General features: G+C 40.9%; 6 protein-coding genes across 28 annotated transcripts; 4 read left to right on the top strand and 2 right to left on the bottom strand.

Moving 5' to 3' along the window:
* Positions 1 to 18,597: 18,597 nt before the first annotated feature.
* Positions 18,598 to 20,623, top strand: si:ch211-184m13.4 (uncharacterized protein LOC798560 homolog). Of its 2 annotated transcripts, XM_037790326.1 has the most exons (4): positions 18,598 to 18,670; positions 18,798 to 19,150; positions 19,457 to 19,971; positions 20,052 to 20,216. In XM_037790326.1, exons 2-4 carry the CDS (start codon positions 18,811 to 18,813, stop codon positions 20,214 to 20,216), a joined length of 1,020 nt encoding a protein of 339 aa, XP_037646254.1. In that variant the 5' UTR covers positions 18,598 to 18,670; positions 18,798 to 18,810. The 2 variants fall into 2 exon arrangements, with proteins under 2 accessions (XP_037646254.1, XP_037646255.1); XM_037790327.1 differs by lacking the exon at positions 18,598 to 18,670 and having other exon boundaries at positions 18,811 to 19,150; positions 20,052 to 20,623.
* Positions 20,624 to 31,290: 10,667 nt separating this feature from the next.
* gpr183a (G protein-coupled receptor 183a) lies at positions 31,291 to 36,910 on the top strand. Its single transcript, XM_037790737.1, has 2 exons — positions 31,291 to 31,634; positions 34,379 to 36,910. Exon 2 carries the CDS (start codon positions 34,402 to 34,404, stop codon positions 35,545 to 35,547), a length of 1,146 nt encoding a protein of 381 aa, XP_037646665.1. The 5' UTR covers positions 31,291 to 31,634; positions 34,379 to 34,401; the 3' UTR covers positions 35,548 to 36,910.
* A 6,347-nt stretch (positions 36,911 to 43,257) lies between these two features.
* gpr18 (G protein-coupled receptor 18) lies at positions 43,258 to 49,370 on the top strand. 2 transcript variants are annotated; one of them, XM_037789608.1, is made up of 3 exons: positions 43,258 to 43,427; positions 44,116 to 44,154; positions 44,891 to 49,370. In XM_037789608.1, the coding sequence occupies exon 3, from the start codon at positions 44,898 to 44,900 to the stop codon at positions 45,912 to 45,914; it is 1,017 nt and encodes a 338-aa protein (XP_037645536.1). In that variant the 5' UTR covers positions 43,258 to 43,427; positions 44,116 to 44,154; positions 44,891 to 44,897; the 3' UTR covers positions 45,915 to 49,370. The 2 variants fall into 2 exon arrangements, with proteins under 2 accessions (XP_037645536.1, XP_037645537.1); XM_037789609.1 differs by having other exon boundaries at positions 43,260 to 43,408; positions 44,102 to 44,154.
* A 10,474-nt stretch (positions 49,371 to 59,844) lies between these two features.
* dachd (dachshund d) lies at positions 59,845 to 198,796 on the bottom strand. Of its 20 annotated transcripts, none has more exons than XM_037789599.1 (14): positions 198,283 to 198,789; positions 198,045 to 198,136; positions 194,913 to 195,035; positions 169,147 to 169,727; positions 114,064 to 114,179; positions 105,970 to 106,122; positions 90,143 to 90,315; positions 88,620 to 88,797; positions 88,385 to 88,516; positions 73,358 to 73,524; positions 69,065 to 69,212; positions 68,236 to 68,394; positions 66,485 to 66,553; positions 59,845 to 61,752 (listed from the first exon to the last, which is right to left on the bottom strand). In XM_037789599.1, the coding sequence occupies exons 4-14, from the start codon at positions 169,719 to 169,721 to the stop codon at positions 61,715 to 61,717; spliced, it is 1,908 nt and encodes a 635-aa protein (XP_037645527.1). In that variant the 5' UTR covers positions 169,722 to 169,727; positions 194,913 to 195,035; positions 198,045 to 198,136; positions 198,283 to 198,789; the 3' UTR covers positions 59,845 to 61,714. The 20 variants fall into 20 exon arrangements, with proteins under 20 accessions (XP_037645527.1, XP_037645530.1, XP_037645529.1 ...); XM_037789602.1 differs by having other exon boundaries at positions 194,913 to 195,017; XM_037789601.1 differs by having other exon boundaries at positions 198,465 to 198,483.
* Positions 198,797 to 211,919: 13,123 nt separating this feature from the next.
* klf5b (Kruppel-like factor 5b) lies at positions 211,920 to 219,729 on the top strand. 2 transcript variants are annotated; one of them, XM_037789281.1, is made up of 4 exons: positions 211,920 to 212,089; positions 216,179 to 217,109; positions 217,212 to 217,271; positions 217,624 to 219,729. In XM_037789281.1, the coding sequence occupies exons 2-4, from the start codon at positions 216,191 to 216,193 to the stop codon at positions 217,800 to 217,802; spliced, it is 1,158 nt and encodes a 385-aa protein (XP_037645209.1). In that variant the 5' UTR covers positions 211,920 to 212,089; positions 216,179 to 216,190; the 3' UTR covers positions 217,803 to 219,729. The 2 variants fall into 2 exon arrangements, with proteins under 2 accessions (XP_037645209.1, XP_037645207.1); XM_037789279.1 differs by lacking the exon at positions 211,920 to 212,089 and adding an exon at positions 214,383 to 214,717.
* Positions 219,730 to 222,006: 2,277 nt separating this feature from the next.
* klf12b (Kruppel-like factor 12b) lies at positions 222,007 to 267,992 on the bottom strand. Its single transcript, XM_037789282.1, is given in 7 exon segments — positions 222,007 to 226,503; positions 228,726 to 228,883; positions 237,151 to 237,286; positions 240,649 to 241,201; positions 249,564 to 249,646; positions 267,897 to 267,957; positions 267,960 to 267,992. Coding segments are annotated over 7 exon segments (1,206 nt in total). The 3' UTR covers positions 222,007 to 226,321.
* Positions 267,993 to 268,235: the final 243 nt, after the last annotated feature.

Genomic DNA, 268,235 nt, shown 5'->3' with positions numbered 1-268,235 from the left:
TAGACCTTGAGTAGAAATAAAGGAAAAGTCCATGAGGATCATTTCTTGGTCTTGCTTCAGTTTGAAAGAAAGTTTTTTATAGTAATTAAAAGCAACAGTAGTGTTCCCACCAGAAAGTGTTCATTAATAGACTTTACACAAGTGGCTGCATTTATAACATGGAGTGGTTCCCAACCTAGAGGTCAGGACCCCCCCATTGGGTCACTGAATAAATCTGAGGGGTCATGTGATTTAAAAAAAGAAAAGAAATGGGGAAAAAACACATTTCTGCTACACAAACTACTAAATTTTTTCTTTTTCTGACATTTCTCCATTTTTTTTTTTAATACTGTTAAAGGTGCAGTGTGTAGGATCTGGCGGCATCAAGTGGTGAGGTTGCAGATAGCAACCAATTGAAACTTCTCCTGTGTGCCAAGCTAAAGAAGAGCTACGGTGACGTGAAAAACGTATATGTCCCTATCTAGAGACAGTGTTTAGTTTGTCTGTTCTTGACTACTGTAGAAACATGGCAGCAAGCTCTGTGAAGCAAACTCGCTCCGTATGTAGATATAAACGGCTCATTCTGTGGTAACGAGAACACAACGATTCATATTATCAGGTGATTATACACTAAAGAAAAGACACTTATTAATATTATACTCCATTTCTGCCAATCAAACTATCAATCGATCCCCCTAAATATTACACACTGTTCCTTTAAGTGGCCTCTAAAAATGATTGAGTTTAAACGATCTGAGAGGGAAACATCAGTCTGGTTGAACTGCTCACAACTGATAGTTATATGGAACCTGTAACAAGGGGTTGCATGTAGACACTGATAAGAAAGACAAGAAGAACCACTGATATAATGTGACTATTTGCCATTATTTACTCTCCTGGTCATTTATAGGTGACAATGATGCTGAAAACACATGAAAAACATATTTCAATGTAAATGGCAGAAACATGAGTGATCCTCCTAGCTCGCAACATCTGAAATGACCTAATGACCTATACATATAAACAGGTCATTGTTTTTTATACAGTAAATCTGAAATACTCCTCAGTGTGTTTGCTGCTTCTCCGGCAAATTCATGATCAGGTAAGAAAACTTGGATTATTTGATATAGATTTTATCCCTAAACAAAGGGGGCTTATGTGTGCATCCATTCCTACATGGGATAAAAAATGCAATGGAGTTGGAAAATTCCATCCATGGGTTACTTGGAAACTACTTCCCCTCCGCCCCCTCCCGTTCATTGAACACAATTGTTGTCTACTAATCCAGTTTTGATAGCATTTGGCACACTTTCTTTGGATCACAGCAAGATGCTCAACTTCCATTCTGGTCTCCCCTAGGAACCTCTGAGCTCAAGAAAGCAGCCGACACCAGGTCGCGCCAGAGCAGGGGGGTTCTCTGTATCCTCATAAAGCACAGAAAATTATTTTTTGATTCAAGTCACCCCTTGCACACATGCACACACACACACACACACACACACACATACACAAGATCACCAGTCTGGTTGTTAATTCCAGATATATGCTGAATATGTGTTTATTCGTGTCAATCTGTTATGTTGTTAAATGTTGCAATCACCTAATGACCCCCCTGTAAGGCAATAGAATATAAAATATTATGTCAAAGGCAAAAGCTTTTCGCCTTTGTCCCCCCTCTGTACGCCCTGATCCAAATGGACAATGCATCACTAGGCCTTGATGCCTCAGAAGTCTGGGTTCATTAAAATCTTGAATGAGTGCCAAAGCTGTAGTCCTAGATAAAAGGAATATGAAAGGATAACGAAATTTATGGATGGCAAGTCACCACCTCACCCTGGCATTTATAATAAACAAATGGGTTCTGTTTCCAATTTAAATTTCTCATTATACTGTGACTTTTGGAAAATGTGTTTTGATTTACCAACATTTTATCTGAAAAACTGTATAATTGATTAGATTTACATGGCTCTGATTTTAATGCTGATCGCCTGCCTTCACCCAACAGCCCCCACACCCCCCCAGCCCCAGCACTCAACAAAAAAAGATCTGCTCCTGAGGCACATTAACATCATATAAAACAAACCTACATATCAAACAGTTGTGTTTTCTGATAAAATAATTGGCTTTAACCAGCATAGAATCCAATTCATCCCTTTGAAAGAAACTTCTGTGAGGGCACCAAAAAAAAAAAAAGAAAAAGAGTGAGATAGACTTCACAGCCCGAGTGAGATGGACATCAATGCGGTGTGCCAGCAATGGCTATATTAACCCATGGCTAAATCCCATCACACAAATGTCAGTGTATCCGTTATGAAACCATGACATTTAGATCCAAGGTCTCCATTGTGGTTTTAGAGGGAGCTGATGTTTGTCCATTCTTTGCATCCATCAAACCCTGTACACAGCCTCACAGCCAACTGTACTCTTAACACAGAAAGGTTAAAGATCATAAGGGTTTATCGAGCTAATTTTATTACATAATACATAGTGCGATTTATGTAATTTTTTATGATAGTTTTCCTTCTTGAATATTAGGACACAAAATACACGATTTTCATTTTTTTTTTTTTAAATATCTAGTATTACCAATACTAGATAGTACACAAACAAATATTTTGGTTAATGATGATGACACAATATGGCAATAAAACAATGGATATCATGAAATGATTTCTATTACTGACCAATGCTGTGTATTTGCAAGAATCTGGCAATAGGATACATATTTAAATACAGGAGTTACAATTCAATATATCGCGATATATTGCGATACTATAAGCAAGATTATATATTGCAATCTTTAAATCAAATTTTAGTAAAACTGTTGTATAAGGACCACACCATATGCATAAAATCTGAGTAAAAAGTGTACTTTTTTCATGCAATCATAACAGTGAGATCTGCATTTGCATTTATCACAGTCCCTTTAACATCCAGCATCATAGCACTACTTTGAGGGGGCACATACACTGAGAGGGAAATAAAGTGTTGACTGAGCTAATCTTTGCATGTAAACTATTGATTAAAAATCAATAGTTTTTTTGAGAATCGATACAGTATCACAAAACATAATATCACGATACTCGATATTTTTGATATTTTATTACACCCCTATTACTGACAGTTGTTTTATAAAAGAACATATTATTAATTTAAAAGTATTTTTATTAAAAAAAAAAATAGTTTAAGATTATTACCAATTTTTATACAGTAAATGTCTGTCTTTTTTTTATAATTTAATTTTAAAAAAGGCAGACAGCATTTACTGTATAAAACTTGGTAATAATATAAGTGCTGTATGTTGATATTTTAGTACTTCTTCATGCATCATGCTCAGCAGCTGTACTATTTCTGACTAACTCCTAACCTAACCTGTCCACTCTCCCCAAACATCACCACCATCACCGAACACACCAGGGAAGGCCCAATCTGACACGCCACGACCACTCATGAGTCATGTGTAATGAGGAGCAAAATCCACACTCAAAGAACCGGACAATGTGTCATAAAGCTCTCATGTTAAGAGTCCAACACCTATAACCCACTTGGCTGAGAATCACGAGATGTTTAATTATTGCCTCCTTACATTAGCTTGGATCTCCCCCCTCAGGGCATCAGTTTGGGGGTCAGGGCTGTGGGGTGGTGTAGAGATGAGAGGGGGGTCCGAGGCTGGTGGAGATGGTGAAGAGGAATAAAACCCCTTCATTACCAGATCTCTCTCACTCTCTATCTCTCCTTCTCCTACCAACGGCAGTCCAGATCAGGAATTACAAATGATATCATGACAATTTTTCACGCTCTTCAAACCAGTGATGTTTTACCGACTCATTTGCTATGATACCTTGTTACGGATCCAGCTGTGAATCAGGGACGTGTCATGGGGCTAGAAGCCCGCCGCCTGCTGAGCCTGGCCAATGACCTGGAAGGCAATAGGGGATGCCAGTGCCTGCAGCATGTGCTGCACTGACAAAGCAGCAGGGCACCGTCAAAAACCCTCTCATACAAACTTTGCAGATCACTCCGTTTTTAACAGATGAGTAAGCACTGGTGCTGGATTTTTTTTTTTTTTCCCTCTGCCCTAACACAAGGTTTATGGATTTCCCTTCGCGAGTCTGTGGGCTCTGGTTGACGTGTAGCAAAAACCCTTGCCCACAAGGGGAATAGTGTAGTGGTGGATCTGGGATAGAAGGATGTAGATAGCATTTGGCAGGGTCACTGCACAGGTTAAGCAACAATTCAGTTGAGTGCCTGTAAAGGAAGTGGAGTATGGTTGGAAAAGACCAGCACACCAGCTAAAGAGGCCACACAATCCAGATTAAACTTTGGCCTTTGAACATAAATTACAACATCCCACGGCCTGCACACTTTCAGCAGTGTATGTTTATGGACTTTAACATGTTTGAATATTCTTCATCTCTCTGATCACACATTTTTCCAAAAGCACATCAATCCCAAACAATATTGTGTAATCCAATGAGACAAAGCAGCAACTTAATCCATTCATTAATTTTTGCATTCTTCAACAGGAATTCAATGAGGTTAAGGTTGTTTGGGTTTCCAGATGAAAGCCCTCACGCAATCCCAGGCCCCGATGACTTCTGCATTACTAGAATGATGCGGCCGGGACTGATGGAGCTGAGAGTGTCAGGAGGCATTAGCCTTCACAGCCCAAAGCTGGTGGACAAAACCAGACTGCGCCCCTTGACCCAATCCACCGCCAAGTTACTGACCCAGCAGCAATCAACTGAAGAAGAAGAAGAAGAAGAGAGAGGGAAGGAGCGATGCCATAAAGGAAAGGAAAATGTTGGGGAAGACCAAAGTGAGGTAAGCATAAGCATAAGATGAGTATGCATTTCCATTGACAGAAAAAAAAGGCAGAGAACAACAGCAGGAAAGAAAAATATACCGAGCCTCTGACTTTTATGCACATTACCCAAATCACAGGAAATGGTTTTAAGGGCTTTTTTTCCTGTTCGGTTCACTCTGATTCCCCCTCTCTCACTTCATTTAACTGAATTAATGAGCAGGTCCAGCCAGAGCTCGCAATATTAACTTCTTGGGCACCTATTATTTTGTTGAGGGGTTGTTTTTCAGTGATTATGGGGAAAATTCTACAATAAAAAAACATTTTGGTTAGCCTACTTTTAAATAGATGTCACTCTCCGCAGAGACTTCAGTGGATAAAATATGAGCTGTGAGAAAGTGCAAGAATTGACAACATGAAAACCATAACACAACACTGTTTTCAAGACTTCTAGTGTGGGCAGTGAGCTTATGAATGAATGTTCCCGTACTGTATAGTACTCCTCTCAGCACACTGACGCGGAGCAAGCACAGTGGGACGGTGGCCTCGCAACATGACACTGGCGGACTGAGAAACACCTACATCAGAGAGGACCTAAAGCTGTGTACACACGGTTCACCTCAGGACAGACCTGCTTACAGCACAATGTCAATGTTGGACTCCCTCTGTGCACTCTGTTGAATGCACCTCTGTGATGGTACAGTAGACAGAGTTCCCATAGCATGCTGCGGGCTATATCGTACAGCACACGGCATAATAGCAGTAAAAGTGGAAACCCAGTGGCAAGGATATGCCTGCTTATTTCCATATGTTGCACATCCCATCTGATTTATGAAATGATATGAGTTCATTCATTATTCATATTGGTTGTGGAGTTATTACCATTTCCCCCCATCAGGCTTGCCACTGACACCATAAACATTATGAAATCACAGTTCGCCCAAGGCGTTGCTGCCGCTGTGAAAAGTGGTCACAATTGACTAGTTATCACGGGCGTGCAGTACGCTGGAGACAAGCACTAAATGCCATACAAGTGACCCGTGAATTTTTAATACAAGCAAAGTGGCGACAATAAGACAAGTGACAAGGAAGGAAAAAATGACTGAATATTACTGAGGCGTGCTCTGCTTAAAACAGCCGGGTCCGAGTCCTGTTATTACTGCGCCCTGAGCAGTACAGGAGCAACAGTACATTCAGCCTCGATCTTAATGCAGTCCAGGTCCAGAGTGTACTGTAGTCACACCAGGACCCATCATGCGATCAGCAGGTTCCACTTGTAGATGTCCCACTTTGATTATAAAGCTAGATTCTTTTCAAAAATGAATAAGAATTTCACAGCCCAGCAGACTTAGTTGTAAGCTAATTTGTCACAGGCTTATCAAGGCCTATTCATCACTGATCTAGTAATTACCAGAATGAGCTACAGGATAACCCCCCCTCCTCTGTCCCCCCTCACCCCACCACCCTCTTTTCTCCCCCTAGCGATGGTCAGCCTGTAAAACCAGGATGTGTTGGCACCTTTATGATATAAATACTCACACACCCTGGGCATAAGAAAGCTGTCAACAGAACATTTGTTTTCCATTTTTCACCACCCAAAGCACTTCAAGCTGAGGGGGGAAGAAAAAAAAAAAGGAGACAAGGCGTTAAAAATGTACCGCAACACTAACTATTTTGCCCCTTGGTGAATTTTGGTGCTTAAACAGATGGGGCTCCAATTGGTTCCCCTTTTATTTGGTGCAACAGGATTGTCCGAATTTCCATTCAACAAGCTCTCACCTCCGCATGTGCTCGATTGCGGTCGGCGAATGCAGATTAAAGGGCATAAACGCGCACGCGGTACATTCACACATGCTCGGTTGTGCATGTGTGCTGACACACATGGCAGCTGTTGTTCTCTCCTAATGCCCATTCATCACGGAACTTTTTGCTGATTGGAAAACACAAGTGCATGTCAAGTGAACTGAAAGACAAGAGATGTCAGAGGTGCGTGAGCTGACCCACGCATGGTAGTAAGCTGTTATGACCCCCCCCCCCACACACACACACCCCAATCCACCCTACCGTAAATAGATCAAAGCACATCTGTTTCTGTGTCCAGCAGCCACACATCTATAATTGCAAACTGGCCTTAATGGCTCAGAGCGACCCATCAGATGCTAAGCAGTTTGGACAGAGGAGATGCTAAAGCATATGAGCGGAGTGCAACCATCAGTAATCGCTGGACAGGGAATTCTCTGGAGCCACGGCGGCGGCTGTCTGGTCTCTAGTGGACTGAAATAGATATCACAACTTCAGCCCAGGGACGGAGGCCCAGAGGGGCCGGAGCTGACCACACAGCTGGGATTGTGGAGCAGTGGTCAGATGCAGGGATACCACTGGGATCAAAGACAGGTATGGAGAAGAAGTTTAGATAAATTTTATGGCTGGAGATGGTGTATTCAAAGGATACATCAGCGTAGCAGACACCTAACCTAAAAGATGCTGTTTTTGGGCAAAAGAGAGAGAAGCCAGAACAGTTAATGGTTGAAAATGAGGTGTGTGAGAGTCCGAGCTGGTCTTTGGCTGAATGGGGTAAGCACTGAGTGACGAGAGAAGCCTCAAGTTGGCCAGTTGTCACAGTGTGACACTGATTCGGCCTAATGAGCGTAGTGCTGTCACCACACATCTGCCTCTCGTTCACTTGTAGAATCTGGCACACTCAGAACCTGCTGGAGTCACTGCTAGATGCTGGAACGGGAGACGCCGCCACCTCGCCGCATCAGCCCCGGTTGCCAGATTATAAGGAACCGAACAAAATAACTTGTACTTGTGTACCACAGAATCAAACATAACAAACACATTTTGAGTCATGCATTGTCATTTTAGGTGGATGACAAGAATTGCTATAGTTGACAAGTAGTAAAAAAGTTTGACTAAGGTATAACGTCAATTTTGATCTAAATGCAAAGCCATATTGTTTGTTGTATGTATTATAAAAGGTGTCTAGATGTTTTAACTCATTTTACTTGTATTTACTGGTGTTTGTTTGCTTTTAATTGCAAACAAATTAATCTCAATGTGACTTCATAGTTAAATAAAGGTTATATATTTATTATTTCTAATAGACATTTTTTCTTAATTCATTATCATTTTTATGACCCACATAAACCTAACTTATTAACTATCTCGCATGTCACAATTACACAGTGGGTAAATTCTCAATTCAAACAATACCCCATAGGTATCTTACATTTGCTTATGATAACAAATGCCACATTGTTTTTGACTCGCTCAATATGATCCAGTACAGTAATGGAATTGGAGTGCATTGTGGTAGATACTAGCCTCTCTGTTGATCAGAAGAGACAACAGAGACAACGAGAAAGACTGTATGTCCTGTACGTGATGATGATTAGGTCGTGGTGTCTCTGATCTGCAGAGGACAGCAAGTCCTCCCATCTGTCCTGACTCCGAAGGCGTCTCCGCAGACGGAGCAGCTACTCAGAAATTCCTCATGGGCATCCTCCTGGAAAATAGCACAAAGGTTTACTAAACATCATTGTGGCGGTGGCACCAATTATTGTTAATATACATCAAATAGCCTCGGCCGAGTCCGAGAAACAGACTGATCACTCCGATGACGGCAACTGTCAGTCTGCTCCCGGACGAAGAGAGCTGTTGAAATAATTAGTCCATGCCCTGTGAATAAAACAATAATACAACAGCCGAGATGACATCCAAAATATGCACGTCGCCTCAGATGACCTGAAAACCTGCCACGGCTGCACAGTGGAACAAGGGCACAACTTCAGATGAATACAGGCTTTGTTTAAATGGAGTATGTACATGTTGGGTTACATTGGTGAAGAGGAACAGTGATGGAAAAACTGGAGCCGTTTTGTTTGACCTTATGTACATGAGTTTATGTACACTGCCTCTACGTGGTCATGAAGCTATGTGTTAAGGATGTGCTGCACTCTTATATTGCATTTCAGGCTTCATTGAATTTGAGTTAAAGATTCCAACAACATTTTCTAAAGGTTTACACATTACCTTTAACACCAAAATCAAATCAGAGACAGCAGAAAAGCACACAATAGAAATCCAGGTCATATATATACAGTGAAACATTAATAAAAAATAAGAGAATACAAGAAAAATAAAATAAAAACCACCAGTAGAGAAGGAAATATCAGAGGCCAAAGGTCAGAGCTCAGGGCTGGATGGATTACTTTACTGCAGATCCTGAAGATGGTGCTGCTCAGCTGCATTGCTCATCTTTTCTTTTTGAAAATCATTTTTTGCAGAAGTATACAGTAGACAGTTATGTGAGACCTCCTATCGGCTGGTTTTAGATCCTGTATCGGCAAAGTATCCATGCTGCTTAAAAGTCCCTGACCAATTCACCACATCCCTACCAGCGCCATAGGTGTGGTACTGTAGCTGACCTCTGACCTCTGATTCACCTATGGAGGGGAATGGGCTAATTGGCATGAGGATCAATAATGCTATTTTTAATAACAAAGTAATCTAAAAACTGATGAAGCCAATCAAACTACAAAAAGCCATGTATGTGTGTCTAACATGTGTTTGTGTTGTCAGTATAATTATAACTATCAGAACTTGTTTGTGTTCACAATTTCAGCCCTGTATTCATTATTCATCAACTCAAAATACACCATTGCATATGCATGTGTTCATACTACATTTGTTCATTGGTTCATTATACGCTGTAAATGAACTGTGCATGTGGGATTCTAATTTTGTTTTGCAATAGTTTGACATTAAATATTCACATATAGTGTAGTTCAGTCGGTTAGACTGTTTTCAGGTCATTAAATGGGTGTTATCAGTGGTTATAAGCCTCATAGATGTCATTTATTCACATGGGAAATCCCCGAAAGAAGAAAAAGAAGAAGATCACAGCAAGCTCTAGAGACCGTAGTAATTACGACAGGCGCAAAAGTGGAAGTTAGACGATGACACAGTGCTTTCACCCAAGAGTCCGAGGTTCGCATCTCATGAGAAACCAACTACGTGTATTTGTCTTTGTGTTCACAAGCATTAAATTTCACTTTTGAAACAGTCATTTTAAGCCAAAACACAATCTTTTCCCCTAAACTTAACTTAGTGGTTTTGTTGCCTAAACCTAAAGAAATCGTAGTTTTGTTGCCTAAACCTAAAGTTCAGGCTACTGCATTTGTACCCACATACATTTTACAAACACAGACAATAGACGAACTTGCTAAAAAATACTCAAAGCTCCACTGATCACTAAAACCACTAAAATACAATGAATAAATATGAACAAATAAATAAATAAAGCAAGCGTTGCATCTGTACAGTGTTGCTACAACTTGTTCGTCTGAGTGATGGCTGCTGGAAAAAAGGTGTTTTTATACCGCTTTGTTCCACACCTTGGGACACTAAACCTCCGTTCAGACGGAAGAAGCTGAAATTCACTGTGCAAAAGGTGGGAGTTATCATTTAAAATGGAGCTGGTTATCCACTGTAACTGTCTGGTGTACAGGGGCCCTGGGTTAAAACAGCAGTGGGTAGAATTGGAGCAAATATGATTAAAAAAAGTTATTTTTATAAAGTGGTCACTATATCCTCACGGTAGTGCATGAGGCAGATAATCTGTGAAAAAATCATGTGCCTCTGTGTCCTCCGTTGTCCTCCAGTGTCCTCCGGTGATCCTAATGGCATCTGCAAGATTTCATAGACCGGAGGAAAACAACCGATCAGAGCCGAGCTGGAGTCTGCCTTCTCTGAGCAGCTGTCAGTAACTTGCAAACTCCGATAAAACGGTCAAACTAGGCAGCGCTGATCAAATATGAATCAATATTCTGTTGGTATAATGCAGTAACATTTTTCAGAAACATCTTGTAGTGTTGTGACTCAGCCGCCATGCTGATCTAAACTGAGGAAATACCAAGTACCGCCCACCAGACGGGGCAAACGTTCTCATTTTACAGCTAAACAGTACACTACAAGATGTTTCTGAAAACATTTGAGGAGAGAAAAAGGCATTACAGTATACAGAACTGATGATTGAATGATTCATATTTGATCAGCGCTGCCTGGTTTGACCGTCTGATCGGAGTTCACAAGTGATTGACAGCTGCCTCTGTTGAATGAACAGCCAATAGGAATGCTCTCTCTCTGAAATGACCTGTGTTTTAAAGCCTGAAAACAGAGCCAAGAGGAGGTGTAGAAGTCTAGTTTCCTCTCAGAACACTTGAATTACAATATGCTGAAAGGTTATTATGGATTTTTTGCCCAATGATGCCAAAAATATTCTGCCTACTGAAGCTTTAATGAGCTGATAACAGTTGAATCGGGTGCGTAGCTCTACGGAAGTTATGTAAATCAAGTAAAAGTGCTCAGCATACAACTCATCTAAAACAACAGAGGATACTATTTGTGATTTGTCTAATCAAAAGAGGTGTTTTTGAATATTAGTTCATCAGCAATGCCTGACTGGAAATGGTTAGGTCAATGTTTTGCTGCGTTGAAGCAAACCACTGAATTGATCTTTTTGAGTTTTGTTCAATTTCAGTACAATTCCCTAGGAAGCAAAAGCAAAGTGATTTTTTATGGCCACTGCATTGCTCTGCACTGCACACACAAATTACGCAACATGATTTGTAAAAACAACACTGAAGGCTTTAAGAATTAACTTTTCAACACTTTTTGCTGTAGCCTTCTCTTTATGGTTTACTTTAAGGCTATTTTTCTACCACAGTACAATATCATTAAATGACAATACCATGTGGTGAAACCTTAAATGCTTTCTGTTCGGAATCGGGCCTTCACATCTTGATGTGTGTTTCACTGTGCTGCATCGTTTTTTTTGTCTGAAGCTCCAACAAAGCATTTTCTGTCACAGGGTTTTTTGATAAAATGCCCAAAAAAAACCCAGGAGCAACTTCTGAGGTACTAAAAATGATGCCTCTGGCACCGATGATCAGACCGCTAAAAGTCATTGAACTTAATCCTTTTTCAAGTTTTAACAATCAAGAATCCCTCAATGTGTATGGGCCAATCAGAGCTTACCGTCTGTGAGTTGTGTATGTGTGTGATGAACACATTAAAACTGATTGGGTTTATGTGCCATGAGACTTCCCTAAATGTGGGAGGAAGGCAGAATTCACAGCATGTTCAATGAGTGTGAAGTCACGAGCAGTTCAAAACGGACACCAGGCACAATGAGCCGGTGTGTGTTTTTCACAACCAGCTACACTAGTGTCAACACTGTGACACGTTAGATTAACTATGAATGAAAGGGACGTTCTTTAAGATGCTGTCCATAGACACCTGTGACGGCATAAAATTGTGATCCTTCACACGCACACAGCCTCAAACGCTTTTCTCCTCGTCGTATCGCTCTTGTTTTATACTCTCACACCGAGTCAGGCGTGCAGGGTGAAGCACTTGTCTCTGTGAAGCAAAGGGTTTAAAAGTGTTTGCTGAAAAACGACAAATAGCTCATCAGTGGTAAAGGTGTGAAGCAAAGTGTGAACAGAAAGTCTTCACGCGAGCGTGGTGGAACAAGGGCCTGAGCAGGGCAGGCGGTGACTGGTGCATGGGGAGGGAGGTAGGGGGGGGTAATGGTGATGATAAGAACAGACACGAGCCACATGAGGCCCCCTGACAATGCAGGAGTCCCCCTGCGGTATGTCCAGCAGTCTACTTATGCACGCACACACACACACACATGCATAAATGCATATAAGCACGCAATTTTAACACTACTACACTATTAAATAGACTTAGTAAATAACAAGTGTAAGACGTAAATAGTTAAAAAACTGAAACATTTTGCTCAAATTTATTTCGTTCTTCAGAATGAATGTCACTGTATTATTTTCTGTTTCTGATTCGTAATGATTGCCCGCCCTCTAGTGGTATTATGCTTTGTAGCAGTTAACTTTTATATATAGCTGCCTGCATTTGTCATGACATATTTGCATATAATTATCAATTTCACACATAGTCCACACGTAGCTCTTGTTTCGTTAGATCCCCCCTCATTCCCGTGCTTTTCCAATCTCAGTTTAGTAGATTCTACTGAGTGTGCAAAATATGGATTTCTCTGCCTTTACATTTTTTTTAACATGTTTCAGCGTTTTAAAAGATCCCTGAAATCATCTTTTCTGAACAACCGATATTTTCCATATGGACTGCTTATATAAGCTGGGTCCGACCAATATTTTTCCTTTGTCGTACAAGTCTAAAGGCCTACTATGATTATCGCTTGATTTTTTTGTTTTTTATTTGTGTTTATTTTCTCTCTATTTTTTTGTTCATCTTTCTTGTCTAATGAAAACTCTATGCCAAACTCTTAGTTTGTTAAGTTAGTCTTTGACAGTGAATTGCGAATGAGTCTTCTTGAAATTTGCATAACCGATGGGTGTTTATGGGATGCATTGTTGTCAAATACTTTGCTAAACAATGTCTCTGTTTTTTTACTATGTTTTACTATGTCTAAGATTATTGCTTGATACATAAAAATCATGTATATTACATTACTGTAATAATTTCGTGTAATATGCTGCCTGGAGAATACCACTTTTCAAGCTCCTGGAGGGCTTTTAAGCAATTCTCCTTCAAATCCCCTTGCAAATTGTATATTGTATGATATCTTTTTATTTTTTTATAAGTGTAAATAAACAAACAAAACAAAAAATTGCAATTGTATACACGCATATACAGTGTTTTTTGCATGTCTAAGTCTAAATGGAAAAATCCTCATAATCAAAAAGTCCTTGTGAATACGCACCAACATTGCTTTCATTTGGCTGCTGACAAGGTCGACAGCAGCACAGTGAAGTTGGTTTGATAAGCCAGACTTAAATTTAAACTGTGTGGGGGAAATTTCATACACAATTCATTTTGGCAGCAACAAACATCCCAAATTTGGTCGGGCATCGTTTGTGGAACCACGCTGGCTGTTCCACACATGTTGTGGACACCAGAAGTCATTCCCAGTTTGCCTCACCAACACACCACTGGTCCCCCCTCCACCATGAGGGTGCCTTTAAAACGATATGCCTTCTGGGGTGTTCCTTTATGGTGCTGCTGCAGTTGCACCATTGACTATTGTATAATTCTCTTCAAATCAGTTTGTCCCTCCCCCCCCGCATCCCTCCTCTCCTCCCGCCCTCCCCCCCTTTTTTTAGCCCACCCCTGACTTAACAACCAGAAAAAGGTCACATTTCTGAGAAGTGACTTCCATGCATGTTCCATGCTGGGTCGTCACTTTCAATTTCCTAAGACCTTTCATGTCACACACCCATCAACCCAGAAAACTGCAAACACACTACTACTACTACACATTGCCACGTGCACCATTTTCATAGTGCTGGTGTGAAATATATGAAATAGAATACTGTAAAACAAAATGTGACATATTCTAACCGATTACATTTAGGTATTTAAGTGTAGAGATTTACCGAAAACGAAAAGAGGCATTTTTGCAGTTTCAAGCTTTTTGTTTTACTTTACTGTAAGGGTTGCACAGTATTATGTTTAAGGTGAATAGGGAGGTAAAAGGTATTAATGTGGCAATTCATATAAATATCTGCATGGGTTTATATTAGGGCTGTCAAAGTTAACACAAATTAGTTTCAACGCCACTAATTTCTTTAACGCATTAACGCAACTTGCGATTTTTAAGTTGTAGCGGGTTCAGTTTTGAAGCTAGAGTGAAGATACTTGTATCATATGAAACTACAATATCTATGGAATCCATTGGTACCCTCCATGTCCACCATCATACTAGTTTGTCGTCAGGGAGGCTAAATAACGTTCCAAACTTATTCTAAATATTGGCGAGGAAAAACTGGCATGACCATTTTCAAAGGGGTCCTTTGACCTCTGACCTCAAGATATCTGAATGAAAATGGGCTCTATTCTATTTATATGCTAAATGCAGTACCTGTGAGGGTTTCTGGACAACATTTGTCATTGTTTTGTGTTGTTAATTGATTTCCAATAATAAATATAAACATACATTTGCATAAAGCAAGCATATTTGTCCGCTAAGTATTAAATACGTAACAAATCTCCCTTTAAGGTGCATTTTGAACAGATAAAAAAAGGTGTGATTTATTTGCGATTAATCATGGACAATCTTGCGATTAATTGCGAATAAATATTCGAATCAATTGACAGCCCTAGTTTATGTTGCTTATTTTGGGTCGTGAAATGCAAAGGGCATGCGTGAGCAGAAGTGATCATCTCCTTCTTTCCTCCTGCTGTATTTAACACTGAGAGACCCCCAGGACGCCTAGCGAGCGCTCGACAAACGACTTGTCTTTTCCTTTTCTGGCGCAATGTTCAGATGGTACGAGATGTTTAACTCCGCGCACAAAATTAATGGAGCGTGAAATGCAGGCCTGAAGTGCAGCAGGCTCCTAACCTGCAGGTGACATTGTCTACACGGAGCCCTTATTGTGACCTAAGTGAGCTGTATTATAACCGCATTTGACTGGTGACAATTAGTGACCTTTTGCCTTTCCAGCAGCCATCCATTTCAATTACACCAACCTGGAGGGCTTTGGTGGGCGAGCGAGTTGTGATACTGTAGCCAATGTGCGTCTACTGTACTTCTATTGTTAGCTTGGCCACTGTACTGAGCTATTAGTCTTATAATACTATGATTGGAACGTGTGTTGTATCAAATTTGTCTTTTGATTGAGGTTTAATGGTTAATATGTTGTGCTCTTATTTTCTTTAATGTCTTCTGAAGCAGCATTTTCTTCGTCCGTTAGTGCCTATCCCAGAGCGAGAATTGTGAAACTGAGTCAGTTTTTGTTTGCAGAAGTGAAGCTGCTGCATCTTCCTTTGCTGAAGCAGACATACAGTGCACACATTTTTACCACCATAACTATTCTCAGAATTTAACATCTTGTTTTGTTTTTTCCAGTTTAGATTTTCTAATCTTTTCAGGGGGTTGGTGGTTGAGATGTACGTAGATGTGAAATTCTTCAAACTGTTAGTGATTCATCCACACATCACAGGATTGTGACAGAACCAGCAATACTTCGGCTTCCTTCTATATCTTCCATCAGCTCCACCTCAGGCCTGCGTTCCTTCACCTCCGCTACACAAAGTACAGACTTGAGAAACCTCAGAAGCAGGAACGTATTATATAAAACCTCACACTTTATCAGTTCATCTAACCTTTCACGAAAGTACGCTGCACCAACTGCAAGCAGCAGTGCAAATGTGTGCACTGTTCTATTAAAGTCTAGCCACTGTATATCACATTACGGATGCTTTTGTCCAAAGCAACTTAAAATCTGTGTGTTAAATAGCAACCTATACTTCATGCATGCAGAGAAGCAACATTAACACAACCAGTACTTGCTTTCTCTATCACTATCTCACTATCTCTCTCACTAGCACTCTTGTATTAACCACATTGTGGTGATTGTGCTCACAGTCCCATAAATTATGGGGTTGTTATGGGCCATAACGGTGGGTACCCAGTTAACTATCAGTATTTAGTATTAAGTAACTTTGCGGTTTTGGTGCTTCCGTGTAGTTTGTGTTGGAGTCTTGTCTGAACAGCGTAGCCACACGCGTATGGGACACCAACCCGGCTGATTAATATGTGTAAGAAGTTACAAACAGTCCCTTTAAGTAACGCCACTTCCGTAGTAATTTTAAGCCAGACGTTGACTTATTTATCGCGTAACTTCCATACTTAAGTAATGCCACTTCCGTAGTTAATTTAACTCAGACATTGACTTATTTATCACGTAACTTCCGTACTTAAGTAACGCCACTTCCGTAGTAATTTTAAGCCAGACGTTGACTTATTTATCAAGTAACTTCCGTAGTCAAGTAACGCCACTGCCATAGTTATTTTAACCCAGACTGTGATCTTTTCTTAAACTTAAGTAGTTTTGTTGCTTTAACCTAACCAAGTATTTCAAACTTCCATACTTAAAGTGGCAGTAGGCAGTATATTTTTGGCATCATTGTGCAAATATTCCATAATAACCTTTCAGCATATTGTAATTCAAGTGTTCTGAGAGAAAACTAGACTTCTGCACCTCCTCATGGCTCTGTTGTCAGGCTTTAAAAAATCTACTTTGACCAATCACAGGTCATTTCAGAGAGAGAGCATTCCTATTGACTGTGCTCTGGTCATGTGACCGGTAGTTTGGCGTTCCTTCAAGATAATTCACAATGGCTACCGCGACACAAACTTTCTCATTTTAAAGCTAAACAGTACACTACAAGATGATTCTGAAAACATTTGAGGCGAGAAATAGGCATTAACATAACATAATATTGATTAATATTTGATCAGTGCTTCCTAGTTTGACCATTTGGTCATTTGGAGTTAGTTGAAAGAACGGTGCGTCTTATACAGACACTAAAGGGTGCCTTGGTGTGTTGGTATCAGATGCCAAGGGCCGGGTTGTCTTGGCCATTTGTCACATACACTGACACCTTTCTTCATGATAACCACAACACGAACACCCACACACAGCCACATGTTTTTGTTACTTAGATGGACATACACTAACCACAACTCTAAAGGAAACCAAGTAACAATACTAAATACTGATGGTCCACTGGGTACCCACTTTTTGTATTACAAATAGGAGCTGAGTCTCCGTTATGACCCATAACCCCATAATTTATGGGACTGTGAGCACAATCACCACAATGTGGTTAATACCTAGTGAGAGAGATAGTGAGATAGTGATAGAGATAGAGTAAGCAAGTATTGGTTGTGTTAATGTTGCTTCTCTGCATGCATGAAGTATCGTTTGCTATTTAACACACAAATTTTAAGTTGCTTTGGACAAAAGCATCCGTAATGTGATATACAGTGGCTAGACTTTAATAAAACAGTGCCCACATTTGCACTGTTGCTTGCAGTTGGTGCAGCGTACTTTCGAGAAAGGTTAGATGAAGTGAGAAAGTGTGAGATTGACAGTCAGCTCTGATAGACAGCAGATGGACAGCAGATCAGCTCTGACTGCTTGTTTTCCTCCGGTCTGTGAAATCTTGCAGATGCCGTTAGGAGCACCGGAGGACACCGGAAGACACAGGATACATGATTTTTTCCAGTACCTGTTTCATGTACTACTGTTAGGATATAGCGACCGTTTTATAAAAATAGCTTTTTTAAAATCATATTGGCTCCAATCTAGCCTACTTCAGCTTTAAGTAACACCACTTTTGTAGTTATTTTAACCCAGACGTTGACTTATCACGTAACTTCCATACTTCAGCATTGCCAGTTCCGTAGTTATTTTAAACCAGAACGTGATCATTTCTTAAACCTAGGTAGTTTTGTTGCTTTAACCTAACCAAGTATTTCAAACTTCCATACTTAAGTAACACCACTTTCGTAGTTGTTTTAACCCAAACCGCAATCTTTTCCTAAACCTAAACAAGTTCTTTCGTTGCCTAAACCTAACCAAATATTTTCCTGTCAAGACGGAAGTTTATTTTGAAAAGACTGTATGCATGTAACGTGCGGAAATTTACGCGTGTTGCTGGACATTTGCAGGGGAATGCACAAAAATGTAAATGTCATACATGTTTATATTGTGTATTCGTATAAATCTAAATGCATCAAACTATGAAAACACTATTAAAATATGGAGGGGACTATATATCCCATTTGTTTCAGAATTGTCAATGACAAGCTGATGAACTGAAAACAGTCTGTGAACAGAGCATCAACTAACTACTGGGGTTTCAGTATGACTAAGTTTGACAGACATATGACGTCAAAACGTAGAGGTGGGATTGGAACACCACATCCAACCTTTTCAGAGGTATTTCAAGTAACGCAGCTCAATTTACGCCCACAACCACCAGACTCAGGAGTGGAAACAGTAAATTAACTTTGGATCCCTATCACTGATTGTAAGTTCTATACCTACTGTATAAACTATGATGATCTTTATCTATAGCTCAGTGGTCTCTTGTTCCTTTGCTTTTGCACACTTGTTTTCTGCCTGTAATGATTTATGATTTTTCATCCTTTTCTCAGATTGACAGGTGAGATGGCTGTCGACAATATCACCCTGAACTCGGCCGAGAACCAGAGCAGCTGTGATGTGTTTGTCTACCAGAAGGCTGCTGTTGTCCTCTTCCCTATTTTCTACTCTGTGGTTTTCATTATCAGCGCTTGCGGCAACAGCTTGGTTCTCTACGTGATCTGCCAGAGGAAGCAGAAGTTCAACTCTACCTCCATCTATCTGGTCAATCTCGCACTATCTGACACCCTGTTCACACTGGCGCTGCCTGGCAGAATTATTTACTACATCCGCCACTTTGACTGGCCCTTTGGTGACATTCTCTGCAGACTGACCACACTTCTCTTTTTTGCAAATACGTACGCAGGTAATGTTCTGTTGCCAATACGCTACCATGAGTTTGTTTCTACATGCATCAACACATATGCAAACATATCTCCACATCAGGTTCAGATAACTTTAATTATTGTGTGAAAGATGTCAGCATTTACATAGGACAAGAAAACAGTATAACAGTACAACCTTTATACACTTCAGGTATATGAAGTATAAAAAGCTTGTTGACCAACATTTTAAAAGTATCACAACGGTACCAGGATGGTTTGGTTGTTATCTGTGAATCTACTTGTGTTTTGCCATAAACTGTATTGCATATCCATTATATTTCCACCAGGTATTGGCTTCATGACCTGTATCAGTCTGGATCGATACCTGGCCATGGTGCATCCGCACCGGCTGCAGTGTTTGCGTAGTGTGCGTGTGGTTCGTAGGGTGTCCTGCGTGGTCTGGGCTCTGGTATCCTTGCAGATAGCTCCTCTGCTGTTCAGCAGCATGCTGCGCGAGCACCAGGGAAGACGAACCTGCATGGAGTACTTCAACTTCGAGGGCTCCCGCTTCACCCCTTATCTCCTGCTTCTGGCCTGCGCCTTCTCCTTCTGCAGTCCGCTCGTCGTCATCATGGGCTGCTACGCCAAGATCAACCTGAAGCTGCGAGCCGCAGCCAAGCAGAACTCAGTAAGCGGTCGATCGAGGAGGAATCACAGGGCCAACACCATCATTCTCCTCATCCTCCTCACCTTTATCATATGCTTCAGCCCTTACCACCTCAACCTTATGCAGTTTATGGCCAGAAAGATACACCACCAGGCGACCTGCGAGGAACTGAAGGCCTTTAAGGTGTCCTTACAGGTAGGAACTGTGTTTTGTTCATTTGGTTTCAAACATTCTTCGTCAGTTTTCCTTTTTCGTAATCCATCCTGTACCTGCAGATCACAGTTTCACTAATGAACTTCAACTGCTGCTTGGACCCAGTCATCTACTTCTTTGCCATTAAGACCTACAAGAAGCGGGTGTTGAGCCTGTTCAAGGACTATCTTTATACTTCCGGCGCCTCCTCCAAAATGACAGCTGAGAACAGTAGCAGCAACACCTGAGAGAAACCACAGCTGAGCTTACGGAAGATATACAAGCAGTGTCACAGAGAAGACCTAGTTTACTCTGTGAAACACAAAAAGGCCTATTTTAGTCTTCCTCTTTGGAAATGACTAACAAGTCTTTCACTTAAGTAATTGTTGTGATAGTGCATGTACATATGCAGTAGATCAGTGGTTCTCAACCTTTTCGAGTCGTGACCCCCCACAGTAATCAGGTCGGTGTTTACGAGTCCCTCGCCTAATGTAAACAGCTGTTTCTACGTGCCTTCCTCTGCTGATTTAAGTGATAATTATGAATGTTCTGATGAATAAACGTAGGCTAAATAAATAATGTTTTTTTTTGATGATAGTTTAGTTTTGCTTTGTTTCGTTTGAAAAAGCTAGCACCTAGGCGTTTTCCAATGTGCTCCAGGCACTGTGGATTTTTTACGTGCTCCATCAGAAACTCATGTGCACGCACACTTTGACTCTCACAGACACAATCAAATTTATTTCTATATCACTGGTACAGGCGATGTAATGTATAAACTATGGCTGTCAATCGATTAAAATATGTAATCGCATGATTGTCCATGATTGAACGCAAATTAATCACACATTTTCTATCTGTTTAAAATGTACCTTAAAGTCAACATGGGAGTGAGCAAATATGCTTGCTTTATGCAAATGTATGTTTATATGCATTACTGGAAATCAATTAACAACACAAAACAATGACAAATATTGTCCGGAAACCCTCACAGGTACTACATTTAGCATAAAAAATATGCTCAAATCATGACATGGCAAACTGCAGCCCAACAGGCAACAACAGCTGTCAGTGTGTCAGTGTGCTGACTTGACTATGACTTGCTCCCAAACGGCATGTTATTATCATAAAGTGGGCATGTCTGTAAATGGGAGACTCGTGGGTACCCATAGAACCCATTTTCATTCCCATATCTTGAGGTCAGAGGACCCCTTTCAAAATGGCCATGACAGTTTTTCCTCTCCAAAATTTTGAGTGAGTTTGGAGCGTTTTTAACCTCCTTCACGACGAGCCAGTATCTTCACTCTAGCTTTAAAACTGAGCCTGGTACAAACCCCGGAAGATCGATTGCGTTAATGCATTTAGGAAATTAGTGCCGTTAAAACAAATTTGCATTAATGCGTTATTATTGTGTTAACTTTGATAGCACTAGTAATAAACATACCCCAGTCTCAAATATGTTCTTATATTTTTAATATATATATATATATTTTTTTTTTTGTTTTATTATCCTGCAACCCCCTTGGGGGTCCTGATCCCCAGGTTGAGAACCACTGCAGTAGATGTCCATTAAAATGCAGGAAAGATAAAAAATAAAAAAATAAATGTTGTTGTTTGAGAACATTGTATACAATTTATTGTTCCATATTTTTCTTTTTACATGATGATGTATCTTATTGCTTTTCTTATTAACATGCATGTGTGATACAGTAACATTTATGTCATACAGCCATGTAAAAATTAATTTTGGTTAATCAGTGCAGGGTGCAGGAAATGTCCTAACCTAGATAAATAAGCTATTTTTTCAACTCTGTAAAAAACTGTTGCGGTCATTAATGCAGTGCGAAGGCAACTTTCACTTCCTTTATGTAGAGAAACACATATGCGAACCAAGTCATGTGGCGGAAAAAAAATCAAATCTAGTAAAATGTGTAAGTGGATGTATTTAGTTAACTTTTTTACCACTGGAGTTACATATAGATACATCTGTAATGTGTGCTCTCCAACTATCAAAAACACTTTTCGTACGGGATATAATGCAGGAACTTTGTGTATGCCAAAATGAGAACAGGTCACACATCTCTCTTTCATACCCACATCTGAGTTGTGTGTGGGAGTGCGTAGATGAATGCCATCACCACTTCCTCACCCACCTTTCCTGCTTCCCCCTCATAGGCCTCATTCCAGCTGGGTCCCCACATCTTGTGGCGGGGTTGCTGTGTGTTTCTTACAAATGTAAGCAGGTGCACGCTGTCTGTTTATAATGCAGAGTGCCATATTTAAATTTAACCTTTAACATTTCCTGAGTTTTTGGAAAAGCTGCTCTATGATTTTGCATAGAAAGTCATGTGCGCGAGTTGTGTCATGACTGGTTTGAAGAGCTACTGATGTGTTTTGATATTGTTGTACGAAGGATCTATTTGTCAAGACACAGAATAAACAAACAAATAAAATGATTCATTAGGGGTCCCTGAGAGTCAGTTATTGTGCATGTAGTCATTTGATCCATTGTTAATATAAAAATATTGAATATAGCAGATTTGTCTTAAATTGTATTGTGAAAATAAAGCCAAAGGTGGTAAGATTAAGTGGCATCCTATTTATATGACTCTTCTACATATTAGTTGCCTGCTCCAGCTCAACATGTTTTATTTTTGTTAAATTATCATTTTCATTGATTTATTTATTTTACAGGCATTCTTTAAGCAATTGTAATTCAGTGTCATTCTGTAAATGTCTCTCATTCCATGAAACGGGAGCAATAGTGGATATTCACAGTGAACACAGCACCATTATCGACAGTATTATGGCTACATGGCTGTGTCATTGAGCTACACTTGCCAGCTAGCCCCAGCCCATTCTGTCTTGTACAGTAGTACCACTTTTTAAACTATTAAAATGGCTTGATGCCGAAATGCATTGGAGATTGCTTTTATTAAAAAATATGAGTGCCTTGAAGTTTTCTTGGGATTTTTGACATGTAGCACCTCAAACAAACACATTTTGAGTTCAGGAAGCGCTCCTACTCTAACATTTTTTGTAATACCACTTGTTCCTCGAAAGGTGATAGTGAGTCACTGTAGTGTCCAGTCTGCCATAAGTCCAGAGGACAAAGAATTAGAGTTGACCCGATACTTGATGTCAATAATACATCCATGTATATGGTTATTTTGAAAAGACACAAGAAGAAACTGATACACCGTCCCCGACACATCCAAAACTGACGCTAGAGGGGTGCCTAGAGCGTCATAGTTTGAGTCGTAGAGACACTGACCAAGCTGTGGTATTTGACGAGTTTGGAGTGAGAATGTGTTGTTCCGTTTTCTCTTGTGTACTAAAAGTTCTAATAAAGCTTGCCTCGCCCTGTCCTGTCCTTTAGTGTGAGTCAACTCTGTTGTTGACGCACACCCTTAGGTGCTTGCTGGATTACAACATTTGCACTTCCTCACCCTAAACGGTGTCAGTTTGTGGCTTCTCGTTCTGTCATCTTCTGCCAGCTCCTTTTTCTCTTACTGACATTCTGCTGCATGGTGGTCTTTGCATTGTCTGCCTGTTATTTTAATGCAGACGTTAAACTTATTTATGACCTAACTTCCGTATTAAAGTAATGCCATTTCCGTAGTTATTTCAACCCAACTCTAAATGTTTGATTTAAAGATTAAGGAGACATGTGCATGGAGATAGAAACTTTTAAGGGCAAAGCAAACTTTTTAAATCAGTGGTATAACCTGAAGTCAAGCCCTTAAAGCGGCGGTAGGCATTAAATTTTGGCATCATTGGGCAAAGATTCCGTAATAACCTTTCAGCATATTGTAATTCAAGTGTTCTGAGAGAAAACTAGACTTCTGCACCTCCTCGTGACTCTGTTTTCAGGCTTTAGAAAATCTAGCCCGTGACAGGAGACTTTGGCCAATCACAGGTCTATTGGCAGTTCTAGAAATACAGATGCACCTGCACGTCCCTTCAGATGGTAAAAGCCTGATTCAACAGCGAAACATCCTGCAGGAAAAGTTGCTATTCCAGCATTGGCAACAACTGCCTGCACTGCAAAGCAACCCCAAAAAGGAAGACGGACTTATCAAAAAGAGAGTCTGACAATATCGGCGAAGCGTTTCAGAGATGGAGAAAAAATGTTGCTGATAGTTTTACTAAATTATTGGTAACATTTTCTCTGAAACGCTTTGCCGATATTTTAGCTTGCCAGAGCCTCGAATCACAGAATGTCATCTCAAAGGGCTTTACAGGCCCATAAGTCTGCAAAGAAAACAAGAGGGTACTTCTCATAGAATTGCCGCTATATAACGGGATCACAATGATGATCGGGATGATGTTTGAAATTAATGACTAGTAGCCTACTCGCACAGGTTACTGTATGAATCGTGTGCATATTCCCCCGCTCGTCCGGTTGGAGGACTTTAGGACAGAGAGGGGAGAGAGGAGAGCTGCAGGATGAGGGCTGTATTTCCAAATTCAGGCGTTTTTTTTGTGATCCTACACACTGCACCTTTAATGTTGCCTATTCTAATATAATGTTTCAGCCCATTTACTACAAATCATTTCCTACTTTAATGCAATGTCTCATTCACCAAACATAAATTGATAAGTGAATATTCTTTACAATGACAGCATTATTCAATATTAATGTCAACATTTTTGAATCTCAATGTCAACAAAGTTTAATTAACAGTTGAACAGACATCAGAACAGCAGGGTATGATTTATATAGTAAACTTAACCACGTGGTCATTGGTGCCATTTCTCAGGTTGTTTGATCACACAAAAACTTGTTTGGTTTCCAACAGGAAGCAGGAATTTTGAGGTTTATTGTCATTGATGTAGCATGACTCATGAACCACAAACCTTTGACATTGTATCTAAAGAACACATCTACCAGTATAGTTTTCTATAGGATACGGCCCACAGAGGGACAGTTCAGATTGGTTGTTCAAATGGCGCGATCTCATCGCATCAAAAAGTTTCCAACCAGCCAAAGTTGATACGCATGCAGTGGGAGGAAAAGCCTCATATATTAACAGAGATATTTAGATAACATCACTTATGAGTAAAACCAACCTCAGACGAGAAGAATCGTGATTTTCATAATACCCAGGAAACTCCGATCAAACCAAACATGTTAAAGGTTAGTCAAATGAACACGTCTACCGTTTCCTAGACTAGACGAGGGTAGATTTGATCCTAAATACAATATAACTTTAAGTTGTTAACGTCTGCATGACAATATTCAAGGTCTATCTTAGTTTGAGCCGTTTGTACGGGTAGTTGCATGGAACTTACATTTGTACGGAGCGTGTTCCATGACGAACACTATCACCGTTGCATGTGGTAAGTAAATCGGCATCGATTAACCCACTTCCACTCACCGCTAATTGGTTTGGGATGGCACTTAATACAGACGTAGGCAAAGTTGTTGGTAACGTTCCGTTAAAGAGAGAAAAACCCACAATGGTCACTGAAATAACTTGAAACTGACAAAAGTAATAATAAATAAAAATTTACTGAAAATGAACTAATGAAAATCAGATATTGTTTTTGAATTGTGGTTCAACAGAATCATTTTAAAAAACAAACTAATGAAACTGGCCAGGACAAAAATGATGGTACCCCTAGAAAAGATGTAAAATAATGTGACCATAGGGACATGTTAAACTAAGGTGTGTCCTGTAATTAGCATCACAGGTATCTTCAAACTTGTAATCAGTCAGTCTGCCTATTTAAAGGGTGAAAAGTAGTCACTGTGCTGTTTGGTATCATGGTGTGTGAACATGGACCACAGAAAGCTAAGGAGAGAGTTGTCTCAGGAGATCAGAAAGAACATTATAGACCTTCATGTTAAAGGTAAAGGCTATAAGACCATCTCCAAGCAGCTTGATGTTCCTGTGACTACAGCTGCACATATTATTCAGAAGTTTAAGGTCCATGGGACTGTAGCCTACCTCCCTGGACGTGGCCGCAAGAGGAAAATTGATGACATATTGAAGAGACGGATAATACGAATGGTAACCAAAGAGCCCAGAACAACTTCCAAAGAGATTAGAGGTGAACTCCAAGGTCAAGGTACATCAGTGTCAGATCGCACCATCCGTCACTGTTTGAGCCAAAGTGGACTTAATGGAAGACGACCCAGGAGGACACCAAATCATAAAAAAGCAAGACTGGAATTTTCCAAAATGCATATTGACAAGCCACAAAGCTTCTGGGAGAATGTCCTTTGGACAGATGAGACAAAACTGGAGCTTTTTGGCAAGTCACATCAGCTCTATGTTCACAGACGCAAAAATGAAGCATCCAAAGAAAAGAACACTGTACCTAATGTGAAACATGGAGGAGGCTCGGTTATGTTATGGGGCTGCTTTGTTGCATCTGGCACAGGGTGTCTTGAATCTGTGCAGGGTGCAATGAAATCTCAAGACTATCAAGGCATTCTGGAGCGAAATGTGCTGCCCAGTGTCAGAAAGCTTGGTCTCATTTGCAGGTCATGGGTCCTCAAACAGGATAATGACCCAAAACACAGCTAAAAACACCCAAGAATGGCTAAGAACAAAACATTGGACTATTCTGAAGTGGCCTTCTATGAGCCCTGATCTAAATCCTATTGAACATCTGTGGAAGGAGCTGAAACATGCAGTCTGGAGAGGGCACCCTTCAAACCTGAGACAGCTGGAGCAGTTTGCTCACGAGGAGTGGGCCAACATACCTGTCGACAGGTGCAGAAGTCTCATTGAGAGTTACAGAAATCACTTGATTGCAGTGATTGCCTCAAAAGGTTGTGCAACAAAATATTAAGTTAATGTTACCATCATTTTTGTCTAGGCCAGTTTCATTAGTTTGTTTTTTTAAATGATTCTGCTGAACCATAATTCAAAAACAATATCTGATTTTCATTAGCTAATTTTCAGTGAATTTTTATTTATTATTACTTTTGTCAGTTTCAAGTTATTTCAGTGACCATTGTGGGTTTTTCTCTCTTTAACGGAACGTTACCAACAACTTTGCCTACGTCTGTATGGCGGACCCTCCACGCATACGTGCAAGTGGAGTGGAAGTGGATAAGGAGAGGGTGTAGGAGGTGATTTGAGAGAAGCCCTATGACCTGCCCCGAAACGACATGTGTTTATCATAAAGTGGGCATGTCTGTAAAGGGGAGACTCGTGGGCATAGAACCCATTTTCATTCACATATCTTGAGGTCAGAGGTCAACGGTCCCTTTTGTAAATGACCATGGCAGTTTTTCCTAGCCAAAATTTAGTGCAAGTTTGGAGCATTATTTAGCCTCCTTTGCGACAAGCTAGTATGACATGGTTGGTACCAATGCATTCTTTGGGTTTTCTAGTTTTTTATGGTAGCAGTATCTTCACTCCAGCTTTAAAACTGAGTTGCATTAATGCGTTAAAGTAATAAGTGGCGTTAAAACAAAATGGAATCAACACGTTTTTATCTCGGTAACTTTGACAGCGCTAGTATTAATATATAGTTGATAAAAGTATGAAAAATTATACTTTTTAGTGTTTGATTTTTTGTTTGGGGCTGTTACTTTTGGTGTGCCGAGTTAATAGACTAGTTTTCTCAGATAAACAATGCTGTTGATATACACAACCAGACAGTTACATATAGGCCTACAGCTACAATACAACATTCTGTTATTTCATTTTCTCATCATACAAGGAGGAGCTAAAATTTTTTTTATTTTTGTGCATATTTATTATGATTTCCTTAGATTTTATTTCAGATGATAGCATGGACTTGCAATATATATTATCTTTTTAAATGTGCTAAATATGGGATTGGGAGCATTTCTATTGCCTTTGCTGCTATATTAATGCTCTGGAAATTGAATTTAGCACCTTTAAATTCCATGTAGTTAACTATAGCCGGGTAACAGTAAAAGAACATCTACTACTCATCAGGCTTTACCTTTTGTCTGCAACACTGTTTTGAATGTATTTAAGGGGATCTGACAGAGCAGTAAAGACATTGCTGCCATCCTGTGACTCCCTGAAGTTACAGCACAAGTCTTAGTTTACTCTAAACAGGTGTCAAGTGCAAATCTTTGACCTATACTGTTCCTTGAACCCATTGTAAATGAGCTGAACCTCAGCGGCTGCAGTACTCTTTTGATGCCAGATGAGTGCACTGTTGGTCTGAGAAGAGGTGGTTTAGATGATAATGACTTAAAATGTTATGAGGAAAAGAAGATATATTTGGCCATGTGGTATTCTAAATGTACTCCAAAAATCCTACCTTCCAATATTGTTGTTGGGCTTATTACTCAAAGTAATATTTGAGTTGATAAACAGACAAACAGCAACTTGTAATGGCCTTACAACACATTATAACACATAATATTACAACACATCCTCTGCTGTAACATGGAGCTACTTCCATCTAATCCACAGTAAAAACATCACTGCAATCACATGACTTCTATAGTGCAAAGTTTTAGGACAGTGTTTTTCATGTATTACAACACATTGGATTATAAATGAAACTGTGTGGTTAAAGTGCAGACTTTAACTTTTAAAGGTGTTTAAGGGTGTTCACATCTGTTTTGGGTGAACACCCTCAGCGTGTCACAGCAGAATTCATAGCTCCTTTAACCTTTAGGGGGTTGAGGCTCTTTAGGCATGGGGTGAATCATCAGTGTCTGTCTACAGAGTTTATTAAATGAGTCAATATTGTTTTATTTTCAGTCAATGTGCCGGAGTGCAGATAACAAAACAACAAAAATGTGCCAACAGACTTTTGGCCCAAATCTGCTGCTTTCTAGACTGAAAGTGAAAATGTCAAACATAAACAGAAAGTATTATAAAAAAAGTTATTAATTATAATTTGATGGATGTAAAACTGTAGAGGCACTCCATTAAATGTATTCAAAGATGTGTTATGTTTACTACTGAACCTTCTATGGGTGGAAACAACCATAGCATGTATGTATTTTGGATTCAATACAAAAAACACTTTTGTAGCTTTCTGAATCTGTAGTTGACTCATTAAATGTCAAATACAATCAAGTTCTGTAAAATGCCATCAGTTAGCGGTCTGATGTGAATTTTTTTTTCTTATCCAACCGATGTTTTTTTGCCTGAAGTAGTAAAAAGAACAGCCACAGAAGTTTCCTGTACAACTGTTGCAATCTGTACTTAACCACGTGTTCGACAACAGCAGAGAGGCGCGCTGTCACACTCTAGACACTCTGCTTATCACAACAGCAAACGCAATGTTGTACCACGCTTGGTACCAACGGTACACTGTGAACACAGCATCCATTTCATGAAAGATGTACAAACTAGTGCAATTTTCAAACTTTAAAAGGCTACTGTGTATAATTAGAACGTTTTAGGAATCTGAGATTTCAATTATTAGCTTTATCTCAAGCACAACATTTTTCTCATCTTGGTACCACAGACTAAAGCCATTAGTGTCACACAGTGATCAAACTGAGAATATGGATACTGTGCTGTAAAATCATAAAAGAGAACCTGTAAATACATAGAAGAAAAAGAAAGAGTAGTGTATGATAGGAGAACATACTAAAGCACTATCATTATGGTTATTGTTAGATGCATCCAACATATGGATTGGAGCATCTACGGCAGAAAACTGGATATTTCAACAGATAAGGCTCAAGAGGATATACTTTTTTCAAGTTCTCATAACTTCCTTTATTATGCACAGGATGTGGATAACACCGATTCGTATCAAATGCTCTGAGAAATCAGCCAATGCCTCACAGTTTCTGCACTTTTTTTTCTGCATCATCATGACCATAACCATTGGTTTGTATATATTAATTTCAAAATGAGATCCCAATAATAACAAGAACAGACGAGTGCTGTAAATGACTTTTCTTTGGAATTCACCCCCATTGTCCTCTATGAATAGCCATGGCAGAGTACCATGTCTGTTGTCTGTCAGCGCTGAGTGTGATCTGGCCGTCTGGTGCCCAGTGAGTCAGACCCACAAGGCAAGGCCATGAGGAAGTTAAGCCGCTTCCTCTGCCTCTCCGCCGGACTTGTTTACAACAAAGGAAGGTTGTAGTCAATTAAAAAACAACAAAAAAAAAGGTTCTTGTAGATAAATGTCATTTGTATTCAGCAGCGTTTAACTATCCAGCACAATCTTCACATCCGGAAGCATTTTTTTCTTGAGCTGTTGTATTATCTTGATTGCAGACAGAAAGGACGAGAGGTTAATAATAATAATAATAATAAATTTAATTTATAAAGCACAATTTAAAATACAGCGAAATATCACATGCCTAACAGTGCTTCACATGAAGGGTAAAACAATCACAACATTAAAACAATTTACACAAAAGAACCATTTAAAAATGTTAAAATAGGATAAATAAAATTACAGACAATATATTTCTAGACAAGACTGAGCACTATTACCTTTTTGCAGTGTTTTGCAATGTAGTAAGACTTTCCCTGTGCTAGCAAATGGTTATGCAGTATACCATCATGCACGTAACATCACAGAGCATGTACCGTATCTGAAAATGTGCTTCAGTAGAAGGTAGTGTAAAGGGTGTGAAAACCACAGGGTAACAGTTGGCAAACACAACTTCAGTACGTGCTCAGCAAACCCTGATAGAAATATTGAGAGCAGTTTTGGGCTTTTGGTTGCTTGTGGGGACAGAGTTGTACTTTTTAACCCAATGACACATTTTCTAAAAACAAATGTGCTCATTTTCTTTCATTCCTCTTAACATATTGAGGCTTGACCACATCTTACATTTAAAATGGTCTCTGATGTTTCACTCCAAAGCGTATTTGTGTTTTGACAGCATGCTTCTACACGTTGAACTATGGCCTATACAAGCGTGTTGCCTCACCACAGAAATCACTGGTGGTTTTGGGGCATAAAATTCAGGTGTGGCTCTTCTCTACTGAAAGTCATTCCGAGCTCAAAACATCAAAACACAAAAAGGTGTTTCAAGAGCAAAGGGGAACTTCCTCATTTCGCTGTCACACATTTACATAAGGAACTAAAGGGAAATTGATCAGAAACTGAAAAAGAGTCTTAATGTGAAATAGGGATTATTAGAAAGAATTGTGATGTAATTATTGTGCAACTTTTGTAAAATAGTACAACATGTCTCTTTGTACTAATACAACAAGCTCTAATAAAAAACTGGACGATCTCATCTGTGCAATACACACATGGCATACAGTATGAAACCTCCTTTCCCAAAATATGTCACAGACACAGATGGCTCAACTCCTCCACACGCACCTTAATCAATCACAAAGGCCAAATGCACATATTACACACGTCAATGTGTGATGTCACATGGCTTGCTTTTTGGGTGCAATAGGTGTTTCAAAAGTGTGTGATGAGACAGAAAGGTTTAGCAAATGTGAGAGAGAGGTAGAGAGACACGTGCACACACTGGCATAGACAGACAGAGAGAGAGAGAGAGAAAGAGAGCGAGAGCTACAACAGGATATTTTGTCACTATGGTTACTGGCAGCAGATACGGATCTTGATTTCTGTATGTCATGCTGCTCACATTCAGGACGGACAGAGTGTTTGTAGTGCTGTCAGGACAGCCCTTATAATTTAGATAACCTTTGCACAAGAAGTTTCACGTCTTCTGGATGAATGTGACTTCAGCAAATCGGACGGAAAAGTATTTCATCGGTGAGGTAAGTTTCTTTTCCAAACTGTATTTTTAGGATCAGGTTGAATCATTTGTGGTGACATATAGATAAGACATTGTGAGTGAAATGTAATGTGGATAATACATATAATTGTGTCACTTTGGCTTGTAATGGATTTATTTTGTGAGAAAATGTTGAATTGTTTTCCAGAGTCAGATATCTACATGCCAACATCTGAAACAAACTATATCCTCTATAGCTTAAACATAATGAATATTGGATAATGAAAAAATAAATCTTCTATGAGGGACATTCTGTGCTAAAAATACACATTAATACCAGAGCGAAAGCAATCAATCACAGTTGCGACACCCACAGTTAGAAGCGAACCACTTTCACAACATTTCGAGTGTTATTGTGAAAAGTATATTCCTGCAATAAAAAACACAGTTTTAGTTTCAGATTGCTAAATGTATGCATATAACTTCATTTTGATAAGAAAGGCATTTGAAAATGTTTGGTTTTTGTTGCCCCAAATACCCCTGCACTTGTGGTAAGGAGCCAGGAAACGTGTGCATCATGTGCTCGAGCAGATAGACACATGCTAGAGCGGGCAATAATTTTGGCTCCAACAATATGACTTTCCAACGGCCATTCTAAAGCAGAGTGCCCTGGGGAAGCTGACTTCCTCATAGACAAGGACGTCTCTCAACACAAAGTGGAGTTTTTTTTTTCACAGTGTAAGTGTGAGAGTGCTGCAGCTGTATGCAGAATCACAGTAAAGAGTCAAGTTATTGTTCACAGACTTCCTTCGTGTCACTTTTAGCTACAAAACGGCATGAAAAACAACAGCTACGTCCTGTGAGTCAATACATGAGGTATGAGCTGAAGGGGCTAATAGTGGAGGATGGTTACTGTGTCTCCTAATCCTCTATTGTCATATTCATGTGTAAACAGGATGGAAATGTGCCCAGAGTTATCAATTATGCTTGGACTTCCAAATAATAAGCTATGTCTTCATATGTCAAACCACAAGCGAATTGCCCAATGATAAGTAAAAACAGGTCATGTGTTTTAGAGTTTCAGTCAGACACCAGAGAAAATGACATTTGACTTGTTCCTTGTTTTTTAGTTTTTTTTTATGTCAACCTTTAACATTTCGTTTGTGAAGGCTTGGTTGTGCAAAGCCTTGGAGAGGGAAACTGAGGCAACAGTGAAGTTTGGCAACTGCTGGGCTTTGCTCAAATAGAGCCACAAGGTGGCACTGCACACCACAAAAAACATTTCTATTTGACAGGACAGAGTTAACTTACCCGAGTTTACCGAAACTGCTCGAAACCAGAACACATTTTAGTTACCTGAGGGTAAAAGAAATCAAAATTAAAAGTCGTATCATCCATGTAAATTAATTAATTCTTCATGAGAGCCTTCACTATATGGTAAGAGTGTTTTTTTGGGGTTTTTTTACATTATTTTATAATTTATTTTCTTTCTGAAACTGCCAGTAAGCACCATGAGTAATGACAAATACTGTTACTTATTTTACTTCCTTTTTGAAAGCAAAGACTTGCCATGGCTGTACTAGACAAAAGAGTTTCATTTCAACATAGGTTGAAACTCAGACTCAGTGTTTCACACCTTTTTTTTTTACTTCAAATTGCCACATCTGATCTTGTTTCCTTTAAATCACACACCCAGGGGGAAAAACATTGTTTTTCATGCACCTGTCAAATTTGAGATTTTTGGGCTATTTTGCTTCCATAACATGTTTTCTTTTAGACTAGTTGAAAGAAAACATCCAAAATACACATTTAGGTGTTTATTTTACTACTTTGTCTATTTACGTCTGTAGATTTCTTGTGAATTCAAGAAAAGTTAGCATTAGATAATGCCTCATTTACATATTCATACATACAGAAAACTTTGAATACAAAAATATTTGTCATAATGTAAGTAATCAACTGGGGAAGTTTCCTGATGATATCTATCAGTTAACATTGTTTACCCTATTCACTTGTAGTGTCTTGCAAAAATGTACGGGAGTTTACAATCCATATCTTTAAAGGCTGTTTTCTCAAAATGAGTTTTTTCTCAGACTATGAGTCAGAATTCCCCACTTCAGTCGCACGTACATCCACCAAACTTTCCAGTTTCATCTCTATCTATAATGTGAAGGTCTTTAAAGAGGAATTTGTTCAAATATCATCCATCGCCTGATTAATACAATATTTTATTCTTAAAAACAGTATTTTCTGATTCTTGGAGTGATACAAAAAGATATTCAAAATTCCTGACTTGCAAAAAACTTGCAATACAAAAATATAATTGTCTTAATGTAAGTAATCAACTGGGGAAGTTTCATGGTGATATCTTTTAGATAATATTTTTTACCCATTTCACCTGTAGTGTCTAGCAAAATGTATGAATTTTACAATACATATCTTTCTCTGAGCCAGAAATCTCCACTTCAGTAGCACTTACATATACCAAACGTCCCAGTTCCATGAGTATACTGTATATCATTGATAACCTGATTTATATAACATTTTATTCCTAAAAACATGGCAAAAATTGATTTTAATGTAAGTAAGCAATTGGGGAAGTTTCATGGTGATATCTATTAGTTCAATTTTTAACCCTATTCACCTGGGGTGTCTCCCCCTCAAATACACATTTTGTGTTTTTTGGATCAGAGGAGAAAGAAAAAAAAGAAAAGAAAATGTACAATGAAATGAAACCTCTGAGTTTAACCAAAGCATTAACACATTTTATTTTTTCTCTTTTTGCAGTCGCTGGTTCCTAAAATATCAAGATGGGTTCTACCGCTGCACCTGTGACCCTCACCTCCCCATCCACCAACAATGACTCTAATGAGACTACCTGTGACACCCTATACGCCCACCGGGAGTACGCCAGGGTGCTCATGCCTCTTTTCTACTGCGTCGTGTTCGTGGTGGGGCTGCTCGGTAACTGCCTCGCACTCTACGTCATCCGCCCCAATCTGAAGAAGATCAACTCCACCACCTTGTACTCTCTCAACCTGGTCGTCTCCGACATCCTCTTCACCATCTCTCTGCCCGTGAGGATTGTCTACTACGCTATGGGCTTCCACTGGCCTATGGGCGAGATGCTGTGCAAGATATCGGGCCTCATCTTCTACATCAACACCTACGCAGGGGTCAATTTTATGACCTGTCTCAGCGTAGACCGTTTCATCGCCGTGGTGCTGCCTCTTCGTTTCGGGAGATTCAGGAAGGTCAGCAACGTGCGCTGGATTTGCGTCGGCGTGTGGGTGCTGGTCCTGGCGCAGACCCTTCCCCTCGTGGGCATGCCCATGACCAACGAGGAACCCGATGGCTTCATCACCTGTATGGAATACCCCAACTTTGAGAAGGTCGACCACATCGCCACTATACTGATCGGTGCCGTCTTCCTTGGTTACGTCGTGCCTGTGCTGACCATCCTTGTGTGCTACTCCGTCTTGTGCTCCAAACTCCACCTGTCAGCCAAATCCAACCATTTGACGGAAAAGTCCGGCCGGAGCCAAAAGGCCATCGGCGTGATCTGCTGCGTGTCCCTGGTCTTCGTCGTCTGTTTCAGCCCCTATCACATTGACATCCTGCAGTACATGATCCGCAAACTGGTGTCGAGCCCCGACTGCGCCGATCTCACGGCCTTTCAGGTGTCGCTGCACATCACCGTGTGTCTGATGAACCTCAACTCCTGTTTGGATCCTTTTATCTACTTCTTTGCCTGTAAGGGCTACAAGAGGAAACTGTGGAAGCTGCTGAGGCTGCGGGTCAGCATGTCCTTCTCCAGCGCAGTGAGGACGTCACCTGAAGGCTCCTCCAAGGACATTATAGACGGCAACAAGATCCCACTCAACAGTACTGTAGGCTCAACCAGTGAGAGATTCACAGAAAGAAGTTTCAACGGGAAGAGTAAAAGAGAGAACTGAAACACCAAGAATTACACAAGATGAAAGGACCTTTTACGCATGGGCCTACTTAAATCAGGACCTGTCGAGTAGCGTCTCAAACAAATTGTTTTGAACATTGAAATGGACTCACTTAGCAGCTACGCAGCATCTGGATCCATAGAAATCCAGCTATTTTGGACAAAATTTGTTTACATAAGGAAAGGTTTTTAAAAGGTCTCATTCAGCACTTCCTGTGTTTACATATTTTCTTATTAGTATTAGTGAATTTCTCAGGAAGGCGGAGATGACTGCAGCTAAGGAAAGACAAGAGGATACTTTCCCATAAAGCATGCTTGTCTCTTGCCCATTGACTGAGCACTGATGAGGAAGAGCATGAAGCAGAGCATGTTGGGAGTGGACAGTCGAGTTGACATAAAGTCATACCCACATTCAAACTTCTACGGACTGGAAAAGTAGTGAAAGCTTAGCTCATGGACAGAGTGTGAAGATTGAAGCAGTGTGCTCACCTGAAAAAAAATTTCTGAAAGCAACAACGTAATATTTGCAACCGGACAATGACCTCACTTCTGATCCCATTCTCAGTGTATTTTTCAACCTGGACTCTATTTTCACATGGTTTTATGTCTAACTGACTAATAAGGACAACAATTTCTGAAATTGGTCCAGTATTGAGGGGGAGCTGTCGACGGCAGCTGCTCACAGGCTGTAATATGGTGCTATTGGGGCAAGCTGGCACCATCATTTACATCCAGTAAAAGTGCTTGTTTCTGCCATGACAGACTCTGATTGTTATATTAAGCAAAAGGTCAAGAAAATGTTTTATTTCTCTGTAGGGTCCTTTCCATAATGCTGTCAGACACTTATAATAACAATCTGAACCTGTCAGTGGCTAAAAAAAGAACACTTTCTTTTGAACGCAACGTTACATTGACGCTGCTTACTTGCCCTCGCAGCTTATTTCACAGCGCTGGTTATAGTGTTAGCCCTCAATACTGGACCAATTTCAGAAATTGTTAGTTGTGTCACTTAGACACAAAAACATGAAGTCAGACTCACAATCTAAGGTTTTTTGCTTCAAGTTTCAGTTGAGTAGTTGTAATATCTCAGGAAAGTGTACATTCATTATTTCAACTGCCTGCCAACTGAATTAATCTCAATTGGCTGGAAAAGCACCAAATATTTGTCTGTCTTAACATTCATTTCCTTGTGATAAAAGTGGGTGTGGTCTATGATTTCATTTAATTTAAAGGGGCCCTGTGGAGTTTTCTTGTGAACATACAGAAGTTATGTTTACATTAAGTGCATAATGCAATGTGTGTATCCTTCAGGTCTAACAAATGTGATGAGTGCATTTCATTCCTCATTAAACATTTGCAAAGAATTTGTTGAAATCCAGCGTTGTTTAGATCCATCCAAGTACATTTTTGAAACCTGGCAGCTGTAGTTAAAGGGGCACTACGCCCATTTTTGAAATTCATACATGTCATTCCTATGGTCTGAGACAGTCCACAAAATATTAGTAAACATGAACAACTCTCTCCCAAATCCAAAAACTAGAGTGCTAAAACAAAAACTTGTGATGTCACAGGGTATAAAGTGTGGAACTGCTCCATAGACAATGAATAGGGAGAGATGTTCTAGATGATATTGAGAGCACACAGGGTAATGTTCTGAGTATATGGGGACATTTTATGTTTCACAACTGAGAACACAACAATAGAGTAAAGCTCATTTGTGTATAAAAAAAGAAAACAAACATTCTGTAGGTCCACAAAATCAGTCTCCCATTCATCGTCTATGGAGCTGACTTTATACCCTATGACATCACAAGTTTGAGACTTACTTCTCTGGTTTCTGGCTTTGAGAGAGAGAGGAGCTCATGTTCACAAATACTGTTTGAACTTTCCTAGGCCATGGAAATAACAAATTCTTAATTTAGGTGGTGTTCCCCTTTAAAAATGTACTATATTATAGCTTACATGTATAACTTTAATAAATACAGACTATTGGTCCAAATTAAATACATAATAAATGCAGAAAACCTTGATAGTGGATGTTTCTGCCAACATCTTGTAAAATGAATTGCTTATTTCTCTCTACAATAGTATGCAACTACAGCATGGTTAAGGTGTGGTTAAGGTTAATGGCTCAATCATGGTTATGGCACACAGCTATGGTTTAGGTTAAGCAGCTAAAACGGTTGGTTTGGGGTTAGCGAAAGCATGTGGTTCCGGTTGATCTGCAGCAAAGTGCAAACCGATCTCTAGCACAAGAAGCCTGATGTGTTGAAATCTTTTCAACACCTCACAACATTATTTTACACTTATATGCACATGAAGGCCACACTGTTTCCTGCACTGTCACTGAGCTTTGACAGCATATGCAAATCACACAGCCTATACTCTCTAGGCCCTTAGCTTTTTTTAAACATTGAGCTCTTATGGGTTCCTACATAGGTGCTAAATGAAATACCTACGCCTACATTCATTATGATAGGGTTGGTTGGTTTGTCTGAGAGACGAAATAACAACGGACCGTCATTTATTTATTTATTTATTTACAAAGCTGATGTCAGCAAATATTACTTTGTTGCATCTTTGCTGCAAACACTTTGAAAAGCATAAGGGAAGAACAGCAAGCAAAATAGAAACACACACACTCGTACATCCGGGCAGCCTCAACAACAGATGGCACGGAAACAAGACGCAGGTGAATAGTTCAGCAATTTCATCATGTTGACAGTAAAGTTCATCAGCCAGCGAAGCCACTGTCGGGGCTCCAACAAAACCACAGTGCTAAACGGGTGTGTACACTCAACAACATAAAGTTTAGTACTTCCTGCTCGTCAACGTTTGAACTTATCAATGGAAGTTATTTTTTCCAATGTTTATTGTATGTTTTGTTATATAACTATCTCACAACAAGAGGGTTATTATCCAAAATTAATTGAAGTCTTCAATTCTAGGAACTGTTGATGTGGCATTAGTGGAAAATTTTTTTTAAATTTATTAAACCTTTATTTAACCAGGCAAGTCAATTAAGAACAAATAATTATTTATAAACAATGTTGACAAGCATGAGCACAATGGTACTGTAAAACCACAGTACTATTAACTTTCTTGATAAACATTAATCAAAGTAATTTTAAGCAAAAATAGACATTTTATAGACTAAATTATTCATTGATTAATCAAAAATTATCTGGCTGGATAATCCAAAAATAATTAGCAGCTTAATCTGTAACAAATTATGGTAAGGGTACATGAATTATCATGAATTCAGGCATGACTTAATGCATGAAAAAGCATTAATTAATTAATTAATTAATTAATGTATAACTTCCTGAACTATCAGGAATGTTCAAGCATTAATAGTATGTCATGCATGAGTTAATGCAAGATAAGTTCATTAATGCAACAACTAAAGTATCTCAATCATCATGATTTCTGAGTTCTTAATGATGTTCATGTCTTCTTCATAGGACAGTCTGCCGTAAAAGGGACAGGCCAAAAAAACTGACCAGTCAAACTTTACATACATATGATTAATTGTGGTATATTATACATCTTTGTGACCTCTCAAATAAAGTAAAAAAATACAAAGCAAATTAGATAAATATTTTGGATTCCATTTAAACTGTCAATATTAGTTAGGAAAATAAAAGTTGTTTGTATCACATGGTATTAGCTTAAAGCTCACAGACCATTTAAGATAACCCATTTATAATATTTACAAACTTTAAATTGATATGTCAAAGCCAGCAAATTAAAAGGTTCACATAACGTGTCACATAAGAGAGCAATAACATTTCCTTGGAAAGACACAGGATACAGTATATGCTAATTGCATACACTGTCCAATAGTTAATCACACCGTCATTACTTTTTTTTCCTACAATTAGTCACTATGAAGTTCATACTTGCAGGTACTCACATTTGTTGATCTTGTTGTGGCTCCTCCAAAACAGGCCTTTACAAGCAAAATTAAATCAAAATAGAAGCACAACTCAAATCATATTCTAGTCTCTAAAACTTTTTTCTTTGGGCCTATATTTGTTTCTTACACATCGTAGTAGTACTAGTACTCTATGCCAGTAGGCCTACTACTAGGTTACCGCCTGCACCTGATTCTATTGATTGGGCAGCAGGGGGGAGCAACAAGCCTATTTGCTCTTTTATTCCTTCTGCCGACCTTTCACCCCTAGGTGGCATTACTTTCTTAAGAAAAAAAAACTGGCACACATATCACAAATACCATGTTTATATTATTAATTTGTTGTATGGAGTCATAGGAGTGCTGTAAAAAAGAATACATATGTAAAAGAATAAGAAAATAAATGTGGAAATATAAAGAGGAATAAATAAAAGAATAAATACATGTGGAAATACAGAGACAGATAACACAATTTAAAAGAATAATTATAAGCATTTTAATTTATTTTCACATCAATTTGTTAATTTATTTCAGTATACTGTATATTAATTTATATATTTTTAAATGTATTTATTTATTTATTTATTTATGTATTTATTGCATATACAATGCTCCCTTTTTCTGTATCTATTTATTTATTGTAATGTTATGTCATTTATTATTTTTTTATCCCTTTACTTTTCCCTATTATTTTCCGCAGTGTTTTTCCTATTTCTTAAAGGGGCCAAGCTGTCAATCAACTAGCTTTGGGCGGGCCTTCCTGCCCAGGCTGAGAAGTCAATTCCTGCACACATAGATGGGGTCACAAAGATGATTGATTCATTAGTATTACACCACCATTAATCATATATTACTTATCAGTGTTAAAGAGGGACTGGGCCAACACTTTATATGACGGGCCACAAACATGAATTCATGAATCAGAATCAGAAATACTTTAGCGATCGCGGGGGCGGAAATTGGGGAGATAGAGAAGAAAGCTAAAAGTTGTGAAAGATAAGAGAACGAGCTGGAGCAGCTGCAACAGGCTGAATGTGCACTCATGATAAAGTAATGCTTAGTTAATCATGATTAAAAGACTTGAAATTCAACATGTGCAATGCTGTGACTGCAGACTTACCTACTGTGAGAAGAAGACTTGAACATCATTAATAACTCAGAAATCATGATAATTGAGTTCCATTAGTTGTTGCATTAATTAACATACTGTTCTTGCATTAACTCATGCATGGCATACTATTAATTATTGTACATTCCTGATAGTTCAGGAAGTACTACATGTACTACATTCATGTTTTTTTATGCATTAAGTCATTACTGGAAGTAATCATTAGTTGAAGCACTTTCAGGAAAATTACAGAGTGATTATAACAATGCCATATGAATGCTAAAGTACTATTTTTCTACAGGTCTGGTCCATGACAAAAGAAATATTTCCTCAAAGCACACTTTTAAACCTTTGATCTCTCTCTGTTTCAGGGAAATTATCGCGGTAAACTAAGATGTACTAATCATGGCAATGAAGCATAACCCACTACACTACTATTATTAGATGTTTATTTGCATCTTGACCTCTTCATACGCTTTATGATACATTTTTTTCCCCATTTTATTTTACTGAAATATGTCCCTTGCTGATAGTCTGGCCACTTGTATTGCAATGAACACTGTATTTCACACATATAATTGCCATCTGCTTCATCGCTCCCTTTTCTTCTATCGCCTGATTTCTTTTGGGGATTAAAGGAAAGTGCTTGTTTTACAGGGATGGGCTGCAAGCATCAGAGAATTTAACGCAATGTATCTATACATCTGAAACATGGAAGATGAGCTCAGAGTTCTGCAGGTCTGAGACGAATAATTCTTTCAGCATTTCTTTTGACTTAAAGTCCGTACAAAAATCAGTTTTTCTTACTACTCCTCACCTCCTCATGGCTCTGTTTTCAGGCTTTAAAAAATCACAGGTAATTTCAGAGAGAGCGTTCCTAATCAGCGTTCCTATTGGCTGTGCTCCAGCGGGTGGAAGGTGCTTGGTATTTCCTCAACTGATCTCAACATGGTTCCCAGGTCACAAACTTTCTCATTTTACAGCTTAACAGTACACAGCAAAATGTTTCTGAAAACATTTGAGGTGAGAAATAGGCATTACAGTAACAGAATATTGATTCATATTTGATCAGCGCTGCCTAGTTTGACTGTTTGATCGGAGTTCGCAAGTGATTGACAGCTGCTCAGAAACGGCAAGGCTCCAACTCAGCTCTGATTGGTTGTTTTCCTCCGGTCTGTGAAATGTTAAAAAATTAGGACACAGAGGAACATGATTTTCAGATTGCCTGTCTCATGCACCACTGTCAGGATATAGTGACCGTTTTATAAAAATATCTTTTTTTAATCATATTTGCTCCAATTCTACCCAGTGCTGCTTTAAGTCACCTTCTGCATTAATTGCTACTGTTAAACCATTACTTTATTCAGTCTACAGTCTTACTTGCACATGAGAAATGGATTATTCAAGACAATGATTAGACACTGACTGCTGCCTGAACCTCTGACAACCTCTGTAGTGATTATTTTCTGCCTCTAGAGGACAGTGTGAAACAGGGTAAAGAGGCGACGTAAAGGAAGTTAAATGGGCTTTTCACAGGCACACTTATACCAGATCTACATATTGACAGGCGTAACAAGGCTATCAATTCATCTTTGTTTGTTTGATAAACAAGAATGGCAGAGTATCAAATAAAATGATTTAAGGGAAGTACAAAAAGACAGAAGATAGATACCTGTCATGTATAAATGCACTTCTATTATATATATATTATACAGGTGAATAATAATAATAATAAAGACCTATGATTTATTACGGCGTGGAGGAGGCAACCACATGACAAGTATCAAAGAGAGGAAAACATCACACAGACTGTTGTCATAACAACATATTGCAATGAACACAAAGAGCCATCTGGTGTGAGATTTTTTAAGACACATCCAGAGGACAAGCCGATAGATAGTTATTTACCGGGAATTAGAATTAGACTGAATGAGCAGCTTCCATATAAACATTGTGATAAAAAAAATAATGTATGGAAAGAAATAAAAATATGTGATAAATAGATGTAACCTTTTACAGACAGTGGGGAGCAGTCAGACAGCACAAAGGAGGAAACGCTGTAAGTTGTGGGAAGATTTGCTCTCAATTTCACAAGATCTATAACCGGCTTGGAAAGCACCAGTTAGGAGAGCAGGGGAAGAAGTTTTGATTGCACAACGTTGTCTGAGCCAAATGTCCTAATTCATAGTTGTTACACACGCATTAATCACACACATTAATCTGTATTCAATCCAGGTCCGGGCTGACCTTGAGCTTTTCACCTGAGGTATGCGCTTTGCATCCATTAAGTCGACGTGGTGTAAAACCATCTCACAGCATCAGCGTGAAGTGTCTATTACCACCGTCTTATTTCCTGTTTATATGGCAACTGCCTCAACATCCTGTTTTTAATTACTTCTCTCCAGCAGCAGATGCTTCTCACAGCAACCTGCTGTGGATTACTCCCCTGAGAACTAATGTGCTGTGACAGACCCCACTTTTCCAATCAATAACTCGCCCTAAATCTGCCATCTCTCTGCCTGCCAAACACACTCCCACTTCTAATGGCACATCATTTTCTTTAAGGGGGTGTAATTGCAGACTGTGGAAAAGCTGTAGCCCCCTTTGTGTTCCAACTACGTAGATACTGTAAAGGAATCTAAAGTGCTAGAAACTACAGCGCAGACAGGAAGTGGTGGGGGGGCTTTACGCTGGGTTCAGCCTCGCCACCATTTCCATCACATTACCCTTTGAGAAAGCATTCACTTCCCTGTTTTGGCTGAGTGCTCTGATAAATCGCCGTGCCGCTTCATAAACCTGTTGGTGCGAGCTTGTCAAGATGTTTGTGTGATTTCTGTGGTAAGTGCAGTTTTTTGTTGTTCAGGCAAGGCTACCTGATCTGTTTGACCTTTCGTGTGGACGGGAAGAAGTCATTTTGGCAGACATGTTTTATAGTCACACGCTGCGTTTGGGTTTTGGTGCTGAGTTCCTGAACAAACTTGACTTATTTGATTATTCGGTAGCTTTACATTCATTGGTTTTCTGATTTTAAATGATCGCCCACAATTCGCATAGACTAGACAGTTCAACGGAAAAGAAGTCACATGATTTCTTATCAAGACAAACCATCAACTTCTCAGAGATACAGATCTCACTTCCACTTTATCGTCACCCTCACCGCAGATTACAGTGAAATGTGTACACGCATATTTATTCGCTATTTGTTGGCTTGTTTGTGCACTTTTTAATTAATGACACATCTCAACAGGCACTCTCTGTTTCTCTTCCTCTGTCTTTCACAATGCAGCTGCACTGCTTTTAAAAATAAGTATTCAAATTATCGAGCAGCAGGTTCTGCAAAACACAGATATGTACGTGTTCATATATAGAAGTGGCCTCTGGCTTATTCACCCCCAGTGTTTCTTCCGGAGAACTAATTGTTTCACACATTTTATTTTTCTCGCAAACACAGAACTTTTTTACTTTACTTTTAGCTGAAAGGAAAATCACACTTATATGTAGTTTTATCATGTTCTCTGTTGTTTTTCTTAGACTTCAAACTCAAGTTGGACTCGTGAGGGACAACTTCTACATTATGTTCAAAGGTAAGTCGCAGTACTTGGTCTTGCTCCTCGGATCATTTAGAACTTGAAATATAACAGATTATGTTGGTGAAACTTGTAATTAGTAAACAAATCTTTACCTTTTCGGTGTTATTTTAGTAGCTGATAATGAATTATATCCAAAGGTGTGGACTCGAATCACATGACTTTAGACTTGACTTGACGAAAGTATGTCATTTAAAAAGTGTGCCACGAATCAATTCATTTCCCTTCATTTCCTGAATCAACTAACATTGATGCCATTCACTCACTAAGTCGACACTTAATTCCCCAGATCCACTTTGTTTGAACCAATCCGACAGCATCCACTCAAGTTGCAGGAGAAAACTATGAAGAACTAATGTTACATTACTGAGCGCCAGTTGGACAAAATTAACAAAAACTATGTGGTGATCAACAAAAGACAAATTGCAGTATGCAAAACGTGTGGGTTGAGCGCATTATGACTTGTTTAGGACTCAAAACGCAAAGTTCTCCTCTGGAACTACCCTTCTTAGATTTAATCAATTTCATACTCATTGTATGTAGACACACCATATATGGCCCAAATATCACTTTTTCCCCATTAAGACTTTGCTAGAAGCACATGACCTTTCAACATAAGTAAATTAACAGGACTTCAACTCCAATCATGAAAACAAATGGGCTATAAAGAGCAAAAAAAATGATGATAAAGGAATTGCTAAATGGAACTAAACACCAACATCTTGCTTCTAAGTTTCAGAATGAGGCTGGATCTAAACTTCTCCAACATGTCTGTGGAGTCTGGTGACGTTCGGCTGGAGCAGGGGCCGGTGGAGTACCGCATTGCGGGCCTGATCTTCTACTGCTTCGTCTTCGTCATAGGAGTCATCGTCAACATCACTGCCTTGTGGGTGTTTTCTCTCACCACCAAGAAGAAGAACTCCGTCACCGTCTACATGATAAACGTGGCGGTGGTGGACCTCACCTTCATCCTGCTGCTTCCCTTCAGGATGGTGTACCACCACCTGGACTACTGGCCCTTCGGGGACATTTTCTGCCGAATCAGCGCAGCTCTCACCATCTTCTACCCCTGCATGGCTCTGTGGCTGTTCGCTCTCATCAGTGCCGATCGCTACATGGCCATCGTCCAGCCCAAACACAGCAAAGAGCTGAGGAACGTCCCAAAGGCCATGGTGGGGAGTTTCGGCGTGTGGTTGATGACCCTGGGCAGCACCGTACCCCTGCTCTTCTCCGAGGAAGATCCCGATCGCATCTCCAACTTCACCACCTGCATCAAGATGCAAGACATCATCTACATGCGCAACGACAACCCGGTCAACTTTGTGCGACTCATCTTCTTCTTCCTGGTGCCCATATGCATAATGATAGGCTGCTATATCGTCATCGTGGATAATCTGATCCACGGCCGCACCTCTAAGCTCAAACCCAAAGTGAAGCAGAAGTCCATCCGGATCATCATCACGCTGATTGTCCAGATGTTGGTGTGTTTCGTGCCATTCCACGTGTGTTTAGTGCTCCGTTTGGTGGGGACGGGCAAAGACGGGGGGTTCAGCACGTGGGCGGTCTTCACCACGTTCCTGATGAACCTGAGCACAGTGTTAGATATCATTCTGTTCTACATCGTCTCCAAGCAGTTCCAGGACAGGGTGATCAGCGTGATCTTGTATAGGAACTACCTGCGAAGTGTGAGACGGAAGAGCAGGCACACGCACACTGGCAGCACCCGATCAATGAGTAACCTGACCCAGATGATATGAAACCACCATCAAACTTTCACATCAAACTGATACAGACTGTACATGTGCACGCTTTGGCACAATGTAACACTGAATGCTTCGCTGTGTACATGGTTCATTATCAAAAGGATCAAAACTTTGCAATTAATTTCCTAGGTGTAATTTACACTCACAGTATGGGAGTGCTGCTGTTGTGGCGAAAAACATCTGTGTTCGGAGCTGATTGACTCACCCATGAGACTTGAGATGTTTTTTGTGCATCTTTGCTCTGTCAGACAAAGCGAGAGTATCTGTGGCTCAGGTGTAACGCATGCAGGCGAAAATAAAACTCATGATTATTAAGAACACAGCCCACAGTATCGCAGTGTTTGCTTTTGTTATCAGCCGTGTCAACCAAGACCTATAAAGGGCCTGACTGTCTCCGCGTGGGGGCGGGTGTGGGGGGAACCAACAGGAAATGATAGTGGGCTCTTAAAAGGTTGCTGCTTTCGTTTGTTCGCTGCACCATATTTGCAACTTCGCCTCTGTAGCACCTCAGTCCTGCATCATGGCTTAAATATAAGCTGCGTGATGTCATGCATATGCTTGAGTGTCATATTTGTGAAGTCTATGTTTAAGCCCGACCGCTTGATACAAGACTTAATATTGACACACACACCACAATCATCCTTTTAACGTTGCTGTTAACTTGTCTACCAGGTGATGGCAGCATGGCACAGCTAGACCCCATCTACCTGCCAGAGCAACACAGAACGGTGCTTTTCTTTACTTTTAAAGTGGATGGTGCAACATTTTTGATTCTCTGCTTTAGAGTTCTCTATACTTTTTTGTGTTTCTGCATTTTATTACATTAGAAATGGTTTTTAAAAAAGCTAATATTTGCATTTTGATCCTTGAAATAACCATTCCACCTCATCACAGAGAAGTTGTTAACTACAGTCGTAACAGCTTCCCCAACCAGGAGTCAGACAAGAGTGTGTTTATGGCGCAATGTGAATCGTATTGATTAGATGTTAAATGATTCAGCCACTTGAAAGTGCATTTACAGTAACGTCCTTTAAGAGATGTCAGCGAGGCTATTTACTAGATTTAAAGCAACCTTAACCTTAAAAGAGAAAAACCTTTTTTTTCTGCACAGGGAGAGACTTTAATGTCAGGTCTAAAGCAGCACGATGCAAGATCCTGCAATTTATCCCGGAGTTATTCCTCAAATGGACGAGACAAGTGATGCGTTAGAAGGTACTGAATGTGTGACAGTCCCATCTAAAATGAAGAGACTGTTTAATTTAAATGAAGGAGCGGTTTTGATAGGTGTCCTGCACAAACATCAGGCGAGCTAAGAATTGATTTGGTGTTGCCAACTGTTAAAATAATCGAGTTAGTGTGTCTGTCACACCTACACACAGTCTTAACTGGATTAGACAGTGAGTCAGTGTAGCTGAGTAACTATGTAGTGTCTCATGCAATTAGACAGCTAAGGCGCCCTGTGGTGTAACCACATGCACCAATTTTCCGAATGGTTATCGTATGGCTGATCAATTGCAAAAACTAAATGCAATGCGTTGTACTCTGCAATTCAGATCCGGGTTATATTAAAGGTGCGCTATACGATATCCAGGACATTAATATAGAAGCAAACAACTATTTGCTATGTAAAGATATAGAGTAATGTCTACCTGAGCAGAGAATGAAGTTGCTCTCCCTCTGTGGGTGTTGTAATTTGAGTTTCTTCTCCTCCTAACTCGTCACCTAGTGCTGCATACTGTCATTTTATTTTCGGCATCAAAACCACTATAGTTACCCTTGGCGTCACTTTAGGATTAGGTACAAAACAACTATGGTTAGGTTTAGGAAAGAACTACATGGTTGGGCTTAAAACTGCTACGTTTGTACAGTGAAGAAGACACTGAACGTTGTGAACACGGAACAGCTGATATATAACGTGACGCACAGGACACAAACAGCGGCCTCCTGGATGAAAGCCTTGTGTTTGTTGGACCCATCCAACTCCCCTCCCGCCCGTCTGGTGGGTGTCTTTTCGCTTTTTAAACTACGTCACCAAACTCCCCGCGTACTTTCTCGGGGCGCTTACTGTTGCAGCGGATGCGTTTACATTATAGTTAATGGAACTCCCGGTGCGTCTCGTACCAGCGCTAAATGGTTCCGTGTGTGGCGGTACCGAACGCCGACGGTCACGACAAAGCCTCGATATTTAACGCCCTGGGAATTAGAACGGGCTGACTTTTAGTGCATGTTAGTGCATGTGAGCGTGCCCCACTGGCTGGCTCACAGCTGAAATAATACTGTTAGCTCTGTCAGCACTGTAGCCGTTGTTTTCGCTGTTAGCAATTTTAGCTACAAGCCACCAGCTCAGCCGTCGCCATGTTGAGAGCCGTGCGGAGGCAATAGAAATGCCCCCAATCTCGCATTTAGCACCTTTAATGTTTTTTTCACATCTTAAAGTAAGTAAGCCCAGTTAAATTCTCACAGAGATACGTTGATGTAATATGGTGGTAAAAGGATAAACGACACTGGGAGTCCATGTGGTTCTTGGTTGGTTCGTACAGTGTTCATGGGTCAAGAAGTGGCCAGACGGTGGGATATAGACGAGCTAGATTTACACAGTATTTAATAAGAGGAGGCAGACTACAAGATTTTCATCTCACATGGAATTCTGGGAACTGCAGTTCATCACATGATGATGGGTTTATTGGCCGCTGGACTACAAGTGGATTTATAACCAAGAGGTCAAAGGTCAAATGAAACATCAGAGGGTCGTCTATCTGTCCCACCTGTTAGACATCAAAGAAAAACCAGCCACGCTGCTCACAGCAACTGGCATTTAAAACAATTAAGTTTCCTGTCAAGTCCCTGTGATGAATTATCCGGAAGCTTTACCCGCTGTAATTCTAAATCTTCCCAACAAGTGCCTTTGTTGTAGAGAAATTAATGAAAACAAGATTGTCTTTCATAGGAGCTGATCTAACAGCGCGACAGCCAGCTGCTCTTCTTTGGGAATAAAAACAGTCAGCATTAAACACAGCTCACACAAAATACTTTTTTTCTTTTTTTTTTCCTACCACTCGTGTGGAAAACAAATCAGGCGGCGAGCGCAGTGGCCATCTGTTTTGTTATTTGATATGTGTGAATACATGTTGTAATGACTTTGTTTGTGAATCACTCTGCGCGGCAGAACACACGAGAGCTCTCGAAGTGCTGGAGTGTTCAAAGCTAATCATATAATTGGACACAATAGTCGATGACAAATGGAGACGCTTGGAGCCAGCCAGCTGGGGAAGTGAATATGTAATCATTGTAAAATCATATCATTTTTGCATATTTGAAGACAGCTTAATAGAGGTTGCGTGTCAGCACACTATCAAATGATGATCAGAGACAGTGTTGCTGTATTTGTTTTTCTAAATAGTGCTTTGTTGGACTACTTATCTTTAGCGTGATTAAAAGTGTTTCTCAAGAGTTTGTGTCTCGCATGTTCTTTTTTGTTCCTTGCTATGTTGAATGTTGAAACAGATTTCAGAGAAATGACACCTCTGACTACGAAAAAGGAAATATGAGGGGCACTTCTGCATTCGGCAGACGCTATGTGTAAAGACTGCTGAATAGCTCCATTATTTTGAAAAAGTAGAAAAAAATCGATCTTTCGGAGGTTTAAAGCTAGAGTGAAAATACTGGCATCATAGAAAACCTAAGGAATCCATTGGAACCAACCATGTCATACTTGCTTGTCAAGAAAGAGGTTAAATAACACTCCAAATGCTAAATTTCAGTGAGGAAAATCTGTCTTTCCCATTTTCAAAGGGGTCCCTTGACCTCTGACCTCAAGATATGTGAATGAAAATGTGTTCTATGGGTACCCATGAGTCTCCCCTTTACAGACATGCCCGCTTTATGATAATCACATGCAGTGTTGCCAATGTGTTGCCATTGATAATGCAATGTTCGCAAGCAAAGTCTAATCAGTTAGCTAAAATGAATGGATACATGGCTGAAATAGATATAGCTAACAGTAATGAATAAATGTTAGCTAAAAGCAGTGTGTAAATAGTGGAAATAGTTTGAGTATTGGTTAAATGATAGAAATGTCCAGCGTATGCCACTCCAAGTAGTAGTACTAAAAATGCAGACCAACCTAAACATCGACAGTTAAATTGTATTAAAAACATTGTAAAATTATTGAAACAATATCCATTTATGGAATTAAAGCTAGGGTTGGTAATCTTCTGGTTGGTAAACATTTTTTGTTATATTTGTGGAATTCTCGTTACATCTTGACAGTAGTTAATAAATCAAATGCTCAAAAAGAAAAGAAAAAAATAGGGACTGTCGCAGGACTGTAATAAACCTGTCCAATCGTTTCACTCGACTCGAATGTAATGATTGGATGGCCTACCTGCCTGTCTACCTGTGCGCAGTCTGCCCGTGCACTCGTTGCGCGTCACAAGCTGTTAGCCTGACAGCTGTGAGTTTTAACAATAGCCATGTTCGTTTACCTTCGTTTACGTTCATAATGATAATTTTGGGGGAGTGGCTTTGGAGGGAGGCCTGAAGGAACGGACTGTCAGTGTTGCCGTCTTTCTCTCTAGATTCAGGGACTTTTGGAGCTCGTGCTGCTAGCTACTGTCATTGGAAAAGAGTTGGCAACATTGGGCTGAGTTTTTCGGTTGGATACTTTTTAAAATCTAGCATTATCTTGCTAGTTTCTAAAGATTACCAACCCTATCTTTAATAGTGTTAAATGAAACCAATTAAAATGACCATATTTGGAACATGACAGGTGGTGTCAATGGAGGGCTACTTGAGATGGGGCCTGTGGGGGCACGTCAGACAAAAAATGTAGGGAAGCCTATTAAAGACTATTAAATATCAAAAGTGGTTTAAGCCATCGTAATATTTTCACGTGACCTAATTTAGCACATGCATTCATAATATAATCACAAAGCAGTTTTTGCCACCCAAAATGTGTTGTTGTGTTTGAAACAGAAACAAAATATGTCGCAGTTTGGTTTTTGAAGCGCTGTTCCGTACACTTTTACTATACCATTAGTCTTCATGTTGTTCCCATTAGAGTGCACGAGGACATGAAAGAGAGCCCATAATGTTATATAGATACTGTACACATCCAGCCTCGCCTGGGCCTCCTCGTCTACTGTACGGCATTAGCAACAAGCAGCTGCCTGCATTTACATCGTTTAGCGTTTCTCTCCGGGCACTTTAATACACTGAACCTCTCCCCTGGTAAACTTTACAATAGGATGTTGAAGGATACTTCTGGACTGCCATAGGAAATGAGAGGCACATGTGCGTGGATGTAGCGGTGCAACAGTGGGTTCCCCCCTGTGATGCGGAGCTTAAGGGCTGCACAATAAGACTAATGGATTCCTTTTGCGGACAAAACTAGGTTAAGCACATGAGCTATTGTTCTTATCGGTGTACAATGATATCTCATATACAGTAGGAGCTGTGTGAGGTATTCCTTTTGTACACAGCTTTGCAAGGGGTAATCTTTTCCCTTTGGCAATGGCAGTCCACTCCTGCATTGTCTTTTAGTCTCCATTAAAAGGAGATAATCTACTGCGAGAGTTTCAAATGCTACTAAACTGACTCCAATTGACCCGGCAGTTAGCAGGGGAAAGGAGAAGAAGGGGAAATGTATGGCCTTGATTACAGCTGTGTGTCTATTTTAGCAGATTGTTCTGTTGCTGATTCACACACACAGACAGCCACCATTAGCACGTATAAATAATGTAAGGCCCTCATCTCTCTCTGTGTTTTTTTTTTTTTTTTCCAACTCTCTACTCAGCTAAGTGCCTGCATGGAAACCTTGGCCTCCTCCTTGTCAGGTTCTCCATAGATTAGTATAAGATTTATTTTAAGTCTGTAAAGGAGCATGTTCTTGACAAGTGCTCCGCTCAATGCATGTGGGAATGTTTTTAATTGTATCATGCGAAGTGGAATAGGAGCTCCGGTGGGGACTGTGTCAGGTTGTGTTAATATTTAATCCGGTCTCACTTCAGTTTCCTCATGATCCACGGGTATCGCAGGAGCAGAATGAGAGAGGAACATTACGAGACGGATAAAGAGACACGAGTAAAGACATTGTAGGTCCGGGGATGCTGTCTCGCTCAGGATGTAGCGTTGTGAAATGTTGTGAGACTGTCTCTCTTCTCGGCCCGGGCCTGGGCCCTGAGCAGTGAGTGATATTATGGCAGCTAATGCTAATGCACTCATTTCAGCTGATGTGCATCTAAAGAGAGCTGACTGACAAATTCAATGTAAAAGCAGGTAGAGAGGAAGACTTGTGTGTGTGTACCCCGGGGAGGGGGAAAAAAGGAGGATGCAGCCTGCGGTGTGTGTTTGTGTGTGTGTGTGTGAGAGAGAGAGGGAAGGAGAAGAGAGAAGGAGGGATGGAGGGGAGAGCGAGAGAGAGGCCTTCCACTTCCTCTGTGTGCACATCACGTCTCCTCTCCCTGAGCTCAATTACAGGATTGATACTCAGAGAGGAAACTTCATCATGTCATACAGATGTCTTCACTGGGAGAAAGAGGGAGACGATGCATGTTGTCATTTAACGTGACACGGTCTGCGCTCATTCCAAACAAACAAAATGAGAAACAGTTGGACTATAGATTTCATTATAGGCTAATAATGAACACCAGTAAAGAGTGGGAACTCTTTCAAAATACTTACCGGCGGAAGAATGAACCGGAGGCGACCATGCCTGTTGGATAGAGCGTTTAACAATTCTGCTGAGTGAATTAATCTAAAACAATAACTTGTAAACAATAATACTCTTTCAGTGAGCCATTCGGCTCCATCATAGTAAACGTTTTTTATAACCCAGACAGCTCTATAAAGTGCTTTAGGCATCATTGGGCACAACCGTCATTAGTCAAGTGCCTGTGTGTAAATCTGAATAAAACCACGCCGGTGCCGGTGATGCTGCGCAGACACACACAAGCCCGTATCTATTTTACAGTGTTTCATTTCAAACATGACACAGGCGGAGAACACACTCCACAACAATGGCTGTCTTTTGCTTTAATTTGATTAGGTTTTGTCTCAGCAAATGCCAAGTCCTGTTTTGCCTCAAGAACATATCTCTTAATCACGTTCCATCCAGGCTGTGTCTTTCATCTAAATCTCACAGCCGTGGCTCACACCCAACTTTATTTCGCTGAAAGGTAGAAAAAAAAAAATCACAGACACACACACACACACACACACACACACACACACACACATCCAACAAGGGGGAATACAATGACAAAAGCCTAGCTCTCATCTCTGTCACATAAAGTGATGTTTTGTGTTTAGCTGTGTGCGACTGAGGTGTGCGTGCGTGCGTGTGTGTGTGTGTGTGTGTCTGTCTGCAGGGCTCAGATCCATGTTGTTTGGTTTGTTTCTCCATTAAGAGAGCTGTAAAGGAGAGGGAACAGATGGCTGCTGGCCCGCTCTGTCCTGCATCCTCTCACAACTGCCACACTTCCTGTGCGTCCATTAATCTTCTCTCACTACTCCTGCAGCACAACTTTATTAAAACAACTCAGGAGAGAGCGAACAACAAGCCCGCGCAGCTGTCAGGAGCAAAAGACAGAACCATTCGTCCACAGAAGAACGGCCTCGGATTTCTGGGCGCATCTGTAAAACAGCTCGAGTAGAATCTGGTCGGCTTTTTGAAGCGGGCTCCGCCAAAGCGCCCGCTGTAGTAGAGACACAATAAATGCTCATTAGAACGCAGCTGGAGCGGCTGTTGTTGCGGAGTTCATAGGCGTAGTTTGTCAAACTTAAACATGTGAGGGCTTAGCTCCCTGCCTGGGACAGACTACTGTTTCCTCCTGCTCTGTGGGAAATGCTGCGTGATGGTAAAGATTGGCCTGAGTGATGATAAAATCCCATAAACAGGAAATCTACAAGCAGTCTGTCGGATAAACACACTGCTAATATTATGACTACTGTTTTCGAATATTAATGAAATGGTTCCCTTGGCTAAGTAGTGTTGACTTGTTAGAGAAGTGGTTCCCTAGAAGCCCCCTTAGTTGTATCTAAGAAAAGGTTTTTGACCGCAGTGAACATTTTTTTTGAAAGGCTAAACGCCAACAAATCTGGCTTGAAGCAGAATGTTCTGTTAGATAAAAACATGCTGTGAATTTGGGAAATGATTACATCTATTTTTTTAAATAAATTTTGACTTTACAATGCTCTGGACTTATTGGAAACGTTTGGGTCACACAATGATCCCACAGTAGTATAATACTAATAATATTAGTGTAGCCTGATCTTTATCTGTGCAGAAGTACCGGATTTAAAAAGAATGTGGCATATGAAGTAGCAAAAAAATCTATCTTTTTAAATGGTTTTATAGACAGACTAAGGCTGTCAATCGATTAAAATATTTAATCGCGATTAATCACATGATTGTCCATGATTAATCATGATTCGTCGCAAATTAATCGCACATTTTTTATCTGTTCAAAATGTACCTTAAAGGTAGATTTGTCAAGTATTTAATACTCTTATCAACATGGGAATGGGAAAATATGCTGCTTTATGCAAATGTATGTATATATTTATTATTTTAAATCAATTAACAACACAAAAAAATGACAAATTTTGTCCAGAAACCCTCACAGGTACTGCATTTAGCATAAAAAATATACTCAAATCTTAACATGGCAAACTCAAGCCAAACAGACAAGAATAGCTGTCAGTGTGTCAGTGTGCTGACTTGACTATGATTTGGCCCAAACTGCATGTGATTATCATAAAGTGCATGTAAAGGGGAGACTCGTGGGTACCCATAGAACCCATTGTAAATCACATATCTTGAGGTCAGAGGTCAAAGGACCTCTTTGAAAATGGCCATGACAGTTTTTCCTCGCCAAGATTTAGCGCAAGTTTGGAGCGTTATTTAACCTCCTTCCTGACAAGCCAGTATGACATGGTTGGTACCAATGGATTCTTTAGTTTTTAAGTTCTAGCTTTAAAACTGAACCTGCTACAACCACGAAAGACCGATTGCGTTAATGCTTTAAAGAAATTAGTGACGTTAAAACAATTTTGCGTTAATGTGTTATTATCGCGTTAACATTGACAGCCCTAATACAGACTTTTGTATAAATTATCCAGTAAGTGTGTTATTAGGATTTTAGTTATAGGCTACATGTGCAAGTCTAATTTTGACAACCTCAGTGCAGACAGATGCTGGTGTACGCTCCGAGACCTCCAGGTTGGGAGCCACTGTGTTAAAGGGAAATCAGAGTAACCTTTCCACAAAACACCACAGATAAATAAATACCTGATGCTATAATCACACAAGGCCTAAATGTGTTGTCCTGCCCGGTTGTTCTCACAGGAGGAAATATATTGCTATTTAGGCGGCCCGTGCAGATTTACATGTAGCGCGCTGTCAAGACAAACATTCTGGGAACGTAGCTCTATTTGGCCCCGCGCTCTGTGTCCGTAGCAGTCAGCGGGTAAATTGAAAAATCAATTCCAATTTAAATTATTGGAATAAAGAACTCCAGGAGCCGGAGATAAAAAAAAAAAAAGAAAAGAAAAAAACCCCTCTTCTTCTAGATCCCCTTTAATTGGAAAGTCATTTCTTCAGGGTATTCTAATGGTTCTGAGGGAAGATTGCAAAATAAAGTTGATGAGCTGGGGGGGAGGGGAGGTTAATAGCGCGCGCTTGTGTTTGTGTGTGTTCGACTGACCCTGTGTGTTTTCTTTGCTCTGCCACACAATACTCGGTCTTTCCCTCCCTTATGACAGAGGCACCAAATGAAGACTAATCCGGCGGGCTCACACACACTCAGACACACACTCCCTCACGCCTGTGGTCACTCGTCTCATCCATCTGCTATCTGGGGGAGTGTCGGGGGCTCTTGGGTCAAACTAAATTAACCATCCCTCGCTCACAATTGTAAAAATGTAATTGACTTAATATAACCAACCCTGGTGATTTGGATACTCCTGTGCTGTGAGTAATTTTGTGAAAGCTCACAGACGCCACTTCAGATTTGAAGCGTCTTCAAAGTCAAACATCGTATTGATGTATCGTGACATAAAGTGGCTTAGTGGTTGTAGCTAATTTAAAAAATGACAACAAGACTACTGCAAGAGCAATATAAATTATTGATATTGTAGCAAGCCTTTGTGTTAGGGATTCATTTTGTGGAACTCCCTTTATTGATGTTTACTGTGATGACATAATTCAAATGGTAATTTTATACATTGAATGGTTTAAAATCTTCAAGGCATGGAGGGTAGGAACTACTTAAAATGGCAATAATCAATATTTTTATATTAATAATGAATCAGATGTCCATCACCCGACTAGACAGCTCCCCAGTCGGAATGAGCTTTGTAGCATCTTCCCGCTCATTGTTTGGGTTTTAAGGCGTGCAACCACTGTTATCAGTGTCTTATTCAGCAGCCTTTCAGTGAAGAAGCTAGAAAAACCCACGGCACGCTACCTAGCCAGCACCAAACAACACACAAAGTCAGCAAAAAAGAGCCAGATATTTCTTTCGGGAACTGGTGATGACCAAAAACAGAACTAAAAGACGGTGAATATTGAACTTACTTTTATTGGGTGGCCAGAAAGACAACTTTAAATGAATGCTAATGTTGCTCTGTCTGTTAGAATTCAACTCCTTACTATCAACTTAGAAGTTGAGGGGGAGGTTTGAAAATGCTGCCCCGAAGTGGCCAAAAAAAAAGTAATTTCACACTGTGCACAATGCTAGCTTTAAGTAATTAAAGAGGACCTATTATGGTTTTGTGCTTTTTGTTGTTTTGTGCATGTTATTGAGCAAAGGTCTGCAAAGTTACAAAGTCCAAAGTCCCGGCCAAAGGAGTAACTCTCCCCCACACGGCTCCTGAACTCCCTGAAACGCCTTGCTTGAAGTCCCACCTTTTCTTCTGTAACGTAGTGATGTCATCAAGTAACATTTGCATAATACCTGATAGCGGATAGTTTGGCACGCCCTCAAACAAAGCTAGCTAGAGCAGAGTCCGAAGAGTTTGGTTCAGTTGACCAATCAGCGCAGACTTGGATTTTCGGGAGGAGGGGAGGAGCATTAACAGAGCGTTTCAGACAGAGGGTGAAAAGAGGTGCTGCAGCACAGCCGGTATGAGAAAAATAACGCGTTTTTTGAACATTAAAATATTTAAACATGTTCTAGCAGAAACCCAAAATACACAAAGTATAAACTTGTCCTCTTTAAACAGCAAAAAACAGAAGTGATGCATTATTGTATAAAGTTTCAGTAATTAAAATTAGAACAAGTTGGTCTTTTCCTGTGTATTGGTTTACCCACAAGCTACAGTAGTTCTGGATTAAAGTGGCCAGGATTAAAGTATTTAGGATAATTGTTAAATTAAAACATTACAAAATAATGTAAAAATGTTCTAATCCCCATCGTCTCTGCATGTTTGCGCAAAGACCCTTTTCACCTCCATCATTCCTGCTGTTAAACCGTCATCACTTCAGTATATCACGAGCATCTTGTATTATATCAACAGGGCATTATGCTTCGCACAATCTTGTGTAAATCAATCTACCTTTCTTCGGGCCCCCTCTCATGCCAACCTGGTCCGAGACCTTTTCTCCGCTGCCTTGTTGACATTAAAGAAGCACTGCGCGGAGACATTTCCATTCAAGAAACTTGTTGACATAGTTATCAGACATCAAAGAGCCTTGTGTCATTTTGAAAAGGCCTTATGAGAGTAATGGAGATGTTAAAGGGCGTGTTGGCCCCACACATCACAAAGGGATGAGAGGATATGAACACGCTTTGACTGAAAGACTGAAAGGAGAGAGAGCATGATAAAAAAAAAAATACATTCTCTAGAGAGAGAGAGAGAGAGGGGGAAGCGCTCGGCTCCATTTCCGCCTAAGAAGCGCAGAGTTAAAAGGTGGACCCTGTACAAATGAAACTCAATTTCACGCCACATTATCCCTCCCTGTTCTCTTTCCTGGCTTTCATTTTCATTAAGACCAGAGACAATCATAAATTAATAATTACTGCCGAATGTCTAAGCGCAGGCCGCAGTCCTAGCCCTCCCGTCGCCTCTGTGGTCTTCCATGTTCACGCTTGCAAAATGTTAATTTAGGTAATGTGGCCTGGCCCTTGTCAGATAAAACTGTTTTGTAGTTTCACTAATACATAATGGTCTATCTGATTAGGTGACATTAGTCCTATCTTTCAGACGATCAGCCTACACCTTCCTAATGTCTCTCCGCAGACTCAGGGCACCACTCAGTTATCAAGAGACATGCAATATTACTGCTTTCACTAAATGGCCATCTCCTGGTCGTGACAATGAGCGAGGAATTAGCTCAGTTGAGGTTAAAAACGCAGTTGACACTATGCCAAAGTATAAATACAACTTAATTTCTCCCTTGTGTAACTTTTTTTATCCTTTAAATGTAAAAAAAAAAAAAAAAACTGTCAGCAGGATGTTTCTTCAGCTGGTTAAGGAAGCGCAAAACAACAATGTGCAATGTGATGTTAGGCAAACCAACAGTGAAATAAGAGGCAGGATGATGCGGAATAATCACGTCTGGATGATGTCTTCATGAGCACATCTCCACGTCAAGCCAAGTAAATAAAGCACACGGCTCACACGGCTTTGAATGTACAATCAGCACTGCGCTTTCCACACCACAGAGAAGTGAAATGCAACAACACAGCTATAATGCACATTTGGTATTTAAAGTCTTCGTGCCTCATGGTCATATTTGTACTGAATTGAATTTATTACAAAATGTGCAGTGATATGAAACATGTAGCTGCAGGGCCTCTTCTCTCAGACGCCGGTGCAGAGGGGAGAAAAAAAAAAAAGGCATCAGATAGAGAAATAAACAGAATATCTGAGTAATAGCTGCAAACAGCCCCACGTCTCACGAGCTCATTGGAGGCGAGCGGAGTGAATCTCTCACTGCAGCAAAAAAAAAAAAGAGGCAGCGATTGAGTCATTAAATGGATAAAGTGGACGTAATGTCAGAGTTTCTTTCACTCCAGAGTGAGCTTAAGTTTCGAGGGGAGCTGCGACAGCCAGCGTGAGGCTGAACTCACACGAGAAGCACGGTTCCATGATTGATTGCCCATTGTGTGTCATATTGTTCTTTCAAGGTTGATTGAAACTTTAACCTCATTTTTAATAAAAAAAAGAAGAAAAGCTTGAAATATTTTTCAGGCCTTGAATTTTTACAATGCAGCATTGAATTATGCAGCAATCAGTCAATTATTCATCTCTGTGGCTGCGTTACGGCCATGCTTTAAAAAGCATGCAAAATGGGAATGGGCCAAGCATGCTGTGTCAACACATTTCACTCAGAATTGCTTACTAGAGAAATTTGTCTCTCAATGTCGATTTCGTGTTTTCTTATGTGTTCCGAGAGCCGTACCTGTTACAGTTGTTCTGAAATGATCCCTGTGGATAACCACTGCGTCTCGAGAGCAAAACAAATAATGTCACTCAAGAACAGTCGGCACCGATTATAATTAAAAAACGTGCAGAAAGAAAAATGCCATAAAAACTGACAATGTCACATTTACAAAACAGAATAATCTTTACAAATTAACAGAACAGCTTCGTAATTTCTTAATGACTCCCTCTGAGCTTCTATAAAGTGAACACTATAGTGATGCATGACCTTACAGCATGTACAACTGCTTAAAGGACTGCTGTTTGTTTTATGGTGATATATTGTGAATTAGTGTCATACACTTCAAAGTACACATGAAATAATTTATTTACAGTGAGCTTGGTCACACCCTCATTTACATAGCTTATATAGGATTAGCCTACGCTTTAAAAAAACACGCATGCAAGTCAAAGGGTACACACACACACACTCTCGCATCCACACTCAGTGAAAAGGAAAGATTACACAAGATATTCTCATCATTTACATTTTTTTAAGTGAAGAACAATATGCTCATTTATGTTTCTACAGTATACTTGCAATGTTTTTTTTTTTTTTAAGGCTGTAAATAATACATAGAAATTAGTTAGAAAGGTCTCAAAAACGAATATGCCAAAAACACAACGGAGCTGCCCCCAACACTTGCTTACATTTGTATCAGATCATCTTGAACTGTTATGTTTGGTTGTCTTCTGTATCTGGAATGTTCAATCAGTGTGCGACTTCTACCGCAAAAAACACTTGGCGTTGTCAGCAGGACTGCGACAGAGACGTGTGTTTGGGCAACATAGTTAACTCACATATAGTTTATCATCAACATGTTAACTTTATTTGAATTTGAAGTACAATGAAGAGATGATTCGAGAAGCTATATAAGTTATCAGTGACAACAGACCTATAGACACTCCATTGAGAACAAAAAGAACAAACACATTGTGAACATGGGACACTCCTCCTTCTCCTCTGATTGTAACACATAAGGTCTAAACTGTTTTGCAATTAAAGGACTGACATCAGCTTATGTCTAGAGAATATACACAGGTGTTTCAGCACCAAAATCCAAAAGTCTTTAGGGGAAGTAACAGGAAAAATTATAACTTATGTTTTTTTTTTTTTCTCATCAGGATATTATGAAACACTCTAAACAAGAAAAGAAAAGTGTGTCTGTGTTACGTTCAGCAGGGATTTGAGCAATGTAATTAAATGGCGTTCAGTCTCGAAAAGTTGTGTCATGACTGATTGTTTCCCAAGCTGAAATGTGATCATAATTAGTCTGGATATTTTCTTTTTTAAAAAAGCATTGAGAGGTGCTGATTTTTGAGTGTGTCTCATGACAAAAAATGTACAGTAAATTCCAAGAAATATTACCTCTGTTACAAAGATTACAGTACTATTGACAGCAAAAGTCTTCATTTTGAAAGTGAAATGTTTGATAATTATGTTTTCAAAATCATCTGGGCTTGAGTGAGTCAACCCTAGTATTTGTTCAGCACAATATAGGATTTATTAAATATCATAATTCCAGGACAAACATTTACATGCCTGCATGCTTTCTCACCAAAAATGGCAGCTATAGGAAAGAATGATGGCTCAGAAATAGAACAAAACAAAACTGTAGGTTTATATAAATGGTGGTATTGTTTGCCTAATAGCTCTACTGCATACACAATACCTCTTAACGTTATATACACATACCTCATCAATCCGCTGGGGTTCGATAGAGTGAGTTTTCCTATCATTATCATCAGATCTTGTATATACAACAATGGTAAAAAGGAAACTTGATTGTATTGTCATCTAATTTAGAAAACATGAAAATCAAACATCAGTCTTCTCTTTTTGATGAACACATGGATAGATTCACATTTCTTTTTTTTTTTTTCATCGCAAGGTTCATCTCCACGTGTCGTTTTTCAGCTTCTCAAAATTCAATTTGAAATACAAAACGAAACTTCAGTCGAATTTCTTTTTCGAAGCTTTCTCGCTGGCTGAGATACAGTATAAAAATCTTCAGTGCTGTGAATTTTACGGGTTATTACCAACAGTGTACCATGGGTACATTTTTTACTGTGCTCAATATGTTTATCCTTCACGCTGGCCAACCCGCTATGTCAAAACCTGCTCTATCACACTATTTAACGTTGGCCTCTGTGAGAAAAAGACTTCTTTATTCTACATTCAGACTCAACCTCCTCCAGCATTTGGGTGAACACAGCATTTCCATTGAACTTCTACAAGCAGCTTGACTTCTTTCCTCTACTAAATCAGCCTGGATAAGGGCTCTTGAGAATCTTCATGGGTTTTCTTTTCTTTTTTTTTCTTCTTTTTTTTCTGAATTTTTTATTTCCTCCAGCTCCTCACGGCCTTATCAGTACATCACTGTGGTTTTCAGGAACAGTCTTCCATCTGCAACAGAGGACACACAGGAGCCAAGGATTAGCCACCAGCTAACATCCTGCTGACGCAAATGCACTATTCAGGATGTGATTGTTGATGAAACGTAACTTCAAAATGTTGCCCTCTAGTCTTTCACTTTCAGCAGTGTTACTATGGATCTAGAAGCCGATTTAAGCATAAGATTAAGTTAGTAGCCGTGACGAATACGATTAAATATCAGTCATTTACTTCACTTGCACTTCAATTATGTATGATGGTAGAAAGAAAATACTAACCAAAATAGTTGTACCGTTGCTTTTAAGATCATATACAGTCAGGATGTACAAATATAATTACACTGTTACATGCATATTTTATTACCAACAAAGCAGCCACTGTAAAAGCAGCTATGATAACCACACTCCAGGCATCAGAATTGTATGCCACATGTGCTTAAGACATCTCTACTGATACGCTTGTTTGAACATAATACTGCACTCATGATGTAAAGCGCTCTCTCTAAGTGACATTTCCTGCATGGAAATAGTGTTTATTGAAAACGGCAGACATTCCTCCGCCGCGTTATCTCCAGACACCTCCAACCTAACGAGCTTTGTCCATTTCCCAGCGAACACACTCTTGTCTGAGTGTTCGCCTGAGCGAGCAGTGCTGCTCCGACGCTGAGCTGGTAAAAGCATCTGTTAGGCACAGCTCAGGAGCATGTTTGACGTTTATTACCTTCACATTTCCTCTGCCGGAGAACGCCACAGTAATGCCTTTAAGAAGCGCACCTCTCTATGGCAGCGCCGCCTAAATAATTCAATGTTAAAGAGAGACGCGCACAAAGACATTTAGCAGCGCAAGTTGTCGGACATGACACAAGCCCCGCGCAGGACATCAGAGACGACGGTTGACTCCTATTCTACAGAGACGTGAGGAATACACCTGGTTACAATGTCTGAAAGTGCATTTACTTCTGCTGGGAGTCACACTTTAAACATCAGGTTATTTTCTATAATTTAAAAGATACTTTTTTCTTATTTTACCACTACGAATTTAAACATCTGTACTCATTATGTTATCAATATTTGATCAATTAGTCTGATTCTCCCTATTAGTAGGGATGCACCGATCCGACTTTTCAGTCCCGATACTGATAGCGATACCTGGGCTTTCGAGTACCGATCCGATACCAGTGTTTAATTAATAAGCTGTATGCCTCACTGTGTGAAAGTGACTGGGATCATTCTTTTATGTGTAAGGCAACAACAGGCTTGATTTAAACATTGCTTTCCTGACTTTGTAAAACAAAATGTAACAAATAAATACATAAATATAAATTTTAGGGGCTGTCCCGAATACCAATTTTTGGGCTTCAAAGCTTCGGTGAGAACTACTGTACACACACGCACCTCTACATATAACAAGTGATATCCGTCTGAGAATAACTAAAAATGTTGAATATGAGTAATGAATAATATTATTCCTTATTTCATGTGCTATTTTGGGATTTAGACATTATTATTACACATTTATATATATATATAAAAAAACAAAAAATTGCATTTGAATACTGATGTGGAGGTCGACTACCATGGCAATGGTCGAAGCTTCGAAGCATTCGGGTCACCCCTAATACATTTACTGAATTGTTATTTATTATTAAAATAATAAATCGTACACCAGCAACTTGGTAATAAAATCTTAAAAATTAATAAGTGTAAACCATTTAAGAATTCATATTTCAGTGTATAATGTATATAGTTTAAAATCATAGAATTGAATTGAATAGATCTGCCCCATTGTCATCAATATCCGATGCAGCTATTTGAGTCCGTATCGGATATCCGGTATTGGTGCATCCACACCTATTAGCCTGTGTTTTATGTATTGTCGTGCATGGAGAGCGGAGACAACAAAGGCTTGTTGTGTGTGTGTGTGTGTGTGTACAGTATGTGTGTGTTGGGGAGGAGGGGGATGGGGGGTGTACAAACACACAGGCTAATTACCCAGCACTGCCGTAGGTCTCAAAGGCATTGCACTATGGCTGCCTCTATTCAAGCAACAACCACCGAGTTCTGTGTAAAAGTCATTACAGCATGAATGCAGCGCTATGAAGAACAGACAGCCAAGGAGGGGGCCAGAGAGTGCTAAGAAGAGTGTGGGCCGGGACGCACACACATGCACGCCTTTCACAACAAGAGCAGACGAAACATCACACGCTCACCTCCCAGTCTGTCTACCTGCCTGCCCAGCTTCACAGTTGGAGCAGTTCGTAGGGGTGTTAATGAAAACGAAGAGGATTATTTGATGGATTTGACATTTAATGCGCCGTTGAGAGGAGCGGTTGAGAGGAGCGGTTGGACATCGCAGCGTTTTACTTAAATTATCATGAAAGACGGGGGAATGAGCGAGGAGGTCTGATAAGCGGATGTCACTGATTCAAATCCATTTTCAAATCAAGGCGCAACATTAGTGCAAATGTTGAAACATCTGCTTTACACACACGCGAGTAGAAAAATCTGTGACGTCTTGACACGTTGTTTTATGAAAGAGCCGTCTCATTAAAATATGTTAAAACTTTAGTATTTTTATATTCAAATCAAGATGAAAAGTTCATTAAAGAGAATAAATATTTCATTAGATGCTAAATAAAACAAAGGGAATTTTTGGCTTCTCTCAGCACAAAATTCCTTTGAAAGATTAATTAATACATGTAAATTATGCAAATTATGCCCATGCAAATATTTTATGAAGACAATTAAGGGATCCATTAATTACAGTCTTTTTTGCTTCAGTGACATTCATTCATTTAATTTTAATTTCACTTTAACTGTTTTGATGTTTAATCTTGCAACAAAGAACTTTATCTCTGCGCACAGGGTCGTGTAAACTTGCCGAACACATGACGAGTGGGGAAGGCGGCAGGGAACCAGGGAAGATACTGGGGGAAGATATTCGCATGTGCACCGTTGCCAGGCAGTACTGGCGAGGTACAGTCCCTGTAGCTTGCCTGCCTGTGAAAAGAGCCACGTTCCCTCTTGGACCCGATTCAAAACACTGTAAAAGCAATTAATAAACACAGACTGTGTTAATATCGCAGAATTAGAGAAGTGTGACAAAAGACAAATAGAAATAATTAGTTCTCTAAAATTATGCCCTCATTATTTTCCCTCTCCCTCTCTCTCTCTCTCTCTCTCTCTCTCTCTCTCTCTTTCTCTCTCCATTCACCTCCCTGAGTTTGGAGTTGAGAATATACCCACACATTTCTCTCGGCTTTCATGCGAGTGATAGGCTTGTTTTTTCCCCTTCTGCTTGTGTAATTTATCAACATCATTTTTTGCCATTTGAGGTTAATTATACAGCGAGGCTTGCGGAGTAGAGCAGAGGAGACATGGGTGGCAGACAAATGCTTCTCTAATTGAACAAAAAAACACAAAATGCAGCCTGTTATTCAGCTTCCTCCTTCATCCCACTCTTCAAGGCAATGATCGGAGTGATTGAGAGACCGTAATAAATGATACGGCCGCATCGTGCTGTTCCTAACGGGGAATAGAGTAAAAACAAACATTTAAATGAAAAAAAAATCTGCTTCATTTCAACCAAGACTGTACATGTAAGCAGTCTGCTGTCACTAGAAGTGTGAAGCTTTAACACGTTTGATACAATTACAAAAGGGGCCAGCTCTTCATACAAGTGTTAAGAAACTATAGTGGCTAAATTATACAAATTTGGTATGAAATAGGGGGCTATAATTAACGCTGAATCTGGAAGTTATCTTTGTATTTAAATGGTGACATATGGTTTTCCTTTTTTTGGACATCAAACTGCTTCAGATCCCTGCAGTGACTGAATGACATTTAATTAAGGAGGAGTCATCATTTCTCTCAGTACGTTTTTCTTTCTTTTTTTGCCCTTTCACAAAACATCAGTTCAAGTAGACTAATCGCACATTAAAGAGTTAAAGAGACCCAACTTATTCTCGCATACAAAGACGAATATTTTCCACTTTTCACAGCAAATTACACGGAGCGTTTTCTCGGATAAATTGGGACCCCTCCCACTGATAAGGGCGTTTTTTCTGAGCAGACGCAGCTGAGGCGTATTAAAGGGAGATGTTGGAGTAATAATGAGGATATTCAACCTCTGCAAGGTGTCTTGTATCTGGGTAAACACAGATAGCAGACAGTCTACAGAGGTTATCGCCGGAGCGCCCTTCCCCAAACACATACTGCACCCCCAAGGCTAACAAACAAACAAACCATTAAAAATGTACAAGGCTTATTCATAAAATGGATTGATTTGCCCCGTTTATTACTATCAAAGGGGGGATTCCACTGCTTTTTGTGGTTTTATGACTCATTAATGCTTCCTGAGCTGTAAACAAACCACTTCTTTAGCTCGTTCTCTGCTGCATTCTAGCTCGGCTGTTTCACTATTTTACCTACTATATAGCCTAACAAAAGGTCTGTTTCCCGAAAAACACCGCAGCCACTAAAAGTCAAGTAAAAGAACAATATTATTCCTACAGAAAACCAATGATCTTGACCTAGTGCTGCGGCCCAGATGGTGAGCTGTATGCCTGAACAGCAGGCACAGTAACACTAATGTTCATAAAGTGAAGCAGTGTGTGTGTGTGTGAGGGAGAGCGAGAGAGAGGAAGCGAGGGGGGGATGTAGGGGAGGGAGGCAGAGAGAAAGAGAGCAAGAGTGAGAGCCAGAGAAAGAGAGAGAGATTTATTGTCTCATCTGAGCCCCTGTACCTTGTATTGTCCTTTCAGCATCTGTTCTTCCACTGCTGCGGTCACTCTCCATCTCAGGGGTCAGAGAGTCTGAGAGAAGAGAGGGATCACCGCCGTTAAACATCCCTGACATCCACCTATCACAATGCCACTTTCACAGCATCGTTCATTCAAAACAAGAGGCTGAGCCTTCAGGCTATATCTCTGCCGCGTAGAGCTGAATGTGTGTGTTGGATGAATTCTGCTTCTCTGTGAGTATTATTACTGGGAAAAAAAAAGATTTAACACTTTGGAATAATTATCCATTAAAGTGTGACCCTGCATTCAAACGTTTGCTGAAATAACAGCACAGATGTGTCAAAGGTAAAATTGCACTCGTGCTAAATATTAATTGTCATATTTTTGACTTTGTAACTGGTCTTATAACTCCGCACTGTACACTGCTGGTGGCCACCAATGAACTGTTTTTTATGTATAAAAAAAAGATCTGACGTATTAAAATGAAATTTTCGGACACACTGGCTGGTTTAAACTCTGGTAGTAAATCACATTTTATGAGCGCATCGTGTTTTGTATGCAAAACCTAAAGTCTGCAACCCGACTAGATCAAAGTAATGAACAATAAGGTTCAGGTTAGTTACTTTACAGCTCTACCAATAACTGAAATGTCCTGTAAATGTGCACTTCATGATTAATCTGCAACTATTTTAATAATCAATTCATTATTTAGTCATTTTTCACTCTGTAGTTTTATATCATTGTAAACTAGGGCTTTCAAAGTTAACCCGTTAACACAAATGTAACCACAAATTTCTTTAACGCATTAACGCAACTTGCGATTTTTAGGTTGTAGTGGGCTCAGTTTTAAAGCTATTCATACTAGCTTGTCAGGAGGAGACTAAATAACACTCCAAAGTTACACTAAATTTTGGCGTGGAAAAAACTGGCATGGCCATTTTCAAAGGGGTCCCTTGACCTCTGACCTCAAGATAAGTGATTGTAAATGGGTTCTATGGGTACCCACGAGTCTCCCCTTTACAGACATGCCCACTTTATGATAATCACATGCAGTTTGGGCAAGTCATAGTCAAGTCAGCACACTGACACACTGACAGCTGTTGTTGCCTGTTTGGCTTGAGTTTGCCATGTTATGATTTGAGCATATTTGTTATGCTAAATGCAGTACCTGTGAGGGTTTCTGGACAATATTTGTCATTGTTTTGTGTTGTTAATTGATTTCCAATAATAAATATATACATATGTTTGCATAAAGCAGCATATTTGTCCACTCCCATGTTGATAAGAGTATTAAATACTTGACAAATCGCCCTTTAAGGTACATTTTGAACAAATAAAAAATGTGCGATTAATTTGTGATTAATCGCGATTAGCGATTAGCTTTGAGGAACTTTTTTTTATTATTATTAGAAATTTCAAGACAAGATAACATAATCGACAGATTAATATAGGGTTACATAGGGTGCAAAACTTAATAAGACGTTATAAGAATGGAAAGCAAACTGAAAAGTTTCACTTTAGACAAGATCCTGTATTCACATTTTGAACAAAACAGAATTATGTATGTGATACTAGTAATTATTTTATTAGTATTGTTATAAAATAATTGTGTTTTTAAGGTTAGTCATCTGTGATTTCACAACATTTGCTTCAAGTAACTTTTAAACTCCTGAAAAATCACACATTGAATCGACACATTTGCACTGAATGTCTGAAAGTGTTGGAAGTGAAATGCACAGTTTAGGGTGTCTCACGGTGGAGCATCTGACCGTTGAGTGAACGCATGCTGTCTGAGGGTGAGGGCTGCTTCAGGGTCTGCTCAACCTGCTCTCTCCTCTTGGATTCGTACTCCAGAGCTTCTTGGAGTTTCCTCTTGGCCTTCTTCTCCTTCTTCAGACGCTTCTGAACGATTGCTGAGACGGGGGGAAAGACCACAGCGATGATAAATGAGCTATGGGGCAAATTAGACTGAAAATCTGATTATTGTAGCTACTGCATTCGAGCAGGAAAAGATAATAACCTCAATTTTAAAATCTAGCACACTATAATAGAAAAAGGGGAAATCAATTAAACCTAAATATTTTATAATATATGAAGATCTTCCTTAATAAAAGACAATACTGACTAGCGACTTAACAAACTGCTAGGGGGAATTAAAGCAAATTGAAAAATGTATTGGGATATTTTTCATGAATTTCTCTCATTAAACATAAACGACACAGTTAGCATATGAAGCTGATGCATTTAACATGAGACGGAGAGTGAATTTCTCTAAGTTAATGTGTGTATTACCAATTATGTCGACTGACTGAGAGCGGGAAAAAAGCGGCGCTAAGCAGATCGCTTTGTGTGTGTGTGTGTGTAACCGAAGGAACGCAGCCGCGCATGTCAGCGTTGCAATAAGACACATTAAACATACATGCAGGACTGTGTATGTACATTCAGGAGCTATCACGTCTACATGAGCGCATGGCCTGTGAAGTCGGCGAAAATACACACGTTTACGCATGCCCACACACACACGAACACGCACACACATGGCTGACGGGGAGGATTCAGTGCCAGGTAGTCGTCAGGCAGTACCTCTGTTCTTCTGCTCCATGGCGAGCTGCTTCTCCAGAGTCTCCCTGAGCTCCCTCTCTCTGAACAGCTCCATCTTCAGCTCCGTCTTCTCCAGCTGCACCTGCTTCTCCTGAGCCCGCGCGTTGTCAATAGCCACTTTGAGCAGGCCCTGCAAACACACACGCACACATATACGGTATATATTTATATGTACACGTAGAGGATATACAGAAGAAAAAAAAAGGCAGAGCGGGGAGCAGGGAAAACGAGAGTGATGTGGGCTATTTAAGAGCTTCAAGATGAAGTGACAGCAAACCACACTGAAAGTGTGTCACAGCAGTTCTTTGTACTGCCCACAGTGGTGAAGCAGAACACAGGGCCAAAAACTGACTGCCGCTACATGATTCCTTTCAGGCGTATTACCACCTTTTATCTGTGAGAGGGTATCATTATCTCGTAGCTGCTCCACAAGCTCCCACAAGATCTAGTAACATGAACACACTGTAGATCTACCAGAGGTGTTTGTAATATTCTTTTTAAAAAATAATGACTAATGATAGCTGATGTGAGAGCGCTGGGAATGTCTGACCCCTTTTGGTCAAAGCTGTGAAATACAAGTGTGGATAGATGTTACACTTTAACCCTAAGAGCCCCACATAGACCTGTTTTTGTCTTTTTTTTAAAGAGTACAGGGGGTGTTTAGGGGGAGATAGCAGGTCAACAGTAGATGTCACATAGAAGTGGTGTACATCGTCTGAAAGCTGGGAACCTGAAGATTCATTTGAGATGCAGCTCAGTGTGTCAAGTTGTCATACATCAGAAATGAACATGAATTAATTAATTAAAATAAATTGTGAAATTATTAAAAAGCTTAGAACATGATGATATAAGTTTGTGATGGCCATTCTCATGCTCTATTATGTCTCATAAGTTGTTGCAGTAATTTTTGGGTTGATACATTTGTTACACAGATTTCGTGCTGAGAATAAACATTTTTTACCACTCGAGAATAGATAAAATGGTCAATAATCCCTCCGCAATACCACATTAATACACCAAGACCTCGAGGAACACCATAGAAAAAACCATGCTGTGATTTGGGATCAAAAACTTTTGACAATTGGTAGATTTCTGCAAGAATTGTATTTTTCGCTGATTGGATGGCGAGTACTTGTGTTCTGGAAACTGCTCAGAAAACCCCTTATTGTCAATCTACCTAGGAAAGCGCTCCATCCTCTGAATGCTCTAGGTCTTTAGTTTGTGGTTGTAAAGTTTCATGAGGCTGTGATTATCCTATAGGTCTCCACAGGTCATTTTATACAGTGAGGTCAAGTTTAAAAAAATGGTCTCACTACCATGAAATGGCATCATCATACATGAATACAATTGGTATCATTTGATCTGCAAGAGTCTCAGCTTTACAGTCATACCCAAAACTGCATTGTTTTCCCCCCAAACTCTATGTGATTATCATAAAGTGGGCATGCCTGTAAAGAGGAGACTTGTGGGTACCCATAGAGCCCACTTTAAGTCACATATCTTGAGGTCAGAGGTCAAGGGACCCCTTTGAAAATTGCCATGCCAGTTTTTCCCTCGCCAAAATTTAGCCTAACTTTGGAGCGTTATTTAGCCTCCTTCTCGATAAGCTAGGATGACATGGCTGGTACCAATGATTTCTAGTCTTCTAGTTTCATATGGTACAGGTATCAATCATTCTAGCTTTAAGACTGAGACTAATGATCCCGCGGGTCTCAGATGATCTGAACCGAACCGGAGAGAAGATCGCTTGATTGAGAGGGCTGAAGGAGAAAAATGCAAAGAGGAAGAAGGAAACGCCGTTCAGCCTCGCCACAATAAAGGTTAAGATGGAGCTCACCTCTTGGTCAAAGCTCCAGTCTGCTAAGTAGAGGGTAAAAGGTTTACAGGCAAGCTCAGCACTCTATAGACTGACTCTTTATATCTCTATGTTTCTTTCTCTGCCCCCTTCAACTACACAGCTGACAATAGTTACTGGATTGGAATTGATATAGAGAATTAGTCTCCGTAGCACATTTTCAAGCTCCTCACACAGCACAGCAGGAATGAATAATATGAATGACAAGTATCTCATCATGTATCAATTACATTACTGCCATTCCAAATATACTCCTGACAGTCCTGAATTGAAAGATACTGCGTTCTCGCGTGGAAGCAGTACAGTACCGCGCCCGCCATTCTCACATCACAATTATTCCCCATCCACACGCAATTATATCAAATGCACTGGGCTATAGCTTGCTAATTGTTGATTCTTCTGACCCCAATTTATTCTAAGTTGCTTTATCTTAATTTTCTGCTTGGTTTCATTTTGTTGATTTGTATATAAATATTCGACGTGCAGATCATTATCAAAGATGACTTAGTGGAGTGTTGGGAGCTTGCGACGGGGGTTTACTTGTGGCTTTCTAATTACCGCGCCGAGCCAAAGGAGAAGCAGGACTCTGATGCCAACGGTACAAGTGCAATGAGAAGGGCAGCAGTGTGCACACATCATTACACTCAGACAGAAGGCAAATACATTCATCTTTCTGACTGGGGGTGTTTGAGTTGAAGCCTAAATGGCACTCTGAGTAGACAGGTATTGTTAAGGTATGCAGATTTACAGTTGAGTGTGTCCGTAGTCCTGATGTTCATTTTGTACTTTGGAAGGAGGACGTGGATGATGTCCACCTTTTAGATTAAAGATGAGCTCTTGTAGAGAGTCTCCATCATGGCAATGACTTTTACAAACTAAATTTAGCATGGAAAGCCTTAAATTGTGTAAAAACATCTGTTTAGTTTTCTTATTTATTTATTAATTTAAGATTTAGTCCTCAAGCCTTGACGATAAAATAGGTAAAATGTGAAGTAAAACTTCACACTTAAAATGATCACATGTACATCAATTAGGGCTGCAGCTAACAATTATTTTTATTGTTTGGTCTATAAAATGTCAAAAAATTGTGAAAAATATCGATCAGTGTTTCCCAAAGCCCGATATGACGTCCTAAAATGTTTTGTTTTTATCCACAACTCAAAGATATTCAGTTTACTGTCATAGAGGAGTAAGAAACCAGAAAATATTCACATTTAAGAAGCTGTAATCAGAGAATTTTGATTTTGTTTTCTTTAAAAAATGACTTTAACCGATTAATTGATTATTAAAATAGTTGCAGATTTATTTAATAATTGGCAACTATTTGATTAATCAATTAATCGTTGCAGCTCTGATATTAATTACTCACCACGTTATCTTGAATTCTTGAAGAAAACGTTGTTTTTCTCGCATGCCTCCACTGTGAGCGGAGAATCCGAAAATGCCCCAAAACGGAGTAAATCCTTCACGAATTGAAGTAAATGGAGGCCAGGTTTAACAACAGCAGAACTATATCAAAACATCTGTTTATAAAACTCAACTCGTGCAGTATAATCCATGTCTGAAACAATCAAGTCGTATGCTCACTGCTTCTAAAACACATGCATTTTCACCTAAATCTTAGTATTTCAAACACCATTTCCCATCACTACCGTCTCACGCTTGCGCGCTGGGAGTTCATGCAACAAAGTGCAAAGAGAGTTTGTTCAAGAATTCAAGGTAACACGCGGTGAGTAAATGATATGGTCATTTTGTGGGTGAAGTATTCCTTTAGGACATCCAAGCTCAAGAATGGGTAATGTTTGGAAAATATTGCAGTGATAGTTACGTTAATGGTAAGTTTGTCATTATGGTTAAAGAGAAGTCTGTTGGTAGGAGACGGGAGAAGTCAAATACTGTGTATGCGCAGTTATGCAACCCGACCACAACACTCCTACTTAACGTTAAGAAAGTTTCACTACTTCCTGCTGCTTGTAAACACATTATAAGCAGTTTGAAGAAAAAATCCAGAGCTGTCATTTTTCTGGAGCTTAAGTATATCAGCAATATATTTCTCGAAGCAAATACGAAAGGAATTTAATAATGTTCCACCTTGGCGCCCTCAAGTGGTAGTTATTGTGTTTTAACTGTGTGTCTGCCACAGTGTCTGTGTCTTGCTCTATGGCAAACACTTGGCATCAAAATCATTTCAAACATCACATGAACATTTTTGCTTGAAACAATGGATGTTTGTGATTTTTTTCCCAGGCTTCCTTGAGACTGACAAGACATACAGTAGGCCTGGCTACATGAGGTTAAAGGTACAGTGCAGAGATTACTGTATAAACCATCAGATGCCAAACTTTACTACTCCTAAAGTTGTGTCAGCATGTGTTGACTCTGTCTTGTTATGAGGGCACAACTCTGTCGGTGGACAATACCTGTATGTTGGTGAGGAGAGTCTCTATTGACGACAGGCCGTCTGGGAAGAGGAATGGTGAGGGGAAGCCAGGAGGAAGACCCTGTCCGGCGAAAGACAACCTCTCGTAGCTGTCTCTTGCTGTTGGGGTGCACATGGAGTTGTCCTCTGCGAAGAAACACGATAACACTGAAAATTGATTAATCATTCACAGAGTTCTATTTGTGAAACCTGAAAACTAACTAAGTGGTAGAATATGTGAGTAGTTTTTTGGCGATTGTTGACACATATTGACCCTGACTTGAATTGACCAGTAGCAGCAAACTGGGTCGATATTGATCTCCAGCAGCTCCTCTCAGAAATATAGTGGACTGACTGGTCCCCTTGGAGACTCCTTTTGTATTGCTTCTTCTCAAAGCCTGAGTGTGGGGTTAAACAATATCTACCGGGACATAAATCCAGCTTCCCCCCATTTAAGAGATGTCATGTGGACTCCAAAATCAGAAGCAGGCCCGCAGTTCGACCCCAGAGGCTCGGGCTTCCTTTGTGCACGCACGCACGGGTGCCTGTCAAAACCTAAGATGACATCATCCTCCATTCATCACCGGCGGAGGGGTAGGGCCCTGCCATCTGCCGTCCAGCCTCTCCGCCGGGCCTCAGAGGAGGAAAGAGGAGCAGGAGAGGGAGGGAGTGAAAGCGGGAGGCAGACCGGCAGACACAGATACAGCCTGGTCAAACTAAAACAGTATGTCAGACACTGCCGTTTGTTGCCCCATCAGATTCGACACATGTTTTTTGTCCAGTGAGCTTTTATCAAGCCAACGGTTTTGTAAGTGCTACCATCTTGCAGAGTGAGCCGGTTTATTAAACGCATCCCGGCTAAAAAGGTCTCCACAGGAAGTCTGCACCATCAGCTGTTTAATTGTTAATTTAATGAAAAAAGTTTTTATTTGTAATGTGGAACCCTGGCTGTGTCGTGCACAGCACCTCTCTGCTCTCATCCAGTATTCATATCTGTTTATGTGGCAGGCTGAATCTTGTACAAACAGCGAGTGGAGCCGAACAGCCCTGCCTCTCCCTCCCATCAATATTCACCAACGCCAGCCAAGTGCTGGGAACAGCTGGTCTTACATTAATTAGTTTAAAGTATTTATTTCACCCATCCTCAGAGCAGATTGAGCAAAAACATTGGAGATTATTTCAAGCATCTGCAAATGCCCTGGAAACATCTCCGCGCCAAAAGTCGAGTGTTAGGATTCACAGTTTAGGTTTGTAATTTGAAGAACGTTTTTTTTTTTCCCTTTTTCTCCGAGAGGGGAAGACGGTGAAATATGCACCGCTGGTCCGTGGAGAGAGTAAACAACCTTTCTCCTTTTTTCAGATGGAGTTCACTCCTGTTGATTAATTAGAATGGATGGTTGCCTAATGGATTAAAATTTGTTTATAATTTGACTTCATAAAAATAATGAATTGCCTACTTTTAAGAAGCCACTCCTGTGGTAATTTGTTTTGTTTGGTGCAGTCCTGTCTGCATTTTGAGGTGGGCGTCTGGGTGGAAATATAAAAATCCACTCTCCTTATACACTGGCACAACATGAAAGTCCCATTTTATCTCAATAAAATGGCTAATCAAAGATCAAAAGCATTACAGTTGGCTCCAGCTCAGGTTGATATAGACGTATTGCGTGCATTATATGCATGCATCACCCACCTCCAATAAAATCACCATAACAACTAGAGACGTTAGTAGACCTCGGGGAAAGGTCTGCTGTTGTAGCTTTGTAATTGATTTGTACTGTAGGCACTTTGTCCCTTATTTAGTGTTGGCATTAATCATAAATCATTGCTTTAACAAACTCCGGCTTCCCACTCAGCAGGCCTCCCCTGCAACACAATGTTGGATCACACGGAATATTTGATGGCTTTGTTGCAGGGGAAACAACCTGTCATGCTCTGGGAAAAGCAAACAGCGTGTTTTGTTCGACAGACTCCAACTACAGTACAGCACCCCTTGTCAGATAACATTTCCACCAGGAGCTACGCATAAACACAGGCATTTATAAAAAAAAAAAAAAAAAAAAAAAAAGGAAATGGGAAGCTAATAAGTGACTAATTTAATCAATATAATCAAAACCGGCTTAATGAAACTCAAATGTAAATTCCTGCAGAACACGATCTAGATCTGTGGTTTCTGTGCTTCTAATGTTATTGCAGCCCAAACTCCCCCCCGCCCCCCTCTTTTTCCCTGTGCCTGGCTGCAAATGCTGGCATGTGTTTGCATGTTTATTTCTCACCATTGCTCCAGAATCATTGACTTCAACTTAATTACAGCGACAGGCGTTGGAGTGATGGGGCCGGTGGAATGGAGTGCTCTGTTTCCAGGTGATATTTCTCCACTAGCAAGGCTGCCAACAGCAGCTGTGACAGCCTCTTGTGCTTACCGTACGGTAAAGGTACAGTTAAGGCCCCCGACTATGAAATACTGTGTGGAAAAACACTCGCGGGTCACCCCTGTCACAAATAACATTTCATGCACAACTGTTTCGGCGGATAATAGGAGCCACAAATAAAAATGGGACGCTGTAAATACAATGCATTCTGAATGAAATGCCATAATTTAAAACAACGCCCCCCCTCCCCTCCTCTCTCCGTCCTCCTCCTCCACCCTGCTCTCAATAGCTGCAGAGGGAGTCCTTGACAGTGTGCTAGCAATGATGAATCACCTATCCAGTTAATTTTCTCACTCCTCATGTGTTGTGCTGCTAAAACAGGGGCCCAGGAATTGACTTGACAAACTATGAATGTAAAAAATATCACTTGGAGGGATCTGGGCTTATCTCCAATTTACATGTTATTAGATTTGTGTTGCAAGCGGCACTTGGACCTAGCAAAGCCGAGGCAAAAAAAGATGGGGCACATGATAAGCAGAGATAAAACATGTCTAAAACCCACTTGAAAGCCTTTGAAATATTTGATGGAAAGTCGCAGGGAGCGGAGAGAAGCAAGGGGAAACTGGCCTGATTTAAAATGTGACAGACACACATTGCAATCTGTGGTAAATCTAGAAGAAACCTTGGGAAATTTAGCTGCAATCTCTGGATAAATAGCTGTAATTGACCTTGGGAGTTGAAAATGTGCCATATGTTTCTGGTTCCTGTGTTTGAAACTGGGTCCCTCAGGACATTTCAGCTGAGTCCTCACACGAAGGCAGCGCGAGCGAGCGAGAGGAAGATACAGAAAGACACACACAAAGAGAGAGAAAGAGGACGAGAAGGATGCCAGGAATGAGAGATAGATGGTTGAGGACAGAAGATGGATGGATGGATAGATAGGTGAGGCACAGGCTGAGGAAGAGGAGGCTGGGATAGAATGGGTGTGCAGAGAATGAAAGACTGACAGAGAGGAAGAGAGATAGGAGGGAGAGAGAGGGGGGGGAGAGAAGAGAGAGGGAAAGCAGAGGTACATTTGGCTGGCCAGTCAGTGTGATATATTGACAGGTGAAGCCTTTGTCCTTGCAAACCTGTGTTCCTCCCAGCAGGAGAACTGAATGCTAAACCCGGAGGTTGTCAGCACCGCCAACACAAAGCAAGGCACTGCTTTTCACTGCACAATTACATTTGATTTGACCTGCCAGGGCTGCGGAGAAACCAGCCTCCTTCAAATGGAGTAGTTATGACCTCTCGGACAGCCATTAGCAGCCAACACAGCATTATTCCACCTGCACTTAAAGCGCTGGATTTGGAAAATCTTGTCAAGGGAAATATCTGTCTTCTGGTACGAATGCAGTGATGCAGAGCTGGGCAAAAAAAAAAAAGTAGTTGCATGCAATTTGAGCACTTTAAAAAAACATGAGCCCAGCTTATCTTGCAAACGATGTCTGCACTCTGAAGGGTCTTTCAGGCAAAATAAATTCAGCTTTAGCTGTATGACAGTTTTAAACAAGAGCTCTTATAGTATGTCATATGCTTATTTGAATAAATGTAGATATTATTTTATGTTTCTTGTTGTTTAGATTGTAAACTCTGCACACTTGTAAAAGCAGGTTTCCAAGTGTTAAAGGTGCTAAATGCGAGATTGGGAGCGTTTCTATTGCTTACGCGCGGCTCTCAACATGGCGACGACTGAGCTGGCGGCTTGCAGCTAACGGTGCTAACAGTGCTAACAGTTAAGGGGGAACCGGAGGGTGGATGCTACGCTTCCGCGATGACACCGTCGGTCGGGACGGCGTTATCAGCTGTAACCGCCGTATGAGAGCAGTGCAGAGCGGCGGCCGGGAGCTAGCTGGTGGGGCACGCTCACATGCGCTGAAAGCATTTATGTCCGGCCAGGATAAGTGAACAAAGCAAGGAGAAGTTCCGATTACAACACACACAGAGGGAGCGCAGCCGATTAGACTGTTTTCAGGATATTAAATAAGGCATTATAAGTCGTTATAAGCACTATAGATATGGGTCAATAGGGGCCTACTACACCCAATGGTAGGTTTTATCATCTATTCAAATGGTAGATCACCAAAAAAAGGTACAAAAGAAGACGACAGCGACCTCTAGCGACCGTAGTAATCATGACAGGAGCATAAGTGGAAGTCAGTCACAAAACACAGGGTTTTTACCCACTTTGTGTGAAACCAACAATGTCTGGTTGTCTTTGTGTTTCAATTTCACTTTAGAAACATAGTTATTTTAAGCCGAAACATGTTTTTCCCTAAACTTAACTAAGTGATGTTTTTTGTTTGTTGCCTAAACCTATATAAGTTGTAGTTGTGTTGCCTAAACCTAAAAAAGTTACAGTTTTATAGCCTAAACCTTAAGAAGTTGTCGTTTTGGTGGCTAAACCTTAAGAAGCCTTTTTATTTGTGTTCAAAACGTAATGTTTCATTCAGTTTTACAACGTGTTAGAACTCGTTGCTTTTAAGTTTCACTTTCACAATGTAGTGGGCGTAGTAGGCCCCTAACGACCTACATCTACGAGGCTTATAGCTACCAATAACGCTTACTTAATGGCCTGATTAAAGTCAAATCGGGTGGGGAGAGCAACTTTATTCTCTGCTCAGGTAGACATTACTCCTATATATCTTTCCGTAGCAAATAGTTATTTGCTGCTATATTAACACTCTGGATATCGTATAAAGCAAGTAAGTAAGAACCTGCAGGACATACTGTAGTGGGAGAACGTGTGTGATGAATCCATACGAGACAAATTCCTTTAGAATGACTATCACTTGCATATGTTGTGCATGTGTGTGTGAGTGTGTAATGTCCTGTATACACTGCGAAGAAAGAGAAAACACACATGCACGTTGCAAACAAAAAAACCTTCAAACACACACTCATTACACACATGCACAGCACACACACTAATGTGCCCTCATCACATTTAAGCTAATTTCCTTTTCATCACGGAGAGAGGAAAATGAGTGTTTGCCCCATCCCTGCTGGGGGACAAAGTCAAGAGCCCCGGTCGGTTTGGGCTAGATTAACAGGTAACATTTGGCTCCCACTCTCTTATCACAGCATGAAAATCAAACCGCGTGTTTTCCTCTATCGCTCTCTCTCTTCTCCCCCCCCTCCCTAATGTTCCCTTCACTTAGAGATGAAATCGCTTGCTGCACAAACCCATTTGGAGAGAGGAGAGAAGGTGAGCGGGATAATCAGGCTGGCCACTGGGCCGTGTTTCCTAAATGCTCTCCAAAACATTACTGTGCACAGGCATAAAATTAGCACCGGGACCTTAAAATGTTGACATTTAGCATGACTTTTTGGAGAGTGACACCCTCATATTTTCTTGTAGGATATCATTAAATTTCAACTGCCCTATGGCTGTGCCTTTCCATTAATAACCAATTCAGTGTGTCACTTCTCCCTCTCGCGCTCCCTCTCTCTCTTGCCACCTTTTTAAAGTAATGAGTCCATTGCTTTGCCTTAATAAATTGAATCGTATTCTCAAGGCCACATGAAGATAGAGCCACAGATGGACAGGCTGCACGGAGGAAATAACCATAAATCCTTTACTGTCAGAGAAGGCGGTCTGAGGTGACAAAAGAAGACAATCGCGATGCTCAATTGGGATCACGGCGAGATCACAAAAGACACAGTTAAAGGTTGATTCTCTCTGTTAAAACCGTCTTTTCCTGGCGCGGATAAAGAATATTTCTTTTATTGCTTTCATTGCTGAGAAAACACCCGCTAATGATTAAAATTTAAGGATCTAATCATGCATGGAGATTAGAATACATGACGGATGATTATCCATAATAGTCTGCAATGGACATTATGTATAGCAGAGAGAATTAAGAACTACAAAATGTGCTTTTGGAGCATAGATTACAATATTACGGCGCAAACAATTAAAATCGATTCCATCATTTGTTTAACTGGAAAAAGAGGATACAGAAAAAAACAGCAAGAGAGAGAGAGAGAGAGAAATGGGAACAGAGCAGAGCAAGAGGCAAGGGAGCAGAATCCGTGTTGACTTCCATTCAGGAGGAAGATATCTTGTCTTTTTATGCGGCCCATGTCATATTTATTGCATAAAGGTCAGAGTGTTCATTTGTTCAAAGTCAGCGTTTTCCCTCTCTCCTCTCCTCCATGTAATAAATGCAGGGGCTATGTCATTATCGGACCTCTGAGGATTACAGGCTTGGCTGACTGTGATGACTGCATAAAAGCATACAGGACTTTTGTTTCTGCCAGCGCGCACCTTCAAATGAGCTCTTAAAGCGAGACAGTAGTGGAGACAAAATGGCATTTTGTAGAGCAGTTAGAATGGTCGAAACAGAACGGGGGCCGATGTGATTAAAGGTTAGGGATCGCAGCGCTAAAATCCATGTTTTTTAGTTTTTAGCCAAACCAGGAAGGCTCAGGCTGGGGGGGGGGGGGAGGAAGCAAAAAATAAACTTGTGGCTCAGAAAAGAAAATGACAGCCCGGCAGACTCGAATAGATTTCTGTAATTCACCTATTGACTGTGAGCCCGAACTGTCAAGAAGATAATACTCGGAGAAGGACATTATAGTGAGGCACTTTGAAGGTGTTTAGATTGTCTTTGCATATTGACCTCCGCTGACCGGGTCCGTTTATTGACAGAAGAATCCCAGAGATTAAATTGGCCTCAGCTATTGATTGGGTATTTTGCCTGAATCATTCCCATTTCAGAAGGGGATCATTTGTACTGTATACCCCCACTAATCTCTCTGACCCACTAATCATCAAGCCATTTATTTCTCACTCTTTGTTTAGTCCTCCTTTGTTTAGCATTTATTAATTCATTAGAGCAACTTCTCATGCAGCTTAACTTAGACAGTGACTGGGGAGTCCTGTTTCCACCCGATAGCAATGCGCGTTCCAGTGAAATATGCCACCGAATATGCACCCAACATCACAATACACATGCCAATTACATATTGATAATTAAGCATTCAAACAAACAAACAGAGAGGAAATCCCCCCGTAATCACCAGGTTTTAATGGAACAAGTATTAGCTTGGTGTGCTTGGCCAGATAGCCTGCTGCTAGATCAGAGCGTCGCTGGGTTTGGTGGTGGTGGTGGTGGGGGGGGCGACGGGGAGACACATTGGTGTCATTGCCTGGCATTGCAATCCTACAGGGAGAGGCTACGCCATTCTGTTGCCGCCGAACAAGCGTCGGCGACGGCTGGCGCTAATCCAGACTGGATATACTGAGCTGCTTTTTAAATGAAGATGAAGGAACAAAAGAGGAAATGGGAAATGTAAACTTTGAAAGGCCCGGCTTAGGAGCACTTGCTCTATGGCTGCCTGGTGTGGAAGCACAAAAAAAAAGAAAAAAAAAAGGATGCAAATCCATTAGTAGTCCCGGTTTCACAGTTATAAAAATACTTAAGGGGTTTTAATAGGAGCGACGTGTTAAACGTGTGGAAATCTGTTTTGATAACATTATTCATAACACTGGCTTTGCGCTGCGTGAATTAATAACACTTCATTTGCAGACGGAAGAAAGCTGGCATGGTATTTCCAGTTAAAGAGATTAATTTTTAAACACCTAATTGACAGACTGGGGTTAGGCAGGATAAGCAACAGACTATAAGGCTGCAGCTGCAAAGTCAAGGTGACTGGAATACTCAGAGAAAGGCTTTCAAAAAGCAGAATAGAGAGCGAGAGAGGGAGGGAGTGAAGAGAATTAGTCCTCAAGCACTTCTCCCTCCGCCCCCTATTCTTCCTCTCTTTATTAGGAATGATTTACTTTCTCAGTGAAAGGATATAAAAGCTCAAGTATAGCGGCGTAATTATCGCAGAGTGAAAATTTAAAGGTTTGACTCACAATGTCCTCAAGTCAGCGAGCATACTGCCAGACGATGAGTGACTGTGTTCAACACTCGGCATCCAATTGGTTGTGTTTTATGGGCTTTGCCAAGGAAGAGCACACAAACAGCACTCGGCTCTTGCAAGTCTGTAAACATGATGGACTGTGGCAAACTACTAGGGCTGGTGTTTACCTTGGCAGAGCCTGGCCCTGGCATGTCGGCAGCATCACTTAATTACTGTTTGCATGTAAATATTAAATTATACAAACAACCACCGCGGAATGTCTCCAAAAAGTACAGAAATACATATTCAGGGTCAACCTTATCTGTCCGCAACAGTTGCCACCGCTAAGATGCGAATTTGTTTTGAATCGCAAATTTTCTCCGCATTGTACATAATCTTCATAATTGTTTAATGCTGTTGTCCAAGGGCATTCGGGTAAATATGTTGCCGTAATCTGCATAATAGCAGATGCTCAGATATGTAAAACGCACCTTGTGTTCTCAGAGAAGGAAGACGAACAAAAAAAAAGGGAAAAAAAGAAGGTTATTGTTCAAAACAGTTTTATCAGGGATAAGGACTGTGATCATTAATGTCTCCAGTCGAGACCGAGACATGATTGCTTTGATTGCAGACCTGTTTTTCCTGACAGTCCACACAGCAGCATATATAAGCAGAGCACTGGTGCCTACTGTGCATCTCTGGTATGGCTGAGTAAAGCACTTGTTCATTTGCAGTGAAGGGTAACATGAAACAGGCCTCAGCCTTCTGATGGACAGGGAGATTTCACCTTCGCCAGTGAATGATAATGCATTATTAAATTTGCCTCTCTGCTCACTAGATACACTTAGCTGACCACAGCATATTTATCTCCCCATCCGAGGCTCACGTCTTGGCAGGAGAAAGCATTCTGTCACTTTTGAGGCATTTCAAAGATTAAAAAGAACCTCTCTCTTTTCAACGTCCCTAAAAGCATCCCCCCCTTTTTTCAGTGAAATGTGATTAGCAGGAGATGGTGTCACGCAATGGAACATTCATGAGGGGGAGAACAAATATCCAAATGAACTCCCGTGTCCTCGAGGAATAGCCCCTCTCTGCACCATCAGCAATCTCTCTCACATGGGCCGGGTGGAAATTTGATTGATCCTCTATTGAATTATTTTTTTGCACTCTTTCATTTCAACAGGACGCACTGACAAGTTGTTTGATCATAAAGCATTATTGTCTGCCAAGTCACATTTCAGGGTTGTGATGGCTAATGATCTTGCCTCCTGACTTAGGGAAAGTCAGGTAGTCAGCATGTGTTTGAAGCTCGCAACGCCAAGGACATCGGGGAGGACTGAACAAAACACCGCGCATTAAAGTCAGAAAGATGAAGAGAAGGAGCTTACACCGACTGAACGTATCGAACTTTTTTAATGATACAGTACGGGAGATACCATCAATGTCAAGTGAAATATTTACGCCCCGCAAAAAAAAAAAAGAGCGCGCAACTGATGCTGAAACTTTTGCCTGACCCAAAAGTCCCCTAACTTCCTTTTTATCATTGTAAATGCTTATGCAAAAAAATAAAAGGAGCAGAACAAAGACTACAAAGGCTAGAAATCACTTTTTTTGCCCTTTTCATCTTTTTTTTTTTTTTCAAAAACACATCCCCTCTCTCTACATGAGCCCATCAGTGTCCACAGGTCCTTGCCCAAAGCAGCTCTATGTAATAGACTGTGACACTGGTACCTGCTCCACTTCATCATTCAGACTGTAAACTGGGATAGCGCAACCACCCACTGGACACTTAGGCAGCATCCTGACAAAGAAAAAAGGCGTGGCGGATCAGCTTTGCATCAACGATTGCTCAGCGGATAGCAGGTATGAAATGATGCACCTCTAGGTGACATAACGCACCACAAGCATCCATTTGTGCTCGGAGAGAGGCATTACGAGTGCATCTCCTGTTGTGTCAACAAGGATATATAACCAGGGAAGTGCCAATATCATATTACCGGTGAATCACCCGCTTTTAAAATATGGTTTACAGAATCAGTTTACACGCTGTAGTTGCCTCCGACTTCTCCTGTCAGGCGTTTTAGCTCTGCGTAAAAGAGATGTGGCATGTTTAACTGCGGTGGGAGGGCTGAGGGGTAAAGTGGTGAAATTTGTTGTTGGCAAAATGCTTAAACTGCCACATGGTATTTACAGAAAACTCTTATACTTCGACGTACATACATATGGCTCGCATTTCAAACACCTTCTCCCCGAGGAAATAAAATGATGTCAAGTGTTTGATGTCCAAAGTGAGTTTACAGCCAAAGGCTTCCGTACCTTTCAAATTTCCCCCCTTGTTTGTCAGCTACCTGCTGTTTCACGAGACAGAGGCTTGTCGGAAGTTATCGCCACAGACTTTCTGTTTGAAGCAATTCAATTAGTCACATGTGAGATAACACTTAGCTTTCTACTAGCCTTTTTTTCCCCCCCCTCACACATCATCTAATCTCTCCCTTTTTTCTTGGGTAGAAATTTGGACAAAAAACAATCAAGTTCAAACAACAGCTCCAAAAAAAAAAAAAAACCTACCATCTGGTTACCCTGCACTGGGTGACACAACTTTGGAAATGGTCTTTTTTAGACGACAACAAACAGCCTTTTGTCCTTCATCAGCAGAGATGACATGAAAAAGATGAGACGTGTTCATAGGATATGAGTGATGTGACATTATAGTGGCTGTCTCTGAGGTGTCTGGCTATTTTAAATAGCTTCCATATGAGCCGGGGCACTGCCTCCTTCCTCTGCGCCCACTGCGCTCCTCTTTTCTAAGAGTGCATTGCAAGAGATTAATTTAATGCTCTGCCAGGATCATAAAGATCAAACAAGTGGAGAGATATCATTAAACCATTGGAATGTTATCTCATTTATCTAAACAAACTGATGCGATGAACAAGCCTAATTAAAAAGCTCACCATAAACAAAGCTTCGGATGGCGAGGCCTCACCCCCCTCTCTGACAATGGAACACATTTATTTTATTAATCTAATGCATCATGTATCATATCATTACAGTTCAATATATCTATCATTAATTTTATTCCCTTCACTTAAAGCTTTTATTGGAATTACTTTGGTTATTAGTTGGTTCTAATGTATTGGTTACCTCTGAATCTGGCTGCTACAATCTCTCTTATCTCGCTGCATAAACCTGTGCATGTTATTCAAATTGCCTCATTTATTATGATAGCTTCCTCATGTAAATTGTGCTGACTGCTCGCCCTTGCACAGTCCTCATTAGACTAATGAAAACCTTCAAACGAAAAAACTAAACAACCTGCCAAATAAAGGTCTGGGGTTATTATGAAAATTACAACTGTGGGAGCCGGGAGAAGCTCTCTTCATTAATTCATGCTCAGCAAATTGGTAACTAATTTAGTTGCACTCCTCTGCATTAATGGGTTATTTTATAAAAATGTTTTCCACAGCCCGAGACCTCTGGTGCACACACTGGAGAGCTCAGAATCCTAATCAAGTCCAGTGACATATTAGGAATTGACAATCTCAAAGATAATGCGGCGCGTGTTTGCCGGTAGATGTGTGCGGGTCAACTAGCTAGGATTGGTGTGGATTGCCGGGTCATTTGCTTTCTCCTCTAATATTGCGAAGAAATTACAGTCCATTTGTGTTGATTATCTGAGTGTGGAGGAGGCACTTCAGTTAAAGAAGTAAGGTTTTCTGCTACTGAGCAAAAAGATTCAGCTGATTTAGCGTGCGGATACTTGGTTAAATCTCCTCCTGTCTCTGTGTTTGCGTTGCTCTGCCTGACTCTCTTTTTGCCACACACATGCATAGACAGTTAGACAGTTTGTGACCCATAAATTCAGCTCATGATCCTGCTAATTATTACTATTCACTGCTTCACACCCTGCGAGTGAAGGTCTAACACTGATCTTCACGTCAGCCCAGCCAACAGGGAACATACAGCCCAATGATTTCCATAGTGGTTTTAATATCATTATCAGCCTCACCCCACCCTGCATCACCCAGCACAGCACAGCACAGCACCGCACAGCACCGCCCGCCCCTGCTCTGCTCTGCTCAAAACCAACAGAGAATACTGAAATCTATTATTTGCTTCATTTTGTATTTAATCCGCCACGCTTAGTAGATTTCTATCTTTTTTTTTTTCTTCTTTTTTTTTTTTTTGTCTTTACAAGCACGGCAAAATTGTAATGAAATAATGCCAGCAATTAATAATAAAAACATTTGCTTTGGACAATGTGATTGAGGTTCAGCATTTTGATTGTGTTTCCCTCTAAGTTCAGAGTTAATGGGGATTATAGGAAACAGCACATGTCAGCAAGTCTACTGCTCTTTACAGAGGGCTCATTATTTCCCATATTTATGTAAAAATATCAGTATAAATTTAGTATATAAATAAAAGCCTTCTGATTTAAACAAAATAATGCAATATATGATATAATAAGACATAAATAATGCAAAATCTGTGTGAAAATCTGATTCTACAAACATTCAGCAAACACACTGTTTTTGTAATTATCTAAGGGAACCCAAAGCAGCTTTTTTACATTTCTTCCCAATTTGTCTTTCTTTTAACAGAACAATATTCTTAGCTGTCCACACCTGTTTACTATAAGTGAACGATGTCCTAATACAGCAGAGGACATGGGTGCATGGGGATATAAAATCTGGTTGAAAATTTGTTGAACGTGATCAGAACATTTAAAAAAAAAAAAAATGCGGGTATTTTTTGCAGAAAATTGTTAAAAAACAATGTGCTTTATCTGTTGTCATAAAACGTCATCATGGCAAGTGCAATATAAAGGGCTGACATGTGTTGTAAATGTAAAGCATCTACAGCAGGTTAACACAGTAACACTGCAAAAATTGTGTGCGACATTTCATCCAACCATTTAAACTAGGGCTGTCAAAGTTCACGCGATAATAACCTGTTAGCGCAAAATGTGTTTAAACGCCACTAATTTCTTTAAAGCAGTAATGCAATCGATCTTTCTGAGGATGTAGTGGGCTCAGTTTTAAAGCTAGAGTGAAGATACTGGTATTATTTGAAACTATAAAACCTAAAGAATCCATTGGTACCATGTCATGTTAGCTTGTCACGAAATAACGCTCCAAACTTACACTACATTTTGGCGTGGAAAAACTGTCATGGCCATTTTCAAAGGGGTCTTTTGACCTCTGACCTCAAGATATGTGAATGAAAATGGGTTCTATGGGTACCCAAGAGTCTCCCCTTTACAGACATGCCCACTTTATGATAATCACATGCAGTTTGGGTCAAGTCATAGTCAAGTCAGCACACTGACACACTGACAGCTGTTGTTACCTGTTGGGCTTGAGTTTGCCATGTTATGATTTGAGCATGTATTTTACTCTAAATGCAGTACCTGTGAGGGTTTCTGGACAATATTTGTCATTGTTTTGTGTTGTTAATTGATTTCCAATAATAAATGTATACATACATGTGCATAAAGCAAGTATATCTGAGTATTTATTACTTGACAATTCTCCCTTTAAGGTACATTTGGAACAGATAAAAAAGGTCTGATTAATTTGCGATTAAATATTTTAATCGAGTGACAGCCCTTATTTTACCACATCCACACATGTTTACACTACAGGTTACCTTCTTAAGTGCATATTTGATTTGTAGTCGGTCAACTTATTGGTAGAGGGTTTGACTGACTATTCAGGAGTTTTGTTAGAGTAACACAATCTACACCTGGGATAAACAGGAAGCAAGAAGAATAAAGAGGCTGAGGGACTACAAATCCTGCCAAAGGCTTCACATTTCTCAGATTGTATTACCAATATTCACAGACAGGAACTGAAAAAAAAAGATTTCCATTCCAACACTGAACATTTCTACCGGCTACTCAATTTGTCTGCCACTTCTGCAATCTATTTAGAACACATTAGAATTGTAAACACTGAGTCAGTGGTACCAGACAGTAGAACTATGGAATATATCATGTAACGTTATTTAGGAATAGCTTTTTTTAAAATTATATTTCTTAATATAAGGAAAATCTGCCATGGTGGCAAGCGAGTGATAAGACATTTTTACCTGTCACAGCCAAAATGTACCCTGTATTTGGCTGTTCACAGACTTAAAAAATCTTTCAAGTTCTAGAAATGTCAAGTGGTTTTTTTTTTTTGGTGAAAAAAATACACTGGGAATGCAGACTGTTCTCTGGTGGGTCTAGAGTTTCTTCTAGATTTTTTTCAGTGATAAAAGTGGCATTATCTTCCACTTCAATTGGTACAAAAAGTTGATAACACTTGAAGGCACCCTGACCAACAACAGTCTCATAGAAATATGAGACACATTAACCAAATGTGGGCTCCTTGTCTCCACTGTTAGCTCAGTGGGTTCTCCTGCCTCCACTGATTTCGTGATATCAACTAGATTCAGATGTTTCTGCAGATTCACAAACCTGCTCTGCTCTCTTTAAATTGTTGAGCCTTTGTCTTTGTTATTAGACTTAATTCTCAGAATTAAAACGTACATTATAGGCAACTGGAATAGAACCGGTCCAGTAGAGCACAAATGTAGTACTCAGTCACTTGCTTCTCATAACATCTGTCACTTCCATACATAGTGAAGCTAAGTCCTTACCTTAAAATGTATATTATGAGTTTAGAAAAGAAACAATACAAATCACAGTTCTTCTTATAGTGGAAATCTTTCACAGCATCATGTAAACTACACCACTCTTATTTTCTTTTAAATTAAAGCTGACTCACCTTTTTCATTGTGCATCCTCTTTAATTCATGGCTCATGTCGTGGGCCAGGTCTCCCTCTTTAGGCCCAGGCGGGATATTTGGGGACAGGCCTAGGAGGGCGTGGTTCATGTGCAGGCCGTTGTGGTGTATCGCTGGAGGGAAGATGACAAAACAGTCAACAGGAGTGGCATTTGGAACATTATTGAGAAGACGCTTTTCCACTTAAATTGACAAATTTTGCTTTTTTTTCTTCACCATTTATCTGTGTGACAAACGTACGTATCCTATCGGAGGAGCTTTCTGTGTGGGCCGGGGAGCTGGACACACTGCTGCTGCGGTGGGACGACGGGTGACTGCCGGGCCTCCTGTGGTCTTCTAAGGAAGGAGCAGGGGAGGGACTGTCCGGCACCCGTTCCTGAAACCCCAGCAGCGCCAGAAACACATACCCTCAAAATAAATATCTGATGTAGACTGAAACATTACACCACACGAAGGAAGGAAGGAAGTTGCGTTTAACCATCTAGTATTATAACATTACTTAGGGCTGCACGACTATTTTGATCGATATTGAGATCGCGATTATTTATCCCGACTATTCCTAGATTTTAAGGGCAAAATATTTTTATTGCAAATTCACATTTAAATAAACAGAGCGCTGTTTTCACTTCAATGTTGTGCTAAATTCCAACTGTCAAAAATTCGAAATGTTATCCTTGTACTTTGTTATTGTCATCTATAGTGGTTATTTGCATACAAACTTCAGATGATTAGGAAATAAATTATTTTATTTTTATTGATTAAAAAAAAAAATCTTGAAATTAGTAGTTCTAATTCTATATTATAAGCTGCTTAGAGCTAGTGTTAGGAAGTTAAACAGGTCCTAATCCCTCTCTCAATTATCTATTTTATATTGCTGTGAAAACATCTCTTTCAAACAACTGTAGCTTCTCACCAAATACTCAATTTTACGAGATTACATTTGAACGCATCATGATAGCATTACAATCTACCATCGCCCAATACTCCTTTTACTGAGTAGAGCTTTAATTCACCATAAGCATCATAACGGAGCTGTCTAGCGTGTAGTTTCTTGCTGTCGGCAGATGAGCTGGTCACTGTGATTACTGTGAGCTGCATCATGGGAATGAATTACGATATAACAAGAGCCTGATTAAGTTAGTTGTTCTTAAAGGTATAATATGTAACCATTGTCAGCCGCTGTTTGTGAACACAAAGCTTTCGAAGTTGTCTCCTCCTCGTCAGCTCGACGAGCGAGGGAGGGAGGGAGAGATAGCAGCGGTGGTCGAGAGGGAACCACGTTATTTTCTGATTGTTACCCGGCGGTTACGTTCTAAAACAATTATGTTTATGACCACTTTAAGGTTCTTGCTCCATGGCTTATTTTGTACTTACCATTGTGACAAATTGCAGCTTTATGTCTTCTTCACTCACGCTGAAGAGCTTCCACACGGACGACATGTTGTGTGGTTGACATTACTGGCTATACCGCTGTGTGCCGACTTAAAACCATCATGTGGCGGCTGCACATGTGTGTCTGACCGGCAAAAACATGGATATATGAGATTTCTGAAAACCGGTCAATCGGCTGCTGACTGATGGTGCATCTCTAGCTGTTAGTTTAGGAAGCGCTTGATTTACGCAGCAGAGTTTTCTATGAGCGGAGCACGTATTATATATGTCAATATTGCGGCGATCATGTGATCGCGATTAATATTCAATTAACTGTGCAGCCCTAACATTACTACTTTAAAATTTACCTTTATTACAGAGGTGACCATTCTGGAGGGCAGACTCTGGCCCTGTGCTGCGGCGGCCATGTTTGCAATGGTGCTGAGGTGGTTCATCTGGCTCATCGCCATGGTGACAGAGGCTGGGGGCAGGCTGACTGGGATCAGGGGGTGTGGCATCATCATGAAGGGGAGTTCCAGGCCTGAGACACATGAAGAGGTCGTTGGTTACTCAATGATGCATATTATGAGTGAGATACCCACAGGGGGAAACTTCTGAGGCGCTGTCTGAAAACTCCAAACCTGCTGCTGTTAATTCAGCAATCAGTAATTCCCACCACTGAGATACCCTTTAAAATTGGTGTCCAATAACACTAAAGCTTTACACTGCCATCCATTAGGAAAAAAAAAAAATGGAATAATTCAAATTAATCGCTTCTCGGGTATCTTTCCATGTTAACATAATACACATAAATGTTTTACAACACATGTTAATAATAGATACTACTGCAATAATAATAAAGAAAATGGGGATGATAACTATATATACACAGTCATTCAAAGACCAAAGTTTACACAGCAATAAAGATGCATCAATTATTCCGTGATGAATAAAAAGGGCACATTATGGAAATTGTCTCAATATTTACATATAAAAAAATATCTCTGTAAAAACAATCTTGAAAGCCATTACCCAAATGACTAGTTAAATGTGCTAATGACAAACAAGTACCGTCAGACCGCAGTATGGCAATGACTTTAGGCTAATTATAGCAGCCTATATTCCAGACCAGAGAGAGAGAGAGAGAGAGAGAGAGAGAAGAAGAAGAAGTAGAAGAGAGCGAGACCAAAAAGAGACTTTCAGCTCACACAATAATGGGATTTTCATTTCTTTTCTTTTTTTTAAACACACACAAATTATTCCATTACAACATCAGAGATGTCTTACAAATGTTTTAAATTATTCAATTGCTGTCTGGCAATAGACGCCTAATTGGGAAAATTGAAGACATTAGTAGTCCGAAAATGTAAAGAATGTCTTATAAAGATACCATGGGGGGTTAGTAGTTAGTCAAACTGTGGCCCTGCACTGCGCTTCTGAATGGCTTAATGAAAACAAGCCAACTTTCAAAGGACATGAGCGCAGACAGAAGGTCAAAGCTAGGTGTCTGTACCCCCCTCAAACCACCGCACCCCCCACCTTCCTCCTCCCTCTGCTCTATGGGGACTTTGAACTGGCAGGATCAAAAGTGACTGGGAACAGTTTGGTCTCATTCCTCCGCCACTCAGATGCTTTTCCTCAAATGCTTTAAAGAAAACCTCATAGACACTATTGGATCTGATTGAGCTTCTCTGTTGATTTTTCACTCTTTTTTTTCTCTCTTTTTCTTGGCAGCCCAGTTCAAGGTAAAAAAGAAAAAGAAAAAAAAAATCTGCCTGAAAGAAAGAGGGGGGGGGAAAAAGATACTGCGCTACAGAAAGCTGATCCACAAAACAACTCCACTCTTCTTTTTTCTGACAAAACATCAGTAGCCAAAGGGCAAGGAGATCTGCATGGCGACGCCTCTAAAGAGAAGGACACTGGTTGAAAAATGAAAGGACATGAGAAGTACTCCTCTCTGTCATTCCCCTCTCCTTCTAAAAGAAGCATTGATTTCCATAAGAAAGATGGCATGCAGTTTCTCAGTGGCGAGTATTCCCAAACAATATAAAGCGGCGGAGATTAAAGAAAGGCGGAAGCCAAGCAGCACCTTGTATCAGCGCCTCGGCTGTAGCTCAGACTGAATCAATTACCACTCAGCAGGCTAAGCTCAATTAAAAAACACCACAGAGGGGCCTGATTGCGGGGGTACTTACTGTAGGACAACATGGGGAGGTTTAGGCTACCTATCAGCCTTTCAAGGCCACTCAAGGGCCAGAGTGAAGAGACTTATTCTGCCTTTGAGGTGGATACATTACACCCATTCAATCAAACACGCATTAAAGACACATGGACGTAAGTAGCCAAATTTTCACCAAATCAATAAACTGACGAAAAAGGGTACAAAATAAAACTGTTAATCAAAAACTTTATCTTGTATCTTTGCCATATCTTGACGTTACATGAATTTATGTGATGTGTCTCCACCTGAGGGACAACCCCGGTGGAGAAACAGTGGACCTCTGTTCGCTCTAAGTGGTATTAGTCTCGCTTTCAGTGCCTGTCCAGCCCCTTTCATGTCACCCCATCCTAAAGCAGTGTTTCTCCCATAAAGGCCCATTCAGTGCCACTGTAGGGGAATGTGTCACAGACCAACGAGGGTCCACCAAATCCCTTTATTTGTTGCTGAAAGGAGCCAGGTGAGGAGGATACTGGTTCATTCAAGGAATCTGGCATTTTTTTGCAAGACAGTTAAGTGTATTTATCCCCCCTTTCATTCATATGCAATTCCTTCCCATTTGTTTTATCCTTTCTAAATAAAAGCAACTGCATTACACAGGCCGGAACAATTTTGAACTTAATACACAGGGTGTATTTCTTTTCCAAAAACAAAATCAACAAACATTAGTCAGACTCATTAATCGCCTCGATATTGTGTAGATATTCCAGTGGGCAAACCGTTAGAAACATATTTGTCAGATTGTGTTTATCTCCGATACAGAAGTTCAGACCTGATGAGAGGTGAATTCCCACAAGCCCACCACCCCCCCCCACTCTCTCCTGAAGGGCATAAACAATGCATTTGGAGTAATTTACCTGAAGTAAGCCTGAGGGACCTGCAAAGGTGAACTCCTATTTACCATCATTAAAACTACAAATCACTTAATACCAATATAAACAGCTCAGCTATTATGTTGGCGCGGTTGCTCGCGAGTTCACGCATGGATAAGCAAAGATCTGAATCGCGGAGGATGAATTGAATGAATTAAAACAGCCCTTGGTAACGGCATGATTAAAAAGCTGTTACATCAGATCCAAACCGCACGGCTGACGTGGGTCCGACACTTAAAAGCATCGCACCGAAAAAAGATTGAATGTTGAATGCTTTAAAAATGATTAAAAAGAGAGCAGTAATTTATTTTGATGACAGAAATGATAACCTGCGGTGATTTGTGCGGCAGTTAATCTTCATCTAAACAGGACTTCAGCCTTTCTGGACGTCTAACCCTACGGAGGAAAATAAGAACAAAAAGGGACTAAGCCATTGTCATTGAAAATGGTACGGAGGTAGCAGCCAGCCCCTTACCCTTAACTCTGTTGTGGACAGATTTCCCCTGACAAAAATTAAACTAGCTCCTACTTGGCACTTTATTATCTCTTCAACTGAATGATTTATTGTTTGTGGAGCGAAAGAACCAAAGAGAGGGGGAAGATTACATTTCCAGCCAAAGCTCAGGCCTGATCTCGTTTTTTACTCCCTCTGTCCAGGAAAAAAGCTCCCGACAAACAATAATGTCAGCTGTAATTGATCGGAGGTCGCCGGCTGGGCCTGCAGTAAAAGCGCACTATTTAAGCGACAATCGGCCCCGCGCTCTTCAGACGCTGGCTAATGAAGCTGTCTGTCTGGGCTATTTACCTTCTCTTAAATGGAAGGGGAGAGATGTACTGTAAGAGACAGGGCTGGAGAGGATCTGCCTCTCGCTGCCGTGAAATAGGACCTGCACATGCCTCAGGAATGTATAATTGGTTGGCGCAGCCAAAGCTGGGGATCCGGTGCTAATTAAATGACTTGTTTAAAGCCTATCTGTCTTTGTTTGGGAGGCTCTGGGCTTCAGAACAATGCATTGTAAATGCTGTTGTCAAACAAACATTCCTGGTTATCCTTTGATTTGAATTGAACAAGACAAAGGGCTGATTTGCTCAGCGCTAAGCCTTTGGTTTTCATCGTGTTGAGATATTTTTTTTTTCCCCTCTTCTGATCTGTCAAACTGAACAGGACCATTCCAGTCAAGCAGCTAAATGAACTGACTGACTGCACAATGCATACGCAGTTCCGCCCGCCGCAAAACAATCTCAGTTTTCCTCCTAATTGCGCTTGTAAAAATGCCCCCATGTCGCGTATGTATTCTCCAACAAAGGTGAGACGGCGGCGCACACACATGGAGAAGTCTTTGTTGTGGTCGTATCAAGGATTTGCACACCGGTCCCAAAAGGAAATGAGCGGCTCGTGAAAAAGTGTCTGTCATGCGGCAAGACATTTTAGAGGTCTCTCCATAGCGCTAATCAGCTATTCATCTTTACTATAACTATTAATCTCCTCCAAAAATCAGAAGCCCTGCCATGTGAGATGGAGGGGAGCCTTATAGCCATTATATCAAACATAAGACGCAGCCTCCATAAATATGTTGTCTGGCATGGTGGTGGTGGTGGTGCCACTTTACACAACACAAGCTTACATATGCACGGAAACACAACTGCCTCCACACACACACACGCAAACAAGAAAAAAACAGACACACACAGATGGCAGGTTCAGTCAAGGCTGGTGAGTCCTGTTTCTCATTAAAATGGGGGGAGAGAGGAAGGTATTGAGCTTTGATGTAGCCACCCACAGCTCCTCAGTGTCATTGAATGAAACTTTGAAGCCTTTTGTGTTTACGCAGTTAATGTTGATAATAAAGCAAACATCTTGCCTTTGTTAAATACCTGCTGTACACTCACGTGTGCGCACAAGCAAACACGCAAACGGACACATAAAAAGAATGCGTCGCGCGGTAACAAGGTGAGGTAAACATGAAAACACACACACACTCAGACAATGACGGCGTATAGATATGTATTATGTACACGCGTTGTGGTGGAGCCAGCCAAACATAAAAACACATGCAAACAATATCCTTTACATTACGAGAGCAATGATTGGACACATTTCAAGCAAATTCAACAAACACAACGTGTTCTGCACGCGAGGATAAAGAGATACGCTTTTCCAATGATTCGGGCGGGCGAAGATTTCCTGCCAAGATGCCTAATGTAATGTAATGTATGAGAAACCATGATAAGAAAACATTTCTGGTTTGATGAGGTAACATAATTGCTTCCCTACCCAAACCACTGGAGTGTAACATGTGGTAGAAATTACCAAGGAGACAGACAAGAGGTGTTTGTCCTTTAAGTGTATAAAATCTAAAGCAGGCAACTTTTATAGGATAATTCCAATCCTCGGCTCTAATGGCACGCATTCCTTATGAAAATTGAAAGATCAATCATCTCCTTGACAGATCTGTTGTGGAGAAAAGTTCTTCCCCATCTTTGAAGAGAAAAATGCTAAACACGTCTCGCCGTCGCCGCACCAGCCCCCTTGTTTTAGCTGTCTATTTGTCTCTTTGCTGAAAATGTTAACGAACAAGGCAATAATCAAGCCATATGCTTGCATGTGGCAAATCTCATTACAGTAAATGACCTTTACCAACCAATGCCAGCATCCTTGTGCTTGATAACACAGAGCGTATAGGGTGGTGAGGGGGGGAGGAGACAATGGTGGGTTTAGTTAACGCAATCATGCACATGGCTGGGGGTGGCCAGGACGGCCAGGCCTTCAGGACACATTAGCAGACACTGTCCGCTTCTCTAATTTGGGTCGGAACCAAGCTCACTTTACATTTGTCACACATCACTCTTGATAAATACGGCAACATCGGCGCGAAAGCACCAACATCTGATCGCTGACAATAAGCCGTGGCACGGAAAAGTGCTGCGAGCAGAAGAGGAGAGCAGAAGGAGAGGAGAGATATTACTAGCAGCTGTTACTACTGCGGGTGCAATATATTCAAGCCCAATCAATAAAGCTGCTACAGACAGTGACACCCAAGCAGACAGAGGAATCATTTTCATCTGATACTTAGCAAAGGCTCCCCTTTTAAAAAGATTGCTTTCAGTCAATGACAACCAGTTGTCATTTGACTAAGGCTCCTGAAATGAAATATATTGACGAGCGTTATCAATCACGGCCCACTCTGCCGTCATATCACTTTGGTGGAAGAGGAGGGGGGATCGGTTTGCATGTGGTCATCAGATCATCCGTTTTAATTACAAAATTAGCATCACTACCTCCTGCGCTCTCACTTCCTCCATTACAATCGCCTCCTGAGAGAAAATCAGTAATGCAGTGTATAGTTTACAATAGTGCTAATGAGTTCAAGGTGAACTGACTGTGACGTGAATCTTATATGACTGCAGTCCCAAAAAAAATGTTGTTAGTTTGGATTTAAAGTCCGGGTAAAGCAAAAACAAATATGTCTTCTGAGTTCGTCACATCAAAGAAAAACATGTTATTAACCACCCAGACAAATTTGAATGATAAATAAAATTGCCAAGTATATCAAATTGGTAGGGCTGTCAAAGTTAACACGAGAATAACGCGTTAACCCAAATTCCTTTTATCGCCACTTATTTCTTTAAAGCATTACCTGAAGTTGTGTTTTTAGGTTGTAGAGGGCTCATTTTTAAAGCTACAGTTAAGATACTGGTATCATATGAAACTAAAAAAGGAATCCATTGGTACCAACCATGTCGTACTAGATTGTCGAGAAGAAGCCTAAATAACGCTCCAAACTTGCACTAAATTTTGGCGAGGAGAAACTGGCATGGCCATTTTCAAAGGGGTCCCTTGACCTCTGACCTCAAGATAAGTGAATGTAAATGGGTTCTATTGGTACCCTCGAGTCTCCCCTTTACAGACATGCCCACTTTATGATAATCACATGCAGTTTTGGGGCAAGTCATAGTCAAGTCAGCACACTGACACACTGATAGCTGTTGTTGCCTACTGGACTTGAGTTTGACATGTTATGATTTGAGCATATTTTTTATGCTAAATGCAGTACCTGTGAGGGTTTCTGGACAATATTTGTCATTGTTTTGTGTTGTTAATTGATTTCTAGTAATATATACATACATTTGCATAAAGCAAGCATATTTGCCCACTCCCATTTTGAAAACAATATTAAATATATGAGAAATCTCATATTGAACAGATAAAAAAATGTGTGATTAATTTGCGATTAATCGCGATTAACTAGGAATCATGCAATTAATTTCAATTAAATATTTCAATTGGTTGACAGCCCTAAAAATTAGGTATCAAAATCCTGAAAAAATAAGTAGTATTATCTACTCTGAAGTCCACTGAAGGCGCTGAAACCACACCCAATCGCGGGTAAAGGTTGATTACTAGGGTTGGGCGATATTGATTATATACAGTATGTACAGTTACAGCAGTATTTACAACACTGCTTGTTGGCCATCTCACTGCTGCACGCTACTGTTGCAGAATGTTAACAGAGACTTCCGCCAGCTGAGCCGGCTAACTTCTGGTTTAGCCCTATGTTAACTTCAATTGGGATAAAATAATTCAATCGTGCTTGGGTAAAAACTTCATGGATTCATTGACGGCCCACTGGGATTTGTCCCAGTATGCCAGATGGCCAGTACACCACTGCTAGCAAACTGTAGGCTGTGGTAAGTAAGAATAACTTGGGACTGAGTGAAAGAGCCACTGATGCTATGTGCTTTTATAGTGTTAGGGGAGGGGTTATGCTAAGGATTGCTCCAGTGCGTCATCAAGCCATGATTTCAGCCCGTCCAAAAAAATCTTGAACACGAAAATGGAGAAAAACGGTCAAACTCCACAATTCAGTACTACATATTTCACACGTTTCCAGCACTTATTTTCTAACATGTATAATGTGCTCAGAAACTAATCTCTGATTTTACTTTAACTGGACTTTAATTACATTTAAGTACACAGATGAAATAATAAATAACATTATTTTAAGGTTATTTCAATCATTTTGTTGGAATGGGAGTATTTTGTTATGGATTCTAAACACAATTTATCAAGAAAATACCTTCCCTTGTTTGTTCACGCTGTGAAGGACATGCTGAGATTGTGAAATTCCTTAACATTGTTTGAACTTGCTCTACTCTCTCGCTCTTTATCTCGATCCCAGGGGAGAGGCTGTGTGATGGCGAAGATGTCTGGCCTCCGAATGGCTGATAGCTCTATTTGGATGAGGGTTCCCATATCATAATTGAGAAGAAACACCTTTCGGTTCAGGCAACCGACAAGAGTGCTTTCGTGGAACAGAACCAACTATTTCGATCACACAAAATGCTCTCTGATTCCCCCGCCCCTGATTGCACCATAGTCAGGCAACGGAACGTTTTTTTTTCCGGGGTAATCACAGTAAAAGAGTCATTTTGTTGTTGTCATCACTGTCTTGTCATTACTGTTACTGTGTGTACACAGTAATATTATTACTCTATGCTAATGATTCCTCTTAGACATAATCATAGTGAAATGAGAGCAAATGATATACAAGCTCTAATGCTGCGCCATCTTTAGCTGTGTATGTGGAAAACAGCTCCACATGCCACGCAATTACACGCCGTGCATACATTTCACATTACTCCAACCTGCGAAAGCCCATCATCACTGAAAGGTTGAATGTCATTTATTACACGTATCACATTTACACCAAGTGACATTGTCTTTTCAAATTGTGTTGATCTCTTCACTTTCAAAGGTCAGCCCCTTCCCTGGCTAAATTCAACCTGACAGAGAATAGTGAGGAGGGGACAGCCGAACGCATGCATCACCCCCTGCATCAAAGCGCTCCAAATTAATCTATCCAATTAATGAAGAATGAGGCCTAATGTTGATGAGGGATGACAACTCGACTGGTCAGTTGTTTTTTTATAGCTCTGCTCCTGCTATTGTGAGCTAACCACAAGAGACAATCAAACAAATATTTCCGTGACACGAGGTTTGTCTCGTCTCTCCTCGTGTCTGCTCCTCTATATAGCGCTCTGCGACTCCCGCCGCCACTCAAAGATGATAGAACTTGATATGGATCATTACGGAAATAATGTTTAATCAATCCCCCCCGTTATTGTAATCTATTTCTGCAGTTGTCTGCGTTTTGTGTGTATTTTGTAGCAGTGCGCCTCACAATTTCCCAATCATGCATATTCAAGTGTTACGCCGATGCTTAACAGGCGACGCAACTGGAATTAGAACGAGGACATTAGACTTCATTAAAAAGAGAAATGATTATCAGGTTTATCTTTTGAAATGTCTATTAAAATGTGTGTGTCGTTCTTCACTTATCTGTCACCTGGCTCCCATGAGCCTGGCAGACTAATAGAGAGATGGTGAGGGCCAAAGCCCAAGAGAGAGACAGAGACCCATCAAGCTCTTTACTCAGGCTGGAAGGCTGTCTGTCTGCTCTGCCACTCTCTGTCTAGCTCAGTGTGTCTGATTCAGTTAATACTCCCCTTTTTTTTACCCCCCCACCGCCAACACCTGCAGCTTAAACAGACCCTATTTAGTCCGGCGCAGCCTCGATATCCAAATAAAGAAAACCAACAACAAACTGTAATTGCATAAATCTGACACGACAATAATCTGTCGCAGTGAAAAGAGGCGTTATGATATGTTCGTGAAAATGAATTCTATTCAGCCTATGGCTACAATCTAGTCACTCTCAAGAGCTTCGGCTGACAAAGGCTCCCACAAGAGAGCTAGAGAGGAAGATGGATGAAGTTGCCCCTAGACACTCATATCAGGTCAGTATGTGCTTTATCCCCTAATGGTTAAGGTTAGGATTGAGTAGGGGGTGATACTAGATCTGAGCCTGAGGGCCATTGTTCCGTCTAGAGGAGCAGGAAGTAGCCACCATCCTCCATCATGGCCCACATTTAGCATGCGGCTGGGCCACCAGCACTAGTGCAGCAGCTAGCAGGTTGGAGTGCAGCAGCTAGCTAGTTGGATGTGTCCTTCCACCCAGAGAGCTTTATTATTAGAAAGGACATAAACAGACTAATTAAATCGCAGCAGTGGAGCTGGGCTGACAGCTGGCGCAGAGAGTGTGACCAAACAGATCCCTATCAAAGTGCAGGAGCAGCGTCTCTATATGTGTCCTGCTTTTATGCGCGCACGACTGTCTGTGTGTCTGCTGACACGCATGCCTGTATGTTCCGTAAGCGTACGTACGTGTGTGCTTGATTTTCACCCACTTTGTGTTTATTTTATAATTGATGACTATCATTTTTTTTCCCACTCTAATTTCATTCATACACACTGTCATCTTAATGTCTTATTTATCCATCTAGCGCAGAGCACATTGACTCACTGATATGATCCAAAATGGTACAAATGCTATCCAGCAGAGCAGTAAACACTCCAGTAATTAGTGCATGGTCTCCAGGCTGACTCCGCTCGGCTCTGCAGCACGGCCAAGCACGGACCCCATATAGAGAGGAGCCTAGTTATGCATTGATCTTAGAAAATTAAGGCTAACTGCCCCAGATTGCGGCGTCTTGATGTACCTTCTGGATGAGCAATGTACTATACTCAGTATTGTTTGTAGAGTAAACAGGATGATTTGGACTCGCTGTGCTTTAAAATGAATACGTCGTGAATAATTAATGCCCCCCCCCCACACACACACACCTTAAAGCGTTGTTATCTGTGTGACCGCGAACGCAAAACCACTGATGATGAGAAAATATGGTTTTAACACGTCAATAATGGTGAGTGCAACAAGAACGGCCTAATCAATGAGGCTGCAACGTTTGCAAACAAGGACTTGAATTATAACGCCGATAATTGATCCCTTCCATTTTTCCCCTCTCTCCTCCGTGTGATGTCATTGTTTATCGATCGCGTCCTCCCAGTGAGGGATGATGGGAAGTTTTAGAGTTTGTTTTTGCTATGACTTTTGCCCCCCTCCCTCCCCTTCCCCTCCACCTTTCCCTCTTTTCTCCCCCCCCCCCACCATCACCCCCCCCCCCGCCCTTCTCCATTTGAAATTTGCAAGCTGTAGCACCAGCTTAACCAAAAAGGATTAAGTCCCATACCCAACTGAGAACACAGATAATGCTCAGTAATTGGTAAAAAATGAAGATGAATGGGACAGCTAGATAAGGACCAATTAGCTGCTGGGAGTGTACAGCTGTGGTCTCCTCACAGAGCGCTCTCAGGGGCCAAGGCCCCCTCTTTCTCTCTCACGCGAGCATGTATACACACACACACACACACACACACACACACACACACACACACACACACACACACACACACACACACACACACACACGCACACGCACACGCACGCACACACACACACACACACACACGCACACGCACACACACACACACACATAGACGCTTGCATGCATACACACACACACACACACACACACACACACACACACACGCAAACATACAAGCGCGAGGGTGGGGCTTGCAGAAATTAGCCTGATGACCCTGGGAAGAGAGAGAATGATGCTTCCTCATCATCTCACCCAGAACCTCTTCTCTCAACTCTCAGTCAGGCAACACTCCAGGTACCTGTCACCAGCCGTCCAGCCTCAGCCTAGCATGTGGCTCTCCGCTCCCGGTTGGGCGCAGACAGCCTGGACTGAAGCCACAGATGTGAGACAAAAGAGCTTTTAGGTTTTGGGAGTAGAATACAACTGCTATTGTGGTGTTACGGGTTTAGGATTAATTCAAAACGTACATTAGAAAAAAAACGAAAGTTAGCAGCGTCTTCTCCCTTCACTTCTGCTGTCTGTCTGTCTGTCGGCGAGTTATTTGCTCGGCGTGTCGTGGCATCATCTGGCTGATGACAGTGGAATTCCCATATCTAATTACAAACAGGATTTCAGCTCCATTAGAGTTGTGTGGCGAGGAGTCAGATGAGTGGCAGGGCAGCACCCAGTGGCCAAAGAGAGACAGAAGGCGAAAGACAGAGAAGTAGGTGAGACAGAGTAAAAAAAGAAAAGAAGACAAGGCCCGTCTTATCTTTTCTTCCCACTCCTTTTCTGCAGGTCTAAAGTAACGCTGTGTTTTCCTTCCGCGGCTGGAAAAAAAAAAGCAATTCCTTCTCTTGAAATTGGCAGGTGTTTGTTAGTGGGCAGCTGACAATATTTTCTCTCCCAGTAATGAAGGTTGTGGCTGGGGTCAATGCACTGGGAGGGAATGGCGGTCTGTTTATCCCCCTAAAGGCCCAGCGCCACACGTGTTTTGCTTGGTCTGTGATCTGTAATTGTGGCATTTCCTGAGAGGCGCGGGAACAATCCACATTGTGCTTTGAGAGAGGGCTCCCTCTGCCCAACTAAAGGGTGTGAGGGGGGAAAAATCAAAGAAAGACACCCCCGACACACACCTCTCATTCTATCTCTATGTACATTTCCATGTCGCTCCGTCACCATGTCTCTCTCTCACTATCTTTCTATCTCCCTCAATTACTCCTTACAGACATATCTATTTCTTTCTCCCCCTTCTCTCACTCAGGATGTTTGGTTATTTTGGCTGAGAGTTGAACTGGCTGTTTTTTTCTCTCCTTATAATTAATAACATTGATGCAAACAGGAAGGTCTAATTGTGATGAATATTTAATGCATTAGCCTGTTCAATTTACATCAACACAAAGACAGCGACGGGCAATCCAACTCTACAAACAGAACAGAGTGTCCTTCACTGGCTGGCTCTGTTGTGCTTTGCTTTAAGCTCTTCACAAAGATCTGCTTCAGACAAACACGGAGATGAGGCACCTGTATTTTAGCCCCGAGGAGGATTTCTTTTTCTTTTTTTTCTCCAACGGGTTTATGTAGAAGCTCTTTCTGATTAAATGGATCCATGTCCTTTAGTGGTATTATCAGAAGCACGCTCATTATCATATCAATTCCTATCGTGGTTGGTAACATAATTTGTGTAAGTAAACACGTCCGTTTGTGCGAGTATTAGTTTAAGCTGCCTGATTATAAAACTCCGGTCCGTTTCCTCAGAGCAGCTGTGGTCTGAGAAAAACAACATGAAGTCATACCCCAGTCAGCAACAGTCAGTCCAGTCCCAACAAAGCTGCAGCCAAATACAGTTCCCTTTCTGCCCACTCCATGCTATATCAGTCAAGTGATTTATATGTTTGGATTGCGGTTGGATAATGGGCTCGAGAGCTGGACATATTAGGCATTCACACTCCAAAATAGTTTGTGAAAGCAGGCTGCAGAGCGAGACACTAATTCTGTAATCACGCTTTCTTGTAAGTCAACTGACAAAATGCTTTTTTATCAAAAATAAACATGTGAGTGGAAGCCCGGGGGCTAGATGAAGAAGACAGCATGCTGCTAGCTGTGTTTCATGGCCCCGCGGTGCCGAGCAGGGCCATATTTCTCCGGCGTATTATCAGGATGACTCCTGCTGGCCACCCTGTCACAGGAGAGTGCTTGATATAAACAAGAGATTGCCGCGACACCCAGTAATCAATATTAGGATGGTTTCAGTACCAAACATCATTTGTCTCTGTGACCATTCCTTTGACCAAACGAAGCATTAATTCAAATCATAAATCTGAGCTGATTTAAATCCCGAGGAGAGTGAGCGAGAGAGAGAGGCCCCTGTCTTGACTGCCTGCCCCTAATGATTTATTTTCTACATTTCTGCGAGCGAGAGATTTGTCCATACTCACTGACAGGTCACCTTCAAACGCCAGTGGCAGACTGTTCATCACCATGCAGACGAGCATCTCATCGCTGCGAGTAAATATTAAAGGAAAAGAATCCAATTGATTGTGGATGGGGCCGAGAGGCGTCACTGCCATATATTTCACTCAGGGAGCTAATGCTGTGGCCCGTGCACCCACACCTAGAGCTGCTCCCCCTTGCCAGAATTATGATTCTACCGGGAGCCTGTGTGGCTGGCTGTGGGCTCAAGGTTACAATTTAAATTGTAAAAAGATAAAACAGTTTCTTATTAGCTCCATTGCCATAGCCTTGCTGTTGGTACTCACATTTATCTTTATTTCCGTGACCTCGTATTCTTTTTTTTTTTTACATACTCCATTCTCTTTGGAGTGATGACCTCACACTTTATGCATTTTGCATTGTTAAATCTGCTTAGAAACACATCCTGTTTCCATCTCACACACCATAAGCTCCACGGTGTCAAGTATTACTGATGAAATGTATTCAGGAGTCGAGCCATTTATTACAGTAAGTGAATCAAAACCTCCATTTAGCAACCAAAGCTACAGGGATTACATTCGGTTTATAATTTGGAATGGGCTCATGAAACCGCACTAACATACATTATCATTCTCTTTAATACACTAAGTGGTTCTGTGTGATATTAGGAAAATCCTTCTGCATTTTTCGGGCTAATAATTAATTGAAATGGCACATAGTGAAAAACCAATGCTCTCACAGCAATTCAATTAGGCCTTGTTAAAAGCTGATAGCTTTGGGAAACTGTGTTCACAGTTTCACTTAGCTATTAACAATGTTTTTTTTATGTTTTTTTGTCTTTAAACACAAAAGTGTAACACGTGAGGAGAAAACAAGACTTACCTCACCAGAGTGGATATTTACACTGCATACAAACTGAACAAAAACAATATGTCTCCATTTTATTAAGAAAACAGCTGTATAGTGGAGACAGTCATGCCAGTCTTTGCTTTGTATGGGATTATACGTCTGTTTTTTTTGTTTTCAGTCCTGTATATGTATTTGGCTGTTAGTTAAGCAGAATATCAAAAGCTACTTAACAGATTTCAATTAAATTTGATGGAAAGTCAAGGAACAAGTGATACGCTTTTGGTTGTGATCCGGAGAAATAGCGTGACCATGATCCAATTTATAAAGCACTTTACATTTTGTTACTATTGAACCATTCAGTCTGTTCTCATACACCATTCATAGCTATACTTACAAAAAGTAAGGTAATCTGTATATATTCCACAAAATCAATTTATATATAATTCACGTAATCGTGAACCAGGAAGTATAAAGAGTGACAAATGCCGCATAGGGAGGACGTCGGGGTGGATGATTGTGTCAAAAAACATTAGATTTTCGCCCAAGAGACTGGTGTTCGTACCCCGTGTGAAACCAGAAGTCAGTGTTGATTTATTTGTCACGTAACTTCCGTACTTAATTAACGCCCCTTCCGTAGTTATTTTAATCTAAACCACAACCTTTTCCTAAACCTAGCTAAGTGGTCCAGTTGCCTCAAGTCTATATTTTCCTAAACCTAAGTAGTTTTGTTGCCTAAACCTAACTAAGTAGTTTTGTTGAGTAAATTCAATCTTTTCCAAAACATAACTAGTTTTTTTTTTGCCTAAACCTAATTAGGTAGTACGGTAGCCAAAAGTTGATCTTTTCCTAAACCTAAGTAGTTTTGTTGCCTGAACCTAACTAAGTAGTCCTGTTGCCTGAAGTCGATCATTTCCTAAAGTTAACTTAGTAGTTTTGTTGCCTAAACCTTACTAAGTAGTTTTGTCGCCTTAAGTCGATTTTTTCCTAAACCTAAGTAGTTTTGTTGCCTAGGTCTAACCAAGCTGTGTATTGCAAAGATGGTAATTTACTTTGAAAAGACTGTATACATGTAAGGAGCGCAAATTGACATGGTTGCTGGACATTCCGAGGAAAACGCACGAAAAAAACAGGAATAACTTTTCTTAAGATATCATACGAAACGTTGTATGAGGATACGTTAAACCATGACACGTGCAAGCAATTGTATTTCTTTTATTGTAACCCTTGGTTCTAGATGAATCTATCAGTATAGGCCAAACCTTTTGCACCAAAATTGTCCCCATTTTCAATTTGAGCAGGTTTTCCCATACTCATACCCATTTTGCAATAACTGGTTGCCAATTTCTTGCAAGTGGTCTAATTAACAAAAACTGCCTTAACCCTTCAACTTTGGTCTATGAATTCTCTGAGTGTATGTCAAAATGGTGATACGAATCTAAGTCTTAATGTGTGCCTTTGTGGCTGCACACACATGAAATAGTTTGCAACAAGCATTTGTCTTCCATTTATGCGAGCGCGAACGTGTTTGTGACAATATGTGCTTGAAGGGCATCCTCACCGACGCTGGAGCTGAGGTCTCCATTCTCTCCGTCGACCCCGTGGTGGTTGGCGTTGCCGTGGTAGCCGCTCATCGCCTCCAGCTTGATCTTCTTGACCTTCATGGCCTCTGCGATGGCTGCGTTGGCAGCTGCTGCCGCCGCTGCTGTCAGGCCTGGAGAGAGGAGGCAGCAGAGACAGAGCGCTTACAGACCACGCACTAACATGTCTGCTGGGGCTGAGCCACTGCACCTGCAAAACCTTTCAGAAACCTGCCCTGGCGAATAAAAAAACAAAACAAAGAAAAAGGACTTTTGAAATAATAAAACAATGAATAATTTTATACACTATGGGGAATAAGCGCCTACGAGATCACAGCTTGGTTTTTCATCTTCTGACAGGGGATATCTTCACAGCAGGTTATCATGCTGATGGGATGGATCGGTGTGTGTGTGTGGCAGCATATGATCTTTATGAATGTTGCACAGTCTCCGGTATTCCACGGCACTATATTGATGTATTTGTACCTTGATAGGAACAGATGCAGTCAAGATAATAGTGCATGATGCAAGCATTTTGTATGTACAACATATAATACACAAAGTATGCGTATATATATATAATAGGGGAACAGTGATACACTGTGACACAGGGAGACAGAAAGAGAAGAGAACTATGTCTCAAAAATCTCCTTATCGAGGGTATTTCAATGATACCTTCTAATGTATTCAACAGATCTAATCGCCCTGAATAATGCCTAACATTGGTATTCAAATTCTTCACAGCTATACACTGTAGTGTCTCATAATAACACGGCTCTTCTGAGAGTCAAGGCCAGTCATCAAGCAGAATGGAAAACTATAAACAATGTACCAAGGATTCAAGTTTTTTGTTATTCTAATACTTGTAAATGGCTTTGAGGACATTCATTACTTGAAGGGCCAAGTGTGGAAGTTAACTAAAGAACGCGCTTCATAAAAAAAAAAAAAAGGGTGAAGGAACGTATGCAATTCAATATCATTTCTATTACATTCACAAAAGCAAAACCAGCAACACACTCAGGAAATTAATGAGGCAAATAGACATAAAAGAGCCTATTGGGCATTAGGGCACCAAAAAAAAACAGAACATGGTGTGTTTCATTTTGTTTTGTTCAGACATTAAAAGAATTGTGTGTTTTTTTTTTTACTGCCAATAAAACGTGAAAAAAAGTTTTCAATTTCCAGGACAAAACTACAGAAATATAAAAGTTATTTTTTTCTACCCTGACGTGCCTCTGCACTCTGTAATACATATAGGGCTGTGTATTGGGAAAAATCTGGCGATACGATACTTATCATGATACAGGGGTTATGATTTAATATATTGCGATACATTGCGATGCTGTAAGCAAGGTGATATATTGCCATTTTTAAAATCTAATATTAGGAAAACTGTCATAGTATAAAGAACACAACACCATATGCATACAATCTGAGTACATTGTTTTTTTAATGTAATCAGAACAGTGGGATCTGCATTTACATTTATCACATTCCCTGTAACATCCAACATCATAGCACCACTATGAGAAGGCGCATACACTGAGAGGGCTCATCTCTTTGCAAATGAAATACAGTATTGACTGAGGTAAATATTAAAATACAGAATTTATAATACATTCCTTAGTATGCACCACTTGAACAATTTTGTCAACATGCCAAATATCTTTGAGAATTCTACATGGATTCTCCTCAGGCCCGAGGCTGCTGTTTTCATGAGCAGACTAAATGACTATTGACATCACATTTTAAATTATCATTCACATTTCCACTGCCATCTCTAAATATGCACCGGGATAGCAGTGTTCGACGTGGTCGTCCACCTCGATCAAAAATAGACTTGATATGATTGATATAGTAAGTCTGAGATTATAGACATACATATGCTGAGCACACTGCAGAGATCATAAAGCATTGGTTTGTCATTGTGGTATTTCCAGGGTTCTGGCGTATTGGACGTGACTGAAATCTTTATTCATGAGCCTGGTCTCAAACAGCAGGGACAAGATAGCGCTAAAGCTCCTCTAGGCCTGGATGTGTCTCGGGAGAGTCCCGCGACTCCTCTCGCCAAACCCCAGCAACAAAATCAAAGATGCATGGCGAGGAAAAGATATGCACCTATTAGTGGAATCGCTCATATCCCACAATACCTGCCCTTTTTACAGGGGCTGTTTCAACTGGATATGCAGGTTTTGCCTTATACGTTTGACGCAGAACAAGCGAACGTCTGCGTTTATCATCACTAAGCTGTCACGTCTCCGTGATGGGACTCAAGAGCAGCTATTAGCCATGCATCTGAGGGGAGACGCAAGTACAAGGAGAAGTAGAAATCGAACATGTGGCTCTAATAGATACATGAGAGCATGCGCACACACACGGACACGAACACACACTGACAAAACACGCACACGAGAACATACCGGCCTGGGCACCCCTCTCCTCTCATCCCCCAGCTGATAGGCAGATGGCGAGAGTCACTCTGAGCCACTGACATGGAGGTGCATATAATTTAAAGCCTTGTTTGCATCTTAAAATACATCAGTACCATATTGACGTACAGTATACATCATGTCAGCGAGGGCCCTCTCGTTTGCAATGGGCCCTGGCTGCTGTTCAATATGCATGGGCAGAGCAAGGGAGAAAAAAAAAAAAAAAAGCCATTGCCTCATAAGAAGGTGATACTTCTCCACATAATGAATGTGGCCTCTGCCCAGTCTGAAGGTCAGCCTTCATTTGTGTATAATGGGCAAGAGTCAACTGTTTTCCAAATGAGACGTATGCAGAACAGACTGCCGAGTAAATATTGAAATCACCTCTGGGCTGTTTGTGTGATAAATTCCCCCCACAAATCAGGTGCCGCTCAAAGGAGTGCCGCAGTGGTGCTTTCTGAAGCTCTCTAACTTTGGCTGCGAGAACACTGTGGTTTATTGCACTGCAGCCCGTGTGTCCACACCATTTCCTTATATTGTAAGCAAACAAAATTGTAAGAACAAAACAAAAGAGGTACAAAAAAAAAGGAAATTAATCCAGGTGACAGGTTTTGATCAAATATGTATTGAGTAAATAAATGCTAAGAAATTGATTTGTACTATAGTGAAACAGATGGAATGATCACATTCCCATTTTTCATTTATCACTCCGCACCAACCTCCACCTCCGTCTTTGACTAAGTGACACACTCCATGAATTGAAATCTTTGTTCTGATAATTGTTTCATTTCACCGGATCAATTGTCATATCCAGATAACAAACACCTCAATGCAGCAGGATGTAATAAGGAAGCCAGGGAGATGTTGGCGCCCAGCAACAAGTCTATTAAGCCACTAGAAGTCTAAACGTCAACAAGACCAATCCCACTCAGCGCTAATCTGCATTCATTACTATGCAAACAAAAACAATCCTGCCTCATATATTCTTTCAAAGTCACCTTTAGATTCAGACACTTTTTTTCCTCCCCCCGTATAGACGCACGTGCAAATCAGAATCCTCCCGAGCACAAAACAAACAGCGCATCGCGGCCGCATGTAGAGAGCCGCACCAGTCAGAGAAGGGAAAAGGGAGCATTTCAACAAATAGAGAATAGCATGGCACTGTCACATGGGGAGCACAAAACAGCAAATAACAGAGACAAGGTCTGATGGTAGCCCTTGGAGCAGCTGTCATATTAAATAATAATGAAGGATCTATTAATATGCAAAGGAAGCAGCAGCCGACTGGCTTAACGCTGTCATGCCTCTGCATATTGTCAGGATCTTCATCATTAATTAACATGCTAGCTGCCCCATACCTGCGCCAATGTCAGAACATTCTTACAACAAACACCCCAATGCCTGTGCCCTCCGCAACTAACTCGTATAATTAAATTAAAATCAGATTAACTTCACATCAGTACACAAAAGACTGACTTTTACGACTTTCTCTAGCAGTGATTAAAAAAAAAAGAAGAAAAAACAAGCAGAGCTTATCTGTTGTGTTTCGGCTCTGTCTCTGTTAGGGACTGCACCATGGGCAACAATGAAAACACACTTTATTTATCAGACGAGCAGGATAAGTAGGGAAGAGACACTCCATGTCAATGAGCAAGGCCGCCTAATTTTATGCATGGACTGGTGGCAGCGCAGCAATGACAAACTGGGGTTGGGAACAACGCGACTCTTAGGTACACTGCGCCACTTGAACTGTGCTATCCACATCATGACAAATTTAGTATCAATTACACAGCGCGCTAACCTTATGACAAGCAGCGGACTGGAAGAGGAGGGGGTAGAGACACAAAGAACTGACACTAAATTACCTGGTGCATACTGGATCTATTTTAAAGCGGCTTGAAGTGGCACCGGATTAGATGATCCACTCCAGAAGCTGACGTGCTAATTGTACATCAAAAGAACATAAATATTACAACATGTCTCCACCTACAGTACTTGAAAAAAGAACCAGCCTCTCTGAGGCACTGGAATCCGCACGCATGCATGCTTGCTTGCTTGTACAGTGAGGCAGAGCCAGACAGCATTAGAAAATATTGTTTCTTTTTATCAGTAAAGTACAGGATGCACCCCCGGTTAGATGTAGGTGACATTCATTTCTCTAATGGTAAATGCAGTACTCTTGCGTTATTCAAAAGGTTGAAGCCATATCCAGGACATAAATGAATTATATTGAAGCTGCTGCTTAAGTAGTGGCCAGAGTGTGAGTGGAGGCCCTCTCCACTTTAAAGGAGATGTCATCTCAGTGTGGTGTCAGTCCACAGCAAATAATCCGATTTGGGGGCCAATCTGCCTGTAATGCATCAGCAACTGGAAAGGCTCCAGCGCAACCCCACCCCCCCTCCCGTCCTACCCCCCTGGGGGCATGAACGAAGGCATGCACGCATTCACATGCACACGTGTGCTTTCACACACATATAAGAGGGCATTTCCTTAAATGGAAACCTAAGCATATTAAGATGTCCTTCTCTAAATGGAACTGGTGTCAAGGGCAAAGATACATATGTTAACAATGTGTTTCACATAGGCCTCTCTGGTCCTGTTAGAGTGCAAAGAAGACATCTTTCCACTGTGTTGAATATGGTTATTGATTTTAATCTAATATGATTTGTGTCTATGTCTAATGTCTATGTAAAAAAATATCATTCGCTGATTACAGTTTGCATGAAGAAATAACAGCAAGCAACACTGAGTAAATTGAGTAAAGAATGCCACATTGGTTCTGTCATGGCATGCCGCCTTTTTGAAGCTATGAGATTAGATATTTTAAAAAAAATTCCTGCATCTATGAGACCTTTTGATAAATCTGAACAACGCATCATCATTCAACGGTTTGTGTGATATATTATTTAATGTCTCGATATTATATAGTTATTTTTTGTGTGTTTTCCTACGAATTATTAAATTTTACGCATACAGTCTTTCCAAAATAAAATTCAGTTTTCACAGGAAACTACTTAGTTAGGTTTAGGAAAAGATCATGGATTAGCTTAAAATAATTCCGTAAGTGGCGTAATTTAAGTACGGAAGTTACATTACAAATAAACCAACGTTGACTTCTGACACCCATCCATTCCCGACAGCATCCCTATGCGGCGTTTGTCACTCTTTATACTTCCTGGTAGGGGTGGGAATCACCAGAGGCCCCACGACACGATATTATCACGATACGATATTATCACGATACGATATTATCACGATACTTAAGTCACTCAATCTTATTGCGATTTTAAACATTTTGCGATGTGCTGAGTATTGCGATAAGATATATTGCGATACATTGCGATTTATTACCTTTTTTCAACTGCAAATTATGCATTTTGGCAACATCTGTTTTATCTAATAAGATACAGTTTTCACTTTGTTAATCTCAGAGTTTTCATTCACATATCTTGAGGTCATTGTCAAGGGACTCCTTGGAAAATGGCCAGGCCAGTTTTTCTTCACCAAAATTTAGCGGGACTTTGAAGCGCAATTTAGTGTTCTTGCCAACAAGCCAACATGACATGGTCTGTAGCAATCGATTTCTTAGGTATTCTAATTAAATATGATATAAATATCTTCACTTTAGCTTTAAGACTGAGCACTCTACAACCTCTGAAAGACAGAATAGTGGCCATCCCCCAGGCGGGCCGTCGCATTGTTAAGAGGTTAATAGTTTACATAATAAAAGATCGATACTTGACGTCCGTGTATCGATACAATATTGCCACGCAAAATATTGCGATACTATGCTGTATCGATTTTGTACCCCACCCCTACTTCCTGGTTCACAAGTACGTGGATTACATACAAATTGATTTTTCGTGGGACATATATACGAATTACAGTGCATTACTTTTCATAGGTATAGCTATGAACGGTGTATGAGACCAGCTTGATCTGAGCTACAATCAGCCACTCCTGAGTGATAAGGAGCTGGGGAAGAAGCACCAGCATGGCGCATTAGCAAAATGTTAACACCAGGAGAGAAATGACAGACTAAAGATTTCATGGAGTGTTTCGCTCCCTCTCCGCAGCCCAAATTAAATGGTGCGGTGGCTTTTTCCTGGAGTCTTGGGAGTATTGGTGAAGCCTCGAGAAAAGCCGTCGGCCCACATCGTTTCTGTCTGTGTGTGCAGGCGCTAACTCATCTGAAAAATGAACTAATATGACATGACATGATAGTGTAACTATTTAAGACAGTTTCTCAATGTCGTTTTTTTAATCATCAATCAGTACGTTTGGACATGACAGTGAGATCAATTAGTCGCCTACTTAGATGCTAACTTATGTGTGGTCAATTAGACTTAATTATGAGTCTGTCAAAATCTGTAACTTCCTTGACGTTTAATGCTTAATACTATAATCAAAACAATAAATGGTTTTAATTAAAATACAGAAATTGATGGAAAAGTTCTGTCTCGCCACAGATGAGAAGCTCAGGGCAGTTATGAGAAGACCGAAAAACCTCAATTATTTTATCTCTGCCCCCTGAATACCCCGACTAAATGTCAAGATCATAGAGTCCCTCTGGGCTGAAAGGGGATGATATCAAAAGGCTTTTCTGTTGCTTTATGTTCCACTAAATAACATGGCTCTTTCTCATCATTGTCCGTCTCTGTGTTCACTTCGGCCTTTAAGTTCGCCTTCTATACTGCGCCGCAGATAGCCAGTGACCTCACCCTATTCCCAGAGTTCAAAGCACCAGCCTTTGAGCCTCCATTGTACTGAATCACAAGGATGGCCCCGATCTGTGTGTAATATTGAATTCCAAACCCCTCGCAGACGCTGCTTTGCTGCCTCTTGAAAAAAAAAACACTTCCAGACTGAAAAAATGTGTGAGGTAGGATAATTACAAGTCTGTTAGAATTGTTATACACCGAAGATTACCATGGAAAAACCAGCTGTGGTGTTTAATCTCTCTGTAAAGTACTATACTTAATAGCTGGTTAAATACAGTGTGTACTGTATGCCGTATGAGCATTCAAAGAGCTCCGTTCGACAGTACAATATCATTAAAAGACATCGAGAAGGAGAGCAAAATATGCAAATCAGAGCACTTAGAGCCACCAACATCAAAGCAGCCACAATGAAGCCAGCCACAAATAGAACAAAAGCATTGGTTGCAATAAGACTTGGCCCAGGGGTAAGTTAGGGCACAAACGGTTGTTGTTGATTCTTGTGGCGATAAGCTCGCTTTAGCATCATCACTGCCTATGTACATATACCAGTGGAGTGGATTTAATCGCACTAATTAGAATGCACTCAAGGCAAAATGCAACATCTACTGGAATAATCTGAGAGAAAAGATCTCCACTCCAATTTATTCTCCCCCCCCACCCACGCCCCCCCCTTCTCTTGGTTTCCGGGGGTTTGAGCGGAGGATCTGTTTTTGGTGAACGAGTGAGCGGCTGGTGTCTGGTGGTTGGGTGCATGTGTCACTTTGGACTGGTTGCCATTTCGAGGACAAGCTGCGGGGAGGCCACTGGTGGGGAGGATGTATGTGTGTGTGTGTGACAGAAAGGAAGAGAGAGATGTAGAAGAGAGACCCAGACAGTGAATTAGAGCCTTAGCAACAGTGACAGAGCGCTGCAGACTAAACCATACCTGTGGGTGGCATCATGCCAGGGGACATGAGGCCAGGGACCGAGTGGGGCATGATGTGGGGGTTATCCGGTGATACCACACTCTGGGTCCTCTTCGGAGGTCGGCCGGGTCTGGAGCTAAAACACACGGCAGAGGAAGAGGATGAGAAACGCGGGTGAGAGACGAGGAGGAGACAGGGGGGAGGAGGGGTTGTGTGGGTGGTGTGGGTGGTGTGGGTGGTGTGGGTGGTGGTGGTGGCGGCAGCGGGGGGGTGTTAACATTTGGAGCACTCCAGAATGCAATTCCATTCCAAAGAGCTAACATGTACTGTAAATAAATTTCTTTTCAAGGACAGTTGCTTTCTGCAGCTCAACATAATAGACTTCCATAACTAATTAGATTACACGGTGAATTCATTTCCTTTATTGAAGATCAACCACTTTTTGATGCATAATTCATAACCCGTACCTCGTTACCTGTTCCTCCGTATTAATATCCCCACACTATTTGAATTGCCTCGTTTGCATATGCTAAAATCCAGTGCGCGGCCCTCGGCCTGGAAATTACATGTTAACTTGTTATAATTATTGCAGTCAGGCCACTATTGATTTATGAGACTTTTAAAAACCAAATATGTGTAGTTCTGGTAATGAATGATATTTTAAGGTTCTTCAGGAAATTAAAAGGCAATGGCTGCCTTAGGAAATGTTCTGCTTGCTTGATTTAATGCGTGCCTTAGCTGGAAGGTGGTGTGACAGAGTGATTCAGACCTGTTGGACGGTTCTGATGGGGGAGTTTTATTACACCAAACGAGGGGCACAGATCCAGCCGTGATAAATGACTGTGCCACCTTACTATGCAGGAGAAAAGGCCTTCAAAGCAGATACACCCCTGACTTTCCACACATCTTACTCATTCACTTATTAATACAGCTTCGAGTTGCAATCAATACCTACTTTGCTGGCTTATAGTTACAAAGAAAAGCCTACAGGGTAGAAAAAAAATGCAATGAGCATATAATGAGGGGACCTATAAAGGTATATTCTTTATGAACAAGGAGCTGGATGTCTCAGCTGAAGATGAATTATGGGTGACTTGACACAGGTGACATATTGGCTTCATACATTATTTCGCGTACAATAGTCCATTTTCAAGCTTTAACGGGATACTAAGTTCTCTCTAATATGAACTGAGTTTAATCCATCTTTAAAACACCAAAGGGCTTCCGTAGCGTGCTGTAACTACTATGGGAGGAAACATGGATAAACAGGATAAATTTTACAGAGAAAGGACAGGGACGGAAATCAAACCGGGGAACGTGTTGGCTGAGCTTCTTGCCCTGCCCCTTTAGGAGACTAAATCATTCAAGTTCATTTTTATTCTGTAAATAAGGTTTGAAGGGGTGTGCCGACATGCTTATAGAGGATGTATGTCATTAGCCGTGTTTCCATTCAATTGTCAAGCAAATCTTAAGCGAACTATTGAAATGTCGCAAAAAAACTAGGGCTGTCAACCGATTCAAATATTCAATCGCAAATAATCGCATGATTGTCCATGATTAATCGCAATTAATTGCAAATTAATCGCACATTTTTTATCAGTTCAAAATGTACCATAAAAGGGAGATTTGTCAAGAATTTAATACTCTTATCAACATGGGAGTGGGCAAATATGCTGCTTTATGCAAAGGCATGTGTATATTTATTATTGGAAATCAGTTAACAACACAAAACAATGACAAATATTGTCCAGAATCCCTCACAGGTACTGCATTTAGCATAACAAATATATATACTCAAATCATAACATGGCAAACTCAAGCCCAACAAGCAACAACACCTGTCAGTGTGTCAGTGTGCTGACCTGACTATGACTTGCCCCAAACTGCATGTGATTATCATAAAGTGGGCATGTCTGTAAAGGGGAGACTCGTGGGTACCCGTAGAACCCAATTTAATTCACATATCTTGAGGTCAGAGGTCAAGGGACCCCTTTGAAAATGGTCATGACAGTTTTTTCTACGCCAAAATTTAGCGTAAGCTTGGAGCGTTATTTAACCTCCTTCGCGACAAGCTAGTATGACATAAACATGACTTCACTCCAGCTTTGAAACTGAGCCCACTACAACCAAAAGAATCACAAGTTGCTTCAATGCGTTACAGAAATTAGTGGCGTTAAAACGAGTTTAACACGTTATTATCACGTTAACTTTGATAGCCCTAATTATTTGTAAATTTATTATTTGTCTGACTTATGGGGGATTTAAAAATGTATTTAAGATTATATTAATCAATATAACATATCTCATGTAATGGTTTTTTTGTTGTTGTTTTTTTTTTTTTTTTACAATGATGGCTCCCTCAGGACTTTATCAGCCAGTACAGTATATGAGGTTGTTTGTGTTACAGTACATTTCCCTACATTTCCCAACGGCAGTATCTGCAGAGCGATGCAGTGTTTTAGCTCAGATACCACACAGCCTTTAGTAGTTGAATTTATTCAGCCGTGTCTTGTGAGGTTTATTTACCTCAGTCCTGCTAATAGAGTGCACTCGCTCTATCTGTCTGAATGTGCTGACTCTCTCATATACCGGCTCTGGAGGTTTTTAAGACTAAAAGCAGACCTTCACCCAACTGTGTCCCTTTGGAGGGAAAACACAAAAGTGATAGAAAGAAGTAGCGAGAGGGAGAGCGAATGACAGAAAGTGAGAGGAGGGCAGTGAGAGAGAGAGAGAGGGAGAAATGAGCACCCGCTCAACCTAGGAACGTCTGGAAATGTAATTCCTATTTCTATAGAAGCACCTCTTTGATCTTATGAGAGGGAGAGATCGCACACAGTTTTGCTGTCATCACTTTCACTTGTACTCTGGCTGAATTATTTATGAAAGACCTCAATAGAGGGTATGTGATGGGTAAAAGGCTTTTTACCAACAATACTAAAAGCGAAAAAAAAAAAGGCCCTCGAATGGACAAAAAAAAATGTCACATCAACCTTAGATCATGTCAAAGGATGTGAACCCCAGGTACAAAGACCCAGTTAAGTAAAGGTAATGTTTAGATAGGCTGCGAGAGAAATGTGTCTGCGTGTTTAAAGGGATAGCATTTCAGCTACTCTCTGCACACAAATAACACTGGCTAGCCATGAAAGCAATACACCAACTGAAAAGGAGCTTTGAACTGAGGATCCTCCGAGCAACAGGAAAGCCTCTCAGAAATGAAGGTTATCGCCTCCTTTTCTTATGACCGAGTAGTGTTTTAAATTTACAGAAAAAGGCACTTCATAACAGAGGGTGTCCTGTGACTATTTTCCTCTTTTATTCAATGTTATTTCTGAGTAACGCTCCTTAATGTGTAATTTAGTTCCTTGAAACGCCAAAGACTTAGGCGTGCATGCGAACATCACTGCAGATCTACAACGGTCAGAGCCATACAGGGCTAATAAGTCCAGAGAGGAAGTCAACCTGGCCTAAAACAAAAGAGCCAGGCTATTTATCAAGCAGCAGATGCTGATTCCCTAAATAGCCTGGCACAGAAACGGCTCCAAACTAGGCCATTATTGCAACAAAAAAAAAAAGATAGTACAACTGGATTTATGATTGGAATTTTGGTTTTTGTCATGCCTTATCCTGCTGTTGTCTTTTCTTGCCTTCTTTTCATTTAAAATGTTTCAGAAAACAGGAACCTCTGGGTTTCAAAATGGACTTATTTGGACAATATTATTTCTGTATCAGAGGCCAATCATGAAAGAATTTTATTCCCTGCTTTGTTTATGTTTATACTAAAGATATTCAGAGCCCTCATATCTCTAGCTGGCTTCAATTAAGGAAACAAAATAGGCCCCACCAGCTTTGGGCTGGGGGCCCACAAATATGTTACACATCTATTCTCCCCTTTTTTTTGTTGTTTGGCTACCATGGTGAAAAGAAAATAGTGGTGAACTTTCCCTGAACCAGACTTCCTTTAATGGCCCGTCCGTGTGTTGACCCAGCAGAGTCGGCTGGAACCTGATACTATCCAACACACTACGCTGCGCATGCAATCAGATTACACGGGGCCCAACAATACACTCCACACGAGTCCAATTTCAGCGCTACAATGCAATAAAAGCACAATAATTAAATTCACGTTCTCACCCCCGTTTACAGGAAACCAACGCGAGGGTGATAGGTATAATAAGAGGGTATAATATCGCACGAGATATCAGGGATGGTTTGTGATCTGGTGGCAAAATTCTGACATCTCACTATCAGACACTTTTCTGTCGACGGAAGCAGTGACTGAGATCTTATTACCCAGAACGCCGTTAATGCAGTGATTATGATCTGTTATAAATCAATTGAGACCACAAATGTAATGTTTAGCCCAAGCGAGCACACTCCCTCAGTGGATTTAGTTACACACAAAAATCATCTGCTCCTCCCATCTGCGGATATCTTTAGGAATTCAACCTGATTATGTCAATAGTGGCTCCGGTTTGCAGAGAAAGAGCATAATATTATTTCCTGGTGGTTATGATTGAGCCATTAACCTTTTATCTCGGTCTTTTGTTTGACGTTTCTAAAAGGTAAGGATGGAGATATTTATTCCATTTCCGCCCAGTCGGCCAAAACAAGCGAGTGAATCATTCCGTCTGGGGCTTGTGTAAACAAAAGGCCTCTCCAGGTCTCTGCCAATCAGGCCTTATAAAATATTAACCCAATGTCATTGCCCTTTTAAAATCTCTCACCTAGAATTCCCTAATTGTTCCTTTTCTTTATCTCTCCAGTGCAGAGAGTAAATAAATTAACAAAATAGCTTTTATCGCCCTGAGTAACCTTTTAACTGAAGGATTATCTGGGGTTTATTTTTCATTTCTCTCACAGCGATAGCAGAGCATGCCCCATTGATTGGTTCGCCGGGGTGGTGACCAGCCATGAAAACAAGGTCTTATTGATAAAACAAAGCAGCTCCTTACCTTTTTAAGTGCCAGGTCAGGCAGAAATTCAGAGGCCTCAGACCAGCGGGGGCCCCCGAATATGCTGAGTTTATAGTTTTTTTTTTTAATTTGGTTCAATCAAACAGTTTAACAATATGCGCGCAGCTCCCCTGAGAGGTTAACTATGTTTGTTGAAAGACAGGGATAACATGGCTGTGGCGTATTACTACCAATTTAAAATCCCCGCAGATAAGATAACAGGGTTGGCTGAGGGGAAGAGATGAAATGTTTAACTTTAATTCTAGAAAATTAGTTATTTTGGAAACAAGCTCCGCTGTTTGTTCTGTCTGCTTTTAAGAAAACGTCGCCTCATGGCAACAAAAGGATGATTGACACGCAAGTATTAGTATATAAAGTCAATAATGAACACATTCTGATTTCCCGCTGTGGATTCGTGGTGTTAACGTATATGTCTAATTAATTATGTGTTCTCAGTTCTCTGGTTCTCCCACCTTGATGAGCTGCCATCTATAGCACTGCTATGGAGAACACAATCGTGTAGGCAAACACAGAAGCACAGATAACATCCCCCGCCCATGCAACTAACAGATGAGGAAGTATTTTATTAATCATCTACAAAGGATTTCTTTTTTTAGACTTTGTACAATATTGAACACTGTTTAAAAACTAATCGGCAACTGTTTAATGATTGATTCAGTGATTTATCAATCATCAAATAGTTGCATTCTCAAGCAAAAATGAAAATATCTCTGGTTTGAGCATCCTAAATTTAAGTTTTTATATGCATGTAATAGAATATCTTTGGGTTTTTGTGTGAACGGACAAAACAAGCAATTTAAGGGTTGTCATGTTGGGCTTTAGGAAATTTAAATGAATAAAATAACAGGCATTTTTCACTTTTTTTCTGACATTTTCTACACCAAATAATTGATACATTATTTAAAAATTAATTGATCCTAAGAGTAATTGTTAGTTGCAGCCCTCGACAATTGTTATGTGAAATAATAATCGTAAAAAATTGACAAAAAAAACCCCAGTGAAAATGACAGGAATACATGTTACCTTCAACGGAAAAGAGGGGAGAAAAAAAAAAAAAGATGATTTATACTTCCTGCTGACCTTGGCAGTCTATTGGTTGTGATGATCATAATCTCGGAGCCACAGTGTGATACATGGGAATGCGTTCACTCATCCATCTTTTTCACGCGTCCATCTATCCTCACCCTCATCTTGTATCTGTATTTGCATTGAGCCTATTCTTGGATTATCTCAATCAGCTTCCCCTTGCACCTGTCAAACACCGCCTCGCACAGGTAGCCACATCGCGCTTATCTGATCTAGATAGCTGGATTACAGCGAGTTTGTGTGAAGAGTGCGAGGAGAGGAGAGAAAAAAAAAACACTTTTATTTATTAGGGGTAGGAACAGCTGCATCCGCCTGCAAACTGTGAACCTTTGTTACGGAACAATATATCACAGATCAAATGGTGTGAAATCAAAGGCGGGAGAGAGTTAGCATCAATCCCACTAAAACCCCTTTTAAAGTGCTGTCTGTGCTCTGATCCCTGTGTGGTGGACTAATGTGCGGGGTTGAGATCAGTAGTAGTTGGGAGAGTCGGTGCCTTCCTGGTGCCTTTGTCTGGGCTCAGGCCTGATTAGAACCACGCTGGGTGAGACCATCACAGAGGCTGATGCTACGGAGGAACTCGGGAGTCAGTCACGCTCCTTTTCCTCGAGCCTGTGTCATGAAACCACAGCCGGGCTCCGGGAGAAAATCACTGTTACAGTAGCTACAAAGAGCTCAGTCTTGTAATCGCATTCTATTAGAGCCGTTTGAAGCCTCTCAGCTGTGAAATAGAATCTAAAAAAAAGAGATCTAAAAACACGATAAATTGCTGATTATTCCCATGCATCATTAATGTTAAAAGCTGATTTCATAATTGTACGTCGCATAACTACAGAGTCCAAGATTGTTTAGTATCACATCGACAGACTCTGATAATGAGTAAGCAGACTTCCTACATCACGGGAGCTGATGAGGAAAGCCTAATTGGTTGACTTTTCCATGCCTAATGGATGATTCTCTTAATTAAAAAGATACTGTACCAAATGTTAGAAATCAGATAGCGCTTAAAGTAAATGCACTTAATCAAATGTATGAGAATGAGCAGTTCCAGGAAAGCCTAAATGAGATTGCTAGATATGATTTGGCTCCAATATTTATTAATTGCGAGTGCCTTTGGTTAGCAAAACAGAACAGGTCTTATCTTCAAACCGCGAGGAAATTTCATCTAACCACTCTCACTGATCTCTCTTTTTCATGAACTGCGATGCATATGAAACAAGTCTTCAAAACAAGGCTTTAAAAACTTACCCAGTCAGGGTGCCTTTGAGGATATTTAATTAAAATCTAATCCTGCATTCATTAAGGCTCACATAAATTAAGCTGTCATTCATAAGATTTATGGATTCTCATTTGCATATTGCATACAATTCATCAATTACTCAAGTATGAAAGGAGCGCATTTCCCTTGGAGCTGCCTGCTAGCCTGCCAACATTTGAAATGAGAGAAAGAGCACGACTGTCAGGCATTCACTGCAAACTTTTCCCCACAATGTCTGCGCACTGATTAATCTCATTTTCTAGGCATCCCTTACAAGATTGTACACAGTCCAGCTGCACTTTTCAATTATTTCTCCTGTCCTCTCAACTAACTTTGAAAGCATGGACGGGGCTAAATGTGGACTGGGGGCTACTTTAGTCTTTATGTATATAACATGTCTTTTTTGCCAGGGTAATCATAAATTAGAGAGAGGGGTTTTAGAGATCCTAATGGAAAGGAAATGTAGTAATTTTATTGCAAATCCCATCAGGCAAATATTCTGCATGCTATAATAGCATATTTCCTGTCACATTTAGAGAGGAGTACATCCAGCAGGCATTCTGACAGAGGGAGAAAGAGCGAGAAAACGATAGAAGAGGGGGAGTTGGAGAGGGGGGGGGGGGGGGGTGGACGGATGAGAGTTGCAGAGAGAAAACAAAAGAGAGGGGGGGAGAATCGTAGTGCTAAACACATAAAAAAAACTCCCTTTTTGGACGTGAGGCTATGGGAAACACAGTATGGAGTAAGTGCTTAAGCCGAGCCAAGCGTGAACGCATCTAAGATAAAAGGTCAGGCAAAAAACAAACAGACCACTCGCGAGGACGAATGGAATTAATTGACTCATTAATATGCATGGCTAATAAAGCTCAAAATCCTAAAACAAAAATCATTGTCAACCATTCCCTTTTAATGGCCCTTATTTTCAGCTTGAGAAGAGCTAGTCTACAGGGTGTATCAATCTTAGGAGGGGTGGAGTTCCTCCACCAAACAGGATCGGGGTAACCTCGGCGTTGTACGCTCATGTCCTCCCCAGCAGACAAAGGCAGAGTTGTTCTGGTGGAGGGATTAATTGAGAATTAATCCCAGTTTCTGGCAGTGGAACAGACCGGCAGTTAGAAGTGAAAGTCATCCTGAAGGGTAGTTAATTGGTCCCCCATAGCAAAAGCTTTGGAGAACAGAAATCAAGCTGCATTTTCATTAATCCTCCCCATTGTTTTGTGAAATTGTTGTGGAGAGTGACTTCAGATAGAGTCAACAGTTAAGGCTTTTAATTTGCTTTTAATTCTGCCAGTGGGGTGACAATTAACAAACCCCAAAGAACAATAGCTGTGAAAATGATGCGTTCGATTGACTCTAAATGACTCCGAAATCAAAAACCGATAAGCAATTAATATACTGTACTCTACAAATGGTTAAGTACCTCCAGCGTGCTTGATGCGCTCCGTCTTGCTCTGCCCCCCCCCCCTCCATCTCTCTCTGTGTAGCACTCTCTCACCACTAAAGCTTTTGAACTTTGGGAATAGCACCACCGGATTGTCGGATGTGATTAATTTCAGGTCTAAATGGACACAACAGACAGAAAGGGTGATGTAATCATAACACGAGGAGACACGGTGACTAACAGCAGAGACAGAGGAGCGAGAAAACGCAGAGAAAAAGAGAGAGAGAGAGAGAAGATGTGGACGGAGAGACAGCAAACGACTCACAAACACATTCCCATGTTCAAGCTAAACAGGAAGACCATGGTGATTAGCATTAATTGCACTGGGGATTGGAATCCTGTGTGAAACATTAAACAAAAATTATCTACTGTTTATCCACTTTTTTTTTCCTCTTGATTTTCTTTTTTTCAATAATTAATGAAAAGTAAATACTTGGAGTCCAAAAATGATCTAGGGAGGAAAGGAAATGTTTACACAATCAGGGAAAAATGTTCCATGTCTTCTCTCTCTCTCTTTCTCTGTATACATGGAAAGGTTAGGGCTCGAGCCTGTTTCTCACTGTTCCCCCCCATCCGAAGTAACAGTGTCTGTTCCCCTGAGTGTGTGGACTGCTGTGAGAGTGTTTGCATATTTAGATACAAGCAGCCCTGTTTATGCAGCCCCACTCTTCTGCTGCTCAAGTTCACTCCAACGCAAGCCCTGATCAATTTGGCCAGCTGTGCTTTAAACGCTGTTTACAACAATAACATCGTGGCTAACAGAGCAGAGCCTAGCGTGCAAGTGCACGCACTTCCCAGAGAGAGAGAGAGAGAGAGGGAGAGGGAGAGAAAACTTCAGAGGGAGCCCCCAGCCTGCACATTCCCAGACGAGCATTTGTACTGAGTTAAAGACAAATCAAAGTCTGACTCCTCTGCGAGACACGGAAGAATTGGATTCCGTCTGTGTGCGTCTCTGTGATCCTCCCGGAAGAATCTCTGACTGCGAGCAAAAGAGAGGAAATAACAGGAACTCAAACTGGAGTCCCACCCTGAAGTGGGCCAAATTGAAGGTGGCACGTACCAGTTACAGGCTTTATATTCCTGATGAGTGACTGGCATTGAGCGCTAAATATAACGTCAGGCTCGCTGAAATCCCCGCATACATAACAATTGCTTCCGACAGGCCGCCGAGCGTTTCACAAATAACTCTGTTTGGGTGAGATACTACACTCCTCGAGACTTCAGATTCCTCTTAAAAGCTTCATAAGAGATAGAAAAAAAACTCCATTTAAGCTCTGGCAGGAGAGCAAATAGGCCTGCTCAGCAGATAGCAGAGAAGCTGCTGGTGTCCTCTCGCTTGATGATATAATTCTTAATGTACAGCCTGACTAGACATAAATCTTACCCAAGCATCACCTCACCTGAATTCTTTTCTCTCTCTCTCTCTCTCTCTCTCTCTGATGATGAATTGTTTGCTACATCTCGGAGACTAAAACCCTTCAACCTCTTCAAACCCGGGTTTCTAATAACGCGTAGGTGTTGGGGAGAGGTGACAGCATGATGAATATCACAACAGACAGCTCCAATATGGGACAATTTTACCAGATCGATATCTCGCTGCAATATCAGAGAAAAGGAGCTGATATTAGTCTACACAGTGTATTACAGATGGGGTACATTTCTTCTCTCTGCACTCCCAGTGAACCTGGGCTATATTTCATCCATGTCAGCGATGGTTTACACACTCACAAAACGCTCTGGAAACTAATCATAGCATGGTAGCCACGCCAGATGCATCTGCTTAAAATTATCCATATGTGTGACGCGCCCATAACCCCCTTGTTCGACGCGGCGACGGACTTGCAAATAAACTGTGAATCACATTAGAGGATGTTACAGACCATAATTTCTAGTGAGAACAAATGTTTTGTCACATTGTAATAGAGAGATCACGAGTCTCACGAGGGAAATGCAGCTTTTGAAGGCTGAGGCAAAAAGGGTTTCTCAGATTCAAAAGAAAATATGAGAACTACAGTCAGACAGTGAAAAGGTCTTAGAAGAATAACAAGCTGAAATAAAGTTGAAAATACTGAGTACATGTCAGATGTCAGTGACACAGTAACAGGGGTGTCGGAAAATATAGAGTATTATGTTTTGTGATACTGCATCAATTCTCAAAAACACTTTAACGATTTCTAAAACCATACAATTATTTATGCAGCGTATGTATTTCGGGGTGTAAGAAAATTTCGAAAAAATGTCGAGTATCGTGATTATAATGTTTTGTGATACTGTGTCGATCCTCAAAAACACAAAGATTACCTTAGTCAATACTTTATTTCATTTGCAAAGAGATGCACCTTCTCAGTGTATGCACCCTCTCAAAGTAGTGCTATGATGTTGGATATTACAGGGACTGTGATAAATGCAAATACAGATCCAACTGTTATGATTGCATAAAAATTAAACGTGTTTTTATCTCAGATTTTATGTATATGGTGGTGTGTTCTTCATACTATGAGTTTTGCTAAAATTACATTTTAAAGAATCGCAATATATCGCCATGCTTAGAGTATCGCAATACATCGCAATATTGAATCGTAACTAGGGATGCACCGATACTGATACCGGATCGGATATCGGGCCGATACTGACTTAAATAGCTGTATCGGGCATCGGTGGCAGATCTATTTAATTCAATTCTATGTCTATATACTATATACATTATATACTGGAATTTTAATTTAAGTTTGAGGCCAATTTGACGCTGCAATAAAAAGGTTTACACTTGAACTGTAATTAATGTCAATAAGTTCTGTTAATTTTGAAGATTTTTTACCAAGTTACCGGTGTACAATTTATTATTTTAATAATAAAAAGCCATTCACTAAATTTATATCTATTTATTTGTTACATTTTGTTTTACAAAGTTAGGAAAGCAATGTTTAATACAAGCCTGTTGTTGCCTTAAACATAAAAGAATGATCCCAGTCACTTCCACACAGTGAGGAATACAGTTTATTTAACACTGGTGTAGGATCGGTACTCGGTATCGGCCAATACCTAAAGACTAGGTATCGCTATGGGTATCTGGTACCTAATCGTAACCCCTGTATCATCATGATACATATAGTATCACCAGAATCTTGTCAATACGCAGCCCTAGTTACACCAGTGGCAATTCCTCATGAGGTACAATATCAATGCGAGTGAAAAACTTCATAAAATTGTGTTGGAGAAAAACAGTGAGACTACTCAGGTACACAATTATTAGAGCAAAACAAAGAAAAGGTTAGGGTAAAAAAAAATGTATCCATCATTGTCTCACAACATATTCTAAAATATGTCTCACATGGTTTTTTGGTGTGATTTCAACTTTTGTGCTTAATAAATCTCAGAAATGTTCAAATGAGTCCAAATAAACAGCGTTTTTTTAATCAATCCGTACATACGTATCTGTGTGTCATTAGCGGCCCGAGTTTAATTTGCAGTAAATTATGGTTCAGGGGATTCATCTCAGTACAAACATTTGTTGAGCCCTAGATGAATAAATCAATCACAAACGCTCTCTGACAAATTAACTGACACAGCTCTCTTTGTCAAGCTCCGTGCTAAACGCCGTGGTCAAGTTAACGTGTGGCTGAAGAAATAGAATGAGACACCTTTTGCTTCCAAGGGAGACGGATGCATATAGGGAGAGAGAGAGAGGGAGAGAGAGAGAGAGAAAAGGAATGACAGAGAGACTGAAGAAGAGAGTGCAGACGCTGCTAATATCTTCCCTCTCCAGGGGGCCGGGGCTGAGGGCCCCTCTGCTGTCAGCTGCAATAGGACCAGCCTTTTTGTGAGTGCCCAAGGTTCCTTAAGGGCAATTAATGGAACACAGTATCCCTTGTGCAGGGAACTTGTCAGGGTTTCATTAGAGACTGATAAACATATAATACATAAGTGTCAGACGGTGTGTGTGCAGTGCGACGCCGCGGCGGAACAGGATTTTTTTGGGATTTGCGGTACAACAGTGATTCCCATGCACACACACTGTGACAATATTAATGATTTCATAAAGAGGGAGGAGTACGGGGGACACACCGAGACCTGTGGAGCATGCTGTTGGCATCGCAGAGAGGAAGTCTATCGCTGGGGCGCAGCTTGGCAAACATTGAATTGTATTACATCCTTGAACGGTGATCTAAGTAAAGAAAAGTATTCTTGGGTCGATATCTAGCCAAGATAAAACAAGCTGGCATATCTCTGTTGTTCTCTCTCTCTCTCTCTCTCGCTAGCAGACTGGGCCCAAAAGTACAAGTAAAAGAAATACATCATATTCAATTAAAGTTCTTTTTTCAACACTACTGAACAAATCAGCCCACAGCTGGGACTCTGGGTCTAGTTCACAAAGTCCTTTTGATCATTTCGTGGCAGTAAGAGAGTTTGGAGTCCCATGGAGTATGGGACCAAGCTGATCTTATTATGATAATTGGGACACATCAACTTCAGATAGCGCTAATGGAGTGAGATTTCAGTGATCAAGAGCGCACATTCGACTGTACTGCAGAAGCAAGTTCACTTTTTTAGAAGGAGTTATTATGCAATGCTCTGGTTGTGTTCCCAGTAGGCTGCTATACAGCACAAACCAAGAGTATGCTTTTAGCTTCGGAAGCGCTGCTATACACTCCTGTGACGTTTAGCGCTGAAGAGAAGTGTTAACCGCGGTGAAGTTACATCTATTTCCCCATGAGTGAGTAATTGGTTACCATGACCATTAATCAGTTAATCTTCTTCTTTTTACCCCCTCTCTTCAACGGAGAAATATCAGAGGTTCAATAATTAAAAACGTGTCAGGTGAAAGTCCAACGCGCTTCCTCACACTGTATGTTCTCACATTCCCTGCTTTGTTCATCTTATTAACCTCCTCTCTGCTCGCCGCGCCTTTAAATGAAATCTTTAGCCCCTTACATGTGAAATTAAAACTGCCCTCCCTTGAGCGCTTTTAATTATTCTTCTTCGGGAGAAACTTCCACTTCCACTTTTGTCAGGGCGGCCTTCTTTTCTTCCCAGTCGCCCTTTCCTCACTCCCACTCACTGCCCAGGTCTGTCATGCTTCACTCCTCCCTCCATACCCGTTTTTTTTTTTTTTTTTTTTCCTTTTCTCTTCTTCTGCGGGTCTGTTTAATTCTCACCTTGCTCTGCCCTTGTCATCAAGCCGTTGAAGCACAAAGCCAGGAGCAAGGGAGTGTTTACTCATTTCCCCACTACATTACCCCCCCTATTAATCACCGCATGGAAACTTCTGGACACTGAAACATCTCTGCAGTCGCTGCCCCGGCTGCCTTCCTATGCTAACAGGGCCGACTTTATAAGTAACTGGCATTCGGAATATTATCTTGTATTATTATAAAGTTACAGAGTCCTGAACAACTTGTTTATCCGGGTAAACTCCCTCAAGCCAGGGCTGTCATTATGTTGAAGGGTTCAATATGTCAAATATTAGAATATTTGTTTTTTTCAACTGCCTCAAATTATGCCTTTCTGGAAACTAAACATAATGATGGCTCTTGATAAGCACAAAGTTGGAAGTAAACATCGAGTTGGTTGACATTGAAATGCATGATACATTATGCGCACACAGGACGGGCAGAGGTTAGTGTCTCTAATTAATCAAATTTAATTGCATGTAAATTGTGTTTTAAATGCGGATGAGGAAAAAATAAAAAGCAGGTTTTTTTTAAAGAGGAGGAGGAGAACGCACCCTCTTGTTACTCTCCACTTGTTCTATTTGCTGAGATCAGAGAGTGGAAAAAAATGAGCAGTTTGTAAAAGTAAGCTGTATCTGCTGTCCAATATCAAGGTAGAGAAATGTTTTTTTCTATTAGGTCTTTGAACAACAAGGAAAAATAAATAGTGAGAATTACATCCAGAGCCCTACGTGTCCACGCTGCCCTGCCGAACAAGGCAAAGCTGCTGCAAATGGATTCTTATGAAATTCAATTAACACACCAACAGCTTTCCTTTTCTCTCCTGCCCTAATTCCCACATTCCCGCTGAAATGACTGCATTCCCGGCGATTATGCTAACCGCTTGGAGTGCACCATAAATTCACGGGTCTGGGAAAGGCTGTAACGAGAGCTCCTTAAATATGGGAAGGAGACGTTTGAGAAGATGGATCGCCGTGGGCTAGCGGTCGACCGGCAGTGGGCAGGGGGAACTTGTTTGTGAAACACATGCTACTAGCTGCCATACTGCCTCTAATGAGGCTATGGACATAAGCAACATTATCATTAATGATTGAACCCCTCCTTTTCCGGCTGTTTTTTTTTTTTTTCTGCCACAGCCCCCTGTCCTTTTGCAATTACTGTTTTACTGGATAGCCCAAGGGCGGCGGGCTGCATGTGTGTCAGCTATATATGGGAGTAAAGAAAGAACCCAAAATATTTGAAATTCAAATAAATGAGTAATGTAAATAGTTTTGAGAGAGTTTACCCAGTGAACAATGGCCCCTTATGAGACACAAGCGCAACAGAGGGAGAGAGAGAACAGGACTGCTGGTGTGGGGGATCGGAGCGGGTGGGGGTTGGAGGGATGATCCAACACAATGTGGCCCTTCTCCTAAAGCAACTTGTTATCAGGCGCTACGCAGAGCCCCCCATTCAATCTGCATTTAAATACATTTCAGTCCACTCACTCATTTGCATTCATTTCTCCCATTATATTTTGAAAATGGCCAAATGTCTAGCCAGCACAATGTGGGAGCCTATCACCGGCCAGGGGAAGCCCACACCTGATGCCAATTTAGCCTGCTTGGATCTATTCATTGCCATGGCCTGATCTGACAACTCCAGCTCTTCCCCATCCAGGAGACTTTTCAATTGGATCTGCTTGTGGTGACAAAATTGTTTTGCTCATTGAGGATTTTTTTTTTTTTTTCACTTCTTCTTCTTCTTGTGTTTCTCCCCACACCCCCCTTTCCGTCTCGCTCTCCCTCTCTCTCATCGTCACTCCCTCCGTCTGTGAGTCTGGGTGTCTATTTGGGAGCCATGGGAAAAGGAGAAGCAAATGATTCTCAGTGGCTTCTGATTTCCACTATTTGTTCAGCATTAGGCCCACTTATCTCTGAAAGAAAAAGCAACATGTGGAGAGAAAGTGACAGGCACAAACTCAGCCTCGCTAACAGGCCCATTGTGTGCTGAAGATCTGCATTCAAACATGAGGGGCCCTCTAACTCTTTCTCTCTCTTTCTCTCTCTCTGCCGCGCCATAAAACGCACACATACTTGTGCATAGACTCTGTCGCAGTCAATTACTGCTGCTAATCTGTACTGCAATGGAGAGTAAATATTTCATTACTTTTTTTTCAAATAAACAGTCGGGTCTGAGCCCATGAAGTGTCATCTGTCCTGTGAAAGGAGCGGGCGACGTTCACATTCAATTACACCATAAAAACCGCCAAGCTTCTGAAGTGGAGTTTCTCTTTTTGTGCTGAGAGCACACTACTTAAATCATTACACTTGGTAGCAACATCTTGAGATGAAAAGCTGAGCGGAGAGCCCACCATTTACACTACAGCACCTTTTATTTGGCCCAAAAACATTCTGGGAGTGCTCCATCCCCCCCCACCACGCCCCCCACCTCCTGCTTCCCCTTCCCTCAATAACGCTCTCTCCCCCTCACAGAAAAAGTTCATCGGAGTTGGCGTCCACGCTGCTCGGCAACACTGTTTTCTCTGCGACGTGCTAACTAAGTAGTGTTGTGTGAGATTAGCAGATGAAATAATGCAAGGAGCGGGGAGGGCAGGAGGGGAGGGGGAGGAGGGTGGGGGGGGCTGGCGGGGGGTTGACAGAGAGATCCCAGAGTCTACTGCTCATTAATCACTGCAGCGTCTTTGACCTTTCATTTGCCAAGGGCGCAAAGAGAGGAGGAGGAGGGTGGCCGCCGCTGCTATAACGCTGCCCAGGAAAAAGAAGGAAGGCGAGCTATACAGTGAGGGAAGAAGAAGAAGAAGAAGAAGCGAAAAAAGATGACCAAGAGGCCGTGTGGCGGTTGGGAGATATGCCGAAAGTCCAGAGAAGACGCCACAACACATTCTTAATGAAGAGTGAAATTAATCAGCTTCACGGGCTGTTAGATGAATCAGGCATTTCCCAGCCCCTAGGTGGTATCAGCTGCTCTGCACCGCTCGCCAGGCCTGATAAAGACCGATAGGCCCCTTGCCCATTTACACATGTTATTAAAAGAATTACAAAGATGTCTGCTCGGCTCCCTCCCTTCACACCAGCCTGGGCTTTGGGAACCGGGTGCTGGAAATGGCAGGGGGGTGTGACATTAGCGTCAGGCGTATTTTTAGCGTCTGGGTGCTCGGCTCTTAGTTACCAGGTGGGATGGGATCACTGGAGGCAGCCAGGCAGTAGTGGTGGTGGTGAGAAAAGCTTGACACACTCGAAGAGAAGTGTGTATTTTTACGTGACAGAGAGTGAGAGAGGAGCTGTACAGCTGTAAAAGCTGGATTGTGACCCCCGCTCTCCAGACTTGTGTTGATTAATATGTAGAACGATGCCTGTTATACATCATTACATCTCTATTGTCTATTGTAACTTGGAAACACACTCCTGTAATTAGATAATGAAGTCTCAATGTTTCACAACGAGAGCGCTATAAAAAAAGAAACACTCGGGTCTAAATAATTAAGCTACAAATAAGCACGAGAGAAAATAAACGATAATGCGGGCTAATCAAGTGAAAATAATGACACTTACGGAATCAATACGGGGGGAAACGAGTGACACAAGTGTGGTATAGTTTAGCGTCAAATATGGTGGGCAGTTATTAAAATACATTTAAGCTTATTTTTAACCCTAATTGATGTTCAAGGTTAATCTAATCAGACCAATTGTACCTCTGAAGAGCCTGCTCCAATTTAATTGGCTATTTTTATTGCCTCAGCGAGATTTTAATTGAAACCAAAGGGGATCTAACAACAACTGTGACATGTTGATGTCTGGGGAATAGTTATAAATATGTGACAAAATATGTGCATTATTAATGTGATTTCTTAATGCATTATTGTAATGTGTCCCCAGAAACACAGAGATATTACTTTATGCAACAAGGGGGTGGGGGTGGACATAAAAATCATTTCATCCTGAATATGTCAACAAAATATTACAGAGACATGTTCCTCTGACTCGAGGCAAATCTGCAGATTTAAAGCATTAACATCGCAAAGACAAATTTGAATTAGTCAAAAGGAAAGCTAGGGGTCATGCACGGTGTCACGAACACTACAGAGGCAGAAATCTACGCTATACAATGAATGATTTGGAGACTGTTGAGAAAACTGTCTTTGTACAACCTGCCTGTTGATTAAACTCAGCTGTCAGCGTGTTCAAAAGCTTTTTTTGAGTGGTTTCAGATTATGTGATTCAAGAATAGTGTCACCGTCTACACTTGGAAAAGCGATGAGACAAAAAAAGTGCCATTGATTCAAAAGAAGAGATTGTGTCTGACATACGCGTGAACATTAGCATGAGACTCCTGGATCAAATTCTGCACGGCAGCAGTAGCCATTGATGATATCGATCAGAATCACGGCTACTACGGTACGACTACACTTGGGCCATCAGTTGGCGCTTTAGAAATGTGCTTCCCCCCACTTGATAGAGATTTGCGGGAATTTTTTCTCTTACATCTGTATGAATGTCTCTTCACTTTTTTTCTCCCCCCCTTTGGCAGAACTGTGATATTAGAGGTAAAGGGCTTATTAATTGCATGCCTGCTTCCTGCTGACAGGTCCACTGAGAATTTAAGTGGCACACAGGATTCAGCGCTGGTGGAGTGTTGTTATTTGTCCTCTAAGGGGATGACAGTTACTCTTTACCAGAGCCTTAAATATCAGACCTATTTCCAGACCTGGAATGACAGAGGTTAAGATAAGGGAAGATAAAGGGAGAGGCAAATAGGAAAGGAAAATGTAGAAAAAAAAAACTTGCTCTGTCCTCTGCGGATGAAAAAGAGAGAACAACGGGGCCCCAAAGAGTCCCACAGAAAAGAGTGGAAAACACCACCTACTCAAGCCTGACATCTGTATAAAAACAAAAATAATCTGCTGTCAGCAGAATGTTCAATGACTCCTATCACCCTGGTGCTGATAAAGACTCTGGCCGCTGTAAGCACTGGGCTGTTATGCGAGGGGCTCAGTGGATCGGAATGCATGCTAATTGCCATCAGAAATATGTGGCGAGCCTTACAATTTCTGGCATTGCTCCGCACCTTGGCGAAGGACATGCCAGAAGGGTTCCTAGCAAAACAAAGATTAATGAACAGCGTTGAATCGCTGTAATGCCATGTCAACAGCACCATACATTTCATTACAGAGGTCACCAGTGCTTCTGTGTTAATGCCAATGCGAAAAACATTTTCACAGCACAAGTCTTAGAGCCTCCAACAAGCTGAAAACGGGAGATAAAATTTTACTTGTTGGATGATATTATACTGTTGATGTGATTATACGGAGCCATTTGCAGTGGCCAAATGCGCATTTACCCAGCCAAAGGTATAAAAAAAAAAAAAAGGGTATTGAAAATGGGAAAGTTCACAGCATCACCACGGTGAAGGCAGGAAAATATATTCAACGTGTCAGTATAATCCAGTGTGTCAGTAAAACCTGATGCTCTAAACAGGAGCAAACTCCCCTTTTAAATAATTGATATTTTCTGATTAAATGTGGCAGTTTGGACATAATGAATTCTTTATAGTGTGCCTTGAGCAACTCAACAGCTTTGCCCCGCATGACAGCTTTATGGGGCGTCTTTTTACCCAAATTTTGAAAGTTTAACCTATGTAGATCAATGTGCTTCCTTAAAAGAGTTTAATAAATTAAAGTGCAGGGGGCTTTTTTTTTTCCTCAGCGAGCAGAAAAAGCTGATGAGACAGGTTTAGTTTAATCTCAGGCAATAGAAGTCATTAACCATTCTCCCAGGAATTAAAATATAGCTTGCCCTTTTCTTCTCTCACTTATCATTAGCATCACTTTAATCTCCCCGCGTTTCACACTGCTATTTTAATCATTACTTACTGCCTTTTGACAACTGAAGAACATGGCTTCTCCCCGCTCAGGCAATATCCTGATTTTAGCTGACAAAATGTAGGACATCATTTAAAAATATCTAAATTTCCTCTTCCTTTTTTATTCTTCTAACTTCCACTCTTCAGACCCCTGAATGTCTGTCTATTTATATCAAAGAAAGCACAAAAGACTAGAGGAGATTGAGTGGACGACATTGAAAATGTAATTTGAGTTGGCTGCAAGGGTAACCAAATGTATAATACACTTTATTTGTGTCTATCATGTTATTTTAATGGATGGTGGATTGCACACATTGCTCTATGTGGGTCATGTAGGGTGTTGGGGGGTATATTTGTCTGCCCTTGAATCAATGAACATTTACAACAGAAACCACATATGTGCGCAGCAGAATATAAATAAAGTATTATGGCCATGTCTTTCAATGACAATGACAGATGTAGGGCAGGCAATTTCTTCAACTTTTGTTTCTTTATTGTTACTGGTAACAGTAAAATTGAACAATAGGAGTGGATCTGGAGCATGATTAATTTGGAAAGGATGAAGAAAAAGAAAGATACAATGGCCTACAGCTGATTGTATTATATTTCTAAATTTGGTACTGTGTGAAATTTGTAGTTTGGATGCTTCATGATCCAAATTTGAACCAAGTAACAGATCACCATGGCTACATGGTGACATAGTGCAGACAACTAGGGCTGGGCAATACGGACAAAATCTTCTATCACGATATAGGTCATTCCATATCTTGATCACGATATGTATCACAATATGGCATGTTTCCTGGTAATTCAATAAATAAATAAATAGTCTATATGAAATAATCACATGGTAAAGCCTATTTCTGTATACTCCTGCGTGAATCAAATACTTGACTGAGTATTTTCTCATTTTAAGAACATGATTGTAAAATGAACATAACAGTTTGAAGTGAAATTATAGAGATAAAAGAAAGAAATTAGGACTGTCAATCGATTAAAATACATGACTGTCCATAGTTAATCGCAGTTAAACGCACATTCTTTTATCTGTTCAAAATGTACTTTAAAGGGAGATTTGTCAAGTATTTACTGTGGCTTTTATCTTATCAATATGGGAGTGGGCAAATATGCTTGCTTTATGCAAATGTATGTATATATTTATTATTGGAAATCAATTAACAACACACAACAATGACAAATGACAGGCAACTACAGCTGTCAGTGTTTCGACCGGATTATCATAAATGGGGCATGTCTGTAAAGGGGAGACTCGTGGGTATCGGCCGATACCAAGTACCGATCCGATACCAGTGTTTAATTAATAAGCTGTATGCCTCACTGTGTGGAAGTCACTGGGATCATTCTTTTATGGGTACGGCAACATCAGGCTTGACCTAAACATTAATTTCCTAACTTTGTAAATCAAAATTAAAAAAAATAAATACATAGAAAAAATAACATAAATTTAGTGAATTGTTAATTATTATTCAAATAATAAATCGTACACCAACAACTTGGCAAAAAAATCTTCAAAATGAACAGAAATTACAATTCAGGTGTAAACCGTTTTAATGTAGCAACAAATTGGTCAAAACTTAAACAGGAATTACAACCCCAGTGTATAATGTATATAGTATATAAACATAGAATTGAATTAAATAGATCGGCCCCATTGTCACCAATATCCGAGTCCGTATCGGCCTGATATCCAATCCGGTATCGATATCGATGCATCCCTAATGATACCGTCACATTGCCCAGCCATACAGACAGCCCATGTAATTCCCACGATTCAGTTTTTGCTGTGAATTTGCAAAAGTTGACACAGCTGCATGTTTATGCAAATAGACACATATTTGCGTCATTACATTTCAATTCACTGATTCAACAGTAATCCATCTAAGCTAGTGTAGTTCTCCCCTAAAATACATGATATTGAACTAATCTGCTTTTCCCTGTGACTCAGTACTTCACTGCCTTTTTATAAAACTGTGCCAAGATTAAAGGCATTACCAAAGAACAGAAACCTCAAGTCCTTTAGATTAGTGTTCAATTACTTAATCCTTTAATAGAATTTGACTTTTGTCCAAAACAACAAAGTACCTCAAATGCACATTATTACTGCTGTCAAAAAGCAACAAGCAGATTAAGTATAACGGCTACAGGAAGGGTTTTAACTCCTCGGTTTCTGTGCACGTGCGTGTCTTTTACAAGTGGGGAAACTAATGTAACAATCATTTAGTGGAACATATGGATGGCATATTGTCCTAATGAGCCACACAAGCAAATGTGGAGCTGTGGAGTAACCTGAAGACTGTAGCTAAGAACTGAGGGGAATAAAAGCCGTTGTTTTGCTTTTCCTTGTCATTGGGTGCACGTGAACATGAAACCAGCGTTCACCCTCCTTTCCTCTCTTCAAACCCCACGCCGCCCTCCCTTTCCCCCTGCATGCAATTTAAAAATCAACACTCAACTTGTTCTCCAAACGGTTGGGAGCAGTTTATGAACATTTCAACAATAAAATCCCCTCCTCTTACATCAAAAAGAAGCTCGATTCATTTTGTGATCTCCGTCCAAGTTCAAAGGCTAAGTTAAAGTATTACTTCAAAGAAGCGTGTAATCAAAGACATGCAGCTGTTAAAACAATCTTTTGTTAGCTCATTGTCTTCAAACCAGACTCTTCACAAAATCCCCAAATGAAGGGAAGCAGAATCAAATAAGTTGCATTCAATCATCCTGAGTGGGAGGCTTTGGTGTCATGCTAGAATAAATGCTACACTAAAGATTTACTACTATTTACAGCAGCCGAAGCAGTACAATAAGGCTGGTATCCTGCCGCAGGAAAAACTACCATGGTCCTCTTAAATATGCCAAGGGCTCGAGGCACTGTAAAATATGCCCTAGACAAAAGTGAGGCATTTTGACAAATTAAGCACCTAGTTACGAAGGCTACATTGTTATATTTGATGTTGTAGCCTTGCCTCTCCACTGCAAGGCTCTGTGTAAGCAGTATAATGTCCTATCAGTCTTTCCTCTGTGGCCTGCTGCACTGTGTCATTTGATTTCATCCACAAGGGCAAGTTGCGGCTGTATTAACAAGTCCCTATCACTACTTGATGCCATTGAAATTTTAATGTCAGACCATCCAAAAGGAGGTAGATGGAACAGAGGGGGAAAAAAGGGGAGAAAAAAGGAGCTTTGCCAGTCCACTGGCTTGGCTTAATTTTTTAATATGCGTTAGCACCTTGCCTTAATCCGACTCTAATGTACATCGTCAGGGGTTACTGTTGAGATAGAGAAAGGGGCTGTCAATCAAGGCTTGGTCAAATTATACCCAGACTCCATTAGGTTTAAAATAGAGCGATGAGGTCTAGCGTGAGTCAATCAAATCATTTAAGGATGGCTGTTACGGTTATTACGTTCTGCTTGTTATGGAACCTGCTCTTACCTTTATTGCCATCACTGGCAAGTGAAAGGGAACGATCGCTGAACTGCACCTGTTGTTTTCATGGTAAAACGTTATTGTACATTTTTTCCTGGAACTGTATATCGTCTCGCATGCAGAGAAACTGAAACCGCACTTGCAAGCCATCTGTCTCTTTCAAACATTCAGGGGAACATAAGTATTATACTTCAAAATTAGTGTTTTTTCATGACAGCACTTGTTTAGGCAGTGGCTTATGAAAAAGTAGAAAGTATGGAAAATGTAGTTTAAAAATTGAGTGACAGATAATATGGAAATTCTTTGAATCAATATAATTAAAAAATAATTTGATGAATAATAATGACATATAGTAATAATTAGGGCTGTCAAAGTTGATATAACGGGTTAACGCAAATTCATCTTAACGCCACTAATTTCCTTAACGCATTAATGCAGTCGCTCTTTCGGAGGTTGTAGCGGGCTCAGATTTAAAGCTAGAGTGAAGCTACTGGTATCATTGGAACTAAAGAATCCATTGGTACCAACCATGTCACAAAGGAAGTTAAATAATGCTCCGAACATGCTCTAAATTTTGGCGAGGGAAAACTGTCATGGCCATTTTCAAAGGGGTCCCTTGACCTCTGACCTCAAGATATGTGAATGAAAATGGGTTCTATGGATACCCACGAGTCTCCCCTTTACAGACATGCCCACTTTATGATAATCACATGCAGTTTGGGGCAAGTCATAGTCAAGTCAGCACACTGACACACTGACAGCTGTTGTTGTTTGTTGGGCTGCAGTTTGCCATGTTATGATATGAGTATGTTTTGTTATGCTAAATGCAGTACCTGTGAGGGTTTCTGGACAATAATTGTCATTGTTTTGTGTTGGTAATTGATTTCCAGTAATAAATATACATACATTTGTAAAAAAGCAAGCATATTTGCTCACTCCCATGTTGAGTATTAAATACTTGTCAAATCTCCCTTTAAGTTACATTTTGAACAGATAAAAAATGTGTGATTACTTTGCAATTAATCGCGATTAATCATGGACAATCATGCAATTAATCGCGATTGAATATTATAATCGATTGACAGCCCTAGTAATAATAATGTATATCAGAGGATTAAGTGTAGGTGTAGTAACTGTAGTTTACTAACCTGAATATCAGAGGATCCAAACAGGGACGCAGCAGGACGCCACATGGAAAAGAGCAAAAAGGGAAGCAAGCAAGAGTAAAAAAGTCAGTATAATAATAAACCTTTTTTTTTCAGAGAGTATAACTTATTTACTGTAGTTTCTAAGTGAGCCATAATGTGTTTCATCTCTAGAATAAAGAGTTTCACATTTTGCTTTTTTTGGGCAGAACTCCTTCGATGAGTGTAATTGCCAAGTAAGACAAAGCAGATGCATCTGTTCTGTGAGGCGTCCATGAATTTTTTGGAAGGAAAACCTGCAAGTGAATAACAGACCGACTGACAATATGCGTAAAATGAGAAATACTGTTGTGAAACATTTTCATTTGAACTGTTTGTAAACATGACATGAGCTGTATAACTGCCAGGCGGCTCTTAACGGCCACATTTCCAACTAACAGAAAAGTAGGGGAAAGACAAATTGCCAAAAATGACATTATCATTTCCGTACATGTCACAAGGCAAGTAGATCTATGTCAACCATTGAAAGGAAAGTGTGCGAACCTGCCTGTGAGTGTGAGTGTGAGTGTGTGTGTGTGTGTGTGTGTGTGTGTGTGTGTGTGTGTGTGTGTGTGTGTGTGTGTGTGTGTGTGTGTGTCTCTCTGTGTGTGTGTGTCTATCTTTGTGTGTCTGACCTGCTCCATCTGGAGGATTCGAGCACTCGGGGGCTGTCACACAATAGGGAGACGAAAGCCCGCTGAAGGATAACAAATGACTTCATGGCAAAACAGCCATTGAAATTCTTTCAGTATGTGGCATTAAAAACAACTGAACAAATAGAGATAAGAAGGTGGGTAGGATTTGAAATGAGATTTTTTTTTTTCGCTCTCCCCTCTCCCTTCCTCTCTCCCTCAGCTTAAAAGCTAAACAAAACAAATGGAGCTTATTACTGCAGATTACCTTACACTGGACAGATTCACCGCATGAGGCCTAGTGTAAACAATGTCTTTCTCTCCGTGTACTAACTATGTGCCATTTATAACAGTGAGCAATCATATCCACAGTGCCCATAGATAAAGCAAAATATATCCTGGCCAGCAGTTTAAAAATATAATTGTTTAAGAGGCTGTTTCCATGTGGGTTACCATAGCAAACACTGATAAACCAATTAGAGTCTGTTATATTACTGCTTATATTACCTCTGCATAAACAGCGGCTGTCATAGGAGACTGACTGGGTGTCATGATGAGCCAAGGGAAAAGCTGAGCCCTCCATCCGTCTCACAGTGTCGCTCCGGAGGTGTTGGGACATGTTGTTAACATAGCAAGACCCAAACAGTCTTTTCTGTTTCCATTTACTAATTCATTTTATTAACAATAAATGTACAGCATTGTCCTTTCGACTAGTTAAACAACGTTCCCATTCAAATTGAGCGCAAGTTTTAAACACATTCCCAGAAAATCGTCAAGAGAAAATGTGAAGAAAGTTCATCCACGAGGGCGAAGCAAATATTAGGAGTTAGGTGCAACGAATACACAGCAGGTGGCGCTAATACTCCAGTTAGGTGTCATTAAACCACTGCAGAAGAAGAAGGCGCAACGAGATGATGTAATTAAAAGAGTGCCAGTCAGCATTGCCAGTAGGGATGTCACGAGAACCGATACTTCGGTATCAAGTCAATGCCAAAATTTTGAAAACGGGATGGTACTCGTTTTAATCTTGTAAACTGTAGTGTTTGGCGAGGAAACTTGAATAAATACAGTTGTTTGAAATAGATGTTTTCACAGCGATATAAAATAGATAATAAAGAGGGAATTATGACCTGTTTAACTTCCTAACAAAAACCAGTATGCAAACTGTATTAAAGGGGTGGATGCTGAAATACATGGAATGTATTGTTTTACTTTTGAATTGGTATCGAGAATCGTTGAATTTCACTGTTATTGGTATCGACTACTATATTTCTGTTATCGTGAAATCCCTAGTTGCCAGCTGTACGATATTTATCATATTTGTACGACAATTTTGCCCTCAATACGATGTACGATGTTCGATCAATAATGTCAAAAGTGCCATAATGTACGATAATTTGACCATTTTGTGAAGCTTACAATTACTAGTTGGTTTTAGTCTGTACTGTCTGATTTTCATTAATTTCCAGATGAATCCTACTTCTGTGTTTACGCATCTCCTCTCACGTGACCTCTTTCCAGCCAGTCCTGCTTGGTGTAGGCTATGTTGTTGATGTTGAACGTGACACTCGAGCACTGCTGACGTTCTCTCTACCTCCTGTCTTGTAATTAATTTTTTAATATAGGCTATTACAAAAATTGTTAGCCTGATGGATTAATGGACACATATCCCCTTCCACACACCATAGCTACATCAGCTTGCTTTAAAAGAAAAAAAAAAAAATCAAAGTGGGTAGATCTGAATGCGTGTCAAAAAGTTGTTTAAATATGTCTTTTGTAAAATTACACATTTACGCCTATTTGTTCTCGTGGTTTTGACTCGCGAACGATGATTACCCTCAAAATTCAATAATTGTAAGCCTTTCTGGTACGATAGTTTCCCATCTGGCAACGCCAGTGCCAGTCAATCCTCAAATGAACGAACACAATGTGGAAAACATGATGAGAATAAGCATATCTGTATTTTTTCATGTATTAATTTGAGGAGGATTACAGTCTCGTTATCACTCCAAATAGATCTGATAGTTTCTTTTTCATCTCGATTAAGTGTTTAAGTCGTAGGCTTCATGTACATCATCACTACTTCACTAAGTCAGTTTCCATTGTTTTTTGTCACATTTTGCTTTTATCGATGCACAAATGTTTTTCCGATGTATCCACTCTAATGACCGACGCTAGAGATGGACAGATCATGTCCTTTACATTGCTCCTATAAAAAAAGCGGTTTTCTAGATTGCGTCTAAATGGGCAAACGAGTGGAGTTTAAAGGCAGTATGATTCACGTTAGGTACAGCAAAGCAACAAACACACAGCTATTCCACAGAAACAACCTGCTCCAAATTTATCATGCGACCTAGTCGGCCTAACAATCAGGCGTTAAAGAGAACAAAAGCCCATTCCAAATAAATTCCCACTGTATTTGTGCTGGGATTTGATTTACTGGCCTGTGGGGAGGCACCATTTGGTAGCACAAGAAGAGGCGGGGAGAGGTAGGTGGTGTCTGAGAGGAGAGTGTGTGTGCGTGTCTGTATGTGTTTGTGTGTTTGTGTGTGTGTGTGTGAGGGGGCTGGGCACCAGGGGATGGTGGGTAGGGGGGTGCTCATGTGCCAGAAGTGTTTATTGTGTCATGGTGATTTATTGAGTGAGCTTCATTTCACTGAATGTTCTCAGATATTTATTTCCCTAAAGGCCCCACAAAGATATGAACAGGCCTGCATCCACATATGTCATCATTGCCCATTTTACAGCGTCAGGAGATTTCTCTCAAACTAAGAGAGGGAAGAAAAAGAGAGAGGCAGAGAAACAGCTAGTGGCGATCAGGGCACCTCTCCATCAAAGCCCTGTAAACAATGGTACCTCAGCAACACGGATATGGCATTTTGGAATATGGCTGATGACTTTTCAGCGTTCATCCCTCGCTCCTCTGCCCACTCGTTTCCTGCCAAATACATACTTACAGAGCATTCATAATTTAAATCAAGACTCTGAAGGTCCACTCAGCAAGACTGATAAAGAACTGCTTTAAGCTTTAAGTTCTCATTGCGTTACAGTTTCAAGCTCCTAAAGAAGAAATTTGGGTTTCACTAAAGACTTGGACAGCTTTAATAACTGCAAATAATCAAAGACAGAACATCATTGAAAAGAGGAAAAAATCTACAGTCCAATGATCCTTGGACATCATAGAGAGAGAAGCCAGAGGCTACAATTTACAGATAGCGATTCCTTAAATTCTGCACATTTGGCAAGCATTGGTCTACTAATTTTTTTTCTTTAAATTATCAGTAAATTAGCATTTAATATGAACTTTCAAAACTAAAATATGATAAAAAAAATTATATACATATAATGCTGTTTTTAACTTAACATGTTTAATGTTAATTGCTGTTATTCTTTGTCATAAAGCATGAGGATATAAATAAATGCTGTTATTCCGAAACTTTTCTATGCATAATTCAAATATATACTGCAGATCTGAAAAAATTAACATGTGTTTTCCAAGCAGATGTGAGATTGATTTAAGACAAAGATGGGATTAGTATGTATCAGGTTTGGCAGTAGAATGCGCATATGTTCATTTTAAAGTCTGATTTAACATATGATGGCTTGACGGATGAGGGTCAATACGATCTTCCACATTGGTTTAAAAACATAGGTGTACACACAGGCAAATCAAAAGCCGGTTTTCTTTTACCGTGTTTATGAATGTTGACAGGCATTTTTTTTACTTGAATGCAGTTTTACCTGACTTTTTTTCCCATCCAAGAGGCCAAGGAGTGTTACGGCAAAGTACTATCTGGTTGATTCTTATTCTGTGGGGGTAGAGAGTGGGTGAGGCAGCCAGATGGTAGGAGTCTTTGATTCTCCAGATGGCTGTTCTGTGTGGTGCTCAGTGACACTGGGCAGGCTCATTGACATGCTGCCTCCCTCCCCTCCATCTCTTCGCCTCCTCTTCCTTCACCTCCTCCTCCAACATAGTCGCTGTTACGAAGATGGATACCAGCCCCCTGGCCTCTAGCTGCAGATCTTGAGAGGATGGGATGGGACTCTCCACTTAGCCCACCAAAGAAAATGTCAATGTTTGGGGATCATATTGATGGCATCCATTTGCCACTGTCAAATCTACCTAAATTGTCTATGGGAGGTGAGTGCTATTGAAACTAGAGTGATTTGAGGGATGAGCAAGCGCTGATCTTAGGTCAGTTGCAGCATGTCTACAAGGTAAGTTTTGTATTAGGGCATAAAGTACAGCGCCTCAGTTCTGGAAATCTTCAATCTCACGTAGCAGCATGTCAAAGAACATATGTTTGGCCTCTGTTTATTAAAAAATTTGAGGGATCTGTTTGGTGCTTATGTTATTATTAATTCTATGTTTGGCAACGTAACAGTGCATAATATAAGTTTCTAGTTTTATACAATACAGCCTACTAGGGCTGTGTATTGGCAAGAATCTGGCGATACGATACAGATGATACAGGGGTTGAGAATATATTGCAATTTTTTTTTAATCTAATTTTGGGAAAACTGTCATATTATAAAGAACACACCACCATATACACAAAATCTGAGTAAAAAAAGTTTACTTTTCAGTTAATCTTTACATGCAAACTACTAATTAAATAATCAATTGTGTTTTTGAGAATTGATACAGTATCACAAAACATTATATCGCAATACTCGATATTTTCAATATTTTCGTACACCCCTACAGACTACCACATCATTATTATTATTATAAGGTCATTTTGTAAGTGTATGTAAATTATTATAGAAGGCATTAACTGCTGACATAGAGAAAATTGTCATTTTGACCCTCATCATTATCTTTATGGGAGGAGGAAACACACCCTAGCCATACTTACTGCTGGAAAATGAATCGACATTCATGCACATCTAAATTAGCCGGTTAGGAAAATCTCGGCCTAATTTGAATTGGACCAGCTAAGACCCGTGTTTCTGCAGATCAGCCGAGCTCTGGCATTAAACGCTCCCTGCTTTTATTCCCTGACCCCATGGTGCACCTCTCCTTTTGGGGTCATATCATCATTACCATAGTGCAAGCTCAGAGGCTGCATTTCTGTGTGCCTTAATTAATGTGTGTTTATAGGGGGCCACAGGAGTGAGTGCACTTAATGAAACATTGCTACGGTAGCCTCCGGGGTCCAGAAGAGACAGCTTCTCTATTGTGCTGCTGATTCTTACAGGCTGTAAACACTTAATTGATCTGAGGAGCATATTTCTCTGCACATTCTAGGGAAATCCTTTTCGAATTGGGACCGTTCATGATTACTTTTTAACGTCTCTTTAAGGAGGGTCGGAAAAAAATCATCACTGTCTGGTGCCTGTTTATTTGTGCAAAGCAAGGGTTAATTAACGATAACGCAAACTGAAAGCGAAACCAAAAAAGAAAGAGGCACCGTAAATAAAGATACAGAAAGAGATCAATGTGGGTATCTTTCTAAGTGTGAATGGTTATGATAATACCACTGAAAATGATCTGTGATTGTTGTGATGTCACGTCTGGGAGTCTGGGGGTTGGGGGGGGGGACGACTGGTGCTATAAAAAGGCCTGGAGGTCCCTCTCCTGTGGTGGATTGCTTTCCTCTAGCAAAGAGTGATCCTGTGTGTGTGTGTGTGTGTGTGTGTGTGTGTGTGTATGAGTTGGCGTGCATGTGTGTCTGTGTGTGCACTGGGGCCGATGACAGGGGCCATGGCCTCCACACCCGGGGGACCGCCAATGAGAAAGAAGCATTTCCTCTAACATTCCATGGGTCACAAAAACAATTTGCCCAGAGAAAAGTGGCTAAACAGCCGCAATGTTACTCAGCGGAGCTGAGGGGGAAAAAAGCTAAAAACCAACTGCTGGCTTTTCTCTCACTCTTCAACTTTAATGGGAAGAAACCGTGTGCAATACCTTACAATTAAGCAGACAAAACATGACAGCATTTAAAAATATTATTCTGCCAGCTCAACAACACTGTATAATTAATAAGTTTGCCGTGTGTGTTCTGAGAGTGTTCTGCATTGGAAGAAACAAATTCATTTTTCACGCTTCAACTGCTTTGTGATTACTGTTAATCGAGAACACAGAATGATTCCCTACTTCATTACCCTGTACACATAGCATGTCTGCTGCAAAAATGCAACTACGTGACTAACCCCTCTTAAGTGTCCCCCGTCCCAGCAATTCCTACTCTAAATATGTCCACTTCAGTTGGCCATATCATCTAAATATAAACATAAGACGATCAGCAGCTCTCTTTCTCACACACACATACATACACAAGCACACACACACACATGTGATTATCTGCTGTCCTTTAATCAGCACAGACGGGACCCCCCAAAGAACTTTCATGATGACATAACATCAGGTCAAGTCAAACCCGGAGTAGATATGTCAGGCTAAGCCTACCACAAATAAGCCATAGCTGATAGAGACACACAGCTGGTGTAGCGCGCACACACACACACACACACACACGCACACCACTTTCTCTTTCTTTCTCACAACCCACATGAGCTGACTTCTGGGACAGGTACAGGGAACAGAGCGGACATTCCTCAAAATACCCCCCGATCTAGGACAAGTGAAAAACAGACAATGACAAGTGGCTGCTGCAGTGCTACTAAGAAAGTAATCTGAGGACAGAAAGAGGAAAAAAAAAAAGAAATAAATAACCTTTTGTCAAAATGACCGTGAGGCTTGGCCATGATAAACTGCCGTGTTGTGGGACGCCGCGCGTTTAGGGAAACAGCACGGCTCGGCTTATCCTTTTTCACTCATCCAGATAAAAAAGTTGGCGAGAGAGTGTGAAGTGCGGTTTCTCTCGCCGGCTAAAGTATGAAAATGTGTTTAGCGGCAGCCTTAAGAGGAGTTGATTGGGGGTGGAGGATTCTCCCTGAACACAGTGCTATCCCTGGGAGAGAGAGGCCAGGTAGTTAATAGGGGTCAGAGCTAGGGCTGAAGTGTAAATTGGCAGGGGTGCATCAATTAGAGGGTGGCAGAGGCTAGGATAAGGAGAGGAGAGAAGAGCTAGATGGAGCGGGAGACAAGCATATAATCTTTATCGCCACTGTGAGATGCTGCAGGAGGTCTGTCCAAAGGAAAAGAAAAAAAAAAAAAAAAGAAAAGCTGAAATATTGCACAAATTAATGAGACAAAGCACTGGCTTTATATTCGTGTCTAGAATTAGATTTGAGCAATCAGTGTAGCTTGTCGAGCTTAGCATGTCAAAGTGGATATGCTTAGTTGTATCATGTTTCTTCCTCTGAATATATACAAATACGCTTTCTTTTTTTTTACTTCTCGAGCCTCTATTTGCATGAAAGGAATAAAAGCAATCACCCAGCCCACCTGGATACAGAAGAAGCACTTCAACATATGTAGAATTACACAGGCACGCAAGAGAAACTAACTCAAGTGGGCTCTTTCTCTCTCGTACAAAAGCAAGTGAATGGATCTGTTTGTGCATATATATGTGTACCAGCGTGCCCTTTCGTCTGCTAACATGGGTGTCCTTGTGTGCAAGGGAGTTATTCAAAAGGAGAGATATTTGATTATATTGTGTTCACCTATCCAAGTGATCCAAATGATTTGAGCATTGAGCATTGGAGCAGACGGCCACTACGGAGCTTACATTTGCAATCTTATACCGTTTAAGTGTATATTGGAAAAAAGACAATCTCACTTATTGAACACATTCACCCTGGAGGGCAAACTGCTACGGTAATGAACACCACACTCTCAGAGAATTACAGTGTCCTTTATCCTGCTGTAGTGGAGGATGAAAAAGGATCTGGCCGACACGTACGCACACGGACGCGCACGCTGCGTGCACACACACAGAAACGAGGGAGAGGGAAAAGCGGAAGAGAGGGGAAAGAGAGCAAACACACATTTCAAGACCCCATAAACCTGTAAACAAAATCTGTGGAGCAGATAAATTATAAACGCCACAATGCAATTAAAGCCAAATTCAATTTGAGCACACACTGTCCATCTGTCACGGTGAAACAAAAGCCGAGAACCTCCATTATTACCAAATCCCTGCTCCTGTTAATTTGCTTGCTGGGAGATTTTTAGTTTCTAGGAGCGGGGCCGTAGTTAAATGCCAGGGTTGCTCACTCAGGGTTATGTCCTCTGAAAACAGCCTCCAGATGCTCCCAATCAGCCTTCATCAAACTGCCACCTCTTTTTCCTCCAATAAGAATATTTTTTTTCTTCTTTCCCTCTGATCTTAATGAGGTTTTTTGTTCGACAACAATACAGCAAAACATGGATACCTCTGGAGAGTGGCACCATAATCTACATTCCCCAGCATTTGCTAATGGTGCAACAGAAATTAGCAATACAAAAAAAAAAATCACAGAAACATCTAAATAAGAATTTGTATTGGGGTGAGCTTTTTTTAAAAATGCTCTTTTGATCACATCAGCATGTCTTACAGAGGATGACTAAAAGCCCCCTCTAACAGGTGAGAAAATAACAGCTGATACAGTCACAGTGTTGCATCTAAGATCTTTAGTCAAGCTCTGGTGAATCATTGTGTACGCTTCCTTGGTCCTGGTGAAATAGAAGCGCGCTCCTCTTCCTAATCCTGTTTGGCCACTTTAGAATGGGAGATAGAGATCTGTGCACCCAGAATCAGAGAGTGGGGTTCAAGGGACTGAGCTTTCGCTGCTTACAGCCAGCGGGCGGAAGCAAAAAAAAAAAAAAACTATCATCTTCAAAGGTGGAAGAGTGTGTCAATTTAAAATCTGAAATGTATCTGGCATCTTTATGCTTCTTAAAACTACAATACATCTCGGCTGATTAAAGCACATCAAAGACGGCTCATTCATTCCTCAGAGCAACGAGGGGAGATTTTAATTGCAAAATGTTAAACCTCACAATTAAAAGGCTTTGTGCTGCTCAGAACTAACCCAAACACAACCATTAAGGACAGCATACAAATTAGCCTCAGCGCGATTGAGACTCGGCGACGACGAGTGCTAACAAGTGTGTTGCACAAATGATAATCTCATCATCAGAACCATCTCAAGGCGCCGTCCATGTTTTTAGAGAGTGAGGATACAGCTGGAGATGATCTCTCTGATGATATACTTCTGCAACGTATCCTTGTACAACGGTTTGAATGATTTCTTACAAAAAGTTATTCCTCATTTATGTGCATTCTCCTATGAATGTCCAGCAACACATGTCAAATTCCGCTACAGTGTTTTCAAAATAAAACTACTTAGGTTTAGGAAAAGATTGACTTGGGTTATGTTTAGGCAACAAAACTACTTAGTTAGGTTTAGAAAAAGATCACGGTTTGGGTTAAAATAACTGCGGAGGTGGCATAACTTAAATACGGAAGTAATGTTACAAAAACTATTTAGTTAGGTTAAGAAAAGATTGTGGTTTGGGGTAAAATAACTGCGGAAGTGGCGTAACTTAAGTACGGAAGTTAAGTGACAAAAATACTCAGTTAGGTTTAAGAAATGATCACGGCTTTGGTTAAAATAACTGTGGAAGTAGCGTAACTTAAGTACGGAAGTTACGTGACAAAAACTACTAAATCAGGTTTAGGAAAAGATCGGGTTTGGGTTTAAAAAAAACTGCAGAAGTGGCGTTACTTAAGTACGGAAGTTACGTGAAAAAATAAATCAACATTGACTTCTGGTTTCACACAGGATACGAACTTCGGTGTCCTGGGCAACAGACAGCTAAATAGCTCTTTATACTTTCTGGTTCACAATTACGTGGATTATATACAAACTGATTTTGCGGGATATATATGAATTAAAGTGCATTACGTTTCTGTAGGTATAGCTAGGAAGGGTGTATGAGACAGGGCTGATCTGTGTCTCTTGCACACTGAGAGCAAAACCCGCTAACGAGGGCAGAAAATCATTTTTCTTAGACAAACAGATTTTGACAGTGGATATAAATATATACATAGACAAAAAACACATATAAACATGAAAACAATTAGCAGGCACAGATGCATGCATGCAAACAAGTGTGCAAACACACACACACACACACACACACACAAACACACCCACACACCATTGAGGTGTCAGTGTGTCAGAAAGGGCTGTGCCTGCCATGATAAGAGGCTGACAATGATACTGTACAGCTATTAGGCTGGAAATAGCCTGCCAATACAAACAGTTGTCGGGCCAGCCCATTGTCGGGCTCTGGATTTACAGTGAAGCCCAAAGAATTTAGTCAATTGCACTTTTGTAGGTAGTTTCCTGAACCTATTCACAATATTGTTTTCCTTCAAAATACTGGGGCATTAATAAAGAAAAACAAACACATTCGGAAAAGGTGTGACAGTAAGTGAACAGATAAAGCGCGCAGTAACCTCGCGTGCACACACACACACATCATGCCTCCTTGTAACAAGCACAGAGCCCCCTTTTTACAAGCCCTCAGAGTAACAACCGTGTCTAATTAAAATTCACATTTCAACCAAAAAGGGAAAACAAGCCATCTTTGAACAATCCCGTCCGTCCTCGCCCTGGTCATGAATTTCAGATAAACATTGTGATACACCGCGAGTAGTGCCACATTAATTAAAAGCCTTGATAGACGCGGCTTCCATCTAACAGACCTATCAGGAATTAAATTTGTATCAGCGGCGGAAAGAGCAGTTGAGGGGTCCCTCAGGGGGATTAATGAAACAGACTTTCATAGAGGAGTCATCAGAGCCCTGGGCTGAGGGGAGGAGGCAGGGAAGAAAGGGCCAGCAGCAGGATGTCATGTGTGGGACCGTCGCGTCACTGACCTCTCATTTCATACTTTAATAAAGTCGCACCCAGGTGTCCTTGATGCCTTCCAGTCGCCTGGGGGCTCTGGGAAAAAGCTAAACAGGAGGCAGCCATAACATAATTCTGAATGCTCACCCCCTCCCTTTCTGTGTTCCCTCTGTGGTGTTATGTTATACATCCATGGGCATGCACACACAAGCACTCCTGTAAGCGCACACAAACATATTGCAGACACTCGATAATATGCTTTGTGTTGCCTACTGATTCTAGGCCTTAAATCAAGATGTGCTTTCGGTTGAGAAACGTAGGGATATTTCCCCATTGAAGCATTTAACTCACATATTCAACTTGTGCAATACGAAGTAAGAGTGTTACATCAATTCTGCAAAACAAGCCACACATTCTGTGGACAGCGTTTGCCGTGTCACTTCAGCTTCATGATTTACTATCATGTGCAGTTGGTTACAGGAAATTGGAACGGCGCTGACTTGCTTTTGAATTGTGGTCGAGACAGTTTTCTGTTGAAAACAGAAGCAGATTATCTCGATGAGAAGGCAGCAGATTTAGAGATGTACAGTATGCAATATGTTATCACACAACACACAGTCAGCCCCAGACAGCTGCTATCTGTCATAAACTCTGGCTATTGTTGGCCACACTACACACAGCGACATGTGACCTAATCTAGATGAGCAGCCACCGAGCAAATACAGAGTGGAATGGTGTCATTTTTAATAAAGCTGTTTTATGGACTCCAGTCAACAGAGCCAGAGGAACAGGCTGAAACTTCCTTGTGCAAATGATATGGCAGTAGGAGTTTCATAACTTCCTCTGCTCAGACAAGCCTGTGGCAAGTCTCCTAACAGAGCACACGGTGCAGCAGACGGAGAGAGAGAGAGAGAGAGAGAGAGAGAGAGAGAGAGAGACAGAGAAAGAAAAAAAAATAACCTCAGCCTTATCAAGATTATACAGAGACATTTCTTTAATTAGTTTTAATATTTCTTGTTTAGATAATGTCAGCCAATTGACAATTCGGTCCCAAACGGAACAGGGGGGGGAACTCTGCACTTCTCTGATACAGAGAAAATGGCTGATTAAAAAGATTTCATTTGATTTAAATGCATATACATATTTTGGACAGGAGTCAAATACCCTCGCATGCTACAAACTTCCAGTGCTTATCATCTTATCGCTGATGTCTGAATGCTATCACGCTATTAGTATTTGTTGAATTCACAAGTAAATTTTTCGAAAGAGAGAAAGCTATCTCCGAAAACATTAATTGTGCAAACACACTCGCACAACAGCTTTGTGCTCTCCTAGTGTTATACGTGCTCTGTTTGCTTGCCTGGGAGGGCGATGTGGATGTGAGGAGTTCTCACTGGTGACGGCGTGGTGATGGAAAAATAATTAGCGTTGCTGAGGAAAAGTTTCCTCTCTCTCTCTCTCTTTCTCTTTCTCTCTCCGAGATCTCAGACAAACACGCTGGGCCTCAACCCCCCAAAACAATGTTGATCAAAGCGCGTAAACATCTGGAGCTTTGGAACAAAGATATCTATCTATATTTTTCCAAGATTACCACTAAAGATAACCAGACTGTGCTCATGAGGGAGCACTTAGAATACCAAAGGTTTTAGAGTTGTGATACTGTAGCCTACCTGCATATCCCCCCCACCTGTCTCTCCTCTAATCTTTGCATTTTCACAATCCTCACTCCCACATTAACACAATCGCAGGCTTTTGTAGTCGTGTCGCCTCTCTCTAACCACCTATCTCTGTTTCCCCCCACCTCTCCCGTCTCTCCTGCACACACCTTTTCTCCTCACCGGGCAGCAGGTGTTGAGTGGTTGTGTTTACTCCCCCCGCCTCTTTCCTACCCTTCTCTCTCTTTCTCCATCGTTCTATGTGTCTCTCTCTCTCTCTTTCTCTCTCTCTCTCTCTCTCTCTGGCAGCTGGTAGGAGGAGGGAGGACGCTATAACAGCTGCACATGAGGGCGGGTGGAAAAAAAAAAGCACACAAGGCAAACAGCTCCAATCCCCTCAGGGTTGTCAACTCCAATCCCCCCAACCTCTGGCGTTTTTTAACCAGGCAAACAGAGGGAAAACTGTTGCAGTCGGAAGACATCAGGGTCCCCGTTCCATTAGCCCTACCTGGTGATCTCAGCCACCGCGAGCAGAGTTGGCGCTCCCAGAGGGGTCTCTCTGCGTGGATGCGGCCTAGTAGCCTGCATGAGAAGTATCCACTTAAATCCACTTACTACCATTTAATAATTTCGAGTTTGAAAAACATGTCACTTCCGAATGGAAATTTTGCTGGAGGTGCTTACATCTGTTGGAGGAAAAACACAAAACAGCGGACACCATCAGGGTGCTTTTTTTTTGTTTTCTCTCTCTTTCTCTCTCTCTCTTTTTTTTCAGCCCTCTCGAAGTCTGAGCTGTGTGTGTGTGTGTCGTTTTCACAAACAGCATCAAAATACATGAGATCAGCTCTCGGGCTTTGTTTGGCCCTGGCAAGGTTAGGCCAGCCTCATTCCAAATTTCCTGAGGGGGGGAACAGAGAGAAAAAACGATTCCATGCAGATAAATCACTCGCGCAGATCAAAAGACAAATCAGTGGCAAAGACAAAAGATGCTGACTTGCAGAGAACAATAGAGACAGGGAGACGTAGGTATCAGAGGAGCCGGCCCTAAGATCCCCGGCTCCGCTCAATCAAACCTGCTAACCAGGGTTTGCATACTAGGTCAAACAAACTCTGTGTGAGAGAGAGAGAGAGGGAGAGAGGGAGAGAGAGAGAGAGAGAGAGAGAGAGAGAGAGAGAGAGAGAGAGTGTATTTAAACTGATCTTGTTGAGCTATTTTTGGGGGGACTGCTGAGCTCCGACTGTTTAGTTTTGTAGAAGTACAAGTAGGATTGAGTTTCTGGCTTTGCAAACTCATCTTCTCGGTTTGATTTAACAGCCACCCTGAGAGTGGGATATGCCCTGGTTTGAAAAGAAAAATGGGCGGAGAACGAAAGAGAGGGGGTAAACTATTTTGATATAGAGCGTTGGCGTCTGAGTTGTGCACGCGCACGTCTGTGTGGTTTGATGTATGCCCTCAGCCTGGCTTTCTATAGTTCTGCATCTAAGACAAGAAGTCCTGTCCCGTGCAGCCCTTCACGCATCGCAGCCCACAGTCTTCTATTAACTTCTTCAATACGAGCAATAAATAAATATATGGAATCCACAACTCTTTATCATCCGCTCATCACTTTAGAGAATCGGGGTGTCGGAGAGAGAAAAAGAGCCCTTTGGGAAGTAACGTGTAGGAGACGAGAACCGGCAGCGCGGCTCGCCGATATTACCGTTTGATCAAACTGCTTCACAGATATCAGAGGAGGCAACACATCATTTTTACAGCTCTGTTCTCTGTTTAAAAAACAATTCTCACAAAGGGAAGGGTCATATGAAAAGCACCTTGTGATTTCACTTTAAAGCATATTTTATAATGTAGAGAGGACTAAATTATGTTCAAAAAACACAGTTCACCATGCACCACTGACAGTCATTATTTGATCCCCCCTCCTCCGAGATCCATGTATGATAACACATCAATTTAGATTAAGGTGATATGAAAGAGAAATGTAAAATAGGTTTCAAGGGGGGAGGAGCTGATGCATTTGAGATGAATAAAATGATATTAAAATTAACATGTTGAGTTTCGGCACAGTCGCAATTGACCTGTGAAGTGTGCTTAACAAGAAAATGTTTTAAACGGAAGCGCCGGGTCCGGGATATAGGCTGTAATAGCTTGCCCGTAAAATCTGCTGAACTCCTCAAAAAATGTCACACATGTCTTGACATCGGGCTTTATTCAAATATCGGGGGGGGATAAGGAGGCCGATAAGGTCAAAGGATTTACCTAATAGATTTGGATGGAGGGTTAGAGCCCCATTCAGGTGTCGTGAGGAAAAGAAGGGGAAGCATTAAAATATAACCGTTAAACCCGAGCTGGGTCGAGCCCCTCGTGAAACTAACCCCGCGTTCCACACTCCAGTCGCTATCTCCAGTCCAAACAAGTGAGATTTGATACCGCTGTTCTGGCCTGGAACAGAGGGAAAAAACAAGCACGCTGCCACAACAAAGACAGGAAATTCAGCATAGATTCCTACTTCTCTCTTTTCTCCTGCCTCTCTATACCTAACAATACTGGTAATGGAGAGAGAACAGTGCCCGGGGCTGGCAGAGACACCTGCGACATATTTTCTCCCCCACAACTCCCCCCCCTCCGCCAACACCCCCCGTCCACCCTCCCGCTCTTCCCACCCCCCTCGACATTAAAGTCCTTCACAGAAATCAGAATTTAATAAATCACCCCAGAGCCTGACAGAGTTTATCTCCGGGGGTCGCCTCCACTGTGCAGAGACTCACAGACAGACAAAGCCCGGCCCGATAAGATGTGAAATTAAATACAGTTAGCAGTTTGAGACAAAGGAGGGAGAGTGTCACACCGAGCTTTGTACGGCGTAAACGGCTGGCTGCTAGTCGGGGCACATACACACGCGCGCGAGCGCACGCAACGCACACACAAACGCCACGGAGACAGCGGGGTGATTCATTTCAGGTTTCCTCTCACATTTAGCCTCATTTGCATCATCGACTGTCAACATATCGCCTCTCCCAGATATGTTCAAGAGCTTTCATTAGACGTCCAGGGGATGACATCCTTTTTACCCAGATGCGCCATTATTAATCACTGGCTCTACTCCTATGTGGACTCATCTCCATCACGGATCAAGCGCTATCTGCCTGTGTTTCCTTTCATTCAGCAGACATCCCTGACATCAGCCATCACTGCAGCTAAAGGAGACTTATGGGAGTGTGTTGGGGCTCAGACGACCTTATGAATGCGGTACATAAGCATTTAGTACTGAGAGGATATAAATGTGAGGATTTGCTCGACACTGGTAGGATCTGTCAGAGCAAACCTCCGGCAGCCGAGCGCACATACAGTACTGTACAGCAACTTGAGGGCTCTGCAAAACAATTAGGTAATTTAGAATAATGAAACATGCAATATGAAATTGCTGCCTGGTGTTATAAAGAAGCATGATTGCAATGCCTTCATATGAGTATACAGTTATATTATTTTCAATTAGCTGTGGTCTCCAGTTCACATCAGGATATGGCCGACCTCAGCTGTTCAAAGCTGATTTTTCCCCTGCTCGGTAGTTAAGAGAAAGCACAGTCAGGTTTCCAGGACGAAGCTGTGCGGGTTGTTTAATAGGCTTAGCCTGGTCGTCGGACCTGACCTTTCCCTTTAACAATACCGAGGCCGACGGGCTCGGGCCTGCTCTGGGAACACAATGACCCATGGGTGAAGCCTAATCTTCTCCAACTCCATTCTCTCTGCTGACCAGACGGCCTTCACTCACAGCCTCTCTGTTGCTCCAACTGATGCCTTCCTGCTGAGACAACAGTGCCAAGGAGCTGTCAACAGGCTTGGCCCAGCAGGGCCCCGACTGGGCCTCTCACATGGAGCCCTTCAGAGGGTCCAGAGGCACCGACGCGCCGCGCTCAGAGTGTGAGTGCCGCTCGGTAGAATGTCGAGAATGACAGGAATGCTGGGTGCCATCACACATCCTGATAACATTCTACATCTAAGAGCATGATTAGCGGTCTCTGTAGTAGGCCCGTCTATGGATGTGATTGAAAGTATGGGCTGCTGGGAAATGTAGGCCTGTCATTACAATGCAGCAGCAATGTAATTTTGAATAACCTGATCCTGAACCTCCAACGTCACACTAGGAATGTCACGATACCAGAAATTTAGTATTTGATACCAAAACCAGTGAAATTTCCCGACTCTCGAGACCAATTCGATACCACGGTAAAAAACAAACGTAAAAGAATAAATTCCATGTACTTCAACACCTACTCCTTTATTACCGTTTGCATACTGTTTTTTGTTAGGAAGTTAAACAGGTCATAATTTCTGTCATATTTTATATTAGTGAAAACATCTCCTTCAAACAACTGTATTTATTCCAGTTTCTCGCCAATAACTAAATTTTTTCAAGATTACATTTGAACAGAATTTCCTAGAATTTTCAGAATAAAGCCTGAACGCATCATAATGTAAATCAATAGCACCTCCCGAGAGCTAGTTAACGTTAGTAGTTAGCAGCCGGTAAGCAGCACAGTCATGCACGGAGCTAACGGCTAACGTTAACTAGCTCTCATCCTGCTGATTACAACACAGATTTGTTGTTCACAATGTAGCATTATCAGGGAAAAAATAGGATGCGTCGGTAATGAGTTTACTGCATCCCAAACACATTTTCTATCGTCCCTGGGAAGACGGGATGCCATTAGTCTCGAGCCCTGACGGTACCTATGACAGTGGTTCTCAACATTTTTCGTGTCAAGGATCGCTAAATTGATACACATTAGGTCACGGACCCCCATTTGATAGGATTTTGGTTGTTAGATATGATTAAGACCGGGATTCTGTAGTGTCACTTCTATAGTGAATTCCCCTGGAACTCCGTCAAGGACCACTGTGTGTCCCCGGACCACTGGTCGAGAGAAACGAGTACCGTCACGTTTTCAGAATTTTTGTCATCGACTTGGTACCGATGTATTGGTTCTCGTGACATCCCTACATCTCGCATATAATCATCAAATATAAATTGTTTCGCAGTAGCCATATTAATGCAAAAATGATTATATGTGTAAACTGAGGCATCAAGAATCCAGAGTACAGTAAGTACAGATCAGAAACCTAAGATTAACGGAGTGCTGTTAATAGAAGTGCAGTGGACTTGAGATCGTACAGACACACATCTATTTCACCTAAAGCTTTACCGTTCTTTTTTTTTTTTTTTCCAAGTATGCATATAGTGAAAAGCTTTCTGGCGGACAGCATCAATTCAAATAATGTTAGCCTATCTGACATGCAACAGGAAAAGCAAAAGGCAAAGCTATGTGAAAAGGTTTCTATTATATGTCAATGACATACATTATAATGTAAAGAGCAACGCAAACAGTACTGTAAATGTAAGTGTACACACACACAGAGACACACACACACACACATTCAAGAGCTGAGTCCCAGATGACTATGAATGCCCTCATACAAAGCCCATTGCAGTGGCAAGAGGATATCAGATAAAGGAAGAAATAAAGAAATGCCTCTGAACCCAAATGTATCCGTTGCCGCATTACTTTCAATTTTTAAGTGTTTGATCTGTGCAGGCGCTGACACGGCAGTTCATTCTTCTCCAAATATTTTTTAGTTTTTATTTTCCCGGTGTTCAAATGATGGGCTGTGAAAGGTTGTTCTTTCTTCTCCGTGCAAGTAAACTACACAAAGAAGCGTTTGATCTCTGAAATCCGATCTGTATTTCTAGCATTGTCTCCAGTTCCTACTGTGGCATCTTAAAGGTCAGGAGTGAAAGGCCATTTGATAACTACAGAAAGACCTTTTGGCTTTATTACACTGCCTTTCATCTGCTTTCCTGCGGAGGTTAAAACAAAGCATTGCATCCTTTGAAAAAGAGAGGATAAAATGGATCGCTTTGGAGCCTTGAGTCTCTTTTTTTCTGTCACTGGGAGAGGTCTGGCATCCAGTGTACGAGGAAAACTCTTGTGGCATGTGTTTCTGAGAGACGAGTCTTCTCAGGCGCAATTAGCATATGTCCTCTCAACCTTCCACCAAACCTCTCAATGAGACCCTGAAATCCTATTGAGATATTATTACCACTCAAACAGGGCATTACACAAAACATCTAAAGCGTGCACGCACACGCTCATACAGGTGCAAAAGCACACACACAGCTCAATGACACCCACTTCCCGCTGAATATTCCTTTCTTTTTAATGGTAACCTTGGGAGACGGGCTGCACCGGCGCAACACTTAACAGCCACTAGTCTGAGAAAAATGTTTTTGATATGCTTGTGTCATTTAATCATCCACATTCTTCCGAGGCTGTGCAGGACAATTTTGCAGGATATTAACTCCCAACTAAACCCTGGCTTGTATCATTTGTGGGGCCAGTCAAGCAGGAGTCCCAGGAGGAGCAGAGACTTCCTCCTCACAGTCGTAGTAATCTAAGCTTGACTGGGCGCACACACACACACACACACACACACACACACACACACACACACAGAAAACACTCAGCTAATAGACAGGTAGAATGAACCATAAAGGAATAAAGAAATCGGGAAATGTAAGGCACAAATGAAGCCCTTTACTGAGCGTCACTATAAAAGGATGAGTGTATTTGTGATTTTAGCGATCAGGAGACAACAATAAAACAGCCAGTAATACAGTACAGTAAGCAGTGGTAGAAAAATGCCTGGTCGAGTGTGTACTGCAGGTATATATCTATATTCACAGACAGCGAAATTACTACCTTTTCTTTTTATTCCCACACCAAAGTTAGAGATTGAAGAGCATTCGTAAAAATGTCACTTTAACGTGATCCATTTGGACAGCTCACATTGCTTAATGGGGTAGGAAATTCATTTTTTTTTTCTGCTGTGGAACAGACATAGTGGATGATGTGATTCTATGCAAAATATATGAAGCCATTACTAGAAAAATGCATGAGTTTCAATAGTTGGAGGGGGAGAAAAAAAAGTATCTCATTGCAGGGACTAGGCTATCCCTATTCTTTACCGGAGAGCGTCACATACACACACACAATGCAAGAGACAGCAAAGGCAACTGATGAAAACCATTTTTGTTCCATCACAAAGAACTAGGTCACCCTCTCATAATTGTCAATCATGCAATAAATCTCTCTGTGGCACAAATGAATACGGCATTGGAAATGAGACAAAGCTTATTGGCATGCTATGTCAGCTTGACTCAATTCATCCTCCTTTTCACACAGGACCATTCATATGTGAAGTTGCGCGAGGGTGTCTCTCTCTCTTTCACACTCTCCCTCTCTCTCTCTCTCTCTCTCTCTCTCTCTCTCTCTCTCTCTCTCTCTCTCTCACACACACACACTCTTTCCTCACTGAGCAACTTGCACACGAGCAAACACACTCGCACGCTCCTAATGTGAAAGTTACACAGGGTTAATGTATGTGGACAAACCATTTCAGCCGAGGGCCGCTTTATTATCATAACCATGTTTATTTCCATAGAGAACATGTCGCACTGTATTTTCTGCATTACTGTGGAATTACCGGGAACATACACTGTTAGAGCACATGCTCTCAACGCATTAGCACATGCATGGACGGAGTTTGACGACTGAAGATCACAGTTTGAGTGATTCCGTTCACAAAAAAACTGTTTCTGTTTAACGCTGCAGTAGGCAGAATTGGAGCAAATATGATTAAAAAAAGTTATTTTTATATCCTCACAGTAGTGCATGAGACAAGTAATCTGAAAAAAAAATCATGTTCCTCTGTGTCCTCCGGTGCTCCTAATGGCATCTGCAAGATTTCAGGAGGAAAACAACCAATGAGAGCCGAACTGGAGCCTTGCCACCTCTGAGCAGCTGTCAATCACTCGCAAACTCTGATCAAATGTCAAACTATAGCGCTGATCAAATATGGATCAATATTATGTTACTGTAGTGCCTATTTCTCGCATTAAATGTTTTCAGAAACATCTTGTAGTGTACTGTTTAGCTGCAAAATGAGGAAGTTTGTGACCCGGCAGCCATGTTGAGATCAGTTAAGGAAATATCAAGCACCGCCCACCAGCTGGAGCACACTTTCTCATTTTACAGCTAAACAGTACACTACAAGATGTTTCTGAAAACATTTGAGGAGAGAAATAGGCATTACGGTAACAGAATATTAATTCATATTTGATCAGCGCTGCCTAGTTTGACTGTCTGATCGAAGTTTGCGAGTGATTGACAGCTGCCTCCGTTGAATGAACAGCCAATAGGAAAGCTCTCTCTCTCTGAAATGACCTGTGATTGGTCAAAGTCTCCCATCACAGGCTAGATTTTTTAAAGCATGAGAACAGAGCCATGAGGTGCAGACGTCTAGTTTCCTCTCAGAACATTTGAATTACAATATGCTGAAAGGTTATTATGGAATTTTTGCCCAATGATGCCAAAAACATTCTGCCTACTGCAGGTTTACTGCCTTCTTGTTCATGGCAACACTGAGATTTGTTTTTATCTTTGAGAAGAGGCAAGCATGTCGCTAATATATGAAACTGAACTAACTCTTCCGCTAACCTCGTAGCACACCAGGTGTACAGCAGCCTGCTTCGTGTTATCTGATTGGCTGGGAGCATTGGCTTGACACAGCACTACAGCTCCATCCACAGAGGTTTGTGTCACATCTCCGAGGACCCGACTGTCACTCTTTAAGAGGAGGGTAATAATAGCCGGGCGCCACAGCAAGTGGTGGCACAGGCGATTTTAAAGAAACATCAGGGAGACGGTGACATTTGAGTCTACGAGGAGAGAAACCCAAGCGCTGCAACCAATAAAGACTCCCACCAATATTCTCACTAGGCTTAGAGGGAGAGAGAGACAGAAGCAGAGAGAGAGAGGGCGAAAGGCAAAGAGAGATGTCAGTGTTAGATGAAAATGTGTTGACCTGGTGATATTGATACCCCGCTCATAACCTCTACAGGTGTGCAATGCTGTCAGGAAGCAGCTCTGGGTGTGGCTATCTCTGTGGATAACAGCCAAAATTGCAGACCTTATCATTTTACAGTAGAGAGAACGAGCTGCCTCGTTCACTTTGAACTGCTGACAACTGAAAGGATTTTGTATTGAAAACAGAGCTCCCGTACGAATAATACATTCAGAAATTCTTTTATATTTTGAACCTGATTTTTCAAAAACATAAGAATGTCCTGGATTGGGTTGTTAAAAAAAGCTAATATATCAGCTAATTATTGTTTTTTATTCTAATTATTTGATGGTAGGAATATTATAACTTGCTACTTTTTTCTTGATGTTCTAATTTAAGACGGATTCAGCTGACAATGACCTTAAGATTAATGACTGCATTTTGATTGAGCAGAGTTAGCAAGGTTAGAGTGATTTTTTTCATCATTTGAAAGACAGATCTGGAACAATCTGCTGATCTGTGTGTGTCCAGAGCTGTTGCAACCATTCCTTAAGATATGACCTTTTAATGTATTAAGAACAATCTAAATTTGTCATTTAGCATTTATGGAACACTGATATTACAGTGCACTGATTAGGGATGCACCGACACCGATACCGGATCGGACATCGGGCCGATACTGAGTCAAATAGTTGTATCGGGCACTGGCGACAATAGGGCCGATCTATTCAATTCTATGTTTATATACTATATAAATGATATACTGAAATTTTAATTCCTGTTTTGTTGCTGCATTAAAAAGGTTCACACCTTTTTATGACTTATTATTTTAATACAATTCAGTAAATTTATATATGGGCTATGTATTTATTTGTTACATTTTGTTTTACAAAGTTAGAAAAGCAATGTTTAAGTCAAACCTGCCTTACACATGAAAGAATGATACCAGTCATTTCCACACAGTAAAGCATACAGCTTATTAATTAAAAACTGGTATCGGATCAGTATTAGGTATCAGCCGATATCCAAAGCCCAGAGATCGCTATCGGTACTGAAAAAGTCCAATCAGTGCATCACTAGCACTGATTGTACAAAAATATGTTTAAGTGGAAAAAGGCATGTTGCTGAGAAAAAAAATAATCGGAACCACATACTTTGACATCATCATAATTGTTTACTTATGATGGTTATGGTTAACCTGATTTCATTTAAACCATTTATTTACTTTTAAAACCTTATAAAAACCTGAATTAGACATCATTCAGAGTCTGAAGCTCCAAAACCAGACACAAGAGAGCCGTTTAGTGTCTAGCCTGCTGGCTCAACAGGATCTCATTTTATGCACATTGTTAGTTATAATTCAATGCAACAAATTGACTGCATAAAGTGTTTCTGGTGTCTAAGTGAATTCAGACTTCACGTAAATAGCTGTGGGGCCGTTTTCTTAGTTTTTCATCAGAAGGTATTGACTAAGCAGATGCTTTGAACCGCCATAGAATGTGCTGCTAGTCTCAAGTGTCATTAGCTTCAGGGCTTTTCCAGCTAGCGCCAGGTAAAGATTAGATAACAATCAGCCCTTTAATAGATACTGTTGGAGGCACTGGAGCCGTTCCTGTGCTGTGCCGTTCATCTGAAGCTAACAACAGAAGAAGAGAGAGTGGAAAGCCGATGTCATTTCCTCCCTGATTTCTTCTCTGTGATGTACCGCTGAGCCCAGCGAGGAACACGGCTGTTGTTAAATTACATGTAACTGTTCGCTCAAACTAGTGTCAATGTACAGCGTGTCTGTCTGTCTGTGTTTGGGCAGGTACAACTAGAATTTCAAATGGCACATTTCTAGGGAAGGCAAGGTAAGTTTATTTTATATAGCACCTTTCAACAACGAGGCAATTCAAAGGTTTGAACGGTTCATAACAGAGCAGCAGATCATAAATTGTCAAATCAACTCTTTGACGAACAGGATTCGACAGGATCGACTTTTTAGAGAGACCTGTAAAGACGGTATTACAGCAGTCGAGTCTAATGAAGATAAACACATGGGCAACTTTTTCTAAATCCTCCTGAGACATAAGCCCTTCAATCCTTGATATATTCTTATCAAACCAATCATTGATTTGTTGAACGCAATCAGTGCTCAGCCCGGTCGCACTTAATGGCGTACGAATGACACGGTAATTCGCATGTCATTTTGCGTGCAATAAAAACGTCATTCTTGCTTTTGGCGTGTCATTTGTACGCCATGTGGTCTGTATTGGCTGCAATGTGAATGCATCCACGTAAATAGAGTGGTGCGGGAATGAGTCCTAAAACCTGGAAATGAGTTAGCATTTTAGCACTTCCGGTTCCCTTATCTCAAAGTCAATGTTTTTTTTTTAATGGGTTTTTAGTTGGATATAAACCAGGAGACCGGTGGCTGAGTCCTGAAGTGTTGCTGAGTTATTAAGTTACGTTAGTGATGCGTTTTTTAGTGACATTTGTGACATCTTTTCCACACATCTGTTACGTTGTTTCCGTATGTATTTTACTTAGTTTACGTACTTATTTTAAGTCCGACCATGATTTTTTTCCAAAACCTAACTGTTATTTTTGCCTAAACCTAACTGCAGCTGTTACTGTAGTTTTGTTGCGTGGTTTAAAAATGACGCCTGTAAAGAGGCGTACAAATGACATGCAGAAAGGCTGAAATGCATTCTCATACACGCAGAATGTCCTTGTAATGTCGTGCTATTTATATGCCTTCCCGTGAGATCGGGCTGCAGTGCTTGTATGGTACCATAGTCGCATGGTGATATTGTTATATAACTCTGTGTGTCATCTGCATAACTATGGTTAGACATTTTGTTATTTTCTATAATCTGCACTAGTGGGAACATGTAGATGTATCGGGTTTATTACATAGGAATATACTGTAATATATTCAAGATATTTTGTATGATATATTTGATTATTTTGGTATTAAAAGTTTAAAATTTTAATAATAATGTGTGTTTGCATGCACTTACTCTGCAATCATCTCCCATAAACATATTATAGCTAACGCCTAACATTGTGATATTACACTTGACACGAGGTGTAATTTGAATTGCATGATATTGGACAAATATTCTCTTTGTATAAAGGACGGTGCATCTGCGTAGGGTGTGTCTTAACTTTCAGTAAAAAAAAAGTTGTGCTATCATAATATGATGTGCATTACTTCACTGAAATTCCAAAAGTACAAAGGGCTTTTTGTTGGATGACATTCCTTTCTTAATATACTTCAATTATTAGGAGGAGTCCTTTGTATTGAGTAGAGAGCTCCAAAAACATTGACACTGGAGGAATAACATCTGCATGTTTACTCAGGAGAAGATTCATCCCTGATAGCCTCCACGAAAATGAAGAGGGGGAGAAAAAACAAGTGGAGGAAATTTGTGGAATCCCATCTGAGATTGCTTCCCTGATGGATTCCTTTTCCTGTCAGCTCAGACGAGAAATGAAGCCGGGGAAAATTAACTCCTGATACAGCTACGCTGAATTAGACAGAGTGGGGGAAAAAAAAACCTACACACTTTTTAAGGATTCCAGCCTTGTCATTTTCAATTTTCTGCTCTTTGGACATGCTTGTATTCAGATTCCCCAACATCTATTCGCCATATCAATCCTAATTAGACAATCTGGGCCCAGGAAGGATGGGAGCGGAGTTATTTGCATAATTTAATCATAAATACTCAGTGATACATATTTCCAAATGCATTTGTACAATTATCTTTTCATCCTTGGGGCAAAAGTATTAATATGATTAGGCAATAATTCTTTAAAAAAGGGGGAAAATAGGAAACCAGCAAGTGTGCACTCTTTTTTAAACTCCAGCTTTGGGCTATATGAAAAATTAATTAATTTCTGAGGAAAATCAATTTCTCTATGTGACCATATTAGACAGAGCCAGGCAAGGGCCTGCATTCCTTCCCCAATCAGAAAATCTCATCTGCTCCCTCTAACTTCTGTCAGTAGCATTTAATATCCTGGTACGAGCGTCAGTGACTTCCGCCATGCTCCCCAAATGTGCTGTAATGTGGAGGAGCCCGTGAGTACAGACAAGCAAGGGAGCTCTGACTGGGGAAGGAGGAGAATGGAAATCAGAGTGACCAAAAAATCTATTGCTGGCCTGTCAGGCAATCAGTCTCAAGTGTAAAATCATCAGGTAAAATCACTGTTAACAAATCTAGTTTAATATGCTAGATAAGTCATATTGACAGATAGATTTTAAACAGCTTAAGACTGTTGTCTATAAAAATCAAAGCTAATACCCCTTTATGGTTGGTGAGCATAGTAAAAATAGGTCATTTTAATATGCTGATTAACGTGGAAAGACCTGATGTCGATGTGTGATTTTACACCGTTTCATTTGGTGGAGGAATTAATTGGTAACTCCGATCCAGTAAAGGCATGCAAATAAGATAGGAGCCTGGACAACTAATGCATCCAACAGGCAAATTAACAATACAGGCCTCTTAGCCATGCAAATAGCCTCTAAATCCACAAATGACATTAGACAGTGTCAAACAAAGCCTCTTTAATGAGTGAAATCTGGGGTTTCGACAGTCTTGGCTCAGCTTCATTGCAAGCTATGAAAAAACTGATCTTAAAAAAAAATGAAGAAAAAATGAATGTTACTTTTGTAAACTGAGCTGGTCCGTGGATTTTTCTAAAGTTTTAATTTGCACTTGTTCCAGCTGAATGAATGTCAAGTCAATAAAGCAATTCTGATTTTCAAGGAGACTATTTGTTTGCAAAAAAAAACACCTTGCCGCCATCTGCCAACTGCACAGTTGACTTGAGCACATGTACTGTACCTAATCAAATTTAGCAGAGCCCCACTGAAGGATTAAAAATGTATAAAAAAAAAAGAGAGAGAGTGAGAACTCAAAATGTTTTTTTTTCCCTTCAATAAAGAAACAACACACAATATGAGGGCCAATTTGACTTTCAAGAAAGTACTTGAATAGATTTGGATTTTTAAACAGCTTTGTATACTATGCTCTCTCTCTTTCTCTCTCTCTCCCTCTCTCTAATCAGGCATCTGTCACTCTGTTTTTGAAGTTATTATCGCCCAAGCTCCCTCTTGGATGTGGTTGCTGGGTGACGGGTATCTTAGCACCCACTCTGACTGGGAATGATTTGAATAGAATCCAGAAATCTCCCCTGAGTACCTGTAAACACATCCGTGCCTTGTAGAAAACAAATATATTATAAGAGAGCTCAGCAGAGGAGAGGAGGGAGAGAGACAAGCTGGCACCCTCGGTGGCAACTCACACTGAGCGCTAAACAAAACAATTACCGTCATTTGCAAATATGTGTGTTTAGGCATAAACACTCTTGAAATAGGAACAAGAGGGGTGATAGCTCTCGTAACGCTCTCTGTCATATCAGTATCAATTAAATATATCTGTTAAAGAAGAAGTCGTTCCACTGTGACCTGTCACTGGTAACATTTCAGAGTAAGATCTGCTTGACTGAAACGAGCCGGGGAAAATCTATTTAAGAAGGGCATGTAAGTGAAAAGCCGTCCCATTCCCAGTGGTGGGACATTGTCTGGGGCGTGTGGTTAACCTTCAAGGGTAGACAATGATTGTCAATTAACTGCTGCATTTCTGCGCCCCAGCATCGGATAGCCTGCCCCCACAAAAGCAGACCAATGAGAGATATGCGATATCTCTGCGCCGCCCCCCGTGTTATAATAACCTTTCAGAGAGTTCAAGTGTCACGCAGCAATAAGAACCTTTTCCATCCCACCACGGGGAAAATGAAAAGGAAAACAAGTAGCTGGAACAGAGGGCTCCTGGAGGGGCTCCTGGAGAGCCAGAGTCATAATGTAGGGGAGATTACTGAACCTGGATCAGTCTGGGAGCGAGAGCGAACAACTGCTAATCTGGCACGAGAGTCCTTAAGAAAATGAAGGGGTCAAGAATGACTATATTACTAGTATCTTTAAAGATGAACAATAATTACTAAAATATGTTTCTTATTAGGCAAATCACACATAGTTCAAACACTCACTGTTAAAGTATGTAAAAGGAATGTCCCAGTATAATTTTTTTTAATCCATCACCATAATAAAAAAATGATAATTTCTATACCGCATTTCTCAACAACGCTGTTTTCCCATTTAATGTGTTCAAAAAGTGTTATGCTAAAGTAAGCATAGTGGGGAACAATTTGGTTGGAGCTTGTTTGTGTCCACATCAAAACTAAAACAGCGGGATGCAGCGGTGCTCTGTGATGCTATTCACATTCACACTGTGTGCAAAATGAGAGTAGTGTTGTTTTAACACAATGGACCGTGGGAGGGAAAAAAAACAGCATGTGAAATAGTACGACCCATTGTACAGGAGTATTATTCACTTCATTGTTACCACTCTGCCGCTGTATAATAAGAGTAGTGACATTGTGGTAATAGGGCGAGATGAAAAGCTGAAACTATCCGAGGCAGCAGGCTGTTGTTGTGTAACCTGAGCGGGTTAACCGGTCAACTCAGATACTTTTTAGCTGACAGTAAGTCGGTGCAAAACGGAACATCGACTTCTGGAGAGGTGGGGGGAACTCGTTTTCACCTACAGGGCAACCTGTGTCCTGTTTACTCAGACTGATCATTTTGTCAGCACCAATTCAATGGCAGGCGGTGTAAAGCACACATCCCTGCAAATAAAATCAACTCTTTCTAAGTAACAGAAGCCTTTTATCCAGCGGATGCCTCGCTGTTCCATGATGTAATTCTCCAAATGGGGCAGGCAGGCGGGCAGGCCGGGTCTGAGTGATTGATTTCAGCCCAGCACCGGGAGTACCTGGCTGCTTTCAGAGACAATTACAGTCCTGTCCGTGTGCCCGTAATAGCCCACCACTTTAGCGTCATTAAAGCGACGCGAGGCACTGCATTATCCTTTAACCCCATCGCTGGCCATCCCCCCATTGACAACCCGGAGGGTTCAACCACATACTTTGTCACCTGAAGCCCCACGCCAGGCTTGAGGAGAGGATCACCGGCACGGCATGTTTTTCTCTATATAGAGGAGGGGGGGGTGCTCTGCTCCCTTGATGCTTTATGTAAATGATGCCTGACAGGTGAGTTGTTTAGACGATTACAACAAGAACAGAAATATGGAGCTGAAGCATATATGTAAGCTCCAAATATTGTATGTATACTGTTGATGTGTGAGGCTGATTGCATCAAAGCAAGCATAAAAAGAAGATGATAGAAAAAATGTAAGCTACTAAATAATCATTTAAATTAATAAACTATATGAGAAAAAAAGCTTTACAATTATATATAATATCCCTCTCTCTTCCTCAAAATGTTGATTTGATTTTGCATTGATAGTACACTTTGTGTGTACACTTTGAGGATCAAAATGTATTAACATTTCTCACACATATAGATCTTAATGCCACAAAATGGTACATAAAAAATTGTCTGTTTGCACAGCAACTTCTGCGTGTGCATGTGTTTTTTTTTCCACATGTGCTTGTTACACTAAGCATGCATCCAAAAGTCAGAACTAAGATTAATCTCACACTATAATTTTCCAAAAGGCTGCATGCTTTTTACACTGAGACAACCAAGTGACTCAAAGTGTTTATTGCTATTCCCCACTGATGTGAGCCTTTCCATCATATTTGCATTTCCAGCTCATTTCTGGGTAGGAGATCAATATGGAATCAATCATAGTGACAGGTAAGATGGTAAATTTGACCAGGCTGAACCATCCTGTGAGACTGAGCGATACATCAAAGCTGGGAGCAACAGGACAGTAAAAATGGCTTTTAATCAAATATTGATCCTCACTTAAATCACTCCATATTAAAACACATAAAGCTCAAAATATTTGATTTGGTAATATGGCATTAATTTTCACGTGTGGTCGTTTAACTCACTTACTGTAATATAATTTTTCTTGTTTAATACAAATCAAGGATGTTTGATTAATGTACATTATCATATGTGTGTATGACAATTATCCCTAGCATTTACAGTGTGAAAATAAACTGGCTTCATACAGTCATACAGGAGTCGTGTGTACTGTAACCTCCTTTAAAAATGTACTCAATACTGAGAAGGCAATTAATTAAAAAAAAATATTCCATGTCATATAATTCTGTTAATAATGTGGGTTTGTCTTGTTTACTTTCTAAAAAAAAAAAAAGTTATCATAATTGAAATTATATTGCCCCTGTGGCAAGGGCATGTAATAAAAGACATAGCCTAGTTTTCTTTCCAGAGTCATTTGAAATAAGTTGAGCTAAAAGTTTCCCTTAAATTAAGAGGAATTACAGTAAAGGAAGGAGGTCTTATTTCTGTAAATGTCTTTATCAGTGGCAGCTCTACACCTGAAGTTTATTCAACAGCATTGAGAGAAACTCAGCCGTTGTGTATAGCCTACATTATCGATTTATTTGTTCTGAGGCAGACAGGCTATCCATCATGGCACAGCTTTTGCTCTGCACGTGTTAAAAAAACTTTCACTGAACTTTTTTCACTGATGTTGCGCGCCGGCCTCCAAACAGACAACTTACGAGCACATTGATGGGAGTTTGAAACTATTCACACGCTATAACAACAGATATCTAAATTAATGTCATCACTTGTGAACCACTTGTTTTATAAAAAGGGGGAAAATGTCTCCCCCTTCCTTTGCTCTCCTGCGCCTTTTACGCACGGCTATATCCGTGGAGACATTTCAGCCAAAACAAATGAGCAGAAGCTTCTCCACTAACCTCGCATTGGTGCAGTCGTTGTACAGCGTCTCGAAGTCCTTTCTGGAGATGAGTTTGCAGCGGTTCACCCCGGGTTGGATGGCGCCGAGCCCTCGGAGGATGCGGACCTGCTCCACGTTGCACACCACCGGCGTGATCTCCAGCCGCTTCAGCTTGGTGTAGACGGTGTGCAGTCCGCCGACCAGGTGCTTCAGGAACAGGTCGAAAGCCTGCGGAAGGCAGATGAGCTCGCAGCCGTCCACGGTGAAAGACGCCACTTTGGCACCGCGCAACTCGACCATCTTGCACTCGTTGTTCTGCGGTATGTTCTCAACAGGAGACGGGGTCGAGTAGACAGGTTTGCCCGGAGGAAGACCCGCGTTTGGGATGCCCGGGCTGCCGGTGGCGAGGAGCTCTGATCTGAACAGGTTCTGTTGTCCACCGGAGGAGGAGGATGGTGGCGGGGGTGCCAGGAGGGATGGAGACGGTGATGAAGTTGTCGACGGCGGGGACGTCGTGGCGCAGGGAGTCGAGGAGGAGATCGGAGGCGGTGGGACCAGAGGAGTTGGTGGGATCAGAGCAGCCGGTACGGCCATGGTCACCTACAAGGAGGAGAGGAGTAGCCGAAGTTCAAAGTATATAAAACCAGCCGAGACACCCACTAAATGAAAGAATCCACGGGAGTTTAGCTCCTCAGATAAGTTGGGGAAGTAAAAAGAGATGCCGAGGAAGGAAAAAAAGGCGTGCTGAGTGAGAGGGGTGTTTTTTTGGGGGGGTTTTTGAGCGGCGGGACAATGATCAAAGATAGGAGGAGGAATGACAGGAGGAAAATGAGCTGAAAAGTGCAGCTCCGCTCTGTGGATGAGTTGTTGTTGTCACACGGTACAGAGAGGGAGGAGCTAGGGGACAGTGGAAGAAGCCTTTGAAGAACAGATCAACTGGGCTCTGGCTATGCACTGAAATGTTTCTTCAAATTGTTTATTCCACATAAGAGAGATCCGGTTATATGTGATCATAATCGTGTAGAAAATTTGCATCTGTGGTAAAAAAAAAAAAAAAGAAGAAAAAAGCATGCACTCCACAATCTGAAATTTCAGTTAACAGTCATTTCTGGTTCTCACACAACACATCAACAGCCAAACAGGTGCTATCTAACAGTATGCAAACACTGCACCAAGCACACTGATCTTATTGACAGGTGATCAATAAGCATCAAAATGTTTAGAAAACACTTTTTTTGCCCATTACATCCTGAAGCTGTTCAAAAAGCATTTTGCACACCTACATTTTTCTTTCATCCAGCCATTAACTGTTTTTTTTTTTTTACTTTAATTCTGATGTCATACTTGTCATATTTTCTGACTGTGCATGCCAGTATGAGTGTTAAAAAAAAAAAGTGTGCACTCACACAAGGTAGGTATATATGAAATTTCAGTTAAGTTATTTCTGGTCCTCACACAACACATCAACAGCCAAAACAGGTGCTATCTGACATTATATACAAACACTGCACCATGCACACTGATCTTATTGACAGTTGATCAATAAGCATCAAAAATGTTTGGAAAACACTTTTTTGCGCATTACATCCTGAAGTTTCATTTTGCACACCTCAATTTTTCTTTCATCCAGCCATTAACTATTTTTTTACTTTAATTCCAATGTCATAATTGTCATATGTTTTGACTGTGCATGCCAGTATGAGTGGTAAAAAAAAAAAGAAAAAAGTGTGCACTCACACAAGGTATATCTGCAATTTCACTTAACAGTTATTTCTGGTTCTCACAACACATCCAACAGCCAAACAGGTGCTATCTAACAGTATTCAAACACTGCACCATGCACACTGACCTTATTGACAGTTGATCAATAAGCATCAAAATGTTTGGAAAACACTTTTTTGCACATTACGTCCTTTTGCACAACTCAATTTTTTTTTCATCCAGCCATTAACTGTTTTTTTTTTTACTTTAATTCTGATGTCATAATTGTCATATTTTCTGACTGAGCATGCCAGTATGAGTCACTGTTTAAACTACACCCCCATCCGTGAGAGAGGAAAATATGCCTAATTCAATTAGTCCTTCATGATTATTGTATTTACACAGTCAAAGTAGCTTTTTGTATGAAGTAAGAGCATGACACAACATGAGGCAATGGTTGTTTTGAGGTGGACTGTTTTGTATGCAAACTAAAATGCATTATTATATTACAGTGTGTACTGCATATATATATATAGAAGTCGAGTTGAATAAATAATATAATAAAATTTGACTGTAATCACTAATATCCAACAGAATGCATTGTAAAAGTTGTATCACTCTTAGGGATGCACCGATCTGACTTTTTCAGTCCCGATAGGGATACCTGGGCTTTGGGAATCGGCCGATATCACATACTGATCCAATACAGTGTTTACTTAATATGGCTGTATGCCAAACTGTGTGGAACAGACTAGGATCATTCTTTAATGTGTAAGACAACATCAGGCTTTACTTAAACATTGCTTTCCTAACTTTGTGAAACTAAATGTAACAAAATAAATACATAGATACATAGATTTACGGAATTGTTATTTATTATTAAAATAATAAATCGCCAGAAATACCAGAAACTTGGTTAAAAATCTTCAAAATTAACAGGAATTATTTACATTAATTACAATTCATGTGTAAACCTTTTTAATGCAGCAACAAATTGGTCAAAACTCAAACAAGAATCAAATTCCAGCATATAACGTATATAGTACATAAACATAGAATTGAATTTAATGGATCGGCCTGAATGTCATCGATATCTGAGGCAGCTATTTAAGTCAGTATCGCCCCGATATTGATCCGATATCGGTGCATACTTAATCACTCTATGTGCAGTGTGTCACGTCAGAAGTTGTTTTCCACTCACGGTCTATTTCAAGTTGAATACCCATAACTATTACTTTATACTTTATTATGTAAAAAATTACAGGTGAGCGTGACCCTGTCAAACAATGCCAAATGAACTTTGGCAACAGTGTTGAAATTGTTAATGAACTCACATTAGCTGTAGATAAAGAGGCACTACTGTACATGAGGGAAACCAAAAGCTTTGTATTGCCAGAGCCCATCACATTTAAGAATCTGAAGTGGTGTGAGAACACTGGCAAATACTGAGTTAAAACCTAAAAAAAATCATAATTTAAACAGCCCTAAAAATGGTAATTGTTTACTTTTTGAGTGTCTTGCACAGTGATGCAGTGTCCACTTTAGCCACTGTACACATACTGCACAACCTCCGGACAGAACACCAGCTCGTTCTAAGGGTTGTACTACTTTATGCTGCCAAGTATTAAGCTGCAGCTTAACCCAGCTAGCTCTCAAACTTTCTCTCAATCTCAGACAGTACAGGAAAGAAGGATAAAGGCAGAGAGGAGAGGAAGTGCAGCACTAGATCATGGGGGGTAGGGTCAAGTCCATGTACAATAAGAGCTCATATAGAGTTTACACATGTATTTAACCACTGTGGCACATCAGGAATTACAATACCTTTCTTCCTGCCTTTCTTACCAGACAATTTTAAGATAGTGAACTATGTAAACACGCAGCTGGATAATCCTAACTTGGACAATTCATTACTAGATCACACTGTCAAAATTAGGACTTAAATATGTTAGATAGGACCAGTAAAAATACTTTTATGTGTAATTCAAGGTATGGCAGAAAACGATAAGTGAACTTATTGAACTCTGGTTTGCAGGAAGCTTGTTTTTTTGTAGCGCTCATGAGATTACATCACATTTCCAAATAACCATTGGTTCTTGAGACACATATATGAAAGTATAAGCCGCAGCTTTCTTAGTTCTACTTTTGTGTCGCACTGTTTTTATCAAAATTGTCCAACTGCTGTTATTGGCATTAGCTGATTTTTTGGAGAGTATATCAGCCCTTACCATGTATTCTCATTAGGTGGAATGAGTGTGTTGCATATCAGGAAGGGTGTGGCTTATCACGGCGTGCATTTTGCCTTAATATTCTGTGTATTCCTGTTGTCCTGTTGTGTCAGATCAGCTTTAAGATAAGCAGTGTGCCATTTTCAAAATTATCATTCAGGGAAAGAGGTAGCTTGTAGTGTAAAATCAATAGCTGCTTAAAATTCATTGCCAGGCAATCCATTTGCCCTTTATGTTGCTAACCTTTCACTTAAATATGCACCATATTAAGATTTCATTATATACAATGAATGTCACAACAGTTTGCCCACTATTTCTCTTGTTTGCATGGGTTAACTGCAAATCATTGTGCTTGTAATGTCTGAAAAATGACTTTCATTAACATTATGCAGGAAAGAAAAAAAAAGATATGAGCCTGAGTAGCCTAATAGGTATTAAAAGGCACCACAGGATGTGTAAGATGTTTTAGATACAAAGGCCTTTCAACAGACTGGGTGGGCTCCATGAGTCTGACCCCGGTTATGAAAACACAGCGTAGCACAAATATGAAGTCTGTAAACATGGTGCTGTACATTACACCACAGTACTTACAAATGTAAAATCACTACTACATGTAAAAAATCATGTATAGGTAACCTATCTTAAAGGCAACAGCCTACTAAGAAAATTATTTACTTGTGACAAAAAGGTCTCATATTTTCCTCAGGCACAGTCAGTAGTGGCAGTGTCCTTGCAAAAATAGTTAAAAAATTAGTACCGTGGATGAAGTTCCCAGTGTGACTGAATACTTGGTCAACTAAGTAACACAAACAGTTAACAGAGTTTTCCTTAAAAGTACACAGAAGTACAGTACATGCAGATGAGATTGCAGTAAACAAATGACTATGTCAAAATGTAATCACCCGGCATGATGTATGGCATCAGGAAAGTGTTTCAAAATGTATGGATATGGGACAAGACTTGTGTATGATCAATGACACAGTATATTGTTTGATGTAATAATTTATTCACCCCATAAAGCGTTGATAAAACAATGTTGAAAAGCAATTTAAATTGAATTCATTTAAATGTCAATTCTCATGGTTAGGATTTTTCTATAATTGGCTATTTAATTAAAATAATTTTCATAGTCATTAATACAGCCGGCAACTTGTAGCGCACTGACGTGTTTTAATTACATGGTATTAACAAAATTGATATGCTTTAGAAAGCATGGTGAATAAGAAATAATTAGACCAATCATACATCATCCTCCTATGGACATTAAGTGTATCACAATATAATTGATGAACTTGAAAAACAAGAGAGATAAATAACTTTAATTGAACAGAGTTGGTGTACAGAGCTTGGAACAAAGAATCATACTCACGATGTATTATATTTCAGAGGCAATTCATTATCTGTAACATCACTTAGCTCTGTGCGCCCAGCACTCTCCCCTAACCTATGATTACATGACATTTGAAAGCAGTGATACTGTGTAGTCTTTTAAAATGTCCTTTTACCTCGTCCGCATAAATCTTCAAACTGCTTTTCCGCATGGGCAAATAGGGAGGGGGGGGTGGAGCAGCTTCAGACATAAGAATCATTTAGATGCTTGGAATAAAGCACTTATTGATCATGAATATTTGTTTCTCCAAGGTTACACTGCCTTGACCCCATCTATCCTTAGACACCGTCTAACACAAACATGCCACTGGGGGTGAGGGGGAGATGTCAGAGAGCACACTGATGGTGGAGGGTGTGTGATAATTTTCTACACCGGCCTCATCAATTTATTTCTAATTACAAATAACAGTGTAGGGCTTCTCTCATGATGTTAACTTACTGAGTGTTTAATGGCAGTTTCTGTATTCTTCTGATCAGAACCACTAACTTTTAAGTCATAATCTAAAATATATAATTTTTTAGAGCTGAAAAGACTGGAAATTAATCAGCAATTATTTTGATAGTTATTCATTTAAAGGTACAGTGTGTAGGATTTGGCGGCATCTAGTGGTGTGGTTGCAGATTGCAACCAAACTGAGTAGCTCTCTGCTCACTCCTCCCTTTCCAAGACTGCGGTAACGTGAGCCGCAGAGTGCAAAACCGCGGTAACGCCGTTCAACCTCGCGCAGAGGCACCTCCTTATCATAATAACACTACTTTAGGAGGAAGTCAGACAGCGTCTGGCGGTACCACGGTTTTGCACTCTGTGGCTCATGTTCCCGCTCACAAGCATTTAAGAGAACTACGGTGGACTTCAGGTAACGTAAAAACGTGTAAGGCTCTCTCTAGAGCCAGTGTTTGGTTTGTCCGTTCTGGGCTACTGTAGAAACATGGCGGAGTAACATGGTGGATTCCGTGAAGAGGACCCACTCCCTATGTAAATATGAAGGGCTCATTCTAAGCTAATGAAAACACAACGATTCTTAGTTTTAGGTGATTATACACTAATGAATACATAGTTATGAATATCATATTCCATTTCTGCTAATAGAGCCCCCGAAATGTTACACACTGTTCTTTTAAGGCCTTTTTATGCAAAAACTCTAAACTTGCTGTTGTTGTTTTTTTCTTTCATATCATTGCAAATTTAATGTCTTTGGGTTTTGGACTGCTGGTCGGACAACACAAGGCATTTGAAAACAGCACTACACCTGGACTCTGGGAACTTCTGATGTGTAATTTTGACAATTTTCTGACATTTTATAGACCTAATGATTAATCGAGAAAATAATCAGCGGGTTAATCAATAATACAAAATAATCATTTGTTGCAGCCGTAGTCTACGCAAAACTAGAGATGCACCGATACCAGATCCGATATCGGGCCGATACTGACTCAAAAAGCTGGATCGGATATTGGTGACAATGGGGCCGATCTATTCAATTCAATTCTATGTTTGTATACTATAAACATTATATATTATATATACATACATATATTTTTTTTTTTTGCCAAGTTGTTGGTGTACATTTTTTTATTTTAATAATAAATAACAATTCACTAAATTGATGTTGTTACCTGTGTATTTATTTGTTACATTTTGTTTTACAAAGTTAGGAAAGTGATGTTTAAGTCAAGCCTGGTGTTACCTTAAACATAAAAGAATGATCCCAGTCACTTCCACACAGTGAGGCATACAGCTTATTAATTAAACAATGGTGTCAGATCGGTATTCGATATCGGCCGATGCCCAAAGCCCAGATATCGCTATCGGTATCGAGACTGAAAAAGTCGGATTAGTGCATCTCTACGCAAAACTGCAGTTCTGCTTCACAGTTGTTGCTTATACATATTCCGCCAACTACTTTTTCACGAGTTTTACGATCAAGCTTTATGTACAAAGTTTAGGTCAAGACCTTATGTGTATGGCATATTTAAAACAACACGTTGACCAAAGAGAAACATACAATAAAGTAACCCGAAAAGTTAGACAAGTCAGAAAAGGATAACAGAATGCACATGAAGTGAGAATTCTGGGAAATTAAGTCTGCATCAACTGTACCTTTGAAGTTCTCAATTTATGTATACAATCCCAATTTCTTAAAGAGCAATGCCATTACAGAACAAGATAGTACCGGTATCTATTTGCACACTTACAGCAGAGTTAACCTAATGTACGTATGTAATTACGTACATACACAATCTACCACCTCTTGATACAACTGTCAACGGCAAGACTTGGATTCGGCTGAGCTAATAGAATGCTCCTTCACACAAAGTATGTAAAATAACAGCTTTCTGGTAATGTGACTGCTCAAAAGAGGAGCAAATGGAGTTCACTTCATTTTCAAAGAGCCAGCCTCACCCACAATTAGAGTAGTCACGGCCCACATCCTACAGCACTTCATTTGATGCCACGCAGCTTCCAATATAACCGGGGTGCAAGAAACAGAGAGATTTGTGGATATCTAAATTGCTAAAGCAGAAACCTGTATAAACAGCGGTAATTACCGGGCCATTGACAGTCTCTCAGTGTTGTGCTCATTCTGCCACAGCCGCAGTGATTAAAATGAATCCTCATCGACTTCTCCATTAAAGCGCTGGCAGGAGCGATCCCGTGACCTTTCCCCATTGATTGAACATAACAATCACAATTCAATTGTAATGCAAAGAGAACATTTGTTATAATGTACACGAGATGCATGAGCCATTTCCTGGGAGCGGGGAAGGGTAATCAATGGAGTGACTCTTGGCGTGATGCAAGGAGAATGAGGCTGTGTTTGCAGGCCCTAATTCATACAGCCTGCAGTGTATGATGGAAGGCAATGATATGCATGTAAACACTCTGATTTCTCTCTGCTCATCGTTCAATAGGATAACAACAAATCCTGATTTCTATATCCATATACACTAACAGCCCGGCGCTGCTATGATTGGCAGTGATGCACATGTACACACAGCCTGATACACTTCGGGTTCTATCTGAGATCAAAGTTGGATTCATGTATCATGTCACGTGGCGATATCTCCTCTAAATTATCTTTCAGGGAACGACAACTGCCATCTTTCAAGAGGAGTGACTTAATGTAACATATGACTTCAGAGACAACAGGCTGTTGCCATGACGCTCATGGAATTACTAAGTGGAAGACAATCGGAGTACCTATATAAACCTATACATTATTGGAGCAATCTTCATGCGGCTATGTTCTAGCGATATTCGAGCAAGGACAAGCTTGTAAAAGCGTAATTACTAATGATTAGCTAAACTCACGCAAGTGAAAGCACAGCTTGCACAATCCACGTGCCACAGACAAGAAAAGCATGATAGGCATAACAACCCGTCACTGTTCAATCCCTCTTTAAAAGCCGCACTCGATCATGTCTTTCAAAAACTGTCTTATGAAGAGTGTATGCGAATGATGTCCTTAAGGGATTTCTTTTTAGAATCAGGAGATTATAGTTTACACGGACATTAAACAGATTAAACCAGCCAGCTCTCTAAAGGCAGTTTATCTAATGGAGAAAATGTGGTATGCTAATTGAGAAATTCCGATGGTAAAATTATATTTAAACCTCTCTCTCTCCGTCTCTCTCTCTCTCTCTCTCTCTCCCTCCCTCTCTCTCTGTCTCCCTCTCTCCCTCTCTCTCCCTCTCTCTCTCTCTCCCTCTCTCTCTTTCTCTCCCTCTCTCTCTCTCTGCTGGAGGATTTTAGTTTGGCTTGATGAAATCAAATGGCTAATCACAGCCATAAGCTGTGAGACGTTAGCTGAGTGAAACAGTGTTTGCCATGCTAAAAGGTAATTGTCTCAGAAAACTTCGTCGATGACAGATTCAATTCCATTTAGTAAATGTTTAATAAATGCTGTACAAACAGGCAGCCCCTATCTCGCTGCGCTTAGAAAACAAAGGGAAACTTTAATTGCTTTAATCATCCTAGCTTTGACGTTGTTATTGGCCTTAAAAATAGCAGTTAACAGAAACTGTCCTGCAGAGGAAATTGAACCACATTTGGAAAATGATCCGTAATTAAGATAGGGGCATCCCGTGCAGCTCGGTCCGGGCGAACTGTTGTGACTAGGAAAAAACATTCCAAGTCATACAAAGCTATTCAATTAACAGAAGGACCCAAGGAAAACAACCTCCCTATTATGTATCACTTACTTTAATCAGATTGAAAGCGATTGTATCCCTTTTTGAAATTCCCTTAACACAAACATGTTAATTAACAGATAGGAGGGTGGAAAGATGTATTTTTCATTAGTGGGTGAAATAATGTTCCCCTTTAACATCAAGGAAAATCAACTGCTTACTGCAGTTAAACCAGTCAGCGGTGTAAATTCCCTGCCAGCATTTTTATTTAAAACCTCATTAATGTGTTTCAACCCAGCATAGCTGTACCTTTAATCTGCACTAAAAGGAAATAATGCGTTTCCTGCTTTATTTACCAGCCTTACTTAACAAGTGTTCCTGTACAATTAGAATTGTTAATAGATCTGGAAACAAAAGGACTTTGAAGGTGGGAAAGTGCTGACATTATTTCACAGGGGAAAAACACTCTTGAGAAAAAAGATCTGCTGTAAATGTAGTTTCCTGGAACACAGGCGCACTGCAATGTTGGTCTCCCTCTCATTAGAAATGCCATGCACAGGACATAAATCAAGGCCCGTAAAACATTTCATTGCCACACAACACTAAATTACACACTTGCTGGTTTGCCACACTGATTGTGTTTAAACATTGTAATTTTACTTTATTCCCATTAAATCTATGCAGAGTTTTACAATCCATAAACAGAGTATCTGCAATAAAAGTTAATAAATGTCAGAATTTGCATTTGGAAAAAAAAAAAACACCCTGCTACATTTTTGCAAATATCAATCTATGAACCTTTCAACATTTCGTCAAACAAAATGCTAATTGTACCTTTAGGAATTTAGGAGACAAGTGACAAGAAATGAGATGCAATGTCCTTTGGAATCAGGAAATCAGCTAAACTGGAATACATTACGAGTGAGGGCGAGTGGAGGAGGACTATTTATGTAGAGAACAAAGGGCAGTGACATATATATTCATGTAATAAGTTGTAATCCTACACGGTTTTCTAATATATTTAATTGCACTTCAGTAGTATACACACCAGTTTTGCCATTTGACACTTGTTTGGTAGCCCATTCTGTTGGCTGCTGTTTCTTCTCCTCCTTTTCCCCTTCTTCTTCTTATTGTATGATATTAATATAAGACACATGGAATTATTCATAGTAACGCTACAGATGAGATAAAACAAAATACAGTGATTACGATTGAAAATAGTAGTCAGGCTGACCTTTTGTTAACTGCATTTTCAAACATTAATTTGTTATCTTAGTTATCACAAACATGACTGCATATCAAGATCTATTAATTAGTGAAAGCAATCTTGTGCTACTTTATGAACTTTATGAACTACAAACTCTACTTTTTACCTCCCCCTCTAACAGTTCGGGTGGGTATTAATAAACCCTGACTTGCACATCACTACTTTTTCAGAAATGGGCAGGTGCACACTGGTCAGCTTTGAGTCTGTTGTTAAGATTTAGGTGTAAAAGAATTAGGTTAAAAATTATTCAACATTTATCATATACATATTTTTCAACGTTTATTTATAAGTGCACTCAATGCACTGTGGCCAATTTAGTTAATCTAGAGATAACATGCAGATATTTGTTTCCCCATCGACCAATCGATTGGTTGAAGAGTAGGTAGACTTTCAGTCGACCAAGTTTTTCTTTGGCTGACTACAGCCCTATCAGTTTTATAGCAAACTAAAAAACAGTATTTAATGTGCATCACTCATGTCTGGCCAATAACCAGTTAGTTAACGTCAGCACTGATGCCAATCTGGTATGTCAGATCATCGGGTCATTAAAGGTGCTAATTGCGAGATTGGGAGTATTTCTATTGCCTCAGCATGGCAACAGCTGAGCCGTCAGCTCGCAGCTAATAGTGCTAACAGGGCTAACAGTGAAAACAACGGCAACAGTGCTGACAGAGCTAACAGTGTTAACCTGAGGGGTGCTACGCTTCCACAACGGCGCCGTTGGATGAGACGGCATTATCAGCTGTAACCGCCGTATGAGCGCAGTGCAGAGCAGCGGCTGTGAGCTAGCCAGTGGGGCACGCTCACATGAACTAACATTAGGGCTGTAAACCATACCTGTAAAAAACACGCATGGGCGGCCCGGCGATGTCAACAAAGCACAGAGAAGCTCGGCTTACAACACATACAGAGGCAGAGTGACTTCATTCTCTGCTCGGGTAGACATTACTCCTCTATATCTTTACATAATAAATAGTTGTTTGCTGCTATATTAATGCTCTGAATATCGTATAGAGCACCTTTAACATGAACACCGAAAGACAAACTTCAAATTATGCAAGCCGAGCTAAAGAGAAGCTGCTCACCATAACAGCATCAACAGGCTGTAAAAATGGAAGAAACCATTGGTGTGTAGCCATTATCAGTGTGTCACATTGTCCATGTTTACGTTTAGTTATCATGATCACCGTATGATACTGATATTATGGTGCATTATACGATACTAAAATTTTATATTATGAGTTAGTGCAAGAAGTCATTCTTCATTTTAGTATCCACACTGTAATACATCAAAAGCAGGGCAGCGCCATGCGCTATAATATCTCTCAGTTTGCAGTAGGTTACTATGCTCTGCTGACTTAGTAAACTATGCATCCAACAACAATGATTATTCATGTCATTCTTCAAAGGTCCTTGAGAGGATCTCGATGCAGCAGCGATTCAACCTTTCGTATTAATTCAAGCTTGGCTAAGATTGTACCATCTGGGCCCTTGTACTCCATGATTAATGCCAAAGAGTTGATTCATATGTGCAATCGGAGTTTAATAAACAAGGATTTCAGAGTTAAATGGCACATACAAATGCTTGGGATGAACTCATTCATAGTGTCTAATTTGTGTTTGTGGTAATAAAGCCCACTCATAATTGCTCACTACAATCATCTCCCAGATACACAAATATGGGGATTTGGTGATTAACATAATGTGTTTCTTCCAGAGAGGAATTAATCCTACAATTCTAAGATGCCTTCAGACATATGTACATAAGATTCTTTATTTGGTCCAAATTAACTTACTACTGGTACAGCATGATTAACACCGGCACAAAAAAATAATTACTGTCCATCATTGTACAGATTAAGCACCGACAAACTTTTCCCTTTTAAAATGTTGTTTGTACGAGACATTATGGCTTTGCAAACAAAATTAACTTTGTAATTCTTCTCTTGCTCACATTCTCTTAGTCTATTTCAATGTCACAGCACTTGCTGTGCAGATTTCATAAAGGAAGGCATTAGGGCTGCTGATAGTATCCCAATCTGACACAGAGGCACCACACAACAGTGACCTCTACAGGAACACAGAACACATCAACTGCAATCTAGTTCATGCTTACTGTAATGCTGTTACATGCCTCTGCATGTCTTAGGGATGTTTTCACTTCATGGACCCCAAAATGGATGCAATAAGCCTTTAATTCCCCCAGATTGTGTAGTACAAAAAAGATCTCTGATACTGATATAGTATTAAATTAAATTGTATTCATCATTTTATCACACAGCCAAAGTGTGAAAGTCGTTCTTAGAGATGCTTTGACTTTATACTGTATATGATATAATTACGAAAGAAAATTATTCATCATTTACCTTGGGGTCCCTTCTTTGGGAAACACTGACGAAAAGACCAAAACAGATCGAAAAACTTTCATCTAAATCTAAGAATTCACTTTTAAATACAGTATTGTTGATGAACTAGTTGTACTATAAGCTGCATAAAGCGGCAGATCAAGATGCACAAAGACATTATGGCAAGGTGTAATGCAAACAGGTGAGGCTGCTGAATATCAACAAGTAATGCCCCTCACACACCCCAACCTCTCTGCTTTTAGTTGGAGACAAAGAACAGTGCAGAGCAGTGTCTTTAGTGGGGTAGAAAGGAGGAATGGGAGGGTGCCAAGCCACGCAGACCACAGCCAAGTGCAGGATCACGGATGAGGAATGAATGATGCTTAGATAAGGGACAAAGTAAAGAGGGCAGACCAAACAGGAAAACTAAGAAGGGAGAATGTGCGGGGCGTTGCCTGCCTGAGCAGGAAAATGTGCTGATACGAATATGTTGCTTTCTTTTTTTGTTTTTTTGTTGTTTTTTTTGTGCCGTGTAATGTTGCGCTGCATGTTTTTTTTTTTACTGAAGAAGTAATCACAGTAAACATCCACAATAAGAGCATAAATAGAACTATGAGGCGCATGTACAGCGCAAACCTCTTTTTTTTTTATTATTTTATGAGTTTATAAAAAATGTTTGAGACCAGAGGCCTGTACTACGAAGCCAGTTCAACATACCCAGGGTATCTCCTTGTTATCTGGTTTAATTAACCCTAACAACCACAGTCATGCTAAGCGGTCCTACGACGGTGGTTATCAATTCTGGTTATGAACACATTCACATAAAATGGGCGGTGTTTGCAGCATATGACCAATCACAGTCATGGACAAGTCTGCTGTCAGGAGAGTGGTATATTTTACAAACCAAGAGCAAACTATAATAGTAGACAAATACGAAGAAGTTATTAATCCAGGCTAAAATTAACACAGTTGAAGCTGCCAAATGCAGAAAGCTGGCAAAATAAAAAGTTGCCGACGTGTGAATGCGTAAATTAGTAGATTTATTAATTTAACAGAATACTCAGAAGTCAGATATAGTCGTCTAGATGGGGCAGTGATATTATAAAACGCTTCCAGAATAGAATGGATGATTACACTTTATTATGCCCTTTGATAATGATGTGGCGTGTATGACTAGTTCAGCCTTCTTTCACCTGCGTCACTGACTCCGGTGGTGTGAAACAGACTTGGGAGCAAATAAAAAAATAAACATAAAAGCATAATTCAAAGTGGTAAGCACCCACAGCATACAGCCAGTGGTCCTTTCTGCACTTGGCAGTTTAAACTTTGTTGTTTTTAGCCTTGATTATGACTTCTTTGTTTTTGTGTAATATTATCATACGATCCGCATACCGAGCTCTGATTGGTCAGTAGGCGGTGCTTTTATACGAGTTGATCTCTTATCTCAAACATTACCTGCTCCAGAGCAGGTTAGGTGTTCAGCATAAGTTACCATGGCAATCTACCACAGTAAGAAGTGGACCACCGTCGTAAGACTGAAAACTCAGGGTTAAACCCTGAAGTTACCTCGTTAACCCCAAATCCTGCTTTGTAGTACAGGCTTCAGGTCTCTTCGCTTTATAGCTAACATAAGACAGTCTTGTATCAGGAAATCCTGAATCCATAGCACTACCTGAATCTAATCCTTCACTTGTTGGCACGATGCCACCAAATTTTGCGCTAATCTGTTGAAGTTTTGAGATATCTAGCAGACAGAAAAGCAGAAACATTATCTAACTAGGCAGAAACATTTAACTTCTTTAGTGGAAGCAATAAATCTGTGCAATACTTTTACTGCAATTCAATGTATCTGTAACGGATTTCTGAAGCAGTAATGGATACTTTCATTAGAAATAGATTGAACAGCAACACGTTTGACACTTGGAAGTGTGATGCGTGGAGGTAAAATATGTGTTTCTTGAGAATGTACTCATGGCATAATTGCAGACCTTAAAATGCTAAATTAGTCATTGAGAATAGGGCCAGAATGGAGAAAAAAAAACGTAGGGTAATCTGCCTCTTTTCCCACACAAGGGACCAGGAGAACACAGGCTATGTTGTACCCCCCTTTCCTTTTTACCCGAGTTCTCCTTTATGTATTCAAATTCACTTCAGCAGCATAAAATTCTCCCAAGAGACAGCATTGTCCTCCTGCTTGTCCCTTGGGCTTCCCATCTCCCAGTAACATCTCTTCACTCCACACAATTTAGCCCTACACCTAATAGACAGTCCTTTTTCCACAGTACCCTCTTTTTTAAATAATTCAACGCAGTTTAATAAAAATTAATTAGAAATGTGTTTAAAAGCTATCACTGAATGCACAGAATGTTTAAAGGCTTTGTGCAAATTACTCCAGTTTTCAGTTTCTTTTAGTATGGCAGTCTGAAACAAATGCACTGAATAGCCTTTCACTGGTTTTATCCCCTGAATAATAATCTCTGTTGTGTTATTATGTGTGAAAATAAAGGGTACACACATTTTTTCCTCTCTCTCTCTCTCTCTCTCTCTTTCTCGCTGCATTCAGGAAACTCAGAATAGCAAATTTTACACTGATGGCTGAGTTGCAATTGCAGTTACAAATGTACGAACACTATACTTTCATAATAACTCGGCTCTAATGCTTGAAAAAGCGCGTAGGTCTGCTCTAGTGAACTTGAATGTGTGGTCCTTGGTGCATAAAGTAAGCATAAGGCCAACTCTATAGCAGTGAGGCTTTACTGAATGAAATGAAAAGCCTAAGGCGTCAGAGTTAATACATTAACACAGGGGAGGACTAACAGACAAAAATACTAAGAGGCGGGATAGAACAAATGGTAGAGAACAGAACTGAAATCATAATTATTTAAGTCTTTCACAGTGAAGTGGTGATCATGAGTCTAAAAGGTGTATTTCTGTAATGTTTTAGGTAAAAATAAATGAATATAAAACGGCGAAGTGGACTTATCTCTGTGATATCATGAGGGGTTCTGCCAGAGGCTCTCACCACATAAAAATCATCACAAGAACCACTTTTGTGGGAGTGATTCCAAAGTATTACAATATTATCATATCTATTCACTGCTAGCATGATGCAAATAGGCTCAATGGCATGCTTGCCTCTACAAAACTCTCCCACAGGGTTCTAATAAAGCAGTACAATTTCCCACTCTCCATTCTCCCTCAGAAACGCACCAGTCTGCGGCCCTGTGATCTGCCACAGACAAAATGAGACGCAGCAGCTACAACAGAACTGAGACGCAGTTGGAGTATTCCCTGCGCTCCTTGAATAGATAATGCTTTTCCTTCACATTCCTTTATTCTTTCAAAAAGAATGCATCAGAGGCCAAATATTAATTCTTCTCGTCATATGGAGGAGCTACGCAAGTGGCATACTAGGATGGGCTTTTGAATGATTAAGGGAACAACACATAAAGGGTTTCTTGTGGCGCTTTGAACTTTCTGCGGAGTTCTGAGAACTCTCCACTTATTCCCCACTCTGCAGGAGACTTGATGTTAAAAGACAACATTAATGAAAGCTCTGTAACAGGTAGAGACAGAGGGATTAATGCAATCTAAACACAGCAAGCCTCTCAGAAGTGGCTCTGGCTCGCAGGCGAATGGGGAACCACTTTTCCTCACTTTTCCTGTGTCCTCCCACCATGAATCTCCTTTAAAGAAATGCCAATAGATCCGATCACCTCATTCTCTATTCCCTCCCTCCCTCGCTCCCTCCCCAGGCCCATGAAGATGCACGTGTGGGGGAATCACTTCAAGGAATGACATTGACTTGGGGATGTGCTGACTTGCACCACTGTTTGTCTTTTGATGTGAGAGATCAAATCAATGTACACGGCGCTCTCCGAGCAATGCGCAGGCAGATTAGCATTAGCCCGAAGGTGCCTGCTTGCCCTCAATCATTAGCGTTTGCATCTGACTCTCCAAATAATCAGGATTTACTCAGTGCTGTCGTGAGCTGCACTGATAGGTGCTAAAAAACAACATAACCATTTAAGATGGAGGGTAATGCAAGGCTGTCATAATGAGACCAACACCTACATAAAAGCCATATACACTGCCTGACACTGGCATTTGTTATTGGCGTGAGCTGCGTTATTTGTCACTGGTCTGGTGTGCAATGGTGCCTTCACATGGAAAATACCACGATGAGATCTCCTGAGCGCTTAAGTCAGATGGATTGAATGCTCTTGAACACTGATAAAGGTTGATTTCAGGTTGTGCCAACATTATTGTGAGCAAACTAATGCAGAATAATTGTCATATTTTGTCCCGTCAAAACCTGGAACAATGATATATTTAACGCTCTGAAGTTTACCTATGCATCACAAGCGATACATTAGCACATTGTATTAATAGTTGAGTATATTTTGTAGGGCTGTCAAAGTTAACGCGATAATAACACGTTAACACAAATTTGTTTTAACTCCACTAATTTCTGTAACGCATTAACACAATCAATCTTCCGGAGGTTGCAGCAGGCGCAGTTTTAAAGCGAGAATGAAGTTACAGGTATCATATGAAACTAAACCTAAGGAATCCATTGATACCAACCATGTCGTGCTAGCTTGTTGCGAAAGAGGTTAAATAACGCTTGAAACTTGTGCTAAATGTGGGTGAGGAAAAACTGTCAGACCATTTTCAAAGGGGTCCCTTGACCTCTGACTTCGAGATATGTGAATGAAAATGGGTTCTATGGGTACCCACGAGTCTCCTCTTTACAGACATGCCCACTTTATGATAATCACATGCAGTTTGGGGCAAGTCATAGTCAAGTCAGCACACTGACACACTGATAGCTGTTGTTGCCTGTTGGGCTGCAGTTTGCCATGTTATGATTTGAGCATATTTTTTATGCAAAATGCAGTACCTGTGAGGGTTTCTGGACAATATTTGTCATTGTTGTTAATTGATTTATAATAATAAATATAATCATACATTTGCATAAAGCAAGCATATTTGCCCACTCCCATGTTGATCAGAGTATTAAATAATTGACAAATCTCACTTTAAGGTACATTTTGAACAGATAAAAAATGTGCGATTAATCATGGACAATCATGCGATCAATCACAATTAAATGTTTTAATCGATTGGCAGCCCTAATATTTTGATATGCTATCTGACAAATGCGTTCCCCAGCTAAATGTCGGGTGTTGAAACAGAAGTGCTCAAACAATAATTGTGTAAAGAAGCTATTAAGGGGTGAGACTTTGAGATTAAAAAGGCATAAGGATCTTGGCAGCGCATTTCTGCCACATTTGAATTCATACTGTTTGCCTGTAACTTCATGCTAATGATCAAAGTTGAGGGGGGGGGATTCTCCCGAGTGCAAGTTATGAAGATGAGATGAGGCGAGAGAGGGAATGGGAGAGGGAGAGGGAGAGGGAGAGAGAGAAACTGCTTTGCTGCCCTGCTTTGAACACTTTTACACTTTCCAACAAGCTTTGTTTTTTAATTGGCTGAAATTAATCTTAGGGATGTAGATGCCTGATTTGCATTCATTAAAACCCAACCAAAAGAAGTCATGCTTAATTCCAATCAAATTTGCTTAATTATGCATGGCGAGATATTCCCAAATGAGCTGTGGATTTTTGTTAGGCCCTTTTTTTTTGTTTCCTATAGCAAATAAAATGTAATGAAGCTGTCTTTTTGTGTTTTACTGAATGTTGAGGAGCATATGAGGAGCACCTTGAGCCTGGGCTGAAAACAATATTACTGCTAAAGTAATTATAAGAATCTGCATTTTTCATTGTTAATTGTGGATGTCAGCGTCATTAATTTTAATTTACGGCAGGCAATAAAATTAAGAATACTTTGTGCTGATGTTTTAAATCATGCCTGTGAAGGGGACACATAATGCAACTTAAATCTCAAGTAGATATTGATTGGGCTGGATGGTCTTTTCTATGAATCTTAAATAGGCAAGACGCTGGGAATCTGCTTGAGACTTCACTTTTACGAGTTAACTCCGGCACCAGATAGCACAAGTGCAATACAATTAAAGAAGTGTCAGTTTATGCACACACGCATTATGTGCGCGTGCACAAACACACTTAATCAGCAAGCTGCATAACAACAGAATGATGTTGAGCCAGATAACGGTCATAAAAGGAGCGAATGCAATAGAATATGATCAACTAACTTCTTCATGAAGAGTTTAGATTAAAAACATGCGTACATAAGCAAATAAAATTACGTGCATCTTGCTACATTTTCTGAGCCGTTTTCAATAGTCCTTGTTTTCATATTTTGACAGTCATATTAATTAGATTGTCTGACGTTGTAAGGCTGTTTGTACAGACAGAAAGGAAGCAGAATGGAGGAGTTTGAGCTGCGGTGCTGTACAGTACGTTGGTCTATGGGGGATGACATTATGTGTTTCTGCTCCAACACTTGATTTATAGCTTCATTTGGACCGCGCTTGTACGAAACACATCCTGCCGCTGCAGGAGCTTTAGTGCATTGTAGTCTGAAAACAAAGGAAGAATAAAATTGATCTTTCTGGACACACACAAAATCAATGAATGGCTATTTCCTGTTTCATGGCATGTTACTCCAACTGACTTGCTCAATCCTTGAACTTTCCTTGTGTCCTCATTGCTGGAGAGGAAAGGTCTTCAGAGTTCAGTGGAAACTTAAGATGATGTCATTCCGGACCCTTTGGATCAGAGAATTTCTGTTTTTACTCTGCCTTGACCCTTAAAAAGAAAATATTGAAAAGGCCTCCGGTTCATATCTATGCTATCGTTTGCTCATCATAACTGACGAGCTTGTTCCATGTTTTGTTTTTAATTTGTCTACTTCTCTGTGAAATAATATTGAGTTAACGATTAGAGCCAAACGGAAAACCTTACTCATAAAATGTCTGGACTGATTTGGTTAAACTGCACGTGCTTGACTATTATTCCAGAGGATGTGTTTGTACCTGTTGTACAATGCATTCTGTTCTCTATAACAAGGTGATTGTGTTTCCAACACAAAAAGACTCTACAGCGATGTTCAATTGTTCTCTTTCAGGCTGGCTGTTAGCCAGCGGCTCCTTCATGACACATGGAGCTGGTACACTATCAGCTCCCCTCTCCTCTTCCTGTCTGCTTTCCTGGCGGTGACTGAAGCAAGTCACTCTAATGCAACAATGATGGTGATTTCACTCTGCTTATCGAAGCGAGTAAGTACTTAAGCAGCTGCTTGTACTTTGATCCAATTTACTTCCTGAATGTGTGCTTCCTCATGCACAGTAAACAGGCCTGCCTAAGTTGTCATTAGTTCAAAGCCAAGGCAAATAGTTCACAATTATTGTTTGCTGATTTTTTTGTTGTTCTACTTTGTACAGTAGCTCTGTTAACAGAAGTGAGTTAACTTTAGTGACAGGGCCCTCTCAATATTTTATTTCAGGTATCAATTTGTACGCCATGGCATCGGCTGTAATTCAATATTGCCAGCGGAGCTCTGGAGGTTGAATGGAAAAGCCATAAGTTGAATACCGCAACCTTTAACATCATTGTGTGCTTGACTCATCCCCAAGGACAGGACAGATAAAAGATGATCAGTAAGAAAATTGATAGCACTGATTTAATAAACATCCTCAAAATGATCTCTGTGACCTGCAGGTAGCGCGGCAGTCACTCGTACTTCGTCTGGGTTAAAGAATCAAGTGAGATGATTCATTTGAGTGACTGAGGTAGTTGAGTTTGATGGATCATTCCTAAAAGCATCATTGCTAATCTTCAGCTCCTCTTTTTTAGGTTATTCACAGATCAGTGAGTTTTCCGGCTAATCCTGGACCTGACGCTGCTCTTGTCTGTGTACATGGTATTCATCATACTCTGACAGCCAGAGTCCTTCAGACGACAAATAACCTTCAGAGAGGGGAGGCAGGCAAGCAGTAGGTGTGCAGTTATTTTGGATACATTTCACAGTGGAGTAGGAAAGCTGCATGGGGAGATGTATGGTGTCCTTGTTGGGCGCGGAGAGATGGACCCCTCTCCGTTTCCTAGCATAATCATTCTGAGCCTCAGCCATGCCTTCGACAACTCAATCAGACAGCCCTCTACCTGTAAAGTGGCTGGGTTGATTTGATTGCCATTTTTATTGGATCCCGGTCACATAAATCAAACCAATGGGGACGGCTGTACAGACGTGACCACTCGTCATTCGCTAGTAGCCTTGGAAACATTGTTTCGGGGGCCGCGTGGCTGTCATCGGAGGTAAATCAGGGGTCTGAAGTTTCTCTCCTCCAACACAGGAGCATGGAGTTAAATCATCTTGAAAATTGATGTCACTGTGCTCAAGTGTTTTCACCTATCCCTCGGATAGAGTCCCATCAACTGGTGACAATGTCAGCACTTTTACCCTTCTCTCAAAAAAAGGATGTTTCCTGTCCTAAGGCCTAGAGGCCTGCTGTGGCTGATAAGAGCTCTCAAAGTTTTGACCTTTTTCCCTTCTGATTTTTGTCTGCTTGTTTAACATGAATACATTTTTTGCTGCTAATCCAAACAACTAGAAAGTTTCAAGTTTAGCTGGCATATATAGAAATTAGGGCTGTCAAGGTTAAGGCGATGATAACGCATAAACGCAAATTTGTTTTAATGTCACTAATTTATTTAACGCATTAAAGCAACTTGGGATTTTTAGGTTATAGCAGGCTCAGTTTTACAGCTAGAGTGAAGATGCTGGCATATGAAACTAGAAAAAACCTAAGGAATCCATTGGTACCAACCATGTCATACTAGGTTGTCGCGAATGAGGCTAAATAACGCTCCAAACCTGCGCAAAATTTCGGGTGAGGAAAAATTGGCATGGCCATTTTCAAAGGGGTCCCTGACCTCTGACCTCAAGATATCTAAATGAAATGGGTTCTAGGGGTACCCACGAGTCTCTACTTTACAGACATGCCCACTTTATGATAATCACATGCAGTTTGGGGGCAAGTCATAGTCAAGTCAGCACACTGACACACTGACAGCTGTTGTTGCCTGTTGGGCTTGAGTTTGACATATTATGATTTGAGCATATTTTTATGCTAAATGCAATACCTGTGAGGGTTTCTGAACAATATTTGTCACTGTTTTGTGTTATTAATTGATTTCCAATAATAAATATATATATACGTTTGCATAAAGCAAGCATATTTGCTCACTCCCATGTTGATAAGAGTATAAAATACTCGACAAATCTCCCTTTAACGTACATTTGAACAGATAAAAAAATGTGCAATTAATTTGAGATTAACCGTGATAACTATGGAATATCATGTGATTAATCGCGATTAAATATTTGAATCGATTGAAAGCCTTAATGACAATAAACTTTTAGTAGTACATGAGTTGACAATTTCTGATTTATATCTTGCCTCAGTTGCAATCAGGACAACTAAATCAGACGGTTAGGTCTATTTGTATTCAGAGTAATGTATCCTGTAAAATAAAGTAGGCCTCCCTTCTAGACGGTAAACTCAGAGACCCTGTCTTTGAAACTTGATACATTGTTCATCGCTAAGCACTGTCTGGTGAGCTTTTTGATTCAGTGTGAACTGATTAAGTCTATCATGTCCACCAGCGCTTACAGAGGGAACATATTATATTAAATACAGGTAGCTAATTTCCTCCTCTGCATGGGTGAGTGGGAGTATGAATGAAAGTGATGTAAAATTAATTTAGACCTCTAAAATTTTGATCACGCTGAGGCTATTTTGGTTCTCATGATGACAAGTAATAGGAGGTTGTTGCTTTCTAACCTCACAATATTACCACGTTTGCCTACAGGGCTTTCAGGATCAATTTCATTCAGCATAAATATCGCTTGATCTGTAAAACAAATTAGAAATAATAAAAAGCAATAAAAAGGCGCCCAAGCTCTATTGAGATGTCCCTCCTAGCCATGTGTCAAGACTGAAGACATTAATGATACACGGAGGAGAGAAAATTACCATCTAGGATACGTCCGAACCAGTAAACTGGTAAACAAGCTGGCCGTTAGGAGTGGGGATGATTTGAATCAACAAGGGTGAACAGATATGGATACTCGGCGCATTAGTGTTAATAGGAATAGATTATGGAGGGATTTCGTGGAGTGACCTTCAGTGCACTAATTGAAATAGTATTCCGAGTCAGCAGTGGAGTAATCAACTTAAACACAGAATCATAAATCATCATGAATAGCGCTGTCACAACCAAGCCATTAGCCTCGTGTTTTTTCCCCAGCAACCTCATGAAAATATCTGCCACACCGATCCGTAGGTTAATAGGAACAGAAATGGCATTTAGAGTCTATTTGGATCAAATGTACTGCGAGCTTGAAAGTAGAACTTTGCTAATTTGCAGGTAATGTGAATTGATGTAGTAAGGGTTGAAGATAGTTCAGGCAACGAGTCCACGCGGTAACTCTGGGTGGAGAAAACGCAGGAGCTTGAAAGTGCCTCGATCATAACGCTGCTTTGTGACAAGTCTTCTCTCCACTGTGCGGTGTGTGACCAAAGGGGCCCAGTAGTGGCGAGATATGTTATCAGGCAGGGGTTAGGTAATCATGTTTGCTTGCTGTGACCTTTGTCTTTTGTTATTAATTATGGCTGACAAAAACGCAATAAATCGTAGGACCTTAGAGCTACACTCTAAGAATGCGTAGGGAGCAACTTGGGTGATCATTGCACAATTCATAACAGCACTGCGTTTGTGTGTGATATTACAGGTTGTTAGTAACTACGCTCTTTATTAAGTCTAATCCACATAATGCAAGTTTATTTACTCATTATCACTCAGTGGCATATTTATTTCAAGTATCAATACAGAGTGCTTTGTCAAAGTTTACAACATCTATATTAATATCAACAAGTGCCCTCGCAGTAAATAGCTTTTTAATTGCAACTAAAGTGAAGGAATTAGATACTAAACAGTCGGTTAGCGTCAGTAAAATGTCTTTCACACAACAATACCCAGCAAACTTGTCAGAAATGCTGATAAGAGGGCCGATCCTGAGCGCTTACACGGCATTAATCAAATAGCAGGTCTAATTAAAAGCGCTTTAAACAAAGCTTTTTTTCTAAATGTTGCTCAGGTATGGCAATAATTTTTGATCAGCCAAGCCTGGAAGACAAATAATTAGAACTGCCACAGCGGCCTGATGAGTGATGTCAGCATCTCCGAGTGACCTTCCCCTGCTAATTAATTTTCATTCCAGGGAAAAAAGACCCCGTTGTTGCACATTATTAATTGAGTTCATGAAAAGATGCACCTGATTAATTTTTGTTGATAATACTTGTCATTCTGGCCGCCGTTCGTAATCATTTTATGGGTTTTCATCTTAGTGTTTTTCAAAGTTGATCTAAGTCATCTTTACTGGAGATTAATTTGTCCAAAGTAGAGCTGCCCTGTCCCAACAGACAGCCGGGCCTCAGTCTGTCTCACTCAGATGCCTGGTGAACACATGGTTTCACTTTATCAGCGTTTGTTTTATTCTTATTTACCCTAACACATTTTATAGTGGGCACATTGTGAGAGTAAGTGAGAATAATTAACCTTACCAATTATTAATTAACTTGTATTACCAAACCATGTTTTGAATGTATAAAAATGCCACTACAACACTAGATTCAAGTTAAGCTGCTATGTAAAATAAAGCATATAATAAGTATATTGCTGGATATTTTAGTCATGTATTGAAGTAGATCAAAGTATGCACCACAGTAGAAAATGCCAGCAACAGTGGAATAAATAAAAAGGCTGTTTCCTTTAATCTGTTATTGCTGAAACAAAGTGTATAATATTATACCAGGTGACGTGATCGGCAATATTTGATGCAGTTCCCCCAAACTTATGGAAACATTACAGAGCTATCACCATGCTCTTTCTGGGTCAAACTGTCTCTCAAGCCTGTTATATTGTATAAGATTATTATGAAAACAAATTTCCAAAATTCTGATAAATTCTGACACCGAACCATCATTCACAAATAACAGGAGGATATCTGCTTAGAACGGTACATAAAATAGTTTTGTTTAAGCTGCTATAAAATGGCAAACCATTCAGAAAACATGAAGTGTAATTATTCTGGGGATTTTGTGAAATGTAATGTGTCAGATCAGCTGGGCATTCAGACTTTAAACAGCCCTGTTTAAAAGAAAATGCTACTGGAAGGGAAATACAATCCAGGAAGACCGATTTGAGTAATACATCCAGGAGTCTGAAGGCTTATCAGACGCCAAAACACTGCACGGTGGTTTATAATACTACGAGACTGTATTTTACAACTCGATCATGAGATAAACTTTAGAATTACCCCTATCAAGTTACATTGTCGGCTGGTGTTGCATTGTTTTGCGGCGAGAGCTGGGCCAGGTTCAACTACACTGGTAAGACGACCTCGCATTTTCTCTGCTGTGCCAACACGTTGGCCTCATTCTGGCTGGTAATATGATGGAGTTCAGGAGGAAGCCAGCACCATGTGAAACTGATGTGCTGGTGCGGCCCACAATTTGTTCCCAAAAGCTGGCAGCAGCCTCTGCTTCTACTGTCGGAAGCTGCACTATTTGTCATAGAGGCAGCAAAGATTCTTCTTAAGGAAACATGAAATGTGTCTGACAGCGGGGTTGGGGTTTGATAGCTGCACTGAATACAGTATCAAATCAGCTAGAATGGCGTTATGGAGTTCTAAAGTTAATAACTATGAACTTATTTTATCTGTTAACGAGTATTACCTTGACTTGAGGTCGACATCATTTTGGGGATCGGAGCAGCTTGCCAACACGCTGGAACCAGGTGGAATGGATGGATTGCATTGACCAGGGGCTGCAACCGCTCTGCTAAGAAAGTCCCAAACCCTGCATTTTAAAGCAAGTTGCCCCATTAGTTAGTATTCTATTACCCATATCACACATAACACAACTGCAATGAACATACACTTGGTGTTGGCTGTATTTTCATTCACTTTCCTTAAAGGTGCTAAATTCGAAATTCAGAGCATTAATATAGAGTGCTGCAGGGATGATGTATTTTTGATGGCCAACCAGGAAGTAAGCATTGCTCTGGGTTCCCTCAACAAAAAGCCAATGGGATTTTTCCATTGGGTTTTGGATTATTGCAGAAAATAAGCTCTGTGGCAAACAAACATTTATAATACATACACATTTTGTTCAGCAAGATAATCTTCAGAAATGAACATCACTTCTATGATTTTTTTAAGCGTAAATGGTATCGGCAGAAGTAAAAAGCTAACTTTAGGCTATAAACAGACTAAATCGCGGTCACATGAGTGCAAATATACAAAATGAGGCTGTAAAGGCGGACGAGTCGGCGTGATGATGTTTAGTAGTCTCATTTAGCCACTTGTTAGCAACCGTATTGTCTGATAACGAGTACCGATCCGATACGTGTTTAGTTAATAAAATGTATGCTTATTACAATTAAAAATCCAGTAATGTATATAGTATATAAACATAGAAGTGAATTGAATAGATCGGCCCCATTTTCACGATATACCCGATCCAACTGTTTGAGTCAGTATTGGCCCGATATTTGATCCGCTATCGGTGCATCCCTATTTCAAACCGTCCACCATAACAAGTCCACACAATGCAAACAGAACTACGAGTCACATACACTTACAAACATGTCCAACATTACCAGACATTTCAACAGAAGGGAAAATAATTTATTTAGGAAGAATGAAAATGTCTATCTTTACATGAATGCAACAGTAGCACTGACTGACTGGCCATGAGCATATCAATATTTAGTTTCTGATCAATTAGGAGAGACTATAATTATAAAGACATAACTCAGTAAAATTGTTAAAATTTCTTAATCCTAACCCTTAGAAAATCCAATTTTCACATAATCGCCCTACACCTTAATTCAATAGGGTTGCATTCTTACAGTAAAAGATCATGTCTACCAGAAGTTCTTGGTAGACACGGGTAGATGATAAAATATATCATCACGTAGAAGCTCACGGCCTCGTGGTTGAGGAAAGTATTATTTGGGCTTAAGCTAATATGAGGTAATTTGATTCAGTGTTAAGTGTATTACTTGATAAAGCGGTATGAAAGTGTTGCTGTAATTTCTAGTTTAATAAGTAAAATAAAAGTACTGTGGTGAAAAGAAATTGTTGACAATTACTACTGTATGATGGTACAGTACAATAGTACATTTTACCAGTAAAATGGTATTGTGCCATGATTGTATTTCCATAGATTAACAATACAATAGCACTTTATCATCAATGACTAAATTATTATTAACAAGCTGCCAAACAGGTTTCATACTGATAGACTTCCTCTATACCTGAAATCCGTTACTTTCCCCACAGCAAAGGAGTACCTGCGATGTTGTGAAGGAGTTGATAGTGAGGTTGTGTCACCTCATGCAGTGAAAATATAATCACCCAATAAAGCACTGTGAGCCATAAAGGTGAATCAACACCTCTCTGTCACAGTCTCAAGAAAAATGTCATATTTTAAATTTCACCAAGTTAGGATTTATGGCCGGGCTCTTGTGCTGGGTGGCATTAAATTGTACAGGAGGTATATTTTCTGGTCACTGGCTGTAAAATATTTGGACTGTAAAATGTAAGTATTTGAATATGGTCAATGTTCCATCACATCGTCGTTGCATCTCATCACCCTGATCAAACTTTCACAGCAAAACCAGTAGATCTTATAATATAACATGAATAAGCTGTCCTGTTCCCTAATATTAGTGTGATGGTTTCTTTTCTGATCTGTGATGAAGATGAAAAATTTACTTTTTGCTGCTAATCCAAACAACTAGAAAGTTTAAAGTTTATCTGGCATATATAGGAATTAGGGCTGTCAAAGTTAACGCGATAATAACACATAAACACACATTTTTTTTAATGCCACTAATTTATTTAACGCATTAACGCAACTTGGGATTTTTAGGTTGTAGCAGGCTCAGTTTTACAGCCAGAGTGAGGATGCTGGCATATGAAACTAGAAAACCTAAGGAATCCATTGGTAACAACTATGTCATACTAGTTTGTCGCGAATGAGGCTAAATAACGCTCCAAACCTGCGCAAAATATTGGCAAGGAAAAACTGGCATGGCCATTTTCAAAGGGGTCCCTTGACCTCTGACCTCAAGATATGTGAATGAAAATGGGTTCTATGGGTACCCACGAGTCTCTACTTTACAGACATGCCCACTTTATGATAATCACATGCAGTTTGGGGCAAGTCATAGTCAAGTCAGCATACTGACACACTGACAGCTCTTGTTGCCTGTTGGGCTTGAGTTTGACATGTTATGATTTGAGCATATTTTTTATGCAAAATGCAGTATCTCTGAGGGTTTCTGGACAATATTTGTCATTGTTTTGTGTTATTAATTGATTTCCAATAATAAATATATACATACGTTTGCATAAAGCAAACATATTTACTCACTCCCATGTTGATAAGAGTATAAAATACTCGACAAATCTCCCTTTAACGTACATTTGAACAGATAAAAAAATGTGCAATTAATTTGCGATTAATCATGATTAACTATGGAATATCATGTGATTAATTGCAATTAAATATTTTAATCGATTGAAAGCCTTAATGACAATAAACTTTTAGTAGTACATGAGTTGCCAATTTCTGATTTATATCTTGCCTCAGTTGCAATCAGGACAACTAAATCAGACGGTTAGGTCTATCTGTTGTTGCCTGTTGGGTTGCAGTTTGACATGTTATGAATAAGCTGCCCTGCTCCCTAATATTAGTGTGATGGTTTCTTGTCTGATCTGTGATGAACAGGAACAAATGAAACAGTGAAAACACATATTGTAACTGTTATATATCATCTACTGGCTGTACAGTACATACCAGGATGTTTCGAAAGTTGTGGCATGGCAGGTCCTCCAGCATGTTTCAGTGTGCTTCTTGCTGTGAGTGTTGCAGTCATCACAGTCTATTTACTTTTAAGAAAGAATGGGAATATTTGTCTTTGTGGAAGTCAAATAAGACAAAAAAACAAGGCCATTTTAAGTTTACAAACATTACTAATGTTTACAAGCCTTGCATTACTCAAGTTTTAACAACTTACTGAACTTAATGTACTTACATTCAGCATCAGTTGTTCAAAACAGACTAGGTTAGCTTTATCCACCCAACAATATCTGCAACATAGCACCATGTATCTCTAGCTAAATGAGTTGTTGGTCAACTTCAGCCTTTAGCCGACGTTAAGCTACGTTAACATTGTTAACTCTATTAACTTAATGCCAATAGCTAACGCTAGCTTACCTAACAGTCCCTTCGTACTTCGGTAATAGCTGGATACTGGCCGAGCTTTAATGTTATTTTCTAGGTGAGTCGTTTTTAAACTATCGCGAGCTGAGGTTTTTTGAGCTAACGTTTAATGAAGTTACCGTAGCAACTGAATATTCCTACCCCGCGCACACCGGCACAAATGCGCATGCTCCTGCGCACTTCCGTGAAGCACGTGAGTGTTCGCATGTTTTCGCAACACGTGGTGTTTTTTTTTTTTTGTTTTTTTTTATTGCCTTTATTTCACAAACTGGTCATACAGGTTCAATTACGAAGACGTGCAAAACTGTAAAAGGAACAACAAGACAAAATAACAGATGCCAGGGGATAAACAGCTTACAAATACAAAGCCAGGGAAAATAAACATTTAGATAAATATATTAAAGGAGGTGCATAAAGTTACCGTCCTAATAGCTTTTTTGTTTTCGGAAGAGAGAATCAATTTAATGTATTGTTTGGTTTCATGTTCAAATACAAAAAAATGAAGGTTTAGATTTGCTAAATTTGGATTTATGTATATGAAATATAGCTAAGAGAATAATCAGATTAATAATATAATGTTCTTTGATTTTACTGTTACCTTTATGGAAACCAAACGAAACAGTCTCTAGACATAAAATAAAATCAGGGTCAATATTATCAATAATGAATCTACTCAAGTCCTTCCACAGCCTTTTGCTATGGTCACAGTGCCAGAATAAATGAAGAAGAGTTTCTGGGAGTACATCACAGAATGAACAGTTGATGTCCTGTTTCAACTTAAAAAGATAATGTCTTGCTGGATAATATCTGTGAAGGATTTTAAAGGATACTTCTCTTATTTTGTTTGTCATAAGATACTTATAGAGTGCAACACGTGGGTTACCTTGTTAAGACGACCGTCTGTTACCCCCAAGTTTACTCTGCTGCTGCTGGCTCCTCTTTGAATGGTCTGGTTTACCATTTACCATTTACCAAATAAAAAATAGCAAACTGTGGTGTAATGTAGCTGGATTGTGGCTATACAAATGCATGCATAGTTATGGACGTACAACATGTAACATCCAGTAGATTTGTACCATGTATTTAATGTCATTGTATTATTTAAGCTCAAACCGGTGCCAAATACAGCAAAATAGTACTGGACGCATAGTAGCCTATTGGGTTACCAGCCTATTTACACCATGACCAGTACCCTGGCCAGTGCCATGGTCTATTATTCCCAGTGTACCATGGCTATAACCATGACATATTACCTAGGACCTATAATGAAAGGTTGGCTTGATATTGTAAAACAAAACAAAACAAAAAGTAATGGGGCAATTTGTACAAATTTTGTATTTTTGGACCATTACAGCTGATAAAGTGCAAGCAAAAAGTTGAAAATTGTTAACCAGTTGACTAATATTAATTTACTTCACTGTCTACATATATAACATTTATGAAATCTGTGTTTTGTCCTTTCAAGTTAGGTATCAGTATTTGTCATTGTACTACATTATATCCTTTTCTTACGTTTAGACCCCTGAAACAAAAACCTCAACAATGCATTGCAGCTTTTTTTTTTGTCATTTTCTTGTTCTTAATTGAAAATACCTTTACAGCCGCAAAAGCCTGCTATTGTATGATAAGCTACAAATGTAGAGAGGGTGTCTGAAAATCCATTTAGAATTAATAATACCAAAACCATTCTGGTTAATGAAAAAAGTGTAATTTATCTGAACAGGCTCAGAGTCGTCTTTGAAATGCAAGATGTCACCGAGCTGGTATAAATGCAGGCTTTAATGGATACATTGACAGTGCCGCGGTATTGTTCCTGACTGCAGAAAATGATGTGAATAGCTCTGCTTGTCATTGTTGTGAAACTATTAATAGATCTGTAATTACGGTGGGCAAATTGTTGATTTTTCTTTTTTTTTCTCCTCCGCTTGGTATTTGATATGCTCAGCACAATGAGGAGATGAATTAGGACTAATAAACAGGTCTCATGATTCTGTCTCTAATTGGAGGATCATTATATCTCTTCCAGAGAGATGCCCACAGCTAAAGCCTTTAACAGCACTATTTCAAACAGGACACAAAGGCCTTTAATGAATACTCCTGTGACTTCGCACCATCTCTCGCAAAGGGAAGCACATATTCTGTTTTTATCTAACACATAGTTTCCTGTAATTGTTGGATTGAGGTGCAAGATCAACCCTGCTTCCCTTGGAGATCACAATAATTAGACAGAGTTTGTATTTAGGTTAAAGACCTTACAGATCATTTGAAGATGTGTTTGCAACTTCAGATGGCAGTGGCATCATACTGTATTAACTTGGGAGTAAACTTGTGTATAAGAGGGGGTTGCTGAATGATAGACCGTATATAAAAAGTGGACGTAGTGACCGTAACGTCACCCATTGGTTTGTGGACTGCCGTTGTGAAGCATTTTGGTCATCGCCATCTTGGTTATAGAGAGACGACCACCTTTGGGACCTTATTTCGGAAAAAATATGTTGCTTATCCTTCTATACCCTGCTTTATGGTCTATTTAACTCTAAATGGGACCATAATTTACAGAATGAAAATCATGATGTATTGAAGAAGACTTGAAACTAGGGATTGAGACAATAAACTCATGTTTACAATGTTTACTGAGGTAATAAATCAAGTGAGAGTAGGCTCATTTTCACATAGACTTCTATTCAATGAGACTTTTTTTGCAACCAGAGGAGTCGCCCCCTGCTGGCTATTAGAGATAATACACGTTTAAGGCACTTCTGCTTTGCCTTCACTTTTTAGACCCGGAGGTTGCCCACTGGGCTGAATATATTTCTTTTTAAATCTGATGATGTATTTTCAAATGTTTTACAATGCCCTTACATGCATACTCATGTATTACCATTACAACACAATAACGAAAATAAGGAGAGCAAATGTAATGCATGCTCAGGGAACGCGTTTAAATCTCTGGGTGCCATTTGCTCCCATCAGTGCGGCTGATAGAGTCATTAGAGAGCTGCCGCAGCTCGGCTCTGGGGTCTCTCTCCTGTAAATGGCCCCGTTGGATGGGTGAACAACCTTCACGTGGCTCCGTGGCCTCAGAGCACTTCACTAAAGCTAATAGGTCATAGCTGCAGAGATGGGTGACAAAAAGCACGAGTGTTAACAATGGATAATGTGAGAATGGATTGCAGTTATCTAGCGCTTTCTCTGTCTCTCCATTCAAAAGTGTTTGACATTGCATCAAGTGAATTTCAAGTGTAAATCGCGTTGTGTTGTGTTTTTTTTTTTTTTTTTTTTCTCTGACTGCAGCGACAGCAAGGTTTTGGAGTTTTTACATTATGACCTCCATGCTAATGGAGGGGCCTCTTCTTTATCTATTAGCGACTAACGTGATCACCCTTGGACAGCTGGAAAACCAAAAGTGCTGAAATCGTCTAAATGATGAGCTGAAGGATCTGTGGGTTTTTTGCATATCACGCCTCCTCCGTGGCTTTAAGAAAAAGGGTGAAAAAGGTCAGCTCAATATGCATATAATTTGGGGTTACATTGGAAGTTTGGGTTTTAAGCTTCTTGATGAAAGACAGCTATGAATAAATGTAATCTTTTCTCTCACATTTGGTCATTTGCTGAGGGCTAGGAAAAAAGTCTTTGTATGCGCTTTCACTATTAATACTCCTTATTACTGTTCCTTGAGGTCCATTGTCCCCCCTGAAACACCCTAAATGATTGAGCAACATCGCTCAATTCTGATATTTATTTACAGGTTTATCACTGATTTTATCCAACGTACAGTATTGTCACTGTCATGTTTTATGCCCTCGGTTTGTCGTGGATGAACGAATGGGAAAAAAGTTTAGGCCACGCTGGAGAGAGGAACTTATTTGTTGAGCAAGGGAAAATACAACGAGACGAGGGCAGACTGTCAAAGGACCGAACGCCATTCATCTGCTAACCTGTTCAAGGTGTGCCTGGTTGATGTCCTCCTCCTTTGGTGGGGAACATATGTCCACAGCAGCTGTGCCACCGTGAATAGGCAGTGATTGTGTGCTAGCTAACTGCATTCCTGGGAGCCAGGCCAAGTCTGAGTGGAGTGAGCTGTCCCATTTTTGATACGAGCGTCTCCTACATTCCACCTGATTTACATGTCTCTTTTTTTCCAAACAACTAGTGGCCGTTCACTCTGGCCAAAATAGCACGAGAGGATCTCATTTTTTTTTCTGACCAAAGATGCTGAAGAGGTGATCCTGAGACAGATAAAGAGCTAGAAGGCGTGCGACTTGAGCAGGTGTGTTACTGTATCTATCTTCCCTGTGACACAGTTTCCAACAGCTACAGCGCAGGTTCTGGTGGTGTGACTCTTCTTCTTCTAATGATGTATGCTAGAAGTTTGATACACGCTAGATTGTCCAGTCAGGGAAGGCTATTTCTGTTTGGCATAAATTAATGCAGAAGATAGAAACGGCTGTGTTTTTATATTCTATTTTTATAAACTTTTCAGAAAGTTTCTGCAGGTCATCACCAGATAATAGGTGACAACGGTAGTACCTTACTGTAGCAATAACACTTACATGACTTTAAGGGACAGTGTGTAAACATTAGGGGATCTATTGGCAGAAATGGAATATCATATTAATGAGTGTGTTTTCTTTAGTGTATAATCACCTGAAAATATGAATCGATGAGTTTTTTGTTACCTTAGAATGAGCCGTTTATATCTACATACGGAGTGGGTCCATGGATGTATATATAGAACTGGATACAGCGTTGGAGGCGGGGGCCCGTTCATTCCTATGAAAGTTGCTCAGTGGCACATAAAGCCAGAATGGCTCGACTGCCAAGTATCATCCGGCGATCTTCCGCCTCCATTGGGCCCACAGAGCAGGCGCACTAGCGTTTTCCTTTAACTCTGCCTCCCAGTCCTCGGACTGGGGCTCATTTACATGAACGGAGGAAGAGAAATAACTCTGGATTCGGCTATCACTGCATTTGACAGCTTTTAGGACCTAATGATTTAAATAAGGGCTATTCAAGTGTTCGTACTGGGAAATTGATTTACCTCAAAAAAAATTATTCCCTGACTTACGATGACTCTCTCCCAATGTAAGTCTATGAGAAAAACATATTTTTAGGCCCAATGGCATCATGTGACGGACATGGAAGTTGTAATTCCACCATTTGGCCACAAATTTGCTTCAAAGCCTGGCGCTCTTCCTGGGGGCTTGAGCGGTTCCTCCTGACGGAGCCCCGCCATGTTTCTACAGTAGTCCGGACAAACCAAGCACTGGCTCTAGATAGGACCATTTGCATTTTTGCATCGGCCACCACAGTTCTCCTACACGCTTGGCACACGGGAGAAGTTTCAATTGGTTGCAATCTGCAACCTCACCGCTAAGTGTCACCAGATCCGACACGCACTGCACCTTTAATGACCTAAAATAACAAGGCTAGTGTTGAGAACTTTGTCCTTGGCTGCAGTCATTATTTTTTTTATAAATATGGCATTCATCCTTCCTACAATAAACTCAAACACCTGTGATTGTTATCAGACACTTGCGCAGGAAACCAGGGAGCCTGTAAAGGCAATCTAAATGTAAACATTAAAAGGCCGTTGCGAAATGGAAATCTCATTTCTGCGTGGGCCGATGTCTGATCACAAACAAACAATAGACATCTGCAATATTTCTCCTGCCCTGTCACAGACCTCCATCCCACGAGGAACAAGGTCAACAGAAGCGCTCCGAACGGGACGGCGATCCCAAAATAACAATCCCAAAGCAGCACCAACAACCCCCCCGTCTCTCTTAAACAACACAATCACGCAATCAAAGCCCGACTGCCTTTCCCTCATTGTTTAATTTCTGCTGGCTATCTTAGATATCTCTGCGGCTGTTCTTATCTTTGACCTTCAGCTTGTTGCTTTGTCGTCGCCCCCCACCCTCTCCACCCACCCACCTACCTGCTCCCACCCCCCACGCCAGTGTGCTGCGACCTTCAGAGGGGTGTCATTACTCCCTGACCCATTTGACGATCCCCTCATGTGGAATGTGCATATGCCGAATCGCTGCGGATCGGCACAGTATGGGGTGAGGTGAAGTACTTACAGAAATATGACTTGACACGCTTTATCAAATGGGGAAAGATGAAGACGAAACAGCTGCTGGTGCTGTCGTAAGCAATCTGGCCGTGATTGAATAAAAGTGTCAGGAAAAGGGCCGCTTGATGGTCTTTTGTTCTCCCCCATCCAGCTTGATGTTAGTTTGAGCTGTCAGGAGGGAATCACAGCTGGGTGATTTATCAATACTTGGAGTGACCTTGCAGCCACACTGCTGTGTATGTGTGTGTGAGGGAGAGTGTGTGTGTTTGTGCTCGTATCTGTGTGTGGCTCTCGCGGATTAAAAAGACACAAAGTGGAATATTTTCAAAATAGTTGGCACACATAGACAAAGACTTGGCTGGACTTGGTACAAAATTCTCTCTTCTCTTAGACACAGTAAGTGGATTGTTCTGCCAACACGATAAGGGTATTTTTCTCAACATCAGAGCGCTCAAAGTACCACCAGCAAATGTTTGGGAGTAGTGTGTGTCTCTTTTAACTAACGCTGCTTTTGAACAGGTTTTTTTTTCCTCTTAAATCTCTTTACTATTTTTTCCTTATACCTGTCCACGCCGGCTCTTCACCTCACTACTTTTCTTTGAGATGTACTTGGACAGCCTGTTTTCACAGCAGCCATTTGACTGTCTCTGTTGTGATTAAGCAGATGTTTTATTGCAGACTGGAACAGTCATTACTGCCATAAACCCATCTGTGGAATTGCTTTTTATGCAAATTTACAAAGCATCTGCATAAATAAAGTTCTAATTAATACCTTTCTGCAAACCTCTGCGCTCTTTGATTCCTAAGTGTTCTTAATTGTGTACGAGCAGGTAGAATGTATGAATCAATGCTGGCGGCATGAGAGGGTTTTGTTCTCCCATGTCCATTTTTTATTAGTAGAACTGCGAGTATATAACAAATAAATGTTGTTTGGCAATATTTTTACACATTTATAGATTTTTTTTAAAGCACACTGCTCAGCCTTTATTTAAAGATATAAGGTATATTTACACGTAATTAGATTTTGACAATCCAACATGGTTAATTATCGACAATCCTTTGATTAAGAATGAGCTCAAAGCGATTTCAATCAAGGATAACATTTATGTAAAGTTGCAGCGAGTAGCATTTTCTAGCTCCCGTTGTAGGTTACAAGGGAAATAAAACAAAATCTGCTGCTACCGGTTGATTGGGAACTACTGAAGAGTAAAGTTTCCCCGAGAACATTAAGGCTGCTTTATAGATCCCTTTGTTGTGAGGGTGCCAATGGAAGCTCATTAATTTCCCCAGGTTTTTAATGGGGAGTGTTGAACATGTGGTAAGAGTTGTCTTGGTGGGACCCTTATGAGTTGCACCTCCGCTGTTGAAGGGATGCCATGCTTTTTAATTGTAAAGATGTCCCTTTTGCTAAGTAATTGCGTGCATTTTATTGTTTGGAAAAATTTTGCAAGCCTATTTACTCAAGCAGCGTGATTGATTATTTATATTTAAATTAGAATGTCACCTTTAATATGTCATGTCAGTCAGTTCTTTTTGCGGCTTTCCTCTTTTATAACTGTAAAATAATGGTATAAATCATTTATTTCCTGCTTACATTCCCCTACACTCATGATCTCTGCAAAGTATGTCATTATAATGAACCCAACTTACTTTGGAGTGGGTGTCCTTGTATACCAAAGTACAGTAAATATAAAAAGCTAAAAGGCATTTAGAGTGAACTTGAACTTCCATTACCTTGTGAAATCAGAAGAAGAAAATACTTTTTTTGTGAATAAAGAAAGACTTTGTTTCATGATTAAAGGAGGCGTCTGAGCCATGAGTGAGGAGGAGGAGGAGGGGCTGCAGTCAGGGAGGTCAGGGGAAAATGAAGAAAGGCTTGAAAAAGTGTGTTGTGAAGGCAGCTGGGTTTCTCGGCGTTTAACTTTTATTTTGTGAGGGATTAAGCTGTTTCCAAAGCGATAGTTGATGTTACTTTCAAGTGCGAGTCAACAGATGATCTTAAGTCGATTCACTAGGTGGCAGTGTCACTTTTTAAACAAATTGGCACTTGAGTAGCACTGTGTTATACAATGTGTGGTCATGGTTATGGTTACGGCAACTGTATGTAGAAGTTGGTATCACTTTTGTTTAACTTGGTGAAAGCTTTCATGGTAACAAGTGCAAACACTCCCGATAGAGAAGAGTCTGCTGTCATCGACATTGCAACGCAGAGCCATGGATTTCTTATACAGCACAAAATACAAAACACAGGTTATGCTACACTCTCTCTCTCATCAGCTTGTGAGATCTAGCAACTTTTAGCATAATGAATTTAGCAGGGATGCCTTCTCTACACAGTCCATCAGGCCTGCCATCTCGGAGATTAAATTATGTCTGTAAGCATTAAAGCTTTGATGCCGTATTTGGGCGGCACGCATGCATCCATTTGCAAAATTCTATATAACAAAATTAAAAACATGGACACCTATGGAAAATGGCTTGGCACCAGCACTTAAACCCGACCACTCCAAACAGTCTGCTGACTAATGCATTTCTAATCATTTCTGTGATCAATGCTCGCTGCTGTGCAATAAGATTAATCAGCCATATGCAAAGCTAGGATCACCTTGAACAAGAGAAGAAGAAAAAAAGGGGAGATAAAAGGACTGGAAGAAAAGTGTCTTAGCCATTATGTATGTTAAGCACACTGTACTGAAATAAAGCACACCTGCATTATTGGCGTTTTTGCACGCCGTCGGTTTTGTGTGTGTGTGTGTGTGTGTGTGTGTTTGTGCGGCATTACGCCGCCGTGCTCCCCTCAGCTGTGCTTTGGCATCTGTGCGTGGCCATCTCGCTGCTGAATAGCTGCCTGATTATTCCAAATCTAAGGGAATATTCAAACAAGGCCCATAATGCATTCTTCCATATGATTCTCCAGAGCTGGGACAGCTGTTCGGCAGCTTTCAATGCCATGTTCAGAAAGGGACAGATTTCTCTCTGCTCAATTAATAGGCCCCATTAAAAATCAGGGGGAAAGTTTGACAAACGAAGCAGGGATTCAGTTATTCTAAGACAGAAGGCTCCAAAAATAACTATGTTATATAGCTGATCCATAGCTACAATTTAAAGGTGCAATTGATAACATTGATAAAATTTAGATGCCATTTATCCATTTTTTTCCACAATAAATGGCAACTTGATCACTGAAGACCCAGAGATAGCACGTGATACCAATGTCGTTTTACTATTGGCTCACAAGCCTTGTTAGAAGTGGGAACCGAACATCAGATATATCTTCTACGGAGATGAACAAAACATTCATTTTGGACCCGTCAAAATTAGGGATGCACCAATCTCACTTTTTCAGTCCTGATACAGATAGCGATACCTGGGCTTTGGGTATCGATCCGATACTGGTGTTTAATCAATAACTCAATAAGTTTCCTAACTTTGTAAAACAAAATAGATACATAGATATAAACTTATTGAATTGTTATTTATTATTAAAATAATAAATCGTACGCCAGCAACTTGGCAAAAAAACTTGTTGTAAACCTTTTTAATGCAGCAACAAATTTGTCAAATTTAAACAGGAATCAAAATGTCAGTATATAATGTATATAGTATATAAACATAGAATGGAATTTAATAGATCGGCCACGTTGTCACCGATATCCGATCCAGCTATTTCAGTCAGTCTCGGCCTGATATCCCAACCAGTATCGGTGCATCCCTAGTCAAAATTTATAAAATTATTAATTCATAATCATAATCTTTTTTTTTTCTTTTTGGGAAAGCCACACTTTTCTTTGGCACCTTTCTAAAAGCTCTATTGATGTATTTTTTTTATTTTTTTTTAATATTCATCTACATAAAAATGTCATTGATGTATCCTTCAATGTTTAACTTCATGATCAATGGCTGCACAGGATTTCAATGGCAAACTTGTATTGAAACCTGCTTGTGTGTGTAAGCGCACAAAGCCTGCACTATACTGAATGAGGAGTGTCGTTTACATTTCAAGACAATAACTGTCAGTAACTTTGTCACGAATGCAGTTGTCCACAATCAAACAGATTACAACCTGCAGGTCAATTTCACAAACCTGTCCAACAAAATGATAAAACTCTAACGACAAGAATTTGTCAGCTGTATCAGACGGGAGGAATTACTGGAGATCAGTGTGTCTTTGTTCGCTTCACTTTGGCCACACGGTGATCTGAGAATGCAGAGTTTCAACTGGCAGATGAATTCTTTCAGTCTGGCTCTCTCTCTCTCTCTCTCTCTCTCCAGAACAACGAGGAGGTTGTCTGTCCAAGGGCACACCTGTAAGGTGCAGGCCCTCGACAGGCTTCCCTCAGTGGCCTCTCCTGCTGTACTCAAAAAGGCAATTATTCCTCCCAGAAGATAGAGCACTGTCAACTTCAAACGGAGGACATTCTTTAGGCAGATTAGACTAAAATTATGTTTTATTATTTGGCCCCCGGAGAATGAATTGGACTCTATTTGGTCCGTCTTTGTGGTGAAATCCAAGACAGTTTAAATGGCGGAGGTATGTTTGGAGTCAGGCTAATACTCTGGTGTCTTTATGAAAGGGCAGCAGAGAGGATCAGATTAGAAAGGCGAACAGCGAGAGTCTTTCAGTGGCGGCTGTGCTATCATCTCCGTCTTCTTGTCCGTGCCTGTAGAGAGGTTAAATTAAATGGCTGTAATAAATGTTTTGGTCTTGCTGATGCGGTATGGCTGGCTATCAAACGAAAACAGTGTGGAGAAGCGGAGGCACGGTGGAAGATCAGAGAGAGGAACAAATGGAGGGTGGGAGAACTATGTCAGCACATTACCAACATTAGAAACGGACTTGTTTTCACTTAAACCTCAATTATAACGGTGGCTCCAGAAACAATTATATTGATGAATGCTTTCGAAGTTACTGTAATTAAATTATTCCATTTAATTAACGAATTATATTGAATTTCTCCCCAGAGGACGGCATTAGCCTCATCTGCTGTTTTACAAACAGGAGTACTCTAATGTTGCGTGTGCTATATGGAAATGATTACTAATGCCTAATGAAACTGTGTCAGATCAGATAAATGCTGCACAGAGTCAACAAGCCCGGCTTGTAACACAGCCAAACTTGAGACGAAATAATAAAGCCAAAGAAGAAATTATTGATTGCATTTTTTTTTTCAAGGGCAGGCTTTGTAAAGCTGACATCAAATAAATTATAATTCTGAGTGCCTACTCGGGGGTTTTAAAGAGAATACAGAGAGTCAAACAGAATATGTATTAAGCAAGCTTTTTAAAAGTAGCAATACATATGTCAACATTTTTATTTACTAAGAGAATAATCAGTGTTTTAAAATTAACTTGTATGTGTCATCAAGACAAAATCTTATTTGGAAAAATCCTAAATAAAAGTGTCAATTGACTGCATAAAAAGCCTCCCATTTCTGTTTCCACTCACTGGCTATAGGAGGTAATTATACACGATATAAAGTGCAATGCATTAACAGTGTTAATTTGATGGTTCAGCAGTACAAAGCTATAGTACGTAAATGCATAAGTGAAGTTCCACTGCAGCTGACCATTGCCCTCTGGTGGGGGTGCCAAGCACCTGCTTGAAGATGGACTATATATAGAGCAGAAGATTTGTTTGTATTTCTTGAGTTACATTTAAGATTAATCACACACAAACAAAGATAAGATGACTGCACACTATTAGTCATGAATCAATTTCAGTGACAAAACACATTAAAATAATTTGACCCGCTGTTTGAAAGTTATTTCACCCTTTAAAAATAAAAAAGCACACTGTGCGTATACAGTACAGTAGCTGTATGTGTTTATTGTCCTATCCCCTCTTGGCTTGGCCATATTAGTCCATGCGAGAGGAGAGAGGAGATGTGATGCTGTAAGCACATACCGGGCATTCTCTCTCCTCCGCCGTGCAGTTGTTGGGCATATTGTGAGGGTTTTAATGCGGGGGGGATATATGGAGGAGGGCTCGGCTCACATTCACACTGCGCAGGAAGAGCCACGGCCAAGAATGACAGTTGCTCCTCTTGGAGCTGAGACATCCGTGGATTTAAATTGCACTCTGAAAGGTCAGCACATGACAAGCAATCAATCAGCTCCTAATTGGATGATCAGCAGTCATTTGAATTTTTTTTTACTGCATCATGAAAAATATGAATATGTGAGTATTTTATCACTCATTCTGGTAATATTAGTGATTTAAATAATTTCAATTGTGTGGCATCTTTAATAATATCAATACAAAATAAATCAAGAAGAAACAAAGCAATATCTAATAGGGGTGGGATGGGGGGGAATTGATACAGCATAGTATCGCGATATTTCACGTGGCGATATGGTATCGATACACAGAAATCAAGTATCTTATATTATATAAACTATTAATATTGCAAACACATAGACTCTAATACAAACAGTTCAGTTTATCAGGTGCATGATGCAACATTTTTTTATTAGTCAGTCTGTCGGCTAAACTGACAATCCCATTTGGCTGCAATAAAGAAATTATGGAAATTATTGAAGTGAAAGTGAAAACTGTATCTCATTAGATAAAACAGATGTTGACACATCACAATTTGCAGTTGAAAAAAGCTAATAAATCACAATATATAGTACTCAGCATATCGCAAGATGTTTGCAATAATATTGTATCGTGATGATATTGTATCGTGGGGCTTCTGGTGATTCCTATCCCTAATATCTAATTATAGTATGAATGACAAGTTATTTATAATGCATGTTTCAAAAACACGCCAAAGTGCTTTGCAGCAAAACAAAGAAATACAGTTGCTGAAGGTTAAAAAAATAAGTCAAATTAAAATTATAGGAAGTAAAATGCGATCATAATTAAAAAAATATATAACAAATTACAATGAGTTACTCTAGGAGAAGGCCATAATATTTAAAAAAAAAAAAGTTTTTTGAGTAGGGAGAACAGTTTCACAGTTGAGGAGCTGTGGGTGAATATGATTTTTCAATAGTTTAGTTTCAATAGTTTTTAAAAACATGTTTAGATTTCACACATGACCCGATCTAACCTCAGAGCTACTAGTACACGTGTTCAGTCAAGCCTATTGTGGGTGCAGTTACAACATTTTAATAAGAGGACACAAACTGCCTGAAGAAAAACATGAATGGGAGTGGCAGTAAATGTCACATTAAAAAATCTTTTCTCACAATGAAATGCTGCATAGCCTTGTCCGCATCCGTGCCAACGTTTGTGGCATACCTGTGTTTCCAGTTCCAGCATGTTGTACTCTCTGGCACCATCATCAACATGGGGTGATACTTCATACACCTGTGTGGGAAAAAAACACAACCCTCCCTGACAAGTCAGTTCTGTTTTGTTAAGCTGAGGCATAAAGCTGCTGTCACTGTGATCTCGGGAGGCCTGGAGGTTGGATTACCTATTCTTTTTCATTGCTGAGCCAGATATCAAGAGTATATCCAAGGATGTAAAGAACAGAAAGAAAGGCAGATAAAAACATCACACGTCAAAGTTCTTACAAGGTCACGACAAAAGGTATGTAAAGAGTAAAAATAAGTACATGAATGCAGCATTTGCAGTTTTAGTTGGGTTTATGGTAGGGAAAGGTTCATGCGGGTTCAGCACTAGAGTGCTTCTAAAAGACTTGCAAGCAAGCACATCTGGCTGTAGATGTTTTGAATGCTGATGAACGTTTTTGGATACTTTAAGATTCTGTAATTTGTCTTCATTTTAAATTGTTATGTTTGTTTTATGTCTGCAACCGTGTAACTGTGCTGCTGTCTGTCTTGTCCAAGACACTCTTGAAAAATACATTTTTAATCTCAATGAGTCTTTACTCCTGGTTAAATAAAGGTTAAATAAAATTAATAAGTACAGTTCATCACTGCTGCATGTAAGTAAGTGAGTGTGACACACGATGTGTTTGAGTGAAATGCTAAGCTATTTTGATGGAAACATCCACTGCCAGTATATGTGTGCAGGCTTCACTGCTGGCTCAGGAATGTTGGCATCAAGTATGCAGTCCTGACAGACAGCTGCACTGCAGTGGCGTTTTTAACATGCCAGACCAGGACCCAAGCGTGCTGGAGGCTCTAAAGAAAATTAAAATAAAACTGCATCAAAAACCGATAGGAAAATGAACACGACTCACTGTGGTGGGAGGTGGGACGCAGATAAATCATTAGTTTGAATTTATCCATATGGGTCTAAAAGGTCAAAAATGACTCAACCTTTGTGATTAAATCTTTACAATCTGCATTTAAAGCTGCAGTGGGTAAAAAATGGAGCAAATATGATTAAAAGAAGTTATTTTTATGAAACTGTCACTATATCCTGACAGTAGTGCATGAGACAGGTTATTTTTAAAAAAAATCATGTGCCTCTGTGTCCTCCGGTGCTCCTAATGGCATCTGTAAGATTTCACAGACCGGAGGAAAACAACCAATCAGAGCTGAGCTGGATTCTGCCGTCCAGCTGCATCTATGAGCAGCTGTCAATCACTAGGGCGAACTTCGGTCAAGCGGTCAAACTAGGCAGCGCTGATCAAATATGAATCAATATTCTGTTACTGTAATGCCTATTTCTCTCCTCAAATGTTTTCAGAAACATCTTGTAGTGTACTGTTTAGCTGTAAAATTAGAAAGTTTGTAACGCGACAGCCATGTTGAGATTAGTTAAGGAAATACCAAGCACCAGCCGGAGCACAGCCAATTGGAACGCTCTCTCTCTCTCTCTCTGAAATGACCTGTGATTGGCCAAAGTCTCCCGTCAAGGGCTAGATTTTTTAAAAGCCTTAAAACAGAGCCAAGAGGAGGTGCAGAAGTCTAGTTTTCTCTCAGAATACTTCAATTACAATATGCTGAAAGCTGGGGTGGATTAATGCACAGGCTGGCCTGTAGGCTGCAGCCTGGGGGCCCCAGATTGGCCAGATTATTTTTAATTATTTAAATGTACTTCAGAGGAAAAAAACAAGCTTTACCCCTACTGGCCCATGAGAAACATAAAAAAATAATAATAATTAAGCAGCTGATTAGGTAAAGGTGGGCCCCATGAGGTTTTCAAATAATACGACACTACTGGACAGAATAGTGGCAAAATATCAGAATGAAAATAAGATCATGGAGCACAAAAATGAAAAAATCCCTAAATCGACTTTTCAAGGCTTAGACTAAAGGCTGTCTCAATGTGTGTGTGTGTGTGTGTGTGTGTGTGTGTATGCCAATATGCCCCAGTGTGTACGTGTGGGCCGTGTAATATTCCTAGCACGCTTTTACACTAAATTACTTTTCTCTGGTAACGTTAAAGCATGATGAGTAAGGGTTGGGGGTGCCATACAGAGAGTATAGCCTATAAGGGGCCCCTGACCACCTTAATCTGCCACTGGCTGAAAGATTATGGATTTTTTTTGCCCCAATGATGCCAAAAACATTCTGCCTACTGAAGCTTTAATTTTTTTACTTTTCAAACCCTTCTGTCTTTGGCACCTATAATCACATGAGTCACATGACATTTAAAGAAGCCACTCAGCCTGTTTAACATGATCTGATTATTAAACCAATTATTCACTAAAGACTACACTCACTTTATTCTCAAGTCTGGGAATAAAAACTGCTGCTCTTATATGGACACACAAAACACTTGACACTTGCCTCTTTATCCTCAACGTTATTTCTTCAGCCATTTCACCTCACCATCACACACACACACACAGCATTCATTATTACACTACTATACAGCTCGCCTGGTTGTCCTGTGTTTATTTTGTGCGTGTATCAGCCCCGCCCTGCATGCGGACGCGCTGATATCACGCAGTTGCGTAATTTGACAAGCCAGCGCAAAAAAAAAATATAGGGAGAATAGAATGAACGTTTGACAGCCTGCCTTCGCTTTTGCTCGTGTACAGCTTTGAAACAAAAGAATACATATGCTTAATTTATTTGTGAAAGATTTCGGATAGTTTAGACCTGTGCGTGTGTTAGACCTCTGCTTTTATTTATGGCCGCCGCTGTGAGGAATCCTGTTTGGGGCGCTCCTGGGCAGGACGCGCAGCTTCTCCAGAAAGACACAGCAGACGGGCTGAGAGGAGGTGAAGATCGGGGACAAGTGCTCTGTAACACGAGGGATGCCATCCAGGGAACTTCCTCTTTCCATGATTATAATTTGGTAGGAGGGGATTGCATTTTATTTGTCTTTTGCATCTTGCAAAATCTCAGCGCGTCACGTTGTTGATCCAAATCCTGCTGGGTTGTTTTTTACGCAGAAATGTTGCTGATCAAAGCAAAAACAGGCTCATGTAAAGATGTATATATTGGATGCAGGCCTGCGTGTTTTTGTGTGTTATAATATCCACATCTCAGCACGTGACTGAGCTTCTTTTTATTGATGCTGACATTCAGGTTGAATCGCATGCATGCATGGGCTGTGTGGATGTGAAACCCATCGCTCCTCCTGAAACTTGTGAGGAGGAGGAGGAGGAGGAGGAGGAGGAGGAGGAGATGCATGGCGCTGCCTGCAGAGCAACTGGATGTTCTAATTTCAGCCATGTATTTCCAAACAGCTTAAGCTGCTGCTGGAGCGCTTCAGAAGGGCGTCTGCTGCTCTGCTGCTGCTTGTAAAGGGAGGGAGGGAGGGAGGGAGGGGTGGTGTCTTTTTGATGTGGCAGTGTGTGCAGGCCCCAAATGCATCCCAACATTGATTCATTCACACTTGTTATTATTATTGTGAGTCTTGCGGTGCTCCTGCATCAGTGGAGAAGAGTTCTAGTTCTGGTTTTGCATTGCATTTTTGGGGGCATTTTAGTTATTATTTTTCTAGGAAGAACAACAGAAGACTGCTGAGGCGTTCAGGGTCAATCCTAGTGCTTATATCAAGTGTTGAAGGATCTTATAGGCTACATTAAAGCTCCAGTAGGCAGAATGTTTTTGGCATCATTGGACACAAATTCCATAATCACCTTTCAGCATATTGTAATTCAAGTGTTCTGAGAGATAACTCGACTTCTGCACCTCCTCGTGGCTCGGTTTTCAGGCTTTAAAAAATCTGGGAGAAATCGGGAGACTTTGGCCAATCACAGGTCATTTCTGTTCCTATTGAGCGTACCTATTGGCTGTGCTCCAGCTGGTGGGCGGTGCTTGGTTTTTCCTCAACTGGTCTCAACATGGCTGCCGGGTCACAAACTTTCTAATTTTACAGCTAAACAGTACACTACTAGGTATTTCTGAGATCATTTGAAATAGGCATTACAGTAAGAGAATATTGATTCATATTTGATCAATGCTGCCTGGTTTGAGCGTTTAACCGGAGTTCCAGAGTGATCGACAGCTGCTCAGAGACGGCAGGCTCCAGCTCGGCTCTGATTGGTTGTTTTCCTCCGGTCTGTGAAATCTTGTAGATGCCATTAGGAGCACCGGAGGACACAGAGGCACATGATTTTTTTTTAGATTACCGGTCTCATGCACTACTGTCAGGATATAGTGACTGTTTTATAAAAATAACTTTTTTTTAATCATATTTGCTCCATTTCTACCAACTGCAGCATTAATAACACACATGAGAGCCTGAATCAATTAGATGATGCCATTGCATTTGGATTAACACAAATGTCTTTCTCTTTTTGTTTTCCAGGGTCAATCAGAGATGGACAGCTACCTGCCTTCACACCAACAGGACATGGTAAATCCCAAAATGTTTTGCAGGGACACGGGGACTCTGATGCCAGAGCCGCCATTCGCCGAGGACTTTGCCTCCCCATACAGCGTCAACATGAGCCTGCTCCTTCCTGACGTCACGTACCTGCATCCAGGTCTCTGCAGGACTATGAGACAGATCAAAACAGAGCCGTCGCACTCCCTGATGCACCCCGCTTGTCAGGGCAACGGAGCGTCAACGACGCTCCCAGAGTACCAGGGTGTTTACAGTTCAGCCGACATGGCTGGTGGTAAATTTTACATCAAACAGGAAGTGCCAGATTTCCAGGACGTCCCCCTGTTTCAGCTTTTGAACTCTGACTTGGAGCAGCTCGTTCACGGGTCGCAGCTGAACTCCATGGCCCCGTTAAGTCTTCCCATTGGGAACGTCCACGTAGGCCCGGCGCAGAATTCTGCTAAACCCACAAGCGGTCCTCAGAATGAATGTTTTCTGTTCAATCGACACTTGGGCCATCAGCAGAGACCGACCTATTTGCCGCCCTCTCCGCCAAACTCTGACCCCCCGAGTCCAGGCAGGGGGAAGGAGCTCCTTCACAATCTGTCCCCGCCTCCCTCCTACGAAGCCAGCATCGCCTCTAAGTTAACTTTTCAGACCCATAATGCCGCTGATCCAGGACAGACTTCTTCTAGAGCAGCTCCAATTCAGAGCCCAGACCAGAATTCCAATGTTGGATTAGTCCAAAGCCCAGGTCCTGCGCCAATCCAGCGTTCAAGCCTGACGCCAGTCCAGACAACACCAGGCGTCGGCCCGCTGTCTCCAGTGTTGGCCCAGTCGGCTTCTGCTAAGTACAACAGAAGGAATAATCCTGATCTGGAGAGACGGCGAATTCACCACTGTGATGTTCCAGGTGAGACTTCTGCCCAACAACAGTAAAGTTTAATTTAGAGTTTTGCAAAATTCAAATCCAAGCACAGTATACTGATCTTAATGAACTTTTTTTTTCCTTTAGGGTGCAGGAAAGTATACACCAAGTCTTCTCATTTAAAAGCCCATCTACGGACCCACACAGGTAAAAAATGTTTGGAGTTGCACTTCTTATTTCGGGGCGAAAGCGGCGATGTTGCCAGGCAGAAAAATGCCCTTGGCATGCAGATGCATTCTGTCTGCTGACAGACCTGGCCCACATCTCACTGCTGTCAGATCACATAAACCCTGCAGCTCTCATAAAGGGGGGCAGGGAAAAAAGACAGGACACGCTGTGATTTATGGCTCACAGTTGAGGCGCTTTCTTGTCATCGAAACTCATTTGATGGTCATTAGAGTTAGAAGTAGTCCATACTTGATGTTATTTATCGAGGGAATCCAAATATGTGCTGTCCGTCTGCTTCATTTTGCTTCTTTTTTTTGTTTGTGTGCTGAAGGAGAGAAGCCGTACGAGTGCTCCTGGGAGGGATGTGAGTGGCGCTTCGCCCGCTCCGACGAGCTGACTCGCCATTTCAGGAAACACACCGGGGTGAAGCCTTTCCATTGCGGTGTGTGTAGCCGCTGTTTCTCCCGCTCCGATCACCTGGCCCTCCACATGAAGAGACACCAGAGCTAGAAACCCCTCTCTCTAAATCAAGCCAATTTATTTTTATTTTTCACTAAACACGGACAAAGAACCGGCACTCACATATCAGCAAACAAACAAATTAAAAACTGTGTGGAGACAGTCATAGCAGTGCTGGACCCCACAAGTAATTGTTTCTTTTATTGTAAAAAGATTAACTGTTGCCTTATTTTATTCTCACACGTATGCCCTAATATTAAGGGACATTTGCAAAGATGTCAAAAATCATTAGCCAAATGTAATAATGAAATAATATCCAGCCATTCGATTCTGTCGCACTGCAAAGTACATGAACAACTTCAAATATCAACATTTTATTTTCATTTTTCATTGTACAGATGGTGTAATGTGTTGTTTATTTAATTAACTTAAATAGCAAACTGCCACACTGTAAGTGCAGATATAGTATTGCTCTTAACTGGAAGGTCATGTTGTTTTAGCCAGGAGGTCAAAGGATTGATTGTGTGTGTGTATAGTATAGAAAGTAACAGCAGTTAGTTAAAGTTGTGCGTAAACAAGTCGTGGATTTACTAAAAGACACAGTAGGAGAAATAGATATTGGGATGAGCGCTGTTTGCCAGCCGGGTGGGGAGTGCAGCGCTTACAGCGTGACTTTAACACTGCCAGATTTATGGGTTACTTTGCCACCGAGGATAACTCAAAACAAAATCTATATTTACTCACGACACTGAAATGAAAGGAAGATAATGGGTGTGAGATATTAATCATATTCATTTGGACAGCATTATGAATGTTCTATATCTATGCCCCCCCCCCCTATATTGTAACACAGATATCGTCATTACAGAAATTGTTAAATGTCTCTAGGGCAGGTGCAGACATAAATCCAAATGGTGCATTTTGGATTTCAGTGGACATTGCGTGATTTTATTTAATTATGGAAAAGGTTTAACTTATTATTTTATGGGCTTGTTAACTTCAACCACGTAACAATTTCTAATTTTACACTAAAGACGGTAAAGTGCTCAAAGAAAATTTACAACACCTTTGAGTACATGACATTTCAGCAGCAGGTCAGAGTTATTTTCTTTCTCCTGGAAGCTGTTACGACGGACAAATTCCGTCTCGTTCATCTCGACTTTGTTTTGGTCGCCAGTTGTGGGTCCGAACGTTGGGTATCTCATAACAGGATTATCATATTACTGATGATTTGTCTTCATAAGTGGTTTCAAAGTGATGTCGGTGAGCTTTTTTTTTTTTTTTACTTAGACTGAGCACCTGCCAGTCTGAACATCTGTGTAAGCTTTTGGTTTCTTTGACTGCGATCCACATATTCAAACACCTTTTAAGTGCCTTTAACTGCTTTTTTTTTTTTTGTTGGACGAATGAAATACAAAGCTGCCCCGTTGGGACAAATGTTCTTTCATCAGGTACTCTACTCTGCTTAAATGATTCTGTGTGTTGGCTGCCCCTCCTTATTTCCACACTATAGCAATCTCTATTTATGACCAAGGTTCTTTATAATTTGATTCAGGTTGAACAAAAATCTCTATAATTTGTTAAGATGTATATATTTTGTATCTGCTGTTTAAGGATACAATCCATTGATTGTCTTCGGGTGTATAAAGATTTTAAACTTTTTTTTTTTAATTACAGAGATTTAATTTTTTAGTTTTTTTTTTGCAAAGTCTAAGAAGGATCAAATTGTAGAATATTGTTACAGTCTACACTGTCTTCACTTTCTCCAGCCAATAGCAGCTCAGCGGAGTGTGAGCCAGTGAATTATTGCAATACTTTTAAAATAAATATATTACACACAAATATTTTGACATGGAAGGTGTAACAATATTTTGTGTCATAGCTTCATAACATGAAGATGTAGCTTAAATTGATTTTAAAAAAGAAAATGAAGCCATGTGACCCTCGCAGTACAAATAAAACTTTTGTGTTGAATATTTCTTTTTGAATGTCTGGTTTTTTAAATAATGTTGAAAATGTAAATTTTAGCAGTTTTCCCCTCAACGTTATCTATATTTTTTTCCATATAACTTTTTTGAAACACAGTAAGCTCTTAGATTATAGATGACTACAGTGATGTTATTCTTTTGTTTAAGTTATTTTCAGGTGTCACACCTTTACAGCATTATATTATATCCATCCGTACACCACAGCGTATTGTTATGTCGTGTTGTTATCAGTAGGATATGGAAAATTAGATTTCGCAATGTTTATCTTTTTGTTTCTTTACAATGTTTGCATTTTGTATGAAAATAGCATGGGTGTATGAATTATGCCACAATGTAGACAAAGATTTGAATATTTTTTAAAGTTACAGCAACATGTTGAATGCCATGAATCGATTAACTCAAAACTGTGTATAAATGCTACTGAAGGTGGACTGCTAGAAAATCACAGAGAACAGAAAACATACTTATGTGGAACATTTACAAAATTTGACAGATGTTGTTTTCGCAATTTTTTAACAAATCTACTCCACTACTGTTATTCTTCCTCCACATGTCCCGGAGTTCGATTGTCTTTGTCTGTTCGAGATCATTTTGTTCTTTGTGTAACAGCAACACGTGATTTGGCTTCGGAGCTTATTCAGGGACACACCCTTTATGCACTTGATCTTATTAACAATTCTGTGCAATCCAAACTAAACAAGATGACTTCTTGTTTTGTTTTGTAATCGTTGGAAAGCGTCCTTGACATGAGTCATAGCAGAGGTGCTGACAGAGAGAGTCTGTATGAACCAGAGAATTTGTCTGAGCTTGTCCTGGGTACAAAGGGAGCTCCCTGTGGATATTGTTATAGTATCACTCTTATTTACTTATGTTCTTCACTTTGCTCGTACGGTATAGCCTGCACACAGTATAGGTGTCCTGTGAGTGATAAATCACGCATGTGATATACTGCACACCTAAATGCTAAGCGGAGTGGGAATTGAATCTTTGTTATTGTAATCATCTGAATCCTCTGCTGGCTGACAGAAACATTCATCCAGATCCAGTTATAATAGAGTGCCGTACAGGATGTACTGTGCCAACCTGTTCTCAGAAACTGTATTCACTACACGACATGCTTAAAACATACCACGTCTTAAAATACCACGCTCTGCTGCTACGAGATGATAACAAAGCAATATGATATTACACAGAAGGTATGGGACGTTTTACTGGGATGTTTAAATAATATGAGTGAGGATTTTCAGGTACGAAAGACTTTTTTTTATGTCTATAATGCATTATAAACGTACTTATAATGCTGTATAATCCACTTATAACACTGTATAATCATAGTTACAAGCAGTCATAAATATTCATAATGCTTTATAACAATAATCATAACACACTAAAAAAGCATTTCATAATGACTTATTAGGTCACTTATAACACTCACTGACATTGTTTTTGCAAGGATCATCGTGTATTGTAATTGCTACAGTTGTAATACATTGTAATCTTTTTATAATCATTTTATAATGCATTATAATCACTGTTATAATGCATTATAATGTGATCGCATATAATGTGAAAGCGATAAAACATTAAATTAAATGTATCCTAGAACAACATACAAAATGTTGTAAAATGTATTCTTACTTTACTTAAAGCAAAAAAATGACCGCTTAGAGTAACTTAGAATCACATTATAATGCATTATAACAGTGATTATAATGCATTATAAAAATAATGTATTGTATTGCAACTATGGGAAATATAAACTATGATACATGCAAAAAAAAGTCAGTGAGTGACCAGCAATTATGAAGTATTATGATCCTTGACCTTATAAGTCATTATAAATTGTTTATAATGTGTTATGATCAGTGTTATAAAGCATTATGAATATTTATGAGTGTGTATAACTATTATTATACGGTAGATTTTTACACATTATAACTATGTTTAAAATGCAATATAGACATGGGCCTCATAGAAAGTGTTACTGATATATATATACAGTACATATACAGTATATATAGCTATACAGTATATATATAGTATATATATATACAAAGATGTTCTCCTCTTGTTGTAGTGATCAGATGTCCTGTACTCTGTGTACAAGCTACTGTACTGTACATCATCTATAATTTAAAATGTCTTATACCAAGATTAGGTTTCTGAATGCCAGAGAATGTGAGTACAGTGCTCAGATGTCGAAGCGACACCGAAACCACATACCATCCATCTCAGTCACAGATAGCAGCTAGCTCCATACCAGTGTGTTACATACAAAATGCAACTTTATTAACCTTCATGCCTCCATTCATATTAATATACATGTATATGTTTGAACTTATTTTAATTTCACAGCTCCATCCATATGAAAAATACAGAGAAAAAGGCAAAACACTGACTGAATACTTAAACAACTCTTGGAGAAAAGAAAAGCGAAGAAAAAAAAAAAAAGGACACCTGTTCTTGAAGTTTTGAAAAATATCAGGATTAAAAATTTCTTTTACAGATGTGGAATTCCATGAGCAGAATCTCCCTTTTGAAGTGATGCTGAGCAATATCACAATTTTTATTTAATTTTTTTTTTACAGTAAGAATGAAAAGATTTGAATATATTTACACTACACTCACTTTACATAAATACAGGAACAACGATTACTGTACGTAATATCAGCAAACTTGAAACATAGGCATTGGCTTCACTACTTAAATTCTCAAAACCCAGGAAATCAAAAGCAGATGTTACACAGAAAGTAAAATAGATATTGAACTGATAGAGAAGTGTAAGATCAGTATTCATTGACAAAGGCGTCGCTCTACAGCCGGGATCCCAGCCACAAGATTCCTCATTATCTTCCGTGTTGAATTCATGTGATGAAGCTGAAACATCAAGAGGCCTCAGTAACTCAGTTCTGTTCCCCTCGGAGGAAGTGACTTATTGCAAGCAAAAGTAATAACGCGAGCTATAAACAGCCTGGGAAAGTGTTATGGGAGGATGCTGCATTTGACACAATGGCGTAAGGCTCAGTGCGAAAAGAAAGTTAAACATTAAAGGTCCGACTTGCATAATGTTGTCTGTGCTTTTTTTTTTTTTTTTATTTCAAAATTGATGGTTTCCCATTGGATATTTATTAATTTGAGCACACAAATCCAAACTCTGCACAGAGCAGTTGATATTACAAGTTTGCAATATGAGGCACTATTCATTATTATTGCATAACTTTGACCCTGGTTACCGTTACAAAATTATGCTTTAAAATGAGGAAAGAGATGCTGAGGGGAAATATAACACACCCTGTCCTGTGGAGACACATGTTCAAGTCTAATTGAGTCGAGCGGTGTAGTAAGGCATGCAACGTCATACACTGAATACCAGAGTACACGTGTTGTTGATATGTGCTTGATCAATAGAATTTCTTGTCCGGGTATATAGCAAAATAGCAACACAGGGAATCGAGTACCTTAATACGGTCAATGTATATAAATAATTTGTTGATTATAGCAAACACTGGTTCAGCCTTGGGAATATAAATGATTTGATCATGAACTTATTTAACCACAAACCAAAGAAAGCAAACTGTTCTATAACATCACATAATGATCATTTACATGATGGATACCATTAGCCCCATTTCACTGTATATCAAATTAGATAAATTACAGTCTCTGAAAAAAAGACTTTACATGTATAAATGTATTTCCTGCATCTACTAATCAAAAGCCCTATTTTTCCAATGTATATACAGGCTGTAGAACTTTGTAATAATCTTCACTATCACATATATTACAACATTTCAAAAGATCCTTTTTACAGAAGAAGAAAGAGTTATATGCAAAGATGAAGTGCCCCTCGATAATAAAATGTTCTTATACATTATATGGAGGATAAAATATGATGATGATTATTTTGTTTATAAATTGACATCTGAAATAAAATAATTTGAAAAATCATACTAATAAACAAACAAGGTGCTGATATGCTTTTTGCCAAAAAAAAAATTGATAATACAACTGGGCATAATGACATGTGCGCAAAACAATATACATAAATTATGATAACATACATTACCATGACATCAAATGGGTGTCACAAACATTGGGTGCATGTGTGGAAATGACTTCCTGGATTTGGCTACTTTTCTGAAAAGTGAGGATTTCGATGCAAAGTGTGCAGGTGTGTGTGTTATATGTGCATGAGTGTGCATTATCTGTGTGAGTGTGTGTCTGTGTGTGTGGGGGCCTGTATTACTCATGGGGGCCTAACCTGTTTACTCACATTGTGGGGACTCGCCTTCCTTTTGGGGACAAAATGCACGTAACGTACGTCCCATAGTGTAAATTGTTACATTTTAGGACGAAGACTTTGTTTAAGGTTCAGTATAGATTAAAGTTAGGATTAGGGTTAGGATTAGGCATGTAGCAGTTAGAGTTAGGGTTAGGGTCTACAGGACATGAATGTAAATCAATGTCCTCTAAAGTGATGGAAACAGGACTGTGTGTGTGTGTGTGTGGTTTTCAAGGTGCTATTATCAAAAAAGGTTGCCATTTCTTTTTACTGGCTGCGATCCAATAAATGCATTTAGCAGCACTATCAAATAATATGGGATGGCCTGATGCTCTGAGTTTATGTCTGCAGGTTTTAACAGCATGAAGACTATTGGAAATACTTGCAAAACTACCTCTTAATATGACTATAAAAATGTACTTTTTTGATTCAATTTCCTGATTAAGGTTAAGTGATGTTCTCTAAGAGATAAGATATTCCTGCCAGGGACTGCATATATAAATGTAGTCTTACTGTACATACCAAATGTATTCATATGTATGCATTTTTAATATATATGTATTATATGCGATTTCTCCATTTTTCATTTTATATAGCCAAATCTCAGGTAAATCAGATAACATATATCTGGTCTGAGGTGAGAACATTTCAAGTGACTTTCTGTATTTCAGACAAACAAAATAAAACAAAATAAAATGATTCAGAGTAACTCCCTAACTGAGACACATCAGATTAGAGCCTTGTTCTGGAACTACGAACCAATCAAACAGAGGGAGTCGCGGTACCGAGTGAGGAGTTGGCCCAGTTAGAAACTACTCCTCCGATATTGACATCAGCAAACGGAACAAAGAGGAGGTTGGCGTTCCCTCTCATCACTTTGTTCAGTATGTATTGCTCTTCTGTATTGTACATCAGGTAGCACACTATCCCTGTAACACTGCAGCCGATGCCAGTTTCAGCTTAATGGTCAAGTGCCGCTGTGCAAAACCACAACGCGAGTTCCTTTCACTGTCAAAACCCAGCTGAGAAAAACAGAGCTGAATAATAATAATAAAAAGAAAACAGATCAATCGGGAACAGAATGAAAGCATGAGTCTGTAAGGTGCCTCTATTTTTTTTTCACATACTGGAAATCTCCTCTGATTGTTTCAAAGTTCACTGTACATGAGGGGTTGTATTTTTCAAACATAAGCAATAAGCAGGCATTAAAAAAAAAAAAAAAAAAAAAGAAGAAGCAAGATTCAATTAACAAAACGTTGTCATACTGAAAGTATATTTATCCTTTAAGATTGCACTTTACGGATTGCTAATCACAGCACAAATTCCACCAAAAATGTTTTTTTTTTAAGAGGCTCAACATAAAGAATAGCACTGTTGACATTTGGGGTTGTCCAGCCCTGTGAGTTGGGTCATAAACGGTGTGCTGGTGTGATGATATTTATGCGTGTCCAGTTTTCATTGTTTGAAATAAAATCAGTGAATATTCTGTAAAAGTGGACATGTTGATGAGGTTGATTCATTCAGGTTGTTGAGTTAATGTCCTTTTTGCTGGTAATGAGACAGGTGAAAGTCCAGCCGATGAACAGCAGGCTCCAGCAGGCAAAGGAAACCATCCGTGATGAAATGGCGTCCTCTGCTGGTCACAAATTAGACTCACAGGGAGGCACGGCGCAACAATACTGCCTGTAACTCCAACTAGGCCCAAGTCCTTTCCTGTGATCCAATCCAGGCCTAACTTCTTCTTCTTCTTTCTGCTCACACAGGAAATCCATTCCATGCATTGGGGTCTTTCACATTATGAGTGCTGGAAAAGCAGCCATTTGAACAATAATGAAAAGAAAGATACCAAAAAAGAGACCGTTGCGATTGCATTATATATATATTTTTTTGTCCAAATAAAGAGTGCGAGTTCATCTTTAAAAATCAAGGTGAAACATTTACAAACAGTGCTGTAAAAGACAGTTCCCTATTAGACTCCAAAGAATAACAATAACAGATCCTGCCGTCCATTCCTTCCAACCCAAAGAGGATCCAGAAGTGACCCTGTTTTGTGCTCCACAAGCTCTGTGCACGTCTCCATCTTCTCTCCTCACGACAGATGAGAGTGTATGTGTGTAAGTGTGTGTGCGTTAATATGTGTGTGTGTGTGTGTGTGTGTGTGTTTGAGTGTGCGTCCAGGCCAGCTGAAAAACATTCATAGGGAGATCCCGCTCCCCCGGCTGCCTATCTGTTTGTGTGTGTCTGTTCCGTTGATCTCTCTCTCTCCATCCTCTGCATCTCTTTATCTCTCTCCGTCTGATTCACACCAGCATGTGTCTCCGTCGGTGCAGGGCCAAGTGGTCAGATCTGGAGAAGCTGCGGTCACAGTCTGCACACTTGAAGGGCTTCACCCCTGTGTGTTTTCTGTAATGCCTCGTCAGCTCATCGGAGCGGGCGAACTTCCACGTGCAGCCATCCCAGGTGCATTTGTATGGCTTTTCCCCTGCAGAGGAAGGCACGGTCAGTAGCTAGTAAGGTCACATGTTCAGCACTGTTACCCAGCTAGTGGCCATACTTTGGCCTTGATGCTTTATTAATGATGATATGTCTCCCAAAAACTTGATAACTTTCTATATATAATGGAATATAAGTATAGCTAAGTGCCTTTATAGCATATTATCTTACGTCGCCTTTTGTCTCCAAAAAGTTGCATTCAAACACGCCGCAAAGACTACAGCCGACGGCCAACTACCACGTACGTTCTGTGTCTGCGTGACAGGAAATAAATCTCCCTACCACCTGGTCGCGGAAGTCTGTATTTGTCATTCAAACAGGGAAACCGGAAGACTGAGAACTGCGGATATACAAGCTGTTGTTATGAAACTAACATGAAATAAAGCGGTGCCGACCATTTTCACACTTCATCATTCGTTGACGTTACTTGTTGGCTTGCTTTCTTCACGTCCGTTTCTTTTCTCGTGCACTGACTCATTTAAGTTAAACTGCCAATCATAGTGATTGCTCTCACTGACGGGCGCCGCTGCCGATTCAACATGCTGAATCGGCTGAAAAAACTCTGACACGGGCAGACTAGAGCCAACGATGCGGGACACACTGCAAAAACTAGGCCGACGGACGCTCACCGACGGCCCCAAACTGTCCGACGGTCGACCGACGGCTTGGTGTGTCAGGGCCTCGGCAAACATTTTGGTGTTTTCTCTTTTTTTTGGTGCAAAAAAAAAGCAATGACTTTACAGGTGGTACAACAATGATACAAACAGGGAGAAATACCCAAGAAAAGACTAAGAAAACAAGGTTTTTCCTCATTTTTGTTTAGTGCAAAAAAAAGAAAAATGCATAATTCCCAATTTTGTGCCAATGTACCACCAAGTTCATCATGGAACAGAATAGGCAATTCTCAAGGGTCCTCAGCTAAGCCAAACTGTATTACATCCTGTCAACTACAACAGTCACAAAGGTGATCATGATGTGACACATCAGCACGTGATCACAACTGTGTGTTCCACCTGGCTATATAAAGTGTGATACATGCGTGGAGAATAGAGTTAGACAGGAAGTTGTGTAATTGACCGACATTCATGCTTGTTGTATTTTCTGATGTCATGGCCAAGAATGGGTTGACATCCACTTTAAATGTCTGTGACGTATCAGTAAACATCTTTTACTTAAAGCAGAAAATGAGCCATCAGAAAGTTAGGTCATAACCACAGTCTCCCTCAACTGTGGTGACAGAAACTGAGATTCTTTGCCCTTCATAATATGACCAAACATAATGCCTTATGACTGCTGTTATAAGACATCACAATGCATTATTAAATATGTTCAGCAACTCCTATAAAGCATTATACAAGTGTTTTAAATGTGTTATGCACTATAGATACATATATAATGCATTATAGATAGAGACTTAAAGCTCCATTATGTAAGACTTGGCAGCATCTAGCTGTGAGGTTGCAGATTGCAACCAACTGAAACTTGTAGGAAGCCAAGAACTACGGTGGCCAACACGAAAACACGAATGGCCTTATCCAGCGTCAGTGTTTGGTTTGTCCGTTCTGGGCAACTTTTTTCACGGTCTCAGATTTGAGTCCAGTCTTAAGGACACTTTATGGATATCTTGGACTTGTTTTGGTTTTGTGCCTATTTGGATTCAGGCCTTGCTGTTTTTTCAAGATTGACCTTTGTCTTCTACTCAAGCTAAATGAAAAATAATGGAAATTTATTGATGTTAAGTCCAATTGAAACCAATGTGTGAACATGTCTACATACGTCTATGCACAGATTAGTCATTTTATAGGTATTGATTAGAAGGATGCTGAAAGATGCAGGCACAGAACATTTACAGTAGTATTACATCCTCTGTATGCCAAATTTGACTTGATTTTTAACTATTTATTTCCACATTTAGAATGAATTATGCACACTTCATTGTCTTTTTCAAATTGCTCTGGCCTCGATCTTGATTCGGCGTTACCCTTTGACCTGTTCCAGATTAAAATGTGACTTCATCTTTTAAAGTGACTCAGACTCTCAGATGGTTTTCAGTGCAACCTTACCTTATTACCTGCGTTACATATTTGCAAAGTCCATGGCATTGGCTAACAAAAATAAGAGTGTGACTTTCTGAGCATTTAAAGGTCATTACTCGACAATATAATAAAATAAAATCGCAGCATTTAAACATTCACACTGAGACCTACTGACCTGTATGCGTCCTCCGGTGTGCTTTTAAATGGGAGCTTTTGGTGTACACCTTATTGCAGCCCTCAAAGTCACATCTGTGAATTCTTCTCTTTTTGGAATCGGGTGACTCTGACCTCCGGGGGCGCCGTATGCTGTCAATACTGAACGGGGACATGGAACTGCAACGAAAGAATAAGGATAAACATAAAACCATTATTGGACTGTGACGATGATGTATGTAGTGTATTCATACTGAAAAAGTCAGCAATGTAAAGCATACTCAAAACAGTATTCATATTTAAAAAAACGTTGATTTTTGAATGTGGACACTATTCTCACACATTTCAGTGCACAAAGGAAATTGAGGAACTGCACACAGCTGTAAAAATAAAAATAATTGTGGATGTGATGAAACAGCTTAGTAAACTGAAAACCAAAATAATGTTGACTTTTTTCCTTTGTGAAATAAGCTGTTTTAATAAGCTTTAAAATAGCTGTTCACAGTATATAAATAAAGCTTACTGAAACATATTGCGTTGTGACATACACTGTATGGTAGCACAAATGGCCGTTATCAGTGGTTTTAAGCCTCATAGACGTGGGTCTGTAGGGCCCTGCTACACCCACTAGTAGGTTTCATCATCGATTCACATGGCCAATCACCGAAAGAAGGAATAAAAGAAGACGTCAGCAGCCTCTAGCGACCGTAGTAAGTATGACAAGAGTACTGTAATAGTAGCACTGTAATATAGACACCATTAAACTCCTTCTGGGGTAGAGGTTGGTGGTGTTGGACGGGACACAAATCACTAGACTTTCACCCAAGAGGCTGACGTTCGCGTCCCAAAACCAACAACATCTGTTCACTAGTGTAAAGTTTTCCTTTGACTGGTCCAAACATAGTTATTTTAAGCCCAAACACTATCTTTTTTATCCTTAACTTAACCAAATGGTTTTGTTGCCTAAACCTAAAGAAGCTGTTTTGTTTGTGATCAAAACATTCAGTTCATTCAGTTTTACAACGTGTTAGAGTGTGTTGCTTTTAAGTTTCACTTTCACTTTTTACAAAGTAGTAGGCGTAGTAGGCCCCTACTGAGCCACATCTGTGATGCTTATAGCAACCGATAACACATATTTAATGGAATGATAACAGTCGAATCGGGTGACCTATGCAGTAAAAAGGAATTACAATTCAGGTTGGTCAAAACTTAAACACAAATTAAAATTCCAGTATATAGTATATAAACATAGAATTGAATTAAATAGATCGGCCCCATTGTCACTGATATCCAATCCAGCTGTTTGAGTCAGTATCGGCCCGATATCCTATCCGGAAACGGTATCGGTGCATCCCTAAGATTAACATGCTATCCATGTTTGTGAAGAGACCTGAGTGTAGAGAAATGCATGTAAAAACTGTGATTGATGTCCAACGGCACAATTATTGTATAATGTTTTTGTTTTTTTTGGTATCAAACAAGTCAAGTATGTTAATTTCCTGCATACAGCAGGTACTAACTGTATATGATACATACAAACAGTTATCATGTAAGGTAGTGGAATAGTAGCTTGGCCAGCAGGTGGCAGTGCGACACTGCTGTACTGTAACTCTGAGGACGTAGATGAGGTAAGAAGGCTGGTATTCTTCTTGCCCCTACACTTTCATCAATCTTAGGTGGAGGGATAACGGAGTTTTATCTCAATGTTGTTCAATGAAGTTAATGACTCCTGAGTTATTTCTGTCATCAATACATTTTGGCATGACATTTCCTCTCCATTAACTAGTCAATATCACGGTTGATTATATAATTTGTCACTTCCAACAGTGAAGCCCTGTAGCAGTATGTGTGTGTGTGTGTGTGTGTGTGTGTGTGTGTGTGTGTGCTCTTTGCGTGCCAGACTTGTAAGTGTTTGTGCGAGTATTTGCAGTGTAGTGTAGTATCATATCTGTGGCAAATCTTAAATGTGCTCACGCATCGCTTCTCTGAAGATAATGCCGTATACACACACACACAAAGAAATCGAGGAAGGAACACACACAACAAATGAAAGAGAAAGAGACAGCAGAGACGGAAAATAAGAACATCTCTGTTTACTAGAAGGGAGGAGTAATATCTGTGGGATATATGTCAGCAGTGATGGAGCACAGGTTTCCTTTCAGGTCTCAGAGTCTCTGCTGTGGATATTGCGAAGCAGGTAAGAGGGTGAAGCAGGGGGGGAAAGGGGAAAGAGGGAGCGTACGAAAGGAGCAGCTTCGGTCGCGTTAGAGGGATTTGAAAGAGGAGCAGGGGCTGCCAGACAGGCCCTCCAGTGAACTGTCTCCACCGCACACACAACCCACTTCCTGTCTCTCGGAGTTTCACCGAAGCACGATTTGTCAGACTCCGATATTACACGCATGCAATCAAGATACACACTAGGCTACACAAATACACAGAAATACAGAAAAAACACACACACACACATACAGATCACCTATTGCTCTTGGCTTACTGCCAATCTGAAGCTGTACAGGAAATGAGCACACGGGTCAGATATGAAGTGGACTCCAACTTCCCTCACATCTCTCTCTCTCTCTCTCTCTCTCTCTCTCTCTCTCTCCAATGTGTGTCTAAAGTTCAGAAAATATCGTACTGCAACGTGATGTCATAGCTGTACATTTAGACAGAAAAAGTGTTTTCATAAAGATGAAGGTAAACAGCAAGTTTTAATTAGAAATGATTGATGAGATTGCCATCTCATCTACTAATCTAACAGAAATGTAGACAAGCACCTTGAATCTGAGGTACTACAGAGGTACTACTTTGTGTGTGTGGAGAGGCAGTGGAAACACTCTGAGCTCAGACATCTAGCAGATGAGGCGGATGTTTACATTCTGACTTCATCCGTGAAGTGACTCCGTGATTATGATATAATTTAGGAAGGTCTGAGTACAACAGGTTCTAAAACACAGAACGAACAGCGACTCATCGCTCATCATAAATTAATTAATTCAACGTGCAATAACTGTTTCTCCACTGCTGGTGATAATTCTGTCGTCGTCACTGCTCTGCTTCAAGAGCTCGGGGACAGACTTCTGGTTTAATCCATTTTGGCTACTCGTAGAAATTTTTCCCCAGGGTGACACATGCTACCTATTATTATGTGATCTTCAGTCCTCACAAAAACACAGACGTAACAAGCGCTCACCAGCAAAACAAAGATAATTACAAACTTTAAAATCCACTTAGATGACATTTTAACGATTCCTGTGATGATATCAAGTCACGACAGAAAAGTACCAGAATCCAGTGAGAGGAAATTCAATTTAAAGCTAGGGTTGGTAGTGTTCTTTGAAAACTTTTTTTTGTTATATTTGTTGAAATTCTCATTACATCCGAACAGCAATCAATAAATCAAATGCTCCGATGAAAAAAAAGAAAAAAAATCTGTTATCTGTGGCTGTCGCAGGACTGTAATAAACCCGTCCAATCATTTCATTCGGCCTGAATAACATGATTAGACGGCCTACCTGCCTGTGTCTACATGCGCGCACTCTGCCCGTGCACTGCAAAATTGGGAGCATTTCTACTGCCTCCGCATGGCTCTCAACATTGCAACGGCTGAGCCGGCGGCTCGCAGCTAATGGTGCTAACAGCACTGACAGTGCAAAATACAAACATTGAAACATATTGTAGTGTACTGCTTCGCTGTAAAATGAGAAAGTTTGTGACCCGGTTGCCAGGTTGAAAACAGTTGAGCCAAAACCAAGCACCGCCCACCAGCCAGAGCAAACTTTCCAATTTGACAGCTAAACAATACACTAAAATATGAAATAGGCTTTACAGCAACAGAATCTTGATTCATATTTGATCAGCGCTGGCTTATTTGACAGTTTGATCAGAGTTTGCAAGTTTTGTGAGCAGTGATTGACAGCTGCTGTAGAGACACCTCGGCTCTGATTGGTTGTTTTCATTCAGGACACAGAGGAACATGATTTTTGTTTTCACATGATTATCCGTCTCACGCACTACTGTCAGGACATAGTGACCGTTTTATTAAAAAAACTTTTCATCATATTTTCTCCAAGTTACCGACTGCAGCTTTAAATGCAAGCTTCAGCTTAAACATGTTCCATGTTGCTCTTGTCATGTAATACAACCGCTCATAGTTCGACATGTTTTAACTGCAGTAGAAGGATTTTCATGCTTCTCTGTGGGTTGAGAAAGTTCCACCACCATACTGGTCTGTTCTGCTTGGCTCCTGAAAGATGCTACTAGCAGTTGCTATTTATATCAGCAGGCTCACTGTATGTGTAAATATATAGTAAAAGATCACTGTGCTCACGCTAGTTAAACTGGTGGGTTTAAAACCAGCAAAATCAGCAACTACAGATCGCCTGGTTCACATTAAAGTTTAAAGTATGTATAATCATTATGACATGGCGACGTTGTGTTTAGAGGTTTATCTTGGGCTCAGCTGAATAACTTCCTCAATTAATGAGACAAAAAAAACATGTAGAAAACAAGAAACAGAGTTGTGAGTAGGGTGTATTTATTCGCATAAACAATGAGTCTTTATGTCTTTAATAGCACATCTCTGGCTATTTGTGTCATGGCTGTTTCGGTGAGAATCGATTCGTTGTATATTCTCATGTGAGCCCAGGGGCAAACTCACACTGCCTTGAACCCTGTGTCACCGCGGCATCGCGGATGTGTGAATGCGTCTGTTTGTGTCTCCCAAAGCAGCCGAGAGAAATAGGAAGTACAGCTGAGAACGATTTCAAACAGAGCTGACCTCTGTTTAGTTCCTTTGTTTTCCCCTCTTTTTCCCCTGATCGTCATCCGCCGCTCTCCACAATCACGACAGCGAGACAGAGCGAGGGAGTATGTGTGTCACCTGCAACAGGGGTTTCCCGCGAACACAATACATATTTCTCTAACTTCTCATAGGAAACAAGGTCATAACAACAGACTGTCGACACAGTAACACGGTTCTTAAACAGACAGTAATGGTGGATTTATCAAGAAAACAGGAAAAGGGGTGTGTGTGTGAGTGTGTGTGCGCACTGGAATACTGCCCACTGGGCATTCCTGTACCTGTCCGAGGATACGACCCCTCGCCTCAACCCCTTCCCCTCCCTCCACCTGCTCTGCTCCGTGGCCCCCAGGTCCTTGGGGACCAGCCAGACTTGAGCAGAGACAACCCTTCCAACACAAGCCCCTAAACCCCAACACACACACACACACACACACCTTCTCTCCCTCTCCTCTCTAACTGTCTTCCTCTCTTTCACTCGCGCTCTCCCACAATAGCCTCTCCACCCGTCCCCAGGGAAACGCATGAATATGGAGGAGGCTGCCCAAGAAGCACATGACACACACACACACACACACACACTCTATCTCACTCTCTCCTTTCACTCATTTATTTATATATGGATACCTGGATTGGAAGCTGCAGGCACTCCCATCCTCCGCCCTTACACATCTCTCCTCTGATGCTCTCTGGCTTGTGTAAATGTGGCTACTAAAATGACATAAAGCAAATCTTTCCACACTTGCACACGTCGAAATGAAACGGAAAGAAGAAACACGGCGACGTGACGGACTGATACGTTTCAAAGAAGTGCCGTCGGCTTCTGTTGCACTGCAGATGTCCGCAGAGCGCATGTGTTGTGTCAATACAGAATGCACGTTCTTCCTCTATGTGGCCAAACTGGCGCGTAACTCAAGGAGACTACAGACTGCTTTGTTTTTCGCAGACAAACATGCAAGTCTGTGTTCCTGTTGACAATGGCTGACCTCCTTCTGGAACCAGCTGTTCTGTCCACTGTGCAGAGAACACGTGCATGCATACAGTACAAACACAAACATGTACGGCGGAGGATTAATACTTGCAGACGTGCACACATACTTTTTTTTTTCTTTTTCGCACGCACACAGCAAGTGCAGTTTCCACACAGCACAGTCTGCACTTTGCACACAGAGAAGTGAGTGTGTGTGGGCAGGCCCTGGCAGGGCATTGCTAAGCCTGGCTGGTGATTTCTCTCCATAGTGAAAGCTTGGGCAGTGAAAGGTTGGGTCCTGCCAACCTCTGTTCTCCTCTGACCACCCGGTGCCCACGTGTGGCACTCAGGGGCATGCCTGTCCCTTTCAATAACCTGCATTGAAACCTGAGTCCTCCAGAGTCTCTCTCTCTGTGTGTGTGTCTTCCCTGAAACATGGCAACCTCTACTTCTACTACAACTGAACAAGCACAGCCAGAGTTTTTACCACAATGCCACCACAGTAACTCATTTAGTTTCATTACTGTAGAGGTTCAGTAATGCCCAGCAATGCACAAACAAACAATACAATGGCTTGTACACAGTGTCAATCCGCGTAAGCTGGACTGTTACCACCAAAGCTCAGACCGTCAGCCTCAGCCTTGTTAATGTTGCTACATCATTAGCAGGATTCTCTAGGAGTCCTGGAATACTTTCCTCATAGTTAGTCTAAATAAAAAGTCCTTTGGGCATTAACTTGAGTCTGGCCAGGCTGCTAGTTATGACCGTTCTGGGTTTACGGGCGACAGGGGAGGAGGGCAGGGCCGAGCCAAATGTTTCTCCGCGTTTGATTTCTGATCGGGATACTGTATACGCTGTCATCCACTGGAGAGGTGGAAGTCTTTACATTCAACACAGATGGACTGGCACCACAGGAGTTGTGATGCCTGGGCATAAAGTATGTCTGAGCCATATGCATTCAGGCATATACTGTAGATGCACTCCCACGCAGATACATCCAAATGTGGATTGTGGAAGAGCAGATACGAAAGCACACAGAAATGCACAGGTTTTATACTGGGTTGATATGTAAATGATGCTCTCATCCAGGGTGACTAACAACGAGCAACGTCAGGTGAAACATTTTAAACCTCTGTACTCTGAATTGTGTAATGCCATGTCAGAGCTCTGATTATTTAACTTAAAGAGGACCTATTGTGCTTATTTTCAGGTGCATACTTGTATTTTGGGTTTCTACTAGAACATGTTTACATGCTTTAATGTTCAAAAAAAGCTTTACTTTTCCTATACTGGCTGTGCTGCAGCACCTCTTTTCACCCTCTGTCTGAAATGCTCTGTCTGCTCTGATTGGTCAGCTGTCCCACTCTGTTAGGATTGGTCAACCAAACAAAACTCTTCGGACTCCCCTCCAGCTCCGCTCTAACTAGCTTTGTTTGAGGGCTTGCCAAACTAGCCTCTAAGCAGGTATTATGCAAATGTTTTACTTGCTGACATCACCACGTTACAGAATAAAAGGCGGGGCTTCAAGCAAGGCGTTTCAGGCATCCCTTCTTTAAATTAGACATTTCCTTTATATTGTAAGACCCAAAATCTCAACAGCTTGATAAACAATGGCTAATGGAAAAGGAAAAATTAACTATTGGCAGCCCCAACTGGAACTAGATACCATGCAGAGGACAGCTTCCTCAAATAAAATCCCCTAATAGAGATCTGCATATATATGTATTCTAAGATGTGAAAATATTTTCTCAAAAATAACTTTAATAACTATTAAACTGTTTCTATGAGCAGTGACATTTTAAACTTCAAGTTGTTGTTTTTTTCTATATGGTTGGTGAGTAACTACAACATGCGAGATTGGGAACATTTCTGTTGCCTCCACACGAAACACATGGTTTTCGCCCAGGAGACCGAAGTTTGAATCCCGTGCGAAACCAACAATGTGTAGTTGTCTTTGTGCTCGTAGTTATTTTAACCCAAAACACAATGTTTTTCCCTAAACTTAACTAAGTGTTTTGTTTTTTTGCCTAAACCTAAAGAAGTTGTAGTTTTGTTGTCTAAACCTAAAGAAGCCTTTTTGTTTGTGTTCAAAACGTGACGTTTAAGTTTCACTTTCACTTTACAATATAGTAGGCGTAATAGGCCCCTAATGACCCACATCTATGGTGCTTATAGCGACTTATAACACCTATTTAATGGCCTGATAACAGTCGAATCAGGCGCAGCGAGGGAGAGCAGCTTTATTCCCTGCTCAGGTCGACATTACTCCTCTATATCTTTAAATAGCAAATAGTTGTTTGATCCTATATTAATGCTCTGGATATCGTATAGGGCACCTTTAATACATAGCTACATTGTAATGTAACTATTTACTATTTGGGTGAGTGATAATGTGAAGGAAAGTTAGTCTGAGAACCTTTCTCCTACACTAAGCTTACAGTACTATAACAGTAGACCAAATAGAAACTCTCATATCACCAAATTTAACAGCGGCCAACAGTGTGGAGAGGAGTGTTAAGATCAAGACCGTACTTCCCAAACATCACACAGAACAAAAATAACAGCTCAAGACAGAGATATGGGGATTTGTTTTAGAGCTGTCAGGGTCGGTAGAGGAGAAAAGGTCAGTGTAGAGACTCCACATTTCCCACACACACGTGTACAGATCATGATACTCACTCTTGTACGGCGCGGGCTATAGACAGCGCAGTGGAGCCGGTCTCATTAACACTGTCCAAGGTCACGTTTGGCAGGTCGTCGTCATCGCTGTCACTCTTGATCTGCCTTGGCGACAGGCCGTTGTGGTCTGTGTGTGCTGTGGAAGGAATGGACACAGACACGAGAGTCAGTGGGTACATGTGTTATTGAGTGTGAGTGTGTGTGTGCGTGTGTGTGTGTGTGAATACCGAATATGTCCAAGTTAAAAGTATGTGTGCATGCATGAGTGCCACTCTGCTGCTCTCTGTTCCCCTACATGTGCAACTGACAGAGAATCATATTCATGGTAATGACAAAACTTTCACATATAAAAGGCCCCGAAGACAACACAGGCGTTTAAATCCACCCGTTTGCTGCTGCATTCTTTTCACAGAACATCCTGATAATTAGCAAGCAAGCTTCTTTGATTCTTTTTGCATAGTAACCAAGAAACAAAACATGCAACATTTGACTGACCAGCATGCTATTAACCATGAGCCACTGAGCACAGGGGTCTCTGTCTCTTGAGCTGCATGACAACGTAACATCTACTCCACAAGTTGTGACAACTTCTCCCCTGGACAACTCATTGGATATATTGCCAGAGCCCGCAGCCATTCTGTCCTCCCTGTCTCCATGGACACAGGCTGCGTACATCCTGGATATCTCAAGAGATGAATGTCAAAAAAAAAAAATCTGTCGGAGACTACTTGTCAACGAAAAGTTGCTGGAAATCCACTGGATTAAACTTGGAAACTGCATGGCTAAGATATTATAATAACTATTCTTGTAGCAATCGTCACAAACACTGAACATATAGTGATACATTTTCCACTGCAACTGTTATACGCCTGGTGCTTTTATAAAAGCTATCAGGACCTCACCTCCTCTGCCCTCTCAGCCGAGACTGTGGCCATAATGGCCCATAATAAGGGTCTAGAGTTAGCAGCAGACATGGTGTTATTACTGGGGAGGGGGGGACTAAGACATGCAGAGTGGTCACCAGCTTGCTATACCCTATGGAAAACCTGTAATTAGTTAGAAATGCATCGTGTGCTGGAAAGGGGTATTTTGAGCGAGGGACACAAAGGAGGAGTGGTAGAGAGGTGGGCAGAGCACCGGATTTCTTTCTTTCTCTCCTGTTGTTTCCAGTCAAGCCCTGTTTCCATGGCAACCTCCTGCCGGAGACAGGGAGACAGCAGTGAAAGGAAGGGTACCCGCCCTCTCTTAAAGAGGATGGCCAACCTGTGTGTGTGTGTGTGCGAGTGTGGGTGAGTGGAAGTGTGTGTGTATGTGTGTGTGCGTGGAGGTGTTTTTGTATGTTGAAAGCTTCAGTATGACTGAGACTTGCATCATGATTGTTCAGTTTGTATCAAGTCAAAAAAGGTAAATCTGGGCTCTTGACCCTCACATTAAACTTCATATGGAGGGGAATGGGCTTTAGATAATAACTCTCCTGATGTCAACAACTCATTTTTCCAAATCTACTCATATCCAAAGCACTGTATTCTTTTTCATTTGACTTTGACTGTGGGAATTTCTATGAAACAGTTCTCATTAAGTGCAATAAATAGTCAAATGTTCTGTTTGTCTACTGCTTGCGATCTCATTAAAAGTGACTGTATCCACCACACCCAACACTCATTCACCCCGCTCCCTTGGTGCTTTGAGCCGGGCAGCGCTGATGTTGGACTGTGTGTGTGCGTGCGTGTGTTTGTGTAAGTGCCACCCATCTTCAATATCCATCCACACCCTCTTATGCAAGTCTTGTTTTTCCTGTCCTTTCCTTCTTTCCTCTTCTCTCCTTGGGAGCAGACACAAAACGCCCGTCTCCAAGGGGACCACCCCACCCAGCCGACCAAGTGTCTTTCTGACTACATGCTCCAATTACACATGTTTGCTTGTACAGTATACAGTACATGCACGGGTCTGAGTTAAAGTGTGTCCGTCCATCCTGCAGGGAGTGACATGAAGCGACCTCTTTTACAACCAACAGTTGGCCTGTGTGCGGCTCAGAGTTGGACAGAAACACCTACTGTAGGCTCACTCCCAGTGGTTGGCAGTAAAACCACACCCAGAGAGAAAACCAATAACACAGTCTGGGCCAGGCCAACGAGGTCTGCAGCAATACTCAGACTGCCTCGGATGTTTGCGTTTCGATAGAAAGAAAGGCAACGACTGGTGTGGCCCAGGTTACCTGCACCAGAGGCTATACGAGAGCAAAATCTCTGTCGAGAGCCTTTGAACCTGTAAACCTCATCCTCACTCTGAAGGGGGAACATCATCGCCAGAGGGGACGTCTCGTACACATACAGTCAGCTTTCACAGTGTTGCGAGATCTTTGACTAAGGACATCTGGGCAGACAAATATTCCATCATAAACAGTTTACCATTGGGGTATCTCAAGCCACATCACATAAGTATTGCAGCCACTTTTTCACTGCCTGATGCCAGCATGCTGTCTTTGTCATAGATCTGGGAAATATATCAATATTATATCGATATCATGATATGAGACTAGATTATCGTCTTAGATTTTGGATATCGTAATATGGCAAAAATAAAAATGTATATCAAACTCTGTATGGATGTGATGTGATTGCTATTATTGTTGTATGTCATGATTCATGGCTAAACCTTTGGTAAAACATGAACAAATACATACAGAGAATGAATGCCATAGAACTGTCTTTTATTATCTAGTTTGACAGATTTTCCAGTGTGAAATATTGCCAAATTGCTGACATTTTGTTCGCTTTAATTAACATTACACTCTCCCCTAGCACCTGCCCCAAGAAGCAAAATGGCTCACTTATTAGCTACTTCAATCATCAGCTCATCAGATCGGAAAGATCACTGTGTCTAAAATCGATGATGGAAGTAGCTAACGAGTGAGCCATCTTGCTTCTTGCGCAGTACTGATCGGGCTGGATGTATGGATTGGGTACGAGTGACACGTGTTGTTGTTTCTGTGTAGCGTAAATGAGCTGATGAATGATATGATAATGTGATATTGGATCGGTACACAGACTGGCATACTAGCTGATACCCGATCCAGCATTTCCGGCTGTACCGGAGGCATTTCCGATACTGGTATCGGTATCAGAACAACTCTACTTGTGATGTGCTTCACAACTGATGATTGAAAATATTCAACCATATTGATTAGGTGAATATTTTCCGTGGGATAATAGATTCCTAATTGATTTTTCAGTAGGTGGAGAAACTGTCTATAAAAGTTGGAGACCAGCCAGATAGCTTATGTTGCTAATAAAACTAATCATGAGGCACAAAGCTTTTAAGTCTGAATCATCATGCGTCATCATTTCCTTTACAGTTCTATCATAGTTGCTGGAGCACATTTGAGAATATAGCGTTTCTAACAGGAAATGAGACAAGAGGTTTCATAGAAATCCCCATAAAAACAATGTCAGCCACATGAATATGGAGTGAATTCAGAGTGCACGGTCTCACGCTCACCTTTGCCATGGCCTTTCACCTCGTCCAGCAGAGGTAGCATGATGGCGTTGTTGAGGCTGGAGGGTGATCGAACGGCAGTGGTGTACATGAGGGGCAGTGACTGTACCACAACTGGGATGCGGTGGACATGGCTGGCCAGCTTCCCCGCTCCATGTAGGCTCAGGGGACTGGACGGAGGCGGCGGCACAGAGTGCAGGATGTGCAAATACGGCTGACCTCTCACCCCGCTTCCGGGGGCGACCAGAGGGCCTGGCGTGAGCACCGACGCGGCTGAGGTGATAACCGATGGAGAGGAGGAAGAGGAGGAGGAGGAGGATGACGACGATAAAGAAGACGGCGAGAAAGCGTATCTGAGAGGGGAGGATGACGAGGTGGTGGTAGGGGTGGTGGATGAGGAGGAGGGGCGGGGTTTGTTGATTGACAGGTCGACTGGCTCGGTCTGTGTGTGGAAGTGCAGGTCGTGAGCGAGCAGGTCTTCTGGAGGTTCCGATTTAACTCTGCTGAGGAAGAAGGGGACGCCGTCCATCGCAGAGTAAGGGCGCACTTTAGGTGACTGTGGAAGTAAAAGAAACATTGACGTTAGATTTTTCCTCCAGCGATTCAGTTTTTGGCATTTTACAACAACAGGAAAGAAAGAAATGAGTATATTTAAAGATGCAGTTGGTAACTTTGAGCAAATATGATAAAAAGTTATTTTTATAAAACTGCCACTCTATCCTGACAGTAGTGCACGAGACAACAATCTGTTAAAAAAATCCTGTTCCCCTGCCTCCTCATAGTGCTCCTAATGGCATTTGTTATGTTTCACTGCGCCCGAAGGAATACAACCAATCAGAGCCGAGGAGTCTCTACAGCAGCTGTCAATCACTGCTTGTGAAGATTGCACACTCTGATAAAACTGTCAAACTAGGCTGCGCTGATCAAATGTGAATTAATATTATGTTACTGTAATGCCTATTTCTCAACTCAAATGTTTTCAGAAACATATGTTATTGTACTGTTTAGCTGTAAAATGAGAATGTTTGTGACACGGCCACCATGTTGAAAACAGTCAATGCCAAAACCAAGTCCCGCCCACCAGCTGGAGCAAACTATCTCCTTTTACAGCCAAACAGTACACTACAAGATGTTTCTGTAAAAGATCTGACGCATAGGCATTGCAGTAACAGAATATTAATTCATATTCGATCAGCGCTGCCTATAGTTGATCGGCGTTTACGAGCAGCTGCTTTACAGGCTGCTCAGCTCTGATTGGTTGTTTTTCCTTTCTTCTTGCAAATGCCATTAGGAGCATAGAAGGACACAGAGGGACATGATTTTTTTGTTTCTTGCACTACTGTCAGGATATAGTGACCGTTTCATATAGAACTTTTTATAATATCGAAGTTCCTGACTGCAGCTTCAATGTATTTACGGCATAACGGCATTTTATATTACTATAATAATAATAACAATTCTTCTCTCTTCAATCAGTCAGGCTAGGAAGTGATATGTTAATGAATTCAGGTGATTGTTTTTGTGCAAGTATTCAGCTTCAGGAGCAATAATACTGCACGATAGAGATACGTCAGAAAGGTATATGCAGTGACATTTATTGAGAAAGGAGCGATTCATTTCCTCGTGTTCATTCAAGCATTCAACTCCCCCTTGGTTAGCATGATGTCATACACAGATGAAACGCAGGAGTAGATAGTGTCTCTCACACTCGCCTCCTTTCACGTCTACTTTCTGTCTTTCTTTTCTCTTGGCGTGGGTTGCTCTCTCTCTCTCTCTCTCTCTCTCTCTCTCTCTTTTCCTCCTGTTTTCCATCACTCCCACAGAAAAGCAGCTCTCTTGGCTCCCCTTGTATCTCTCCTAAATCTCCTTTGTGACGGTGGAAAAACATCATATGGGCTCAATTTCCTGACCGTCTCTCTCTCTCTCTCTCTCTCTCTCTCTGTCTCTCAGCGATGGGCCTCCTAAGGCCAACGCTGGTGGCTCAGTGTATCCCTCAACACATCTTTCACTTAACACCAAGCAGACTGTAACACAACCGCTCCATCTGTCTGCGAAAGTTTCAGGAACCTGTTTACTTGGAAAAGATAATGAAGAACATACACAAGTAGAAAAAGCGACACTCACCCTGCTACTAGTTATTTGTTTCTCCACTACTTTGGATCCTCTTTGACATCGCGACTTTTGTTATAATGTCAAATGTAACATGTGATGTAGCAGATCTAGACTCGCTATGTTTCGATGTGGGAGGGGTGCTGGAGTGTGTGGCGAGTGGTGTTGATCCTCACAGTGGAGCCTTTCAGAGGCTGAGTCACACTTAGGGCCATCGGGGAGCGAAGTACATCCAGGATTTTAACTAATCGTACAGGAAAAGCTCATTAAAGCGAAGGGAAAAACTTTAAACTCGGACTCCGATCGCAGCTGCAGCAGATATGCAAAAACGTTCTGTACCGTGCTGGGTTTTCATCCTCACTTTTGTTTTCGAGACTCACATTTCTTTCCCCTTATGTAATGCTGGCTAAGAGTGGCTCTGTGGTGAATTACGAATTTTTCTGAGTGGTGTGTGTGTGTGTGTGCGTGAGCGTGTTCTTTTATGTAGTAGCCTGCTATTTTTACTCCAGACTTGTATACTCGTTTCTCGGCCTACAGGAAATGTTATGACCCCATGAATCAAAAAGCGCCTCTCCCCTGTGTAACTCCTCCTCGGTTAGAAAACAAACCCTACCCCATGATATATGCCCTCTGATGACCTCTGGACCTCATCAGGGTTCAGCTCACGGTCAGTGGCATCAAGGTCAGGGTTCACAGCACATTATGGCCTGCGTCATAATACCACCCACCAAGCAGTTGTGATTGTTATTTACATTACTTTATGTGTGGAATTGTGTTTTTTGGTGAAAAAAACATTTTAATTATTATAATTTTTACATATCATGAGAACATAAGCAACAGTCTTTGTGAAAAATTGGATCAGAGGATTATTCATGTTGTGCTGTGATGAGGAAATTGTCATGCCTCCTTTGTGGAAGCTTCTAGTCGTACAGTTCCCTCAAGAAATTGACCATTTATAGCTGATAGTTGTACAGTTATATTTGGCAGAAAAGGCCCTACTCTTTGTGGGAGCTCTCAAAAAATCCAATGAGGATTCTGCTTGGAAAACTAACCTCCCTTAATAAAGACATACTTAATTATTAGTACTAATAATAATACTAAAAGCTTCAACACAACAGGAGGAGGAAGCTGCTGTGGCAAATGGCTATGCTGTACACCAGTAAGAATACATGTAGGATTGGATTTGATTAGTCAGCCTGTAGCCGTGCAGCTAATGAATGACCCACTGACGGTAAAGCATGAATGAAGTAGCTGATGCCAATCAGTTAATGCGAGCTCTTCTTTATTACTGCGCCCGAGTTAATGCAATGCTCCATTTTTGAGTTGCAAATGTTGGCTGTGGAGTTGTTTTGCCCACTCATAATGCTAACATATCCCTGGGGTGAATGTTAAGTTATCACTGATGGGTGGAGAATCATGTGACGCTGAGTTTGCAGAGAAAGAATTAGTTGTGCTCACTGTTATACTGTATAATGACGAGCCTGTAAATTGGTGCTATGTTGCTGTACCGTGGCGGGGCTTGCCTAACATCTTGCAGTTTGCTCTGCAGAATAAAGTCCATGACTTTAAATATGGTCAGAACCTGTTTTTTATTCTTTATTCAAAACATCCAGGCTAATTGTCTTATCATACCAGTATATGCTATAATGTATGGTCAACTATATAATTCAGATTAGTCATTTTGAGTTAATTTAGAGGAAGATAGAACCCAGGGTCTTTGCTTAGAGCTAGGGCTGTCAAAGTTAACGCGACAACGTGTCACCGCAAATTCGTTTTAACGCCACTCATTTCTTTAATGTATTAACGCAATCGATCTTTCGGAGGCCCAATTTTAAAGCTAGAGTGAAGATACTGGCATCATATGAAACTAGAAAACCTAAGGAATCCATTGGTACCGACCATGTCATACTAGCTCGGAAAGGAGGTTAAATAATGCTCTAAATTTGCTCTAAATTTTGGCGAGGAAAAACTGTCATGGCCATTTTCAAAGGGGTTCCTTGACCTCTGACCTCAAGATATGTGAATGAAAATTGGTTCTATGGGTACCCACGAGTCTCACCTTTACAGACATGCCCACTTTATGATAATCACATGTAGTTTGGAGCAAGTCATAGTGAAGTCATCACACTGACACACTGACAGCTGTTGTTGCCTGTTGGGCTTCAGTTTGCCATGTTATGATTTGAGCATATTTTTTATGCTAAATGCAGTACCTGTGAAGGTTTCTGGACAATACTTGTCATTGTTTTGTGTTGTTAATTGATTTCCAATAATAAATATATTCATATATTTGCATAAAGTAAGCATATTTGTCCACTCCTATGTTGATAACAGTATTAACTAATTGACAAATCTCCCTTTAAGGTACATTTTGAACAGATACAAAATGTGCGATTAATTCCGATTAATCATGAGCGATCATGTGATTAATCGCGATTGAACATTTTAATCGATTGACGGCTATAGTTAGAGCGTTTGACTACTTAATAGCCTTAACTTTTGTAAATGAGCTCAGAAAAAGGTTAGCCTACTTGACTATAAAGGTTCTGCAAAATAGGAGACTGATTGTCAACAGTTATGTGTATTCATGCAGCACAATAATTTACATTTTAGCGCTACAGTAGAATAGTAAGGCATATACAAAATCTGCGTGCACATTCACTTCTCGTTGTAGCCACCTCAAAACATCCTGTTTCCATCCCTGTTAAAAATTCCTAGAACCACCACTGGTTATACTCACAATATTCGTACAACACATTTCAGTCACTGTTGACCCTCCTTATTAGCAGAGTCGGTCCCCCTATTTAGCATTTATGATAGGCTACACAAACATTTAATAAGTGGTTGATAACCATTATAAAATATATATAAAATATATATAAAATAACGTGTCACCGCAGTCTGGTCTAATTTAGTCTCCTAAATCCTGCCCTCGGACTATCTAACTTCTCATTTGATTTTATTCCTGCCTGTAAATCTGCTATCTAACCATCTATCTATCTTTTCCGCTCCACAGCTTTACCTTGAGAAACATTTCAAGAGAAATATCACTTAATTGATAATATGCATGTTTGTGATGTCAAAAGTCCTCTGTGCTTCTCTTCCATCAACTCCCGCATCAACTCCATGTAGCCTTTCTTGACAGACCCTCAGGCTATCATCCAGCTGCTTTTGCGCGGGATCTCTCCGTGTTTGCATGTTCTGTATAGGATGTGACTGTCAAGGACTGCCTGGAGCTATACTGCCTCAAGGCTTTGAAGTCATTAGATCCATTGAGGCTGATCTCAGTGTAGAAATGTTGTCTTTCTCAGTAAGTGCTCTTACAGTGCGTCTAGTTGGCTACGAACGTTCTGCAGGGTTGCCAGTTCTCCCCACGACTGAAAGAAGGCAGAGGAAAAAGAGGAAACTGAGGAGAATATATGTGTGCCAACCGCAAGAGGAATCTGAATGCTGTTCAGTAATATTTCATGATTACAGATATGGTGTTCCAGTCCTGAACTCTGATTGGCTGAGCCGTGTTTGAAGCTGTCGTGGCAAATATACACACACACCTGTTCATGCAATTTAATTCTGAATCGGGCCAACATTTGCTTATTGCAGATATATCATTATAAGTGTAGGCTATATGTCAAACAATGAGTAACTAAATGCCAAAGATATATGAGGTTATTTAGAAAGCGTCACCATTAGCCTCTATGTAGTTTGTCCACCAGAGAGCACTGACAGATTTAATTTTCAACTGTAAAAACATTTTCCTTAACAGGCTAAATTAATCGTTCTTAAATGTATCTTTATGTTAAGTCTTTTTTTTAAAAGGAATATCTGTAAATATATCTGTCAAACAAGTATCAGTCATAGTCTGCATTTAGTTAGCAGTCAAACACCAACATATTAATGGGTACAATTTAAATAATTTACTGAACGATGGTGTCTTTTGTTTCTTTTTTGTTAGCTTAGAGGTAATCAAAGTATAATAGCATATCAAATTTCACTATAATAGTACGACATTACACGGACATTACGCGGAATGTCCGTGTAATGAGTACGCATTTAAGCCTTTTCGTGTGTCATTTGTACGCCACGCAAACGTCCATAGTTAGGTTTAGGCAACAAACTCACTTAGGTTCAGGCAACAAAAACACTAAGATAGGTTTATGAAAAACGTCATGGTTGGGCCTCAAATAATTACGTAAACTAAGTAAAACATGTACGGAAACAACGTAACACACCTACGAAAAAACACGTCACAAACGTCCCTAAAAAATGTGACAAGTGTCAAACGTCAATAGCGTAATTTACAAAACAAAACATCGGTTTCGAACACGGGTCTCCTGGTTAAAGTCCGGTGTTCGTTGGACCCATCCACCCCATCCATTTTTCTCGCTTTTATACTACGTCGCCAACTCTTACCATAGCATTATATGCAGATGTGTTTACATCGCAGTCAATACAGGATACCATGGCGTACAAATGACACACAGAAATCAAGAAAGATGATCTTATTGCATGCTAAATGCCTTGCGCATTATTGTGGCATCCATACGCCTTTTCGTGCGAACGGGCTGGAACTGAAGACGGGTGAATTCCACTTTTCATTTGTATAAAAAAGAATGAGCTTTCTCTTTTGTTCAAAAGTGTTAGACTCACTTTCGTTGCAGCCTTTCTGTTTGTTTGAGGAGTGTTCACGATCATGACAGTTGGGAATAAAGTGAGTTACTGACGACCTGTTTAAATTAACCAATCCAGTGTGGCTCTTGTGTGCAAAGGCAAACATTTGTGTGGAAAGGTCAAAACAACAGAGTGAAAACAAAGTTAGGTTCTCAGACACATCTCAACCACCACAAATGGAAAACTTGAGCCACCCCCTGCTCTCACTTTGACAGATACAAACACATGTATGCGCTCAAACCTACACATACTCACACACTGACACACAGACACACACACATAAAGATATGCTCGACCCGCCTGCCTGCCTCTGTCCTCATGCCATTGTCTTTATTAGGGGATACTGGTTAGCGGCGGGGCAGATTTTCCAGCCCCTTGCGGGCGAATTGTCTAACAAGGCAGACCATTTCCAGCAAGCCCTTGGCCCCCCGCCACCCAAATGAAGACCACATTTCTGCAGCAGTCTAAACTGTCTGTCTGCATCTGCCGTTTAAAGGGAAGCACAGTCTGTTAGGGCGAGATTGGATCTCGGTGCATTTCAAAACCGTGTGGGCTGCAGCGCTCACATCCTGTCTGTGACTGACATCACTGCGCGTATGGAGAACGACTTCAAAAACCCCAGGTAATAGGTAGCAGTTCAGGAGCACACGGCTCTCAAACCCCGGAGCCACAGCTGAGAACAGGACACCCAGAAAGTGACCACCTGCTGCTGCCTGTCTGTCAGGCCCTTAGATGTGGAGAGACAGATTCGATTCTTATCAATACAAAGCACCTACACGGCCAAACAACTGAGGTAACCTGATGGCTTATCAGCAGCTGGTATTTTTCTCATCCATCATGGGCTAATGCTCTCGGTTTCGTCTCAACAGAATTTTGCTCTTCTCCCACGAAGCGCTCTCGGTGATATATTAGGGGGCCGGGATATTATTGATATGTTATGAATGGAAATCAATAATAACTGAACACTAATTCATCATGATTACAAATATTAAGTGGCCTGCACCCGCTGCACACACACAGCTGTGGCAGCAACACAAAAGCCCTTGTAACCTAGCAACAGCTTCTCCATAACAAGACCACTTTATTTCTAGGTATGTCGGACCAGAGAGCACTGCTACTGTATGTGGGCCGTGAAAAACCTTGCATGAGGTAACTCCGTTATTCCTAACATGGCCAACATGAACATAAAACTCAAATATTAGATCATATTGTGCATTTTTGATTAAAACAAACTCATCAAAGATGAAAACCTTCCTGTCATTGTTGTGAAATAAACCCCGACAGGGCGATGCCGCACCCCGACGTGAAGCAGAGGGGTCTGAAGGTATCTATTTCACAACAATGACCCGCTAGCAGTACATTATCCCGCTTATTACACGGCTACATACTTAAGAAATCAATAATTTGACACAAAAACGGTCCGCCAGAGTCCGAGATCAGACCCGCATCCATAGCAACGGTCTGTTATACATAGCAACGGTCTGCTATAAAGAAATAACAGACCGTAGAACGCCGTGATTGACCAATCAAAATTGAGTATTCGACAAAGCCGTGTAATATTGTGTGATGGAACACAGAGGTGACGGGGAGCGCTTTGTGAGAGAGTAGAGGCATGCATGAGATAGAGGAGAGGAAGAGATGGAGCTGTGATAAGTGTTTGCGGAGGAAGAGTATGGTGTGTTTGTCTGTGTGTGTTTGTGTGCAAGAGAGAGAGAGAGAGATCACTCATGTGTGTTTGTGAGGAAGAAGGGTATGGGAGGATGAAGGGGAAACTGAGAGACGTAAAGGGGCAGGAACAGATAGATAAGATTTTCCCATGTGACAGTGGCTCCATCTGCACGATCCCCCCCAGCCAGCACGGACTCTCTGCTGGCCCCAGCAGTCACCTCCCCGAAACCCCCCTAATGCATTCCTGCTCCAGCTGTGGCTCCCCTCCTCTTCCCGGTTCTTCTCCTCTTCCTGCTTACTACCATGCTCTCCGACCACTCCTCTTAGCCCCCACACTCACTCACTCACTCACTCGCTCACTTGCTTAGGCCTGGGAGTAATTACGAGCCCATTGCCAGGAGGAGGAAAGACGGAGAGGAAAGCAGGAGAAAAAAAGAAAAAGGGAATTGTCTGGAAAACAACTGCTCTCTTACCCCTTGTTCCGATTCCAGGGGCTCAGCTTTGACTCGGACTGCAGGCATTCCGTCAAGCATTAACATCCTGTTTCTTAGGCTGCCTGCGAAAGGAAACAGAGGAGGTGTAAGACGGGTGTTTTAGCATGACTAAGCAGGTCCCACACTCGGTTATTCACACACGGACATCTACGATGTTGTGCCTGCACCCACTGAGAGAAAAACACATTTTAAATAGACACGAAATTCATGTTTCAAAAAACCAGCAGAAGCTGACAGACAAAAGACGCACACAAACTGCGTAAACTCAGTCAGTGCACAGCATGACTCCCTCTTCTCCATAATAAAGATTTTCAATTGCCTGGTGGGCTGCTGCAGGGCTGTGGCACTTCATAACGCTTACTAAAATCCTCTTAAGACTTCAATGGAATACAAATACTTGCTTTGATACATAGTAACTCAACAGAGCCACACAACTTGTCCTCTCTAACATGAAATAATAATTGATACTTGGAAATAGAAGTGAAAGACCACAATGTGATGCTTACACACATGCAAACACACACAAAAACACACTTGTTAGTACATGTATCTTTCCCTCTGCTGCCTCTGAGCACTGTTCCTCTGCAAAGTGGGCAGCAGCAGCAGTGCCCGGCTCCTCAGCTCCATGCTGTGGCTTTAAGAGGGATACTCAGATGGAGCCAATGACAACAATGCATGTTCCGTATCCCTCAGTTGGGGCCGACCTGAGGTAACCCTTCCCCTTATTATTTTAGCAGCAGTACATGGAGGAATGCAAGCAAGGCAAATGGACTCTAAACATCTCTATTACTCTCCACTGCTGGCACCAGCAGCAGGATGTGTGGCCCAATCCTTGCAGTCAGCAGCGCCGCAGCCACCATGACCACTCTCGTGTATGCGGAGAAAAAAAAAAAAAAAGCTCAGCCAATCACGAATGACATATACTAACCACCGCAGATCTAACATCCATGTGGCCTGTCCAACGATCAAGATTTTTTTTTACATACCAGACAATCCACTCAAGATGGTTATCAAAAACATCTAGTTTTACTGATTTCGATGAGAATTGCGACAGAAAAGAAAATCATTTAAAGCCACAAATTCTTCCACTACGTCTTAGATTCTCGAGCAAAAGGCTAATCCTGACTGGGTTTGTGTGCGAGAGAGGTAGAGAAAGAGGGAGGATTACTCTCTCAATCTGCTACCACCCCCCCCCCCCCCTCACCAACCCCCACCCGCAGATCTCGCCTCTCAGGTCTAAGTCCCTCAGGTACCCTGGCTGTGCTGCTATTGTATTGTTGTCCAGGATGTCCTTCGGCTTCAGGTCTTGGTAGGCCCAGATAGCGTTGCCATAGTAACGGCCGGGCGGGTGGAGCTGCAGCCTCAGTCCAGCCTCGAGCCATGTGTTGAGGAGGAGAAGAAGAAGAAGAGAGAGAGAGAGGAGGCAGAAAGTGAGGTTTGTTTTTTCCTCAAGATGACCATCATTCTGCCATTTTCTCCTTCTCAAGGTTCTTTTCTGAAAAAGGGGAAAAAGTTTCATCCGAACTTATTTGTTCTTGATGATAAATGCGTGCAATGCTGTTACCGGAAAAAATCTAAATCAGTTTTGCACGGCACGTCAGGATTTCTTGAAAGCGACAACCTTTCCCAATGTGCCTACAGTCCAGTTAATCCAGTGGTGTGTGATCACCTTCCTAATGAACTGGCCTGCAGCGGGCTATTCATAGGAAATCAATGACCAGTGCATACCTCTGCTTGTGACTGTAATGACCAAAGAGCTAACAGCAGTGAGAGAGACCTAACACTGAGTAATGAGCTAACAGGGGGGGTTCTGTGTATTGAAGAGGTCATGTCGAAACACTTTGACCGAAGTCAACTGTCAACTGCTTCTGCTCCCATGAGAGAAGGAACACGTCTGCTAAGGTAGCACTTCGGGATCACAAACCAAAAAGATGAACAAAGAAATGAGTTTGAAATGAGGAGAATTTGTTCAAGGCAATAAACCAATGTGTGTATCCAGTACTCTCTATCACTAAATTTGGTCCGCTGGCGGCAGGCTTAGGCAACCAGCAGTGTGCTGTCCATCAGCGGTATGAGGCTCCGTGTGTGGGAGATGGAGAGAGGGAGGGGGGGTTAGAGGGAAACAGGGTAGATTAAGATCACCTTTCCATTTGCTGCACTCTGAAATGAAATGGCCATCCCAGGTGTGTGGGGGAGTTGGATGGAGAGAGGAGGGCAGTGGAGTGTTAAGGCATCTCATTTCTCTCTCCCCTTACCCGCCCTCCCGTCCCCACCAAAATCCCAAAAATAAAAAAAAAAAAAAAAAGGTAAAGGGAGCAGGTGAAGATTGAGGCCAGTCCAAGCATCAAAAAATGCTTGAAATATATACAGTATATGTCTGCTGCTCTCTTCGCTTTTTCTGTTTGTGCTTATTTGTGTGTCTGCTAATGCATTTCAAAAGTATGAGCTGAAACTCCCACCACATAGCCACATCTATGACCTCAGGTCCACTATCTCCAAGCTCGCTGATGGCCATGAGCTCTGTGCTGATGGGGGCGATAGCAACTAGCTAAGGAGTGGAAGGATAAAGCCCAAGCAGACCAACCCTGAACGGACTAGCTGGATCAATTAGAGGTGACAAACCTCTCTTAAAAAAACTCTGACATTCTGAGACCAAATGTTGACCTCATATATAGTGACATCATCCATACCTATAAACACACACACACCATATAAACCCAAAATATTTCAAAAGTAAAGGTGTGAAATTTCTAACAAACCCACAAAACCAATCAGTGAGAGCAGGTTTAACTTTATCTGACATGTGCTGTGAGTTCATGTTCTCTCAGCACATGTGAGTGTGAAGACAGATCCTGCTTAACAACACTGTCTCTTTAGACTGTGAAAATCCATATAGGGTGGCAGTTGGGGACGATGGAAGGGACGCACAAAACAGGGTTTTCACCCAAGAGATCGTGGGTTTGCATCCCATGTGAAACCAGCAACGTGTTTTTGTCTTTATGTTCACATGTTCCGCGATAACTTTCACTTTCACTTCTGAAAAGTAGTTATTTTAAGCCAGACCACAATCTTTTACCCCAAACTTAAACCTGCAGTAGGCGGAATGGTTTTGGCATCATTGGGCAAAAATTCCATAATAACCTTTCAGCATATTGTAATTCATGTGCTCTGAGAGAAAACTAGACTTCTGCACCTCCTCATGGCTCTGTTTTCAGGCTTGAAAAACTCTAGCCCGTGACGGGAGACTTTGGCCAATCACAGGTCATTTCAGAGAGAGTGTTCCTATTGGCTGTTCATTCAACTCTGATCAAACGGTCAAACTAGGCAGCGCTGGTCAAATATTAATTAATACTCTGTTACTGTAATTCCTATTTCTCGCCTCAAATGTTTTCAGAAACATCTTGTAGTGTACTGTTTAGCTGTAAAATGAGAGACTTTCTCATTTTACAGCTAAACAGTACACTACAAGATGCCATTAGGAGCACCGGAGGACGCAGAGGCACATGATTTTTTTCAGATTACCTGTCTCATGCACTACTGTCAGGATATAGTGACCGTTTCATAAATATAACTCTTTTTAATCATATTTGATCCAGTTCTACCCACTGCAGCTTTAACTAAGTGATTTTGTTGCCTAAACCTAAAGAAACTTTTTTTGTTTGTGTTCAAAATGTAACGTTTCATTCAATGTTTCATTCAGTTTTATAATGTGTTGCTTTTAAGTTTTGCTTTCATTTTTACCACGTAGTAGGCAAAGTAGGCCCCTGTTGACCCACATCTACGGTGCTTATAGCAACCGATAACGCCTATTTAACGCCCTGATAACACTGGAATCGGGTGGTCTCTGGGTGTTTGCTCACATAGCAATGAAAGACATTTACTTGTTAAAGTGAAAGTTAAGCTTAAACAAACTCATAAAAAACAGATTTAGTATCTGGCTATGTGTACCATCTCTACTTTCCCACTCTCTCTCTCTCTCTCTCTCTCTCTCTCTCTCTCATGTACACACGAACGCTACACACCCTGAAACACACTGTAACAGACGGGCCACGCCGATGCTTTGTTCCCATGTCGAGCGCCCAGAGCAACTGGGTGCATCTGTGTCACAGAGGCTGGACCTGCTGCCACGGGCCGGGATGGAAGAGAGATGGAATAAAAGGGTGAGGGGAAGGGAAGGGGGGGCAATGAATTATGGGAGATACATGAGGAAGTGTTAAGGAAGGTGATAGCAAGAGAAGTGAGGAGGAGGAGGAGGGTGGGGGGGCTTGTTGAAGAGCACAGAGTTGCTGGCAGGAGCAGTGGTTATAGGGAAGCAACCAAGGGGAGTTGAAGAGGTTGAGGAGGGTGGGGTGGGGGGTGTTTAATGGGGAGGAGGGGCGGCAGTCAGAGAAGCGAGAGAGGGTAGAGAGGGGATATGGACCCGAGCCAAGGCCCGGTCGAGCGCAAAGCACACGGTGCAAGAATGCCAACAGACCCCCTCCCACCCGGTCCTCTACCAAAGAGAGGAGAGGACGAAAAAGGGAACGCAAGAGAAGGAAAAAACATTTAAAAATGTTGCAAATCAGAAACAAATGATCATCTAGTGCTGCAAGTGCAAATGCATAAAAAAGGACAGAGCTGTTAGGTGATGTGAGATGAGCATTTCCTGTGTATTGTGTGCCGCTGGCCTCTTTGCCGCGGCTCACTTCCCTCTTCTGTGCCCCTGGACACCCCAATGTGACACATTGGCCTGATAACCAGTCTACAACTGCTAGCTCACCAGCACACTCCTCCGCTTCCTCTCTTTCGACTCGCTCGGTGCAGCAACTTCTAGAAAAGCAGTGAAAGCTGGCTATACGTTCACGACATGCCAATTAGACTGATATTAAAAGAAAACGCTTGCCTGAAAAAGAGAATTTGGCTGAGTGACACTCTGCAGACCCTGGAAAAAAATAAAGGTTTAGTGATAAAACATGGATCTTGTTTGCCAGCGGCGTAGACACAATAGAGCCACAGCTGAATCACAGCTGAATTTTTCAACCTCAGCCTGCTTCATGTTAAGCTGTGTCTGTTCATGACCTCATCTTGTTGGCCTCGTTCTGGTCTTGAGAGCCCATTCAAATAGTTCCCTGCAGAGTTACTGCTTAAAGAGTAACTGCACCCAGGCAAATAACGGCGGGCAAAAGACTTGAACCTTCAACCCACAGAGGTCAGCGCTACCCTACACAGCCAAAATGTATAAAACTACATATTTAGTCAAAACCAGAAGCTGACTTTTTGAAATCTGTTTCACTGTGCAAAAAAATATTATGTCATAGAAATGTATATAAAAAACATTTAATATTTGTAGGAATTGTAAACAGAAGGAAAAAAAATGCCAGTTTAGCAAAAGCTAATTTGCCATTTTCTGATTTGTTTCCTGCAATTAATAAAATCTATTTTAATGATCCACCATTTTCAGAATTGACTTTTTTATACTGCATAAATAAGGCACTGGCTAAATATAATCATAAGGACGAAAAAAGTTTAGGTGCCCTCTGGATTGCCCAAATGTAGATTGTCCAATCATTGGTGGGTGAAATCATCTTCACTGTCATCATCATCATTACACAGTTTGCCAAAGTAGCCTTCAAACTTCAAACCTTTTTTCTAAATTTCACTGTTGGTTACTGTTTTCAGGCTTTGTAAAGGCAGAGTACTGCACTGCTTTTCCTCCACACAAAATCTTATGTTACTCTTTAAGAGGAGCTAGTGGAAAAAACTAAAAAATGTCTGACTTAAAGGAGACATATCATGCTCATTTTCAGCTTCATTTCAGCTCATTTTAAGCTTCATACTTTATATACATACTTTAATGTTCGAAAAACACATTGTTTTTCTCATATGGTCTTTCTGAATATACCTGTATTCACCCTCTGTCTGAAACGCTTCATTTTAGCGCCTGTCTCTTTAAGACCCCCTCCTGAAAAAGCCCAGTCTGCTCTGATTGGTCAGCGTTTCTCCGTCATCTGCATCTGCACTGTCGCCGTCTTCACGGCGTCACTGCAGCCGGGGACTCGCTGCGTGTGTGCATGTTCGTCAACTACACAGAGTTTAGCGGCACTTCTACCGCTGACTGAATAGTTGTGACATCACAACCTTACAGAAGTCCTGACGCTTCGTTTAAAAGGCACAGTTTCCGGGCATTTTTCCGTGGATTGAGCATTTTGATACATTCACACTTTATAATCAAAAAAGACATGAAAATCTCACTTTCTACAATTTGGGACCTTTAAGCTCCCACGGTCTTCTATAGAGTTGTGCACTCACAAGAGACAGATTGAAGTCTCTCAAAACAGTATGGGTCAAACTCCAAAAACACACTACATTTCCCATAATGCAACCACTACTTTTTATTTTTTCATTAGACCCTCCCTGCCAGATAAATGTCCACGTCTTTCAAATTCATGTCCCACATCTGTAACACAGACATTATAACGTTATAAATTTGTCTCCAACTTCTGATGACATCATCAGGGCTTATTTTGCCAGACGTGACAAAACTACCACAGAGGACACATAACAAATGCTTTCATCTGAGCTGAGTAGTGCTCCACACGACGAGTTAACTGACCTTTATGTATAAAGTCCGGGGAGTTTCCCTCTAAAGACGTTCTAACTCCAAACAGCACATGCCAGGTAAACAGTGATGATGCTGTTTGTTATGTGTGACCGAGGTGGGGGATGTGTGTTTCCCCTCAGACTTCACTCCTGGATGTACTGAGATGGACATAGTCTTTTTTTTTTTCTAATCATTCCTGGCACCCTGTGAATGGTCTCAGAATTTCCATTTCATAAGCCGTATTTTCCTTGGCAGGAGCAGCGAGCGAAGTCTTTTGGATGCTTCTGGGACATTTTTGAACGGGGCTCAAGAGAGCAGAGTGCTGCTACCTCGCTGCTCAGAGAAGCATGGACTTCTCTAACCCCCGACAAGCACAATGGCATCAAACCACAGTTCATACTGTATGCACTACCCTTGGAAAAAAAAATGTTCCCTTTAGGGTTAAAAACCCCTTAGAGATGCACTCAACTGATGCACTTTACCTCAAAACACCCTGCTCTTTTCCTCTGGGAATAGACACAGCTTTACACATGGAAACAGTTATTATTAGGCAGAATACACTTCTCATATATTGGATGTTTTCATCTCTAGGACATGCAGCCAAACTTGGGGCTTATCAGGTCCCATCAATTTGAACTGAATGTCATCCTCTATCTGTTTGATGCAATCACTTGTTGTTGAATATGATGTGGCGTACATGAATGACTGGGCTCTGCACTGCACTCAAACATGCAGGCCTGCAATTCAAAAAGCCATCTAATGGTTCCGTTTCTTGACGTCACAAAACTCGGATAAACACATAATAGAGGGTGATTTTATTTAAAGAGCCCGTCACCGTAAGCGTCAATAGACTCATCACTTTGTTGATATGCCTTGCATAGGGAGGGAGGATGTTATCGCCAAAATGCTTGTCAAAAAATGCCCCGTACAGGAAAAAAAATATGCATTTATAAAAACCAAAGACACAGAGGAGAATAGACTGAGACAGCCCCAAAGGTGGACGCTAAAACCATTTGCACAGGCTGAATGGAGGCAGCAAAGGGTGAGTATTGATCCGATTGATCCATACGTCAGAATACAAATCAAGCTCCATTGTGGTGAAACTCAGCTTTGGGGAAAGAAAATGCACATTTGTGACCCAGTTTAGAAAAACAGGCACAACGTGGAACTCTCCAGAGATTTACAGACCTATTTTATAGTGGACAGCAAGTTATTGTATTTTATGCAATGCAGAATGGGTGGCATGTAAGGTTAAATGAGCCTGGGTTCAGGGGGTTTGATACAGAAAAAGGGCTCAGCGACAATGTGGAGTGCCACTTTTTTTTTTTTTATCCCTGCACAATGACCTCATTATGTAAGTTCCTGTAGACATCTCATACAAAAATGTCCCTTCATTTACAGTATACAGCAGAAAATAAAGAGAAGTGAACTCATGTTCTTGCCTCAGCCAGAGAGCCTCACCACCTGGGAGGAAACCAGCTCCATTTATAGCAAGTTGATAATCATGTAAATACACAGACAACACACACACACACACATGACACACCCTTGCGCACTAGCAAGGCCCACGGAAGTTCCCATATTCTGGTGGATTGCCCTTGGGTCCTTGCTATTTCTGCCAGGGGCAGGGGGATCCTGTGTCAGTAATCCTGTCGGGATGAGGGGGATGAGGTCGCCGGATGCGGCTCAAGTCCGCTGCCTTCGCTAGCACACACACACACACACACACAGAATTTATAGGAAGATGAGTGGACATGCAGCACCTCGACTGTGTCAGTATGTTTACACAGTATTTTTAATAAAAGGTGCTCAAACAGTGGGCAGGAACGCAGCTAAACATACTGAACAACGATGAAAAAAATCTCACATACTGTCACTGTCACACCATTTAAAATCAGCACATATAAACCAAAGAGATGACAGTCAAATATAAGTTGTGTCAGTAATACTTTAACCAGATATGTCTCTTTAAAAATGTCAAATGTTAGGATAAAAAAACTCAACACTTTATTTCTTTATTTGCCTAGTCTAAAATATATATTTTTTATAGGTCAAAGGGGAAATCTTTTGTGATTTTTTTCGCCGTCGTTTTTGTGAAAGCTCCCCACCTCCGCTAATACCACCTCCGTCCCTTCTAAGGTCATACGAAACTGTGGGAAATGAAGAAGCTACTTATTCAGAGAGGAAACACTCAAAGCGAAAAAGAGTCAGTCGCTGTCTGGTTTGTCTGCGTCTCCGTCTGTGTGTCAAATGCACTTCTTATAACGCTGACTTCCTGCGTCCCTGCTCTGCTCTACAATCTGGCTACCACACACACACACACACACACACACACACACATAAATACACTCACACACACGCACACACACACACCTTGTGACCTCTGTCTGCAAACCGCAATGAACCATATTTATCTTACAATAAGAGACAGACGCACACACACTCTCAATATTGCAGCTCTGCTCATGAAAGAAGAATATAGATGCCCATTCAACACAAACAGCCACCCACACACACCTACAGTGTGCATGCACGCGCCAGCACGCACAAGCCAAACACACACACACACACACTCCTCCACAGCGCTCCGGAGAGAGGTAAACAGAAGAGTCTGACATCCTCTTGCATCATGTGCCTCAAATGCAGCAGAGAAACAGCCAAACAAGCTGTGACCGTGACAGCTCTAAAGTGAGGTGGCATTACTCAAGTGAGCTTCGACTTAGGAGTCAAAGCAATTTGTGACACCATTCTAGACCGTTTATGTCCAATTGAAGATCATTTTTTTGATGTAATCAAATCAGAAAGGATAAGTTAAATATTCCGTGCGAGGGCTGGATCGAGTTCGGCGGCGGCGCTAAGGAAACCACAAATAGATGCCACAAAACAGCTTGTAAAGAGCCAATACACGATGAGGTCTTCTTGCTTCAACATAATCGGGTGACCTCTCTAGAACACCCTTCACACACACACACATACAGCACACACACAGACACCTCAGCAAATGCAGTAGGGTCAGTGGCTGTGCATCTAAAATAGCCTCTGACACAAAAACCTCACTTGTACCAAAGGAGGGGGAGGTGGAGCCGAGCGAACCGGGATCAACGCGTGTTAGTAGTTGGCTTTCAGGGAGATACTGCAATGTTCTTCGCATGGTGAAGTTTACAAACTGTAGAGCTATGCTGTATGTGCGCATGGGAGAGAGGGAGATAGAGAGAAAGAGGTTAGCGCCAGTGAATCAATAAAAAATGCACTCAGTGACTCGGTCTCTTATTTACTCTCGGTGCACAGGTTGAGGTGACCACACTGCAGTGCTTAAGACTCATCTCAAACTGACTGAGGTGCATCATGGGCACAGTCCTGTACAGAATTCACAGTGAATAAAATACCTGAACACCGGTGAATACTTTCTTATGAATGCTTTAATCACCCTAGAGACCAATGTTCGTGTCCCATGTGAAACCAGAGGTCAACGTTGATTTATTTGTCACTTAACTTCCGTACTTAAGTAACGCCACTTCCGGTGTTATTTTAACCCCAAACCACGATCCTTTCCTGAACCAAGTAGTTTTGTTGCCTTAAAGCAGCAGTAGGTAGAATTGGAGCAAGTATGATTTATTTTCATAAAACGGTCACTATATCCTGACAGTAGTGTATGAGACAGGTCATTTGAAAAAAATCATGTGTCTCTGTGTCCTCCGGTGATCCTAACGGCATCTGCAAGATTTCACAGACCGGAGGAAAACAAGCAGTAAGAGCCGAGCTGGAGCCTTGCCATCCCTTAGCAGCTGTCAATCACTCGCGAACTCCGATCAAACGGTCAAACTAGGCAGTGCTGATCAAATATGAATCATTCAATCATCAGTTCTGTATACTGTAATGCCTATTTCTCGCCTCAAATGTTTTCAGAAACATCTTTTAGTGTACTGTTTAGCTGTAAAATGAGAAAGTTTGTGACCCGACTGCCATGTTGAGATCAATTCAGGAAATAGCAAGCACCGCCCACCGGAGAAATAGGCATTACAGTAACAGAATATCGATTCATATTTGATAAGCGCTCCCTAGTTGGACCATTTGATCGGAGTTCGCGAGTGATTGACGGCTGCCTCCGTCAAATGAACAGCCAATAGAAACGTTCTCTCTCTGAAATGACCTGTGATTGGCCAAAGTCTACCATCATAGGCTAGATTTTTTAAAGCCTGAAAACAGAGCCATGAGGAGGTGCAGAAGTCTAGTTTTCTCTCAGAACACTTTACAATATTGCTGAAAGGTTATTAAGGAATTTTTGGCCAATGATGCCAAAAACATTCTGCCTACTGCAGGTTTAACCTAACTAAGTTGTTTCCTGTCAAAACAGAAGTTTATTTTGAAAACACTGGATGCATGTTACGAGCGGAATTTGACACGTGTTGCAGGACATTCGTAGGAAAACGCACGAAAGATATCATACAAACCGTTGTGTGTACGTTGAATAGCTACAGTGTAAGGAAACCACTACAGAAATTGTGTAGACAGTCTGCGTCAAGGATATAACCTCATGAGAACATATTGTGAAGGTGTAAGTAAGGGAATCACGACACCCAGTCATTGCTCGTCTCATTCAAAGGTTATCGATGCTTTCTATGTACCGGAGCAGAGGGGTCAGAGTGAAACCCTGCTCCCATCTCTCGCCCTAACAGGGAGAGGTGGGATGCACTAGATTAGCATCCTCACAATAACCTGCATCCATCCCACCACCACTACCACCCACATATACTCCCTCTCCTTTCCTCCCATCCCCAAGGGATGCCAGTACGCTCCTGCCCTAATGGGGGGATTCTTTGAGTAGGCTACTGCCTTTTATCCCCCTAGGCTATGACAGTGTACGTGCGCTTGTGTTACAAAATGTATGTCTGACTGTGTGTTTGTGTGTGTGTGTGTGTGTGTGCGATCCCCCTTCCCCCAACATATGCACTGTGTACATACTACTCACAATAGCTCGTCTACTGAATGCATCACAGCACATGTGCACTCACATGCACTCTCAAAGATCGACCTAGATGTTCTACAATAACTGTACAATGCGAGCATGCAAAGGCACCGATACACTGACTCATCTTCTACAGTATCTACTGTAAACAAGTCGCATAGAAATAATATCAGCTCAAGCACTTAAACACACACTCACACACTTTTTTTTTTTGCTTTTCTCCCCGTGCCCTTTTTTTCTCACTCGCTATCTCTTGTGATACAAACAAAGCTATGCATGCGGGCATACACACAAACATGTGCATTTTCTCTTTAATAGTCTTTGCAGGGTCCTCTTGATGTAGCATCACAAAGTAACCTCACTTTGTGCTGACACAACCAAATCCACCCTGACGCACGCCGAATGGAAACAGACAATAACGGACCAACCAAAACATTCCAACACACTGACACTTATTACATCAAATGTGCGCGCAGATATTTTCGCTCGCCGAGTTTTTCCCCTCGGTTTGACCCGTTCCAGCTCTCCAACGCCACTCAATAAAAGCCAGCAGCTGTGTTTACCTCTATTACTCATCTACTCACGCCTTCACTTCGATCATTTTTCCTCTCTTTTTCAACTGATGCCGTGCCGCGCCGATACCTGGTCGCAGCAGCTAATTGAGAGAAGTTATGGGCCATAGCTTGAACCTACATTCAGTTTAAAGCCAAAGAGTCTGTGGAATGCCAAAGGCACCCCAAATGGATTCCACATGTTGTTTGCATAATTTCCTCTCCTAACAGTTGACCTACAGTACAACTGGAAACAGAGTTCACAGTGATCCCTGCAGCAGCATCCTTACGCAGGTCTGCTGAAACCATCTGCACTGAGGCTGGAGAGACGCAGCTCCCCAAAGATTCTGTAAAGGGAAACTCTTTATGCCTTTTAAAAAAAGAAAGAGGGTCCAAAACACTCAGAAAATGCTGACTTTCATCCTCTTTTCTTGGCCTCCTTCCATTTCTCCTTCCTGCTGTTCACCAACCATATTTGGCTAGAGTAAAACACACACTTGGTTGACAGGGGAAACATCCCCGCAGATAGAGAAGGCCTTCCATTGACATACCTTTCCATGGAAACATGTCAAGCAACCTTAAAATCAGAGTCTGGGGGCAAGCTAAATGAGTCACTTCCAGTAAGCACTGAGTGTGCTACTCTAGGGGTGGTGTCATTACTTTAAGAAAAGGAAAAAAAACTTGGATCACTGCGCTGGTCAGGCAATTTTTTGTCTTTCTATCAAAAGATAAGCTTAAAGAGGGTTCAAACAGTAACAGGCTGCTTATAAGAATTCAATAGGGCAATGCCGCAAAAATAAAAAATACTCACGGTGATGTTTCACAAGCTGTAAGCACCCATTTTACATTGTAGTTCTTTCTGTCCGTGTTCATCGTTTAGACTATCAGATTCACTGGTTGTTGCACAATACTTTCCGTACTCTCTCTCTCTCTCTATCTCTCAGTCACAAAACACACATGCTCTAGCACTCCATGTACACCCTTAACTCAATTTTGGTAAACAAACGTGGGCTGGACACCGGGGTCAAAGGTTGAATCCACAAGAGAAATCGCAAAGGGAGAGAACATTTTGTCATCTTCTGACATGGTGAAATAACAGCTCGGGGTGGGGGGGGTGTGGGGGTCAGCTCGCAGCCATCGCCTATGAGAGTTAGTCTTAACAACCAACGCATGTCTCGCCATTCAGAGTGAAACAATGGCTGAAATAGTCGCAAACGTTTTTAACCCTCTCGACCTTGTTGTCCTGTCGATTTTTGGGGCAGGTACATCTATCAATATACAAAGTCACCCGTCTATTTAGGTGCTGTCTGTCTCACGCATTGTATATGCATTGTCCTTGACATGCTAGTCTATTGTAAGAGCCTGTGGCTGTGTGTGTCGCTGTGTATGTGTTTCAGGGTCTTTGCACACGCCAGTCTCCTGTGGCTGAAAATCCGGGTTTTGACGCAACGTCCACCTCTTTTGACCAGGGGCCACAGGATATCCCACAATGCACCTCAAGCGCAACCAACCTCTATAATCTGCCTCGCTCCTCTTTGGCTTTGGCTTACAGCCGGAGATCCCGAATGAATCCAGCTATACAGTGCACTGCGGTCTATCTGCAATCAATGACGATACACTCCATAACACCCACCTGGATCAATGGTACAGCAGTCAGTCAATACGCCAGCAGTTAACCCAGCTGATTAGGGGTAATACAGGGAATTTCACATCTCCCTGAATACGACGGCGAGCGTACACATTGTTAGACCGCACACACTGGAGCACAGCACTTCTTCCTGAAAGATCCAATCTGTCAACACGCGCCCAATTTGTGTGTTGTGATCTGTGGCAGACAGATGATGCCTTTAGTGGGGGAATCCTGCCGCGCAATGAAATGTGCTGGGCAGAGCGGTGTTGACGGACAGATAGAGTCTATCTGTTGGTGATTGGCTTTTTAATTGAGTCCCCCCACCTGCACTGATCTCTATCGTAAGCCCTTGGACCGTGTCTGGGGTGGGGGGTTGAGCCATTGAAGGAATCAGAGTGGCAGTGTAGCAGCTTGATGCTGCTGTGGTAGAAAACAACTATAGGTACCACATCATATTGTTCATGTTTTATCAGGATTTGAGCAAGTGTATGTACAGCATTAAAGGAACAGTGTATAGCATTTAGGGGGGATCTATTGGCAGAAATGGAATATAATATTACATGTTTTCTTTAGTGTATATGCACCTGAAAATGTGTTTTTGTTACCTTAGAATGAGCTGTTTATACATAGGGAGCAGGTCCTCTTTGCTGACCCGGCCACCATGTTTCTACAGTAGCCCAGAACGGACAAACCAAACACTGGCTCTGGATAAGGCTATTCGCATTTGAACTTTTTCATTTCGGCCACCGTAGTTCTTCTACACCAGAAAAGATCCTACGCACTGCACCTTTAACAAGCAGACATTAACTTCAAATGAGGACAACACAACAAACGTATTTCATCATCTCAAGCTGAAGCATCTGGTTGAGTACGAGGAGAGCCAGAAATCATGTGTGAAGAGACAGCCCGTTCTCATTTCCGGGGCGTCAAATTCTGAGGCTTTGTCGCGGTCGTCACTGTGCGATACCGCCGCACAGGGCACTCTTTAGCACCAGTATGTTACGCACCGGGCTTTCCATTAACCTCCTAGTAAACCCATCTGTAGCAACAGTAAATGCTGAGAGATAGTGTGCCGGGAGTGTGGAGTCGTAGTTTAAAGAGAGAAAAGACACACACAAGGTGGGTTGGAGGGGATGTGGATGGGCCCAACAAACACAAGGCTTTCATCCAGGAGACCGCTGCTAGAGTCCCTTGCGTTAAGTTTCATTTTCACTTTACAAACGTAGTAGTTTTAAGCCCTAAAGTTTTTTCCTAAACCTAACTAAGTCATTTTGTTGCCTAAACCTAAAGTGACGCAGGATGAGAACATGTTGGGAAAGCACCAAACAGACAAACAACATTGCTGCATCCTAACAGAACCGAATTATTGAGACGGTCCACCCAAGAAAAACAACAGCATCACTCAGCAAACACCCAAACAGAACTTTCTAATGACGAAGCCCTCTACTGGCTGTTATTGTAGCTAATAATGATGTTGAAGGTCCCCTAACCTTAATGAAGTAACAATTTTAACCCAGAACATGATCTTCTCCTAATTCTAACTAAGTCGTTTTTGTGCCTAAACCTAACCAAACCTTAACCATAGCGATATGATTTGTCATGCCGATAGGGGCATCAGATCAAAAAAGCGCATATATGGTATGTGTTGTTTTAGAGGGCATGGATAAACAAGGTATTTGTGTGGTTTCATTTGGAGGACTTGTTTCAATTATTGACCAAGTGTACTCCACATGACGTACAGCAGGCTGTTCTCATACACCGTTCGTAGCTATACCTACAAAAAGTAATACACTGTAAGTCCTATATATCCCATGAAATCAATTCATATATAATCCACGTTATCATGAACCAGGAAATATAAAGAGCTACAAACACCGAATAGGGAGGACGTCGGGGTGGATGGGTGGATCAAAAAACACAGGACTTTCACCCAGGGTACCGCTGTTCATGTCCCATGTGAAACCAGAAGTCAACTATTTGTCAGTTACGCCACTTTCCGGAGTTATTTTAACGCAAACCACGATCTTTTCCTAAACCTCACCAAGTAGATTTGTTGCCTAAACCTAACCAAGTTATTTCCTGTGAAGACAGAAGTTTATTTTGAAAAAAACTGTATGCAACGGAAGGTAATTTACATTCGCCACGTGTTGTTGGACATTCGTAGGAAATTGCACAAAAAATGAGGAATAACTTTTCGTAAGATATCATACGAACTGTTGTATGAGGATACATTGAGTACTGTGCTGCAAGACAATGAAAGAAAATTGCGAGTGGTCAAGTTTTGTTTTGCTAAAAGATTGCCAATCATTGTTCAACTGAATTTTTTTAATCAGTACGTGAACGCATCACCGTTCATACCGTCGGAACTTTCAGAGCGTATCACGACCGGGCTAAACAGTGCTCTCAATCAGCAACGAGACGAGCTCCACTGCTAAAAGCCACTGAATCCTTAAGTGACAACGACGACTCATTAGAGTCAGTTCAGTCTGGTGTTAAAGATTCGTTCGTACGTGTACTGAAAGACATTAATGGCAGCTACACTATCTAGTTCTGACTGTGACGCCCTCCATGGCAGACATGTGGTTTAACATTACAGTAATAACACGAAAGTGTTCTTCGGCATTTTATCATATCGACCTGAATATTGTTATCGCAAAAACACCCCTGCAGAATTATATTATTTTCATGTAATATCGCCCTCTCTCTTGCCTGTTTCAGAGCTCCAAATATGATCCTCCTTCGCTGTTCATGCACAGGCTCCACATGTGTGGTAATATCAGCCTGCTTATTCATGCACAGGCAGAAGGCCCCTTTTGTAAATGGATTTAAGTGAGTTTAAATGGGCACTAATCTCGCTCACTGAACATCCGTGAGCTGCAGGGGGTCTCATCCACACACACACATGACCCAACCCCCCTCCTCCTCCTTTTTTTCCCTTGTGGATGAGACCCCCAATTTAATGCACACAAACACACACACCCTACCTACCTACCGCCTGTCACACAGTTAAAGGCATAAGGCTGTGGGCCTCTCTCCACAACGCGGGGGTAAAGTCACAGAGGTCAGTGCTCAGTTTCCACATCAAACCCAGGAGCAGGGGCCAGAGTCTCATCCCCCCCTCCCACCTTTCTTCCTCCCTCCCTCCCTCCCTCTCTCTTGCACCCGCCCTCCCCTCCTCTCACACACACCCTCCTCCTCCTCCTCCTCCTCCCCCTTTGCTGGATGTACAAATGCCTTTGCTGTCAGCTCTGCCCTGGTCCCCTGTAATTGAAAATAACAGCCAAGGGCCAGCCCCCGGCCACTCTCCCCAACCTGGTGGCTCCCTGCCTCCCTGACAGCCACCCATCAATACCAATGACTATTACCCTGGAAGTGAGAGCGCTGCCGATGACATCCAAGACACCACCCCTGCAACACTCCCACACACACACACACACACACACACACACCAACACACACACACACCTCCCCCCTAGTGTCCTTCCTCCGCTACCCGAGCCTCCTAATGTTTAACCCGTTGCTAACAGCCTCGTTTCTCTGTCTCTAAGCTGCCACAGTAGGCAAACAAGCCTGTGTATCTCTCTCACACACACATACACACCACAATGCTGCTTCACACAAATGCACACACCCACACACACACAACTCTCTCAAGGCATGCACAAAACTCTGACAAGCAGCAAACTTTTTTCTTCCCAGCGAGAAGTGCTGAGAGAGAGTTTGGTTGCTGTCTCACTTCACACTCTTGCATCCCCCCCCCCCACACTCACTCACTCAGTCAGTTATTATCCTATAACAACGCTGCTACACCACCGCTCAGCTGATGATATACGTGTTTGGAAGTTACTTCAGAAGGTAAATAAGTGAGACATATGAGATTTCACAACCGGTGCCGGCACTGTAAAAAAGTCAGGATGCTGCTGCTGGTCATTCAGTGTATATAATCACTTTTATTCTCTCTCTATCTCTCTCTTGTCATGACAGCTTATGAATTTGCATTTGGGTGTGAGTAGGTGTTTCAGGTCCAGTCAGTCAGCACCATGCAGGGTCTCTTCTTGTCCTCTCCCCACACACACACACTGACAGACACCAAACACAATGCCATAGGTGATCTGAGCTGTCATCTGCTTTGACAGGGAAATGACAGCTGGATGAGACGCAACTGAACACAAGCAACAAAAGCCCAGCAACGTGACAAATGAAGGCACACAGCAGCAGCAGCAGCAGCAGCAACAGCAGCCAGCAGAGGAACAGGAGGACAGAAAAAAAAAAAATGCACAGACCTTGTCAGAAGCTGCAGAGCCAGTGGAGACTGTTTTCCTTTTTCTACAATCCTTTCTGTCTCCTCTCTCCTCCTCTCCCTCTCCTCTTCTTCTCTCCTCTCACTCTGTACGTGTGTATGTGTGTGTGTGTGTGTGACAATGTGTGTGTATGAGTGAGTGAGTGAGTGAGTGTGAGTGTGTGTGTGTGAGTGAGTGAGCAGCTCCCTCCCCTTCTGCTGCCTCTCAGCTGCTCGGCTGCTCAGGCAGTTCTCAGGAAATGAATGGGAGCGCACAGAGAACTGTTGTACTTGCAAATGACTTACCCCGAGTCACATGATCCGCTAAATGTAGGGTGGGCCGGTGGGTGGAGGCTTCATAAGCAAAAAGGGAAGACAATATACTCTAAGCTTTAACAGCATGCATCGAATTACACGGGGCCCCTCCGGGGAGGTTTCCGACGCGTCCGCTCTCAGCGCAGCCCCCGAACTCACTCTCTCTGCTGCTCTGCTCTGCTCTCCACCCGGAGCGCAGCGCGGTGCGGAGCTCCGGGCTGGGGGGTGAGCACCGGAGCACCGGAGCACCTCCCCGTTTAAAGGGGACGGAGAGAGGAAGGCAGGACGTGAATAAAAGAGGAAACAGTTCAATTCTGTGAACTGTGCTTG

Source organism: Sebastes umbrosus, chromosome 13, assembly GCF_015220745.1.
Source record: "Sebastes umbrosus isolate fSebUmb1 chromosome 13, fSebUmb1.pri, whole genome shotgun sequence".
Classification (NCBI taxonomy): Eukaryota; Metazoa; Chordata; class Actinopteri; order Perciformes; family Sebastidae; genus Sebastes; species Sebastes umbrosus.
Note: the sequence above shows the minus strand (reverse complement) of the source record. Positions and strands in the feature narration are given on the sequence as shown.

Excerpts from the sequence above, each read along its gene's own strand:
- dachd (XM_037789589.1), bottom strand. The coding sequence starts at position 198,086 with ATGCTGGAGGACCTGCCATGCCACAACTTTCGAAACATCCTG. Across the intron at positions 73,525-88,384 it reads GAGGATGCACAATGAAAAAG|TGTTATCGTGTTTCTTCGCA; the intron begins GTGAGTCAGCTT and ends ATCAATTTTCAG. Across the intron at positions 66,554-68,235 it reads CAACGGTCAGATGCTCCACC|ACTCTCTGACCCCTGAGATG; the intron begins GTGAGACACCCT and ends CTCTTCTCTCAG.
- gpr18 (XM_037789608.1), top strand. The coding sequence starts at position 44,898 with ATGAGGCTGGATCTAAACTTCTCCAACATGTCTGTGGAGTCTGGTGAC.
- klf5b (XM_037789279.1), top strand. The coding sequence starts at position 214,550 with ATGGCCGCCGCTGTGAGGAATCCTGTTTGGGGCGCTCCTGGGCAGGAC. Across the intron at positions 214,718-216,178 it reads CTTTCCATGATTATAATTTG|GGTCAATCAGAGATGGACAG; the intron begins GTAGGAGGGGAT and ends TTTGTTTTCCAG. Across the intron at positions 217,272-217,623 it reads CCATCTACGGACCCACACAG|GAGAGAAGCCGTACGAGTGC; the intron begins GTAAAAAATGTT and ends TGTGTGCTGAAG.
- gpr183a (XM_037790737.1), top strand. The coding sequence starts at position 34,402 with ATGGGTTCTACCGCTGCACCTGTGACCCTCACCTCCCCATCCACCAAC.
- si:ch211-184m13.4 (XM_037790327.1), top strand. The coding sequence starts at position 18,811 with ATGGCTGTCGACAATATCACCCTGAACTCGGCCGAGAACCAGAGCAGC. Across the intron at positions 19,151-19,456 it reads TTTTGCAAATACGTACGCAG|GTATTGGCTTCATGACCTGT; the intron begins GTAATGTTCTGT and ends TATTTCCACCAG. Across the intron at positions 19,972-20,051 it reads CCTTTAAGGTGTCCTTACAG|ATCACAGTTTCACTAATGAA; the intron begins GTAGGAACTGTG and ends CTGTACCTGCAG.